This window comes from Nomascus leucogenys, chromosome 24, assembly GCF_006542625.1.
Source record: "Nomascus leucogenys isolate Asia chromosome 24, Asia_NLE_v1, whole genome shotgun sequence".
NCBI classification, from domain to species: Eukaryota; Metazoa; Chordata; class Mammalia; order Primates; family Hylobatidae; genus Nomascus; species Nomascus leucogenys.
Window position 1 is genome coordinate 19,910,491 of NC_044404.1, and position 286,355 is coordinate 20,196,845.

Below are 286,355 nucleotides of genomic sequence, written 5' to 3' on the forward strand. Positions count from 1 at the left end.
CCACTGTAGTGTCCTGATGGGTCAGAACAGTGCCTGACATCTAGTGGGCGCGCCTTAAAAGATGCATTGAAATATCTGTTCAATGAATGAATGAATGACAGCATTAACCTGCACAGCAGTGTTAGACAGAGACCCTTCTCAGCCAGAGGGGAGAGGACAGAGGGAGGTCACACCCAGGGGAAACCACACCCCGCGCCTCTGCCTGCAGCGACTCTAACCCACCTAGCCTGGGGATTCTCAAATCTGTTCACGCTCTGTTAGACTAGGAGCGCCAACAGCTCAGGGACTTCAACCTTAGTGCCTGGCCCCTTTGGCGATTGGGATGGTTTCTGCCGGAAAGGCCCTGGGGGAAGGTTAGCTTCTTGCTCAAACTAACGGTGAAGAACGCCCAGAATTACTAACCCATTTTACGGATATGGCAACTGAGGCCCAGAGGGGTGTCAGGCGATTTGTCCAATATTTCCCAACTCCTGGCTCCCCTGAAAGCCCGGTGACCCCGTTGTGAGTGGGCAGGCACCCATTAGGGAGCAGCCCCTGGATAAAGGCAGGTCACAGCCCCCTTCTCCGAGTTCCGCCTGCGCCGCCGCCACATGTGGGTTGGGAGGAGCATCTGAGGGCGTGGGGGCTGCCACAGCCCGGGAGGTGACCCCACGCAGCTGGGGCGCTCTGATTTTCGGCCCACAGGCCCGGGGTGCCAGGACCCCGCCCCCCTGCAGGGCCAGGGCTCGGCTCTCCCCGCCCACCGCGAGGCGGGGCGCACGCTCCGCGGCGCGGGGACCGCGCGCTCCAGGCTGCACCCGGCCGCTCCTCCGCGCGTGCGGGCCCCTCGCGGCGCCTCCCGGGCTCGGGAGACCCGGGCCCGCCGCCCGCCCGGCCCGCGGACGCCTCTTCCTCTCGCAGCCCCGCGGCGCTTGCCGCAGTCGCAGGCGGCGGAGCAGCCAGAGCGCCCCAGGTACCAGTGCGGGCGGGAGACGGAGGCGACCCTGCGGCCGGGTGGGGAGGGGGCGCCGCGCGGCCGCTGCCCTCCTCTTCCCGCGGGGCCTGGCGGCCCCGGCGAACCCCCGCGCCGCACAGGCCGTGTGCGCCCGATCCCGGTGCCTCCGCGCCAGCTGAGTCCTGCCTTTCCCAGGGGGGCTTTGCTCCGGCCCCTAGGCCCCCGTCCTGCGGACCCCGCCCTGGCACCCCACACGCCCACCGGCCGCGGGGAGCCTGCTCCGGCTCGAGAGCGCCCATTCATCCCCCGCACCCACCTCTCCGCGTTCCCACTTCCCCGCACTCTGACCCGGCTGGACGCCCCTCCCCTATCTTGCTGCCCGCCCCCTCCAGGGGGCTCTGTTCCCACCCCAGGGCGCCCATCCGACCTCTGCTTGACTTTCCGCCGCTTCCTTTAGGGGCCTCGGCTCATCGGGTGCCCCTCCCCAAACTTCCAACCCGTTTGCTCCAGGTGTCCCTGCCCCGTCCCCGAGGGCGCCCAAATAGCCACTCTGCGTCCTCCCGTAGTCGCTGCCCTCTGACCTAGCGCGACCCAGCGCCCCCGCCCATGTCCCGCCTCTCGCCTCCCCCGGGGGGCGTGGTGAGTCTCGGTCTGTTCTCACCGACGGTCCCCGTCCAGCCTGGGCTTCGCCGGGGCCCTCATCTGCCTTCCCGCCACCCTATCACGCCCTTGCCCTCCACCCCCGGTCCTCATGGTCCCAGAGCCGGGCCCCACCGCCAATAGCACCCTGGCCTGGGGGGCAGGGCCGCCGTCGGCCCCGGGAGGCAGCGGCTGGGTGGCGGCCGCGCTGTGCGTGGTCATCGCGCTGACGGCGGCGGCCAACTCGCTGCTGATCGCGCTCATCTGCACTCAGCCCGCGCTGCGCAACACGTCCAACTTCTTCCTGGTGTCGCTCTTCACGTCCGACCTGATGGTGGGGCTGGTGGTGATGCCGCCGGCCATGCTGAACGCTCTGTACGGGCGCTGGGTGCTGGCGCGCGGCCTCTGTCTGCTCTGGACAGCCTTCGACGTGATGTGCTGCAGCGCCTCCATCCTCAACCTCTGTCTCATCAGCCTGGACCGCTACCTGCTCATCCTCTCGCCGCTGCGCTACAAGCTGCGCATGACACTCCCGCGTGCCCTGGCGCTAGTCCTGGGCGCCTGGAGCCTCGCCGCACTCGCCTCCTTCCTGCCCCTGCTGCTGGGCTGGCACGAGCTGGGCCACGCACGGCCACCCGTCCCGGGCCAGTGCCGCCTGCTGGCCAGCCTGCCCTTCGTCCTCGTGGCGTCGGGCCTCACCTTCTTCCTGCCCTCGGGTGCCATATGCTTCACCTACTGCAGGATCCTGCTGGCTGCCCGCAAGCAGGCCGTGCAGGTGGCCTCCCTCACTACCGGCATGGCCAGCCAGGCCTCGGAGACGCTGCAGGTACCCGGGGTGCGCAGGGAGACCCAGGCTGTGGGATAGAGAGGAATGAGCAGTCCCTGGGGACCCCCTGGGCATCCCCACTTAGCACACATTTGCTCATGGCCCTGCGTGGCTGTTGGGAGCGCCCACCTTTCTTCTGAACTCCAGACCCGATGCCTGACCCACCCACCACAGGATAGCTCCGTCAGGATGGTGGTGCAGGCTTCTCCCACGTACCATGTGCAACAGGGAATTTATGGTGGCCCAACTCTCCCCATCTTTGCCTCCCTGGTCTTCCCCACCATTGCGGCATCACATGCCAGGAACTTAGGAATACTTTTCTCCCTCACCCTCGTGCCATTCATTAGCGAGACCTGTTGGTGCTGCTCTAAACAGGTGCCATCTCCCCTGCCACTTCTTACCCGGGAGGGTGCATAGACTTCTCCTGGCTCCCCTGCTTCTGCCGCAGACCCAGTACTCTCCATCTTCTGCATAGAAGCCGGAGCAATTAAAAAAGAAGTGATCATGTCGCTCCCCTGCTTCAGACTCTTCAGGCTCCCCACTGTGCTCCAGATAAAGAAAACCTGTCTCAGGATCTGGCCTCAGGATCCCGCACTGCCAACCTCTCCAGTGTCACCTCCCCTCTCCCTCTCTCTTACTCTGCAACAGCCTTGTGGCCTTTCTCACGGTTCTAGAAGGCCCTGGACTTACTTCTGTGCCCAGGTCTTTGCACCTGCTGTTCCCTGTGCCTGGAATGTTCTTCCCCTGGCTGCCTTCTTCCCAGGGGCCATCTTTGACCACCCTGTCTGCAGGCCCATCTGCACTCCCCATCTCTGTTATTCTCCATAAGAACAAGTCATAAGAATGACTTGCTCATTCTGCCTCCCTGACCCTCCAGGAAGGTCACACATAACGAGGTCAGTTTTTTTGGTTTTTTTTTTTTTTGAGACGGAGTCTCGCTCTGTCGCCCAGGCTGGAGTGCAGTGGCGCGATCTTGGCTCACTGCAACCTCCGCCTCACGGGTTTAAGTGATTCTTCTGCCTCAGTCTCCTGAGTAGCTGGGATTACAGGCACCCACCACTACGCCAGGCTAACTTTTGTATTTTTGGTAAAGACGGGGTTTCACCATATTGGCCAGGCTGGTCTTGACCTCCTGATCGAGGTCAGTTTTGATCCCCACTGTGCATAGTAGGTCCCATCTTGTTTCAGTGCCTGGGAATGGGGTAGGTGCTCTTAGCTCAAGGCCTTGCATTTTCTATAAGTGACTGCCTGCTCTTGCCATGCAGGCCGCAGTGCACCTGACTCCTATTGTCCACCCTGGAGGGGTGGGAGTGTAGACCGACCAGGCCTGAGACCCAGTGACTTAGGTTGCAGGTCTTGAGGAAAGTCCCAGCCGGGCTCTTTTGGTGTAGCCTTGGGTGGTGAAAGCTCTAGGAGGGTGGGGGTTGCATTAGAGGTCACTGGGCACATGGGGACTTGGCAGAGGGGTGAAAGGCTAATACCCTTCTTGGCAGTCCCCCAGACAAGCTTGCCTGTCCCACCCCAGTGGGTGAGGCCCAAAGTTGCCCCTGCCCATCACCTGGGGTGGGGGCAGGGCCCCACATGGACTGGGAGTCCTGGCTGCCACCCTGCTCCTTCTCCCTATCCATGCTCCCTGTAGAATATTCTTGAGCCTTGGCAGGTGGCTGGGACTCTGACTTGCTTCTTCATGGGTGGGATGGCTGCCTTGGGCCATATACCCTGGGTTCTTGTTTTTTTTGTTGTTGTTGTTATTGTTGTTTTTTAAGAGATAGAGTCTTGCTCTGTCACCCAGGCTGGAGGGCTGGACTGCAGTGGCGTGATTATAGCTCACTGCAGCTTAGAATTGATCATAGCTCATTCCAGCCTGAAGAGCTGGAATGCATTGGCACGATCATAACTCACTGAACTCTTGGGCTCAAGCGATCCTCCTGTCTCAGCCTCCCAAAGTGCTAGGATTACAGGCGTCCCTGGGTTCTTGAAAAGGAGTGTTTCACAAGCTTCAGGCATTCAAGAACTGCCTGGGGATATCTTCCTTAATGCCTCTTCCACCACCACCTCCACACCTCAAGCCACTTAATTCACATGCATTTGGCATTTTATTTATTTACTTATTAGACACAGGGTCTCACTATGTTGCCCAGGCTGGCCTCGAGCTCCCACTTCAGCCTCCCGAGTAGCTGGAATTGCAGGTGCATGCCCCCGTGCCTGGCATTCTTAGCATTTTCTTTAAATCATCTCTTTTATCTTTTTACTTCCATGAATTTGTGTAGAAAGAAAACTTCGTATCTCCTCTAGAAATGGAAAATCTGTATCCCTTGCCATGAATAGAAGGCGATCACAAACACCACTTCAGTGAAACTGAAGAAGCTCCAGCTGTATCACTGAAATGCAGCTTGGTGTGGTTGAGGTGATGCGCCTAGGGCCTGCTTTCTCTTTGTAGCGTGCTAGAAGGTATCACAAACATGATAGCATCAATGTGGGACTTTCTCTTGATGCACCTAGAAGAGCTGGAAGACAGCTGTAATGGGCTGACGTGCTCATTCTGTGATTCACTCATTTTATGGGGTGTCCCTTTACCATCTAAAATCATCTCCATTCCCACAGTTCAGAAAGCTCTGCTCTCATGACTAAGGATGTGAGAAGTTGGCTGGTCTGGGTGAGGTTGGGGCGGGAGAGATCAGGATTCCTAGTTCCAGCGGTGCCGGTACCACACAGATTTTCTTTCCATGAATCTCGCTGGCTGGTACTAGGCTTGAACCTGAATCTGTGGTCTTGGAACCTGGGCAGGAGTCTCCCAGGTGCTAACAGCTGCAGCCCCACAATCTGTGAGCACTCACTCTGTACCAGGCACTGAGCTAAACTTATTAATCCCCCAAACACCCAATGAGTCAAGTACTACCAGCACCCCTGTTAGACAGGTGGGGAAACTGAGGCTCAGAGAGGGAGGTGACTTGCCCAAGATTGCACAGTTGGTAAGTGAGGTTTAAGCTCAGATCTGGCTGGTGCCATCGCCCTGTGCTGGTGTGCTGCCTGTGGGCAGTGATGCTCTTGAAATGCTTTGCTCGGGGACCCTACACCTTGCCCCTTTTCTTCTCTGTGCCTTCTGGTCTCCTCTGTTGGGTCCTCCTGATCCGCCCAAGCCATGGCATCCCTAGGCCTCAGTCCCCGGAGCATCTCATCCTTTTTCCACATTTGCTCTGTTAGTGACCTCATCTTGTCTCGTAACTGAAAATATCACCCACACGCTGATGACTTCCTACCTGGGCTGCTTAAAGGCACGTGCCGCCACGCCCAGCTAATTTTTGTAGTTTTAGTAGAGACAGGGTTTCACCATGTTGGCCAGGCTGGTCTTGAACTCCTGACCTTATGTGATCTGCTAGCCTCGGCCTCCCAAACTGCTGGGATTACAGGCGTGAGCCACTGCACCTGGCCCTAATTGACTTCCTGATTCCATTCTTGCTCCCTTTCAACCTTCCACAGTGACCCCAATGATCCCTTTACAATGCAGTTCCTGCCGCTTCATTCCTCTGCTCTGGTGGCCTTGTGACTCACATCACCTGGCCCTCTGACCCTATCTGGCCTCCTCTCCTTCTGTAATCCCGCTTGTTTCTTCTCTTTCCGCCATACTGGCCTTCTTGCTGTTCCTTGAACACACCAAGCCCATTCTGCCTCACTTGCGGTTCCTTCTGCTTGGAGTGCCCTTTCTTCAGGTCTCCACCCTCTTCTCCCCCTAATTTCCATAATTTCCTTCCAGCCTCTGTTGAATTGCCTCCCCTAATCCCTCTCTCAAGAGCAGCACCTGTCACCCTCCCCAGGTCCTCTCCAGTCCTCATTTACTAAGTTATTTCTCTCAGCAGCACCTCCCACCTCCTGACGTGTTCTATACCTACCCATTTTTATTTATTTACTGTTTATTTCCTTCCTCTAGAATTTAGGCCTATGAGGGTGGGGAACTTGTTTTTCTGTTTTCTTTTCTTTTTTTTTTTGAGATGGAGTCTCACTCTCTCGCCCAGGCTGGAGTGCAGTGGCGTGATCTTGGCCCACTGCAACCTCCGCTTCCCAGGTTCAAGCAATTCTCCTGCCTCAGCCTCCCGAGTAGCTGGGACTACAGGTGCATATCGCCACACCGGGCTAATTTTTTGTATTTTAGTAGAGATGGGGTTTCACTGTGTTGCCCAGGCTGGTCTTGAACCCCTGAGCTCAGGCAATCCACCCGCCTTGGCTTTCTAAAGTGCTAGGATTACAGGCGTGAGCTACCGTGCCTGGCCTGTCTTTCTGTTTTCCCCCATGGTCTCAGGAATTAGGGGCACCTGGCACATTGTGGGTGCTCAGTATGTATTGATGGAAGGAACTCAGTGAACACAGTGCTTCAAGGAGCCTGGTATTCCAGCCCTGTTTGTGCGGTTGCCTGTTTTCTCATGCCTTTCAGAGTCACTTCTTGAGTGTCATGATCCTGAGCTTTTTATCGTGTGAATTCATTTGCTTGGTGACATGTATTGACACCTGCTTTGCACAGCAGCTGTTCTAGGTTGTGTATGTGGTGGTGAACGAGACCAACAGCACCTGCCCTCTTGAAATCTGTTCTAGTTAGGGGTACAGACATTAATCATCAAACTGTATCATGATGAGGATTATGGAGCTTATAAGAGGGGTGCCTCACCCGGCAAACATTCAAAATCTATTATTTACTGTGTATGTTTGAAGATGAAAGCAAAGCACTCACACCCAGCCCTAAAGTGAAAGGCTGGAGGGGTCTTCATGGGTTGGTTAGGCCAGCACCTTACTTCTAAGGCAGAGTGACTCAGGGGCCTCTCAAGCCAGAAATGTGTCTGTTCTAATCCCCCCGCTTTCTGGAAAGCCCATTCTCTTGGTTTGAACGTGACGTGTGCAAACTCTGCCTCTGTTCCTGCTTTCAAATCCACTCGGCTCCTAAGCAAGCCTCCTGCAGGCCATTTTCCTGATTGCCTGGTGAACGGCCTGCATTTTGGGAAATTGCATCTGGGATGCTGCCTCTACTTGGCCCTCCTGGGTCACCGCCCCTTTCTTCCCACCAGAGCTGGCCTGGAGGTGGAGGCCCCCTCAATGTTTGGACCTAAAGGAAGTGATGAGAATGAATCAGATGTGAGTGCCTTGGACCCCTTCCCTTTTCCTGTGCCCAGCCCCACTTAGCCTTGGCTTCCTGCCCCATTCCAGTCTCTAGCTTCCCTGCAGAGGGAAAGGAGCTGGGCATAGGTCTCGAGGCCCCAGTTCCTCTGGGGTCAGAACATGGGAGCTGGTCAGCCTTGAGCATTTCATCCCCTCTCCATATGTCTATTTATGGAAACGGGCTTTTAAAAGGCCACTGGTTGGCTTAGTGGTTTCCACCAGGTGTTCCCACCACCTCAGGGCTGGGAGGAAGGGGCCCAGCTTAGCACTGGGGCTGGGAGTGTGGGCTGGGAATGGAGGAAGAGCTGTGGGGCAGAGTGAGGAGCTACCGGGGCAGGGGAGTGTGTGTTGGGAGCAGGGTGGAAGGTGGGGGCCTGGATGTGGGTGGCACTGAGCCATCCTTGGGAGATTGTGGAGGGTCCAGGGTGTTAGGGACAGTTTCAGAGATGCAGCATGGGCCATCGGCTTGAGGGAGAGCCCAGCAGGAGAGGCCCAGCCTCCTCCTCTTCCTGGCAGGATTTCTGGGTCTCTGTGGCCCATAACCTCATCCCATCTCTACACCTCACCTTCCTCCCCACACCCACCCACCCTTCTCTCCTTCAGTTCCCATGTCTTCCTTCTGTGTGCTCCGTCTTCCCCTCCCCCTTCTCCTGTCCCATCAATTTCTCCTGCTTTTCCTCCTCCCCCTCCTTTTTTCACCCTCTCTCACCCAACTGAGCGTCATTCTGTCTTAGTGATCCATCTTCCCTTCCATCTCTGTCTTTCCTCCTCCTCAGAGGAGGAGGCTGTGATCACAGAAATATCTGTGAGGGGGAGGAGGGGGCCGAGCCAGGGAGAGGCTGGCAGAGTGACACTGCCGAGCATGGCAGGCTTGGCTGCTGCTCAGAGCCAGGCAGCCTGGTGCAGCCAGGGCTGGAGCAGGGGCTTGGGGGTCTGGCTGGTCAGGGTTCAAGCCCTGCCTCTTTTCCCTCATAGCTGGACGACCTTGGGCAAGGCATTTTACCTCCTTATGCTCCAGGGGTCATGACATCTATCACACAAGTCTGTTTGAAGAGTCAATTAGATAATATATATAAAATACCAGGCACATAGTAAGTGATCAACAAATTTCAGCTAGGCAGTGACTCACAACTGTAATCCCAACACTTTGGGAGGCCAAGGCAGGAGGATCCTTTGAAGCTAGGAGTTCGAGACCAGCCTGGGCAACATAGCAAGCTCCTGTCTCTAAAAATATATATAAAAAATTAGCCAGGCCTGGTGGCACATACCTGTAGTTACAGCTATTCGAAGAGGCTGAGGTGAGAGGATTGCTTGAGCCTAGGAGTTTGAGGGTGCAGTGAGGTATGGTCAATGCCACTGCATTCCAGCCCAGGCAACAGAGCAAGACCCCATCTTTAAAACAACAACAGTTGTTCGTGCCTGTCTTTTCCTGTTGTTGGTAAAATATATGTTTCTGGGGAGCTCACCACTTTGACCCTTTCTTTTTTTTTTTTTTTTTTTTTTTTTTGAGACGGAGTCTCGCTCTGTCGCCCAGGCTGGAGTGCAGTGGCGCAATCTCAGCTCACTGCAAGCTCCGCCTCCCGGGTTCACGCCATTCTCCTGCCTCAGCCTCCCGAGTAGCTGGGACTACAGGCACCCGCCACCACGCTCAGCTAATTTTTTTTTGTATTTTTAGTAGAGACGGGGTTTCACCGTGGTCTCGATCTCCTGACCTCGTGATCCGCCCACCTCGGCCTCCCAAAGTGCTGGGATTACAAGTGTGAGCCACTGTGCCCGGCCGACTTTGACCCTTTCTAGGGAAAAACATCACTGCTGTCACCAGCACCATCACCACCATTATCAAACAGCTGAGCCAGAGACTAGTAATAACGACAATCATAGCTAACACTTCTATGGGACTTCCTATGTGCCGGCACCATTCTAACTTTCAGTGTATTATTTTATTTTATCCTTATTATAATCCTATGAGGTAGATGCTGTTTTAATGCCATTTTACAGAACAGAAAGTGGAAGCATAGATGAAGTAACTTGCTTAAGGTCACTCCACTAGTTTGTAACAGAGCCAGGATTTGAAACCAGGCAGTCTGGCTCCAGAGTCTGTCTTGTAACTCTCACACTATGATCAGATGATGGTAAAAAAATTTAATTGTGGGCTGGGCGTGGTGGCTCACGCCTGTAATCCCAGCACTTTGGGAGGCCGAGGTGGGCGGATCACCTGAGATCGCGAGTTTGAGACTAACATGGAGAAACCCCATCTCTACTAAGGTACAAAATTAGATGTGTATGGTGGTGCACACCTGTAGTCCCAGCTACTTGGGAGACTGAGGCAGAAGAATCGCTTGAACCCGGGAGGCGGAGGTTGTGGTGAGCTGAGATCGTGCCATTGCACTCCAGCCTGGGCAACAAGAGCGAGACTTCGTCTCAAAAAATAAATAAATAAATAAAATTAATTGCATAAAGGAATACATAAATATACTTTAAAAATTCAACAATAGGGATGAAGGAAAAGACCTCCAAATTCCAGCTAATCACCTTTCACTCCCAGGGACATGCATCAATTTAGGATATGTCCTTCTAGGTCTTTTTTTTTTTTCTGTTAGGACAGGGTGTCACTCTGTCACCCAGGCTGGAGTGCAGTGGTACAACCACGGCTCACTGCAGCTTTGACCTCTTCTGACTCAGGTGATCCTCCCACCTCAACCTCCCCAGTAGCTGGGGCTACAGACACACATCACCATGCCTGGCTAATTTTTGTATTTTTTGTAGAGATGGGGTTTCACCACGTTGCCCAGGCTGGTCTTGAACTCCTGGACTCAAGCAATCCACCTGCCTCGGCCTCCCAAAGTGCTGGGATTACAGGTGTGAGCCACTGCACCTGGCCCTTCCGGGTCATTCTCTATGTGCTTATGTATTTATACAGGTACCTAAAGAAACTTAGTGCTTTGTGTTGGATATTGTTTTTTAAACAAATAGAATCATGCTGTATCTATTACTTTGCAAGCTGCTATTATAATTTAATAATCATGGAGATCTTTTCATTTGATTGATTCATTCTTTTAAAACATCTGTGTAGTATTCTGTAGTGGGAATGCACCATGGTTTATTTAAACCACTCTTCTCTTTTTATTTTTTTGAGACAAACTCTCACTCTGTCACCCAGGCTGGAGTGTGGTGGTGTGATCTCGGCTCACTGCAGCCTCCACCTCCTGGGTTCAAGTGATTCTCCTGCCTCAGCCTCCTGAGTAGCTGGGACTACAGGCATGCACCACCACACCTGGCTAATTTTTGTATTTTTAGTAGAGACAGGGTTTCGCCATGTTGGCCAGGCTGGTCTCGAACTACTGACCTCAAGTGATCTGCCCACCTTGGCCTCCCAAAGGGCTGAGATTATAGGCGTGAGCCACCACACCCAGCCTAAACCACTCTTCTTTTGATGGACATTAAGGCTGTTTCCAATTTTTTCCTATCACGAGTAGTGCTGTGGGACACATTCTTGGATGTGTCAAGCATGCAGACATGAATGTAGGTGTTGGCTGGAAGCTGTACGTGCGATTGTTGGCTGGAAGGGCCCTGGATTGTCCTTCAGGAAGCTGCCCTCTGACACTGATACAGACGGGAGATGCAAATGACAGGACATGGCCCTGAGGGGCTGCGAGGTGCTTACAGGGGAGAGAGAATCCAGAAGGGTGATGCCAGCATCAGCCAGATGCCGGGGTGTGGACTAGTGACTGCCATTGGCTTCTGATCCATGAGGGCCTCTTGCTGACAGTGGTGGGGTTTCTGTAACCCCACCCTGACTGGGCCCATGGATGCCATCTCCAAAGGTGGAAGCAGCTTGGTGAAGTGGGCAGAGTGGAGTTCCTGAGGCCAGAAATGATGGAATCCCCAGCTCAACTCTCAACTGCTGTGTGACTTCTGGCAAGTCATTTTGCCTCTCCGAGTCTCAGTTGTCTCATCTGCAAAATGGGGATGACAATGCCTACCTCTCACAAAGACTGAACAACCTAATGACTATCAAATGCTGATGTGTAGTAAGTGCTCAAGAAATGGGGATGATAATGCTGATTTGGGGCCACTCAGGTTTTGCGTGGAGGCCTTGTACTGGAACAGTGTGACCTTGGGAAGGGTAGAGTGTCCTCTACCCTTTCTGAGTCTCAGTTTCCTTCTCTCTTTCCTCTTGCCTGTGTTCTTGAGTCAACTCTCTGGAAAGCAGAGGAGAAAGAAAAACCTGGAATTGTTCCCAGGGAGACTAGAAAGGGAATCTCAGTTCATCTTCACCCCATTCTCTGGAGCTCCTTTCCCCAGTGATTGACCTGAGATATTCCCCCTAGTGCCTCAGTTTCCCCCATGCCCTAGAGCTCTGATAAGATCAGGGCTGCCTCCTGTCCCCTGCCCTCCTCAGGTCACTAAGGGTCAAAGTGATGCCTAGATGAGTGTCTCATCCCTCTCCATGCCGTCTATTCCCATTGATGGCAGCAATTTGAAGGTGTGGCAGGTCTTAGGAGATTCTTCTGGGGAAGCAGGAGCCTCTTCCTCCAGGCCGACCATGATGTGGTCACAAAAGCCATATAGAGTCCGCTCTGGAGGAGAGAAAACTAGAGGAGGAGGGAGGAGAGTAAGACCCTCTTTTGCTCCCTCACTAACTTGGAATGACTTTGGAGCAGACTTGTGTATGATGGGGTGGAGTCGGAGGAGAGCATCCTCTAGTCATAGCATCTGAGCTGCAGCCTGGTGACTCAGAGCATTTGTCTTGGTGTCTGTGCTGCTTTTGGGAGGCCAGAGCTGCTGGCAGAAGGACAGGCTCCCCAGCAGTGCTCAAAATCACCCCAACGTCACAGCACATATCACTGAAACAGCAACATGGCTACCAGGCATTTAGCACCTACTCAGTGTCAGACACTATGCATGCATTTATTATCCACAGCTTCACAGCAACGCCGTAAGCTGAGTATCATTTCTCCCATTTTGCAGATGTGGAAACAGAGGCTCTCTCAAGATCACAGAGTGAGTAAGTGGTAGAGGCATGATTTGAAGCCAGATCACCTGTCTTACAAGCCCAGCTTTTGCCTCTGTACAACGCTGTCGCACCAAGACAGAAGGGAGAAACCAAGGCCTCTGTTGTGAATTTGTATAACCTTGATATTTGTACAACCAGATTTCATGTGAAGAAACACGTTGAGGGGTGGGGATTACAATGTGCTTCGTCTCCCTGCCCCAGCAACCTCCTTGCCATTTCGGAGTTAGAATTCCAGCTCCTATGAAAAGACCGCATGTAGTTGGCGTTTCAGCACCATGGACAAGACACCAACTCTGGAGGCCTAGAAAGAGCAGGGGCTGGAGGCGAGGGCATGCGCAGCAGAGTGGGGTGGGGTGTTGGCTTTGGTGCTCCCTGGAGTTGACACATCTTGGCTTTGCCTCCTCCGCCTTTCCATCTGCGGAAGGTTGCCTGGGAATCTGGCTCTGCTCCTGCCTCCTTCTGACCTCATCTCCCCACATCCAACCCACCTCTGGCCTCGAGAACTAAGCAGGGCTCTCACGCAATTTAGGAACTGGACAAATCCCAGTGCCAGGAAAATCCCTGGCTGTCAAAGCCCAGATGTGTTCACAGACAGCAAACACACCCTTTGCGTAGCTCATGATGAATTGTGCACACCACTGCCCACGGGAATTAAATAGGAAATAGAGGTGGGCCTAATTTTGTGTAAATCTAATATATGAAAATCCACATTGATTACAGAAACACATGGTTTAGAGGAGGGCTTCACATCCCAGCTTTCACGGACTCCTAGGGGTTTCTGGTGGAAACCTAGAGACTTCAAGGTCATCTCTGAACCTTCTGGAAGTGTGGAACGTTGTTTTCTTGTCTGTGTGTGTGTATAAAAATTTATAAGCCTTTTATTTTCTGGGGAGGGGTGTGTGTGTGTGTGTGCAGATTTTGTTAGCTTTTCAAAGGGCTCATGAAGTTTAACAAGTGAAGAGCACTGCTGAGCTAAAGAATCATCCAGCTCAGAGAGCCCTTTGGAACTGTGGGGGCCAGTTTGCAAAGTCAAATTCTAACCTCCCCGGGCCCATGCCTTCCTTTCAGTGGCTGCTGGGAAGTAGCTTCTTTCTCCTCTTCCCTCCTACCCCCTCCTCCTCTTCCTGTCCACTTTTGAGAATGGAGATGCCTGCCAGTTCACAGTATAATTGAGTTGTAAAATGCCAAGGTCACCAGCATCCTTAGGAACCTATAAGAGATTTAGCTGCAAACATTGGCTTTGTGCACACATTCTCCAAAAAGCCTTTCTATTTTGTGGGGCTCAAGAGTAATTGCCCAGGCAAGACTATTGCTCCCAAATATGAAGAGAATCCACATACAAAGCAATTGTCAAGCTCTGGACAGTAACAGGTCCTCTTTTTCAAGTACTGTTCAATTGCAATTGATTTTGTGTGTGTCTCGCTCTGTCACCCAGGCTTGGAGTGCAGTGATGCAACCTTGGCTCACTGCAACTTCCACCTCCTGGGTTCAAGCAATTATCCTGCCTCAGTCTCCCGAGTAGCTGGGATTACAGGTGCCTGCCACCATGCCTGGCTAATTTTTGTATTTTTAGTAGGGGCAAGGTTTCACCCTGTTGGCCAGGCTGGTCTCAAACTCCTGACCTCAAGTGATCTGCCTGCCTTGGCCTCCCAAAGTGCTGGGATTACAGGCGTGAGCCACTGCGCCCAGTCAATTGCAATTGATTTCTGTAGCACTAAAGGCTTTGGAAGGTGCTGGGCTCATTGTAATAAGTGTGTTGGCCTGTGTTACGTATTGTCTTTGCAGGGATGGTTGTTCTTCTGAACCATCTGATTTGTGTTTCAGGTATTGTTCTGTTTCATTGCACTTCCTAGAGCTCCTTATGAAATTCTGGGTCAGGATCAGGGCTCAGTGTGGGACCAGGATCAGGGCTCAGTCTAGGTCCACGCTTGAGGCTTGGTTTGAGAACTCGGTTATGTAGGGCTTTATGGTAGGTGTCAGGGTTCAGTGGGGGACCAAGGTCAGAGCTTAGTTTATTGCTGATGTCAGGGCTTGGCCTGGAGTCAGGGTCAGGGCTCGGTCTAGGACTCTAGTTGGAACTCAGTCAAGGAACAGGGCTCAGTTTAATCCTGGCACTAGGGCTCAGTCTAGAATTAGGATTGAAGCTCAGTCTGTGGCTAGGATCAGGGTCAGACGGGGGCCCTTTCTCAATGGACTCACGTGGCCTTCCTTTCTGCAGGTGCCCAGGACCCCACGCCCAGGGGTGGAGTCTGCTGACAGCAGGCGTCTAGCCACGAAGCACAGCAGGAAGGCCCTGAAGGCCAGCCTGACACTGGGCATCCTGCTGGGCATGTTCTTTGTGACCTGGTTGCCCTTCTTTGTGGCCAACATAGTCCAGGTAATGCCGCAGCAGGGGGTAGGTGAGTCCGGCCCTTGCAGGAGAGGACCTGGATCCCAGCCCAGGCAATGGGGACAGGGGAGGGCAGGCTGCCTCTCGTGGTGCATGTGTGTGTGTCTGCTCCATCCGTGCTGGGAAGGGTGGCCTGGGTCCCTGCCCTGGGACCAGGCATGACGCATCCCCTCCCCTCAGGCCGTGTGCGACTGCATCTCCCCAGGCCTCTTCGATGTCCTCACGTGGCTGGGTTACTGTAACAGCACCATGAACCCCATCATCTACCCACTCTTCATGCGGGACTTCAAGCGGGCGCTGGGCAGGTTCCTGCCATGTCCACGCTGTCCCCGGGAGCGCCAGTCCAACCTGGCCTCGCCATCACTGCGCACCTCTCACAGCGGCCCCCGGCCCGGCCTTAGCTTACAGCAGGTGCTGCCGCTGCCCCTGCCGCCGGACTCAGACTCGGACTCAGACGCAGGCTCAGGCGGCTCCTCAGGCCTGCAGCTCACGGCCCAGCTGCTGCTTCCTGGCGAGGCCACCCGGGACCCCCCGCTGCCCACCAGGGCTGCTGCTGCCGCCGTCAACTTCTTCAACATCGACCCTGCGGAGCCCGAGCTGCGGCCGCATCCACTTGGCACCCCCACGAACTGACCTGGGCTTGGGGCTGGCCAGTGGGGAGCTGGATTGAGCAGAACCCAGACCCCGAGGGCTTGGGCCAGCTCCTGGCTAAGACTAGGAGGCTGCAGGTCTCCTAGGAGCCCTCTGAGCTCCAGGGGGTTGCGCAGAGCTGGCCCCTGCTGCCATCTCCAGGCCCCTTACCTGCAGGGATCATAGCTGACTCAGATACCGTGTTCTGAAGGATGCTCCACTGTTGAGCGTAACGTGTGTGTGCAGAGGATGGGCTGGAGGACTCTGGATGTTGGGGAGAAGGACCTCTTGGTTCAGGTTGGGATGAAAACAATCATGGTCTTTGCCCATTCTCTCAGGCTGGACGGGAGGGAATGCCCCCACCCGCAGGCATGGATTAATGCTGGGCTGAACCCCTTGCTACTCACAGTGTAGTCCATGGACGATCAGCATTGCCATCACCTTTGGGAGTTTGTGAAAAATGCACATCTCTGCCCCTGCCCAGACCTGCTGAGTCAGAACTGCATGTTACCAAGATCCCAGGTGAATCACATGCCCATTACAGTTTGAGATGTGCTGCCTTAGATGATCTTTAACCCTCAGAATGATTTGCTGGAGGGTTTTGGACCTGCCAGTCTCCCCTCCCTGGTATATATGTGGCAGCAGCTGCACCTGGGAGGCAGGCAAGCATGCATGTGGGCCTCTGCTCTACCACCTGTGAGCTCTGGGGCCTGACACGAGTTACTTAACCTCTCCGAGTCTCGGTTATTCCATGTGTAAGGTAGAGAAATGATGCCTATCTTGCAGGGTTGTCTTGAGAATTAAGACAGTGTGTACCCAGCACCCAGTACATGGTCAGTTAAGTGGTACGTTCTGTTGTTACGACCCCCAGCTATCCAGCCCCCTGGCCTCTCTGGCTGTGTGTCAGGAAGGGCTCTTTGTTCCCGTTGTTCTCTTTCCATTTGCCTCCCCCTCTTCAGCCCCGGCCTGGCTTCCCAAAGCCTGACTCTGGTTCCCCAACTCCCTGTTCTGGCTCCTGGGTGGGGACCCCATCTCTCAGTGACCCTCCCAGCTCCCAAGCTGCTGCACTGCCTCTCCTGGGGGCAAAAGAGGCCGGTGGCAGTTTCTTTTTCAGCCTCAGGACTGGTTTTCCTCGATCCTGGGGGGGTCCTTGGACCTAGATGGGAACAACTGATGGAAATAAATCCAGCCCCTTGCCCACCTCCCTCTGGCCTTCCCTGGGGTCAGTGAGAGAAATGGGAATGGTAGCTACTTGGGTCAGCACAGCCGAGTCGAAGAAGAGCTGTCCCTGGTGTGGGGTGGGGCCCACGAGGCGGCAGGTGGACTCCGGCACAGGGGCCTTGGTTTCTGGGGGCAGGGGGTTGGGGAACTCCTGGTTGCCACAGTTTACCTGCCATCGGTCCCTTTTCAGCCCTGCCTCCCCCAAGTTCCATCAACACAAACTCCCAGGGGGTCCTCCACGCCTGGCCTGGCCCTCTTCTTGGTGCTGATGAGACACAACTCTGGCCCCGGCCGCTGGCCACTGAGGGGCCATGGTGCTTGTGGGGCTTCCCCTATCCCCCAGGCCTGCCCAAGGGACTCTCAATAAACTCTAGCTGAAGGCAGTGGCTGTGGTGTGGACTGGATTCAACTGAGGGGCCACTCGGGGCTTGAGAAGCAGCTGGTGTTGTGGGGAGGCCTGGGTGTAGATGTCCTGGGTTCTGGTCCAGAGTCTGCCCCTTCAATCTGGGACCCCAGCAAAATCCTTTCCCCTTTCAGATCCTCCATTTTCCATGTATGACATAAGCAGTTTAGTTTAAAAGCAACAAGAGTTGCATAAATATTTGTTTTTAAATTTTGTGTTTTAAGAGTTGCAGTTGGCCAGGTGCGGTGGCTCACGCCTGTAATCCCAGCACTTTGGAAGGCCGAGGCGGGTGGATCACGAGGTCAGGAGATTGAGACTCATCCTGGCTAACACGGTGAAACCCCCGTCTCTACTAAAAATACAAAAAATTAGCCGGGTGCGGTGGTGGGTACCTGTAGTCCCAGCTACTCGGGAGGCTGAGGCAGGAGAATGGCGTGAACCTGGGAGGCGGAGCTTGCAGTGAGCCGAGATCGCGCCATTGCACTCCAGCCTGGGTAAAAGAGCAAGACTCTGTCTCAAAAAAAAAAAAAAAAAAAAAAGAGTTGCAGTTGGCTGGGCATGGTGGCTCATGCCTGTAATCCCAGCACTTTGGGAGGCTGAGGCGGGTGGATCATCTGAGGTCAGGAGTTGGAGACCAGTCTGGCCAATATGGTGAAACCCCATCTCTACTAAAAATACAACAAATTAGCTGGGTGTGGTGGCAGGTGCCTTAATCCCAGCTACTCGGGAGGCTGAGGCAGGAGAATCCTTTGAACCCGGCAGGTGGAGGTTGCAGTGAGCTGAGATCATGCCATTGCACTCTAGCCTGGTGACAAGACAAGACTCTGTCTCAAAAAAAAAAAAGAAAAAAAAGAGTCGGAGTCTCACTCACTCTGTCACCCAGGCTGGAGTGTTGTGGCACAATCATAGCTCACTGCAGCCTTGAGCTCCTGGGCTCAGGTAATCCTCCTGCCTTAGCCTCTTGAGTAGTTGGCAGTGGCTAATTTTTTTATTTTAATTTTTTGTCGAGACCGGGTCTCGCTATGTTGCCCAACCCCTGGCCTCAAACAATCCTCCCACTTTGGCCTCCCAAAGTGCTGAGATTACAGGTGTGAGCCGAGCCATAAACGTGTGTTGAATGAACAAATGAATACAAATGAATACACACGCACCTGAGCAGGGATCTGGCTCCTATGTTCTACGACTCTAATTTCTGCTGCCCTCCTCCCACCTCCCCCAGAGCTTGTCAGTCCTTCCTCTGCCTGGGCCTTGATTTCTCCATCTGCACAAGAGTGCATTATCTCTGGCCCTGTCATTCAGGGACTGTGGGAGGAACAAAGAGGAAGGCTCTCACGGATGCAGACCCAGCGGCTTGGGACTTGGGCATTGGAGTCTGACATACAGGGGCCTGGAACTTGGCTCCATCATTAATCAGCTGTTCGGGCTTCAGCAGGTTACCTGATCTCTCTGAGCCTCAGTTTCCCCAAATATAAAATGAAGATAATAATAGTCCCTACCTCACAGGATTGCTGTGAATGCCAACTGACACAACCCAGGCAACCACTTGGTATGTGGTAATGCTCAAGAAGTGGTAGCTTCTTCTTCTTATTATTATTGCTGTTGTTATCCCCTCTGTTCCTGCTACAGGAAATTCTTTCCATGTAAAATTCATTCTTGTCCCCAGGCCTAGTTCACAGCCATACTGAATGCAATTCAGCATGTATTCACCATGCTCTGTTAGTTGTGTCCAGATGTTGCATGATGGGGGAGCACACTCACATTGTGTCTGTGTGATGAATGTCCCTGAAGTTGTGCAGTGCACAACCTGCATGGCTGTACAGGGCAGATCTGATTGGATCTCCTAAGAGCAGGAGTGAGCTGCCTTCTTTGTACCTGCGCCTGCTCTGTTGCTGCCAGTTGATGGTGCCTGTCAGCTAGTGGGCAGCCCTGGAGTATGGATGGAAGAGCAGGCATGCACCTGGTTTTATTGAGGCCAGGGGAGAGCTGGTGTGGGAGCCTCAGGCCCCAGAGAGCCCTTGGGACCTCCTGATGGCCAGCCAGACTCCAAAGCTATGAGAAGAAGTACAGAAAGCCCACAGTTGGTTTCCAGTCCTGGGACTCTAACCTGTGCTTGGTTGACTCTGCAGGTCTCTGATGAGGGGGCGGCTGCTCCCTGGTGGGGATCCTCTGGGGACAGGCAGCTTCCCAAGGTGGGCATGTTCGCTCCTCCAAATTCCCCTTCCTTCCTTCCATTTCCTTTCCCTTTCAGTTCCAATTCCTTCAATTTAGGAGAGACCTGTGGAAATCCTGCACCTCCAGAACTCCTGGGAGGAACCCGAGGGTGTAAGAGAGAGCTGCATATGGAGACCGGGGAAGACGGCTCAGGTCCCCTGCTGTGGTCAGTCCAGCCCCGTGCTGGGGCCCTGGGTCTTGCAGGCACAATCGGGGCAGCCCAGTGGGTTGGGGTCCATGCCATGGCTGCAGATGGGGGGCCTTTCAGGGCTGGCAGCAGCAGGAAGGGAGGTCCCTTCAGATTGGTCCAGCCCTACCGGCACCTGGGCTTGGCTGGGGTCTGTGGACATGGCCAATTTGGAGGTGTCTCCGGATGTGGGACCCTGGGTTTGCCCAACCTGGTGGGGGGTCTCGCCTGATGAGGCGGCGGCTGCTGCCTGGCGAGGCTCCTTGGAGGGCAGGCAGCCTGGGGCCAGCACCAAGAGGCCCTTCTCGTCCCAGCCTGGCTTGGTGCAGATGCCCACGGCCTTCAGGATGGCATCCATCTGCTTGGCATAGTCCAGGTGGCCGCTGACCTGCAGGAGACAGTGAGTGAGCACCACGGTGGGTGTGCGGAGCCCAGCCCTCCCCAGGGACCTCTAGCCAAACTTTTGGGCCTCAGCCTTGCCCTGAGCATCCGCAGCCAACCGATCACCAAACCCATGACTCCATCTCTCAGTGGCTCTCAAATCCAGAGTGGGTGGGAAGGCTCTATGTTCAAAGCTGTTCTAGGATTTATTAAATAAAGATGAAGGATGTGTCTCTAAAAAATCTGGATCCTTTGGGGGCAGGAAGGAACCTCCTGATAAACAGAAAGGTGGAGGAGTAGAAGCTCTCATTCTTTGCCCGAGGCTTTTTTTTTTTCTTTTTGAGACAGGATCTTGCTCTGTTGCTCAGGCTGCGGTGCTGTGGCACGATCTTGGCTCATTGCAACCTCCATCTCCCAGGTTCAAGCGATCTTCCTGCCTCAGCTTCCTAAGTAGCTGGGATTATAGGCGTGTGCCACCATGCCAGTAATTTTTTGTATCTTTAGCAGAGAAGGGGTTTCACCATGTTGGCCAGGCTGGTCTCGAACTCCTGGCCTCAAGTGATCCACCACCGGCCTTAGCCTCCCAAAGTGTTGGGATTACAAGCGTGAGCCACTGCGCCTGGCAGCTTTTTTTTTTTTTTTTTTTTTTTTTTTTTTAAGGGATGAGCTTTTTGTTTAAACAGCATGAGAAAAAAGAAAAATGAGAGAGAGAGAGATGGGCTCTCTCTCTCTCATCCAGGCTGGAGTGCAGTGGTACAACCATAGCTCACTGCAGCCTTGACCTCCTGGGCTCTAACGATCCTCCCACCTCAGCCTCCTGAGTAGCTGGGATTACACATGCATGCTACCATGCCTGGCTAATTTTTAAATGTTGTGTAGAGATGGGGTCTCCTATGTTGCCCAGGTCTTGAACTCCTGGCTTCAAGAAATCCTGCTGCCTCAGCCTCCCAAAGTGCTGGGATTACAGGCCTGAGCCACTGTGCCCAGCCAATGCCTGCAGCTCTAGGCTACCCCAGAAGGGCTCTGCTACTCACTGGTTGTGACACCCTGGTCAGGCCCCTCTGCCCCTCTGGCTCTCAATTTCCTCCACTGTAAAAAGGGGAACACAAGGGTAGTTTCACCAGTGGTTGGCTGTGAGGATTTTCCCTGGAAAAGTCCCCAAATTGGAAAGAAAGCTATGGCATAGACTGCAAGGTGCTGGCTACAACTCACTCTCCCGTTTCTTATTTAGTCACAAGGACTCAAATTTATAGCTGGGCACACTCCCCAGGCTTCCTTGCAGCTAGGAATAGCACTGTGACTAGTTTTGGCCCATGAGCTGAAGCAGTAGTGTGATGTGGTGTTCCTTGGAATTCTCTTTAAGAGGAGGAGTGCTCTTCTTCCCTCATGTCCTCTTTCCTGCTGGCTGGAATTCAGACAAGATGGCCAGAGCTTGAACAGCCATCTTGGGCCATGAGTCAGCCCACTAAGGAAGGCAGAACAAGTAGCAATAGGGAAATTTGGTCCCTGAAGACTGTGGAGTGGCACATCAGCCCTAAATGGCCTGTTCTGATTTCTTTTAAGTGACAGAATCAACCCTCATGTATTTAAGACAATTAGGCCAGGCACGGTGGCTCACCCCTACAATTCCAGCACTTTGGGAGGCCAAGGTAGGAGAATCACTTGAGCCCAAGAGTTTGAGACCAGCCTGGGCAACATGGGGAAACCCTGTCTCTACAAAAAAATACAAAAATTAGCTGGGCATGGTGGCATGTGCCTGTAATTCCAGTGACTAGGTAGGCTGGGGTGGGAGGATGGCTTGAGCCTGGGAGATTGAGGCTGCAGTGAGCCCTGCTTGTGCCGCTGCACTCCGGTTTGGGCGACAGAGCAAGACTCTGTCTCCAGAAAAAGCAAACAAACAAACAAAAAGCACAAAACATTAGCAGGGCCTCTGTTATATGGGCCTGCAGCTTAACTAGGACAAAGGCCAAGAACTCAGAAGTGGCCGCCCCCTTCGTCAGAGTCATATGTCCATCCCATTTTTGTGTTGGGATGTGTTGGTGAGTAACAGGTAGGGGTATGATTGAAATGCCTGATGCCTAGCAGCGATAATGGACAATGCCTGACACGTGGTAGGTCCTTAAAACATTGCAGCAAATAAGCTTCTTGGATATACTCCTTTGCTAGGTGTCGGCTGCTCACTGTAGATGAAATTGAGCCACAGGGAGGTAAAGTGACTGACCCAAGGTCACACAGCTAGAACATGGCAGGGCTGGGATTTGAATCCAGGCCTGTTTCTTTCTTTCTTTCTTTTTTTGAGACAGAGTCTCGCTCTGTCACCCAGGCTGGAGTGCAGTGGCGCAATCTCGGCTCACTGCAAGCTCCACCTCCCGGGTTCACGCCATTCTCCTGCCTCAGCCTCTCCGAGTAGCTGGGACTACAGGCGCCTGCCACCACGCCCCGCTAATTTTTTGTATTTTTAGTAGAGACGGGGTTTCACCGTAGTCTCGATCTCCTGACCTCGTGATCCGCCCGCCTCGGCCTCCCAAAGTGCTGGGATTACAAGCGTGAGCCACCGCGCCTGGCCTTTCTTTTTTTTTTTGAGACGGAGTCTCGCTCTGTCGCCCAGGCTGGAGTGCAATGGCGCAATCTCGCCTCACTGCAAGCTTCGCCTCCTGGGTTCATGCCATTCTCCTGTCTCAGCCTCCCGAGTAGCTGGGACTACAGGCACCCACCACGGTGCCCGCCACCACGCCCGGCTAATTTTTTTTGTATTTTTAGTAGAGACAGGGTTTCATCATGTTAGCCAGGATGGTCTTGATCTCCTGACCTCGTGATCTGCCCACCTCGGCCTCCCAAAGTGCTGGGATTACAGGCGTGAGCCACCGTGCCCGGCCATCCAGGCCTGTTTCCAAAGCCTGTTCTCTTCAGAGAAAATCAGCTGGGAAAGGAAGGAAGGTTAAAATTCATCCTCACTTTACAGAGAAGGGCAGCAAAGCCCAGAGAGGGGTGGCGGTTTGCTTAATGACACACAGCGCATAAACAGCAAAATCTGGTGCTGAGCCTGAGATGCTGCCTGCAAAAGCCTGCTCAGCCTGGATCTGCCCCTGAGATGGAGCCTCACGTTCTCCTCAGCCAGTCGAGGGGGACTGCTTTAGTGCCAAAGATGCGCACGAGACCGGACTTTCCTTTAAGGCTGAAGGGGAAGGCTTTCTTTTAAAAAAAGGACAGGAAAAACACCAGGGAGGCTGTTGTCGGGAATCTCAGAAAACAGCACAAAGACACTGTGGGTAACATCTGCATTTTCATTTGAATCGCAAATCACACTGCGTTATTCAAATGATTTTTCAAAAACACGAAAGGACAATTCCCTGTGTTTTGTTATTTTCTCACCACTAGAATCTGCCCACCTCTCGTTCCTTTCCTCACGAATGCTTTTAAACAGATTCCAGGGAAAATATACACATGTGTATTCACCCATCTAAGTGGTTTTCAGGGCCCTGGGCTCAGGGTGGTTGTCAAGGCAGAGCCAGTGCCCCTCTGCAGCAGGACACAGACACATATTTAGTGGCTGCAGGGCCTGAGAAGGAACCTAAGTTTGGACTCTGAAAAGCTGGGGTACCAGCCTTGGCTCTGTCTCTTACCAGTAACTGGGCCAGTCCTCACAATTTCCTGAACCACAGCTTCCCCATCTGTAAAATGAGTCATGACCTTGAATGATTGCTGTAAGGAGTTCAAGGGCCTGGCACTTCACAGGAACTCAGAGAATGCTAGCTTTTGATATTATGTTCCTATATGATCCAAAACACTTTTTGTTTTTCTTAAATTTTTTTTTTGAGACGGAGTCTTGCTCTGTTGCCCAGGCTGGAGTGCAATGGCATGATCTTGGCTCACTGCAACCTCTGCCTTCCAGGTGCAAGCTATTTTTGTGCCTCAGCCTCCCAAGTAGCTGGGATTACAGATGTGCACCACCACACCTGGCTAATTTTTGTATTTTTAGTAGAGACGGCATTTTACCATGTTGGCCAGGCTGGTCTCGGACTCCCAACCTCAGGTGATCCGCCCTCCTTGGCCTCCCAAAGTGCTGGGATTACAGGCATGAGCCACCACGCCTGGCCTTTTAAATTTTAAATATAGAGATGGGGACTTCTTATGTTGTCCAGGCTGGACTCAAACTCCTGGGCTCAAGAGATCCTCCTGCTTCAGCCTCCTAAATTGCTGAGACTATAGGCGTGAGCCACCATCCCCTGCCTCAAACACTTTTAAAGAGACATTATGCAATTTGAGTTAGTGATACCTACCTAAAGGAGTTGCTGGGAAGAAATAATACAAACCATGAAGCACAGTGCCTGGCACCCCAGGAGGTACTCTGTAAATATGAGTTCCCTTACCTTAGTTTCCTAGAAGTGGGGGATGGAGAGTAGGGAGTTAGCTGGGCTGATCCCTTTGGGAGCCCAAGATGGCTGCTCAAGCTCCAGCCATCACGTCTGAATTCCAGCCAGCAGAAACTTCAGAGCCACAGGGACAAGTGATAACTGCCTCTCTGAGGACAAACAAGAACTGCCTCCCTATACCTTTTTAGTGTTGTAGATGGCTGTTGCCAGTGCTGGGTAGAAACAGGCCAGGAAGGAAGGGAGGCGTTTGTGTCCACTGGCTGCAGCTGATACCAGATGGAAATTCCACTGAGTGCTGTCCTAGAACACACAGCTCTGGCCCTCCTCGATTACAAGTTCGTCCGGGTCTCAGGCAACCCTAGTCCCTGAGCCACCCCTCTGCAAAGACCCAGGGGAGCAGGTGCTGGGCAGAGCTCTGGTTTTATAGTTAGCTGGAGAGATGAGAGAAGAGGGGTGAAGCAGGTTGGGAAAGAGCCTCTTCTCAGCACCAGAAAGTTCTGGTGTAGCCGATACTAGGTAAAGAATCAGCCCCTGAACATCTCCCAGGCTGTCTTGATTGAATCTGCGAGCCGCCTGAATACACGCCGGATGTGACTGGCGTGCAGAAGCCTTCCGTGGCTTCCCGTGCTGGCAGGGGCCTCTGTGGACACCCTGTGACGGCACTGATAACCCGTCATCGTCACATGCTCATGAGGTTGCGTTCCCTGATAAACTGTGAGCGCAGGGGAGCAGGGACCACTTCTCACTCACCTCTGTGCCCCACAGCCAGCCCTGCGCATCGTGGGGGCTCGGTGTGGACCAGATCCCGGCACGTACAAATGGGGCCCAGCCCTTCCTGTTTCCTGCCTCAAAAGACACCCCAACTTACCCAAACAGAGGCTGCCATCACCCACCTCCGCCTGCCCCAGTGACTCCTTCCAAGCCTATCCGGCCTCTTTGGGTTCTTTCACTTCTTGGACCTCAATTTCCTAATGTATAAAATCAGGCTAATAAAGAGACCCATACCACGTGGGCTGGCTGTGTGGCTTTGATGAGATAGTACATGTAACAGGCTTATCGGCGCAGGGTTAGAGGCCACTACCAGAAGCTACAGAGATGTGTGAATGCAGGCAGTACCGAGGCAGTGGTGAAGAGCCCAGGGTCATCTGGCTCTACCACTCACATGCTGTGGCACTGCCTGCAGCCTCAGTTTTCACATCTGTACCACGGGTTACTACCACTATGCAGGACCTCTATGAGCATCAAAAGATTTATCCCCGTAAAACATGTGAGTTGTGGGCTCCTGTGGTTATTATTATCTACTTTGTGCCAAGCCTTTTGCTAAGTTCTAGGCCACCTGGCATTTCCTCTGGGACATGAAGAGTCTTGCCGTGGGTCGGGTCTCTGCACCTCAGAAGCCTCGTGAGTTGGTCCCTGGGGTGGCAAATCCCCCATCCACTGTAACCCCGGCCCTGTGAGGAGAGACTGAGGGGCAGGAGGGCAGCTTCATTCACCCCAGAGATGCGGCCTGCCTTCGACAGGGAGAGCCCAGTGGGATGATCACAAAGGGCCCTGCTGTGTGGTTGGTCCAGCAGGGAGAAGACAGGTCCTGTGGGTCTCTGTTGGGAGCAGAGGGCGGCCAGCATTTCCCCAACAGCAGTAATGAAGGCTCCCTTGCCAGCAACTTCTCCAGCAAAGCGTTTTCAAGGAAAACAGGAGGCCAGCACAAAGGCAGTGCTAATTACCTCTAATTACCCAGAAGAGGAAAGCACTGGTTTTTGTGATGTACTCCTAATGTGATAAAGAGCTATTATTAGGCAGGAGCTGGGAAGCTGCCACCAAGACAGTCTGAGGAGGGAGCAGAGTCTCCAAAACTGCTGGTCCCAGAGGCAAGCAAACTGGGGGTGGTGGCAGGGGCAGGCCAGGAGGGACTAGGGTTAAAGGAAGGCCTACTATGCGCCAAACATCTTACATGCACTGCCCTGGAAGTTAGGCGTTTCCACCATTTCCTAGATGAGGACACTGAGACACAGAGAGGTTAAGTAACTGGCCCAAGGTCACACAGCCAGTAAACCAGTGGCAGAGCCAGGATTCTAAGCCATGTCTCTCTGGTGCCAAAGGCTGTGCTCTTCCTACCATATCCTATTCCCAGTAGAAATCAGATCTTGTGAGGGCTTTGCAGCATTAAAAGCTACTTTCTTCAGCAGATGCTTTTTATCTCTGATTCTTCTGGCAAAGGGAGACTCCTGGGGTGCTGAGGCACAAAGTCCCTGCTCCCTTTCACCCCATTCAGGGTGCAGGCACCTTGAATAGGACAGAGAGCCCTGGACACGGGTCAGGAGGCATCAGCTCTGAGCCCTGTTGATGGTGACAGGAGGCAGACAAATACCTAGGCAGACAGGGGCGGGTCCCCAGTGAAACCCCACCTTCAAGCCAAAAAAACAGCCTGAAGGCTGAAAGACCGGACTGCTGGTCCCAGATAAAACCCGTGACCCAGAGTGAGAACTTCTGTTCCTGTTTGCCCACCTTCCCCTATTCTGAGCCTATAAAACCCCAGACTCAGCCACATTGTGGGGGCTTTCCTGCCTTTGGGTAGGGGAACCACCCGCACATCCCCTCTCTGCGAAAAGCTGTTTCATCACTCAGTAAAACTCCCCGCCTCGCTCACTCTTCAATTGTCAGCGTATCCTCATTCTTCCTGGATGCTGGACCAGAGCTTGGGACCCACTGAGTGTGGGTACCCAGAAAGGCTGTCACACTGGCCTTTTGCCCTCACCAGTGGAGGGCAGCTGCCCCATGTGATGGGGCCAGGGGCCAACTGAGCTGTTAACACACCACCGTTTATTGGGCCATCAATGGTGGAACTAAAACAGCTAATTAGCACACTAACCTCCCCTCTGGGGCTTCAGGGTCGCGGGTACCCCTGCCCGGGTGCTGCCACTTTCCCCTCGAGGCAACATGCCTGGTCTGGCCACAGGCCCAGCATGGAGCTTGCTCTTGTGTTGGTGTTTGGAGTGGTCAGCCAGACCCGGCACTTGCTCATTCATGTGCTTCCTCCTGCAAGGGGCTGAGTGTGGTGGACCGAGTAGACGGGGCGCCCCTGCTGCAAGTGTGGCAACGGGGCCGAGAGAAAATTCCTGTCACTGTGGTTTGCTGGTCTTGCGACTCAGCTTACCTCATTCCCACAGGGAAGAGGGCAGCACAGCTTCCAACCTGGGTTCAGAGTCCAGACCTACAACTCTGGCCATGACTCCATGCTCCCAGGTCTCAGTTTCCCAATCTGTGATCTGGGGATGCTTAATACCTCCTCTAGGGAGTTGCGAGGTTTACAGAATGTGAGCCAAGTCTATCTGTGAAGATTCCTTTTTTTTGAAACACAGTCTCGCTCTGTCACCCAGGCTGGAGTGCAGTGGTGCCATCTCAGCTCACTGCAAGTTCCGCCTCCTGGGTTCACGCCATTCTCCTGCCTCAGCCTCCTGAGTAGCTGGGACTACAGGTATCTGCCACCATGCCCAGCTAATTTTTTGTATTTTTAGTAGAGATGGGGTTTCACCGTGTTAGCCAGGATGGTCTCGATCTCCTGACCTTGTGATCTGCCCGCCTTGGCCTCCCAAAGTGCTGGGATTACAGGTGTGAGCCACCGTGCCCGGCCCCTGCGAAGACTCTTTAACCAGGAGCAACCAGTTTCATAAATGGATGAGTCTAGAAATGACTCTTAATCTACCCCAGCCCCCAAAGCTCCCAGTTAGGAAGGCACAGGGTGGTTTCATTTGTGATCCTCTGGTGGGTTACGAATTGTGTCTTAGGGCCCTGGGAGTTGAGGGGTGAAGATACAAGGGAGAATGAACTGGCCCCAGTGACCTGGTGTCAGGCCAGGTGAGAGGCCCGGGTGACCTCTGGGCAGGGACATGGCTGACAGACTTCATGGACAGCAGCACCTGGTGAAGTTTTGATTTTGTTTTTTTGTGCAAGAATTCCCCCATGTTATCAAATGCTCAGTCAAGTCTCAAAAAACATGCAGCCCAGTGTGAACCACACTATGGTGGCGGGGTGGATCCAGGGCCTAGCTTCATCGGCCACTGAGATGCAGTGGTAGAGTGGTCAGAACAGGCAGCTGCTGATGCTGAATGGGGAAGCCAGAGTGCCCCTCAAACCAGGGGATTTTTAGATGCCCTGAAAGGAGTCTAGTCTGTCTGCAGGAAGGAGCTGCTCAAACTACCATTAGTGGAAAACTGGGTGACATGGTTTAGCTGTGTCCCCACCCAAATCTCATCTTGAATTGTACTCCCATAAGTCCCATGTGTTGTGGGAGGGACCCAGTGGGAGATAATTGAATCATGGGGGTGGTTCCCCCCATACTGTTCTCGTGGTAATGAATAAGTCTCCTGAGATCTGATGGTTTTATAAGGGGAAACCACTTTCACTTGGTTCTCATTCTCTGTCTTGCCTGCCGCCATGTAAGACATGGCTTTCGCCTTCCACCATGATTGTGAGGCCTCCCCAGCCACATGAAATTGAGTCCATTAAACCTCTTTTTCTTTATAAATTACCCAGTCTTTGGTATGTCTTTATCAGCAGCATGAAAACGGACTAATATACTGGTTTACACGTGGGAAGCACTTGGCACTTGATAAATGGCAGCCAACAACATAATAACGAGAAACCAAAGATTTTGTTCTCAGGGTCCCTTGACATTGCAAGGGTTTGTACCGGCTGAAGTCGGCTTGTGCTTGTAGTTACAGCTTATTCCTTATTCCTCCCCTCCCCGCCTCCCCCTGTGGAGCACCTCTCCCACTGTTTCTCATATCTACCTGGGCTGGGGCTACATCTATTGGCTTCAGACCTGGGTCTGAGTCCTGCTGTGCCATGTTTCAGCAGTGTGACCCTGGAACGTCTGTAAGCCTCAGTGACCTTGTCTGTACAATGGGGACACTAATGTCTGTAAAAGGGTGAGGGCGGGCCAGGCGTGGTGCTTCATGCCTATAATCCCAGCACTTTGGGAGGCCAAGGCGGGTGGATCACCTGAGGTCAGGAGTTCGAGAACAGTCTGACCAACGTGGCGAAACCCCATCTCTATGAAAAATACGAAAAAAAAAAAAAATTAGCTGGGTTTGGTGGCAGGTGCCTGTAATCCCAGCTATTTGGGAGGCTGAGGCAGGACAGTCACTTGAACCTGGGAGGTGGAGGTTGCAGTGAGCCGAGATCGCGCCATTGCACTCCAGCCTGGGTGGCAAGAATGAAACTCCATCTCAAAAATATAAATAAATAAATAAATAAATAAATATGCTTAGGGCAGAGCCAGACAGAGTGAGTGTCCACACGGGAAGCTATTAACTCCCTAGGATGGCATGTGGCAGGTGAACAAGGTTCTTTCAAGTCTAAAAAACTCCAGTTGGCCGGGCATGGTGGCTCACGCCTATAATCCCAGCACTCTGGGAGGCCAAGATGGGTGGATTGCTTGAGCTCAGGAGTTCAAAACCAGCCTGGGCAACATGGTGAAATCTCGTTTCTACCAAAACTACAAAAAATTAGCTAGATGTGGCATGCACCTGTGGTCCCAGCTACTCAGGAGGCTGGGGCAGGAAGATCACTTGAGCCTGGGAGGCAGAGGTTGCAGTGAGCTGAGATTGTGCCACTGCATTCCAGCCTGGGCAACATAGCAAGACCACATCTCAAACAAAAAAAAAAAAAAAAGGCCAGGCACGGTGGCTCATGCCTATAATCCCAGCACTTTGGGAGGCTGAGGCAGGCAGATCACCTGAGGTCAGGAGTTCAAGACCAGCCTGACTAACATGGTGAAACCCCATCTCTACTAAAAATACAAAAATTAGCCGGGCATAGTGGCGGGTGCCTGTAGTCCCAGTTACTCGGGAAGCTGAAGCAGGAGAATGGCTTGAACCAGGGAGGCAGAGGTTGCAGTGAGCCAAGATCGTGCCATTGCACTCTAGCCTGAGGCTCCGTCTCAAAAAAAAAAAGAAAAGAAAAGAGAGCAGGTGTGGTGGTTCATGCTTGTAATCCCAGCACTTTGAGAAGCCAAGGCAGGCAGATCACCTGTGGTCAGGAGTTCGAGACCAGCCTAGCCAATGTGGTGAAATGCCATCTCTACTAAAAATACAAAAATTAGCCAGGGTGGTGGCATGCGCCTGTATTCCCAGCTACTAGGGAGGCTGAGGTGGGAGGATTGCTTGAACCCAGGAGGCGGAGGTTGCAGTGAGCTGAGATCACGCCACTGCACTCCAGCCTGGGCAACAGAGTGAGACCTCATCTCAAACAAAAAAAAAGAAAAAAAAGAAAAAGAAAAGAAATTCAAGTTGGGTTTGTGTGGCTGCCCAGCAGGTGCCCTCCCACCCCATTCACTGCAAGAATTCTTTCTGATCATCTGCCCCTGCACCCCAGCCTAGTTTTAGCTGTATGGGAACCCTCAGGGAGTATGTTTAAAATGTGGACTCATGGCTCTGCCCCTAGAGACTGATGTAGAATTTTTGGGCAGTGGGGCCCTGGGCTCTGCATTTTAAAGATTCCCTAGATGTCCCACTCTGCATCCCATCTTTCCACAGCCTGGCAGGCGGGTGCTTCTGCTTTTGGTCTAGCCTAAAGCCCTCCACCTGTGTCCCCTGCTTGCTCCAGCTGCTTCTCGCAGAAACATACAGTCTTGACTAGTGAGCTGAGATGGGGCTACTGGGGAGCCCTGGGTTGGGGGGACTCAGGAGTGGGGAACGGCAGTAATACAGGAGCAAGAGTGAGGGTTCTGGAGGTTCAAATCTAATCCTGGTCCCGTTAATTGCTAGTTGTATATCTGTGTGTGTTTTTGCTTTTTAGAGACAGGGTTATGCTCTGATGCCCAGGCTGCAATGCAATGGCACAATCATGGCTCACTGCAGCCTCGATCTCCTAGGCTCAAGTGATCCTCCCACCTCAGCCTCCCAAGAGGCTGGGACTACAGGCACGCACCACCATGCCCAGCTAATTTAAAATTTTTTTTATAGAGATAGGGTTTTGCCATGTTGCCCAGGCTGGTCTCAAATTCCTAGGCTCAAGGGATCTGCCCTCCTGGGCCTCCCGAAGTGCTGGGATTACAGGCATGAGCCACTTGCACCTGGCTCCAAATAAATTCTTTTTTTTTTTTTTTTTTTTTTGAGACGGAGTCTTGCTCTGTCACCCAGGCTGGAGTGCAATGGCGTGATCTCGGCTCACTGCAAGCTCTGCCTCCCGGTTCATGCCATTCTCCTGTCTCAGCCTCCTGAGTAGCTGCGACTACAGGCGCCCGCCACCTCATCTGGCTAATTTTTTGTATTTTTAGTAGAGACGGGGTTTCACTGTGTTAGCCAGGATGGTCTCGATCTCCTGACCTCGTGATCTGCCTGCCTTGGCCTCCCAAAGTGCTGGGATTACAGGCATGAGCCACTGTGCCTGGCCCCAAATAAATCTTATGACCTTTCTCCTGTGGCGTGGAACAGGCTGGGTCCGGGGGACAGGGGTGGCTGGGCTGGAGCAACTAAGCAAACACAAGGCCCAGGAGGAACAGGCCGACACTCACCACAGGGGTCAGGTCCACGTTCTCCAGCCTCCTGTCCTGCAGCAGCACGGGCTGTAGGCCGGCGACACGGAGCTGCACCGAGGACGTGCGGTACACGAAACTCAGCAGCCAGTCTCCCCTGTGGGAGGGTGGAGAAGCATGTGAACGTTAGTACCAGCCTTGGACAGCCCAAGGACAGGACGGGCCAGGCTGCCTCCTGGGGAAGCCAGGTGGGAATGGAGCTTCTGTGGGAAAACAGGGCCCCTGATTGGACGGTGGAGATGGAAGATGAAGCAGCTACAGCTGATGCTTTTGGAGCCTGGCCTGGTTGCCAGGCACGGTGTGCAGGGCTACGCGCAAGCACCAGGTAGCTCCATGAGGGCTGTGTGCTTTCTTCCCAGCTGGGTCTCCAGAGCTGAGAACAGTGTCCGGCAGGCAACAGAGGAATATCTGCTGAATGAATGAATGAGGAATCTGGATAAAGTTCTCAAAAAGTCACCATGTGGCTCAGGAGAACTACTCCCAGCTCAGGAAAGGTGGCTTGTCCAGGGCACCCTGGAAAAAGAAAAGCAGAGAAGGTCCACCTGTGAGGAGGGGAGGAGCTCTGGGGTCTAGATGACCTATTTGTGGCTGGAGGGACCAGCTTGGCTTTCCCAGGACAGGCTCAGCCCAGGCTGCAGGTCCTCCCTGCCCTCAGGCAGCAGAGGAGGCGAAGGTGGTTGTCCAGGCAGTCACAGCACTGGGAATATTCCTCTACTTTCAGGGGTGCTGTGACCCCACTCTGTGAACCTGGCCCCAGCCAAACACTGCCCCTACACTATCTAGAAGAAATGACTCCGGACCCTCTGCCGCCCGTTGCTTCAGGTTCAATGAGCACTGTCTACAGAGGACATGGTCTGAGGGGCCCCTTGAGGCAGCCTTCCCTCGCAAACGCTTGAACTGCCTTGGGATGCAGCTGGGCCATCCCAGAACCATGCCCTTGGGCCTTGCCGCCCAGCAAGTCTGCGCACAGGCAAGCTTCTGTTCTCCCCTCTGCACCCCAGGCTCGGATCCAACTCAGCCCATCCTGCTGTCTTTTATGTGGACTAATTCTGACTCTGGTTTACATGGCGTTATTTTTGCACACTTGTTGATCTGAAAGAAGGGCCCTCCCTCACTGCAGGGGGGTAAGAATGGCTGAGAGATAGGAGGCCGGGTCTGGAGTCCTGGTGGCCCTGTCTATGTGCCCTGCTGTGTGACCACAGGCAAGTCCTCCACCTGTGTGGGAGAGTAGTGGTGCTCTCTGGGCTTCTCCAAGTTCTGACCCTCTGTGGTCTCTGAGCATGTGGGTTTGTGAGTGGGTATCACTCTGAAAACCCCCAGGAGGACTGGGTCCCTGAGCTGAGGGGTCCTCTACAGACTCTCCTGCTGTGTCCCGAAGTGAGCTCATCCGTCCCTAACTCCTTCCCCACTGTTATCTGCCCAGTCCTTCAAGTAGAAACCAACGTCTTGGGTGCCTCCTGCCTATGGCCAACGTATCAAAGTCCTCCCAATTCTTCCTCCCCTCTCCCCTCCAATACCTGCCCCTTGTGGTCCAGCCCTGAGAGCAGGCAATCCTCCCTCCCCGCCCCATGGATGAATGCAACGACCTCCTCACCCCATTCCCTGCTCCTGGCATCACCTACCTTGAGCCACTGGGGTCTTCCTAAAACACCCATCTGACCATAGTGCTCCCTTAGAAGCAGACCATGGCTCTCCATTGCCTATGGGCTTTCTCATCTAGAAAATTCCTTCAGTCTCTCCAGAGAGCAATGCTTTCAGGTACTGATGATTATCTTAATATTGAGGGTCCAAGAAGCACTGTCTAAGAATGGATGGTTGCAGGGCGTGGTGGCTCATGCCTGTAATCCCAGCATTTTGGGAGGCTGAGGTGGGAGGATTGCTTGGGCCCAGGCATTTGAGACCAGCCTAGGCAACATAGGGAGACCCCACCTCTACAAAACACACAAAAATTAGCTGGGCGTGGTGGTGTGTGCTTGTGGTCCCAGCTACTTGGGAGGCTGAGGCAGGAGGATCATCTAAGCCCAAGGCAGTTGAGGCTGCAGTGAGCCATGGTTGTGCCACTGCACTTCAGCCTGGGCAACAGAGTGAGACCTTGTCACAAAAAAACAAAAAACTAAAAAAAAAAAAAAGGATGGCTAGAGGGAGAAGAGGGAGATCAATTCCAGTTGTTTTATTGAACTATTCATAAGAATCCAGTGCATCAAACACTGGATATGAAGATGGTCGGGAAATGTTTCCAATACAGCTGGGTATAAATGAGCAAAGACAGTATCATTCCTCCAAAATTATTTCTGCTGTAATTATGACAACATTTTAATTAAAATGTGAATTACATGTATTTATACACATATAGGGGCAGAGCAGGAACACAGATTAGAAGGTTCTGTACCCTCTCACTGTGCTGAGCAAACCATGGGCCTTCACTGGCATTCAAGACCTTCTCCACCCGGCTCTGGACCACACAGAGCCAGGTTCAATTCCTGCCTTGTCGATTATGAGCTGTGTGACCTTGGACAGGTTGCTTGACCTTTCTGAGCCTCAGTCTCCTCAGGATATCTTAGCTCTCAGCATTGGCGGGACCATTAACTGAGGAGGGACATGTATACACAGGTGCTCAGGGAGCCTCAGGCATGACTATTAGAGCCTGTGCTGGACGTGTGTGTGCTGTGCCACCTCTCTCTGGTTCAGTCTGTGCTTCCAGTCTCTGATGGGTTCCTATACCCATCCTTTCAAAATTCACCTTGGACATCCCCTCCTCCAGGGAGTGCCCCTGGGCCTCTCCACCCACTACTATATATATATATATATATATATATATGTTTTGAGACAGGGTCTTGCTCTGTTGCTCAGGCTGGAGTGCAGTGGCACGATCTTGGCTCATTGCAGCCTCTGCCTCCTGGGCTCAAGCCATCCTCCCACCTCAGCCTCCCAAGTAGCTGGGACTATAGGTGTGCGCCACCATGCCCGGCTAATTTTTGTATTTTTTTTTTTGTGGAGACAGGTTTTGCCATATTGTTCAGGCTAGTCTTGAACTCCTTCCTGGGCTCAAGTGATCCTCCTGCCTCGGCCTCCCAAAGTGCAGGGATTACAGGTGCGAGCCACTGCACCTGTCCTCCATCCAAAATGATTAATCATTCACCCCTTGTGTGCCTGGTACTTGTTCCTTTTATGATGTTTGCCAGACGTCCTCCTGTGTTTCCTCTTTTCTAGAAAAGCAGAGAGCTCCCTGAGGGCAGGCCTGTGCCTTAGTCATCCCTGTACCCTGAGCTGAACTGGGAACTGGCTGCCAGGCTCTCCCAGGCCCTCCAGGCAATGCTGATGTGCAAGCCCCAGGCTGAACAACTGCCACCTGCTGAAGGCAGACAAGGCTCACTCACCAGGCCTCAAGCCACCTGTGGGCAGGGGTCCTCCCTGCTCCTTCTTCTGTCATCCCTTCCTCACACGGCACCTGGGGCAGAGCCCACAGGGTGGCCTCTTGTCCTGGGTTACAAGGAGCCCGCCTGAGGACTCAGAATGTAGCCCTCTCACGGTGGGGTGAGACAGGCCTGAGCTCATATCCTGGGTCTGCCTGTGGGACCCTGGGCAAGTCACTTGCCCCTTTTTGAGCTTTACTTCCTCAGGGATGTGACGGGCAGCAGTGCTATCACCCCAGCTAGCTTCCAGAAGGTTCGTGAATAGCCCAGGTAAGGGATTGGATCTACAAAGAGCTTTATTAATGTAAATTACACACGAGTAAACTTGTGTAGTTGGGTAGGGTTGGCCGGAATCCCCTTCCCTCTAACCCTCCACGTTTAAGTTCACAGCAACTAAACGGCCTTTGGAGGCCAAGAATCTGAACTCCTGGCTGATGCTTAATTTAACCAAGGAACTACAGTTGTTTTGATCTACACTCTCTTTCCCCTTCCTTCCTTCCCTTTCTTCTTCTCCTCCTCCTCCTTTCTTTCCATAAAGAGATGGCCCAAGGTCTCACAAAATAATTGAAAACCAAGTGTATGCGTCTCAGGTTCTCAACAGAACAGATGGGTTTAATAAGATTTTGCTGCGTTCCCACTGCACACGTGCAATCTTAATTCTTTCCCTTTGATGTTTATAAAAAGTGCTAAAAAATCATGTGCGGCCGGGCGCAGTGGCTCACGCCTATAATCCCAGCACTTTGGGAGGCCAAGACAGGTGGATCACGAGGTCAGGAGATCGAGACCATCCTGGCTAACACGGTTAAACCCCGTCTCTACTAAAAATATAATAAATTAGCCGGGTGTGGTGGCGTGTGCCTGTAGTCCCAGCTACTCGGGAGGCTGAGGCAGGAGAATGGCATGAACCCGGGGGGTGGAGCTTGCAGTGAGCTGAGATTGCAACACTGCACTCCAGCCTGGGTGACAATGCGAGACTCTCGTTTCAAAAAACAAAAAAAAAAGGTCATGTGCTATGTGAGTATGCCAAGCAATAAACATAACTGTTATCATTTATTGGGCACCTACTAAGTGCCAGTTCTTCTGCTTCATAATGTCATTTAATCTTGCCAGAACCTCTGTACAGGAGGGACTATTATTCCTATTTTATAGATGGGGACACTGAATTCAGGGAAGTTGTTTGTCTAAACCCATTCAAAAGGTAAATGGCAGAGGCAAGATTTTAACCTAGGACTGTCTCGCATCAAAGTCTTTGTCCATTCCTTATCTTTTTCATATATATATATATTATTTTATATATTTTTTTTTTTTTTTTTTTAGATGGAGTCTCGCTCTTGTTGCCCAGGCTGGAGTACAGTGGTGCGATCTTGGCTCACTGCAACCTCCACCTCCCAGGTTCAAGCGATTGTCCTGCCTCAGCCTCCCACCATGCTGCCTGGCCTAAGGTTGGTGCTCACTGAATTTGCTGAATGAATATCTCAAGTGATTGACGATGATGAATGAAAAAAATGGTGACATCACCTGTCATTCACAAGGCATGTAGGTACCATGCACACACATACACACATGTGCACATGGACAATCGTGCACGAGCATGTACATACGTGCAAACACGCACACTTGTACAGCTCTGTAAATCCTTCAAGCATCGTCACAACTCTGAGGGCAGTTGCTACCAGTATCCCTCTTTTACTGATGGAGAAACGAAGGCAGGCATTAGAACCCAGGCCTGTGTGCTTCCAAATCATGAGCCTTAAACATTGTTGCTCTGAAAATACCTTTGCTTCATCCAGAGGCTGGATGGACGGGGCTTCTTCTCAGGCCAATCTTAGAGGGCTCAGTTTTGGGTTTCATCTTCCCTCCTGCCCTAAAGTCTGAGTCACAGCTTTGGCTGAAACCCCGCAGGTCCTCCTTCTCAAACCCCAAACAAGGGTTGCTTCCTTTCTAGCCCTGCAGCCGCCAGCCTTCATGGCCCCCCTCATCTGGCTGGAGGGTCTGTCACCCTGTTTGGGTACAGGCTCCTGCACGCCGTCGGCCCCCTGTTCTAGCACCCTGCCCTGCCTCCAAGGCACTACTCAGAAAGCTCAGCCTAGGCCCCTCCAGCCCCTCCCTCCACCACCAAAGACTAACATAGAAGCCTCTCAGACCTTGTTCAAAGACCTCCCTGTGGCCCAATCTTTGTTTTTCAGGCTGTGTCCCACTCACCCATGTCCCTTTCCCCAACTCCAACCAGGCCAAGCCGCCCACCCTCTCCTGTCATCCTGCTGCTCTCAGGCCTGACACAGAAACATCTTCTCAGAATCCCCTCTGCTGTCCATCATGCTAGTGGAGGGACGCTTCCCAGATCAGATCACCAGGCCTGGGCCTGCTCCTAACAGGGCCGGTGCCAGGCCGGTTCCTGGGATCTTCCAGGACAGGGATTAGGTCTCAAATACGTGTCTCCAACACAGAGTCTGGGCATACTAAGTGCTCAGTAAGCATTGTCACTTCCCCGCTGGCACGAGGTTTGGACAGACCTGCAGTAGCCATTGATGATCCTCCCGGACACCACCTTCCGGAAAGGTTCCCAGTGCTTGGCTTCTCCCTCCACAGGCGCACCCAGCAGGATGACGTCCTCGATGATCCCTTGGCAATCTGGCAAAAGACCCCAGAAAAGGCCGTCAGTGTCCCTGGCCACAGTGGGCACTGGGAGGGACTCCAAGAGCAGTGGAGGAGATGAATGTCACACACATACACATGCACACACGTGAACATGGACAATCCTGTGCAAATGTGCATGTACACACATGCAAACACGCAAACACATGCATGGAAAGGCATGGAGGCTTCTACCTACTGAGTTCCAGAACCTGAATCAAGCCTCTTATATGCCTAATCTATTCCTTCAAAGGATCATTACCCCATTTTATTTATTTTATTTTATTAATTATTTATTTTTTGAGGTGGAGTCTCGCTCTGTTGCCCAGGCTGGAGTGCAGTGGCATGATCTCAGCTCACTGCAACCTCCGTCTCCCAGGTTCAAGCGATTCTCCTGCCTCAGTCTCCCGAGTAGCTGGGATTACAGGCACGTGCCACCATGCCCGGCTAATTTTTTGTATTTTTAGGAGAGATGGGGTTTCACCATGTTGGCCAGGCTGGTCTCAAACTCCTGACCTCAGGTGATCCATCCGCCTTGGCCTCCCAAAGTACTGGGATTACAGGCGTGAGCCACCGCACCCAGCCTCATTTTCCCCATTTTAGAGTTAAGGAAAACCAAAGATATCTGCCAGATCACATGGCTAATAAGTTCCAACACAGCCTGAGTTGGAACCCAGGTCTCTCTCCACCACCCACGAAGCTCACACCAGCCGTGGACTACGGATGGATGTCTTCCTTTAGAAGAGACTAACAGGCCCCGCATCATCTTGCATGCAGGTGGGAGACACCAGTATCTTCCTCTGCAAAAAGTTCCCTGGGATCTGTGCAGACTGGTGGGAAGAAGGGGGTGAAGAGGAGATGGGGCGAGTAGGTCCTGGGGTCAGGGAGTGCACTCGTCAGCTGCATCGATCTAATGATTCAGGAAATATTTCAGGTCAGGGCTATTCAAAGTGCAGTCTGGGCTGGGGGCGGTGGTTCACCTAGTGCTGGTAATCTCAGCATTTTGGGAAGCCAAGGCATAAGGATCGCTTCAGCCCAGGAGTTCAAGACCAGCCTGGGCAACATAGTGAGACCCTTGTCTTTTACTTTATTTATTTTTTTGAGACAGAGTCTCGCTCTATTGCCCAGGCTGGAGTGCAGTGGCACGATCTCGGCTCACTGCAAGCTCTACCTCTCGGGTTCACGCCATTCTCCTGCCTCAGCCTCCCGAGTAGATGGGACTACAGGCGCCCGCCATTGCGCCCGGCTAATCTTTTGTATTTTTAGTAGAGACAGGGTTTCACCGTGTTAGCCAGGATGGTCTCGATCTCCTGACCTGGTGATCCGCCCGCCTCAGCCTCCCAAAGTGCTGGGATTACAGGCGTGAGCCACTGTGCCTGGCTGAGACCTTTGTCTTTACAAAAAAAAAAAAAAAAAATAGTCAGGGCCCGGCACAGTGGCTTATGCCTGTAATTCCAGCATTTTGGGAAGCCAAGGTGGGTGGATCACTTAAGGCCAGGATTTAGAGACTAGCCTTGCCAGCATGGCAAAATCCCGTCTCTACTAAAAATACAAAAATTAGCTGGGTGTGGTGGCAAAAGCCTGTAATCCCAGCTATTTGGGAGGCTTAGGTGTGAAAATCGCTTGAGCCCGGAGGCAGAGGTTGCAGTGAGCTGAGACTGGGCCACTGCACTCCAGCCTGGGCCACAGACTGAGACTCTGTCTCAAAAAAAAAAAAAAAAAAAAAAAAAAAAATTTAGCTGGGTGTGGTGGCGCACACCTGTAGTCCCAGCTACAGCTACTTGGGAAGTTGAGGCAGGAAGATTGCTTGAGCCCAGGAGTTTGAGGCCACAGTGAGCTGTGATCACACCACTGCACACCAGCCTGGGTGACAGAGCCAGACCTTGTCTCAAAACAAACAAGCAAACAAATACCAAAGTGCAATCCAATTGTTCTGTAAGTACAGAAATAGAGAAGCAACATGTCTTTTAAAATCTTGCTGCAGATTGGAAACCAGTAGTTCCCAGATGGGCATGTGGACAAGGCTCAGAGAAATACTGCTCTGGACAAACGAAAGGTGCAAATGCACCCCTTCCCCAGCCTCTATCCCAACCTCTGCTTTATTTTTCTCCTTGTCACAGATTATTGTTTATCACCTGTCTCCTCCTCTAATATGAAGGTTCAGTGAGGGCAGGCACTCCAGTGCCTTATTCACAGCAGTGTGGCAGGGCCCAGAACAGCACCAGTTACAGATTTGGTGCTCAATAAAGATTTGAATGAATGAATGAATCAGTGAATAAATGTCTGTCTCTATCAGGAAAACCAGTTTACAGGCTTTGACATCAGGTTCAAATCCCAGCTTAGCCACTTCCGAGCTATGTGACTTGAACCAAATCATGTAACTTCTCCAAGCCTAAAAGAGGATGATGATGCTGGCCTTACAGGGTCTTTATGAGGATTCAGTCACATGGGAAAAACCCCAGCATACTGAATGCACAGTGGGAGTTCGTGCACCCCACTGGCCTGCCTGGCCCTCTGCCTCCCCCTTGTGGCACTCCCTTCCCTTCCCTTTTCCCTTCCCTTTTCCCTTCCCTTCCCTTCCTTCCTTGCTTCCCTCCCTCCCTTCCTTCCTTCCTTCCTTCCTTCCTTCCTTCCTTCCTTCCTTCCTTTCCTTCCCTCCTTCCCTCCTTTCTTTCCTTTCTCCCTCCCTCCTTTTCTCTTTTCTTTTCTTTCCTTTCTTTTTCTTTTCTTCTTTTTTTTTGGACAGAGTCTCACTCTCACCTAAGCTAGAGTGCAGTGGTGCAATCTTGGCTCACTGCAACTTCCACCTCCCAGGTTCAAGTGATCCTCCTGCCTCAGCCTCCCAAGTAGCTGGGACTACAGGCGATTGCCACCACGCCTGGCTAATTTTTATATTTTAGTAGAGATGGGGTTTCACCATGTTGGCCAGGCTGGTCTCAAACTCCTGACCTCAGGTGATCCATCTGTCTCAGCCTCCCAAAGTGCTGGGATTACAGGCGTGAGCCACCGCGCCCGTCCAGCTCTTTCTTATGGTCTGAGTTTCCTCACACACCAGGAAGCCGCACACTTAGTTCCTTGCTGGGAGATGTTCCCGGCTGGGACAGCTTTGACCAGCTCTGCTACTCTTTTGCTGAGCGACACAGGACAGACAGCTTCCTCTCTCTGAGCTCCAGTTTCTAACCAGAGTGCTTTCCGTGCTTTTCCTTTTGGGCTTCCATGTCAGAGTTTGTCTGAATACAGGGTTCCAGGCTGATAAGAGTTTGAAAACCCTTGTAGTACCAAGCTCTCTGAGTTCCTCTCTGGCTCTGAGATTAAAAGACTCCATAGCACAGAACTCTGATTTTGCTCCTTTTGTTTCCAGGACAATGATAATCTGGCAGAAGAATTTAAAACTTCAGTAAGCTGACAGTTTGTGGTGAATAGCAAGGATGGCTCAGATATCCCTCCAACATAAACGATACTTCAGGTGCTTTTGTTGTTGGCAAGGCTGTTGCTGAAAAGGCCCTTAGAGACCAACGCGATTTCCCTTGGAAGACGAGGAAACAGGGTCAGAGAGGGGATGGGGCTTGCCCAAGGCCACATAGCCAGTGAGAAAAGCCTGGCACCAGAACGCAGACTGCATGCAGAGCTGCTGGTCCCTGGGGCCTTTCTCTCTGCTGTCTGCAATAACAGTGCACAGTGATCATATGCGGGTTATCGCTGCTCCCACAGTGCCAAATGGTTGTGGACCCAGGGATAACCATGAGCTCAGCAGCTTTCTCTGGGGGCCGGCCATTCAGGGCGCCTTCTCTGCCTGGCAGAGTCTGCCCTGCTAAGAGCTGGGGCTGCTTTTCGAGTCTTGGTGCGGCTGCCTGCACGGCTGGGACCCCTTGTGGCCAGCGGTGGTAATAGCAGCATTCCTGAGCCACAGTCCGGATCCACGGACAGCTGTCAGGAAAACCTAAAAAGGGAGCTGCCTGGGACCTTGAACCCCATAAAATAGTCCTGAGCACAGCCAAACCAAGCTGGCAACACATTTACCCATCTCTGAAGCTGGGCTGGCAGCTGCCTAATTGGGCCCCTCCCCCTTTCCTCCTTAGACCACTGCCACGCCCAGATGTACCCTTAGATTTTAAAGATTTGCTCTCTGCGTGGCTGCTGACCTGGAGATAAGCTAGGTGGCAGGCTCTCAGCAATGCATGGTGTTAGCTAAGGGCGGTTGGCAAGAACCACCTTAGGCCAGGGGTGTCCAATCTTTTGGCTTCCGTGGGCCACACTGGAAGAAGAATTGACTTGAGCCACACATAAAATACACTAACACTAGGCGGGCACTGTGGCTCACGCCTGTAATCCCAGCACTTTGGGAGGCTGAGGCAGATGGATCACCTGAGGTCAGGAGTTTGAGACCAGCCTGGCCAACACGGCGAAACCCCGTCTCTACTAAAAATACAAAAATTAGCCGGGCGTGGTGGTGGGCGCCTGTAGTCCCAGCTACCCGGGAGGCTGAGGCAGGAGAATTGCTTGAACCCAGGAAGCAGAGATCGCAGTGAGTCAAGATAGTGCCACTGCACTCCAGCCTGGGAGACAGAGACAGACTCCATCTTAAAAATAAATAAATAAACAAATAAATAAAAATATATTAACACTAACAATAGTCGATGAGATAAACAATAAAAAAAATTGCAAAAAAAACCCTCATAATGTTTTAAGAATGTTACTAATTTGTGTTGAGCTGCATTCAAAGCCATCCTGGGTGGCATGTGGCCAGCAGGCCACTGGTTGGACAAGCTTGCCTTAGACCCACCCAAGGTAGATGTGGATAGGCGGTCAGAGCCCATTACCACCTGACTGTTCCTAGAACGGGATGGTGCAGGAGGGGAAACCTATTTAGGTTAGGAAAAAGACGATACTGGCTGCTGTCATAGCTGCTGGAAAGGAAAAAAAAAAACAGTAAAAATCCACTGTTTGGTTCAAAACCTTATAATACTAGAATAATTCAGCCTTCCAGGTAAACTATGGAAAATCCTCACTCAGGTACCACTTTTTAATTTAATTTAATTTAATTTTTTTGAGACAGGGTCTCCCTCTGTTGCCCAGGTGGGAGTGCTGTGGCGCAATTGTGGCTCACTGCAGCCTCGACCTCACAGGCTCAAGTGATTCTCCTGCCTCTGCCTCCCAAGTAGCTGGGACTATAGGTGTCTGTCATCATCACACCTGGCTGATTTTTTAAATTTTAGTAGAGATGAGGTCTTGCTATGTTGCCCAGGCTGGTCTCAAACTCCTGGACTCAGGTAATCCTCCCACCTTAGCCTCCTAAAGTGCTGGGATTTACAGAAGTGAGCCACCGCATCTGGCCCAGGTACCACTTGTAGTGTCAAGCAAGTCCCTTCCACAGGGACAGAAAATCCTTCAGATCATCATGTGGATTCAATGTAGAATGCCCCCAGTTTTCAAGACCGACAAAAGAAACTGGGATTTAAACATTTCAATAATAATGGATATGAGAAGACCTCACTGCCCTTTTACTGCAGGGACAATGAGTGTTTGCTGAAACATGTTTGGGATTTATTCCTACTGCTACCATCAGCTTTTCTTCTTGTAAATTTTCAAGGCATTAAGAGAGCCCTATATAGCTTTAGAAATGTTCAGACTTTTTATGTAAAAGAGGGCAGGGATTAACTTCAAGTTCAGGAGTCGAGTCATAGACATGTAGAGCGTTTATGCTTGCATTTCTCATTTTTAAACAGTTCTCGCTATTAATATCCTATTTTTACTGTGAGAGCTGAAGGCCTTTCATCCTATTATAACTTTGGCATTCAGGCAGTTCCAAACCTGCAGTAGTTGGAAAAGCTTCATCAGTCATGTCTTTACCCCTCAGCTCTTAGAACTTAATTGTCATTCACATGTGCCATGAAAACAATGTTTCCTTCCAACACTTTCTTTGCTTCTACCTCTTATTGCTATTTTTAACACAGGAGCCCAGCTGATCCCTTTACATTGTAAGTCATAGGCATGAGATGTCTTTTTAGGTTGATGGAAATGTTCTAAAATTGGATTTGGTGATGATTGCACAGCTCTATATATTTCCTAAAAATCATTAAATTGTGCATTTAAAATGGGTGGGTCTTGTGGTACATAAATTATACTGCAGTAAAGTCAGATCATGTCACCTTTGTGCTTAAAAACCTCCCAGCGGACCCATCTCTCATGGAGTCAAAGTTAAAGTCATTGCAATGGCCTCGAAGCCCTGCCTGACCTTCCCTTCATTCTCTGTGCTCCAGCCACACTGGCCTTGCTGTTCCCTCTTTGAAATGGTTTGGATGTTTGTCCCCTCCAGATTTCATGCTGAAATGTGATGTGGGGCCTGGTGGGAGCTGTTTGGGTCATGGGGGTGGATCCTTCATAAACGGCTTGGTGCCGTCCTCTTGGTGATGGGTGAGATCTCAGTCTATTAGTTCATGAAAGATCTGATTATTTAGAGTCTGGCAGCTGGGCACGGTGACTCACACCTGTATTCCCAGCACTTTGGGAGGCCAACGTGGGAGGATTGCTTGAGGCCAGCAGTTTGAGATCAGTCTGGCCAACATGGCAAAACCCAGTCTCTACTAAAAACACAAACATTATCCTGGGGTGGTGGCACATGCCTGTAATCCCAGCTTCTTAGGAGGCTGAGGCAGGAGAACCACTTGAACCTGGGAGGCGGAGGTTGCAGCGAGCTGAGATCGCACCACTGTACTCGAGCCTGGGCAACAAGAGCGAGACTCTATCTCAAAAAATATATAACCCCTTAAAGTCTGCCTGGGCACATGCCACATGCAGGTTTAGTGCATGCCCAGCCTTCTCGGTTGTATTAGTCCATTTTCACACTGCTAGAAAGACCTACCTGAGACTGGGTAATTTATGAAGAAAATAGGTTTATTTGACTCACGGTTCCACAGGCTTAACAGGAAGCATGACTGGGAGGCCTCAGGAAACTTACAATCATGGCGGAAGGTGAAGGGGAAGCAAGCTTGTCTTCCCATGGTAGAGCAGGAGAGAGAGTGAAGGGGAAGTGTGACACACCTTTAAGCAATCAGATCTCGTGAGAACTCACTATCACGAGAACAGCATGAGGAAATCTGTCACTATAATCCAATCACCAATCACCTCCCACCAGGCCTCTCCTTCAACACAGGTGGATTACAATGCCACATGAGATTTGGGTGGGGACACACAGCCAAACCATATCACTTGTATAAGGGTAAACAATTCTACTCTGGGGGTTCAGGACAGCCTAGTTTTGTTAGAGGCTATTGTAGGGAAGCCTATGATGGTGCTGTCACATGCTGAACCATTCTGAATGCTTCCAGACAACATCCTCAGAAGAGGAAAAAGAAAGCTGAAAGGTCAAAGACCCCCAGAATTTAGATAATTCAGTTTCTATCTTGTGAATTGCTCTTGTCATGTTTTCAGCAGCTCACACTGGACTCCAGAGATGGCGCTTTACCACTTGGTACCCCTAGAAGTCTAGAAATTATCTTTTCAAAAAATAAAAATTAAAATTAAAAAAACCCCAAGAGCTGAGAATGGACAGCTTCGTCACAGCAGCAAACTTCAGCTCACACGATAGCCTTGGTCTCAAAAATTGTGTTTAAATTAAGTTTTTTGTGAAACTAAACATTCTTAAAATGCACCAAGTGGGGCCAGCCCTTCCGAAGGGCCCCACAGAGAACACTTTCGGACAGTGTGGGGCCTTTGCCAGTGGGAATCAGGTGAAGGTCCCAGCCTCACCTTTGTCATTTCCCCCTTTGCACATAGTGAGCTTCCTTAAAGTGAGGCAAACCCTCGCAGAGTTTTCTGTTATCCCGGGGCCGGCTCCTTTAGCTGCCACTCAGAAATCTCATCAAACAGCTGGGAAGGCAGCACCGCTCACTCCTACCTGCCTGTCATGCTGTCAATAATGAGATTCTTCTGGGCTGCAAAGACCAAAGAATCACAAGTTCAAGAAGCAGAAAAGAAGGATTTTCTCCCTCCTGGTGGGGGTTTGTGTGTGCAGCGAGTGATAAGGTAGGAAACCAAGGAGGAACTTATCTCCTGACTGCGGGTCCAGTAAAAAGACCTTGAAGGAAACACTGTGAACTGCACTAACACAAATGAAATCCATTCCAAAGATACACACGTGCGCATGACAGACACAGAGAGAGAGGCCACAGAAGGGAGGGGGACCAAGAAAGGAGAAAGGGCGGCTTTGACTTTACCCCCAAGCCCCGCAGTGGAATGAGGTTCACACTGGAAAGAATTGCTTAAATGAGCCTATTTGGACATATACCAGGATTTGGGATGAATTCTTTAGTGGAATGACTAAGCCTTCATCTCTCCTCTTTGATTCCCATCTCTTTTATTTGGTCATGCAAAGTGGTAAGGCTATTACTAACATCCCGAGGGGGGAGGACCCTAAAAATTAATCTGCACTGCCTGACCTCCCCTCCTTCTCCCCTCCCCGCCGCCCCAGGGGGACTAAAGCCGGGTTTGTCTGAGAATAAAGCAACTTGTGGATACAATCCATGGAAGGGAAATAAGTCACATCAAATGTAGTGTCTGCTGTCTGCTATCATGGAGATGAAAGAGCCAGCTGACCGAGTGACAGTCTGTTCTGCATTTCAGCTGGTATCTAGTGACAGCCCAGACATAATTTTCAGCCAAGTAAGAATTTGGGGACTCAAGGGTCAGGATGTTTAAATGTATCTTTGTGAGCACATGGACGAACTCTTTTGCTTTGGTTTTATCTTGCAAACATCATGGGCAATAATGTTGGCGTAACTTCACGGGGCAGGGAATGAAACCGGAGATTTTGCTGCAAGGGTTTTTTTTTTCTGTTTTTTGTTTGTTTGTTTTTTATATATAAAAAAAAGCTCTGGAATTCTATTTTTTTTTTCTTTTTTTTTTTTAGACAGAGTTTCGCTCTTGTTGCCCAGGCTGAAGTGCAATGGCATGATCTCGGTTCACTGCAACCTCTGCCTCCCAGGATCAAGCGATTCTCCTGCCTCAGCCTCCCGAGTAGCTAGGATTACAGGCATGCGCCACCACGCCCGGTTAATTTTGTATTTTTAGTAGAGACGGGGTTTCTCCATGTTGGTCAGGCTGGACTTGAACTCTCGACCTCAGGTGATCCACCCGCCTTGGCCTCCCAAAGTGCTAGGATTACAGGCGTGATCCACCATGCCCAGCCTGGAATTCTATTTTTTTTTTATTTTATTTTATTTTTTATATTTTGAGACCGGGTCTTGCTCTGTTGCCCAGGCTGGAGTGCAAGTGGTGTGATCATAGCTCATCGCAGCCTCAACCTCCCAGGCTCAAGCCATCCTCCTGCCTCAGTGTTCCAAGTAACTGGAACTACAGGTGTGTGTTACCATGCCCCCATTTTTTTTTTTTTTTTGGATTTTTAGTAGAGATGGGATCTCACTATGTTGCCCAGGTGGGTATCGAACTCCTGAGCTCAAGCAATCTTCCTGCCTCAGCCTCCCAAAGTGCTGGGATTCCATGGCACCCAGCTGGAATTCCATTTCTTAATCCTCGTCCTCCTCTTCCTCTTCTTTATCATCATCATCTCAGTTTATTTCAGGGTAGGCTCAGGACTAAGTGCTTCATACATCAATTAATTTCCTTTACTCTTCACAACAATCCTAAGAGGTAAGCATGACCACTTCCATTTAATGATGGGAAGCCTAGCCTAAGGCATGCCAAGTAATTTATCCAAGGTCACACAGTAAGTAAGTTTTTTGGTAGAGACAGGGTTTCACCATGTGGCCCAGGCTGGTCTCGCACTCCTTGGCTCAAGCAATCCTCCCATCTCTGCATCCCAAAGCGCTGGGATTACAGGCATGAGCCACTGGGCCCAGCCATCCATCGTGTAGGGCTATTAATTGGCCTAATTTCAATGTTGTTGTGTCTCAGGGAGTAGGAGGGCTGGAGGAGAGGGAGAGAGGTGGGGAACAGTCAGTTGATGGAGTATCAGAACACACACAACATTTACTAAGTTCACCGTCTTATATGGACAATGTTTGTGGTGCCCCAAAACAATTACAATAGTAACATCAAACATCACTGATCACCATAACAGATACAATAATAATGAAAAGGCTTGGCTGGGTGCAGTGGCTCACACCCGTAATCCCAGCACTTTGGGAGGCTGAGGCAGGTGGATCATGAGGTCAGGAGTTTGAGACCAGCCTGGCCAACATGGTGAAACCCCATCTCTACTAAAAACATAAAAAAGTAGCTAGGCTTGGTGGCAGGTGCCTGTAATCCCAGCTACTCAGGAGGCTGAGGCAGGAGAATCGCTTGAACCTGGGAGGCAGAGGTTGCATTGAGCTGCGACCATGCCACTGCACTCCAGCCTGGGCAACAGAGCGAGACTCCATCTCAAAAAAAAAAAAAAAAAATAGAAAAGGCTTGAAATATTGTGAGAATTACCAAATGTGTCATAGAGGCTCAAAGTGAGCACATGTAATAGTGAAAAGGTTTGAAATATTGCAAGAATTATCAAAATGTGACACAGGGACGTAGAAGGCCATATGTCTTCTATCAGTTAGCTACTGGCGTGTGACAAACCATCCCAGAACTCAGTGGCTTAAAATAACCAGTGATTATTTCCCATGAGCCTACAAATTGGCCAGGCAGTTCTGCTGAAATCATCCAGGCATGGCTGATCCCACTGGGCGCACTCATGTGTCTGCAGCCAGCTGGCAGCTAGGCTGACTCTGGCTGGGATGAGCCAGCTTTGCTTGGTGGGGTCTCTCATCCCCCCAAGAGCTAACCTGGACCCATTCTTATGGTTAGGTTCTAGGAGAGAGTGGAATTCATGTGCAAGGCCTTCTGAGGCCTAGGTTTGAAAATGGCACGATGTTATTTCCTGTACCTTCTATGGGCCAATGCAAGTCACAAGGCCAGTCCAGATTCAAGGGGTGGGAAAACAGATACCTCTTGATGGGAGGGGTTTCAAGGTCACATTGTAAAGTGTGTGGATACAGGCAGGGGTGGGAATTATGGCCATTTTTTGCCATCAGTCTACCACAGATGTACACAATATGTCTGAAACACTGCAACATACTGATAGCTCACGTGTAATGGGCAACGGGTTAAATCCCTGAAGACACTAGTTCAGGATGAATCTTTCTTCAAATTCTCACCCAGGAAGAAGGGGAAGGGGTGGGGAAAACACTGGGAATGATGCCAGGCTGTTGGCAAGTGGCTGGCTTTTGGGGATGTGGTTTTGGGAGTCCTGGGCTAAGGCAGGATCCACATAAAGAACTGGAGGAGTGAGCCCAGGTAGAATCCTTTAGGCAAGATCAAGGTGGGCATGGTGGTGTGCACCTGTGGTCCCAGCTACTCAGGAGGTTGAGGCAGGAGGATGGCTTGAGCCCAGGAGTTCAAGGCTGTGGTGAGCTATGATTGTGCCACTGCACTCCAGCCTGGGTGACAGAGACCCTGTCTCTAAAAAAATATCAACAACAGGCCAGGCGCGGTGGCTCACGCCTGTAATCCCAGCACTTTGGGAGGCCGAGGCGGGCGGATCACGAGGTCAGGAGATCGAGACCATCCTGGCTGACATGGTGAAACCCCGTCTCTACTAAAGAAAAAATACAAAAAAAAAAAAAAAAAAATTAGCTGGGCGTAGTGGCGGGCGCCTGTAGTCCCAGCTACTGGAGAGGCTGAGGCAGGAGAATGGCATGAACCTGGGAGGCGGAGCTTGCAGTGAGCCGAGATCACGCCACTGCACTCCAGCCTGGGCGACAGAGCCAGACTCTGTCTCAAAAAAAAAAAAAAAAAAAAAAAAAATCAACAACAACAACAACAACAAACAAAAAACCATGCTTCTTGAAGCTCAGATATTAATTCTGGAAAATTCTCAGCCAATAAATTATCTCTCTTCCCTATTCTCTTTTTCTTGGGGATTTCTATAAGCAAATGTCAAACCTTAATTTCTTTCCTATTTTCCATCTCTTTATCTCTCCATGATGCATTGTGGTTAATTTCTTCAAATCAATCTTCCAGTTCATCATTATTATTATTATTTTTGAGACAGAGTCTCTGTCTGTCACCCAGACTGGAGTGCAGTGGTGTGATCTCAGCTCACTGCAACCTCTACCTCCCAGGTTCAAGGGACTCTTGTGCCTCAGCCTCTCAAGTAGCTGGGATTACAGGCATGCACCAACACATCCAACTAATTTTTGTATTTTTAGTAGAAACGGGTTTTCACCATGTTGGCCAGGGTGGTCTCACACTCCTGCCTCAACTGATCCACCTGCCTTGGCCTCCCAAAGTGCTGGGATTACAGGTGTGAGCCACCACACCCAGCCAGTTCGTTATTTTTCTCTTTAGTTTTGTCTAAACCACTTTAATTTATCCAGTATTCATTGTAATGACTCTATTTTTTTATTTCTAGAAGTTACATTTGATTTATTCTCAGATCTCCCTATTCTTTTTTTTCAATGTCTTGTTCCTTCCACTTATTTTCAGTTTAAATTTATGTCTTTAAAAACTGTAACATACTTAGGGGGTGGGGAGGGCTTCTTCAGACCATTCTGCTGGGCACTAACAGTCTAATTCTGATTTTATTGTTTCTGTAACCTTTCTTCATGGTGGTTTTATAAGACTGGATCGAAAACTCATCTTTACAGCTGCTCATATATAGGAATCTGTGTGGCCTAGATTGAGAACCTATTTTCTCCAGAGCAGTTTTCTCTTTCAAAAAATCATTTAGGCCGGGCGCGGTGGCTCACGCCTGTAATCGCACCACTTTGGGCGGCCGAAGCGAGCGGGTCACCTGAGGCCAGGAGTTCAGGACCAGCCTGGCCAACATGGTGAAACCCCGTCTCTACTAAAAATACAAAAATTAGCTGGGCGTGGTGGTGGGCACCTGTAATCTCAGTTACTCAAGAAGCTGAGGGAAGAGAATCGCTTGAACCCAGGAGGTGGAGGTTGCAGTAAGCCCAGATTGTGCCACTGCACTCCAGCCTGGGTGACAAGAGTGAAACTTCATCTCAAAATAAATAAATAAATAAATAAATAAATAAATAAATAAATAAATAAAAATATGGCCAGGTGCAGTGGCTCATGCATGTAACCCCAGCACTTTTGGAGGCCGAGGTGGCAGGATCACTTGAGCCAGGAGCATGAGACCAGCCTGGGCAACGTAGGAAGTCCCCACCTCTACAAAAATAATTTGAAAATTAGCCAGGCACACCTATAGTCCCAGTTACTTGGGGGTGCTGAGGTGGGATCACTTCAGCCCAGAGGGTGTCAAGGCTGCAGAGGGTGGTGTTCATGTCACTGTACTCCATCCTGGGTGACAGAATGACTGTCTCAAAACAAATTATTTATTTATTTATTCATGTTAGAGACAGGGTCTCACTGTATAACCCAGGCTGGAGTACAGTGGCACAATCATAGCTCACTGCAGCCCTGAACTCCTGGGCTCAAGTGATTCACCTCAGCCTCCCAAGTTGCTGGGATTACAGGCACAGGTTACCAGGCATGGCTAATTAAAAACAATTGTTTTAGAGACTGGTTTTCATTGGGAAGGTTCTGTGAGATGATGTCTAGAATCACCTGTCACAGCGAGTATCTGATAAATATTAGTTCCTTCCCCTCTTTGTATATTTGGTGCCTAATAAATGCTTATCAAGTCAAATGAAAACAAGAAGAATATAACGACATGAAACTTTCTCAGGATATAGGAGCAGCTGCCCAGTTCTGCACAAGCCCTCAAGGAAAGGCAGTCGGTAACTCCCCAGCAAGCACCCTCTGGACACTCCCTCTGAGCTGGGACTGGAGGAGGGATGGCTACAGAAGTGGCCGTGAAGTGGCCTTTTCCTCTGCGAAGTGTGCGCACCAGAGAGCTGCCACCAGGTGGTGCTGTGGTGACCACGTAAGCTCTGGGCATCTCCAGGGCAGGACCCTACCTCAAGAGCTTCCTACAATGCCATTCCCATTACAGAGGGAGGGAGCGCCCTGGGAGTGGGGTCTGATCACATCCTAGAGCGCTCGCCCCTCCGTGGAGTCCCTGAGATGGAGCCATGAGTGTGGGACTCTGGGCTTAGCCCTGCCTGGAGGGCAGGGCCATTTGGGTAAACCCTCAACTATAGAATTAAAGGGACAGACCGGGTGCACTGGATCATGCCTGGAATCACAGCATTATGGGAGGCCGAGGCGGGAGGACTGCTTGAGCCCAGGAGTTTGAGACCAGCCTGGGCAACATAGTGAGACCTCTTCTCTATTTTATTCTTATTTTATTATTATTATTATTTTTGAGATGGAGTCTTGCACTGTTGTCCAGGCTGGAGTACAGTGGCACAATCTCCGCTCACTGCAACCTCCGCCTCCCAGGTTCAAGCGATTCTCCTGCCTCAGTCTCCTCAGTAGCTGTGATTACAGGTGCCTGCCACCACTCCCAGCTATTTTTTTTTCTTTTTTCTTTTTTTTTTTTTTCATTTTTAGTAGAGATGGGGTTTCACTATGTCGGCCAGGCTGGCCTTGAACTCCTGACCTCGTGATCCGCCTTCCTTGGCCTCCCAAAGTGCTGGGATTATAGGAGTGAGCCACCGCGCCTGGCCAATTTTTTTTGTTTTGTTTTGTTTTGTTTAATTAAAGGGACAGATAAAGGGTCAGTAGAAAGAACCCTGGTGTGGGTGTCAGACAGGTAAGTGGCCCTCCCTTGGTTCCATCACTTACAAGCTGTGTGACCATGAACAAATCTCCTGGGCTCCCTGCACCTGCTCTCTCGAAAAACAGGGACCGTTCTGGTGTCCTCCCTCCAGTGTGGTTGTGCAGATGCATGAGATACCACTTGCAAAGGGTCCGACCTGAAAATGGTACTTCATCCTTCTCTTGGTGAGTTCAACAGGTATCCACGGAGGCCCGGTCCCTGGGCATCCACGCTGGAGCCGCCAGCCTCAAGGAAGCCGAGTGGGTGAGAAAAGAGGAATCCAGGGCCGGGCGCGGTGGCTCAAGCCTATGATCCCAGCACATTGGGAGGCCGAGGTGGGTGGATCACCTGAGGCCAGGAGTTCGAGACCAGCCTGGCCAACATGGTGAAACCCTATCTCTACTAAAAATACAAAAATCAGCCGGGCATGGTGGTAGGCGCCTGTAATCCCAGCTACTCGGGAGGCTGAGGCAGGAGAATTGCTTGAACTTGGGAGGCAGAGGTTGCAGTGAGCCAAGATTGCGCCATTGCACTCCAGCCTGGGCAACAAGAGCGAAACTCCATCTCAAATTAATTAATTAATTAATTAATTAAATTTTAAAAAAGAGGAATCCAGGACTAGAAGGTGTGTGGCTTCCCCAGCTGCAGGGAGGACCCGCTGAAGGATGGGGTGTTCAGGGGGAGGTCCCTTCCCTTCTGAGATCACACCTGGTGGGAATGGGGTCTGCCTGATCACTGTTTCCTCTGCGCCCTGCACAGGTCCTGGGATGTCATGGCGTAGGTCCTAGGAGACATTTGCTGGCTGATAGATCAATTAACTGCATCAAGTGAAAATGCTACTACTAAAGGTTCAAGTCAGGGCCTGAGTCTAGGTCTCTGCTTTCTGCTGGACGGGTCAAGCCCTGCATTTTGGACCCTGTTCATCTCTCCAGCCTTGTTTCTCACAACTTCCTGGCAGAAACCTTGGCTGCTGTCACTTGCCCTTCCCAGCACATGCACCATCCTGCCTCTGGACTTTGGGTATTGCCAGTCCTGGGCCCTCCGGCCTTCCGCCGGCCTCGAAGCCTCTCGAGGCTTACCTGTCCTTCAAAGCCTGCCCTCTCCTCCCTGGCGCCTTCCCTGCCTTCTGGAAGGAAAGGCCCCTCCTTTGAACTGCTGCAGTCCTTGAAGTCTAGGCCCTTGAGATGCAGCATTTGGTTCTGTTATTCACCTGCTTTAAGCCTGGCATTTTATTTTCTTAACTAGGTTGTAGGCTCTTTGAGGGCAGCAGGCTTGTTGGAAAAGGCAGCATAAAAGAAGGGTTAACAGGAAATGGTTTAGACATACATGAATTAGAATCCCAGGTTTGCTAATTACTGGCTGGGTGCCCTTGGAGAAGTCACCTAACCTCCCTGGGCTTCAGGTTTCCCATTTTCAAAAATGGAAAATGGGTCAGGCGCGGTGACTCATGCCTATAATCGTAGCATTTTGGGAGGCTAAGGTGGGTGGATCACCTGAGTCAGGAGTTCAAGACCAGCCTGGCCAACATGGTGAAACCCCATCTCTACTAAAAATACAAAAAAATTAACTGGGCATGGTGGTGGGCACCTGTAATCCCAGCTACTTGGGAGGCTGAGGCAGGAGAATCGCTTGAACTCAGGAGGCGGAGGTTGCAGTAAGCCAAGATCGCACCACTGCACTCCAGCCTGGGCAACAGAGTGAGACTCCGTCTCAAAATAAATAAATAAATTAATTAATGAAAATAAAAATGGAAAATGAAGCCATGTGCAGTGTCTTATCCCAGCACTTTGGGAGGTCGAGGTGGGAGGATCGCTTGAGGCCAAGAGTTTGAGACCAGCCTGGGCAACACAGTGAGGCCCTGTTTCTACAAAAAATTAAAAAATTAGCCAGGTATGGTGGCATGTGCCTGTATTCCCAGCTATTTGGGAGGCTGCAGTGGGAGGCATTTGAGCCCAGGAGTCTGAGACTGCAGTGAGCTATGATGGTGCCACTGCACTCCAGCCTGGGTGACAGAATGAGACTGTCTCTTAAAAAAGAGAGAGAGAGAGAGAGAGAGAAAATGCAACACCTGTTTGCCAGTGTAATAATGCCCACACCTTTCAAGGTGACTGGGAAGAAGAATGCGATGGACTCTGTTCCAGTCTGGCACACAGTAGGTGCTCAATACATACCAGCTCCCTGGTGTGTTTCTTATTTTGGAGAGGAGCAGGTGTGCTCTATCAAATTTCTGCCGAGGAACGCGGCGGCACCAACTAAAAATCATGCTTCCCATTGCTCCCTGAGGCTGAGATCCAGGTACAACAACAATCCCATGAAGCAACTGCTAAATACACGCAACGTAAAACCACTCAAACGAAAATCCAACTTGAGACTCGCCACCTAGTTCCAACTTCCAAGTAGCCCAGTGCTCATCAAAGCGGGTGCTAAGGTCAAGGGTGCCTGCATCCCCAGAGGGAGGCAAATGCCTTTGAAAGGGAGTCGGCAGGCTGAGTCTTGGAAAGAGCCTGGGGGCTGGTCGGCCTTTAGTTTAGATTAAAGCAGAGATTAAATGAATCCCACTTCTGTAATTCACTCCCCTGAGAGCTGCCAGTTGGCCTAAAGATGTTACTGCTACATTAGTGAGCTCAGAGGCAGTGAGTACTACAGCCTTGGAAAAATCCATTTGGATAAACTAACGGAGAATAAGAAAGGAACACTGACTTATTGGGAGTCTACTCTGCGCCAAGCATTGTGCTGTTCCATCCACCATATAAAAAGGCCAGCTTTGTGGTCGGACAGGCTGGAGTTGAACCCAGGTCCACTATTTGTAAATTGCTGCAGCTCTTTGCTGTGCCAAGTCCCATGCTAGGTGCCGATGACAGAGGGGAGAATGAAATGGACACAGTCCCTGCCATCAATCTCCTTATAGGCAAAATGGGAAAATCAATAACTATATCTTAGAGTTGTTTGTATATTAGATGAGGGAAAACAGGCAAAGCCTTTAGCATATCACTTGGCATATAGTAGGTGTTCAATAAATGGTGGTTATTAAATCCTAGAATAACCCCCAGAGAGATCAATATCCCAATTTTACTAATTAGTCTGAAGCCCAGAGAGGTGAAGTGACTTGCCCAAGGGCACCCAGACAGTAACTAGTAGAGTCTGGGTTTGAACTAATGTTTCTAGACTCTAAGTCCAGTGCTCCTTCTTTTGTTTTTCTTTTTGAGATGGAGTCTTGCTCTGTCACCCAGGCTGGCGTGCAGTGGCACGATCTCTGCTCACTGTAACCTCGGCCTCCCAGGTTCAAGCAATTCTCCTGCCTCAGCCTCCTGAGTAGCTGGCACTACAGACGCACACCACAACGCCCAGCTAATTTTTGTATTTTTAGTAGAGACGGGGTTTCACCATGTTGGCCAGGATGGTCTCAATCTCCTGACCTCGTGATTCACCCGCCTCGGCCTCCCAAAGTGCTGGGATTACAGGCGTGAGTGCTCCTTCTTTCATGTCATTCTCAGCTGGTTGCAATGATCCTTGCATCTTGAAGACACTAGGAAAAGTGATCAAATAGAGCCCACTTACAGGTGGCAAAGGGATGGGGGAGCCAGGATTGACTCATGGACCCAAGTGCCCAGAGTGAAGCAGGTCCTGCAGGCTCTACGGTGCTGAATGAAGACACCTGCAGGCAGGCTGGCTCAGCTCAGGGTGTCTTGTCAACTAACTGCACGGACAGGCCCACGGGGCGCAGGCAATATGCAATATGTTGAATTAATTCCCTTCAAAGCCTTTTGAATGCAGAGGAGAATAAATGCATAAATAACCTGAAGCAGCAATTGATTTCCTATGGCCATTTCTTGGCTCAGCCAGCTACTACGAGTCAATTGGAATTGAATTTGCTTTCCAACTACTTAATTTTTCAAAGATTTTTAAAAGCAAAAATATAGAAAAGATGAATGCCCCCCTGTGATCAGGGCCCAGGGTCCCATAGTGAGTGCTCAGATGCTGGCCGTTCCTAGCAGCAGGTACCACCTCCCTGCCCTTGGCACACGCTGGGGTCAGAAATACCCTTGGGAAGGGGGTCAGTCACTCCCAAAGCAAATTCATGCCCTAGGCTGGGACTTGGACTGTTGCTAGAGGGGGACTATTCATTGCTAGGAATTCTGACTATGCTGGTTTCCTGCCCAAAGGCACAATCATTTGGCAGGTGCATGTTTTGTCTTGGTTTTGAGTGGGCAGAGTCGTTGCCCAGGCTGTGTGTGTGTGCCAGCCGATCAAGCCTGATGGACAGTCTGGAATGGAGCGGGCTGAGCACAGCGCGGTCACTGGGAAGTTTGGGCAATAGATCAACCAGCTGGCCCAGGCCTTGGGGGCCGAGGAGTCCACTATGCCAAGGCAGTTCAAGCCTTGCTGCACCCAGAGGCCTCGAGCTTGGTCCCCTGCAAGCAGCACTCACAGCAAACTTCATGGCTGCCTTTGTGTCCCTCATGAGTGTCTACATGCCAAGGCCTGAGCCAGGAGCTGGTGACACAGAGGGGACAAAACAGACAGTGCCTGGTGATCATGAGTGTGTGTTTTCCCTTTAAGCATCAGCCACATTCTAGCAGGAGAGAGAGACCTGCGGGCAGATGCATCGTAACCCAACGTGGTGAGCTGGGAAAGAAAGATGGGCAAAGCACCGAGAGGAAGCAGGGAGGCAGCTGGACACAGTGCCGTGACCCAGGTGTGGGTGATGGCCCTGGGTGTGACACCCGGCTCGGCCACCTTCCAGCTCTGAGCTTAAACCTGGGAGGTTGCAGTGAGCTGAGGTCGCGCCACTGCACTCTAGCTTAGCGGACAGAGCGAGACTCTGTCTTAAAAAAAAAAAAAAAAAAAAAGAACACAGGTCGGCCACTGTAGCTCCACATTCCAGCTTCATCATGCTAGTCCTGTAACCATGCACTAGTTATTTCACCTCTGTAAGCCTTAGTTTCCTCATCTGTAAAATGGAGATAATTAAAACCTCGGAGGATTATTGAGAGGATTAAATAAGGCATGTGAAGTGTTTAACTGTTCCTGGCACAGAGTAAGTGCTCAGCAAGGCTCCCAGCCTCCTCTGCTTCTCCCACGCCTCCACGCAGGCGGTCTGGGTTTGCAGAAACCAATAATTTTGAGCTGGCCAGAGGAGGAGGAGGATGAAGATAAGGAATCAGTTGATCTTACAAGCAGGTAGTAGGGATCTCAGTAAATGCCAGTTGAATTTGGGCCTGTTTGTGTCTGAAGAGAAGATTCCTCAGCTACATGATGCATTTAAAATACTCATCCAGAAGGCCAGGGATTCCCACGGGAGATCAGCCCTTCCCCCTCCTGCGGGGCACATCTGAACACGTGGCGGGACTGCTCTGAGAATCTGAATAACAGTTGGGAAAATCTCCTCAGAGGCCTTACAGATCTCTAGGATGACGCATGGTAGAGCTGGGTTCAGCCCCGGATGGGTTTCTGCAAACCCAAACTGCCTGCCTGGAGGCGTGGGAGGAGCAGAGGAGGCTGGGAGGCTTGCTGAGCATCTGCCTCTATGTCCTGGTGGGCCGGCTTCTGCGACTCCTTCTGTTTCCTAAGCCAAATGCTCTCGGGTTTGGAGTGGTAGAGATGGTCTCCATGTTAGGACAGGACGTGCAGACAAAGGGATGTCAGCGCCACCCAGGGGGCTGCCCTTGAACCTGGCCTGAAAGAGCAGTAAGAGCTCCCTTTACCAAGCACCTACTATGTGCCAGGTACTCCGTGGGATGACTGATACACACCACTGCTGATCCCCACACCACTCTGCAAGACCCCAACTCATGTCTTTGGGAGGGTAATTTCTTCAACATAAGCTCTGTGAGGTTGGTGCTATATCTATTAGCTGTCAACTCGCTAAAGCCTAGTCTAGTGCTTAGCACACAGCAGGTGCTTAACAAATATGAGCTAGTGGAGTGAATTTGATTTTGAATGATTCTCTCTTTAAAAGGTCTCATATGGTATATTGCTTTGATTGAAAACATCCAACCAGGATGGGCTGAAATATAGTAAGATAAAAATAGGAGCTCTGCTAAAAATAGAACTACCATTCAACCCACTAATCCCATTAAAGGGTATATACCCAAAGGAAGATAAATCGTTATAAAGATACGTACATCTGTATGTTCACTGCAGCACTATTCACAATAGCAAAGATATGGAATCAACCTAAATGCCCATCAATGGTAGACTGGATAAAGAAAATATGGTGCAAATATACCATGGAATATGATGCAGCCATAAAAATGAATGAGATCATGCCCTCTGCAGAAACATGGAAGGAACCGGAAGCCATTATCCTTAGCAAACTAATGCAGGTACAGAAAACCAAATACCGCACGTTCTCATTTATAAGTGGGAGCTAAATGATGAGAACTCATAAACACAAAGAGCGGAACAACAGACACTGGTGCTTACTTGAAGGTGGAGGATGAGAGGAGGGAAAGGATCAGAAATAGTAACTATTGTACTAGGCTTAGTAGGTGGGTGATGAAATAATCTGCACAACAAACCCCAACGACACGAGTTTACCTACATAACAAGCCTGCACATGTACCCCGGAACCTAAAATAAAAGGTTTTAAGTAGGAGCTCTGGAGTTGGAAAAAGATATGTCAAAATCCTCATTCTAGGGCGAGCTACTCCACCTTTCTCTAAATCCACTCTCCTCATCTGAAACTGCAGGCAGAACTACTGGCCCCATGGGGTGTTTGTGAGGATGGAATAGAATGTACATAAAACTGTGCAAAAACTGGGTGGAGAGCTAGGCCTTCATAGATGGTGGCTATTGCTACGCTACTATTGCTATAACTAATATTATTATGTCATTCCCATTTATGGGCAGCTCTGAGTTTCAAGGCATTTTCACCAGGTCATCTCCTCTGACTTTCTGGGCACTGGGCAAGGTCTGAGGCCAATTGCTGTCAAGGAGCCCAGAGCTTTGGCGCAGATCTGCCTGGGCCCTGCTCCCTGCCTGGCTGGATCCAGGGCTCTGTACTAGCCTTGGCTCTGTTGCTTTGCTGGGAAACGTGCTGGGTGCCATTCCTACCTCTGTCTGCGTGAAGGCCCCTGGGCAAAGCTCCTGGGCTCCCAGGCACCATCCAACACTGGGGTTCTCACCCCAGCACCCTCAGAGCCTGCCCCACTCTGCCTTTCCATCAAGATATACTTCTAGCCTCCAGCAGTAATGCGAGGGGAAGTAGGGGAAGAGAGGAATGTCCTTGTTTTGCAGATAAGGAGACAGGGTCAGTGAGAATGGTGCCTTGGCTGAGATCTTAGCTGAGGATTAATTACAGAGGCCAGAATCCAGCTATGGCCTTCTGTCTGCTAATTGACCGTGAAGTTCTAATATGTGTTCAGGAAATAGAAGCTGCCATTTAGTGGTATCCTTACGGAACCATGAGGGCCCCATAGTGGATATAGAATAAGCTGTGGGGATAGTTACTAGGTACAAGAAGTAGTTAGAAAGAGTGAATAAGACCTAGTATTTGATAGCACAACAGGTGACTACGGTCAATAATAATTTTGGTTTTTTTTGAGACAGAATCTTGCTGTGTCACCCAGGCTAGAGTACAGTGGCCCAATCTCGGCTCACTGCAACCTCTGCCTCCTAGGTTCAAGCGATTCTCACGCCTCTGCCTCCCAAGTAGCGGGGAATACAGGAGTGCCACCACGCCTGGCTAATTTTTGTATTTATAGTAGAGACAGTGTTTTGCCATGTTGCTCAGGCTGGTCTCAAACTCCTGGCCTCAAGTGATCTGCCCACCTTGGCCTCCCAAAGTGCTGGGATTATAGGTGTGAGCCATAGTGCCCAGCCAATAATTTCACTGTACATTTAGAAATAACTAAAAAAGCCCTGGCATGGTGGTTCACACCTGTAATCCCAGCACTTTGGGAGGCTGAGGGGGGAAGATCACCTGAGGTCAGGAGTTTGAGACCAGCCTGGCCAACATGGTGAAATCCTCTCTACTAAAAATACAAAAATTAGCTGGGTGTGGTGGTGCATCTGTAATCCCAGCTATTTGGGAGGCTGAGGTATGAGAATCGCTTGGACCAGGAGGTGGAGGTTGCAGTGAGCCGAGATTGCACCACTGCACTCCAGCTAGGGTGACAGGGTGAGACTCTGTCTCAAAATAAATAAATAAATAAATAAATAAAAAATAAGAGTATAATTTTATTGCTCATAACACGAAGGATAAAAGCTTGAGGGGATGGATACCCCATTTTCCATGATGTGATTATTATGCATTGCATGCCTGTATCAAAGTATCCCACAAATCCCATAAATATATTTGCCTACTATGTACCCATACACATACACACAAAAACCACAAGCAAAAAATAGTGCCTACTTCACGGGCTCTTGTGAGAATTAAATAAAATAATGTCAGTAAAAATGTTTAGCATGGAGAGAAAAAAAGGAATAAGCTATATGCTGTTTACCAAATGGTTCTAGCTCTCTGTCTCTGACCATATGGTAGGAAGACATTTACTGGCCCCTCCTTCATGTGAGGAATGTCTCCATGCCTTGCTTTGGCCAATGAAATGTTTGTAAAAGTCACATGTGTTACTTATGGGTGAAGGTGCTTTAAGGGCCACTGCATAAGTCACCACATTCTGTCTCCTACTGAGGAACCATACGTTGATATGGAGCTCCTTCGACCTGGGCATCTACAACAACCAGAGTTCCCCTGGGTACCCAGACACCATGAATGAGAAATGAACCTTTGCTGTACCACACCTCTGCAATATTGGGGATGTTTGTCACTGCGGCATAACCTAGGCTGTCCTGACTGATACACTGTGAATGCTGATAACATTCAACTTCAAGTTCCATTTACTTAGAGAGCATGTACTGTCTGTTGGCATTATTCCAGGTACAGGAGGCACAGAGGTGAGTCAGACACAATCCCTGCCCTCAAGGGGCTTGCAGTCTCAACACTTATTTGAAAGGAAGTTGACCACACTGAGCTTGAGGGAAGGGCAGGCCAGGCTGTAAGGGGCACCTTGGGAAGGGTGGCGATCCCTAGAGGAGCCACCCCTGGTGTTTGCAGAATCACCCCAAAAGGGAGAGGAAGCTGTGAAGACAGTTAATTCTACAGGAAGCTTTTTCTGGGGAGGGGGAAGGAAGGACAAGTTTTGTTAGGGGCAGTGGAGAGGGGAGGCTGGTGGAAGGATTATGTGCTCTGGGTGACTAGGATTTACTGCTCCATTTTGTTACTAGCTCTCAGGGGACTCCAGAAAACAATTAGTGGATTCAAATGCATTAGGGTAATTCCTCTTTTACATCCCTTAACTCAGATAATGACAGCTATCCTGCAATTAGGAGAGGGTCTTCTCAGTGCGCAGATTAATTGGGTGTTAAATAGCAGGGCTGCCTGAAACCAGGCAGTGCAGCTGGGAGGAATGAGATGTGAAACAGCAGCCCTGGGCAAAGTGTGAAGAATTCATTGACAATCTCAACCATCTGGAGATGTGAAGATGCCCCATTGGTAATACAAGGGCAAGGACTTGGGAGGGGAATGGTTGAGGAAGAAGGTAGGAGGCGCTGTGGCCATGGGAAGGAGTGGAAACTGGAGGCCCTGACCCTGTGGGAGGCCAATTATTCCTCAACTAGGTCCAGGGTCCATGCCATCCATCGGGGAGGGATTGCTATAATATGACGTGCCTACTCCCATTTATTAACAGTTTCTAGGAAATTATCAATGCTCAGTGAGTACTTCTGGGTTCTTTTATAGGCCAGCATTTATATGCATTATTGCCTATGACGTAATCCTCCTAACAACCTGTTGTAGATACTATTATTGGCTATGTCTCACATAAGTGGAGTTCAGAGAGGTTACATGACTGGGTGCGTGGTGGGTTTGGAATTCAAACCAGAGGCCCTGACTCCAGAGCTTACATACTTGTAGCAACTAAGCTGGCAGCTTCTCAGCGGAGAAGAGCCCTGTGGCCCGTCGTCTGGGATGGCAGAGGCCTGTATCTTGCCGCGTATCGCCTGGCGCTGGGCCAGGCCCCAAGTGTGCGTGTATTTTTGTGATCACAAGTATGTCCCTATGTCCCTGTTTTGATTTGTTCTGCTTTGTGCTTTGTGGGGTGAGTTAAAGCAGTCTGGCGAGAAGGGCTCTGCTCTGGTCCCCATCAGCTTCCTTGGCCTCAGGTCCCCAAAGCAGGGAGGTCACACTCGAGTGCTTGGCTCTCGGGATCAGGACGTTTCTGTTGCCCTCTGCAGTGGGTGATCTTTTGTTTTCAACTCCCCATTTCTATGAACCATCAGGAGTCCCCTTACACTCTGGAAAGAAAAAGGAAAACTGGGGATATAAATGGCTTTGAGATCTTGCATCAGAGAGATCTCCCTTCCACCTGGAGTTGCTGTGAAGGCTGGCACGGGCAGTGGGGGTTTTAAACTGAGCAGGGCCTGTGCACCCACCTGCACGGGAGGAGCTGCCTTCTGTCCCACAGAGCCGGCTACATGTCTGTGAATGTGCGCACACCTGCTGCTCACATTTGGAATAAGCTATGGCTAAGGGACAGACCCCTCTCAGTGTGGCTTTTGCTCTGTCACCCAGGCTGGAGTGCAGCGGCACGATCATGGCTCTCTGCATCTTCAACCTCTTGGGCTCAAGTGATCCTCCTGCCTCAGCTTCCCAAGTAGCTGGGCCTACATGCACGTGCCACCATGCCTGGCTAATTTTAAAATTTTTTGTAGAGGAAAATTATGTTGCCCAGGCTGGTCTTGAATTCCTGGGCTCAAGCAATCCTCCCACCTCAGCCTCCCAAAGTGTTGGGATTACAGGCATGAGCCACTGAACCTGGCTTCAGTGTGTTCTTGACCAAAGTCAAGGCAGAGGATGACCAGCATCCTTTCTCACTTCCTGTCTAGATGATGAATGAGGCAGGGATGGGATGTTATGAAATAAGGAGGGAAACTATCAGGCTGATTAATAACAAAGATGGTGGGGGCCGGGCATGGTGGCTCATGCCTGTAACCCGAGTGCTGTGGGAAGCTGAGGCAGGAGGACTGCTTGAGACCAGGAGTTCAAGACCAGCCTGGGCAACACAGGGAGATCCTGTCTTTAAAAAAATAAAGACTGTGTTTAGAGTTTTCTGGGCCCAAGTTCTTTTTTCTGAAGGTGACTATAGGGGGAAAGTGCCAGCTGCACTTTTGTCCACCGGGTTCATCTTGGAGTCAGATTCCTATCAGATTCTTGTCATTTGGAAGGCTTCGGATCCTAGTTTCTTCTTCTTTTAAAATGTAGAGGTTTTCTTTTTTTCTTTCTTTCTTCTCTTTTTTTCTTTTTTGCTGACTACCTACTCATCTGTCAATATAGAAGTTTTCAAGGCCTGGCACAGTGGTTCACGCCTGTAACGCCAGCACTTTAGGAGGCCGAGGTGGGTGGATCACTTGAGGTCAGGAGTTTGGGACCAGCCTGGCCAACACGGTGAAACCCCGACTCTACTAAAAATACAAAAAATTAGCTGGGTGTCATGGCGGGCACCTGTAATCCCAGTTACTTGGGAGGCTGAGGCAGGAGAACTGCTTGAACCTGGGAGGCAGAGGTTGCAGTGAGCTGAGATGGCACCACTGCACTCCAGTCTGGGTGACAGAGCGAAACTCCGTCTCAAAAAAAAAATTTTTTTTTCTAAATAAAATATTGAAGACCTGTGGTGCCCATGTTAAAAGGACTCCCTTCTACCCTCAAATGTTTGTCTACATCTGTGCCAAGCACTGGGGACACACATGGCTGAGCAGGGCATGCACTGCCCCTGACACACAGAATCGATTCCTTTTCTTGGCTCATGGGTCATGTGTCCATCAGGCACTTAGTATGTGCCAGGCACTGTGATAGGCTAGGGATACAGTGACAAGAAGGAGAAACAGGGCCCCTGCCCACCTTCACCCTGTGTGTGGGCTGGGCTACACACCAGAATTGCCCAGGGGAGCTATTTCCAAAATAGGGGTGCCTGATCCCTTCCATATAGGGGCCTCATATATATATTTGGGGAAAAGAATTGCCCAAGTGGTGCTGATGTGTACCTCTAGGTGACAATTACCGGTGGACTGGAAAGACAGATGAGCAAGCAGGGAGGTATAACAGGGAGACAGGCCAGCGCTGGGAAGGATGTTCAGAGAAGAATAGAGTGTGGCTTGGAGAGACAGTCTAGCGTAAGGTAAAGACCACACAATCTCCAGCCAGACTACCTGCTGTGCCACCTCCTAGCCGTGTGATTCGGGCAAATCCCTACACTCTGCATTTCTCTTTCCTCCTCTGTAAAATGGATGTGATAATAGTACCCACCTCACAGAGCTGTTGGAAGGACTCCATGAAATAATACATGTGATGAGCTTAGAATTGTGTCTGGTGCATGAAAACGCAGTGTATTCCATAAGTGTGTGCTGCTGCAGTTACTACTACTATTATTATCATTATTATTGGAGGGAAAGCTTCCAGACACAGTGAGACCTGAGAAATGAGTAGGAATTATCTAGAAAAGGAGACAGAGAGGACGGACCAAGAGGGAACAATGGAAATAGAGCTTGGTCTGCTGGAGGCCGATGTGTGAGGTGGAGAGAGGCAGGGGAAGGTGCTGAAACCAGATCATGAGTGGGGCCCTGTGAGTCATGCTGGGACATCCGCACTGATGTAGAGAACGGTGGGGGCATTAGAGGCCCTTGGGGTCTGCCGAGTTGCTGCCGTGTGAGTGTGTGCAGATGCGTGTATGAATGTGTGCAGGTGTGTGTGTGTGCATGTGCGTGTGCGTATGTGTGCACGTGTGTGAACTGTAGGGTGCCCAGCACCAGTGCCCCCAGGTCCTCCTTGGCAGGATCCACTCAGTTACTCATTCACTACACAGTTTAAAGACCTCAATCTTTACCCAGCGTTGAATCAGTTGTTTCCAACTCCTTAGCCTAGCACAGTGCCAGGCTCCCACCCTGACCTGTTAGCATTTCCCACCACCCCACCTGGGGGGCCTCTTACGTGGGCTGCAGAGACACCAGATGCCACCGTTTCTAGACACCGCTGAGAGCCGCGCCTTTGCCCATGCTGGCCCACCCTCTGGGATGCCCTGCCCTAGTCCAGCTGCCATCTGCCAAATACAGCATAGTGGTTAGGAGTGACGGCTCCAGGGCCAGACTCCCTGGGCCTGAATCCTGGCTCTGGCACTTAGGATTCTTGTGGCTTCACCTCTCAGCCTCAGTTTTCTCATCTGAAGCAGGGAGACTGGTGGAACCTCCCTCCTGTGGCTGCAGTGAGGAAGGAATGTGATCATACTTGCAAGTGCTTGGAACACAGCCTGGCACCCAGTGGATCTGCACTAGCTCGTGGGCACAGCAGCACGTGCCTGATTCCCTCGCCCAAAGTCCAGCTCCTTCATCTTCCTGACCATTCACAGTGCACTGGGCACTGTGCTGGGCACTGGGGCGGGGGGCAGCGGGGCTCAAGGCAGGCCCTGCCTACCTGGAGTTCACGTCTAATGTGGGGCTAGAGAGCGGACACAAAATGACAAGTTCTGACATCTACACAACGCTCACCACGGTTCCTTGTGCACAGTAGGTCCTCAGGTTGGAATTCAGAGGACATTTACTGAGTGAACCCAAATTGGGGCCAGGAATTTTCACGTTCGTTATGTCATCCCCCCATGATCCTTTGAGATAAGTGTACAAAGCTCATATCCTTTGAGGAAGCTGAGGCCCAGAGAGGTTAAATGACTAGCCCAAGGTCCAACAGCCAGTGAGTGGCAAAGCTAGGAGCCAAATCCAGGTCTGCCTAATATCAAAACCCCAAATCTCACCCACGGGCCATGAGGATCCAGGGGTGGGAGCAGCGAGCAGGAAAGATGCTAGAAGGAAGTTGCTTGGGGAACCATCCCCCAAAAGGCTGTAGTGCAGGAACTTCCCAGTGTCACACTAACCAGCCCTGTCACCAAGAGGCCACCTGCCTCCCTCTTCCCTCTTTCCAGTTTCCAGCCTCACATTCTGGGGACAGCTGATAGTCAACTTCACTTCCAGTTACCACAGCCAAATGGTTCATGGTAATTAATTCAATTTGTTTGGCAGGGGAATTAAAAGCTTGGCTGTACTAACGATCTTAACACAGCATTTATGCTGACTGGAGGCAGAGACATGCCCTCTGAATGAAGAATCGGTTCTATTAATAAGACTACATCTCTCTAGGTAATGAGCCTGGCAGATAGATGGTTTGCTGCCAGAGAGGGAAAGATGACCAAGAAAGAAGTGAAATGATGACAGCAGAGAGGATGGCAACTTTTCAAAGGCTTCCCTGGGAGAAGTAGATTTGGAGAGCAGGGAGGAGTCTGCATTGGCCGACAACCAGCACCCATGGCCAGATACATGAATGAGGTCAACTTGGACCTCCTGGGTGTTCCAGCTCTGACTACAACCATATGACCAAGCCCAGGCAGGAAAGGCAAATGGTCTTGTCAACTCATAGAATCGTGAGAAATGATCAGTTATTGCTGCTTTTGGCCACCGTGTTTGGAGAGGCTGTTTTGCAGCAACAAATAACAATCATGGTGGAAGGCAAAGGAGAAGCAAAGGCACGTCGTACATGATGGCAGGCAAGAGAACATGTACAGGGGAACTGCCCTTTATAAAACCATCAGATCTCGTGAGACTTATTCACTATCATGGAAATAGCATGGGGAAAACCCACCCCCATGATTCAATTACCTCCCACTGGGTCCCTCCCACGACCTGTGGGGATTATGGGAGCCACAGTTCAAGATGAGATTTGGGTGAGGGCACAACCAAATCATATTAAGCTCCAAGCCTTCTCTCCCATCCACCCTCCACTCCCAGGTTCAACAATTTCTCTCTGAGTTCCTTCTCTTGCCTTCAGAGTCCTGCCACTGCTACCTTCCACTGAGAGGAGGTGAGCCCATGTCCCAGGAGCAGTGAACCACTCCAAGTGCCCCAGGCTCGGCAACTCACTCTCCCAACCAGCCCCTCCTACAGGCAGTCCCTGCTGACAGATCTATCCAAAACCAGCACTCTTCCCTGGAGACCTCACCTACCCAAGGCCAGGAGCAGCGGCCCTCAAGCTTTTCACTGCCTTGCACAGAAAGGATGACACTGGAGGCATGACACACTCCCAAAGGTGTCTGTGTGTGGTTGAATGGTGAACCCCCAGAAGATATGTCCACCCAGAACCTGTGAATGCGACCTTATCTGGTAAAAGGGTCTTTGAGGATATAATTAAGTAAATGATCTTGAGATGGGATCACCCTGGATGAGTGGGCCCTAAATCCAATGACTTGTCTGTCCTTATGAGAGAAGAGAAGACAACAGGCAGAGACTGGAATGACGTGTCTACAAGCCAAGGAATGCTAAGGACTGCTGGCAGCCACGAGAAGTTGGAAGAGACAGGAAAAATCCTCCCCTAGAGCCTTCAGAGGGAACGTGCGCCTGCCGACACCTTGATTTTGAACTTCTTGTCACCTTCATTCCCACTTGAGAACGTGCATTAGAACACAAAAGCCAGTGTCATTATTACAGGATGGTCCATCTTGCATCTACTCTAATGTATGCACAAAAAATCATTTCCCAAAGTTTGATGATGATTTTTCTTGATTTTTAAACTGTTTTAAACTTTTGACTATTATTTCTAAGAACTGGGAACACATTTTGCAAGGCTCATGGTCCCTGGCCCAGAACCTCTGTCCCTGGGAACAAGCTTGTGAAGCGTTTCCGTCTGTGACAATAATCCATGCTCACCTTTCTCCCGAGCCATCTCCTGAAGACAGAAGTAGATGACTCTGGCTCCCAGGCTGAAGCCAATCAAGGTGACAGGTCGCTGGCCCTGAAGGGAAAAAGGACACAGGTGTCTGGAGGGAACACAGCCAGTTCTAGCAAAACATCAGGCCTGAGGAGGGCAGACTGTTCACATTCCTTACCACCGGATTCTCATCTAATGAATCATGCAAGTGCTGTTCCGGTCCCTGAGCTCTGATGTCTTAATCAGCAGAGTCAGGACCCTCATTTATGCAGGAGTGCACCTGCTGCTGGAATTGGCTTCCTCCAAGGCCAATAGGCAGCCCTCAGCTGGGTTAATTCCCTTTCATCTCAAGCTATTATCCAGCCACCGTCTCATCTTCCCCAGGAGACGGGGCTAGTCGATTACAAGAGCAACTTCCCTTGCACTGATCTGCCTTGCGGCAAATGGCTGCAGTGCTGCAGGACCCCTTCTGGAGCTGGGGAGATTAGACAGAAGGCACCCCCAGGTGTGAGGGATAAAAAGGCAAGAGTGACAAGGAAGGGACAACTGTTCAGTTTCTAGATAGGAAGGTGGGGCACAAAATATTGGCTCTAAGTGATAAGATAAGGTAGTAAGTCAGACGGAATTTTCTGACTCAAGGACTTGTAAGAAAAGGTAACTCATTATGTGAAGACTAAAGAAAATGAAAGTTATCTGGGGGTGTTTGGGTGCAAGCTTACACGGAAGGAGAGGAGGGGAGTGGATGAGCTTTGGAGGCCCAGCCTGGTTTTATCAGTCTATTCCTTTTCCTTGGTTTTGTGCCAATACACGTATTCCACACGCCCACACCACTCCACTTACCACAGTAGAAAATCCTCTGTTAAACAGTATTCGAATCCTGCAGGAGCTTTGTGCCAACCCTGCTGGCCACTGCCCAATATCATTCTCCCCTTTGTCCTTTACTCCTGAGTTTGACTGGGCACGTGGCCACCCAGCCAAAGACGAAGTTTCCCTGACTCCTCCGTAGCTTGGGGTGGCCACAGGGCTGAGACTTAGCCAAGGGACTGGAGGCAAGCAAAAGCTGTGACTTCTAGGCATACTCCTCATTCCTACTTCCCTACCTCCCACTGTCTGAAACACACATGTAATACAGGAAGATCTGTCTTGGACAAGAGAGAAGCCCGGCTGGGCACAGTGGCTCACGCCTCTAATCCCAGCACTTTGGGAGGCCAAGGCAGGTGGATCATTTGAGGTTGGGTCTTTGAGACCAGCCTGGCCAACATGGTGAAACCACATCTCTACTAAAAACATACAAAAATTAGCCAGGCGTGGTGGCAGGCACCTGTAGGCCCAGCTACTCGGGAGGCTGAGGCAGGAGAATCAGTGGACCTGGGAGGCGGAGGTTGCAGTGAGCTGAGATCGTGCTACTGATACTCCAGCCTGGGTGACAGAGTGAGACTCTGTCCAAAAAAAAAAAAAAGAGAGAGAGAGAGAGAGAGAGAAGCCCAGTGCTCAGGACGAGAGGCCATGAGAGCAAAGAAGTCTGGACTCCCAATATTATGAAGCTGCCCATGTGGGAGACAGAATAATGCCCTCCCATGGATGTCGTCATCCTAATCCCTGGAACCTGTAAATGTTGCCTCATACTGCAAAGGGCCTTTGTTATTTATTTTTTTATTTTATTTTTAATTAATTATTATTTTTTTGACATGCAGTCTTGCTCTGTTGCCCAGGCTGAATGAAGCGCAGTGGTGTGATCTGGGCTCACTGAAACCTCCACCTCCCAGGCTCAAGAGATTCTGCTGCCTCAGCCTCCTGAGTAGCTGGCACTACAGGTACATGCCACCACACTCAGCTAATTTTTTTTTTTTTTTGTATTTTTAGTAGAGACAGGGTTTCACCATATTGGCCAAGCTGGTCTCCAACTCCTGACCTCAAGCGATCCACCCGCCTTGGACTCCCAAAGTGTTGGGATTATTAGGCGTGAGCCACTGCACCTGGCCTGTTTATATATTTTTGAGACGGAGTCTCACTCTGTCGCCCAGGCTGGAGTGCCGTGGCACGATCTGGGATCACTGCAACCTCTGCCTCCCAGATTCAAGTGATTCTTATGCCTCAGCCACCCGAGTAGATGGGATTACAGGTGCACACCACCTTGCCCAGCTGATTTTTGTATTTTTAGTAGAGACAGGGTTTCACTATGTTGGCCAGACTGGTCTTGAACTCCTGACCTCAGGTGATCTGCCTGCCTCGGCCTTCCAAGGTGCTGGGATTACAGGCGTGAGCCACTGTGCCCGGCCGGCCCTTTGTTATTTATTTATTTGAGACAGGGTCCTGCTCTGTCATCTAGGCTGGAATGCAGTGATGCAATCACAGTTTACTGTAGCTTCCACCTCCTGGGCTCCAGTGATCCTCCCACCTTAGCCTCCCAAACAGCTGGGAGTACAGGCATAAGCCACCACATCTAGCTAATTTTTGTATTTTTTGTGGAGACAGGGTTTATCATGTTGCCCAAGCTGGTTTCTTGGGCTCAAGCAATCTGCCCGAGTTGGCCTCCCAAAGTGCTAGGATTATAGGTGTGAACCACCTCGCCCACAAGGCCAACAAAGGGTTTTTGCAGATGTGATTAAGTTTAGGATCTTCAGATGGGGAGATGATTCTGGATTATCTGGGAGGAACCAAGGTCCTCACAAGGGTCCCTACAAGAGGGAGACAGGAGGCATCAGTTAGACAGAAGGTGATGTGATGATGGAAGCTGAGGAACAGAGAGATTTCAAGGTGTTACACTGCTGGCTTTGACGGTGAAGGAAGGGCCTTCGGAAGCTGGCAAAGGCAAGGAAAGGGGATCCTCCCTAAGGCATGCATTTTTGCCTTTTGACATCCAGAGCTGTAAAATAGTACATTTGTTTTCAGCTGGTAAATCTGTGGCAATTTGTAACAGTGTCAGTAGGAAACTAACACATCATCTTGTTCCACATGTTGACACCCAGACTGTTACTTCGGAGAGAACAAACTTCTATCTTGTCTAAGCCAATGCCACTTTGGCCTTTGCCTTAGAGTCAAGCCTGCCGAAGGACTTTTCTGTTTCTTTTGACAAAGACACAAGGATTGAAGGGGGTGGCCAGTTTCTCAAGCAGTTTACCTGCCTGGCAGAAACGGCTAGTTGTCATCCCTCAATATCCATCCTCCCTTTTTTTCCACAGTAATTGAATTTCAGCTGGGTTCATCATCACTCAGAATAAGTACTGTATTTCCCAGCTTCTGTGGCAGCTAGGAATGGTCATGTGACTAGGCTCTGGCCAGCGAGACACCAACTGAAATGTTGTAAGGCTTTGCTGTTTCTTCTTCAGTTCTTCCTTTCTCCTGCTCCCTGGAGCTCAGATGATGCCATCTTGGATACAAGGTCAAGACCACAGAGCAACAAAGTAGCAGGAATCTGGGCCTCTGCACCATGGCAGGCTATTAGACAACCTTGCTAGGCTTCTCTAGGAAAATAAACTTCTACCTTGTTTAAGCCACTGTTATTTTGGGTTTTCTCCCACTTCCAGCCAAAACAAATCCTGACGATGCAGTCATTTCTGGTACTGCTTCTCAAGCTTTTGTCTCCATTCACTCAAGTTTTATTTTGAAGGGGATGGTTTTATTCTCTTGGTAGTACATCTTTACTAGATTCAAATTTTAAAAGTATTATGATGATGTCTCTTCCTAACCATTTTACATGGTATTTAGACCACTGAAGATGACCTCACAAAGTAGCTTTACACTTCTGGGAAGGAACACCAGGCCACCAGCATGTGGGAATTCCATTGGTGGCCAGCTGATGCACCTGGTCTCATTCACTTTACTGGCTTGACTGCAAACTGAGTCAGAGGTTTCCATTGAAATATCACCCAAATGAGCCCAACGATTATCCTAAACACTTGAATGAAGAACTGATACACAGGAGCCACTTTTGCTTCTGCGAGTTCCCCAGACTTGTTCCTACCTGCAGATGCCCATTATTCAGTCCTCACCTAAATACCTGATAGAGCTGCAGAGTCTATAATTCTTACTGTTCATCCTAGGACACATTCATTACTTGAACTGGAGAGGCAGCAAGGACTGCCCACACCCCCAAAACCATTGAGTGATCTCCAAGTAGCCTTGCCTCTAATCCTTGCCTGATATTTGTGAACAAGTCAGCCCCTGACTTCCCCTCTTGCCCCATGCCACGCCCACACAGCCATTCCCAGGTACCTGCTGCCGGGAAAGCAGGATATGGGCCAGGTGCTTGCCAACCTCTGCTGATCGATGGAGACACACCCCCCAGGGGTTGTCGATGACATTGGCGACACTGAGGAGTGAGGCTGGCCAGGTCAGCGCAGCCACAATGCCTGGGGAGGTAAGATAGTGATGAAGGGAATGGCCGCCGTCCTAGGGTCCTACTAGGGAAGTGACTGGCTAACAGATGCTCAAATGAATGCATGCAGTCTCTGACTTGGACCTGCAAGTTTGCCTTTCAAACTGCTAAAGAGCAAAGAAATCTGAAACTCATGAATTTCTGATATATGGACTCAATCCCTTCTGTTCAAGCCCTTGTCACATGTGAGATGGCCCCAATTCATCTCCACACCCTGTACCCTCCCACTTTGTCTCATAACTCTGCAGTGGGGCCCCCTGCCCTGCCCATCCCCTCTAGACTCAGCCATGTGACTTTCTTTTGCCAAAGACATTAGTAGATGTGAGGCTTGAAATGGACTTGTGCATCAGGGCTAGCCTCTTGCACTTCTATCATTGACATGAGCTCGCCTGCTCATCCCAGGAGGAGGATGAGAGACAAATGGAGCAGAGCCGAGTTGCCCCAGACAAGGCTAGCATTGATTGGTGGACAGTCGGCTGACCCATAGGCCCAGCTAAGATCCACCAACTCCAGCCTCCTGGCTCCTGAGCTATTACAGTAAACGTCCCATGGAGTTTTGGGGTGGCTTGTCACACAGCAATAGCTAACAGACAGATCATGTGATTGGCTGTTTACCTGTCTTCTCTCCATAGGGATCATAAACTTCTCCCAGACAGGAATGCGGCCTTAACCTCTCTGTGTTCCTAGGGTCCAGCACGGTGCCTGCCCTGGGGGCTTTGGGCATGCAAAACTATGGTACCACTGTGGTGGGATGAAGGCAGCGGGCATGCTGTTGCTGGGGGGCAGGTAGGGGCACTTACCAGACAACACTGTGTACTTTAGGGCCTCCTGGGCCACCATGTTGGCAAGACCACTGAGGATGGTCTCCAGGGCGTTGCCGAGCTCCATCAGGTACTTGGCTTCCCAGGCCAGGCAGTACTGCTCACGGCTGTGGGCTAGGGCGGCCCATGGGGCACTGAAGGTGCCTGGGGAGATCACAGGTAGGTGAAGTCTCTCTTGTCTATGGCAGAGGATGCCCCACCCCACTACCCCAGACAAGGAGCACCAGGACCACTCACCCTCGTGTGGAAGACAAGAGGCCCACCCCCTGCCAATGAGTGGCAGCTGTCAGCAGAGCTAGCGGAGCTCTGTGCCCCCCAGTGAGTCAGCAGGCTGGGCTCGAATCCCAGTTCCTGCATTCACTAGAAGCCGGGTGACCCTGGGCACATCACTATCCTACCTTGTGCCTCACTTTGCTTCTATGTGAAGTGGGGACATGGTTTATCTCCCTTCATAGGGTAAGTATAAGAATGAAGTGTGTTTGAACTATCATACATGTAAAGGGGTATTTTCTCTCATGCTGAAATAATTCTGGCATTAAGCTGCTAATGACATACAATGAGAGCACACAATGGGACAAGCAGCACAGCGCTGTGAGTCTGCTGCATCTTGATTTGACAAACATGGCCTGGGAGATAGCTAGAAATTTGGGGAAGAGGTGTTTGAGCCCGGCTCTGTTATGATCTTGCTGGGTTATCCAATTTCTCTGAGCCTCAATTTTCTCACTGAGGAAATATAAATATCAAATGACCCATGGAAGGAGGATGAGATGGCACCACTGTAGCAGCTGATGCCAAGTCAGAAAGTATAACCATGACACCTGCCTCCCTCATCCCCTCTTTCCTTGCCCACCTGGCTGCCTTCAGGATAGGAGCACGGAGGGGCCCCTAATCTGGCCCCCATGCATTTCTGCTTGTGGCCCAAGTGGCTTTTCTTTCTTTTTTTTTTTTTTGAGACAGAGTTTTGCTTTGTTTCCCAGGCTGGAGTGCAGTGGTATGATCTCGGCTCACTGCAACCTCCGCCTCCTGGGTTCAAGCGATTCTCCTGCCTCAGCCTCCTGAGTAGCTGGGATTACAGGCACCCACCACCACACCTGGCTAATTTTTGTGTATTTTTAGTAGAGATGGGGTTTCATCACATTGGCCAGGCTGGTCTCGAACTCCTGACCTCAAGTGATCCACCCGCCTTGGCCTCCCAAAGTGCTGGAATTACAGGCGTGAACCACTGCGCCCGGCGCAAGTGACTTTTTCAAAACACAAATCTTCTCCCACTCCGCCTAAAACCCTTCATGAGCTCCCAGATTGTACATCAGTTCCCCTAGATCACTACCACTTGCCCTTGAGATTCCAGTCCAATCGTCTCTTCCATGGGGAAGCCTTCCCGGCTCCTCTGACAAACGAAATGCACCCTCCACTTTTCCTCATAAGTTCTTATCACAGTCTGTAATTATTCACTATTTATGCATCCTGTTTGACGTGTGCCTCTCCTACAGTCTGCTTTGCCAAACACTGTATTCCCAAAGCCTGGCGATGTGATGTACAGTAAGTGCTCATTAAACACCATGTGGGAATGGAGGGGTGGAGACAGCTTCCCAGGGCGGCCTGCAGGTTCTGAGCATCAACCTCAGGCCTCTACCTGCCTGCTCCAAAGCTCATCCTTACCTGCCACATCCGCACAAGGACAACCGTGCAGCTACTCCCCTCCCTCTGTGGGGACCCTGTCTCAGCTCTGCAACAACTTGGGGATCAACTGCCTCTAATTATGGATAAGGTGATAGTCAGTCCCGAGAGAGGGGATGGGCACAGGACAGCGAGGAGCACGGGCTTGATGTCAGCCTGGGTTCCGAACCCAGCTCTACGGCTTCCACTGGTGTGACTCACAGCAAGACACCGTGCCCTTCTGACCCTTGGTTTCCACATTTGTAAGGATGGAATAATAACATCTGACTCGGGTGTGGTGGGGATCACATGAGATGCTGCATAAAAGGCGTTGTATACTTTGGGAGGCCGAGGCGGGTGGATCACGAGGTGAAGAAATCGAGACCATCCTGGCCAACATGGTGAAACCCCGTCTCTACTAAAAATACAAAAACTAGCTGGGCGTGGTGGCGCATGCCTGTAATCCCAGCTACTCGGGAGGCTGAGGCAGAAGAATCACTGGAACCCAGGAGGCGGAGTTTGCAGTGAGCCAAGATCGTGCCACTGCACTCCAGCCTGGTGATAGAGCAAGACTCCATCTAAAATAAAATAAAATAAATAAAATAATAAAATAAAATATAAAAAGGCGTTGCATAAACTGTAAAGTGCTCTACTACATTGTACTGTCCTATGGCCAAGAACATGGGCTGTGGAGCCAGATCGAATGGGGGTGAATCCTGCCCCTGCCCCTGACTAGCTGGGTGACCCTGGGCACCCCTTATGAGCCTCAGTTTCCTCATCTGGAAAAGGGGAGTGCGAATGACAGCCACTTCCCGGGACTGAAGTGAGGAGCTAAATGAGCCATTGCATAGGAAGGGCTTGGTGGTTGGCTACAAAGTTTTTATCTTTATTGTACATAATCAAGATTAATAAAGGGGTGGGCCAAAGAAAGTCCGGTCATTCCTATCACATGGAAAAAGCAACCATGTGATGATAAGGCTTCTTTTCCTGGCTCTCAAGGAGGTAGGAATACGTGATATTTTTTCCTTCTGAAACTTTCTCTAGCTTGGTTGTATTTCTTTTACCCAGCCCTTTCCCTGAGTGTCCCACACTAGACTGATGGAGATCAATGAAGACTTCCCTCATCCCCAAATGAACTTGACCTTTAACCCGGGGCAAACTGAACAAATAGGGGCAAAGTGAAGAAAGGAGTTTGCTTTCCATGCCGGCCAGACTTGCAAATTCCTTCACCTGGGCTCTTGTTCTTGCTCCTTCCTGTAGCACGGTAAAATGAAAACAATTGAAAAACCCTGGGTGTTGGATCAGGAGACCTGGGTTTGAATTCTGCATCTGCTACTCCCCTGCCAGGGTTCCCCTTCGGACAGATCAGGGTCAGAACCGCCCCACCTCGGAGGGTGGAAGTGAGGTTTCTAGGAGGTAACCATACCAAGTTCCTACTGTGCTGGTAAAATGCCAGACTCAGGGTAGGTGTGAACGAGGTGCTCACTGAACGCTAGTGACCTCTGTGCACGGGTGGCGCCTGGCGGTCACACACCAATAAGACCCTGGCGCCTGGTGACACCTCTAAATGTTTCTCGCTGGCTTTCTTCTGTGTGGTTTGGCAGATCTGCGACTTCTGCCCTCAGGTCAGAGACTTGGGCACCCAGGAGGCTCTGGGCAGGCGTGCCTGAGTGGTCAGGTTGGGACACTTAGGATTCCCATGCCCACCCTGCTCTTTCTCTAAGGGATGCACTGTTTGTTGTTTGTTGAGCCTCTCGCTGGGCACTTGCAGGGGTCAAGTAACAAGTGGACCACGGTGTGAGTCCTCAATGCCACCCTGGCTAGAATCCCCCAAAATATGCATGTTCAAATTAGAACAGCAAAGGGAACTAATGTTTGCGTCATGCCAACTAGAAACCACGTGATGTTCCTCACTTAATCTTCGCAGCATCCTGAAAAGGTGGCAATAATTTGTTCCACTTTACAAATGAAGCAGCTGAGATACAGAGAAGTTACATAACTTGCTGAGGTCACGTAGCCAACACATACTGATCTCTCACTCACATGCTTAAAGTCCTTTGCTATCTTCCACTTGCTCTGAGGACAAATTCAAACTTCTTGCCACAGCTCACATTATCCTGTGTGGTCTGGCTCCACCCACATTCCTGCCTTCTGGCTCCTTGCTGCAGCCATCCTGTGCTCTTTTGGTTCTTTCAAACCACTGGGCCTTTGCACCTGCTGTCCCTTTGCCTGGAATGCACTTTCTGCTCCTGGTTTATCGGGCTAACTCCCAGCTAGCCCTTAGCCTAAATGTCACTGCCTTCAGAACCTTCCCCAGAAACACCCTGTGCTTCCCCTATTATGCCATCCATAAGGCTCCCATTTAGTTACTCGGTCTGTCTTCTATCTTGGGCTGTATGTTCTGTGGGAGTAGAGGTCATGGCTGTGCTGCTCACCACTGAATTCCTAAGACCTGGTTCAGTATATGACACATGGTAAGTACAGCACTTTATAAATACGGCTACATGGACAGATAGGTGGATGGGTGGATGGATGAACAGAGGGGCTGGTGGATGGGTGGGTGGATGGGTGGATAGGTAGAAGGGTGGATGGATGAATAGATGGGTGGGTGCGTGGAGAGATAGGTAGAAGTGTGGATGGATGGATGGGTTGATGGGTGGGTAGACAGGTGAGTGGGTGGACAGGTAGACAGGTAGAAGAGTAGATGGATGGATGGATAGATAGAAGGGTGGTTAAATGGGTGGGCAGATGGATGAACAGGTGGGTGGGCGGATGGGTGAACAGGTACAAGGGTGGGTGGGTGGATGGATGGATGGATGGGTGGATGGGTGGATGGACAGGTGGGTAGGTGGTTGGGCAGGTGGATAGATGGATGGAGAGATGATGGCAGGTGGATAGATGTGAGATGATGTTGCCTCACCTCTCTGAGCCTCAATTTCTTCCTCTGCAAAATGGGGCTCCCCATGCTTGCTCCCTAGCCCAGGTAAAAACCCAGCCCAGGGTCTGGCCCAGGCCAGCCACTGCCCACCCCCCTCCACTTCTGGTCCTCCTGGTCCTCACGGTATTTGCCAGATGCGAGCCACCCAGTGATGGCGATGGTGATGTGCAGCTGCCTGCCCTCCGTCAGAGGCAGAAACGTGAACTCTTCAATGGCTCCCACTCGCTTCTTCATCTTGTATCCTAAAGACCCAGATCCGAGAAAGAGAATAGAGGTGACTGGGGCCCAGGGGAACATCAGGGTGGCTGTATGTGCTCACACATGCACACAGTGAGCACCGTCTGTGTGCCCTGTCCCTAGAAAAACACATTTTGTGTTTGAACTCATTAAGGTAGGTGCCACTATTGTCCCTGATTACAGATGAAAGCAAGAAGCTGCTGCCGAGGCTGGCCAGCCCCCGAGCAGTAGAGCTGGTTTGGACCTCAGAGCCCAGGCTCTTACCCATTGCTCTGCCCTGGTTCTGTTTCTTTTCTCCTGCCCACACACTGCAGGGGTAGAACACACTCCACTTAGTAACAGTGAATCAAACGGACCAAGAGTCTCAGCAGGGGAGCAAACTCCTCTTGGGGAGTTGAACAGGAATGTCTGTGCATGACGGGGTTGGGGGAGTTGGGGGGGGGCTGCTGCCGACAGATATCATTTGGAAAAACTCCCCCAGGTGATGCTGCTCAGGGAAGGGTAGCCATGTTCTCTCCAAACACGAGGAAGCCCAAGCATGGAAACTTCTGGATGGTGGAAGCAGGTTCAATTGGGGCCTTTCTCAGGAACTACACACAAGGTGCATGGGGAAAAAGCCAGCTTCTCAAACTCGGCCCTTACCCTGACCCACGCGAGCTCTGGGAAGGCTGGGACCCAGAGTGAGAAAAGCCACCTCTCCTCTGTTTCCCAGGGAGTCACTGCTGGTGAGGATCCAGGCATGTCCTTTTAGGAACTGGGCCACCCTGGCTGAAAATTCTTCTGAACCCATCATTCCTTTTGAACCTTACCTGTCAGGCCAGCTCCAGCTGCACCGAACAGCGAGGTCATGATGGCTATGCCGGCTGCTGAGCCCAGAGCTGCTGCCCCAGCGCTGCCAATAATCGTCGCTGCTCCAGCGGCAACAAGGGGTGCAGCTAGACCTCCGGTCACGCCTGTGGGAAAAGCAGCAGTTTCAGATGGGAATAAAAATGTGGTGGCCAGGTGCGGTGGCTCATGCCTGTAATCCCAGCACTTTGGGAGGCCGAGGTGGGCGGATCATGAGGTCAGGAGATCGAGACTATCCTGGCTAACACGGTGAAACCTCGTCTCTACTAAAAATACAAAAAATTAGCCGGGCGTGGTGGCAGGCGCCTGTAGTCCCAGCTACTCGGGAGGCTGAGGCAGGAGAATGGCATGAACCCGGGAGGTGGAGCTTGCAGTGAGCCGAGATTGCACCACTGCACTCCAGCCTGGGCAACAGAGCAAGACACTGTCTCAAAAAAAAAAAAAAAAAAATGTGGCTTGATGAGTTTTTACCCTTCAGCTACCTACTGCCTCCCATGGAAGCTTCTGACAGTGCTGATGAGCACACCGAATACTCACTGACTACCTACCACATGCCAGGGGCCACCTCCCAACTGAGCCACTGCACTCTCCACTCTCACCCCCAGCCTGGCATCATTTCTGTGTCTGCAAAACCCAGACCTGTGCCACCATCTCTAGCTGGACTCACCGATCACCGTTCCGCCTCCGACAGTCGCCAGGCCTATCAGGAGATAACGCTTCCATTTCCTCCGGTTTTCTTTCTTCTTCCGGGATGCTTCAGCCATTCTGGGGGGAAAAAAGGCTGGTTTTTAGGGCCAGCTGTGCCCAGGATCCCTTGAGACATCCCCACCACACCAACCCTCAAACAGGGGCCAACGCTGGGTAGCTACTCTGCCACTCAGAGTAAGGCACCAAAGTCACCCTGAGCCCATTGATGGTTTAAAAGGCTGAAAACATTCTAAAACCCAGCTGGGGAATCTCAGTGCATGGGATGTACTACTTACCCAATGGATCCATCCTAACAGGGTTGCAATTTGAATAATAAAAAGACAAAAAAAAAATAGCAAGAGAAGCACAAAAAAGATCTTTAAACAGATGGACCCAGAAGAAGCACAAAATAGATAATCACAGACTCCATCACCTCCCTCCTCCCCTCCCTTCTTCCCCAACCTGCCATCTGATCCCACCTCCCTCTGGGATATTTGGAAACCAATTTCCTCCAAAATGATCATTTTGAAGATGGGAGACCTTGGCCTTGGAGCAGTAGCTAGACTTGTTCAGACTTGAAATGGAAAGGCTAGAAAATCTAGCAAAAGGAAAATATTTAGAGTGAATTGGGGTCAGGTGAGCCCTGAGAACTGCTGTTGTGAGCACTCAAGAGACAGGAAGCCCAATTTTCCTATTGGACATTCAGCCCTCAGCCCCTTTGCTGTGGCTGGGATGGAGAGGTTATTAAGTGGGAACTCTGAACTGAGGTTGGAGTCTGAACAATAACACAGTGTGGAGTGATAGCAAAGCATGGTGATAATCAAAGAAGAAAAATGGTTAATCTTTACCGAGGGCTTCTTATATCTCAGCCACTGGGCTTTGCACTTCACAGGGTTAATCTTATCCTAAGAAGCAGTATGGTTATTGTACTCATATTATAGATGAATTAAGGGATAACAGTCACTACCTCCCCATGAACTGTGAGGATCCAGAAATAGACTATCTGTAAAGCATTTAACACAGTGGCGGACTGCAAGTGCTCAGCGCAACCGGGGCTGATGTCATCACGATGCTGCATCTCCCCAAGCCTCAGTTTCCTCTTTTGTCAAAAAGCGGACACTAATTTCTACCTCATAAAGTTGTTGGTTTGTAAGGGTTAAATTCATTCCTTCTTCATCCATTCAGTCAATAAAGTTATATTGAGAATGGATGGCGTGCTGTGCTTTTGCATCTCCGTGAGCAGAAAAATGTGTGTGCTCAACCAGTACCTGTTTCCTTCCCATCTCCCTCCTCATGAATCATACATCTTACTGAGAAATAGCTCCTTCTCCAGTCATCTAAAAGAAATGGGATTTGGCCGGGTATGGTGGCTCACACCTGTAACCCCAGCACTCTGGGAGGCCGAGGCAGGCGGATCACCTGAGGTCAGGAGTTTGAGACCAGCCTGGGCAATATGGTGAAACCCCATCTCTACTAAAAACACAAAAATTAGCCAGGCGTGGGGGCAGGCACCTGTAATTCCAGATACTCAGGAGGCTGAGGCAGGAAAATTACTTGAACCCGGGAGGAGGAGGTTGCAGTGAGCTGAGATCGTACCACGGCACTCCAGCTTGGGAACAGAGTGAGACTCTGTCTCAAAATAAATAAATGAATGAATTAATTAATGAAATAAAATATATAAATAAACAAAATGGGATTTCAGTTGGGCATCTGGGGACCTGCTGTGCTTTTTGGTTCCCTGCCAGTTCACCTCAACAGATTTTTTTCCTAAGCATCTCCTGGGTGTAAAGCCCAGTGTTTCTCAGTCACTTCATTACACAGAAGCAGAAACCAATAGTAAAAATCTCTGTGCATATCACGCTGCTGGTTTTCCATGACTGAAATTCATGTCACCAGTGGTGTGGGATGAGGCTGAACCATGTGCATCTAGCACAGTGGGAGGCAGGAGGGCCATTAAGACTGAGGGTTCTAATGTCAGGATTCAAACTCTCTGGATGTAGGCATGAATCCTAGCTCTGCTGTTGTGGTAGCTGTATCACCATTCACCACATATTCAGTTATCCCTCTTTACAGAAAGATTATGCATCCCTGCCCTGTCGAACTGAGTGGTCATATGACCAACTTTAGCCAAATGTAGGTGGAGGTGATATGTGTCACTTCTGGCAGAATCTTTTTTTTTTTTTTCCTTGCTTTTTTTGAGACAAGGTCTGGCTCTGTCGCCCAAGCTGGAGTGCACTGGTGGGATCTTGGCTCACTGCAACCTGCACCTCTCAGGTTCAAGTGGTCCTCCCACCTCAGCTTCCCAAGTAGCTGGGATGATAGATATGCCCCACCACGCTTGGGTGATTTTTGTACTTTTTGTAGACATGGGGTTTTGCCATGTTGCCCAAGCTGGTCTCAAACTCCTGGGCTCAAGTGATCCACCTGCCTCAGCCTCCCAAAGAGCTGGGACTACAGGTGCAAGCCACCGTGGCGGGACAACTGGCAGAATCTTTAAAGCCAGTGCAGGAAAGTGATTCATCTTCTTTCTCTCTGCCCCAAAACCAACGATAATCTAGATAGGGTCACTCTGTCAGCCTGGGACCCAGAACCAGGACAATGTGAGTTCAAGCTACAGCCAATCTGCAATGGACACAAAGTATGAACAAGAAATACACCTTTAATCCTGTAAGCTGCTGAGATTTATTTGGGGGCCACTTGTTACAGCAGCAAAACCTAGCCTATCCGCACAATGGACAGAACCACTTAATAACTTTGTGACTATGCACAAATTATTTGTCATATCTGACTTTCCTCAACCAACAAATGGGGATAATAACAGTACTGAATTTCCAGGGGTGTTGTGAGGACTAAATGAGACAGAGACACTGAGACATAGTGACTACCATCCTGTAATTGTTCAATATGTTTATTGCTATTATCACTCTTTTCATTATTATTGTAATAATTTCCTCCTCAACACAGGCTGGAGATATACTTTGACCCTGAACTGCCTTGACCCTTAATTGATAACTCTTAAGTCAGTTCCAAGTGGAAGGCTGAAGATTACTGACTTTCGGCAGAGTTCAAGGCCGAAGAAAACATTCAAGTTGCTGACGATACAAGATGGGTACGTGCAACTAGACAAGCGATGTGGCGCCAAGTCAGCGGCATCTTGATTCAAGAAACATGGCCTGGAAATAGTCTGGAAATTTGGGGAAGAGGCGTTTGAGCTCAGCTCTGCCATGAACTTACTGGATCATCTAATTTTTCTGAGTGTTGATTTTCTCGCTTAGGAAATGTAACTATCAAATGACCCATGGACAGATGATGAGACGGCACCACTGCAGCAGCCAATGCCAAGTATTAATAGAATAATATAACCATGACTACCTGCCTCTCTCTCCTCTTCCCTCCTTGCCTGCCTGGCTGCCTTCAGGACACTGTCATCTCTCCCCGATGTGACATGCCCTCTGTGTCCTGACCCCTCTCTCCCCCTCTAACACTCATCACTTCCTCACTGACACATCACCCTTGGGAAGTACTGAGCTGCCTCCAGTCACCTTCTGGCCCCTGGACATCAAGGACCTTCCCACCTTCCTGTGACTAGTTCAACATTACTCAACCTTCAGGAGCCAGCCAAGGTGGGACATATCCTCCAGGAAGACTGGCCAAAACCCCAAGGTTGCTGAGATGCCCTGACTCTGGGCCCCCTAACCCTCTGTGCCACATTATCCTGGAATTCTACACCACTGATTTTCAGAGGGTGGGCATCAGAATCACCAGGGGGTACCTGTTAAAAACACAGCTTCCTGGGGCAGAATCTCTGGGTCTAAGGACAAAGATTCTGTATCGGTAACAAGTTCCTTCTCCAGGGATTCTGCTGTAACTCAAGTCTGAAAATTGCTGAGCTAAGCTCTCACAGCATGGACCAAGCCATTTCCAACTCCCCATCCTCAGCAGCTTGCCCTGGGCTTGGAAACTGGAGGGTACTCAGGAAATCTTTCTTCTAGGGAGCCTAATTATTCCAACAAGGATTGGAGGTGACCACCTTGCTGCGGTGATATACTCCCCTACTCACTGTCCACATCTCTGAAAACTAGAGAGGTACAGGATGGACGTGTTGGCTAAATAAAAATATATAGGCTGGGCATGGTGGCTCATGCCCGTAATCCTAGCACTTTGGGAGGCGGTGGTGGGAGGATCCCTTGAGCCCAGGAGTTCCAGAACAGCCTGGGCAACAGGGTGAAATCCTGACCCTACGAAAATAAAAAAATTAGCCGGGCATGGTGGTGCACGCCTGTGGTCCACGCTACTTGGAAGGCTGAGGTGGGAGGATCACTTGAGCCTGTGAAGTCGAGGCTGCAGTGAGCCTCTGCTGTAGTGATCATGCCACTGCACTCCAGTCTGGGTGACAGAGTAAGACTGTCTCCCCCATCTCCCTCACAAAAAGTTTGTAAGCATTTGTTGATTTGAAAAGAAGATATTTTTTCCTAAAGTTACTTGGCTAAGGCACTCTCTCCTAACGTTCAGCTGAATGGCCAGTCTATTTCCCTGTTTTAAGTATTTGCACATTCTTAATAATTGTTTTGGGGGCCGGGCGTGGTGGCTCGCGCCTGTGGTCCCAGCACTTTGGGAGGCCAAGGCGGGCGGATCACGAGGTCAGGAGATCGAGACCATCCTGGCTAAGATGGTGAAACCCCGTCTCTACTAAAAATACAAAAAATTAGCCAGGCGTGGTGGCGGGCGTCTGTAGTCCCAGCTACTTGGGAGGCTGAGGCAGGAGAATGGCGTGAACCCAGGAGGTGGAGCTTGCAGTGAGCCAAGATTGCGCCACTGCACTCCAGCCTGGGTGACACAGTGAGACTTTGTCTCAAAAAAAAAAAAAAATTTTTTTTGTACATAAAATAGCTTTCCCAGGCATCGTTCATTATTGCAGCACTATACTCTTGGCAATTACTTCAATTGTCTGATTGAATCTCCACACTGAAATTAAAGGGGAGATGTTTGCTCTGAGTCACATTTACAACGCTTCCTTCCCTTTCCTTGGAAGTGAACACTCAGAGAACAACACTAAATCCGAATGCACTGACTGCCTGCTGATTAGATATGACAGCAACCCACACCGTCGTACAGTCATGGTCACGCTGAAAAGGCAGAAGCGAACCTGAGTTGCTGTTTCCATGTCAGCTGCCCAAAGACAAAGGCTGAAACCACAAGCAGATTTGGGCCAAATCCCAGGCTGAAGCCAGAGATACCTCCTGAGAGCAAGACGCCCGCATTGCCCATCTCATAGATCCACAAATCAGTCTTACTCTCTGTCACTTTATCTCCTGTAAGAGGGTGTTTTCCGTCCTTATCCTCACCATCACCTTCTGTTTTTAAATCACTTTTTTGTGCTGACAGATAGAGAGAGCTTATCACTGAGAGGTCTACAGACACTTTCCTAGTAAAGGCCTGGATGGCCCCATAAAATCATTATCTTTCTTGTTTTCTTCAGAATTAAGGAGAAACCCTGCCACTGCCAGCCAGGCCTTGAGGGACACAGTGAGAGCCATTCAGACTGGACATGGTGGTTGAATCAGATGCTGCTGGCCAGCCATGTGACCTTGGCTGAGTTATGCCACCCCTCTGACTTTATTTCTTTATTTGTGAAACACTTAGGTGGCTGTTATGAGGATCGAGTGAGATGGCATCTTGTACCTGCATCTAGTAGGCATTCAGGAAAAATCTGATGCTGGCAACGTTCTTATGATGTGAGCAGTACCTTTCTTTATTTTTAATTGCAATTTTTTTTTTTTTTTAGATGGAGTTTCACTCTTGTTGCCCAGGCTGGAGTGCAACGGCGTGATCTTGGCTCACTGCAACCTCCGCCTCCTGGGTTCAAGCGATTCTCCTGCCTCAGCCTCCCAAGTAGCTGGGATTACAGGCATACGCCATCACACCCAGCTAATTTTTGTGTTTTTAGTAGAGACGGGGTTTCACCATGTTGGTCAGGCTAGTCTCGAACTCCTGACCTCTGGTGATCCACCCGCCTCGGCCTCCCAAAGTGCTGGGATTACAGATGTGAGCCACCGTGCCTGGCCTATGTGAGCAGTATCAACCCCAGCAGCTCATGTGCTCACATCTGCTGAGACTCTGCTATGTGCCAAGCACGGGTCCCAGCTTTGGATATGTGTTAAGTAATTTAATCCTCTCAACGATGCTATGACGGCGATACTACCATTATCCTCATGTGAGAGATGAAGAAATGAGGCACAGAGAGGAGAGGCGAAGTCACTAAACAAGTGAGGGAAGCCGGGTGGCCTTGGGGCTCAGACAGGGACCCAGGAGCAGAGGGGTGGGACGGGTGGTATGTCACACTCTAGACCTCAGCTGCAAAGAGTCACCTTGGTCAGCCCAGTGATGAACTCACCTCCCAGAAACACAAAACCTTACAGTCAAAAGAAATTTACATATCATTCAATCCCTTAATTGTATAGGTAAAAAAAAGAAAATGTGTGCTGGTGTCCAGGGAGGGAAAGCCACGTGCCCAAGGCCACACAGAGGGTTAGTAGCAGAATCAAACTGAGAGCCAGGTCTCCTGGCTGAACAGTTGCTATGGCTTCCCTGGGCCTCAGATCCTTCCAGAGACCACAGAATCTGAGAGTCCCTAATGTTGCATAAACAATTACATGTGTGAAGCCTTTTTCTGGGGAAAGAGTCTACACATAGACTACAATAGGGTCTATAATAGTTTAGAAAAGGGTCTATAATAACACAATTAGAACAGTATTGTTAACAACAGCAAATAATATTTATGGACTAGTTACTCTGTCCCAGGCTCACTTGAAACACTTCACACATATATGAACTCATTTGGGCCCCATAGGAACTCTGTGAGGAGGGCGCTACTATTATCCCCATTTTACAGGTGAGGAAGTTGAAGCTCAGAGAAGTTAAATAATGCCCAAACTCATGTGGCTGGTAAATGGCAGAACTGGCCTGTATTAGACCTTCTGGTTTATATCTTCCCTAACCTGGCATTACTGGTATTATCAGAACAAATTGCTCCGGGTAATATGTTTCTCTCTGATAATAAGATTTCCAAATAATAACTGAGAGGTTCCTTAATTTCAAGGCATATAAGATTCTGCAAATTCCCGACATATCCAAAGAACCTAGGATGCCCTCGTGATTATGGTAATTGACATGGATCCAGGTATTTCTATACTGACACAACTCTGGACGTCAAAGCTAGTATGTCTACAGGTTACTTCAACAAACCAAATTTCCCCCTTTCTCATGGAAATACTCCTTTTCTTTGCTCCATTAACTGTGGCATGAGGGTGGCTCTGGGTCTCAATTTGGCTTTAGGATTAAATTCCCAGATGGGCTGACCTAGTGTAACCTGGCTGGTCAAAGAACACCACGGCAGCTAAAAAAACCCCAGACCTGGGAGACGTGCCTGGTGCCAGGAGCCTCGGATTAGGCTGTGACTGAAATTGATTTATTGCTGTGGGATTAGATCCTGTGTAAAGTGTTCTGCAAAGAGCTGAGCACCAGCCAAGTTACCAGGATTATTTCCTTCTACACACTCTTGACCATATATAGATAGCAAAGCAACTCTATAATTGATGGGTCCAGGACATGTGGGGGAAGGGGAGGACTCACATCTACCAAGCACTTGCTGTGTGCCAGCCCTGGGCCAGGCATTTTATAATGTGCAGACATTCATTCTTCCTAATGATCCTGGGAGGGCACTATCCTTATTCCTGTTTCACAGATAAGAACACTGCAGCTTAGAAAAGCAAGGCCACCCACCCAATGCCAAGCAGTGGACAGGTATCAGAAACGGGAATTGAATCCAGGTCAATTGTGCCCATGAACCAGGTATCACAAGAGCCTGAGGTGGAACAGGGTGTCAGGGCCCCAGGATGTTAAAGTCACAGATTCAAGTCCCTTAGCAATCATTCATTCCATCTTTTCTTTTCTTTTTTTTTTTTTTTTTTTTGAGACAAGAGTCTTACTCTGTCACCCACACTGGAGTGCAGTGGCACAATCTTGGCTCACTGCAACCTCCGCCTCCCTGGTTCAAGTGATTCTCCTGGCTCAGCTTCCCGAGTAGCTGGGATTACAGGTGCATGCCATCATGCCTGGCTAATTTTTGTATTTTTAGTAGAGATGGGGTTTTATCATGTTGGCCAGGCTGGTCTCGAACTCCTGACCTCAAGTGATCCGCCTGCAGAGTGCTGGGATTACAGGCGTAAGCCACTGTGCCTGGCCCATTTCATCTTTTCTTCTTGCAAATGAAGTCAGAGGCCCAGAGAGGGCAAGTAGCTTGGTAAGGCCACACAGCGAGTCAGGACTGCAGCTTGCAGCTGGGACTCTGTCCAGGGCTCCTTCCACCTCACTACACCATCTCTTAAAGGGAGAAGGGGACTCTGTTATCTGCAAAGTGCACTGAAGTGGAAATCCTTGGATCCTGATGGGGGTCACGGGGCTCTCTTACTCAGATTCCTCCTCTTTGACTTCCTTCAGGCTCTCCAGGAACGTCTCTTCAAGGACATCCAGCTCCTCCAAGGGCACTTGGAGCAGGGAGGTCATGTGGCAAACGAGGACTCTGGCCCGGGCATCATAGTGCCCTCGAAAGACAGAAACAACACCGGAAAAGAATCAGTTTAGGTTTTAAGAACAGTGATATCAGTAGTGTAACTGATGAAACCCACACTGGCAACAGCCTAAATGTACAACCCCATGGGAGCCAATGAAAAAAATGACGCAGTTGCCTGGACAGAATACTACACAACTATTGAAATATTCAGCAAAAGCAAGGTGGGGCTGGGTGCGGTGGCTCACTCCTGTAATCCCAGCACTTCGGGGGGCTGAGGCAGGCAGATCGCTTGAGTCCAGGAGTTCAAGACCAGCCTGGGCAACATAGTGAGATCCCCTCATCTCTACAAAAAAATACAAAAATTAGCCAGGCATTGTGGTATGTGCCTGTGGTCCTAGCTACTCAGGGGGCTGATGCAGGAGGATCATGAGCCTAGGAGGTTGAGGCTGCAGTGAGCTGTGATCGTGTCACTGCGCTCCAGCCTGGGCGACAGAGTGAGACCCTGTCTCAAAAAAGAAAAAAGGAAGGTGGTATTTCACACCAGTCAAATAAGCAAAGATCAGTTTTTAAAATTTTGTAGCTGTGAAGGCGATGATAATAATGGATGCCCAGAGACATTGCTGGTGGAAGTATGCACTGGTATAAACTTTCTGGAGGGCAACTGGACAATACGTATCAAAAACTTAAAAAAAAAAATACATCCCCTTTGCCCCGGGAATTCCATTTCTGGAATTGTAATCTTAAGAAAACAACCATAAATGCAGATGATATTTAGTAAATAAAGGCACTATGCTGTATTTATAATATGAAATTGGAAACAACCTGGATTTCTAACATCAGGAAATTAGTTAAATAACCCACACCCATCCAGCCAAACACCATGGGGCCATAAAAAATGATGCCCAAGAGAAGTATGTAATGACTTTCAAAAATAAGTTCTTACCCAGAAGAATTTACGGCTAAGAGAATTTATGGCTAAGTGGTGGTACGTGCCTATAATCCCAGCTACTTTGGAAGCTGAAGTGGGAGGATCACTTGAGCCTAGGAGCTCGAGATCAGCCTGGGCAACATAGCAAGATCCCATCTCAATAATTGAAAAAAAGGAATAAAAAAGAGACAGTTCTGTTTGGATATTATAAATAAAGAAAAAAGGGAAAATAAATGCTTATATAATGAAACAAAATTTTTAATGCATAGAAGAGTGACTTGATAATATGTCATGGGGTCCCAACTAAGAAACAAAACAAAAAACAAATACCGCACAGGAAAAAAAAGTGAAGGAGGTCGGGCGCCTGTAATCCCAGCACTTTGGGACGCTGAGGTGGGCAGATCACTTGAAGCCAGGAGTTTGAGACCAGCCTGGCCAACATGGTGAAACCCCATCTCCTCTAAAAATACAAAAATTAGCCAGGCGTGGTGGGGGGCGCCTATAATTTCCAGCAACTTGGGAGGCTGAGGCGTGAGCCACCACGCCTGGCTGATAATTCAAATTTAGCATCTTACGGTTCTGAAGGCCGGATATTCTAAAATCACAGTGTTAGCAAGGAGAGGATCTGTTTTCTTGCTTTTCCCAGACTGCTTTCCTTGGCTTGTGGCCCCTTCCTCCAGTCACTCCAGCCTCTGCTCCCATGGTCACATCTCCTGCTCTGACTTAGATCCTCCTGTCTCCCTTTTATAAAGACCTTGTGATTGCATTAGGCCTATCTGGAAAGCCCAGGATAGTCTCCCCATCCCAAGATTCTTAATGTAATCACACCTGCAAAGTCCCTTTTGCCATGTAGGGTAACATATTCACAGTTGCCAGGGATTAGGATGTGAACATCTTTGGGGGCCATTATTCTATCACTTAACCCTTGACCTGGCTCAACCATCACCTCCTCTCTGAAGCCTCTCTGCATCACTCCTTCCTTTGGGGGTCTGTGATCGCTTACACAGACCTCTCTCTCTGTATCTTACCCATTTGATTGTACTCATCATATCTTACTAGACTGTAAGCTTAGTCATCTGTTTTTCCAACCCCTGTACCTACCTGGGGTGTGACACTTAATAAGAACTCAAAAAATGTTTATGCAGTGAATGAACCAATGAATAAACTCTTCCAAATTTTAGGTCCAATTCTTTGTGACTCAAGTACTATGACATGCTTCCAAATTGAATGTTTTTGACAGAGAAAGTCACAAGGACCTGGCATTCAGCTACTCCGCACTCACCTTCCCTGTGTGCCCTGGCCCTGTGAAGACACGAGTTGTCTAAAACGCTAATTCCCCAGTCCAACTGCCTATCAGCATGACCTGAGAAGCTTGCCAAAAATAGGGTTTCCTGAGTTCTGGTAGAGGGGACCCTCCTTTCCCTGGCCTCATGTTTCCACGTGAGGGACAGTTTACCATGACGCAGTCCCTGAAGTCTTGAAGTTTGAGGTTTCGGCTTCTGCAAAAGAAATCAGTTCCTTCCTTGACCCAGGGTCCCCAGAGTGAAACAGGGTCTCTCGAGGCTGCCCTGCTGTCTCCCGGAATGAGGAGCTGTGTACGTGCTGGGGACAGACACCACACGCTGTGGCTTGGGGTTATTAGATTCAGTAAACTTCCATGGAAAAAAGGAGCTCCTTCCTTCCCCCATAGGAGCAAAGACCACTGTGCCCACATGATAATCGGGTTGTAGAAACCAAGCTTTGGCCATGATGATTAATTGGTGGCAATGATAATTAGTTGCTAATACATACTCCACTGGTCAAGGCTGCAGTGATTCACCTTCTAGCATGCAGGCTGCCGGGTGCATGTGTGATTAACATTCCTATGGTAATCTCAGGCATGGGGCTTTGTATCTTAGCCTTGTGTATAGGTCATTTCAAGGACTTGGTGGCAGGGATGCTGGTCTTGGAGCCAGGGTTCGTAGTTTAAGGCATGTTCCTTCTGGAAGCTCTAGGAGCAAATCTCCTCGTCTAGAAGGCAGTAGGGAGGGGCAGAGTCCTGGGCTACCCAGGAAATTGGCATTCTCTGGCCCAGGCTCTACTGCCAACTTGCCAGGGGGCCAACTTGCTCCTTGATAGCCTGTCCCAATAAAAGGTGCCCCACAGGCCAGGCGCGGTGGCTCACGCCTGTGCCTGTAATTCCAGCACTTTGGGAGGCCAAGGCAGGCCAATCACTTGAGGTCAGGAGTTCAAGACTAGCATGGCCAACATGGTGAAACCCCTTCTCTACTAAAAAATACAAAAATTAGCCGGGTATGGTGGCACATGTTTGTAATCCCAGCTACTCGGGAGGCTGAGGCAGGAGAATTGCTTGAACCTGGGAGGCAGAGGTTGTAGTGAGCCAAGATCATGCCACTGCACTCCAGCCTGGGCAACAGAGGGACACTCGGTCTCAAAAAAAGAAAAAAGTGCCCCATCCACCCTGGGACTCAGACCACAAGCCTGGGCATTGTTCTTAGTTCTTGTTTCCCTGTCCTGACATCCAGCCTACCAGCTGATGCTGACAGCTGCACCTGCAAAACATATCCTGGGTCTGACCATTTCACTCCATCTCCACTGCCACCGCCACAGCCATCACTCTCCAACCACCAGCCGCCTCACTGCTCTCATCTTTCACTCTTGCCTCTGCACTCCATTTGCCAAACAGCAGTCACTGAGCTTCTTTAAAATCATCAATCCAGTCGTGTTCTCTCCCTGGCTTAGAGCTCTCTCTGACAGCTCCCCATTGCACTTAGAATAAAGTCCACATTTCTTTCCATGGTCTGCAAGACTGCACATTATCCAGCCCCTTCCTGCCATCCTCTCCCACCTCATCTTCTACCTGGCCCTGCTTCAGGCACCAGCAGCTCAAGGAGCCAAGCTCACGGCTGCCTCGGGGCCTTTGCACTTGCTATTCTTGGTATCTGGGAAGTTCCTGCCCCAGATCTCTGCTCGGCTGCCCTTTCCCATCAGTCAGGTCTCCACTTAAATATCACTTCCTTAGAGAAGCCAGCAGCTCCTGAATCAGAACAGCTCAGCCCCCAGTCATCCCATCTCCATCACCCCATTTCCCTGTATAGGTTTATTGTCTGGCTTTCCCCATCGGAATGTCTGTCCCACAAGGGCAGCGACCTTTAATTTGTTCCTTGCTGTTCTCCCAGTGCTTGGACAATGCCTGGCAGTTAGTAGGTGCATAGTTAAGATGTGTTGAGTCATTAGCTGACCAAAGTTCTCTCTGGCCTGCCAGGGTTCTGTGCTGTGGCCACCTGCCCCACGTAGCACAAAAGACCTTTCTCTGCCTCCCACCTCCACTGAGACTCCTTCTCCCTCTCTAGTACCCTCCGAGTCCTGCTCCCCCAGGGGACTAGGGGAGAGTGGATTAATGGGTTAAGGCCTCTCTCCTCCTCTCAGTGGGGTCTTCTCTTACAGTGGTGAATTATTCTTAAATGTCATAGTCTTTTTTTTTCTTTTTTAAGAGATGGGGATCTTGCTATGTTGCCCAGGCTGGTCTCAAACGCCTAGCCTCAAGCAATCCTCCCACCTTGGCCTCCCAAGTAGCTGGGACTACAGGCACATGCCACAAACGTCAGAGGCTTGACCATGCCTGGAACACTCAGTTCCTTCCTCAAATGTCACCTTCTTGGAGAAGCCCTCCCTGACCCAGTCCACTGCTTCCTAGTCTCTTACCATGAGTTATTTCTTCGTATCTTTTTCTTTCTTTCTTTTTTTGAGACAGGGTCTCACTGCCACCCAGGCTGGAGTGCAGTGGTATGATCTTGGCTCACTGCAGCCTCAACCTCCTGGGCTCAAGTGAGCCCTTACCTCAGTCTCCTGAGTAGTTGGGACTACAGGCATGTGCTTCCATGCTCTGATAATATATATATATATCTCCAGCAATCCACCCACCTTTGCCTCCCAAAGTGCGTGGTGGGATTAAAGGCATGAGCCACTGTGACCAGCCATTTCTTCTCATCACCGTTTAAAACAACTATATATATATTTTATTTGCCTACTTGTTTATTTGGTCTCCTCTTCTTCTAGAATATAAAATATAAGCTCCAAATCCACTGTGCATCCCTAGTACCTCAGCCCATGCCAAATACAAAGCAGAGGTTTAATAATCTTTGTATGTAAGAGGAATGGAATATTTGTAGAAATGAATGAATGACTGAGTGGGTGGAACTCTGTTGGAAGAGATCCAAATGCGGGGGACAGTTCTGCTGGATGAGATGTATATCCCCTTTCGGCAGAAACATCCTATGACCAATAATCCTATTAATGTGGAAGCTTCATTTATCACCTACTCATCTAGATCAGATTCTGCACTACACTCTCTGCATGTATTGGCTTATTGAATCCTTATGACCCTCTGAAGTGGTGGGTACTATAGAAACTCCACCTTCTCAAAGAGGAAAGTGAGGTGCAGAGAGCTTAGGCCAGTGGCCCAGGTTCACCCAGCCAGTGAGTAGTAAAGTGGCAGCCTGGCTGCAGAGGCTGTGCACCTGACCGCCACGCATTCCCTGCACCATGAAGTGGGAAGGAGGGCCACGAGCTAGCAGAACACTGTCTTCCAGCCACACACCTCTCTCCCAAGCCCGCCCATGCTTCCAGTCTGCACTCCTTCCTCACGGCCTCCTTCTAAATCAGCCCATGATCAATGGGTGCTGCAACATCCCCCCTATTGCTCCTGATAGATGTGCCGATTCCAGTCCAGTGCCCAGGCCCAGGCTTTTGGATCCTCCCAGAAGGACCAAAGGAGCTGGTATCCAGAGGTCCTTTCCAGCTCAAAGATCTGAGGGTCAGCCTCAGGGTACCTGTTCCTCCTCACAAGGAGAGACCTTTAAAGCCCAAGGTCAAATGGACTTGAAACAGCCCAACAGCAACAGGGTCATGTGGAGACTTGAGAGTCACAGCGGGACAGTGGTTCTTAGAGTTTAGGGAACATCAAGGTCCCAGAGAACTTGTGGAATTTCAGCTTCCTCGGTCCCACATGCAGGAGATCTGGGGTAGGGCTTAGGAATCTGTACTTTTAACAACACTCTCCACTCCCAGTGATTCTGAAACAGATGATTCCTATCCCAGGAAACAGAGCAGTGGGCTCCCCTCTTGCAAATGAGCTCCTCCCAGTCTGAGATGGTCTGGATGTGCTCACGCCTGGAGGCAGAGCATGATGCTCCTCCTGCCACCTCTGCAGGGAAGGGAACCCAGCATCCCTGGCCTGCTCCTAAGCAGCAGACTTCATGACAGGAGCTTGCATTTGTGATTGCTGATCCTCCCAATGGTCCTAGGAGGTTGTCACTATGATGCTGCATTTTGCAAATGAGGAAAGAACAGGTGCAGAGTGGATAAGAAACTTTCTCAAAGCCACACAGTTTAGAGAGTGCTGGAGCTTGGATTATAATCCAAATTATATGATGCCAACATTTCTGCTCATTCCACTATGACTGCCTTTTAAAGGCAAATCCCTTACTCTTGAGTGAGTTTGGTGTCCTAGGACAATCTCGTTTGGCCAGCTGTGAATCCTATATTCTATGCACATGGGGTATACATACAATCTCAGGGGCAGCCCTAGGTTATGGGCCACAGGCACACCTAAAAGTTACGTATCACGGGATAACAGTTCTTTGGAAAGATGGGGGATTGGGGAGGGTGACCGAGGGATCTCAGCTCTGCCACCAGAGGGCAGAAGTGTGCCAGACACCCGGAACTGCGGGATTAGCCCTGGTGCCCACCCCAGACACACAACCACATACTGTGGGAGCCCCTGGAGCCAACTGGTCCCCCTGCTTCAGCAAGAGCAAGGGGCATGTCCAGAGCCAGGCTGTGTGTTCATGACGGGACTCCTTCACCCACCAGCATTTCTCAATACAGAAGCAGCTGCGTTTCATACTTCATTATCTAACACTCTCATGCATCAAAGAATAGCAGCACCCCAGGAACTTGGCCCTAAATGCCAGTTGTACCCACAAGTTGTGATAACAATCCTGACCCTCCCCACATTTCCAAATCCCCCAAATCAGAAGCGGGGGGCAGGACAGCCTCCTGTTGTAAGGCATTGAACCAGCCTGTTCCCAGTAATGGCTCCATCTCTGAGCATGGAGGCAGGGATGGTGGGTTGGGGCTGACCTTGTACCTGCTGGGAGAGCCCACACCTTTGGGAAGAGATCATGGTCAATCCCCGCCCTTTGGGGGCTGCCCTCCAGACCAAAGCGAAGGAACCCAGAGGCAGAAACTTCAGCCTTTGTCAAACAGACCTGGGTTTAAATCTTGATCTGAGTTCCTACTAGCTGAATGGCTTCAGTAAGTCTCTTAACCTCTCTGAGCCTCAGTTTCTTCATCTGCAAAAGGGGAATAAGAATATTTTTTTCTTTTTTTTTTTTTTTTGAGATGGAGTTTCACTCTGTCACCCAGGCTGGAGTGCAGTGGCACGATCTTGGCTCACTGTAATCTCTGTCTCCAGGGTTCAAGCGATTCTTGTTCCTCAGCCTCCCGGGTAGCTGGGATCACAGGCACCCACCATCACGCCTGGTTAATTTTTGTATTTTTAGTAGTGATGGGGTTTCACCATGCTGCCCAGGCTGGTCTCGAACTCCTGACCTCAAGTGATCTGCCTGCCTCGGCCTCCCAAGTGCTGGGATTGTTACAGGCGTGAGCCACCATGCCCGGCCAAGAATATCTTTTTGATCTGGCTTTTGTTGACAGGCAATAAGAGGATGGATGTGGTGAGCTTGGCTGGCACCTGGGACACAGTAAGTGCCCGATACAGGGTGACTGATATTACTTCATGGGAAATTGTCATGTTTCCTCCTTCCTGTACCTGTTAAGAAGCCACTCTCTGAGCCAGGGTGCCAGGGTGAGGCTGTGGGCTGCCTGCTGGTATGCCAGGGCAAGGGCGCTTTGTCTCTCTTCTCCCTGGGTCCGAGGACACACCTCACAGGTCACACTCATACAACTGCTTACCCTATCCCCACACTACTACCCCTTGATTCACCAACTTTTTAGATTACATACTTTTTCTAGAATATTTATTACGTAGCCCCATTTTTGCCCTAAATGAATTATTTTCCATAGAAAGAAAAAGCTACACAGTATTCCAGTCCCGTGCACCCTGTCCATTGCTGAGCACTGTGTTTAAGCCCCGTTGTGTGCCCAGGGTCCCCACTTTGAGAGGCTGAGCCTGGCTGCAGAGCCCTCACAGGTCAGCCTAACTCAGGACATCTTGGGGATGACTCCTGCCTTTTGTCCTCACGGCTTAGGATGATTAAGGGCATTAAGGTGGTGACAAGCTTACTTCAAGACCAGTGGTCTTGGAGCAGAGGGGAGAAAGGAGGGGTTGCTTCTGAGACCCTCCCATCTCCACCTTCTTGGATGCAGGATCAGTAAGAGCAGTGGCTCTTCTGGTTCCAGCCGCGTGGACACCCGCCCTTCATTCAGGCCTCATCCAACCCTCTTAAAGTCAGCTGCAGGGGTGAGGTCTCCACTTATCTCCCTGTGGGAGGTGGAACAGCAGGTAAGAGGTGGACTCAGGAGCCCTGAGGCCTGGCTGGAATCCTGACTCCTCACTTTCCAGCTTGGGCAGGCATTTCATTCTCTGCGCTGCAGTTTCCTCTGCTGTAAAATGGGAACAGTAACAGCATCTACCTCCAAGGGTCATTGTGGGGTTTCAATGAATTGGTTCCTATAAAGTAAGCACTTAGCTCAGAGCCAGGCATACAGTAGGCACTCAATGAGCATCTGCTATTAGAGTTACTCTCATTGCCTCACATGGGGCCGGGCATACACAGCAGGTGTCAGTTCTTATTTGCGGAATAGATGGATCAGGCTGTTTGGATGTGGATTATAAACTGTATGAATCTCAAGGATGTTGGGCTGGGCACGGTGGCTCACGCCTGTAATCCCAGTACTTTGGGAGGCTGAGGCGGGCAGATCACCTGAAGTCGGGAGTTCAAGACCAGCCTGACCAACATGGAGAAACCCTGTCTCTACTAAAAATACACAAAAATTAGCTGGGCGTGGTGGCACATGCCTGTAATCCTGGCTACTCGGGAGGCTGAGGCAGGAGAATTGCTTGAACCTGGGAGGCGGAGGTTGTGATGAGCCAAGATTGTGCCATTGCACTCCAGCCTGGGCAACAAGAGTGAAACTCCATCTCAAAAAAAAAAAAAAAAAAAGATGTTGATGGAGAATGCAGCAGCCATTTTACCACAACCCAAGACTAACATCTCAAGCTTTTCTGATTCATCAGGGAGGCAGGGTTTGCAATCCAGTAATAAATCCCAGGCCAGAAAGCAGAGCCACGTCTGCAGTAGAGAGTGCCGTGGCTCAAGTGCGTGTGCCTCCTGCAGTTCCAGGGCCTAGAGGTGATCCTCCCTTTGGACTCAGAGATAAGAGGGCAAAAATCATGATGCAGTTTAAGTCTCCCAGGGACCAATACAGAATTCACAGTGAGATTCACTTGGCCTTAAATGGAGTTTTGAAACTTACTTTGAAATGTAATCCTGGGCTACTCACTTAACCTGCGGAACCTTCATTTTCTCCCCTGTAAGAGCAGGTAACAGTACCGGCCTTGGCAGAGGATCTGACGATCATCTACTCTGCAATAACTCAGAATCTATGTAAGCGGCCTAGGAGAGCAACTAGAAGAACTTAGGAAGATTATCAAATGCAAGTAAACCAGCCCCACCTGAGATGGCCGTATTTTCAGTTTTGCAACCTAGAGGACACTGGCAATGTCTGGAGACATTTTTGGTTATCGCAGCTCAGAAATGTCTACTGGCACCTAGTGGGTAGAGGCCAGGGATGCGGCTAAGCAGCCCACGGCACACAGGATAGCCCCCCACAACAAAATGATACAGCCCCAAACATCGATTGTGTGGAGGTTGAGTTATCAGCTCAGATTTAGTTTAACTTTCATCACGTAAAAGACTTATTTTTTCAGTTATGTGGGCAAAGCACTTCGTGGGTTGCTACTAGATGAGGAGAAGGAAATGATTAGCACGCACAAAAAATTCCACCCAGCTGCCAATATGGCATTGTTCGGTGACTAAGATCCCAAAACTCTCAGTAAAGGTCAACCTTCCAGGAAGTTCTGAGAAATGCAGCTTTTCATGCTGATTTCCTGGGCTGACTCCGTGACTAATCAGCCCGTCTCACACCCAGGGAGAAATCCTGCAGCACACACAGCCTCCTCCTCTGCCCCCATCAATCTCAGTAGAAGGAAGACATTCAGCAAGTCATGCTGCTCAGCATCTAAGCTCATTCTCCAAAGAAGGGTCGCCCACCCATCCTTCTATTGCTCCCTCCCTCCTTCTCTCCATCCAACAAGTACTAAGTGTCCACCATGCATCCGTCAGAAGACATTCAGCAAACCACACTGCTCAGCATCTAAGCTCATTCTCCAAAGAAGTGTTGACCACCCATCCTTCTATTGCACCCTCCCTTTTTCCCTCCATCCAACAAATACTAATGCCCACCATGTGTCCATCTGTGTTGCACTTGCTGGGATGCAAAAGTAAACAGGCCCAACAAGGGCACTGCCCTCATGGAGCTCATGGGGAAGGACCTGGACAACTGGCCCATCTATGACACCAACCTTTTCCTTACAAGATGCTTGTAAGGATCTTGACATGATTTACAAGATCATCTTCTTAGAACCCAAGACAGTTTTAAAAAATCGTGTTTTTATGGAACATTTGGCTCTTGCCCCTTATTTGTACTTGAAATTGCAGTTCAGAGAGGTTAAGCAACTTGATCAAGGTCACACGCAAGAGTTTCAAGAGACAGGATGAAAATCCAGGTTCCCCGACTCCAGGGTTTTCCCATTTCACCATGGCCACCATCACCCCAGCAACACTCACAGCCCGTGCCCTGCCTGCCAGCTCCATGCTGGGCACTCTACATGGATTCGCTCATGTAATCCTCACTGCCACCCTATTAGGTAGAGACTAGTGTCACTCCCTTGGACAGCTGGGGAAACCAAGGCACAGAGACATTCAGTAACTTGCCAAGGTGGGGCTTGAACTGTAATACAATCAACCCCCAAAATACTCCCCATTCTTGGTCCCTGGTTATTCGTTAGAACGGATAAAGAGGTCAGACATGACAACCGTCAACAAACCACTCCCCCCTCTAGGCCTCAGTTTCCCCATCTACATAAGAGGGTGGTCTAGATGATTTGAGGGTCTACGTACCTCTGACCTCTGGGGACCTTTGGAGCCCTGGCACTTGCTCCCATTGGGTCCCAGTGTGCCACTGAAGCTGTTCCTCTTACCTGCTGGCACCTGGTGAGGTTATCAGATAAACCAAAGGCACCTCCCAGGCATTATCAAAGCCTGGTATTATTTACATATGAGGTATTATTATATTCCCATGGGGATGCCTCAATTCCCTAATTCCTGAGGGTAAAATCTGCCAAGGTTTTGACTAACAGCAGTTGTTTTAGAGTGTCCAACTCTGCCACTTACTAGCTTAGGCAATTACTTCACTTCCATGGGCCTCGGTTTGCTCATCTGTAAAGTGGGAATGCCTACATTTAAAGAATGGCTGTGAGGATGAAATTAAACAGTGATTGACAAGAGCCAGGTAAGGTCACCAGCATTTAACGGGTGCTGAATAAGTGGTAGTTATTCTCAATGGAAATTTTAAGGGCAATGCTGGTTTAGATGTTGCCTATAATGAGAACGTGCCTGGGTGGGCATGAAGCACCAGGCAATGACATTAAGACAGGCTGTTTTAAACCCACTCAATTCTTCTGCCAGAGCCAGCTCCAAGGTCACAAACAGCAGAGAAGAGTCAGTGGAGATGTCTTAAGTGCCCAAGATGGTTTGGGGTTTGCAGGGGTGGGGTGCAGAAAGAGGTGGTGGGATGCATATAACTCTCTCTGGGTGAGGAAAGAGGGAAAGTTAGATTCCAGGGCCAAGGCTGCTTCTCTTTCTACTTGATGAAGAGGCAATGAGAGAAAGGAAGGGCTGACCCGGGAGGCTGGAGAACTGCTTCTGACTCCCAGTCTACCTCTGCCGCTGTGTGTCCGCAAGGAAGCCCCTTCCCCTCTCTGGGCCTCAGTCTCTCCACCTGTGAAAATGAGAGGATCGCCGGGCATGGTGGCTCATGCCTGTAATCTCAACACTTTGGGAGGCCGAGGTGGGCGGATCACTTGTGGTCAGAAGTTCGAGACCAGCCTGGCCGACATGGTGAAACCCCGTCTCTACCAAAAATACAAAAATTAGCCAGGCGTGATGGCACATGCCTGTAATCCCAGCTACTCAGGAGGCTGAGACAGGAGAATCGCTTGAACCCGGGAGGCAGAGGTTGCAGTGAGCTGAGATCATGCCACCTGTACTCCAGCCTGGGGGACAAGAGCAAAACCTCATCTCAAAAAAAAAAAAAAAAAAAAAAAAAAAGAGAGAGGATCATCCAAGTTGACCTTGATGTGTGAGATTCAGGTCTGCCAGATGGGGGCAATAGCCTTAACCACCTCACTGGAGGACGAGAGATGAAATGCCAGCACAAGCCCTTAGTGCCATGCCTGCCGCACAGCTAGGACTTGGCACATGGCAGCTTTGCCATTACACTGATTCCAATATTAGATTCTATGTGCTGAGCTGCTGCCCTGATCTCCAGCAGCCCGAGTCTCAGACCACCATGCAACCCAGCCTTTCTCTCCAAGGCAGTCCAGGAGGATCAGATACTATTATTCTTCCCTCACTTCTGTTAAAAAAAATAAAGTGACACAATCGCTCTGTAATGAAATATATGACAACTCCTGAGACTGCCTGGCCCTGGAAATGTAAGCTCCAGGGGGTGCAGACAGAAAATGCCCCAAACTCAGAGTCCAGTGACCGAAGCAATGTTCTCAGGCCAACCCTGCCACTCCCTTGGGGGCCGCCTAGCTGTCTCTGCTACATAAAGTATTACCGAAGGCCTCGCCTGCCTGAAAGCAGAGGCTGGCCTGGTCACCCGTGGAGAGCCCTTTCAGCTCCACGATATGGAATTAAAATGCTTTGGATACACTAGGCCCAAACACACTCTTTGGAGCCATAGAGCAGCGCTCCTCTAAGTAGAAAGCACTCCGGAATTGCCTGGATTCCACGCAGATCCCAATCAGCGGGTCCGGGTGGGGGCTGAGACTCTGTATTTCTCACAAACCTCCCAGCAGTGCCGATGCTGCTGGGTCCACGGACCACACTGAGAGTAGCAAGGGCTTAGAGGTCTTTTTTAAAAAACAGTAAAGAAAATTTATTATGCTCATAACAAGAATCCCCAAGATAGGGTGACCTACATGTCCTGCCACCCCGGCAGGCACTGACTGCACTAAACACACATGCATGGCCAAGCACGCATGAGAAAGCAGCTCATCCGCCCTGCTGTGTGGGCTTCAGCAAGCCTCAGCACCCTCCTCTTTTAGGGTCCCTGACTACCACCTGCCCTGAGAGGGTCACTGGAGACAAACGCCAGGATTCCTGAGACAGAGTCCCAGTCCCCTTGCAGCTGGCACCAGATCACCAGAATCCGAGGGCTGAGACGTCATTTCTGAGCCCTCTCTCTTCTATCCTCTGTACCTGGTCTGCAGCAGTTTTGTAGCATGAAGAATGGTTCTGGGGGCAGCCCCTCACCCCTCCTCTCTCCGCTCTCCTTGCTGAGGCCGGCCATCTGCATACCTGCCCAGGTGAAATCCATCCCACTCTCCCTCCTCAGGCTTCCAGCTGGCCCAAAGCCCGCCCACTGCACTGCTGCCCTGCTGACCTCCCCTGCGGCTCCTTCCCACTACGAAATTCTGCTCTTCCTCCTCCTCCTTCCACTAGAAGGGTTCCAGTGGGGAGCCAGGAAAAAGTTTCCCCATTACAGGGTTTGGAGGATGCTGGCGATTTCTTCTATGTTGTGTTTCCTCCCTGCTTGCCATCAGAATAAACATCAGAGGTCACTGCATAAAAGCTTCTCCCCAGTTTAGAGAACAGAAGCCACTTATGCAATAATAGGGGAGCCCTGGCAGAGAGGAGCTGGTGGGAAGAAGTTGGACGGGAGCTGTGGGGGTGGGGAGGGGCTCAGGAGGCAGCCCGCGCAGTGGCTTAATGCAGGCATCTTGGAGTGGTAGACAGCAGTGGTCCCCAACCTTTTTGGCACTAGGGACCAGTTTTTGGGAAGACAGTTTTACCATGGACCACTGACGGGGGCCGGGGGGATGGTTTCTGGATGATTCAAGTGCATTACGTTTATCGTGCACTTTATTTCTATTATTATTACACTGTAATATATAATGAAATAATTATACAACTCACCAAAATGTAGAATCAGTGGGAGCCCTGAGCTTGTTTTCCTGAAACTAGAAGGTCCCATCTGGGGGTGATGGGAGACAGTGACAGATCATCAGGTATTAGACTTTCATAAGGAGCACGCAACCTAGATCCCTTGCGTGTGCAGTTTACAATAGAGTTCGCGCTCCTGCGAGAATCTAATGCCGCCGCTGACCTGAGAGGAGGTGGAGCTTAGGCAGCCATGCCAGCAATGGGGAGCGGCTAAAAATACAGATGAAGCTTCATTCGCTTGCCCACCGCTCACTTCCTGCTTTTGTGGCCCAGTTTCTAACAGTCCATGAACTGGTACCAGTCCGTGGCCTGGGGGGTTGGGGAATCCTGGTATAGAGGGCTGAATAGTGCACCACACCCCCCCGCCCTCCGCCAACCACCACAAAAAAGATACATCTGTGTCCCAGAACCTATGTATGTGACCTTATTTGGAAAAAGAGTCTTTGCAGATATAATTAAGCTAAAAATCTCGAAATGAGATTACCCTACACAACAGTTCTCATAAAAGACACACAGAGGGGAGGAAAGGGGGAAGGACCAGGCCCTAGGAAAAGGCAAAGACTGAAGTGAGGGAGCCACAAACCAGGCACACCTGGAGTCAACAGAAGCTGGAAGAGGCACAGTGGATTCTCCCCTGCAGCCTTCAGAGGGGGTGTGATCCGCTGATGCCTTGATTCCAGACTCCTGGCCAAGAACACTGTGAGGGAAGAGATTCCTGTTGCTTTAAGCTGCCCAGTTTGTGGGAATTTGTTACAGCAGTCCTAAGGAGCCAACACAGGGAGTCCCGCATTGCCGTGTACTGAGCAGCCTCAGGTAAATTGCCTAACCTCTTTGAACTGACTTCCTGATCCATAAGATGGGGCCATAAGATCTATTTCATTAATTCATTCAACAGATATTTACCAAGTGTGTGTGATGTGCCAGGTGCTGGGTCAAGCCCTGGAAGTGAACAAAAACAGACACAGACCCTGCCTAAATGGCACCTTGTGGTCTCGTGGAAAGCCAGTTACCAGTCCAAGAATCATGTAACTAGGGGCACAGCTGTGACCATGGTCGATGTGGTGCTGGGAGCGTGCAAGTCAGGAGACCCAGAAGGCTTCCCCTGAGAGGTGATGACTGAGCGAAGGGATGAAGGAAAGGTCAAAAGTAAGTAGGCAAAGGGGGGCAAGAGATTTCCAGCCAGAGGAAGGGTGTGTGCAAAGATGCCGCTGTTCACAAAGCACACGTGCCCGGGGTGCATGCAAAGCCGCAAAGCACACGTGCCCGGGGTGCATGCAAAGCCGCAAAGCACACGTGCCTGGGGTGCATGCAAAGCCGCAAACATACGTGCCCTGGGGTGCATGCAAAGCCGCAAAGCACACGTGCCCGGGGTGCATGCAAAGCCGCAAAGCACACGTGCCCGGGGTGCATGCAAAGCCGCAAAGCATACGTGCCCTGGGGTGCGTGCAAAGCTGCACTTTGCACACATGCTCAGGGGTGCGTGCAAAGCCGCAAAGCACACGTGCCCGGGGTGCATGCAAAGCCGCAAAGCATACGTGCCCTGGGGTGCATGCAAAGCCGCAAAGCACACGTGCCCGGGGTGCATGCAAAGCCGCAAAGCACACGTGCCCGGGGTGCATGCAAAGCCGCAAAGCATACGTGCCCTGGGGTGCGTGCAAAGCTGCACTTTGCACACATGCTCAGGGGTGCGTGCAAAGCCGCAAAGCACACGTGCTCAGGGAGCTGCCGGAGGCCGGCGTGGTTGAAGCCCCACTGCAGGGGGACTGAAAGCAGAGGTGAGGCTGGAGCAGGACAAGGGTCAGCCCACTAGGGCCTGAGAGCCACTCCAGAGGGGCTGATTTTTTTCTCCTGAGTGCAGAGGGAGCCACTTCGAGGCAGTTAGCAGGGAGCTGGCGTGGTGACGTGGGCCTTTGAAAAGAACACTCTAGCTGCAGAGTGGGGAGAAAACTGCTGGCCAGAGTGGTGGCAGGAAGGCCAGTGAGAAGGCCCTGCTGTTATCCAGGAGGGGCGACAGTGGCTCAGACCAGGGGCCTGGGTGGATAGGGGAAGGAACCAGATTCAAGAGTTACTTAGGAGGTAAAACCACAGGCCTATTGTGAGGAATAAGTGAAATAAAGTCTGAGAAGCACCACGCAGTCCTGGCATGAATGAAGGGCTCACCAGCTCACCAATGACATCAGGTTCCTTTCCTTCCTGAAGTCAAAAGGCCACGGGGGACCCGGCCCCAGGTGGTGGCACCCCTCACTGGCTTTGCTAACCAGGGGTGAAGATGGATACCCACCATTTACAGAGCTTAGAAAATCAACTTACCATTCTTGAGTGAGAAGCTCAGAAGGTCCTGAGGGAGAAGACAACAGGCATCAATGACAAAGCTGATACACGATCAGCGTGCTCATTTGACAAATATTGACTCCTACCAAGTGGCAGAACAAGACAGACAAAAAGCCACTGCCCTAGATTCTAGATGTGAGCCAGATGATAAACAGGCGAGTGAAGAAAGAAATACATGAGGACTTCAAGTAGTGAGATAAGGAGGGGAAGGGGCTATTTTAAATCCATGTACTTTCCCCACCAACAGTCTGTGTCACAAGCTTCTATCTGCTTTAACTGCAGGCATAGCTGGTGAGTGACATGCTCAAGGGCACACAGCAAAGCTTCTGCGTCTGAAAAGAGGCGCCACAGCTTAGAAGAATGTGGGCTCTGGAGTCAGACTACCAAGGTTCAAATCCTGGCTCCACCACTTATCAGCTGTTTGACCTTGGGCAAGTTACTTAACCTCTCTGTGTCTCAGTTTTCTCAACTATGAAATGGGGATGGCCCTACCACTTACCTCATAAAGTCACTTTGAGAATTAGATGAGTTAGTTTTTGAAAAGGTACCAGCACATAATAAGCATTAAGAGTAAATAATTCAATAATGATAATTCAACATCGGCTATGATCATGATATGATATTATGATGACATATTTTATCTTCCAACTGCTCCACCCCACTAGAAGTGATTTTTTAGGCTAACATTGAAAGAAAATGATTTGTTCTACTGTCCCCAGTAGCCACCACCAGGTGTTGGGTGTACCTGAATGATCACCGTCGGGTCGTCCTTTAAGATGGGGTCCTTCAGTAAAATCTGAACAAACACATCTGCTCCTTCGCCTCCCAGGCCGCTCGCAAAAGCAGTCATGGTTGGCAAGACGGCTTTGGACAACTCCAGCCACTTCACCAGGCCTGCCATGAACTCTGTGCAGAAGGAGCTGAAAGGCAGACATGGCTTAGTTCCCCAGGATCCTCAGAGCTCAGCCTCCACTGGGAAGTGTAGATTAGTTGTGGTCACGGATGTGAACGGCCTGCACGTGCACGACTTAGTGACTGTGATCCCTCAAATACAGAGGCAGTCGAAGACCTCATCTTGGGTGATGTGCATTTTGTTTTTTGTTTTTGTTTTGAGATGGAGTTTCGCTCTTGTTGCCCAGGCTGGAGTTCAGTGGTGCAATCTTGGCTCACCCCAGCCTCTGCCTCCTGGGTTCAAGTGATTCTCCTGCCTCAGCCTCCCAAGGAGCTGGGACTACAGGTGCCCACCACCATGCCCGGCTATTTTTTTGTATTTTTAGTAGAGACAGGATTTCACCATGTTGGCCAGGCTGGTCTTGAACTCCTGACCTCAGGTGATCCACCCGCCCCAGCCTCGCAAAGTGCTGGGATTATAAGCGTGAGACACCGTGCCCAGCCTGGGTGATGTGGATTTTGGTTTCTTCTCTCACCAAAATGTTTATCAAAGAGGCTGATAAGCCACAGCAATGAGAGCAATGGATGGTGACTGGTTGCATGCCTTGGGCCTGGGCTGTGCCAGGGGCTGAGGAATAAAGGTGACGAAACCTGGTATCTGAGGAAGCTCACAGCAGGGTGGACACTCAAGTAACCAAGTGACCCTAGCGCCATGTGGTACCCTAGGACAGAGGTGGAGATCAGTTCAGTGCAGCCCATAGAGGGAGCCCCGGATCCACCTGCAGAAGTGACGGCAGCCACCAGAAAAGCCTTCCCAGAAAAGGCCATCTGCTCTCCTGCATGCTGCCAAGGATGTGCTTTCTGGAAAACGCTGGCTGCTGCATAAGCGGAAGAAGTGAAGGGAAGAGTGCCCTCCACGTGCACTGCCACCGCCGCTCTCTGTCCATAGCGGGCATTCGAGTGCAGTACTACAGGAGCCCCCAGGGGAGGATGGGATGGGGCCACTCTAGGGGAGAAGGAAGCCTTTGAGCTGAGACACAGAGGTGGGGAGCTCAGAGCATTTGGGGGGATGATGGCAGAGTCCACACCAGACTTCTGACACAGCTGCCTCTGTGGAGCAGGTATAAGCCGGGTGGCAGGTGGGCCAGGGAATGTGGGCCAGGAGAGTCACTTAGAAGGTGATTATACCACTCCCAGGAAAGGGCTGACACCCAGAAGCCAGGTCTGTCTCCAAAATCAGAGTCCTAGCCTGCCTCAAACCACATTGCCTTGGGACTCCAACACTGGGTTCTGCCCTGTAGGGCAGAGGCTGCACTCAGGCCTCTCAGAAACAAGCAGAGCTCCCGGGTGGTAGAGACAATGTCAGGAGCCCCCTGCCCTTGCACCACATGGCCCAGCTATCACATTCCTTAGAGTGGGACCGGGACCTTGATGGGAGTTGTGAGGAACTTGGGTTTAAATCCTAGCCTCGGCCGGGCGCAGTGGCTCACGCCTGTAATCCCAATGCTTTGGGAAGTGGGGCTGGGTGGATCACCTGAGGTCAGGAGTTCGAGACCAGCCTGGCCAACATGGTGAAATCCCGTCTCTACTAAAAGTACAAAAATTAGCTGGGCATGGTGGCATGTACCTGTAGTCCCATATATTCAGGAGGCTGAGGCATGAGAATCGCTTGAACCCAGGGTCGGCGGTTGCAGTGAGCTGACATCGCACCACTGCACTCCAGCCTGGGTGACAGAGTGAGACTCTGTCTCAAAAATAAATAAAAATAAAAAAATAAACTAAATCCTGGCCTCACCACTGTTATGGTCGGGTTCCTGGGAAGCTGCCCCGAAATGGAGATGATTAGGGCTCCCCTTGCGACCAACACCTTGGTGAGGGAAGGGAGGAATTAGGGCTGGGCAGAGGAGGCAGCTGAGCTGTGACACAGTCTCAAGGGAGGTCTCAGCAGCCCCTGCAGGGAGTTCTAAAGATGGGATGACACTTCAGAACTGTCCCCAGCGGGGTGAGAGGGCCAGGCCTTTACAGCTGTGCATCAGCCAGTTACCGGATGCAGGTGCTCCAGGGAGGGGACAGAACCTCGGGCAACGTGGCTCCCTTCAGCTGAGGCAGGCCCAAAAATGTACAGACAGCTCAGGGCTGTGCTGGCAGCCTTGCCAGCAGCTGGGGGTGAAAGGCCTTCATTCTTGAAGAGGAATCTTAGCAGAGGGCATCTTGGGAAAGTGTAATGGCCTCTCTGTGCCTCAGTGTCCTTATCTGCAAAATGGGTTCGAGAGACCAACTTCATAAGGTTGGCTGAGGATGAAGTGAGATGATAAATATAAAGTGCCGAAAGTGAGCCTGGCGTGTAGTAGAGGCTCAACTACATGAGACTAAAAATGATGTTAGCTAGCATCGTTATTTTGATTTACAAGGTGGCAGAGGGAGGCAGTGGAGGATGGGGTTAAGAATTGGACTCTGAAGTCCAACCACCTGGGGGAGTCCTGGTTCCCCTGGAAATTGGCTTTGTGTCCTCACTTTACCTCTCAGCTTCATTTCCCTCTGAGATAACATGTGGATAATAACAGGACCTGCCTCATAGGTGAGTTGGACAGATTAAATGGCATGGTAACACTGTCTGGCACCAGTGAACCCTGGATAAATGTTAGCTACTGCTATCACAGTGATTATAATTTGCCCCACTGCAATTTACTGGGATTACCTTGGGGTGGTAATGAGGTATGTATTTGGGGAGGAGGGGATGGCTAAGTGAACTGAACATTACTTAGAGGCAAATTTATATACAGAAAGGGCTCAGGGCCAAGGGCTACAGCATGGCCTGGCCCTGCTGTCCACGAAGAAAGTTTTGGATATGGAGAAGCAACTCTTAACAAGAGTGCAGGGGTAAAGAGCACAGACTGGTTCAAATCCCAGCTCTGCCATGAGCTGTGTGACCTTGGACAAGTGACTTTACCTCTCTGGGCCTTAGTTTCCTTATCTGTAAAACAGTGGAGATGATGAAACGTATCTCATAGAGTTGTTGAAAGGATTAACTAAGTAAGTATTTGTCATGTGCTTAGAACAATACCTGGCACCTACAAAGCACTAGAGAGTAATGTGTTTCTTTCCACGGACAAATGAATTAAAAATATATACATGCAAAGTGCCAGCACAGCAATTTACCAAATAACAAGTAGCATTTTAGATCGGCAGGGCCTTGATAATTGCTACTAATGTGTTTGTTGGTCCGGTAGAAATACAGGAAAATCAACAGCAACAACGACAGCAGATAACAATTATAGAGCAACTGTCCGTCAGTCCCTGTGCTGAGAGCTTTGTACACCTTGAGTTACTTAATTCTCACCATGACCCCATGAGGAAGGGAGGAACTAGTTAAGGGAGGTACTAGTTTACCCCACTCTAGAGATAAGGAATCCTAGATCCAGAGAGGTTAAGTGACAGCTCCAGATTCAAACCTACATCTCTGGGACCTCAGAGGCTATGCATACCTGCTGCAGAGGTTACCCCACTGCAGTGGTTACATCCCTGAGCACCCGCCATGCACGGGAAACTCACTGAGCAGGGGCATCAAACATCCCCTTTCATCCTACCCCGCCTTACACACGGCGCACCTGGGCTGCTGGGGTTTGTTTGTTTGTTTGTTTGTTTGTTTGTTTGTTTTTGAGACAGAGTTTCACTCTTGTTGCCCAGGCTGGAGTGTAATGGCATGATCTTGGCTCACTGCATCCTCTGCCTCCCAGGTTCAAGCAATTCTCCTGCCTTAGCCTCCCAAGTAGCTGGGATTACAGATGTGCGCTGCCACGCCCATCTAATTTTGTAATTTTAGTAGAGACGAGGTTTCACCATGAGGTTTCACCATGGATATTGTGGAGTGGGGGTGGGAGACACAGGACAGTAACTCACTGCCTTATGTGCCCTCCTAAGTAGCACCTTGTGTGGGCCCGGCACACAGCCCAGATTCTTCAACATTTGTTCATGGAAACAAAGTACACAAAGCTCTTCCTTGGCTAGGTACTGGCTTATCAGGTAGGAGTTTCATTATTAACAACAAGACCAACCAACATTGCTTGGTAGTAGTTTGGTGTCAGGTTCTGCAAGGGCCATCAACACATACCCTCCTTACAACCACCCTCTTGGATGGTGTTGCCAACAGCTTCTCTGAAACAGTAATTCCCCAGCCCCTTCTTCCTGGCTGGCAGAACTCATCTCCCATGATGGAGGTTGAAAGCAGCAAAAGCCAGCCGGCCGCGGTGGCTCACGCCTGTAATCCCAGCACTTTGGGAGGCCGAGGTGGGCAGATCACTTGAGGTCAGGAGTTCGAGACTAGCTGGCCAACACGGCGAAACCCCATCTCTACTAAAAATACAAAAATTAGCCAGGCATGGTGGCGTGCGCCTGTAATCCCAGCTATTCAAGAAGCTGAGGCAAGAGAATTGCTTGAATCCAGGAGGCAGAGGTTGCAGTGAGCCAAGATCACACCACTGCACTCCAGCCTGGGCCACAGAACGAGACACTGTCTCAAAAAAAAAAAAGAAAAGAAAAGAAAAAAAGAAAACAGCAAAAGCCTCTATTTGTTCCCAGGCTTCCCTGTACCTGCAGGTTGGGCACGTGACAGGATCTAGCCAATGACACCAAAGGAAGGCTTCTCGGGGTATTTTGGGAAAGATGTCCTCCCTGATGGGAGACTTGGGGATAACCCCTGCCCTCTTCCTTCCTGCCTTGGGCCTTGTCCTGTGAGGGTGTGATGTATGCAGCTGCAGCAGCTATTTTGTGATCAGGAGGGGAAGGCCAACAGAACTGTTCAAAGCCAACCCAAAGGCCTTTTTTTTTTTTTTTTTTTTTCTGAGACAAGAGTCTCACCCTGTCACCCAGGCAGGAGGGCAGTGGCACGCTTCCCAGGGTTCAAGTGATTCTTGTGCCTCATCCTACCAAGTAGCTGGGATTGTCGGTGTGTGCCACTCACGTCTGGCTAATTTTTATATTTTTAATAGATTCGGGGTTTTGCCATGTTGGCCAGGCTGGTCTTGAACTCTTGGCCTCACATGATCTACATGCCTCGGCCTCCCAAAGTGTTGAGATTACAGCATAAGCCACTGCGCCCAGCCCCAAAAACCTTTTGAGGCACTGAATCAACCCTGGAACCTTGGGATTTCTTGTTAAGTGAAAAAAAACAATCTCCTGTTGTTTAAATCTCTCTTAGTACTGTGTTCTATTACTTGTAGCCTGACTGCTGGGCACAGTGGCTCGAACCTGTAATCTCAGCTACTCGGGAGGCTGAGATGGGAGGATTGCTTGAGGTCAGCCCGGGCAGCATTGTGAGACTCTGTCTCTAGAAGAATAAAAAGTTAGCCAGGCATGGTGGCATGCATCTGTCGTCCCAGCTACTCAGAAGGTTGGGGTGGGGGAAGACTGCTTGGGCCCAGGAGTTTGAGGTTACAGTGAGCTATGTCTGTACCACTATACTCCAGCCTGGGTGACTGAGACCCCATCTCTAAAAAACAAAAACTAAAAAACCAAAAAACCACAAAAATATCCTGAGTGGTAGGAGTTAAGTGTGGTATTATCTTCATTTTCTGGATGAAGAAACTAGGGCAAAGAAAGTAACTCGCACAGTTAGCAAAGCAACCACTGCCATTTATTGAGTGCCTACTATGTGCCAGGCACCGTGCTGTGTGCTTTGTCTACATCATCTCATTATTTATTTATTTATTTATTTATTTTTGAGACAGAGTCTTGCTCTGTCGCCCAAGCTGGAGTGCAGTGGCACGATCTTGGCTCATTGCAACCTGTGCCTCCCAGGTTCAAGCAATTCTCCTGCCTCAGCCCCCCGAGTAGCTGGGATTACAGGTGCCTGCCACCATGCCTGGCTAATTTTTGTATTTTTAGTAGAGATGAGGTTTCACCATGTTGGCCAGGCTGGTCTCAAACTCCTGAGCACAGGCGATCCGCCCGCTAAAAGTGGTAGGATTACAGGCGTGAGCCACTACACCCGGCTACATCATCTCATTTAATTCCTGCAATCACCCTGCAGCATGGATATCATTAACCCCATTCTACAGATAAATAAACTGAGGCTTAGGGAAGTTAAATAAACTGCTCGAGGTCACATGCGACTGGAAAGTGGCAGAGTTAGGATTTGAACCCAGATCTGAGTCCAGAGCCTACGGACCATCTCCTTGCTCACAAAGCCAGCATTAACCTACCTCTTCTTTTCATGAACCTTTACCAGGTGTCTTTGCTATACTGAGCTGTGTGCAAGGCACTGGGAACTCTGTGGCTCGAACCTGTAATCTACAAGGTAGCCCCTGCCCTCCTGAGCTCAGACTGGAGGGGTAGCAGGTATGGAGAGTTCCTGTGCAGTGTGGTGGTTGCAGAGATGGGTCCCTGGGCATACAGGTGGAACAATGCCCTGGTCTGGAGGACAGATAAGGGAAGGCTTCCTGGCGGTGACCCCCAAGGAGTTGAGTATGTTCAACTGTTCAGTCCAGTGGAGAGACAAAGACAGAAAAACAAAAACCCCAAACAGCTAAGACCCAAGGCATGAAGGAAGTCTACTCATGGGGGACCACTGAGTGTATGTGGGGGCTGTGTCTTGAAAACACTGCAGATGCAAGAGCTTCTCACCATCTCCTGGCCCAAGTCTTGTGCTCCCTGTCCTAGTAACGGTATCTCTGTGCTCCTACGCTCTCTTCCGCTTCTGAACCTTTGGAGCCATAGTGAGTTCCCGCCTCTGCCTCACCCACAACACTCAGCCTCTTCCCAAGTCAACTCCACTCTCCCTGAGAAAAGTCTGTCCCATCTGTGTCCTCTCTCCACCACTCGGTAGCTGTCCTCGTTCCCCTGGATGACTCTGTTGGCCTCCTAACTGGCCCCCTCCTGCCTCCATACTCTCCCCTCTAGAATTTTTTAAGGTCAAAGCCCATGCTCTTAACAGTTCTGCGATTCTGACTCCAAATATGTGATTTAAACACACACGGGAGATACTGTCAATGATAGAGATGAAATATAACAATGTCATTCTTTTGCTCCACGACCCCCTGTTTAAACTCATCACAGCACTCACTCATCTGTATCTGTCCGCTGTTACAATCAGCCACCTGGTTACCCCCACCTAGAGGTAAGCACCTTGAGGGCAGGAGCTGGGCCTTGCTTGTCTTTGTTTCCTGCACAGGGCCACGTGCTACATCCAGCACATAGTAGAGGCTCAACAAATGCATGTTTCATGAATGAATAAATATTAATATCTTGTCCCTTCCTGGATGGTGTCCTACTTGATTGGGGGATGGTATCTGTCTCATTCACATTTACCCTCCATGTACTTCACATCATACCTGGAATACAGTAGGTGCTCAAAAAATGCTTGGTAAAGGTATAAATGAGTGAATAACTGAACGAGGGGATGTCTTATCCCCCCACAAGATTGTGAGTTCCTTAGAACAGCAGTCCCCAACCTTTTTGGCACCAGGGGCTGGTTTCAGGGAAGACAATTTTTCCAGGGACCTGGCGCAGGTAGGGTTCAGGATGAAACTGTTCCACCTCAGATCTTCAGGCGTTAGTTAGATTCTCATAAGAAGCGTGCAACCTAGATCCCTCACATGCGCAGTTCACGATAGGGTTTGAGCTTCTATGAGAATCTAATGCTGCCGCAACTCAACCTCTCTGCGCTTAGATTTCTTCGTCTACAGATGGGACCATACAGTGTGTACCTGGAAGAGCAGTGTCAGTAGCAAAGGACACAGCCCATGAGGCTTAGTATTGATAAAATGCTTAGAACAGGATGCAGAGGTCAGGCAGTAATTCTCGTTCGCCCACTGCTCACCTCCTGCTGTGCGGCCAGGTTCCTAACAGGCTACAGACCAGTACTGGTCCACGGCCTGGCGGTTAGAGACCCCTGCCTTAGCGGCAAGGACAATGACTTGCCCCTCTCTGCATTGCCTCGTCGTGCCTGGCAGGCTGTTTGGCTGTCCGTAATTATTCCCCTGAAGAAGCACGACCTTCCTTCCGTGAGACAGAAGAACTCACCTGTGTTCGGGTTCAGGAAATAGCTGGGACAGGGAGATGCCACAGAGGGCAGCATAGGCGAAGCGGTTGGCCTCAATCAGCTCCCGGCCCGTGGGCAGGTGTGGCTCCCCCTCTGCAGTGGGCTCAGCTACCAGAGGCCGCTGAGGCAGCCTCTGGCATGGCCTGTTCCACGTGGCCATTCCCAGCCCTGCAGGAGAAAATTCCCAGTGAGAAATGCTTCCAGAGGTAAGCCAAGGTTACTTAAGCATGACACAGAACTTACAAACCATAAAAGGCTGATAAAGTAGGCATCATTAAAATGAAGAACTTCTTTTCATCACCTTTAGGAGAGTGAAAACACACACTACAGACCGGGATGGAGGGAGGGATCTTCAATATGTCTATCCACAAAGGTCTATACACAGTATCCAAACAACTAACTCCAGTAAGTCATTAAGAAAAAGAAACGAAGCAAATTTAAAAATGGGCAAAAGACTTGAATAGATACTTCATAAAAGATATTCCACAGTGAGCCGAGATCGTGCCACTGCACTCTAGCCTGGCTGACAGAGCGAGACTCCGTCTCAAAAAAAAAAAAAAAAAAAAGATATTCCTCAGGCCAGGTATGGTGGCTCATGCCTCTAATCCCAGCACTTTTGGAAGCCGAGGTAGGAGGATTGATTGAGCCCAGGAGTTCAAGACCAGCCTGGGCAACATAGTGAGACTCCATCTCTACAGAAAAATAAAATAATTAGCTGGGCATGGTGGCACACGCCTGTAGTTCCAGCTACTTAGGAAGTTAAGGTGAGAGGATCGCTTGAGCCTAGGAGTTTAAGGTTGCAATGAGCTATGATCATTGCACTCCAGCCTGGGCTACAGAATGAAACCCTGTCTCTTAAAAAAAAAAAAAAATCCCAATAGCCAATAAGTATGAAAGATGTTCAACACCGTTAGTCATCAGAGAAATGGAAATTAAAATCCCAATGAGACACTAACTCTCACCTATCAGAGTAGATAAAACTAAAAAGACTGAGAATACCAAGTGCTGGTGAGGATGAAGAGCAAACAGAACTTTCTTTTTTTTTTTTTTCTTTTGAGATGGAGTCTCTCTCTGTCGCCCAGGATGGAGTCTCTCTCTGTCGCCCAGGCTGGAGTGCAGTGGCACGATCTTGGCTCACTGCAAGCTCCGCCTCCCGGGTTCACACCATTCTCCTGCCTCACCCTCCGGCGTAGCTGGGACTACAGGCGCCCACCACCATGCCTGGCTAACTTTTTGTATTTTTAGTAGAGACGGGGTTTCACTGTGTTAGCCAGGATGGTCTCGATCTCCTGACCTCATGATCTGCCCGCCTCGGCCTCCCAAAGTGCTGGGATTACAGGCGTGAGCCACCGCGCCCGGCTGCAAACAGGACTTTCATACACTGCTGGTGGGAGTGTACATTGGTATAACTATTTGGAAAATGGTTTGACAATATCCACTAAAGCTAAACATATGTCTTCCCTATGTTCTGGCAATTCTACTCCTGAGAAATGAGGACTCATGTCACGAAAAGACACATACATGAATGCTCACAGTAACTTCATTCACAATAGTCCCAAACTGGCAGCAACCCACACGTCTATCACAGTAGAATGGATAAATGGTCATATTCATACTGTGAAACATTACACAGCAATGAAAAGGAATGAACTACAGCAAACATGAATGAATCTCAGACAAAATGATACACAGAAAACCATTCACGAGAGAGTACCTACCATGGGATTCCCTTTATACGAAACTGAAGAATGCTAAACCCAATGTATGGTGATGGAAGTCAGATGAGGGGTTACATGTGGGAGGGAGTATTGACTCAGAATGGGTACAAAGGAGGTTTCTGGGTGAAGGAAATGATCTCTATCTTGACCTGGGTGGTCATTATATGGGTATAAATATATTTAAAAATTCCCTGAACTGTATAGTTAATATTTACGCACTTTGTGTATGGTACACCTCAAAGGAAGGAAGGAAGAAGGAAAAAAGGGAGGAAGGTCTCCTCTTTGTTCTCCCTCCTTCTTTTCTTTCGCTCCATTCTTTCCTTCCTTCCCAGGGGGAGAAGGGAAAGGGAGGAGAAGAGTAGGAAGAGGAGGGAGAGAAAAGGAGAGAGGGGACATGCCAAGAAGGCATCCAAGAAGCAGAAAGAACCCTGGAAGCCACCAGGAAGGGTACAGGGAAGGGTGCCAGCCTCTACTACAGGGGATCAAGGATATGAATGCAGGCTCAGGACCAGACAGACCTGGGTGTGAAAACAAGCACCACCACTTAGTAGATATGCGACCCTAGGCAACTCAACCTCTCTGTACTTAGATTTCTTCACCTACAGATGGGACCATACAGTATTTACCTAGAAGAGCTGTGTCAGTAGTAAAGAACACAGCCCATGTGGCTTAGTACTCGTAAAGCGCTTGGAATAGAGCCTGGCACAGGGTTCATGCTATATAAATGCTTGTTTAAAAAATAAAGGCACAAAATGATCAACAAACAAACAAGTAAAATGCTTGGCATGGTGTCTGGCACACAGCAAAGGTTTAATAATAACAAGACCTAACATTACTGAGTTATTACTGGGTGTAGGGCACTGGGGTTGCAATTTTAACATGCATTGTCTCAGCAGACTCTATGAGGCAGGTAGGACTGTAATGTTCAGTTTACAAATTAGGAAACAGGCTCAGAGAAGTAACTGGGCTCCCCTCATACAGCCAGTCAATGGCAGACAGACAGGGCCCAAAGACAGAACTGTTGGCCACCAACTCTGTTTTAAATATTCATCACATGGCCAGGAGCCTTCTAGTCTAATAACCACACTCCATACAGTTCTTCGTTCATAAGTTTGTTCCCATCTAGCCGAGCAATAAAAAATTTTGTTCTCAAAATATTACTTCTGTAGAGGAGTTAGTTACTTAAAAGTCTGTCCACAACTAATATTTCATTTGTTTTCAAAACAACCCTGAGGTAGTTCAAAGCAACAAACCAACACTTTTACAGCACATAACTGTTTACAAAGCATTTTCCAGTCTGCTTAATTCTTATAACTACCATGTAAAGTTAAGTAGGACATGAACCATTACGATTCCCTCTTACAACCGAGGAACAGGCTCAGAAAGATCAAGCAATCTCCCCAAAGTTACACAGTAAGTGATGAGATCCAAACCAGACTTTTGACTCCAAACCTTGAGCTCTTTCCTCTACACCAGCACAGGGATCTTCTTTCCCCTGTTTCAGATGGAGAAACGAAGGTCCAGAGAGGTTAAGACCTTGCCCAAAGTCACCCAGCAAGACTGGACTCAATGGTTGCTCTAGGAACCCACGTTTGAGATTCGCAGCAAATTTCCCTGGCTCAGAGGGTCAGCTCAGACCATGGTGGTGGGAACAGGGGCAACAGCATAAACCATGAACTAAGGGCAGTGCCAAGGGCAGCACTAGCCTGATGTCAGCAGGTCAGCAAATTCCACTACATTTAATCAACTCCGCGTGCCAGTTGGAGGCTATATTGATCGCACCTATTACTCAGAGCAGCCCAAGGTAGTATTTTACTGGACTGGTATCTGGGGAGCCCCATGCCAGTTCTTAGCTCAATAATAAACAGCTTTCTGATCAGAGAAGAGTGAGCTGGCCTGCTTCTAACCACAGAGGTATGAGGATGTGTCTAGCGTACAAAAGGCTAAGCTCAGGCTGGGCGCAGTAGCTCACACCTGTAATCCTAGCACTTTGGGAGGCTGAGGCGGGTGGATCACTTGAGGTCAGGAGTTTGAGACCAGCCTGGCCAACATAGTGAAACCCCATCTCTACTAAAAATACAAAAATTAGTGGCTGGGTGCAGTGGCTCACGCCTGTAAGCCCAGCACTTTGGGAGGCCGAGGCAGGTGGATCACTTAAGGTCAAGAGTTTGAGACCAGCCTGGCCAACATGGTGAAACCCCGTCTCTACTAAAAATACAAGAATTAGCTGGGCATGGTGGGGTGTGCCTATAATCCTAGCTACTTGGGAGGCTGAGGCAGGAGAATCACCTGAATTTGGGAGGCAGAGGTTGCAGTGAGCTGAGATTGTGCCACTGAACTCCAGCCTGGGCAACAGAGTGAGACTCCATTTAACGAAATAATAATAATAATAAAGCTAAACTGAGACCAAATTCATTCATTCAACACAATTTCTCCTGATGCCCTACAATGCATTCTCTATATAGTGGCCTCAGTGACCTTTTTGTCACATAGACCAATCATGTCACTAGGTTGCTTAAAAGCCTGCAAAGGCCTCCCATTGCATCAGAATAAATTCCAATCCTGGTATGATGGCCTAAGAGGGGTGTCCAATCTTTTGGCTTCCCTGGGCCACACTGGAAGAAGAAGAATTGGTTTGGGTCACACATAAAATACACTAACACTAATGATAGCTGATGCACTAAAAAAAAAAAAAAAAAAAAAAAAATTCGTAAGAAAACCTCATAATGTTTTAAGAAAGTTTACAAATTTGTGTTGGGCCACATTCAAAGCTGTCCCGGGCTGTATGTGGCCCACAGGCCGAAGACTGGACAAACTTAAACGTCCTGTGCAATCCGGTTGCTGCCTGCCGCTGAACTCCATCTCATGTCCCCACACCGGTCTTGTTCACTACGCTACAGCCACACTGGCTGTCTTTCTGCTCGTTCCTTCCAGGCCCTTGCACCTGCCATTCTCCCCGCTGGGAACACCCTTCCCTGACCATCACATCATCTGGCCTCAGCCCGGATGTCACCTCCTCTGAGAGACCTTCCCTGACCACCCAGGCTACAGTATTAGGTTGGTGCAAAAGTAACTGTGGTTTTTTGCAATTTAATAGCAAGACCCACAATTACTTTGCACCAACCTAATATCTCTGTCTTCTATCTCAGCACCGTGTTCTATTTTTATACTACTCATTCTTATCTAAAATAATGGTTTTTTTTAATTTGTTTCTTTTGTTTTGTTTTGTTTTCTACTTACTTGTTTACCTGTGTATACGAGGCAGTTCCCTGGTTGTTTTTTCACTGCCACACCCCTAGCTTTCTGGACAGGCCCTGGATCACTGTAGGCATTGAGGAAATACTTGCTGGATGAATGAAGAAGGGGCTAGGATGTGGGAAGCCCTGTTCTGGGCCTTAGGGCAGATCAGAGGATGAAACTGACAAGTTCCCTGCTCTTAAGGGGCTTACATTCTGGTGGCAGACAGGCAATAATATGCCAATACATAATGACGAAGCGACCTAAGTTGGTCAAGGTCACAGAGCTAACAAGCAGTAGAACCAAGACACACACTCAGGAAGTCTGGCTGCAGAATCCATGCCCTCAGCAGCCCACTCAACACACAGCTAAGCATTCCTTCAGGAAGTGGTCAGGGGGAGGAACAGTTAGGCAGGGTGAGGGGATATGAAGTGATGGGGTGAAGTGGGGCTGGCTACTATACGTGGGTGAAAGGTGTCATTCCAGCAGAGGCCTGCAGAAGTCACAGGATGGGTGGAGAGGTATTCCTTAGAGGAAACAGTATGGTGGTAGAGACAGACAAATACACAGACAATGGTGGCTGGGCACAGTGGCTCACGCCTGTAACCCCAGAGCTTTCAGAGGCTGAGGCAGGAGGACTGCAGGAGCCTGGGCAACAAAGCGAGACCCTGTCTCTACCAAAATAATAATAATTTAAAAATTAGCCAGGCATGATGGACCACGCCTGTGGTCTCAGCTACTCAAGAGGCTGAGGCAGGAGCATCGCTTAAGCCCAGGAGCCTGAGGAATTTGAGGCTGCAGTGAGCTGTGATCACACTATTGCACTCCAGCCTGGTGACAGAGCAAGACCCTGTCTCAAAGAAAAACAAACCAAAACAAACAGAGAAAACAGACAATGACAACCCATGTGATAAACACCATGACGGGGGAAACATGAGAGTTACAGGGATCCCAAGATGGGGACCCTGAACCCAGCACTGGCTCCCTGGAGAAGGTGATGGTAAAGCTGCGACCTGAACAAGGAGTGAATCAGACAGGGGTGGGGTGGGCATGTCTTTGACAAAGGGAAAGGCATGTGTCAAGACCCAGAGGTAGAGGAGAAACGCTTCTGAAGAACCAAAAAGATGTTTGGTGCAGCCAGGGCTTGGATAATGGGTGGGTATGAGGAAATGAGTTGGGAGTGGAAGCTGCCAAGGGCTGCCCCAGGCAGGGCCAAGTCCGTCTCACTAAGGAATTAGGCTTCCTTGTAAAGGCAACGGCCATGCGGGAGGCTGAATGAGGGTGCATGGAACCTCTTGGCACTGTATTTGCAACTTCCTGTGAGCCTATAATTATTTTAAAACAAAAAGTTTTAAAAAAAAGTAGTCGAACATCTCTATAGAATTTTTAAAATCTTTTCTTGAGGCAAAAGTAAAATATAAATGAATATTGACCTCTTAACGGGTTAATGAATCTGATAAACACGTATTAGCCCGACTACGGTGGTGACTAAGACAGGCACATAAAGACCCCCCCCAACTGGGGAGATTATATTCTAGAGAGGGAGACAGAAAATGTAAACTCAGAAAGAAGACCATTTTAAATAATAACAAGTGGCTTCTGAAGGAAAAGAAACCTTCAACACTTACTCAGATTTCAAGAAACAGCTGTGGGCCTCTGTCTGAAGACAGGCTGTTCAGGTTCTGGATGGTTCTTCGGAGAAATATGCAAATTGCCCTGCAGGAGAAAACGAGAAAAACCAGCCTGTGGGTCCACAGAGTGTGGGATCTGGGGGAGGCTACAGCAGAGGGAGCTGGATGGTCAGTTAAAGCTCAGGGAGCTGGCACTGCACCGTCGCTCCCCTGGGCCCTTGCCCTGCATGTTCCTTGACGTGGGGTGCTCTTCTCAATAGGGCGGTAGGGCAGGCAGCTACCACTGCTGAGCACTCACCACGTGCTGGGCACAGCCCTGCCACTTTCCATGGATTGTCTCATTTAATGCCCTTGTTCAACTTTTTGTACCCTGAGCTGTGGTCACTGCATCCAGCTCCTCGGCGGGCACCCTGTCGCCTCCACATCTGTACCTGGTGCCTAACCACAGAGTGGGCGCTCAGAAAATGCCAGTTACATGAACCGAGGAATGAACTAGCTTTCAGGCTTGAGCAAGAGCTAGATTTTCCTATTTTTCTCCCTATAGGCACTCCCGTTCTCACATGCCAATGGCGCATCAGGGGGAAAGGAGAGGCAAGAAGGGCCAAGCATCCGGAATTACCCAAAGGAGGTCTCAGGACCCAAAACCTGGGTCCCCCAAAACTTCAAATAATTTAAGCTTCATCCTTAGTGCCATTTTCTTTTTCTTTTCTTTTCTTTCTTTCTTTTTGAGACAGAGTTTTGCTCTGTCACCCAGGCTGGGGTGCAGTGGTGCAATCTCAGCTCACTGCAACCTCCGCCTCCCAGGTTCAAGTGATTCTTGTGCCTCAGCCTCCCGAGTAGCTGGGATTAAAGGCACGTACCACCATGCCTGGCTAATTTTTCATATTTTTAGTAGAGACGGGGTTTTGCCATGTTGCCCAGGCTGGTCTCAAACTCCTGAGCTCAGGCAATCTGCCCACCTCAGCCTCCCAAACTGCTAGGATTACAGGCGTGAGCCACTGCACCCGGCACTTAGTGCCATTTTCAATGCTAGTGAAAACAATACTTTTTACCTCTTTAAGCTTCGGTGGGGTTTTTATTAAGTTATCAGTGGGAATGCCCTTCTCCTGGATGTTGCCTTCCTCCCTGGCATGAGAATGTACCTGTACTGTGCCTAAAAATTGAATATTCACACCATAAGTCCAATTGTGTTAAAGCAATGGAGAGGAGAAAAATGACTGGAAGAACATCCTCCAAAATTATCTCTGAATTGCCATTTACAGATATCAGAGATTTTCTGTATTTCCCCCAAATTTTCTGCCACAAATTCGTATCGCTTCTGAACTCTCTAGAAAGTTATTTTGTGTAGGTCTCTATCCATAGAGAGGGTACTGTTAGGACATGCACCAGGATGCTGGCAGTGGCTAACTCCAGGTAGGCAGGGACCCGGATGGGATTCTAGATGATTTTAATTTTTTTTATATATCTGTGGTTTATGAATTATTAACAATAAGTGCCGATTTTGAGATTAGAAAAAAAAATTCAAATTACAACATGCTGCACTGGAGCCAGCTCATACCAGCTGGTAACAATCAGTTCTGTGCTTCTCCTTCCAACCCTGTGTCCAGTGACACTGGCAGCCCAAAACTGGCATGTTGGGAATATTTACATCACAGAAATTAGCAAATGCTACAAATCAGGGATAATTTTGTTCTAGAGAGGTGGCAGAACAGAATTCAACTGAATATACAATATTACTCTTGGTTTGTTTTTAAAACATGTTTCGGCTGGGTGCGGTAGCTCACACCTGTAATCCCAGCATTTTGGGAGGCCGAGGCAGGTGGATCAGGAGGTCAGGAGATCGAGACCATCCTGGCTAACACTGTGAAACCCCGTCTCCACTAAAAATACAAAAAATTAGCCAGGCGTGGTAGCACGCACCTGTAGTCCCAGCTACTCGGGAGGCTGAAGCAGGAGAATGGCGTGAAACTGGGAGGCGGAGCTTGCAGTGAGCAGAGATCGCGCCACTGCACTCCAGCCTGGGCGACAGAGCGAGACTCCGTCTCAAAAAAAAAAAAAAATAAATTAAAAAAAAACAACAACAACCATGTTTCAGCCAGGTGTGGTGGCTCATGCCTGTAATCCCAGCACTTTGGGAGGCTGAGGCAGGCAGATCACCTGGCCAACATGGCAAAACCCCATCTCTACTAAAAATACAAAAATTAGCTGGGTGTGGTGGTGCATGCCTATAACCCCAGCGACTCAGGAGGCTGAGGCAGGAGAATTGCTAGAACCCAGGAGGCAGAGAATGCAGTGAGCCAAGTATGCTCTTGAATGCACTGTACTCCAGCCTGGGTGACAGAGTGAGACTCGGTCTCAAATAAATAAATAAATAAATAAATAAATAAACATCTTTCACAGAGCAAGAAGATCAGAAGGAAATACATCAAAATGTTTTATGATCATTGTCTCTTGGTTGGTGGGGCTGAGGGACTAGAGGTGATTGGTTTCTGTTCTTTCTATTTTTCTATATTTTTAGCATTTCTGTCATGAGCTTATTGGTGCTTTTATAATGTAGGAAAAAAAAAACATTTTAATTAGGAACAATTCTGCCTCTTGATCCTTAGAAGGGGAGTGTGTTTTATCTCAGAAAGCCAAGCCAGTGGGGGTGAGTTCACAGTTAAGTCCCACATATTTGACCAATAAGTCTTCTCAGTAAGAAAAAGAGGCTGGGTGCAGTGGCTTACACCTGTAATCCCAGCACTTTGGGAGGCCGAGGCAGGTGGATCTCTTGAGCCCAGGAGTTCAAGACCAGCCTGGGCAACATGGCAAAACCCCATCTCTACAATAAATACAAAAATTAGCCAGGCGTGATGGTGAGTACCTGCAGTCCCAGCTACTCAGGAGGGTGAGATGGGAGAATCACTTGAGCCTTGGGGGTGGAGGCTGCAGTGAGCTGAGATCCTGCCACTGGACTCCAGCCTGGGTGACAACAGACTGAGACTCTGTCGCAAAAAAAAAAAAAAAAAAAAAAAAAGAGATTCCCTATTTAGTAAATGATGCTGGGAGAACTGGCTAGCCATATGCAGAAAATTGAAACTAGACCCCTTCCTTACACCGTATACAAAAATTAACTGAACATGGATTAAAGACTTAAATGTAAAACCTAAAACTATAAAAACCCTAGAAGAAAATCTAGGCAATACCATTCAGGACATAGGCACGGGCACAGATGTTATGATGAAATCACCAAAAGCAATTGCAAGAAAAGCAAAAACTGACAAATGGGATCTGATTAAACTAAAGAGCTTCTGCACAGCAAAAGAAACTATCATCAGAGTGAACAGGCAACCTACAGAGTGGGAGAAAGTTTTTTGCAATCTATCCATCTGATAAATGTCTAATATCAAGACTCTGCAAGGAACTTAAGCAAATTTACAAGAAAAAACAAACAACCCCATTAAAAAGTGGGCAAAGGACATGAACAGACACTTCTCAAAAGATGCTCGTGTTGCCAAGAAATATATGAAAAAAAAGCTCAACATCACTGATCATTAGAGAAATGCAAATCAAAACCACAACAAGATACCATCTCATGCCAGTCAGAACGGCAGTTATTAAAAAGTCAGGAAACAACAGATGCTGGCGAGGCTGCAGAGAAATAGGAACACTCTTACACTGTTGGTGGGAATGTAAATCAGTTCAACCATTGTTGAAGATGGTGTGGCGATTCCTCAAAGATCTAGAACCAGAAATACCATTTGACCCAGCAATCTCACCACTGGGTACATACCCAAAGAAATATAAATAATTCTATTACAAAGATACCTGCACGTGTATGTTCATTGCAGCACTATTCACAATAGCAAACACATGGATCGGCCCAAATGCCCATCAATGATAGACTGGATAAAGAAAATGTGGTACATATACACCATGGAATACTATGCAGCCATAAAAAGGAATGAGATAATCTCCTTTGCAGGGATGTGGATGGAGCTGGGAGCCATTATCCTCAGCAAACTAATTCAGTAACAGAAAACCAAACACCACATGTTCTCACTTATAAGTGGGAGCTGAACAATGAGGACACATGGACACAGGAAGGAGAATACACACTGGGGCCTGTCAGCGGGTGGGGTGTGAGGAGACAGAGCATTAGGAAAAACAGCTAACGCACGCTGGGCTCAATACCTAGGTGATGGGCTGCTAGGTGCAGCAAACCATCATGGCACATGTTTACCTATGTAACAAAACTGCACATCCTGTACATGTATCCCAGAACTTAAAATTAAAATTAAAATTAAAAAAAAGAAAAGAATTGAACAAGCGTTAGTGGGACAGACAGGGCAATTCTCAGCTTCTCAGCTCTCCATGATGCTGGAATGGGGGAGCCCATGGTTCCAAGTTTATGGATTGTCTAACTGGACAGGCTGGGACCCCAAACTCTTCCAGCTGCACAAGCATGGGGGCAGCTGTGGGGTGGGAGATGCGCCACCTGTTGTGTATACTGGTCCTTGGGGGCCTCCACCCCTCAATCGGATTTGGGATCAGGATCCAGTCCAAAGTAAAACTGGATCTCAAGTGTATCGGAGAAGTTACACTGATTTCAAGAGCGTGCTGGATTCCTGCGATGAGAAAAAGCCCCTTCTGTCAGGACCAGCAGTACCTCTGTGCCCTGGGGTCACCTAAGACACACAGGGCTGGTCCAGCAGCACCCTGGGGCGCATTTTCACTCGGTTCTCACTTCTCTCTTGTCTGCTGTCACGTTAAGACGTGCCTTTCACCTTCTGCCACGATTGTGAGGCCTCCCCAGTCACACGGAACTATGTATCCATTAAACATCTTTTTCTTTATAAATTACCCAGTCTCGGGTATGTCTTCATCAGCAGCATGAAAATGGAGTAATACACCAAGGAACTCCAAGAAAGACCCACGCTTGACCTAGAAGAGGACGTGCTCTCCAGGGAAACAACAGATAGAGAGTGAGAACAACAGGGCAAACCCATTGCCTACAGCTCGGCTGCACAGCCCAGACCTGGGATGGACAGGGGTCCTTCTGGAATGGGACCTTGTTTTGATATGCTACGATTATGACTTTTTTCTAGCCAGTCACATCATCTGTCACCAAAGAAAATGCTGACTGGGTCATTTTTGTCAGTAGTGGGGACAGAGAGACATTCCATAAATATCTGACCTCAGCTCCACAAGCACCCACAGTGGGCCCTCCCAATATTTGTTGACTGATGCCATAAACAATACCATTGGATTTCTTCTTGGAGAGGTGAAAAATTCTAAAGTTAGCACCAAGGAGAAAAATCAAATACGGTCAATACCATCTTTGAAAATCCTTTAAATCGTCCTTAAAATTCCATGACCTGGGCCTTTAGAAGATCACATGCAAGAATGAACTTTTGTTTTTTCTTTACATGCCAGCCAGCTATGGCCTTTTTTTTCCCCCTCGGAGCAGTCAGTGAAGGTCAAGGTCAATTTTTTTTTTTAAGACAAAGTCTTGCTCTGTTTCCCAAGCTGGAGTGCAGTGGCACAATCTGGGCTCACTGCAACCTCCACTTCCTGGGTTCAGGCAATTCTCCTGTCTTGGCCACCCAAGTAGCTGGGATTACAGGTGTACGCCACGATGCCTGGCCAAGTTTTGTATCTTTAGTAGAGACAGGGTTTCACCATATTGGCCAGGCTGGTCTCGAACACCTGGCTCAAGTGATCCTGTCACCTCGGCCTCCCAAAGTTCTGGGATTACAGGTATGAGCCACCATGCCTGGCCTCAAGGTCAAATTTGATGTGACTATACTAGCATAGGTAAGTGACTATATTAGTGTGCCGCCTCTCCCATGCTGCTCCAGCCATACCTTCCTCCTTGCAGCTCCTGGACCCCACCAGGCTTTCTCTCTCTCCTTTTTCTGATCGCAGTTGAGTTTTTAAATGATTCTGCAGTGCAATAAAATAAGCATTAATGGGGAGATGGCTACAGCATCATGGGAAGGCTGAAGACTAATTATTCTGGGGCCAAGGAGAAAGAAGAGCATTTGGCTAAGAAATCATTTACAACACATAAAGCTATGGCACCATCCTTAGGCCGGAAATGCCAAAGATCATAGTTGAAGGTTACAATACACACACACCCCACACCCAAAAAAAGGCAATCTTGAGATGCTCCTAGAAGGGCAGAGTCTAGGCGGGCCCAGGTCAGCACCCTTTGCAGCCATTTAGAAGAGACACCTATTCATTCTACACCTCTATCTGTCAAATTGGAAGCTAGAGGTCAGTGAGGCATTTCAGGAGGTCTCCATGGCAACAGTTCCAACGTAGAAGAACCCAGAGGGTTTTGGACAATCACATTGCAGACCAGAAGAAAACAGAGATGCTGGCATGGAAGGAAAGCTCCCCTCCCACCCTCGCTTCAGCAGTCTGGAGGAGGGGCAGGAAGGTGGGGTGGGGTGGGGTGACAGTGCCATTGGGGTGGACACCCAGGCCCTGTGAGATGTGCCCACATGTGCCACTGCTCTCTTCCTCCTCCTGCCTGGTATTAACCACCATCACCTCTTACTGGGTCACACCTCTCCACACATCTTCTTTTTCCTGTGCTCACCCCAGCTGTTCACACACAGCACCCAGAGACCGCCATCTCAGAGTCAGGCCATGCCCCTCCTCTGCTCCAAACCCTCCAAGACTCCTTTCTCAAAGTCAAGGTCCTTACAATGGTGATGGGGCCACTGCAATCTGGCCTGAGTGGCCTCTCTGCCCCCCACCCCCGCCGCCTCTCCCATGCTGCTCCAGCCACACCTTCCTCCCTGCAGCTCCTGGACCCTACCAGGCACGCTCCCACCTCACGGCCTTTGCATTGGCCGTTCCCAAGGCTGGGAATGCTTATCCCCCAGATAAGGACCCAGCCAACTCCCTCACCTCCTTCTGTCTGTGCTCAAATCTCACACTTGAGTGCAGCCACCCTGCCCACTGCCCATCCTAGCCCCTTTACCCAGCTGCTCCACTTTGTCCACAGCACACATACACCAGCCTCCCAATTCTGTATCAGTTACTTGTTTATATTGATCGCTTATCTTCTATCTCCCTCTGCTCACAGGTAAGCACAGTAGGAACTCAGCAACATTTGTTGACTGAGTGGTGGTTTCCACTTGATATAATTAAAAAATAATTACAGCAACCAATTTGCCTGAGAAGGAAGTGGGAGAAATGGCAAAGTTTGTAATAGTCCATTTGACCCACTGGTTTTCATACTGCCCCCCACAGCCCCAGAGTGATGGGCAAGATGAGACACAGGGGGGAACCCTCAATACCCCACCTTCAAATTATAACAGCACATGATCCAGCAATACCACTTCTGGGTATATATGCAAAATAATTGAAAGCTGGATCTCAAAAAGATATTTGTACACCCATGTTTATAGAATTATTCACAATAGCCAAGAGTTGGAAGCAACCCAAATGCCCATCTACAGATGAATAGATCAACAAAATATGATATATACACACAGTGGAACATTATTCAGTCTTAAAAAAGGAAGGAAATTCTGACACATGTTACAACATGAATTAACCTTGAGAAGTTATGAAATAAGCCAGTCACAAAAAGATAAAATGCTGTACAATTCCACTTAAGTGAGGTATGAGGAATACTTAAATTCATAGAGACAAGAGGGTAGAATGAACGGTGGTTGCCAGGGGCTGTGGGAAGGAGGAACAGGGGAGGGAGGTGGTTGTTTAATGGGTGTGAAGTTTCAGATCTGCCAGTTGGAAAGTTCTAGAGATTTGTTGCACAACGATGTGAATATACTTGACATTACTGAACTACACACTTAAAATGGTTACGATGGTAAATTTCATGGTATGTGTATTTTATCACCATTTTTATATTAAAAAAAAAAAAATAGGGGCCGGACGCAGTGGCTCACGCCTGTAATCCCAGCACTCTGGGAGGCTGAGGCGGGTGGATCACCTGAGGTCAGGAGTTCAAGACTAGCCTGGACAACATGGTGAAACCCCGTCTCTACTAAAAATACACAAAAATTAGCTGGGCATGGTGGCGAGCACCTGCAGTCCCAGCTACTCAGGAAGCTGAGGCAGAAGAATCACTTGAATCCAGGAGGCAGAGGTTGCAGTGAGCCGAGATTGCGCCATTGCACTCCAGCCCGGGTGATAAGAGCAAAACTCTGTCTCAAAAAGTAAATAAATAAAAAATAAATTAAAAATTAAAAAAATAAAAATTAAAAAAAATTTAAACATTTAAAAATCACAATAGTAAATGCTTGGCAAATGTTAGCCACGTGTCGCCTCTTTCTATATATCATCTCATTTTCTCTCAACAATCCTACAAGGTAGGTGCTATTATCACCCTTCCACAGATGGGGACAGAGAGGCCCTGAGAATTGAAGGTCAAGGTCACTGGATGAGTCATGTGGTATTTAAACTTGTGCCTGGGTCTTAGGCCACAGGCAGCCATCTTCACAATGATGCTGTTCTACCTCTCTGGTCTGGTTTACACCCTGGCCAAAGATTTCCAACACAATTTGGAAACCAGCAAATTGGATGAATCTGACCAGCTCCCATCTATCCACAGGCTCACATCCCACTTCTGAGCCCCAAGCACCTGTGGACGGGCCTAACCTGCCTTTCCTGCTTTGTTTTCTTTCACTCCCTGCTTCCAGCTCATCCTCAGCTAAGCTGCACTCCCCTGCTTCCAGCCCACGCTGGGATATCACCTCGGGCCTCAGTTCATGCTGTTCTCTCCATCTGGGTCCCCCTGTCCAAATGGTGCCCTTTTCCAAAAGCACAGTTTAATAATAAAATCAGCTTAGATTTTTGGGGGCCTACTTCCATGACCCCACTTCAGCTTCCCAACAATCTTATGAAGAAGAGACAATCGCTGTCTCCATTTTACAGATGAGAAAACTGAGACTCACAGAAGCGGAGGTCACACAGCTGGCAAGTCCTAGGATGCTCCTTCCAGGCCTGTGTGACCTCAAACCCCAAGTCCTTCTCCACTTTACTAAGGTGGGGGGTCAGGGGTTGCCACGCACTTCCCTGGATTTGTCCAGCGAATGTGGGGCCTGCCAATTCTGAAGCCCTAAAGACTTTGTCTGGGCCCCTCCACCTCTTCTTGGACATAATGGCAGGTTGCTAATGTGTCTGTCTCTCTGACCAGGAGGGTCGGGGTGAGAGTGGATGAAGCCCAGGGCACCAGGGATTCCCAATTAATATTCTGGTTATTCATTCCAGTGTAAGACAGCTGGCCCCTCCACTCTCGCCTCCAACCCGACCCTTTGTGATTTTTATTTTTATTTTATTTTTATTTATTTATTTATTTATTTTTATTTATTTTTTTTTTTGAGATGGAGTCTCGCTCTGTTGCCCAGGCTGGAGTGCAGTGGCGCAATCTCGGCTCACTGCAAGCTCCGCCTCCTGGGTTCACGCCATTCTCCTGTCTCAGCCTCTCCAAGTAGCTGGGACTACAGGCGCCCGCCACCACGCCCGGCTAATTTTTTGTATTTTTAGTAGAGACGGGGTTTCATTGTGGTCTCGATCTCCTGACCTCGTGATCCGCCCGCCTCGGCCTCCCAAAGTGCTGGGATTACAAGTGTGAGCTACCGCGCCCGGCCGATTTTTATTTTTTTTATTTTTATTTTTTGAGACAGAGTCTTGCTCTGTCACCAGGCTGGAGTGCAGTAGCTCAATCTCGGCTCACCGCAACCTCCGCCTCCCGGATTCAAGCGATTCTCCTGCCTCAGCCTCCCGAGTAGCTGGGACTACAGGTGCATGCCACCATGCCCAGCTAATTTTTGTATTTTTAGTAGAGACGGGATTTCACCATGTTGGCCAAGATGGTCTCAATCTCTTGACCTCGTAATCTGCCCTTCTTGGCCTCCCAAAATGCTGGGATTATGGGTGTGAGCCACTGCGCCCGGCCTGTGATTTTTCTTTATCAAATTTATCACCACCTGACAATATATTACAGGTTTATTTACGGTCTATCTCCCTCACTAGAGGAAGCTCGGAAAGGCAGCAGCTTTTGGGTCATGTTCCCTGATATACTCTAGGACAGCACCTGGCAGAGCAGGGGTTCAATCCCTGTGTGCTGAATGAAACAACCTGCAACTGAAAAATGACTTCAAAAGATTTTTTTGAAGGACAATATCGTTTTATATAAAGTGAGGTCCCCAATGTGCTCAAGAGGGCCTCCCTGTAGGTGGATGTCATTACTGAGCACCTACTAAGCAAACTTGGCCCTGGTCCTGGAGGTCACAGGGGTTACAGTCAGGGTGGTGTACAGGGTACAGGCAGGAATTAATCCCAGCAATAAGCGTATAATTCCACCCTGAACTTAACCTCTGACATACCAGTAGAAGTCTTGTGGCCTGGGGCATTTGGAGTACAAATCTGGCTAGGGCTAAAATGTGAAGAGTATGTTACCTGGGAAAAGGGAGGCAGGGGTAGAAGAGGCCTGGAAGAGCAGGTGCAAAGGTCCCAAGGAGGGAGGAGTGGCGTGCCTGGGCACAGAGGGCTGTTGATAAGTGGTCTGAGATGCGGCTGGAGGTGTAGGCCGGGGGACAGGGGTGCATAGCCTTCTGGTCCGTGTAAAAGGTTTTTGCTCTTTTCCCTAAGAAAATGGGAAGCCAAGGCCAGGCGCGGTGGCTAATGCCTGTAATCCCAGTACTTTGGAAGGCTGAGGTGGATGGATCACTAGGTCACGAGCCTGTCCAATATGGTGAAACCCCATCTCCACTAAAATACAAAAATCAGCCGGGCATGGTAGTGGGCGCCTGTAGTCCCAGCTACTCAGAAGCCTGAGGAAGGAGAATCGCTTGCATCTGGGAGGCGGAGGTTGCAGTGAGCCAAAATCGCATCACTGCACTCCAGCCAGGGTGACACAGTGTGACTGTCTCAAAAAAAAAAAAAAAAAAAAGAAAGAAAGAAAAAGGAAGAAAGGAAGGGAGGGAGGGAGGGAAAGAAAGAAAATGGGAAGCCAGAGCGGGGTTTTAGGCAGAGGGTGGTACAATGATATCAGGGCAGCTTGAAGCAGAGGTCGCCTAAATGGAAAGTGGATTGGATTTCACTCTCACCCCTTCTGCCTGCTGTCACACGTTCCAGAGAGCCAGTTCCCCACTCCTCATCAGCAGCCCCGGTTTATAATGTACAACACTGTTTACAAAACACACAGGCCAAAAGAGAACACAATGCGAAACCACCCACTGACATTTCTTAGGTCCCACGTTAGCCAGCCCTGGTGGCTGATCCAGCCTTTGCAGCCCAGTGGTGCCAGAGTAGAGAGAGATGGTTTGAGCCTTATGAGGAACTCTCCAGACCCCAGCCTTTGTGGGAGCTACATGCTGAGCTATGACAAGCTAATCCATCAACTCCTCCTGTCCAACTCCTCCTTGGGCCTTAGGACTAAAAAGCATAAAGTCTCCCAAAGTGTCAGACACTGCATTGGGCCTTTTGTGGCTTCAGCTCCTTTAATTTTCACAATAACCTTGGAGACAAGTCATTTAACTTGCCTGATCACTCAGTTACAAAGCTGCAAAGCTAGCACCTGAGCCCATCTCTGTCTGATGCTGCACACAAGGACTTGAGGCCACTCTAATATCGATCTCTTCTGCTGTCTTCACGTACTTCACAGTTGGGGAAACGCCAGTGGTCTCCCCTGTGCCCAGCCCTCCCTCCCCAGGCTGAAGGGCAGGGCTTTATTCCACCCTCTGGAGTGTACTTCCTGAGGGCAGAGCTCGTTTTGTTCACTGCTGTATCCTCATTGCCTAAACAACGCACACAGTAGGTGCTCAACAAATATTTGGTGAACAAATGGATGTTCCCAAAGCTTAAAAGAGTTTCATATTTTCTGCAATGAAATAAACACACTGAGTTAAGAAAAAGCGGGCTCATGTGCTGACTCCTACTTCGAGTTAGGTAGTAGTCTGGGATTTTAGCCTGACCCTGCTCCTAATTCCCAGTGCTACCCCAGGGAAGGGCCAGGCTGGTCAGGGCAAAGGCATCGTGGAGGCCAACTCTGTGCCAAGCACTGGGTCAGGCTCTCCAGGCAGGTAGCCCAGATTTTTATCTCTTGCTTCCTAGCTGTGTAGTCTTGGGGAAGTTACTTCACCTCTCTGAGCCTCAGTTTACCCAGCTGTAAAATTCACTCAAAAGTCAGCAGCAGTAATTCTTCCCTCCTGTAACTTCAGGCATGGACGCCAGAAGACATGGCCTCCTTGTAACATGAGGAGCCTGGCTTTTCTCCAGAGGCTCCCCAAGCCCCCCTGGAATTCTCTGTTTGAGAGTCTGCGGAGGGACAGGGAGACAGGAGGCGAGGGAGTCCTAGAGGCCTTCCTGACGGGGGCGTGGAGGGGCCACGTGGGGCAAGGGGAAGCACAGTGACCTCTTGTGACCTTGGGCAAGCCCCCTTCCTCTCTGACCTTGACCAGCGTCCTCATTTGTCAAGGGAGCTGCTGGGTGACCTCTAAGAACTCGCAGACCGAGGCCGGAGTCGCCCGAGTGCTCCGCCCAGCCTCAGTTTACCCCTCTCCCGCCCCACAAGACTTCTAAAAGCACTTCTGGCTCTGAAAACAAACCAACCACCAGCAGGCGGCGTGGGCTTAGGGCAGGCAGCGCCAGGGAGTGCGCGGCCACTTCCTGGTGGGTCCAGTGTCCCCGGGGTGGAGGGCGGGGCGCAGGGCAAAGGGCTCCGGGGCTGGGCCGGGCTCCGAGTGCCCCGCGTGGGGCCGGCGGGGAGTGGCCCAGCAAGGTGCGCGCCACCGTGGCCTGGCGGCTCCGGGGCCCCCTTACCTGGAGGCGGCTGCTAAGGCGAAGGCGGAGGCGGCGAAACTGGCGAGCGGCTCCTCCCGCCCGGCCCCTCCCCTCCCCGCCGCGTCCCGGCCCGTCCCGCCGCCTGCCCCGATGGCGCCTGGTCGCCGCCGGCCGGGCGGAGCACTCGGGAGCGCGGCGCGGGGGCGCGGGGCCTTCCAGGCTCTGACTCGCCAGCTGCGGGTCCCGACCTGGCTCGTCCCACCTCTGCCCCATCTCCACCACCCATCGCGACAGGGGTGCCGGCCTCTGCAGGCGACCGGCTAGCCCGCGGCGCCACATCTGTGTGTGGGTCCATTTACCCTCCAGGAAGCAGCGAGACAGCGCGGCGCGGGAGAAGGGCCCTGCAGGGTTGGACTTTGCAGAAACTGCCCGCGAAGGTCTCGGCCCCGAGAGTGGCATGCCCCAAAGCCACATTTTGAAGACAAAGTCTTCAAAAATGTATAATGTAAACAAAAAACCAGCCACAGAAACCGCCTTCCCGCACGTGTATGCAGCACTTTGTAGTTTGCAAAGTGTTCAGATATCTAAGTTCTTCCTGATTCTACTTTCATTTTCCCTAACGCTAAGTTTGGTTCTGCCTCAGGGCCTCTGCCTGGAGGCTCCCATGCTTGGGACTCTCTGCCTTCAGACCTCCCTTTCCCCCAGTCCATTTCCTGCTTTCCATTCTGGTCTCTCGGGATGGGATCTGAGAGTCTTCCCTGACCACCCAGCACATTCAGTCATTCAACAAATTTACTGAGCACCTACTACGCACCAGGTACGGTTCTTTTTTTTTTTTTTTTTTTGAGATAGAATCTCGCTCTGCCACCCAGGCTGGAGTGCAGTGGCCCGATCTCAGCTCACTGCAACCTCCGCCTCCCGGGTTTAAGTGATTCTCCTGCCTCAGGCTCCCTGGTAGCTGGGACTACAGGCGCGTGCCACCACACCCGGCCAATTTTTGTATTTTTAGTAGAGACGGGGTTTTGCCATGTTGGCCAGGCTGGTCTCGAACTCCTGACCTCAGGTGACCCACCCGCCTCGGCCTCCCAAAGTGTTGGGATTACAGGAGTGAGCTACCGCACCCGGCTCGCGCCAGCTACAGATCTAAAGGCTGTGGAATCACACACCAGGCTTCCATTCCTGTTGTATTTTAATCGTAGTATTTATCACTCTGAAATTATTTTGCTCATTTTTCTGTTTGCTACTTTATGTTCTGCCTCTCCAACTTTTTTTTTTTTTTTTGAGATAAGAGTTTTGCTCTTGTTGCCCAGGCTGGAGCGCAATGGCTCGGTCTCGGCTCACTGTAACCTCCGCCTCCCGGGTTCAAGCAATTCTTCTGCCTCAGCCTCCCAAGTAGCTGGGATTACAGGCACCAGCCACCATGCCCGGGTAATTTTTGTATTTTTAGTAGAGATGGAGTTTCACCATATTGGCCAGGCTGATCTCGAACTCCTGACCTCAGGCGATCCGCCCACCTCGGCCTCCCAAAGTGCTGGGATTACAGGCGTGAGCCACCACGCAGCCCCAGCTAGACTTTAAAAGCCCGGGAGGTGGGCGGGTTTAGGCTGCCATGCTCTCCGCTGTGTGCCCAGCCCCAGGAACTGTGCCTAGCACTTGTAGGTGCTCGAAAGAAGCACTTAATGAATGGATCTCTTTCCCCTAGCAACCCTGTGAAATTTCATCACACCCACTCTGAAGGAGAGGAAACTGAGGCTTAGGTCCAGACAGTGCAGAAGCCACAGAGCTAATGAGTGCCAGAGCTAGAGCAGGAATCATCGTGGCCTCAGAGGCTGTTGCCCTTTCTCCCAGTGAAGACAGTCTAGGGTTATGGCAGGAAAAGTTACCACGGGAGTCAGAGACCAGCATCCCAGCTCAGAGCCTGGGACTCATGCACCTTGTGAAATGTTCCTTCCTCCATCTGCTCATCTCCCCACTGGCCAATCAGGACCACGAAGGGCAGGTCTGCCCATCCATGAAGTTATTGTGAGGGTCAAATGGGTCAATCATGTGCAGGCTTTAGGGGAATAAGGGGTTATATCTGAGCGTGTGAGCTTTGTCAAGATTGAGAACTTCAGCCAGCCCTCCTCTCCATGTCTGGCAGCCCCTTCCAGCCAGATCAGCTTTGTGGGACCAGGCACCACTCTGCACTCCCCTGCTTTGCCCTATCTCTAATTTGGTTAGAGACCTTGTGTTGAACACACTTGTCTTTGGGTATTGGACCCTGTTCAGCCGTTGCCCAGCACCCAACCCTCACCCTAGTCGCCCCCACCGCACACAGGCCCTAATCCCATCGAGGCTATGGGTAGGAAAGATGGAGAAAATATGTTTACCCCTTTTGGTGTATGCTTTTGAGATTTTTTTAGGTTTGGTATTGGACAGTGAAGAATTTCGTTTCCTCTAAGTAACTCTCCCGCAAAGGAATGTTTAGGGAGTTGTGGAAGGGGAAGCCTTCTAATGAACCATTGACGAATTCAACCAGGATGTGTGGAGTGGCTAGTGGGGTCTTAGATGTTGAGGGTATAGCAGGGGAATCAAAGTGTTTCCAGCAAAATCATGGAGCTTACATTCTGGTTTGGGGGATGGGTAGAGGGAGATGGACAATAAACAAACTGATTTTATTTTATTATTATATTTTATTTTTTATTGAGACGGAGCCTCGCTCTGTCACCTAGGCTGGAGTGCAATGGCACAATCTCAGCTCACTGCAACCTCCACCACCCGGGTTCAAGCGATTCTCACGCCTCGGCCTCCTGAGTAGCTGGGTCTACAGGCGCGCACCACCATGCCTGGCTAATTTTTTGGTATTTTTGGTAGACACGGGGTTTCACCATGTTGGCCAGGCTGGTCTTGAACTCTTGAACTTGACCTCTCAAAGTGCTGAGATCACAGGCGTGGGCCACCGCACCTGGCAAACAAACTGATTTTAATCTGTTTTACAGAAAAAGTAAAGCAGGGAGGTCACGCTATAGAAGATGAAGCAGTCAGGGAATCCCTGCAGGCGATCTTTGAAGAGGCTATCAGGTTACAGGGCACAGCATCCGAGGTAGACCCAGCAACTGCAAAGGTCTTGAGGTGGGAGTGTGGTTGGTCCTTATAAGAAAACGGTGTGAGAGGAGAATGGAGAGTGCTGGGGGAGAGTCCTGGATGAGATGAGATCAGACAGATAGTGGGGGTCGTATCACTGTGAGCTTTTTAGAAATGCTGATGAGGGCTGGGTGCAGTGGCTCACGCCTGTAATCCCAGGACTTTGGGAGGCCAAGACGGGTGAGTCACTTTAGCCCAGGAGTTTGAGACCAGCCTGGGCAACATGGTGAAACCCCGTCTCTACAAAAAATACAAAGAATTAGCCGGGCATAGTAGGGCAAGCCTGTAGTCCTAGCTCCGTGGAGGGCGGAGGTTGCAGTGAGCTGTGTTTGCACCACTGGACTCTAGCCTGGGCAACAGAGGGAAATTGTCTCGAAATTAAAATATATATATATTTGCTGATGCTTAGGCTAGGGTTGCCAGATTTAGCAAATGAAAATAGAGGACTCTCTGTTTCATTTCAATTTCAGATAGACAATGGATAATTGTTTAATATGAGTATGTCCCAATACTGCACAGGATATACTTATATTAAACAATTACTTATTGTGTATCTGAAATTTAAGTATAGCTGGGTGTCCTATATTTTATCTGATAACCCTATTTGGGCCCCATGCTCAGAGATTCTGATTCCATTGGTCTGGGATCTGGCCAGGCATAGGTGTTGTTCAGAAGCCCACAGGTATTTCTTTTCTTTTCTTTTTTTTTTTTTAAACAAACAAACAGAAAACCAGCCCAGTAGTGGTGGCTCGCGCCAGTAATCCCAACACTTTGGGAGGCTAAGGTGGGCGGATCACCTGAGGTCAGGAGTTCAAGAACAGTCTGGCCAACATGGCAAAACCCCGTCTCCACCAAAAATATATATCTGAGTGTGGTGGCAGGTGCCTGTAGTCCCAGCTATTGGGGAGGCTGAGGCAGGAGGATCTCCTGAACCTGAGAGGCAGAGGTTGCAGTGAGCCGAGATGGCACTGCTGCACTCCAACCTGGGCAACAAAGCAAGACACTAATTTCAAAAAAAATTTTTTTTTAATTTTTAAAAAACTTTAAAAAAAGGTTTTAGGTTTTGGGGTACATGTGCAGGTTTGGTAAACTTGTGTCACAGGGGGTCTGTTGTACAGATTATTTCATCACCCAGGTATTAAGCCTAGTACCCAATAGTTGTTTTTTCTGCTCCTCTCCTTCCTCCCAACCTCCACCCTCAAATAGGTCCCAGCATCTATTGTTCCCTTTTTTGTGTCCACGTGTTCTCATCATTTAGCTCTCACTTATAAGTGAGAACATGAGGTATTTGGTTTTCTGTTCCTGCATTAGTTTGCTAAGGATAATAGCCTCTAGCTACATCCATATTCCTGCAGAAGAAGTGATATTCTTTTTTATGACTGCATAGTATTTCATGGTATATATGTAACACATTTTCTTTATCCAATCTGTCATTGATGGGCATTTAGGTTGATTCTATGTCTTTGCTCGTGGCTCACAGGTATTTCAAATGTGTGAGCAGGGCCAGGAGCCACTGATGTAGGGCCTTGTCTACTCAGTTAGGGATGTGGATGGAGAGTTGTAGAGGGTTGGGGGCAGTGACATGACCTCACCTTTTAAAAAGATCCCATTGGCTGCTGTGTGGAGGGCAGAGAGACAAGAGTGGACAGAGGAAGCTGGTTAGGAAGTTATTGCAATAGTCCAGGCCAGAAAGAGGCCTGTATTTGTTGAGCACCTACTATCGCTAGGCACAAGAGCATATAATGGAAACAGAGGTTACTGAGTCCTCCCTTGGCCCTACCCAGTTTAGAATTTCTTAGGGATGTGGGAGCCTAGGAATTTGTATTTTTAACATGCTCCCCTGGTGATTCTGATGATCAGTCAGGTTTGGAACAACTAAATTATTGGCTTTAATTTTCCTGGAAATTCTAGAAATCACCATGAATACTGCTTAGGGAGCACTGTCCTTGTTGCTGGCTCCATGTGCCTTCCATATATACCTTCTTTCCTTCAACCCTGTGCAGTGTATATGATTATTAGCCCTATTTCTCAGAGGAAGGAACTGAGGCTTAGAGAGGAATAACTTGGCCAGGATCACCGAGCTACAAGGTGGCAGAGTCAGGATTTGAACCTGGGTCTGGCTGATTCTGCTATCCTGATATTTGATACAGGATATATACAGGATCAATATTTGTATTGATTTGTTCAATACAAATCAATACAATCAATTTGTATTGATATACGCCTAAATATCAATACAAATTAAAGATATTTAGATGAGTTGCAGATAATGGATCCTCAATGTGAGAAGCCTCCTTTGCTATGTCCCGTTGATGTCTCTCCTCCTAGGACCGACGTGAGGGCTGGCCTGGCCTGGGTGTTTGTTGAGTGGAACTGAATTCTAGGGATGATTTCACTGAGGGCAGCCCATATTCTTTCCCATAGAGGATCCCTACGATGCTGTTGTGCTGAACTTGAGACTGAATGAGCCAGAAGGCCATTTATGGTCACTTCTTTCCTTACCACACTCAGAAATAATCTGAGCTCCCCTGGGGAGGGATTGGACACTCCCTTAGAGGAAGGCCAGGGTGGAGGTAACTTCGGACGATGTGTGGTTACCATGGATGTGACATGGCTGAGCAATCTCTTGTTTGTGTTTCCAAGCCATCTTTGACCCAAAGAACTGAATAACTTTATGTTAATTGGACCATCAACTGGAATTGGCAGAGCTAAGTGTTGGGGATTTGGAGTTAAAGCCATTTGGGTTAATAATTCCCCTCACTGTTTTCTTTTTTCTTTTTTTTGAGACAAAGTCTCACTTTTTCACCCAGGCTGGAGTGCAGTGGCGCCATCTTGGCTCACTGCAATCTCTGCCTCCTGGGTTCAACTGATTTTCTTGCCTCAGCCTCCTGAGTAGCTGAGATTATAGGCACGTGCCACCACGCTCAGCTAATTTTTGTATTTTTAGTAGAGGCGGGTTTTTGCCATGTTGGCCAGGCTGGTCTCAAACTCCTGACCTCAGATGATCTGCTCGCCTCGGCCTCCCAAAGTGCTGGGATTACAGGCGTGAGCCACCGCGCCCGGCCACCCCTCACTGTTTTCATGTGTTAGGTAATAATTTCATAGTCTCCTGCCATATCTCTTACACAGAGGCTTGGGTCATGACCTCTTCCTGCTTCTTATCTAAGAATGCTTTGTACTTGCCCCTGGTCTGATATTTTCTAATGTGCGAGACCCATATCACTGGTGGTACATGAGGTGCCTCTAGCTGGTACATGAACTTGCATTAAATCACCTTGAATCACACAGTAAGAAAGCAATTCCCTTCAATCCTCGTTCTGTTGGGATTGTTTGATGCTATTGAATCTTTAAAACTCCTCTAACATTTGCTAATCTTTCTCTTTTAATGAAGGAAAATAGGCCTCAGCTCAAAGCCTAGCTTTAGACAGCCTCACAGCTATCTACAATATTGAGTTAGGATTTAATTATGTTGTTTATTTATTTAGTAAACTTTCTATTTTGGAAGGATTTTCGATTGACTGCAAAGAGAGTTACAGAGTTCTTATCTAAGAACCATATACCTTTCACCCTGTTTTTCCCCAGTGTTAGCATCTTACGTAAACATATGGTACATTTGTCAAGACAAAGAAACTGATATTGGGTATTGGTACTTACTGTTAACTAAAGTATGGAATTTATCAGTTTTCCATTAATGTCCTTTTACTGTTCCAGAATCCAATCTAAGACATTGCATTCAGTATTTTTTTTTATTTATTGAGACAGGGTCTTGCTCTGTTGCCCAGGGTGGAGTACAGTGGCACAATCATGGCTCACTGCAGCCTCTACCACCTGGGCTCAAACGAGCCTCCTGCCTCAGCCTCCTGAGCAGCTGGGACTACAGGTGTGCACCACCACACCAGCTAATTTTTATATTTTTTTGTAGAGACAGAGTCACTAGGTTTGCCGAGGCTGGTCTCAAACTTCTGGACTCAAGTGATCTTCCCATCCCAGCCTCCCAAAGTGTTGGGATTACAGGTGTGAGCCATCGTGTCTGGCCAGCATGACTTTATTAAGGAATGCTGGGGGCAAGCAGGGAGAAATCAGGCCCAGTATCAAGGAGAAGCCAGGTGCTGGAAGCCTTGCTAAGGAGGGTGTAATTTACCTTGAGGGCAAGGAAGAACCACCAGTTTTAAACAAGGCTGAAATTTGTTCTTTTCTGAAGGCCCCTTTCTGGCTGCAGTGTAGAGAATGAACTTACTGCAGGGCAATGCTGGAGGGAGTAGTGACCAACAGAGCCAGATGAAGGCTTTCTCTCCAGGGCAATTCACAAAGCTCTGAAACCCTCAGCGCAGCAAGCGTGGACAGAGCAGGCATCTCAGCATAAGATTGAACCAGGCCAGGCGCGGTGGCTCAGCACTTTGGGAGGCCAAGGTGGGCGGATCACGAGTGAAACCCCATCTCTACTAAAAATACAAAAATTAGCTGGGATTGGTAGCGTGCACCTATAGTCCCAGCTACTCGGGAGGCTGGGGCAGAAGAATTGCTTGAATCCGGGAGGTGGAGGTTGCAGTGAGCTGAGATCGTGCCACTGCACTCCAGCCTGGTGACAGAACGAGACTCTGTCTTAAAAAAAAAAAAAAAAAAAAGATTGAACCAGACACCAGAGTCTCAGACCAAGCTCTTAGACCCTATAGTATTATTATATTCAGTGTTACTTTTTAAAAGCTATGATATATGTACAGAAAAAGCACATAGAGGATGTAAGCACTATTTACAAATAATTATACAGTAAACACCCACCTGTGTAACTACCACCTAAGTCAAAAAATAGAACAGGTCACTGCAGTAGCTCATGCCTGTAATCCCAGCATTTTGAGAGACTGAGGCAGGAGGATCCCTTCAGCCCAGGAGTTCAAGACCAACCTGGACAACACAACAAGACCTTACTAAAAAAAAAAAAAATCAAAAAAATTAGTTGGGTGTGGTGGTGTATGCCCATAGACCCAGCTACTTGGGAGGGTAAGGCAGGAAGATCTCTTGAGCCTGGGACTTCAGGGATGCAGTGAGCTATGATCGCACCGCTGCCCTCCACCCTGGGTGACAAAGCAATACCCTATCTCAAAGAAAAAAAAAAATAGAACATTACCAACATTACCAGTGTCCCAGAAGCCTCTCCCTAGTCAGAACTTCCTTCTCCTCCAGAGATACTCTCTTCCATTATTATTCAAGTTTCATTCAGCTTTTTTACTTTAGTAAATATGTGTAGATCTTGTTTCCCCAGGTTGTGTGATGGCGATGGGGGTGGGGGTGGTCAGGAGTGTCCCTTAAATTGTACACCTTCCAAGGCACCTGATAGGCTGATGGGACAGGAGGGCACCCACTCTGTGTTGAGAACAGTGCAGGTATTGTATATGTCATCTAATCAGATTGCCATAAAATCTGTATTGGGCAGGTCTGATGAGCCTACATTTCCCAATTCAGGGAAAGCACATACCATACCCAAGGTCACACAGACCATAAATGGTAGATGTTGGTTTTTGTTTTGTTTTGTTTTGTTTTTGTTTTTTTGAGACAAACTCTCACTCTGTCGCCCAACCTGGAATGCACTGGCACGATCTTGGCTCACTGCAACCTCCGCCTCCTGTGTTCAAGCTATTCTCCTGCCTCAGCCTCCCAAATAACTGGGATTACAGGTGCCTGCCACCATGCCCAGCTAATTTTTTTGTTGTTGTTGTATTTTTAGTAGAGAGGGGATTTTGCCATGTTGGCCGGGCTGGTCTTGAACTCCTGACCTCAGTTCAGCCACCTGCCTCGGCCTCCCAAAGTGCTGGGATTACAGGTGTGAGCCACTGCGTCTGGCCCTAGAAGTTGGTTTTGAACCCAGGTCTGTCTTGACTGAGGGCCCTGTTCTTTCCTTGGCTTGTCCTGATGGGGGTAGGGGAAGATGAGGAAGGACAGGAATGACACGGGGTGGCAGGGGGATGGTAGGTACGGGGACTAAGAGGGGGCTTTAGAGCCGGACTGGCCTGCCTGACTTCACATCCCAGCCCTGTCCCTCGGGCACATTGCTGACCTTCTCTGACCTGCTCTATGCCTCAGTTTCCTGCCTGAATAGGGGTTTTGTGTTGATTCTATGAGAAGACATGTAAAATGCCCAGCACAATAAATCATCACACTTACCTCATGGGGTTGTTGTGAAGAATACAAGAGTTAAGTTTCATTCAGGAAGCTCTTAGAACAGAACCTGCAGGGGGGAGCCACTCATGAGCATTGGCCACTAAAATTGTTGTTCTTTTCCCTTTCCCTCACGTTCATGGGTGTGCACTGAGCTGCAGTTGCTTTGAAATTGCTGCATCTACAGTGACTTTGCAGACTGTTTTCTTCTGCAGACTGACTCCAGTGAAGGGCTCTGGCTGGGTGTCTGGAGAACTAGAGCTTGTTTCTTCTGGGGATCATGAGGCCAGTGGAGTGGAGGCTGGCCTCCTCTAACAGTGGCAGCTTGAGCTCCACTCTATGTTTCCTGTCTGACCTCACTTGTAGGCAGAGCTAACGTGGGCACCACCCTCTTGGGCCTGACATCAGGGCAGCCTCCCCATAAGGTTAGGCTGGCTCTTAGGTGGGAACGTATGGTAGGAGGGCTCCCGACCACCTGGCCTCTGGCATTGCTTCTCCCCTGGCCTTTGCAGGGGCTGAGGCCTATGGTGGGATTTTTCAGCAGCCGGGATTCTGGACAGCTCCTGTATTCAGTCAGGGATATTGGTTGCAAGCAATAGAAACTGATTCAGGCTATCAGAAGGAAAAAAGTGAATTGTAGAGAAGGAACCTGAGACTTCAGTGAATCAACCAGAGGGGAAGCACCAGATGTGGGGACGATCTGGTTTGCTGCAGCAGCTGCTGCAGCCGCTTTCAAACAGTCATTTCTCCTTGCACCACCGGCTCCAGATTCAAAGTTCTGGAAAAGAGCATCCGACTGGAATAACATGGATTGGGGTTAATAATTGGGAACCGGGCTGCACAGCAGGAGGTGAGTGGCAGGCAAGTGAGTGAAGCTTCCTCTGTATTTACAGTCACTCTCCATTGCTCACATTACCACCTGAGCTCTGCCTCCTGTCAGATCAGCAGCTGCATTAGATTCTCATAGGAGCATGAACCCTACTGTGAACTGCACACGTGAGGGATCTAGACTGCACACTCCTTATGAGAATCTAATGCTCAGCATCTATTAATTTCCCTACCTCATCAACTAAGATTGCATATCCTGCTCAGGACCTGGCACAGAGCAGAACCTCAAGAAGTATTTGTTGAATAAAAGAATGGATGGATTCTAGATTCTATGGTGTGGGTTTTTTTTGTTGTTGTTCATTTGTTTGTTTGTTTGAGACTGAGTCTTGCTCCATTGCCCAGGCTGGAGTGCAGTGGCATGATCTTGGCTCACTGTAACCTCCACCTCCCAGGTTCGAGCGATTCTCCTGCCTCAGCCTCCCAAGTAGCTCAGATTACAGGTTCATGCCATCATGCCTGGCTGATTTTTGTATTTTTAGTGAGACAGGGTTTCACCATGTTGGCCAGGCTGGTCTCGAACCCCTGACCTCAGGTCATCCGCCCACCTCAGCCTCCCAAAGTGCTGGAATTACAGGCATGAGCCACTGCGCCTGGCCTCCATGGTGTTTTGAATTCTCCGGAGAGTTCTCTACTCTCTGGAGTGCTCCCAGAGATACACCCTCCCCCACTTTAAAAAAGTGATTTCGGCCGGGCGCGGTGGCTCACGCTCCTAATCCCAGCACTTTGGGAGGCCGAGGCGGGCGGATCACGAGGTCAGGAGATCGAGATCACGGTCAAACCCCGTCTCTACTAAAAATACAAAAAATTAGCCGGGCGTGGTGGCGGGCGCCTGTAGTCCCAGCTACTCGGAGAGGCTGAGGCAGGAGAATGGCGTGAACCCGGGAGGCGGAGCTTGCAGTGAGCCGAGATTGCGCCACTGCACTCCAGCCTGGGCGACAGAGTGAGACTCCGTCTCAAAAAAAAAAAAAAAAAAGTGATTTCAAGATACTCTAACAAAAATACAAAGTACAGGCACATTCAAGAGCTTGAATCTGACTTCTGTTTTTAATGAGCTTGATGCTTTTCCCACAGCCAGAGAAATTGCAGGAAAGTCCTTCCTTCCCAGAACAGCTCTGCTTTGCCACAGATAAAGAATTATTTGTTTTAAGAAAGCTTGAAAAACTTCCTCCAGTCATTTGAAAAGGGTTTCCAACAATGAACAGGAGGCCCCAGCAATAAATCAGGTGAGGCAAGGAAGTGGCTCTGGGAGATGGGACAGTTAGATTCCCATAACCCTCTGTCCCAGCACTCACTAAATCAGGAAGCTGTCACTGAATGAGAGGATGCCAGTTCTTCTTAATTCTCCAGTCTTAGGGGCAGGGGACCCACATACCTTGATCACTTATGATGTGCTGGAATGTTCCGTCTGATACAGCAAAGCGACTCAAAGCCCAAACTCTGGAGTTAAACTACAGTCTACCCTTGGCCCCACTACCATCTCGCTGTGTGACCTTGGGCATGTTCCTTCACCTCTCTGTGCCTCAAAGTCCTCACTGATAATTTGAGAACAACAATAGTACCTCCTTTATGGCATATGTGATAATATATGTGATACACTTTGCAGGGTGTATAATATCAACAATTATCATATTGTTGAGGATGCTGCTGGTGCTGAGGCTGATCATGGAAAAGGTGAATTCTAGTGCCCAGGTTTATTAAATGTCTGTTCTCATCATTCCCACTAGGGATTTCTAGAACTCAATCCCATCTCTCTGTCTCTCCCTGTCTTCCCCTCCCTTCTTTATCTCCTTAGGGCTCAACCATGGATTATTTCACTGGTTCCCCAGCAACCCTAGCAGGTGTGTATCATAACCTCAGTTTCACGGGTAAGAACCTGAGACGTAGAGAGACGAAGGGACTTGTAAGTGGAGAACTGGAATTCAAGCCAGGTATGTCTGCCTCCAAGGCTGCTGCATGGGGAGATGGACCTGATGGGAATGAAATTTGGCCTCTCCCCATAATTTCTTTTCATCGTTAGGACCTCCCCCTAGGACCTAGGCTCAGACTTCACTGCCAGACTGGCCTGCCTTGGACAAGACTCCACACTGGACTGGCTGCCCCCTGCTGGCTGTCAAGCTGAACAAGCCCCAAGAAACCCATTTACCCAAGGAGGCCAATGGTGGCCGATAAAAGCAGTCCATCAGACAGTGGATGCTCATCCAGCAGCACCCTGAATCCTCACGGAGGCCCTGGGATCCCCCACCTGCCACTTTACAGGTGACCAAACTAAGGCTCAGAGAAGTTCTGTAACTCCCTCCTGTCGCACACCGGGTCAGAGCTTGGCTTTGAGCCCCGGGCTGTCTCTCTGGTTTCTTCCAATCACATTCTTTTGCAGGATGGCTATTTCCTCCTCTGTGTCTATTTCCTCTGCTCTCTTCCAGGGCGGCCTGGGTTGATTCTGGCCTCTGGTGCTCTCTGTTCCCATGCTGCCAAGGCCAGAGGATGACTGAGACCAGCTGAGCTTCTAAAAGGCTGGTGATAGCAGTGTCTGAACACCTTTGCCCAGGGGACGGAGGGCACATTGGTTGGGGGCCTATCACATGCCAGGAATGATGACAAGAAATCTCACTATTATAAATCACTATTACAAATCTCACTATTTTCTGATTTTCACAATGTGAGATTCAGGGAAGTAAAGAGACCTGTTTAGGGGCAACGATGGGGCAGGTGAGGTCTCAAACCTGAGACTCTAATGTTCCTGCTGGCCTAACTCACTGCAGAGGAGGCTAGAGCTGGGTGGTAGAAGTCTACAGGAGAGCCATTCTATTTTTATCATTCTCTTTTTTATTTTTTTATTTTTAATGTTTTTTTTGAGATGGAGTCTTGTTTTGTCATCCAGGCTGGAGTGCAATGGGACAATCTCAACTCACTGCAACCTCCACCTCCTGGGCTCAAGTAATTCTCCTGCCTCAGCCTCCTGGGTAGCTGGGATTACAGGTGCCCGCCACCATGCCCAGTTAATGTTTTTATATTCTCAGTAGAGATGGGGTTTTACCATGTTGGCCAGACTGGTCTTGAACTCCTGACCTCAAGTGATCCGCCCGCCTCAGCCTCCCAAAGTGTTGGGATTATAGGCATGAGCCACCGCGCCTGGCCTGTCATTCTCTTTTCTTTTCTTTAGCATGGATGACAGATTCTAAAATTCTCTGGCCTCTCTGAGCAGCTGGCTGCTGGAATTGGGAAGCTCCTGAAATTAGTTTCCTGTTCTCCATGAGCTTCTCGAAAACCCTCAAGTGGTGACCAGATCCCCACTTATTCTGGAGTTGTACACAAAGGAAGCAGCATCATGAAGCAGAAGGAGCCCTGGGTTATCTCCAGGGAGCTCAGGCATTGACTGTGTAACCTTAGACAGGCGAATTCACCTCTGTGATCCTCAAGCTCCTCCTTTGCAAGAGACAGATAATAACGGCCTGTACTTCATAAGGTTATTGCGAAGATTAACTAGTGCATGGAAAGCAGTTACTGCAGTATTCGGCACAGAGTAAGTACTGGATAAACAAGTACCCACCATTATTATGGTAGAAATGGTGTCATTAGCAACTGAAACCTTGGGGGGAGGTTTTGATCTTGGTGAAGGGTCTGAGAAATATTACGGATCGAATAGAAGTGGAGAAGTGAGCTGGGAGGGAATGTTTCTTGCCTATCCCACTGGCAGCCATCCCAAACTGACATGCCCGGGGCCAGCTCAGGAAATGCCCAGTGACCCTCTTCAGCTTGGGAGACATGGTGTTCTTCAGGCCCACTTGGTCTGGCTTAAAGCCGCGGGTCTGTGCATGCCCACACACACTCATACTCTCTCAGCACCAGTCGCCATTAGGGCCAATGGCATGGGTGTCAGACTTGCCCTGAGACAACAGCACTCCTCTGAGGTTTCAAGAATGTTTCCCATTTACGGGGCTTTTGGAAGGAAATAGTATGTCTCCTTCCATCCTCTGCTCATCTGCACTCCCACGTAAACCCCCGGCTGAGGCCTGCCCCTGGCAACCACGGAAAGTCGTTTCCTCCAGCCAATGCCTCCCCTGTGTTAAGAAGCAGACATGGTGGAGAGAAGGCACAAAAAAAGCTTCTGACTCGCAGGGTGAGGCGGGAAAAGTGGGGTTATTGGTGAGGACCGTTGCATTTATGGGGCCTCTTATCTTTATGACAAAAGCTCAACTAGTACTTGAGATGCAATAACAAAGACAGTAACATCCATAAAGATCTAGTTCTAACGTGTGAGACTGTGCAATAGATGGGCAGCTGGCCCTGCTGTATGTGGACTGCAGTCCTTGTAACCCCGAGATTTGCTGCTAAGTCAGGGCCTGGTGGCATGGAGCGGGGAACTCCTAGTGAGGATGCTGGGAGCAATTCCCAAACCCTGCCCTTTCCACCCCTCCCCAACTCTGCCAGCTAAATGTGGGAGTCCCCCTCCTGCAGCTTCAGAAACACCATCCCTTCACACACATTTTGTCTCCCCAACCCTAGGGTCGACTCCATGGGAGACCCAAACAACCAGGACACTTGCCGAGGCTAGGCTGGGCACGAGATGCACAGTGTTAGAGGAAGCACAGTGGGACCTCCCCGTGGACTCCAAGCTCCCAGGAGGGAAAATGTGTAACTTCGGGAAATGTGAACCAACTGCTGCCCCAAACACAAAAAAACAAAGGGAAACAAGGAAACAAAACCAGCCACATAAATTGCAAAAAAAATGGAATTCCAGTTCTAGTCTACAATAGCACCAATACTGCAATACTTTCATCAAGTTACATAAAGAAAAACCAGGAACACTGGAATAAGAGGAACAGGAGCTTCCCCCATCTTGTCGTGTTCAAGTAGTTTGTGTCTGCTCCCCTAGCTCCCAACAGTTTAGCTATGCTATCCCAAGGGCAAGCGTAAGCCTGTCATCCAAGTGTGTAATTCTTGACCCAGGCTGGCCATCTCGGTTGTGGCCTGCAAGTCCCGCTGGCATGTGATTTCCCGAAGGAGCCAGTCTTAGTCCGTAACCCCTTACCCTGTTCATTGTGGAAGTCCGGGGGCCCAAGGGCAGAAAGGGCTGCAGGGGCAGCCTCATCAGAGGGCACTCAGGCAATGGAAGAGATGTGGCTGTGTTTCTGCTCTCTACAGGAGAGAGTCCTGGAGGAGGGCCAGCAGCTGCCCCGGGTGCTGGGGAGACAGCAGAAGAGGGTGGACATCAGCAGGGCCAGGGCGATGATGAAGGTGAGCACCCATCGTAAGACACCCGGGTAGATGAAGGGCCCGATGAGGATGATGAGCAAGGCCAGCAGGAGTAGGTGTGCGGCCAGGCGCCGGGCTGCCACGTGGTTTGCACTTACTTCATCCTGTCCATCCTCTTCCACCGAGCTGGGGTGCCCTCCTGCCAAGTCGGCAGGATCCGCCAGCCCCTGAGGACAGAGCGACACCTCTGTGTGTGGCTGGACCAGCTGCCCCACCACCACCTCGTGGTCGCGCAGGCTGCAGATGAGGCCCCCGGGGACGGCGGTGACCTTGCGGCACAGCGGGCAGGTGATGGACCAGGTGTTGTCCTGCACGAACAACAGGAGCTTCAGGCAGACGGCGCAGAAGGCATGCTGGCAGGCCAGCAGTTTGGGCAACCGGGGACAGCCGTAGGGCTCCCGGCACACCAGACACTCCAGGTCACATTCTGTGGAGCCACAATGACCCCCAGCAGAGGCCACAGCGGTGGTGGTTGTGGTGGCTCCTGCGGAGATGGGCTGGGACTGTTGCAGGGTCTTGGTGCAGGCCATTCTGGGCACAGGGACCGGTGGGACACTGTTGCTCAGCACCTGGGCATTGGCAGAGAGTGTCAGCTGGCGCCGCTGGGACTTGGATGGAGTCCGCCTCTCCTTTTCACTCTGGCCAGGTGCCTGTTGGCAACAGCTGTCTGACACTCCTCTCTCCCAGAGCTGCCCAGCTTGTTTCTTGGCTTACGTTGTCCCTTCAGTTATTATTATTTATTTTCTCAAAACCTAGGGTTAATCAGTAACTTGCGGGTCTGGAGACTTTGAATTGCCTGATAGGAGGGCAAAGTGGGCAGGGTCTAGTGAGTCAGGACTTTCCTGTTGGGGCCAAGTATCTGGTGGGTGCCCACAGAACTGTGGCTCAAGCTTTGGAAGGCATCATAATCCAACTCTCTCACCCCGACTTCCCAGGTCCCTGAACCTTTTATTTATTTTTTTTGTTCAACTTTTTTTTTTTTTTTTTGAGACGGAGTCTCGTTCTTTCACTCAGGTTGGAGTGTAGTGGCGCGATCTCGGCTCACTGGCATCTACAAATCCGCACAATAAACAGACAGCCCTCTGAGTCGGACATAGGTGGATTGGGGGACACTGCTTTCTCAGACACAAACTTTTGGAGGTCAGGATGAGCGGAAAAAAGTTTGTTTGTGCTTGGAGCACATTTACAGGCAGGTGGCCTTGGAAAAAGGAGGGGAGAGGTAAGAAAAGTGAGTGGAAGGAGGACAAAGCCCAACCCAACACAGAAAAACAAAACCACATACAGCGCACAGGTGTTTGGCACCTGCTACTGTATTCATTTCCTTAGAGTCACAGCTGTTGTATTCACAGTTAGGGGTGTATGAACTTCCCATCTGTGCCCTGCTGCGCACTTCACATGCCTAATCACAGGTGTCCTGTTGTGTGCTAGGCGTGCTGCGTATCCAGTAGTACTAAGAACAGCTGCCATTTATTTGGGCCTACTCTAAGCCAAGCCCTGTGCCTGGGGTCCCCAGCCCCCATTTCCCGGAACCCTGATACAGCCTTGTAGGGAAGGCTGGGAAACAAGGGCAGGGTGTGGTAGGGTAGGCTGCTGGCTGCCTGCCAAGGGGCCTTCCATGGGGCAGGACCTTGTGGAATCTACCAGCGTCCAAGGTCTGGTTGAATCAATTTCATTGGTTCATGTGGACACAACTGGCCCCAGCCAGGTGGCGTAGGCTAACAGGACTCATGTGAGACAGGCAGATATTAGTAACACAGCAGACAGGAAAACGTGATTTCCTTACTTTGCCCTGAAAGGCAGATGGGGTGGCACGTGCACTCCCTCAAACAAATGTTTCATTCAGGCCACTCTGAACTCAGAAGCCTGTGTGAAGGATCCTTTGGTGCTCATGTCATCTGCCAAGGGCCACACAGAGTCCTGTGCCTCTGATTCAGCTCTTTCCCTTACCCCAGTAGCTGGCACTGCAGGCCACCCTCTGTGCCCTGGAGTCACCAGCCCCAAAGAGGCTCCCTCCCTTGTGGGATTGGTAACTCCTGCCTCTCCCCTTCCCCTGGGCCCTCTGTCTCTGAAATCCAATTCTCTCACCATCCCATCCCATTTCTTCTCAACCTGTATGTAGCTAGACCATCAGTTATCTCTGTGAAAGGAAAATAAATCGTTTGTCCCCAAAATCACTAAGCCAAAGGGGAAAGTCGAGCTGGAAACTGCTTAGGCCAACCTGCCTCCCATTCTATTCAAAGTCACCCTTCTGCTCACTGAGACAAATGCGTATCTGATTGCCTCCTTTGGAGACGCTAATCAGAAACTCAAAAGAATGCAACCATTCTTATCTACCTGTGACCGGAAGCCCCTTCCCCACTTCAAGTCTTCCTGCCTTTGCTTCAAGTTGCCCCACCTTTCCAGATGGAAGCAATGTTCATTTTACATAAGTTGATGTCTCATGTCCCTCTAAAATGTATAAAACCAAGCTGTGCTCTGTCCACCTTGGGCACATGTCGTCAGGACCTCCTGAGGCTGTGTCACGGACGTGTGTCCTCAACCTTGGCAAAATAAACTTTCTAAATTAACTGAGACCTGTCTCAGATACTAAGGTATAGATACACATCTATATCACATTTTCCCCCAGATCAAGCTGAAGGGGGCCTTGGATCTAAGCATGTTTTTCCCCCATGCCTAGCATTCTTTCCCCTTTTTTGGGTAACAGTTCTCTGTTTTCACTTTGGGCAACCACTGCTTCCCACCGTCATTCTGTGCTCACGGTGAGGGTGATGTCTGGCTCCAGCTCTCTGGAAGTGGGGCCCTGATACGATTCAGGACAGGCCAGTTAGCATGTTCTGCTCTGCTGGCTGCAGCCATTGGTTTGAGCATAGACATGTAATCGAAGCCAAGCCAATGAGATTCAGTTCTGAGACTTCTGTTGGAACTCTTGAGAAGTTTCTCTTTCTGCTGGGTTTCCAAGTTACAGGATGGAACCCTGGGGCTGCCAAGACCACAGTGTGCAGAGAACCTGCTGAAGAGTAAGGTCAGCACAAAAGAAAAATGAGAAAAGAATCAGACAAAGGCCTGATGATGTTATTTGAACACCTAGATCCAGCCACACCTGAAGTGGGACACCTAGCATTGGATTTTTTCAAGGATATTAGCCTATAAAATCTACCCTGATTTTTATTCTTAAGTCAGTTCAAATTGGACTTCTGTCCCTTGCAAGTGAAAGACCTCTATGTAACACAGCAATGGATGAAGAAAAGAAAACTTTACTTGCTCTCTGACAAAGGGTCAGGCATTGATGAGACAACCAGACTTTGTATGTGGACAAGAGTGACCTAATGCCTGTGTGTTACGATGCTGGAAGAGATTCTGTGTTTTCTCTGCTTTGATTTGCATTGCACAATGTTCTTTTCTGTTTGTGAGACCCTATGATGGGTTAGGGATGAGAGGAGAAAAATGTGTTGGGCCACATTCATTTATAATAAGAATAGAAAATCAGGTGGGCCACACAGTGATGTTGGCTTGGCTAGTGTCCCTCTCACTTTTTTTTTGAGATAGAGTCTCGCTCTGTCTTGCCCAGGCTGGAGTGCAGTGGCACCGTCTTGGTTCACTGCGACCTCTGCCTCCTGGGTTCAAGTGATTCTCCTGTCTCAGCCTCCTGAGTAGCTGGGACTACAGGCGTGTGCCACCACACCCGGCTAATTTTGCATTTTTGGTGGAGACGGGCTTTCACCACATTGGCCAGATTGGTCTCGAACTCCTGACCTCAGGTAATCTGCCTGCCTCAGCCTCCGAAACTGCTGGGATTACAGGCGTGAGCCACTTCACCCGGCCGGCCAGTGCCTCTCTCTCTAGCCAGCTTAATGGGAAATCAAATTGTCAGAAGGTAGCTGAGTGAGGTTGAAATCAGACCAAGGGAAGTTATTTGGGGTTAGAGCCTAAAAAATAACCTTTTGACATCATTAAGAAAACTTATCGGCTGGAACAACCCAAGTATTACAGAAATAGGTAAAGTAGAATGTAAAAGTTCATCTTACTGCAACCCCTGAGAAATGACCACTGTTAACAGAGCATTCCTTCCTGTTGTCCTCCTCCTACCATCTTGGCTTGGGAACAACTTTGTTTCTCAAAAGTGCCTTGCCTTAACTATCATCAGCACTGACTATAGCTGGAAATCTGGCTCCTGTCGCTTTACCAGCTATGTGACCTTGGGCAAGAATTTTAACTTCACTGCAGTTCAGTTTTAAAATTTGATAAAATGGAGGCCAGGCACAGTGGCTCATGCCTGTAATCCCAGCACTTTGGGAAGCAGAGGTGGGTGGATCCCTTGAGCTCAGGAGTTCAAGACTGGCCTGGGCAATGAGATGCAACCCTGTCTCTACTAAAAATACAAAAAGTAGCCAGGCCTGGTGGTGCATACCTGTAGTCCCAGCTACTTGGGAGGCCGAGGCAGGAGGATAGCTTGAGCCTGGGAGATGGCAGTTGCGTAAGCCAAGATGGTGCCACTGCACTCCAGCCTGGGTGACAGAGTGACACTCTGTATTAAAAAAAAGTAAATCAAATAAAACAAAATGGAGACATTAACACTTGAGGAAATTATGGAAAATTATTTAAGCCCTCCACCCCTGACTACAACCTGCTCACAGGAGGCTTAGTAATTTATGTACTTTGGGTTGTAACTGACCTGGGTGAAATTGATCTCTTCCAGGGACATGAGATAAGACACTTTGGTGACCTATTCTGCCAGGGCTTCTTGAAGAGGAGTGAATATGGGCAGAGTCTGAGGTGTAGCCTGAAGCAGATCTATCCCAGGGGAATTAAAAAGTGTCTCCGGAGACTTAAAATGTTAAATTCATCTAGGTTTCACATTCTTCTCCATGTTATATTTGTGCTTACTGCAACATTAGAATCCGGAAGCATACGTGCATCCTTCCAAATCTCCAAATACAACATATTTGTTTGTTTTAATTGCTGTACAAATATGAACTCATTAATCTTGAGTAAAGCTTTTTTTTTTTTTTTTTTTTTTCATTTGAAATGCAGTTTCTTCCATCTTATGGCTTCTCACAGCCCTGGGGTCATATGCACTCCATCGTGAGAAGCACAGTCTCATGTTGGGGTGAAATTTCAAGCCCAGCTGCAGGCTGGGGAGCCGGAGCCAGTCCTGTTGAGGAAGATCACCTTGGAAATCACATATGCAAGGAAACACACACCCATGTACCTTTGCAAAGACATGTCTGATCTGAATTTTAGGCCGCCCATCAAGTCAGATGGTAGCACTGTCCTGAGATCAAACTGTCCACTCATCCTTGGCCTTTGTCCTGATCAGCTCACCCTCACCCCACACTCCAGTGAACACAGAGAGCCAGGTCCCAGCCAAACGCCACATTGCTCTCCACTCCTCTCTGCCTTGGGCTGACTGGCAACCATCTCAGCTCACACTCCTGTCCCAGAATTCCCACCTCTGTGCTCCTTAGAGCACGGCAGGCTCCATCCCTATTCGCAGCACCCCCTCTACCCCCACCCCCCGCCAAGAATCTGCGTGTCTGAGGATAGATTGCCAAGGAGACAGAAGAAAGGGATCTGGAACCAAAATGACAATAATGAGAAAATGATGACCGTATAGAGAGAAAGACAATGTAACAGAGATAGCGAATGCCTCAGGCACAAACTGCAGGAAGTTGGAAAACTACACTGTCTTTTTTTTTTTTTTTTTTTTGAGATAAAGGGCACTCACTGGGCTAGACAAGCAGTCAGTGGCCGAGTCGCTTAACCTCCCTAGGCCTCAGTTTTCTCCATCTGTGAGATGGACACCTGCCCTATCTCCTTAGTGGGGAGCCAGTGAAATGACAGAGGCTTGTGAATGGGGCAGGGAGGCCATTACTACTACTGACCTCACTCCCTGGACTCAAATCTTCTGTCCGTCTTTTTTTTTTTTTTTTTTTTTTTTTTTTTTTTTGAGATGCAGTTTCGCTCTTGTTGCCCAGGCTGGAGTGCAATGGCGCAATCTTGGCTCACTGCAACCTCCACCTCCCAGGTTCAAGTGATTCTCCTGTCTCAGCCGCTTGAGTACCTGGGACTACAGGCACGTGCCACCATGCCCAGCTAATTTTTTTTTGTATTTTTAGTGGAGACGGTGTTTCACCATGTTGTCCAGGTTGGTCTTGAACTCCTGACTTCAGGTGATCCACCCACCTCAGCCACCCAAAGTGTTAGGATTGCAGGCGTGAGCCATCGCGCCCAGCCTAAACTGTCTTTTTTTTTCTGCTGTTTAAAAATAATTATGTTAAAAAATACATGTTGATTGTAAAAAAGAATGGGATTACTGATGAACAAAAAAAAAAGACATCAGTAATCAGTAATCTCACAGCCCACAGAAAAGGAGAGTTAATTCTGAATATTTCCTTTTAGACTGCTTGTCTTTCTGTTTTTTTTTTTTTTTTAGACAAAGTTTCACTCTAGTTGCCCAGGCTGGAGTGCAATGGCGAGATCTCAGCTCACAGCAACCTCCACCCCCGGGTTCAAGTGATTCTCCTGTCTCAGCCTCCCAAGTAGCTGAGGTTACAGGCGTCTGCCACCTGCTAATTTTTTGTATTTTTAGTAGAGACAGGGTTTCACCATGTTGGCCAGGCTGGTCTCGAACTCCTGACCTCAGTGATCTGCTTGCCTCAGCCTCCCAAAGTGCTGGGATTACAGGCGTGAGCCACCACGCCCGGCCTAGACTGCTTTCTGTGTATGCTTCTACAGACTTCCCCCATACACCCCCGCCCCCACCAAAATGGGAATCTACTATTTACATTTTAGTAATTTATATTTTTACTTAATAGATTATCAGTACATCTCTTTCTATATTAATAAATACATTTCAAATCATTCCTGAAGGTTGTATAGTATTCCATCATGTGAATGTACCATATTTTAATTCATCAATTCCTATGAGTTAAATATTGACTGTTTCCATTTTTCACTGTTATCAACAGTCCTGTGACGGGTATCCTTGGATGTGCACTTTTCATTTTTGGCCTTTTCAAAATTGTATTATGTATGTTATCTTCTTTCTCTGCCTTTTGGACAGTGGTTCAGGTCTTAAAACTTGGATCTGTGCTGACCTGTTTATGAACCTGGTTTAAGCCAGAAGGTTGGAACTATTAGCTAAGCAGCAACAGAAAAAAAACTTTTGTCCAACTCAGAATTATTACAGTGTACCTACCCCAGAGGTTATAGAAATCAGACAATGAACCTCTAGGACTACATGTTCTTTGAATTTGGAATAATTCTAGGGTCTGGACCCATTTCCCACAGCCATCTCTAAACTTTCTCATCCCTCCCACCCTTATCTGTGGCTAAGCTCTGGTTCAGACTTCAGATTGGACTTCTTCTTTGACCTCCTTCTGATTGATCTCTTAGTTTCTGACCATCTCCTGGGACACATCTGGCCTGTCTTGAAATTCCATTCTTAACTGTTCCCTCAATTCTATGATCCTGACCCTGACCCTGACCCAGCCCTAACCCCTGGCCCTTTCAACACTGTGATATGTATGTCATCTTCTCTCTCTGCCTTGTCAGCAGTGGTGCAGGTGCCAAACTTGGATCTAAGCTTAAGGCTAAGCTAGCGGGCAAAGGGAATCCCACCCTTGCACTTGGCCCAGGCTCCAGTGGGACAGCAGGCTCCCACTTGGCAGATATGGATCATCTCACCTGTTGTGAGACATTCTTGTCTTTACCCTCCATAACCTCTTTCCCTCATCCTCCATTTTGAATAAAGAATGGGAATCCTGTAAGAGAAGAGTTTTGGGAAGAGTTGTTCTTACTTATTCATGGGAGTAGACGCATGAATAAGATGCATGATATGTCTTTGGCTGACAAATCAAAATGTCTGAAGTCTGGGCCTTGTCAGGCACTACTGCCTTAAACCGTAGATGATCAACTCTAATCAAACACCTGGTGGAGAGACATTTTTATCTGGAGGAATTTAGCTCGTCTGTTCCTCCAGATCAGTATTTCTTAAACTGTGGTTCATGCACTTCCAGTTTTCTGTGAGCTTCTAAAAGGTACTTCTGAAAAAATCTGGGAGTGAGTGTAGAAGAGGGTTCCATAGGCAAATCAGTTTGAGAAATAATGCATCCTTCACTTGACCTTGGAGATTTCACAATGGACATTAGAGCATTAAAAGCTTTTAGAAATCCAGCAGTTAAAACACCTGCTTGATTTTGTTTAATCCTGACTTTAACTAATTTGCCTGTGGAGCTCTTTTCATACAAAACACTTTTTAATGCTATGTACAACTCTGGGGTTCTGAGAGACACAGTTTAGGAAATGCTGAGGGATCAAGCTAAGCCATTAGAAAGTTGCATTTGACTCTGGGCTTTCTAAACACTCTCGCTGAGTTGTATTTTGGGACTATTCTGTTAGCTTCCTTCAAAGGATACATCAGGAAATAGGGTTAAGAAAACTGTTACTGCATTTGCATTCGGGATGTGGCCTGGGACATTATATGACAGTATTTGGTATCACCTATACAGAGCATGTGAAAATTTTCTTTTGGGGCTAAGTATTGGAAAAAGCTTTTTGCTTCCTCTGACTGCAAATTGTTTCTGTCCTCACTACTCAGATTTTCTGAACTACATAATTGACTCTGTTTTCCATTTTTGCTTTGGCCGCCAGGAAGCTCAACCATAGCTACTGTGAAATGTCACTTTTTGCATGTGATGCTGGGTTCCATCTCCATCCTCTTAGTCTATATTTTCTATCCTAGTTTATAGTTTACCCTCTCCTGGTGCCTGATTTGATTTTTGTATTTATATTTCACTTGAATATATTTCTTTTTATTTTTTTTAAGACAGAGTTTCTCTCTGTCACCCAGGCTGGAGTGCAGCGGCACGATCTCAGCTCACTGTAACCTCCACCTCCTGGGTTCAAGTGATTGTTGCGCCTCAGCCTCCCAAGTAGCTGAGATTATAGGTGCCCGCCACCACACTTGGCTCATTTTTGTATTTCTAGTAGAGACGGGATTTCGCCATGTTGGCCAGGCTGATCTCAAGCTCCTGGCTTCAAGTCGTCTGCCTGCCTTGGCCTCCTAATGTGCTGGGATTACAGGCGTGAGCCACCACACCTGGCCTCACTTGTGTATATTTCTTATAAACAATTGTGGAAAGAGGAAAGGTAGAAAAAGAAGAAGAAAATAAATAAAGAAGGCCGGGTGCGGTGGCTCACGCCTGTAATCCCAGCACTTTGGGAGGCCGAGGCAGGTGGATTACCTGAGGTTAGGAGACCAGCCTGGCCAACATGGCGAAACGCTGTCTCTACTAAAAATACAAAAGTTAGCTGGGTGTAGTGGCACACACCTGTAATTTCAGCTACTCGGGAGGCTGAGGCAGAAGAATCGCTTGAACCCAGGAGGCAGAGGTTGCAGTGAGCCCAGATAGTGCCACTTCACTCCAGCCTGGGCAACAGAGCAACACTCTGTCTCAAAAAAAAAAGAAAAAGAAACTCAGAGAAAGAATTGGCAAATATAGGACAGCAGGCAGAGGTAGGGGGAGAGTGTAGGTGTGTAACCTGGCATCCTCTGGCTTTCTCAAGGTTAAACCCCTGGGCTTTTGCCTCTTTCGACTCATGCTGTCCTGGATACTGAAAGCTTGGAGACAGCATGTGCCTTTCTGAGAACACTTCTCCACCTGTCCTCTGCTTGTCACATTCCAGGGAGCACAGACCTGGGGTCTGGACCACTGGACCGTGTAAAAATTAATCATCCCAAGCATGGTCTGTGATCCATTAAACTGCTATCCATGGTGAAATCAGCCCAAGCACACGAGGTTGCCAAACTGGCCCCTCATTTTTCCCAAAATGTCCAGTCTTGGCCTTTCCAGAGTCCTCCTGGGAGGAAGACACTCAACTCAAAATAAGAGAGGGTCCTGGGCACATGGGCTTTGAGTGGAGGGTGGGAGGCATTTTTTAAATAGACTAGCATGTTGGACAGACCTGTCTTCAAATCTTAGCTGTGTGTCTTCCAACAACCAACTTATTTTGTTTCTTCATCTGCCTAATGGAGATCAAAATAGTGTTTGTATCAGGAATCTTATTTTGGTTATAAGAGTTGGAAAATTCCACTCAAGCTGGCAGAACCCACAAAGAAAGGGCATTTCTTGGCTCACGTGACTGAGAAGTCCAGAGGTGGCTTAGCTTTGGGTGGATTTTGACCATGTGGCTCTCGCCAGAGCTGCCATTTGTTGAGTGCTTCATGGGTTAGTCATTTACTCCCCCTTGGTGAGAGGCGACTTCCTGTGGCTCTTCTGGTGTTTTCTTTCCTGCCTTGATTTCTTTATCTGTAGGAAGGGGATAGTATTGTCTACTTTATAGAATTGCATGAAGCTTGGAGATAATGTGTGGGAAAAGCAGCGAACATAGTGCTTGGAGTGTAAGAGTTTCTCAGTCAATGCAAAGTTTCTGTATTATTCAGAATCAAGAAGAAACCTTGAGGGAGGACAGAGACCTCCCTGCCCTAGGTCTTCTACCCTTGTCATCTTGGGTGAAGAGGGTACCATGCTTAGTGTCACAGTGCCTTCCAGAAGCAACGTTCTCAATGGGGGCCTGCATGGAGGACAGCACCCGGAGCTCACTTCTCCTTTGGCCACAAGCCATGAGCATGATCATGCGCCCTCAGGGGTAGAGGGAGCCCCAGACACCCAGTCCTTGCTACCCCAATACTCCTGGCTCACAATAACCTCAGGACCCCAGACATTTTTTAAATGAAATTTAAAAAATTCCCTTTGTAATAGCATCACAAAAATGAAATATGAATACATTTAGCAGAAGAAGTGCAAAATATGTACTCTAAAAACTACAAAACATTGTTGAAGGAAATTAAAGAAAACCTAAATGAACGGAAAGATATCCTGTGTTTACGGATTGTAAGACTTAATATTGTTAAAATATCCACACACCCCAAATTAATCTACCAATTCAATGCAATTCCTATAGAAAATCTAACTGGCTTTATTTTTGCAGAAATTGAGAAGTTAATCTTAAAATTTATATGGAAATTCAAGGGATCCAGAATAGGAAAAACAATTTCGAAAAAGAAGAATAAAATAGGAGAACTCACACTTCCCAATTTCAAAACTTACCACGAGGAGCTGTAGTAGTCAAGACCATGAGGCACTGGTATAAGAATAGATGTATAGATTAACTGAATAGAGTTGGAAGCCCAGAAATAAACCCATACATTTATCAATTGATTTTCAACAGTGATGCTAACACAATTCAATGAGGGAAAGAAAAGTCTTTTCAACAAATGGTGCTGGAATAGATGGATATCCACATTTAGAAGAAAGAAGTTGGACATAATTTACCAAAATTAGCTCAAAATGGATCAAAGACCTAAATGTAAGAGTTAAAAGTGTAATATTCTTAGAAGAAAACATAGGTGTAAATCTTTATGACCTTGGAATAATCAGTGGCTACTCAGATGTCACACACAAAGCACAAGCAACTGAAAAAAATAAAATGACTTCATCAAAATTAAAAATGTTTTTGGGCGCAGTGGCTAACACCTATAATCCTAGCACTTTGGGAGGCTGAGGTGGATGGATCGCATGAGCTCGGGAGTTTGAGACCAGCTGGGGCAACATAGTGAAACCCTGTCTGTACCACAAGAAATACAAAAAATTATCCAGGCATGGTGGCGTGTGCCTGTGGTCCCAGCTACTCGAGGCTAAGGTGGGAGGATGGCTTGCTCCCGGGAGGCAAAGGCTGCAGTGAGCCGTGATCACACCATTCCCCTGCAACCTGAATGACAGAGTGAGACTCTGTCTCAAAAATAAATAAATAAATAAATAAATAAAATAAATAAAATAAATAAATAAACTTTTGTGTTCCAAAGGCACTATCACAAAAGTGAAAAAAAAACCCACAGAATGAAAAAAAAAATTTGCAAATTCTATATCTGAAAGAGTCTAGTGTCCAGAATATATAATAAACTCTTACAATTTAACAGGAAAATACAAATAGCTCAATTTAAAAATGGGCAAAGAATTTGAAGAGACATTTCTCCCAAGAAGATATGTAAAGGACCAATAAGCAGGTGAAAAGATGCAAACCCAGACCACAATGAGATATCATTTCCCACCCACCAGAATAACTATCATCAGAAAGACAGACGATAACAGGTCTTGGGGGAAATGTGGAGAAATTGGAAACCTCATATCATACATTATTGGTGAGAAAGCAAAATTATTCAACCACATGATTTGGAAAACATTTTGTCATCTCCTCAAAAAGCTAAAAATGGAATTCCCATATGACTCAGCAATTCCATTCCTAGGTATATACTCAAGAGAATTGAAAACATGTTCATATAAAAACTCGTACATGAATGCTCATAGTAACCTTATTCATAATAGCTGGAAAGTGGGAACAACCCAAATGTCTGTCAACTGATGAATGGATAAACAAAATGTCATCTATCAATACAATGGAATATTATTCAGCTATAAAATGAATGAAGTATGGACACGGGCTACAACATGGATAAACCTAACAGAAGGCAGACGTAAGAGACCCACATATATGACCCCATTTATAGTGTCCAGAACAGGCAAATACATAGTCAGGAAGTAGATTGGTGGTTCCTGGGGGATTAGTGAATTAGGCTGGAGAGATGTGGGGAGTTATTGCTAACGGGTTTGGGGTTTCTTTTTGGGGTGATGGAAATATTCTGGAATTAGATAGTGATGATGGTTGTACAATCTTGCAAATATACTAAAAAACACCATACGGTATACTCTAAACAGGCAATTTTAATGGTATGTGAATTATGTCTTAATTTTGAAATGGGCCTAATTCTTCACTATTGGAGAAGGAAGAGACAAGTATGGAAAAGGAGAAATCGCTAAGAAACTCTGGTTCTGAATTGAAATTGGAGATTTGTGCGTGAACCTGTGGCTTTCAATAGACATAGATGGATAAATATGGAAATAAAGATAGATTTAAATGTGTGCATGCAAGTGTGTGTGTACATTCCTTATCACTGTCCACGGGGGCCTGGGAAGAGTGACATCAGAAATGAGTACAGAACTTGGTTTCTAAATTCTATTTTTGGCTGGGTGCGGTGGCTCATGCCTATAATCCCAGCAATTTTGCAGGCTGAGGCAGGCAGATCCCTTGAGGCCAGGAGTTTGAGACCAGCCTGGCCAACATGGCAAAACCTCATTTCTACTAAAAATACAAAAAATTTGCCGGGCATGGTGGCGCGCCCCTGTGGTCCCAGCTACTTGCAAGGCTGAGCCAGAAGAATCGCTTGAATCCAGGATGTGAAGGCTGCAGTGAGCCGAGATTGCACTAATGCATTTGAGCCTAGGTGACAGAGTGAGACTTCGTCTCAATAAATAAATAAATAAATAAATAAATAAATAAATAAATTCCATTCTCTACTGAGGATTCTAATAAGGAGTCCAAGGAACCAGGACAACTCAGAAAAATGGCTGATTCCAAGGCTAGAGTGGAGACAGTGCACGATGAATCTGAAACATATTGTGCTAGAAAGTAAAGAAGTACTCAATTCCGTCCCACTGTTCAAATCAGAGACAATTTGGTATCAAAATAAATAATGATAATAATGGATTCAAATTCATGGAATAAAGTAGAAAACCATGAGTCTATACATATGTAAGTCAATAAAATAATACATTGAAAATGTCAGGAGGGGCTGGGCATGGTGGCTCACCCCTGTAATCCCAGCACTTTGGGAGGCCGAGGTGGTGGATCACCTGAGGCCAGGAGTTTGAGACCAGCCTGACCAACCTGGCGAAACCCCGTCTTTCCTAAAATACAAAATTAGCCAGGCATGGTGACGCATGCCTGTAATCCCAGCTACTCGGGAGGCCAAGGCAGGAGAATCACTTGAACCTGGGAGATGGAGGTTGCAGTGAGCCAAGACTGTGCCACTGCACTCCAGTCTGGGCAACAAGAGTGAAACTCCATCTTAAAAAAAATTTAAAAATGTCAGGAGGAATAGGGTATTTATGCAGTTTCAAAGTACTTCTCTGCACAATACTTACTAATCACAAAAGGAAAAAGAATAACATCATAGTGGAAAAGTCAGGCAGACAGAAACTTAATAATAATGAACATCATAAATAATGGGATGGATCTAAGAATTACTCTACCTAGGCCAGGCACAGCGGCTCACGCTTGTAATCCCAGCACTTTGGGAGGTCGAGGCAGGCAGATCAAGACCACCCTGGCCAACACAGTGAAACCCCGTCTCTACCAAAAATACAAAAATTAGCTGGGTGTGTTGGCGGTTACCTGTAATCCTGGCTACTCGGGAGGCTGAGGCAGGAGAATCGCTTGAACCGAGGAGGCAGAGGTTGCAGTGAGCTGAGATTGCGCCACTGCACGCCAGCTTGGGTGACAGAGGTAGACTCCGTCTCAAAAAATAAATAAATAAAAGTTACTTCTTCTAAGAGGATGCAAGGAGAAGAACTCAACGTTGCTTCTGTGGCATTCCTGCCAATGATGCAAAACCTAAATAAAATCATAAGGAAACATCTGTCAAACCCAAATTGATGGACTTTCTATAAATTAACTGACATTCCATCTTCAAAAATGTCATGTCCATGCAAGTCAAGGACGAACTGAGGAACTGCTCCAGGTTTAAGGGGAGTCTAGAGAGACTACCGCGAAACACAACATGAGATGCTGAACCGGATTTTTTTTTTACCATCAAGGACATTGTTGGGACAGTTGGTGAAACTTGCATGAGGCCTCTGGATTAGATGGTGTTCATGTTAATTTCCTGATTTTTCAGGGTTCCTTGTGGTTGTAAGGAATTGTGGAATATCTGTGTTTGTAGGAACTACATACTCTAGTATTTGGGAGTGATGTATCAGGTTGGTAACTTATTTTCAAATGGTTCAGGGAAGAAAGCCATGTGTGTCAGTAGTGCACTAAAGTTGGTTACGCTCAACATCTTTCCAACTCTGCATGCAGTGACCTCATGTTGGCAGCATGAAATTGCCTGTAGTGGGAGTATTTACACCATGGAAATTGGCAAATGTTACAACTCCAGTCTTTTTTCCCTCTGGACAGCCAATTGTTAAACATTCACCAGCACACTGTTCTTTGTACCATCTTTCCAAATTTTTAATAAATTTGTGATTGTTTCAAAAAATTATTAACTTTGCCAAGCGTGGTGGTTCATGCCTGTAATCCTAGCACTTTGGGAGGCCGAGGCAGGAGGATTGATTGAGGCCAGGAGATCAAGACCAGGTTGGGCAACATAGTGAGACCCTGTCTCTGTTAAAAATATATTAAACTAAAAAAATAGAAAGAAGTTAATAAGTACCACTTTAAACCTTCTGTTGAACAAGGCTTACAATAAATGTATAACAGGCATTTGTGTTTTAACCTATCTCTATGCTTTCACTTAATATTCTTTTTTTTTTCGAGATGGAGTCTTGCTTTATCGCCCAGGCTGGAGCGCAGTGGCACAACCTTGGCTCACGCCAACCTCCGCCTCCCAGGTTCAAGCCATTCTCCTGCTTCAGCCTCTTGAGTAGCTGGGATTAGAGGCACGTGCCACCACGCCTGGCTAATTTTTTGTATTTTTAGTAGAGACAGGGTTTCACCATGTTGGCCAGGCTGGTCTCGAACTCCTGACCTCAAGTGATACGCCCACCTTGGCGTCCCAAAGTGCTGGGATTACAGGGGTGAGCTACTGTGCCTAGCCAGTTGTTAAATATTTTGAATATCACACACATATACCCTATGAAACAGCTATCCCACTTCTGAGAATGTACCCGAGAGAAAGATAACCAGATAAATATAAATAACTACAATAATGAGAGATTGACCTGACACCCATCAGATGTGCATACACTTTAACCCAGAATTGTCTGGAACAAGAAGATGGAGGCTACCTAGGTATCTACCACTAGGGAACTGTTACGTAAAACCTGGCCTATATATTCGATGAACTCTTTTGTAAAATCTAGAACTCATGATCCAGATTTACATATCACAACATGGATAGATTTCAAGAAGAAAGTGTTGAGGAAAAAAGTAGGAACAGAATGAGATGTATAGTGTGGTTCTATTTGTTTGAATTAAAAAAAAATCAATACCATACAGTGAAAGATTTACACATATATCAAAAGAGACAAATGGAAGATAAGTTAGATGGACTTAGGTTACACAGACATCAGTTTGAGTATTTATGGTGGAGAAGAAGGACAGAAGTGGAAATGAAGGGTGAAGAGGAAGAGGAAAAAATAACATAAAATAAAGCAAAAGGGGGATAATTTACTCAGGTTGCCATGTTTAGCAAATAAAAATATAGGACTCCCAGTTAAATTTGAATATCAGATAAAGAACAGATAGCATTTTAGTATAAGCATGTCACCATACTTAGACATATAAGTATGTCTATAATATTGGCAGTGGTTAAACAAGTGACTAAATTCAAATTTAACTGGGTGTCCTGGATTTTATCTGCCAGCCCTAGACTCATGACATTGGCAAGTTCTCTCCTCCGCCTGGCTGAGCTGTCCAGGTGGTCATAAGAGTGATGCTCGTCAGATCATAGTTATTGCTAGTTTGGTCCTGCTTCCCATCATGGCAGCCCTGGATGAACCCTGGCACTGCTCACACCTCTCCGATTGGGTCCCTGGATATCAACAGGCTGTCTCTTCATCAGAAGGGCAGTATGAATCAAGGGTCTCTTGGGCCATTTACAGCAATTACCACACCCTGCCCTGCGTTAAAGACCAGCCTTTAGGATCCCCTGGGAAATGCAGCCCATCACCTCTCAATTATGCGATACGCTGAAGAGCACCTGGGAAAAGAAGGGTGAGAGTAGGCGAGGGGTGAAATCACAGGCATTATTGCCAGTCTGGCTTTGGTTCAAATCCCACCTCTGCCATTTATTAGCTGTCTGACCTTAGGCAATTTATCTCCTGAGCTTCTGTGTTTTCATCTGTAAAATGGGAGGAAAAAAGTTAATATTTCAAAAGTCTCTTGTGAGGATAATCGGAAAAAATAAGAAGAATAAAAAGAAAGTATATGTACAGGGCACAGTACAACTACTGAATATATATATATTTTTCTGTACATGCTACATATATATGCATACATATATGTATACATATATAGGTAGTACGTGTAGAAAAAATACATATGTGGCATGTATAGAAAAAAAACCCTGGAAGGAAATCTAAAATGTTGATGGTGGCTACATAAACAGTAAATGAGAGAGATCATGTAAAGTGCTTAGTTCGTGATATTCACTCAATAACTGTTAGTTATCATTTTCTGTTACTGTTTCTTGAGGTGAGATCATGAATATTGGTTATTTTTTCTTTATACTTGTTTGTATTTCCCCCACATTTTCTAAGATGAAAGCATGATTATGTTTGAACCAACACACATTTGTAGGACAGCTACCATGTCCTGGGAACTGTGTTGGCTGCTTGGCATAGACCCTGAACAGACAAGGCTATAGCAGGAAGTGCAGGCTGAGATGACAGGATGATGTCTTTATGGTCGCTGTTCTTGCTTCTGCTTTCTGTGTTGTAAAATCTGTAGACCTCATACAATACATGAGATAAGCAAAATAGCCCCAATGGGCTTGGTATCTTCATTTAGGCTTTCAGATTGTTCCTCCCCATCATATGCTCTCTTTCTTTCCCCTTTACTATTCTTCTCTTACAGAGCACTAGAAAGAGGCATTAAAAGCCATCTGGCAGGGCTGGGCATGGTGGCTCACACCTGTAATCCTAGCACTTTGGGAGGTTGAGGCGGGCAGATCACCTGAGGTCAGGAGTTCACAACCGGCCTGATCAACATGGAGAAACAGCGTCTCTACTAAAAATACAAAATTAGCTGGGCATGGTGGTGTGTGCCTGTAATCCCAGCTACTTGGGAAGCTGAGGCAGGGGAATCACTTGAACCCAGAAGGGAGAGGTTGCAGTGAGCCGAGATCACGCCATTGCACTCCAGCCTGGGCAACAAGAGTGAAACTCCGTCTCAAAAAAAAAAAAAAAAAAGCCATCTAGCAGGCTGAGTGCAGTGGCTCATGCCTGTAATCTCAAGACTTTGGGAGGCCAAGATGAGCAGATCACGAGGTCAGGAGATCGAGGCCATCCTGGCTAACATGGTGAAGCCCCATATTTACTGAAAATACATAAAATTAGCCAGGCGTGGTGGCATGCACCTGTAGTCCCAGCTATTCGGGAGGCTGAGGCAGGAGAATCACTTGAACCCAGGAGGCAGAGGTTGCAGTGAGCCGAGATCGTGTCACTGCACTCCAGCCTGGGTGACAAAGCAAGACTCCATCTCAAACAAAAACAAAACAAAGAACAAGTTAATGCAACGATGTCACATCTGTGTTCAACTCGGTTTAGAAAACAGGTTAGACTAAGCATGGCTTTCTTTGCCTTTTCTCTCTAATGTGGGGCTGCTACTTGTTTATTTGTGTAGTCCTTTTTGAGCATTCAACAGATACTATATTTATTGGGTTTTTTTATGAGTCAGACTCAGCAGACGGAAGGAAATTCTAAAAGTCTGGGAAAAAATATCTTTATGTGAGAAAAAATTACAATCGACAAACATCAAGTACCCTTTCTGGGAGTGTTTATATTTAGAAAGAGGTTTCATTTCTTTTTAGCTGAAGAGAACAGCTCTAATAGTGGAATTTCGGCCAGTGTGACATGTCAGGAGAGGAGGTCTATTTGGGGACAGGAATACTCTCCCAAAGTCACTCAAATCATGCAATTGAGGCAGCACTTTCCTTGTCCGAGCAGAGGTCTTTCCAAAGGGTGGGCCCAGTGGCAAGATGACTTCCAACTTCATCTTGAGATAAGATGGAGATGGGACCCTTGATGGGACTTGACCCTTGTGTAACTTTGCCAAAAAGAGAAGAGAGCAACAGTGGGAAGAAGTTGCCCCATTCATGGCCATCTGGGCGGTGGAGCAGGTGTCTCCAGGTGTGTTCAGGTTGCCGTGTCAGTAAGCACGTCAGCCTGCACCTACCCTGCTGTTTCCAGAGAAACCCTCTCCTCTTCCTGGTGTGCTTTGCTCTGGGATTCAGTTTCCTAGACCATGACTTTGAGTGAGCACAGATCCCACAGAAATCCTCTGCCCTGGACCCTTTCTCTTAGTGTTTAGAAGCACATCTGTAGGTGGGAAGGAAAGACAGTGGGAAGGAATGTCAGATGAATGACTTCAAAATGTCAACCCAAAGGCCTGTTGCTTCCTAAGTAGGTGGCCATGCAAATGCTTTACCTTCCCAGGCTTCAGTTTCTTAATCTGAAAATGAGGATAAGGATAGAATCTTCAGAGGGTTGTGGGAGGATTAAATGAAGTTACACGTGAAAATGCTTCAGCACAGTGGTAAATGCTTAATTAATAGTAGCTTGGATCATTATTCATGCCCTGAAAATTCAGGATATGAGACCAATTAATTCTTAGGGAGGCTCATGGACCTGGCATGCGCCTGTCTCCCACCACTGGCTCCCTGGGAGGCCCAAAGCTACTTTGCATATTTCCTAGCAGAGAAGTGGCTTTATCTGTGGGGTAAAGTCCCCCACTCCAGGAGGGAATTCAGGGGGTGGAACAGAATGGGTGTTGGATTCTGATCTCTGTGGATGACTCACCTGCTTTGTCTTGGAACTTGCCTTTGCAAAATGGGGATAATAAAGCATTTCCCCCTTCACTGCCCCTCCCTTGTCTCCCAATTTATGAGTCTGGCAGGAACTGATTAGCTTGTAAACTGTTCTGGCCTCCATTGGAGAAAAACATCTGATGGAGGCAGTGAGGATGGTTACAGTTTTCAGAATTGAAGATTTCAAAGCAACGCTTCCCAACACGTGGAAGTGAAGACTTTGTTATATCTGGACTCAGGCAAGTGTAGGGTACAAATAGTATAGTATTATCTGGGAAGGTCAATCTTGGAGAACCAATGGTCCTAGGGTTAGTATTTGTGCCTGGATCTATGTGGTAAGAAAAATGATTCTCAGACCCTTGGCAACAAGGAACTTTTATTCAAAACTTTGTGGTCAGGGCACAGGCTCTGAGTTGGACTCTCAGGTTTGAATTCCAGCTCAACTGTTTCTAGCTGTGTGACCTTGGGCCAGTTTGCTAATCTTTCTGAGCCTCAGTTTCCTCCTATGTAAAATAGAAGTAATGACAATACCTAACTCATAGGATTGTTTTCAGTATTAAATGAGTTTTAAAAATCTAAAGCTCGAACAGAGTGCTTGACATAACCAAAGGCTTGGTAAGTAAGTATTAGCTTTTATCCATCTATACATCAGCTTATCCATGTATATCATCATGATGTGGACTGAGCAGTGCTGTGCAGAAGTAAGAATCTGGGATTTGAAACAGTTATACCCTGAGTTCCAATCCTGCCTGACTAATCAGAAGTTTTGTGACCTCTGGGCCTTTACACATACTGTCCCTCAGTTTCTGTATCTAATGGCTGAAAGATGATGATACCTAAATAAGCTGTATAAAATACAAAAACATTTTTGAAGTGTCAAAGAGCTAACAAGACACTGAGGAAGACTGGCTGAGATCCGGGAAAAGACAGGATCTCAGAGAGGTGAGTCCAATACTCCAGGCTGCCTTTGTCCAGGAACATTGGCTGATGTTGAATAGGCACTAAATGATTGAGCTGTAATTTTGTCAGCCTGTAGAGATCTGAGAGGGAACTAGAGTAGGATTTTGAATCCCATAAGGGGTAGGGATTCTGGTAAGCCATTCTAATTTTTAGCTGAGATCCAGAAAGCCCATACTTCAGGAGAAAGGGTGAAATGGAAGTAAACTAACTCTAGCTTGAACTGTGGCTGGTCTTTGCATCAGCGTGGCCCAGAAAATCTCAATGTTTTGAATTTGATTAAATCATCTAAGACAGTCAGTGGCCTCAGGTGTTTGACAGAAGCTAATGACAATCCCCTTTGGAAGAACAGAACATCATCCTTGGCCTCAAATTATTTTAATAATTATGTTTTAAAATACAGTATCCAATAAGCAATGAAAGATATCTAGGCACACGAAAAGACAAGACATTGCCTTGTCATGCCTGTAATTCCAGCACTTTGGGAGGCCAAGGCGGGCAGATCACAAGGTCAGAAGTTCAAGACCAGCCTGACCAACATGGTGAAACCCTGTCTTTACTAAAAATACAAAAATTAGCCGGGCATGGTAGCACTTGCCTCTAATCCCAGCTACTGGGGAGGCTGAGGCTGGCAGATCACCTGAGGTCAGGAGTTTGAGATCAGCCTGACCAACATAGTGAAACCCCGTCTTTACTAAAAATACAAAAATTAGCCAGGTGTGGTGGCACATGGATGTAATCCCAGCACTTTGGGAAGCTGAGGTGGGCGGATCACCTGAGGTCAGGGGTTTGAGACCAGCCTGGTCAACATGGTAAAACCCCGTCTTTACTAAAAATAAAAAAAAAAAAATTAGCCAGGGCTGGTGGCGTATGCCTGTATTCCCAGCTACTGGGGAGGCTAAGGCAGGAGAATTGCTTGAACCCAGGAGGTGGAGGTTGCAGTGAGCCAAGATCATGCCATTGCACTCCAGCCTGGGCAACAGAGCAAGACTCCATCTCAAAAAAAAGATGAGACACCATGAACAAGAGTCAACAGAAACAACCAACAGCAGAAACAGATCCATAGGAGCTACTGTTGATGGAATTAACAGAGACCAATCAGAAAACAACTATGCTTATTACATTCAAGGAGATATAAGTTGGAAGATGTTGTCAGAAAACGGGAAGTGATAAAAAGTGATAGCATATTTGAAAAAGAACCAAATAGAAATTCCATAACTGAAAAATATAAGAACCAAAACTAAGAATGCAATGGATGGTTTTAGTGTTAGATTAGAGACAGCTAAAGAAAAAATAACAACGAACTGTAAAGGCCAAAACAGGTCAAAAGACAATCTTTTAAAATAAAGTATGGGGAATTAAAAAAGCAGGAAATATAGAAGAAGTAAATGGCATGAAATGTCTAACTTAATAATTAGAGTTTCAGAAGGAAAAAGACAATGGAGCACAGGTTATGTTTGAAGATAATGACTAAAAAAGGTGCCAGAGGCCAGGCACAGTGGCTCATGCCTGTAATCCCAGCATTTTAGGAGGCCAAGGTGGGTGAATCACCTGAGGTCAAGAGTTCGAGACCAGCCTGGCCAACATGGAGAAATCCCATCTCTACTAAAAATACAAAATTAGCCAGGTGTGGTGGCGCATACCTGTAATCCCAGCTACTCGGGAAGCTGAGGCATGAGAATCGCTTGAATCTGGGAGGTGGAGGTTGCCGTGAGCTGAGATGGCACCATTGCACTCCAGCCTGGGCAACAAGAGCGAAACTCTGTCTCAAAAAAAAAAAAAAAAAAGGTGCCAGAGATGAGAATACATTTCTTCACAGACGCAAGAAGCCCAACAATTCCCTTTTGTTTAAAGAAGCCCAAGAATAAACAGGAAGAAACCCACATCTAATGATGAAACTGCCCCAGTGATTCCTATTCTTGGAACATTCTTTCACAATGTCCATTCTAGCTAAATCTTATCCAAGGACACATCTTATCTTACATCTACCGTAAACTAAAATACTTCATGTTTCTCCTCCTCTCCCCAGTTCTGAGTTAGGTGGACCCTCCTCTTTATTCCCAAAACATCCTAGGCTTAGTTGGATTTTCCAGCAAATCATACTTGACATTTTCTCTTTTTTCCCGAGATGTAGTCTCTCTCTGTTGCCCAGGCTAGAGTGCAGTGGCGTGATCTTGGCTCACTGCAACCTCTACTTCCCGGGTTCAAGCAATTCTCCTGCCTCAGGCTCCCAAGTAGGTGAGATTACAGGCGCACGACACCACGCCTGGTTGATTTTTGTATTTTTAGTAGAGATGGGGTTTCACCATGTTGGTCTTGAACTCTTGACCTCGTGGTCTGCCCTCCTCGGCCTCCCAAAGTGCTGGGATTATCGGCGTGAGCCACCGTGCCTGGCCGGACATTGCCTCTTTATCTTATCTCTTACACCAGACTGTGAGCTCTAGGAGGGTAGGGAATATGTCTTTATTGTGGTTCCCCAGCATCTCAGCACAGAGCCTGGCACACAGAAAAGTACTGGAAAATGTTTGTCCAAGAATTAAAGTTATCTAAATTCTTTGAGCCTCAGTTTTCTCATCCACAAAATAGGGACAATAATACTAATCTCATGCATTCTCTACATGATTGTGAGAATTAAATCAGATGAAACTGATGTACCAGACATTTCTTGACACAGTAATGCTATATAGTTGAACTCCCTAAGCCTCTGTTTTTTTATTTGTCAAATGGAGACAATAATACCCATTGGGTCATTTTTATTATGGGCCGAGACAAGCTATCAAGCATGTCATAGTTGACAGTGAGGGTTAAATGAACTAAAAGGATGCCCATTTGTTGAATTCCTATGAAATGTCATTGGCTGTGTTAGGAGATTTATATTCATTATCTCATTTTCAAGTAGATGAAAACATGAAGCATATAGTTCTTTTCTTCACTCTTAGATGCCTGAGAACTAAAAGTCTTACAGAGACCTCATCACAGAAGAACTGTCCTGGAGGAAGAGGAAGGAGAAAGAGAAACAATATTTTATATCCTGGGGGAAGCTATTGAGTTTCAAGCTCTGCTCCAAGCTCTGGGCTGAAATAGAGAGCGATGACTTTGTTTAGCAGGATTACCTCTTGTATGCTCAGTCAATTAAAACATTTTTCTGGATGATGCAAAAGTCTGCAAAGCCATAAAGCCATAGGGACTGTTAGTAATTCTGGCCTAATGTTACTCCTCCTATAATCAGTAACCTTCCCAGAAATAAATATCCAGTTCAGTAAAAACCATCCCCTTCTAGAAAGACAAGAAGGGGTACATGGTCAAAATCTCACGAGGCTGATTTGAAAGGATCCAAAGCCCTGTCCTCAGTTGTTTTATGCCAGCAACAACTGGTGCCCATTTTGTGTAGGCATTGTGTGACACACTCATTTGATTTTTATAGCACTTAAAGGTTGTATTAATTTGTGTTATACTAGATGCTAAATTTTCAGAAACCCTAAAATTTCAGAGGTTTAACACAATAGAAGTTCATTTTTCTCTCACTTAGTCCAATGAAGTTGTTATTGGTCAATGGGTAGTTTTCCTGCATACAGTGACTCAGGGATCCAGGCCTGGATGATGACACACGTCACTTCTGTTCATGGCCCTGTGGCAGGAATTGGTCCCATGGCTGCATCTGGGTGCAAGAGGACTGAAAAATGGAACCCAGGTTTGGGCAGCTGCTTTTCAGCAACAACTTCACACTATGGAAGGGGAGGCATGAGTTTTGGGTAGGCAGCAATATATTTTAGAAATGCATTATCATTATCATCATCATAATAATCATCATTCCCTACCCCCATTTTTGGGTGGGGAAACTGAGATTTCAATGTTTAGGTAACTTACCCAAGGTCCACAGCTAGTAAGTGGTAGAAGTAGAATTTGAACTCAGGTATCTGGTTGCAAATCCCATGTGCTTGCTACTGTAATCTGATAGCACACAATGATGAATAAGACGTAATCATTCTCCCCAGAGCCCCCTAGGAAAAAGGGAATGTCACACATGCCCATAAGAAGTGCTTACACAGTCATTCTAAGTCAGAGTTTAGATTCCACCTTCAAAAAGAAACCTTCCCTGCTGCCCTTATCTTGTAGCCATTCAGCACCCCCAGGCACTCTGTCTCATATACCCCCATGTGTTTTCTTCATAGTGCTATCACCATCTGAAATCATACACACTTTTGTTTCTTTGTGTGTCAACTATGTCCCCAACTAGAATATAAACTCCCTGAAAGCAGGGACCTGTCTATCTTGTTAGTATCCCAGTACCCATCATAGAATCTGACATAGAGTAAATCCTTGATCAATTTTTGTGAAATAAATGAGCAGATATATCTACCAAGTGCTGCTGAAGCAGATACATTCATTTACTCATTCTCACATTCATTCTCTTGTGTACTTGCGGAGTCACATACTCATTCATTCATTCATTCATTCATCTGTAGACTCTCAATAGTCAGGGCCTCATCTGGGGATAAAGAGATGATAGTTTTTGGTCTAAGAGTAGCTTGGGAAACGCTGACAGGCTTCCTGTAGGTGGTAATGTTAGAGCTGGAGGGAGTATTTTGGGTTGTCCAAAGAAGTATTATTTCTTTGGACACTTTTACATTTTCACTTGATCTGTTCCCAAATGCATTGCTCTCACTACCTTTGTAAACTACCGTTGTTGGGAAGAAGACCAGCCTGGCTACCATTTTATGACTGCAAAGCTCTTGAATGTTACAAAGAATCTAAGGATTACGTAATAGATTCACCATGGCACAAAGTGGGCTGGTCATTTCTGTCTCAGAGGGGAGCAAGGGCGAGTTCTAGCTTCATAGCAAAGTGCTGGTAGCTTTTGTTAGTCTATAATTAAGTGACTCAGCCACCCATGTGACGGTCAGCCCATCTCAAATTCCTGATGCTACAGCAATGCCAATGTCACAGCTGTAAGCATGAGTGGGGTGTCCCCAAGGAACAGTACTCAATGTGTTTCTTAAAAATCTGAGTTGTATTCTCCACTTTTCTTTTTGGGCAAGCCAAGCCAATAAGTATGGCAGCTACGTCAATTCCTGGTACCAATAAATATGCTTATGTAATGTCATGAATGACATACCTGACAGAGTCAAAGTTAGGGTTGGCTGCTGGAGAATGAAACAGTTGATCTTTTCCTATGAGAGGCTGCTCCAGCCCTGGAATTGTTGAGGTCTGGTGCTTGGTTTTATGCATATAACCAAAGAATCCTGAGGACATGTAAGTAAATGCCTTTATCTAAAAATGTGGGCTGGGGGCGATGACTCACACTTGTAATCCCAGTGCTTTGGGAGGCTGAGGGTGGGAGGACGGCTTGAGGCTAGGTGTTTGAGACCAACCTGGGCAACATAGTGAGACCCTGTATCTACAAAAAAATTTAAAAATTAGCCAGGCATGATGGTGTGTGCCTGTAGTCCCAGCTACTTGGGGGGCTGAAGTGGGAGGATTGCTTGAGCCCAGGAATTCAAGGTTATAGTGAGCTATGATCATGCCACTGAACCCAGACTGGGTAGCAGAATGAGACCTTGTCTCTCTAAAAAAAATAAAGAATAAAAATAAATTTGGGCTTCTGGTTCTGGTTGCCATGAAGACAGAACCTACTCATCCTTCAGGAATGAGCTCTGGGCTCTCTGGGAGCTTTTCCTGATGCTCCCGTCCTCCCCTCCAGTTCTGGATCAGATGCCTTAGAACTCTAAATCTGTCACTTGAGAGAAGCATCATAAAGAAATGTTCAGCTTTGACATCTGCCTCTCCCAGATACAAGGGCCTTCTGATCAGTGCTGTCTGCCTTGAGTGCTCAACAGATGATTCTGGGCTTATCTGGCAAAGTGATTTTCAGCTTTTCACTTCCTGCATCTGTCCATTCCACTCAATGGCCATTTCTGGGGCCTCCTGGGTGCCATGGATAACTAAGACAGAGTCTCCACCATGGAAGATTCCTGTCTAGTGGAGGCAGGCAGATAGTAAATCTGAATATTTAATAGCAAAAAATTGAAAGTGAGTGAACAGAAGCTACATGTATCATCAACATGGATAAGTTTCAAAAACATACAATTCAGCCAGGTGCGGTGGTTCAGGCCTGTAATCCCAGCACTTTGGGAGGCCGAGGTGGGTGGATGACCTGAGGTTAGGAGCTCGAGACCAGCCTGGCCAACATGGCGAAACACCGTCTCTACTAAAAATACAAAAATTAGCAGGGCATGGTGGCATGTGCCTGTAATCCTAGCTATTTGGGAGGGCGAGGCAGGAAAATTGCTTGAACCTGGGAGGCAGAGGTTGTAGTGGGCTGAGATCACACCATTGCACTTCAGCCTGGGCAACAGAGTAAGACTCTGTCTCAAAAAAAAAATATGTATATATATATATACACACACATACATATAATCCTTTATAAACAATAAAAGCCATAGAAGATACATCTACCTTGGTCTCATTTATATAAAGTTAAAAATGCTAAACGATACTGCATATGATTTAGTGATACAAACCGATGTGCGATAAATACCAAAGTGATGATAGTGGTTACCTCAAGGTGATAGGGAGGAACTCCTGTTGGGGAGAGGTGGATAGTGTGGGCTTTGATTATATATGTGACATCTTATTTCTCAGGGGAAGAGTGGGAGACATGTGAGTGTATGTGGCATTATTCTCTTTATATATTTGTAATTGCTAATATTTCACTTTAAAAGGTAGGCTCTAGGCCAGGCACGGTGGCTCACACCTGTAATCTCAGCACTTTGGGAGGCCGAGGCGGGTGGATCACGAGGTCAGGAGTTCAAGACCAGCCTAGCCAACCCGTCTCTACTAAAAATACAAAAAATTAGCCAGGGGGGGTTGTGCATGCCTGTAATCCCAGCTACTCGGGAGGCTGAGGCAGGAGAATCTCTTGAACTTGGGAGGCGGAGGTTGTAGTGAGCAGAGATCATGCCACTGCACTCCAGCCTGGGTGACAGAGCAAGACTCCATCTCAAAAAGAAAAAAAAGGTGGGCTCTAAAGAAATACACACAAATATACACATGTAGTCTTATCCTCATTTTATATTTTAAGATAGTTTTATGTTTGTCGTGGAGAAAAGGTGGGAGGAAATATTAGGTTAAACCATATGAAATTGTCATTTTTGTAGGTTGAAAATGGTCAAATATCAGCAATTTCACGTGGTTCAACCTAACACATCAAAATGGCAACAATCATTATTTCTAAGAGTGCAAGTATGGGTGATTTTGTTTTCTTTTCCATTTTTAGTGTCTTTTTTGGTTTTCTATCATGAACATGTCTTTCTCTCTCTCTCTCTTTTTTTTTTTTTTTTGAGATGGAGTCTCGCTCTGATGCCCAGGCTGGAGGTCAATGGTGCGATCTCAGCTCACTGCAACCTCCGCCTCCCGGGTTAAGCGATTCTCGTGCTTCAGCCTCCTGAGTAGCTGGAACTACAGATGCATGCCACAACGCCTGGCTAATTTTTGTATTTTTAGTAGAGACAGGGTTTCACCATGTTGCCCAGGCTGGTCTTGAACTCCTGACCTCAGTTGATCCACCCACCTCGGCCTCCCAAAGTGCTGGGATTATAGGCATGAGCCACCACTCCCGGCCGACATGTATTTTTCATATCAGAAAAATATCCATGTATATTGAGAGAAAAGACAGAAAGTTGTTGGGCCCACCTTGGGGATGCGACTTCATGCCCGGCAGTGTGGGATGATGAGGGGAGAGAGGGCTGTGTTCGAGTTCCTGCTCTGCTAGTAACCAGCTAATGGGACCAACAGATCCACTTTACCTTCTTGGGGCCTCAATCTCCATCTATAAAACGGCAAAGTTGGAAAAGGATCATTTCCAATGTGCTTTTCTGTTCTATAAGCCTTTTTTTTGCTTTATGCCAAGTCTATTCCCTTAGACGTGGGGAAAAGTTGAGTTGACGGCGGTTCATCTCCACATCACAAAATATGTCTTTCTGCTGCCCCCTCGTGTGGCCTGCGGAACAGGCTTCCACTTCCCCTCACCTCCCTGGTTAGTTCATTTGTGCCCCAGGGTGGGGTCCTGGCACAGGAGCCGATGATGCAGTTATAAGTAATGAGTTTACACAGGATGACGATGACTGCAAATACTGTGGGCCATTAGGACCTCTGGCACAGAGACACCAAACAAAGACATTGCTATGGAGCTGTAAAAGATAAATCCCGCAGCTTGAGGTCCAGCAAGTTCACTGAATGAGCATGAGGAAGAGGAGTCCTCTTATGCCACCCCATAAGCATATTTTCCCCATTAAGGGCCACTGATAACATGGATCAAGTGAGGGTCACGTACAAACAATAGCTGATGTTTTATTGTCCTTGAGAGAAATGCAGAATGTTCTATTTCTTTTTTTTTTTTTTTTTTTTTTTGAGACGGAGTCTCGCTCTGTCGCCTAGGCTGGAGTGCAGTGGCGTGATCTCGGCTTAATGCAGCCTCTGCCTCCCGGGTTCAAGCAACTCTCTGCCTCAGCCTCCCAAGTAGCTGAGATCACAGGTGGCCACCACTATGCCCAGCTAATTTTTGTATTTTAGTAGAGACAGGGTTCCACCATCTTGGCCAGGCTTGTCTTGAACTCCTGACGTCGTGATCCACCTGCCTCAGCCTCCCAAAGTGCTGGGATTATAGGCGTGAGCCACAGTGCCTGGCCAGGTTTCTAGCAATTTCTAGTGGCTAGGAAAAGGAATGATGAAGGATATTAAACCCTTCATTTCACACATATGAATAATTTAGTATACGTAATATAGTTTGGTCTTATAGCCATTTAGGAGAAAGTAGAGAGAATGGGCAGTGGTGAGGAAGGAAAAAAAAAAAAAGCCCAGAAATTAAGGGAAAGAGGAGGAGGGAAACTAACACTTATGGTGCCAGGGACTTTGCTGGAGTTGTGATATCAGTACCTCAGAACAACCCGGAGGAGAAGCCCCAACTGCTCTCATTTTTCCACACGAAGAAACTAGAGCTCAAAAAGATTATGGAAAACAATGCTGGCCACACAGCTTGTAAGAAGCGGGAACTGGACTTAATTCTGTCTGACCACTCCAAAACTGGTTGTTTTATTTTTTATTTTGGTCCACCCTATGCTAAGTGGTTAAGATAAAAGGAGCCTGGAAATGCAGAGGAAGAGGATGAAGTTGGAGAGGGAAAGTGGGACAGGCAGAGGCACACGGAGGATGACCCATGGCCATCAAGAACAGGAACTGCAAGCAGAAAGAGACAGGGGAGGCTGGGTGTGGTGGCTCATGTCTGTAATCCCAGCACTTTGGGAGGTCAAGGCAAGCGGATCACCCAAGGTCAGGAGTTCAAGACCAGGCTGGCCAACATGGTGAAATTCCATTTCTACTAAAAATACATACAAATTAGCCAGGCGTGGTGGCATGTGCCTGTAGTCCCAGCAACTTGGGAGGCTGAGGCAGAAGAATCGCTTGAGCCCAGGAGGCGAAGTTTGTGGTGAGTCGACATTGCACCACTGCACTCCAGAGTGGGTGACAGAGCAAGACGCCATCTCAAAAAAAGAGAGAGAGAGAAAAAGGAGTCAGATAATTCCACATGTGTGTGCGCATATATGCAAACACACACATGCCCTCAACATCACTATCACTATCACCACCACCATCAAAGCAGAAGCAGAAACATAGGGTGACTGAAAGAGGGAAAAAAAGACTTTTGCTGAGTAACATTCTTCCCTGTGCCCTACTAGGATACTGCCATGGAAGGTAATCGATATGGTTAGGCTCTGTGACCCCACCCAAATATCATCTTGAATTATAATCCCCATAATCCCCAAGTGTCGAGGGAGGGACCTGGTGGGAGGTGATTGGATCATGGGAGCAGTGTCTCTCATGCTGTTTTCATGATAATGAGTGAGTTCTCACAAGATCTAATGGTTTTATAAATGTCTGATAGTTCCTCCTTTGCACACTTGCTGTCTCTCGCCTACTGTCATGTAAGACGTGCCTCTTTTCCTTCTGCCATGATTGTAAGTTTCCTGAGGCCTCCTCAGTCATGCAGAACTGTGAGCCAATTAAACCTCTTTTCTTTATAAATTACCCAGTCTTAGGCAGTTCTTTATAACAGTGTGAGAATGGACTAATAACAGTAATCAAACCATGTTGCATTTTCACAACATTAGGAACAAATGAGGAAATGAAAGACCTGGACTTGGCTGGGTGCAGTGGCTCATGCCTGTAATCCCAGTACTTTTGGAGGCCAAGATGGGAGGATCACTTGAGGCCAGGAGTTTGAGATCAGCCTAGGCAATACAGTGGGACTCCCTCTCTACAAAAAATGAAAAAATAAAAAAATCAGTTGGGTGTGGTGATGTGCACCTATAATCCCAGCCTCTCGGGAAGCTGAGGTGGGAATACTGCTTGAGCCCAGGAGGTCGACGCTGCAGTGAGCCGTAATCACACCACTGTACTCCAGTCTGGGCAACAGAGCAAAATCCTGTCTCTAAAATAAAATCAAATAAGGCCAACCGTGGTGGCTCACACCTGTAATGCCAGCACTTTGGGAGGTTGAGGCGGGCGGATCATGAGGTCAGGAGATCGAGACCATCCTGGCTAACACGGTGAAACCCCGTCTCTACTAAAAATACAAAAAAATTAGCCACGCGTGATAGCATGCGCCTGTAGTCCCAGCTACTCGGGAGGCTGAGGCAGGAGAATCGCTTGAACCCCGGAGGCGGAGGTTGCAGTGAGTCAAGATCGTGCCACTGCACTCCAGCCTGGGCGACAGACAGAGTGAGACTCCTGTCTCAATAATAATAATAATAATAATAATAATAATAATAATAAAATAAAGACCTGGCCTTAGTACCAGAGACTGCCCACCTGAATTCATCCTTCTCACAGGTTCTGCCAGCTAACCATTTGTACTGAGCACCCCCAACTGTGCTAGGTCCACTTGTGCAGTGGGTTTGGGTGGTGAGTTGTGGGGATGCTTTTTGTCCCGATTATTTGATGTCTACATAAGTCCCCTGTGCCCATCAAATAGAGTGAAATATTATGAATTCAAATTCTAGTAATCCTGGCCGGGCATGGTGGCTCATGCTTGTAATCCCAGCACGTTGGGAGGCCGAGGTGGGTGGATTGCTTGAGGTCAGGAGTTCAAGACCAACCTGGTCAACATGGTGAAACCCTGTCTCTACTAAAAATACAAAAATCAGCCAGGCCTGGTGGCACACGCCTGTAATCCCAGCTACTTGGGAGGCTGAGGCAGGAGAATCGCTTGAGCTGGGAGGTGGAGGTCGCAGTGAGCCAAGATCATGCCACTGTACTCCAGCCTGGGCAACAGAGTGAGACTCCATCTCAAAAAACAAGAACAAAAACAAAAAAACCCATCAAATTCTAGTAAGTCTTAACCTGTGACAGTTTGAACATGGCTGATTTGATATTTAATTTTGCTTAGAGAACCTTGTCCTCAGGAGAAGAACAAATTAGCAATAAAATCAAGATTGATCAGAGGGTGATATGGTGAGAAGGGCAAGAGAGCAAAAGCTAAGAACTCTTAAAGACTTCAGAAATGCCTGTTTCTAGGGGAAAGCTACATGCTTATTGCAAATTCCTTTTAGCTGATAAAGTAGATCCCAAGATAACTCTATAGGGCTTCAGTGTGAGGGAAAAATAGATTTTGTTAGTCTAGAAAAATAATTTTGTTGGCCAGGTGTGGTGGCTGATGCCTATAATCCTAGCACTTTGGGAGGCTGAGGTGGGAAGATTGCTTGAGTCCAGGAGTTTGAGATCAGCCTGGGCAACATAGTGAGACCTCGTCTCAAAAAAAGAAAAAAAAAGAAAAATTAATAATTTTATTGATTTTGCCGGGTGCAGTGGCTCATGCCTGTAATCCCAGCACGTTGGGAGACTGAGGTGAGCAGACCACCCGAGGTCAGGAGCTCAAGATCAGCCCGGCCAACATGGTGAAACCCTGTCGCTACTAAAAATACAAAAAATTAGCTGGGCGTGGTGGCGGGCACCTGTAATCCCAGCTACTAGGAGGGCTGAGGCAGGAGAATCACTTGAACACGGGAGGTGGAGGTTGCAGTGAGCCGAGATTGCGCCATTGCACTATAGCCTGGGCGACAAGAGCAAAACTCTGTCTCAAAAAATAATAATAATTTTATTAATTGTGATGATGCACACAATACATGAACACAATAGCCTCATTTAAAAATACATATGAAATAACGATAAGGTCACTTTCACTCTTTCCTCTCTCCTTACTCTGATTCATTTGCTATGTGTCTTTCGAGACCATCTTCTACGTTTCTAAGTATGCAGATAGAGGCGAGAAGATTGCTTGAGTCGAGGTATTGGAGGCTATAGTGAGACATAGTTGCCCCACCACACTCCAGCCTGAGTAACAGAGTGAGAGCCTGTCACTAAAAAAGGAAAAAAAAAAAACTACACACATATACTTGCAGAAAACATGTAATTCTTCTGTTGTGTCTTATGTTGTTGAGTTTTACATAAAGGCTGCACTGAACGGATCATTGGATCCCATGCTTTTCATTTGACCACATGCCTAGGAGAGCTAACCATGTGAGTTCATCTAGACCGACCTCATTTCTCCACCACCTCATTCTTTTTTTGTTTTTATTTTACTTTAAGTTCTGGGATACATGTGCAGAACGTGCAGGTTTGTTACATAGGTATACATGTACCATGGTGGTTTGCTGCACCTCACAACCCGTCATCTATCCACCACCTCATTCTTTTAAGCTGCTGCATTGTATGTAATAAATAGCTGTTCCATAATTTAAGAAGCCATTTTCCTATTGATGGATATTTAGGTTGTTTCTAGTTATTTGTTTTTACACACCATCATGCCCTAAACATCCTTCTGAGGCAGGATAAGTAAGGTTAGAAGGCCATGTTGACTTGTGCCCTTGTGTGATGCTCCGCGGGTTCCTTCCGCATCCTTTGCACCCACGCCTAACTCTTCTGCAAGGGTCCCACAGGATACCAGCCGACCAGATGGTTACAAGTTCCTGGTATCTGTCTCAGACAGCCCGGAAAAGAGAACAAAAAGCCCTAATTCTTCTTGTAGCTTCTCCAATTTCCAGCCAATCAGCTTCAAAAGCCCAAGAAGCTATTAGCTACAAATGCCTGCCCTGAGGGGGCTAGGGACTTCTCCGGGGTCCCGCATGGGCAGCTAGGCTCAAGGTTTAGCTTGTAGACCTTTTCCTCATTTTAACGGTTAAACAAAAGGCCGGGCGCAGTGCCTCACGCTTATCCGAGCACATTGGGAAGCTGAGGCGGGAGCAGCCCGGGCAACATAGTAAGACGTCGTCTCTATAAAAATTAAACAGAAAATTAGCAGTGCGTGATGGCTAGCGTCTGTAGTCCCAGCTACTACGGAGGCTGAAGCAGGAGGATGGCTTGAGCCTGGGAGGTGGAGGTTGCAGTGGGCCGTGATGGCGCCACTGCAAACAGAGCAAGACTCTGTCTCAAAAAAAAAAAAAAAAAAAAGTAAAAAACACACCCCTAGGTGGTTTTATATGCTAATGATACATGTGATGCGTGTTAGAGCATGTAGATGCTAAGCACACGTGCCAACTGCAGGTCTGTCTTTGCATGTTTGACCTCAGCAGTATTTTATGAATATGCATGTACAGCTCCCATAAAGGGAATTCCCCTTAAGGTACTAGGGGCTGCCTCTCCCTTTTAGCAGCCTGCTTTGCCTCTCAGAGTGTACTTTTGAAGCAGCTACACTGTCTGGGGTATATACCCTGGGGTTCGTCGTCTGGCATCAGGAAAATTTAGGTCACGGACACACACAAGTTTAGGAGCTGAGGTTAAATAGGCAGAAGAGAAGAGAAAGAGTGGAAAAGAATGGCAGGTGGTGATGCACTGGATTTTATAGTCCAGCTTGAGGAGGCGGTGTCTGATTTACATAGGGCTCACAGATTGGTTCAGTCAGGTGTGACATTTACATAGCAGGGAAAGCTGGTTCCCCACCCTAATCTCATTATGCAAATAAATTATTCTTGGCAGGCTATCTTGTCTGCTCCTTACTGTACACGTGGCTGGCAGAGAAGAGGTGATGAAGCCCCCATCTTGAACATGTCTAGTCCGTAGTTCCCTGTGGCATTTACCCGTGCAAGCTCCCAGCTTGTTTGTCTATGTCTGCAGCTCCACTTTACAGGCCACTGTTTGTTAGAAAATGATTTGGGGCTGCTTTTCATTAAAAAGAAAAGCCTTACCGAGGACTCCCATGCCCTTACTATCTGCCTACGCGATTTCTTCTTAACTCCTATATCACTTTTGCTTTGCAATAAACTTCTTTGCCTACTCTTTGGAGTACTTTGGACTCACTCTCAAATTCTTTTACGTGGCTAAGTCAAGAACCTGAACGGGCCAACTGCTAACACTTGGACATACCTTCTAGTGCACGTGCATGTAATTTGCTTTAGGACTATTTGCGTCTCAGAGTGTACTTTTGAAGGAGCTACATTGTCTGGGGTATATACCCTGGGGTTCATCGTCTTGCACCAGGAAAATTTGGAATACGGACACACACAAGGAGTTTAGGAGGAGATGTAATATTTCTATTTTTAGGATAGATCATGAGATGTAGACACTAGACATTTAAAATGTTACCAGACACAGGCCAGGTGCAGTGGCTCATGCCTCTAATCCCAGCACTGTGAGAGGCTGAGGCACGCGGGTCACCTGAGGTCAGGAGTTCGAGACCAGACTGGCCAACATGGTGAAACCTCGCCTCTACTAAAAATACAAAAAAAAAAAAAAAAAATTAGCTGGGCATGGTGGTGTGTGCCTGTAATCCCAGCTGCTGTGGAGGCTGAAGCAGGAGAATCTCTGAGAATCTCTTCAGCCCGGGAGGCAGAGGTTGCAGTAAGCCGAGATCATAACACAGCACTCCAGCCTGGGCAACAGAACAAGACTCCATCTCAAAACAAACAAACAAACAAACAAAAAAACCCCCCAAAAACCCCAAAGTTACCAGATACAGTCCAAATTGCCCTCCAAAGTGGCTAGATAAATTTACCTCCCAACAGCAGTGTGCGAGAGTTCTCATTTTCCCATACCCTTGATGGTATGTTCTTGAAAGTCCTAAAGCTGCATTTCTTCACTAAAATTCTGTTAGTCACACTTTTTACTAATTTATACTGCCATCCAATGAGGTTTGATTACTATTATTATTATTTTTGAGACAGGGTCTTGCTCTGTCACCTAGGCTGGAGTGCAGTGGCACAGTCATACCTCACTGCAGCCTCAAACTCCCAGGCTCAAGTGATCCTCCAACTTTAGCCCCTCCCGAATAGCTGGGACTACAGGCGTGCATCACCATGCCCAGCTAATTAAAACGTTTTTTGTAGAGATGGGGAATCTCACTTTGTTGCCCAGGCAGATCTTGAACTCCTGGGCTCAAGCGATACCCCCACTTTGGCCTCCCAAAGTCCTGGGATCACAGGCATGAGCCACTGTGTGGGCCAATGATTCTTTTAATTAACTCTAGTGAAGTGGGCAGAGCATTCATTTTATTTACAAGTACTATACTCCTTCCCTTTGGCCTTTAAATATAATTTATAGGCGGCATTGATTTGCACTTAGAGACACTGTCTAACACAGGTCTCCGCTGAGAGAAGAGAAATTCGCCCATTCAAAATCTGTGTGTGGGCTAAAGGCTAAGGGCTTATGCCAGAAAAGGATTTTTTTTTTTTTTTTGAGAAGGAGTTTCACTCTTGTTGCCCAGACTGGAGTGCAATGGCGCAATCTCGGCTCACTGCAACCTTCGCCTCCCGGGTTCAAGTGATTCTCCTGCCTCAGCCTCCCCAGTAGCTGCGATTACAGGCTGGCCTCGAATTCCTCACCTCAGGTGATCTGCCTGCCTCCACCTCCCAAAGTGCTGGGATTACAAGCATGAGCCACACGCCCAGCCAAAAAGATTTTTACAAGATGGGCAAGTGTTCGCTTTTCTATCGATATGTTAGCAGTCTGTATTTCCACATATTTGGTGGTGAGAAATCTTTCTTCCCTGGTTTCTAAAGTTTGGAAGTCTGCCCCTGAGCTCATGAGATTTCCAGAGAACTGATTCAAACAACTTCATTAAATAGGTACTTACTTCATGCCTGGGGCTTTACGTTTTTATTTAACCTTTACAACTCTCTTTTGCATTCTTATTGTCATCAGAAAAATGCAAATCAAAACCACAATGAAATACCATCTCATGCCAGTTAGAATGGCTTTTGTTAAAAAGAAAAAATAGCAGATGTTGCTGAGGCTGTGGGGAAAAGGGGAACATTTTTACACTGTTGGTGGGAATGTAAATTAGTTCAGCCACTGTGGAGAGCAGTTTGGAGATTTCTCAAAGAACTAAAAATTGAACTACCACTCGACCCAGCAATCTCATTACTGGGTCTATACCCAAAGGAATATATATCCAAAAAGACAGATGCACCTGTATGTTCACTGCAGCACTATTCACAATAGCAAAGAGTAGAATCAACCCAGGTACCCATCAACAGTGGATTGGATAAAGAAAATGTGGTATATATACACCATGGAATACTATGCAGCCATAAAAAAGAACAAAATCATGTCCTTTGCAGCAACATGGATACAGCTGGAAACCATTATCCTAAGTGAACTAAGGCAGAAACAGAAAACCAAATACTGCATGTTCTTATAAGTGGGAGCTAAACATTGGATACACATGGACACAAAGATGGGAACAATAGACTCTGGGGAACAATAGACTCTGGGGAATACAAGAGTCGGGAGGCAGTTGGGGGAAAGGGTTGAAAAACTACCTATTGTGTATTGTGTACTTTGCTCACTACCTGGGTGACAGATTCATTTGTACTCCAAGCCTCAGCCTCACACACTATAGATGGGGTTTCACCATCTTGGCCAGCTGGCCAGGCTGGTCTCGAACTCCTGACCTCAGGCGATCTCCTGGCCTCGGCCTCCCAAAGTGTTGGGATTACAGGCGTGGGCCACCGCGCCTGGCCTCAGTTTTTGTTTTTGTTTTTTGTTTTTTGAGACGGAGTCTCGCTCTGTCCCCTAGGCTGGAGTGCAGTGGTGCAATTTCGGCTCACTGCAAGCTCCGCCTCCCGGGTTCATGCCATTCTCCTGCCTCAGCCTCCCGAGTAACTGGGATTACAGGCGCCCGCCACCACGCCCGGCTATTTTTGTATTTTTAGTAGAGACGGGGTTTCACCGTGTTAGCCAGGATGGTCTCGATCTCCTAACCTCGTGGTCAGCCCACCTCGGCCTCCCAAAGTGCTGGGATTACAGGCGTGAGCCATAGCGCCCGGCCTGGTCTGTCTCAGTGTTAAAACGGAAAGTCCTGCATCCCAAGAAAACCTCTAGTCCGGGCAAACCTAGGTGGGTCGCTCTAGGATGGAATTAGGATTTCCAGTGGTCTCGGACAGAAGGGCGACCTCTCCCTTGAGTTACGAAGGAAGGCGGAGAGATGAAGGGCAGGATTAAATAAACAAGTGTGCGGGCTTTGGAGCCAGGGCAAAGCTCTGCCTCTTAGCTGTGTGATCTTGAAATTATTTAATCACTCAGATTGAGTTTCCTGTAACCTGGGGATAATTAAACAAGAATGAGCCGTGTGAAAGTGCCTATCCAACTGTAGTAGGCTCGCAGCAAGAGTTTAAATCGTTTTTATTCATCTCCGGTCCTAACTTTTGCCGCTGTTCTGTGTTCCACTCATCTATCATCTTTAGTTTCTCTGCTTGATTTGTTCCTGCTTTGTTCTCTCTGGTCCCTCTCCGGTCGCTCCTGCCACTCACGTTGAGTACCATCCACCACTAGAGGGCAGAATAGAACAAACTAAGATGGGTGCCCCTCTAGCTCTCTACGGCGTCTGCTCGCCGAGCCCCTCAAAGGAGGCGGGGATTCCATCATGTGACCGGGGTGCCGGGCGCCGGCGCAGGCGCGGTTGCTGCGCCGTCGTCGCCGGGCGCCGTGGCTCGCGCTGTTTTACTTTCTCGACGCTTGAGGCGGACGCTGGGGGGTCCTGCGGCTTTCCCTCCTGCCGCTGGGGACTGCAGGCTAAGGCCATGTCCCGAAAGCAGGCGGCGAAGAGCCGGCCGGGCAGCGGCAGCCGGAAAGCCGAGGCCGAGCGCAAGCGGGACGAGCGGGCGGCGCGCCGGGCCCTGGCCAAGGAGCGGCGGAACCGGCCGGAGTCCGGCGGCGGCGGCGGCTGCGAGGAGGAGTTCGTCAGCTTCGCCAACCAGCTGCAGGCCCTGGGGCTGAAGCTGCGGGAGGTGCCGGGGGACGGGTGAGGCGGGCCGGCAGCGAGGGAGGCGGCGCCGGGGGACGCGCCTGGCTCGGCCTGGCGACCGTTGCCCGCTCGCGTCCATCCATTCATTCGGGCGTCCCGGGCGCCTCCCGCGAGCCAGCCACGCTCCGAGTGCAGGGCGTCCAGCTGCGAGCTAGGCGGACAAGCCCCTCGCCCCGAGACGCTCGCGGGGATCCCAAAGGGTCCTAATCATGGCAGACGCCGCGAGCGAAATAGAAAGTGGGTCCTGAGACCGTATATGGGAGCAGGGCCACTGGATTGTGGCCAGGAAGGGCTGTCTGAAAGGTGATATTTAAGCTGAGTTCTGAAGGAATGAGATGGAGCCAGGCATTGGAAAAACAGTCATCATGACGATAAGACCAATCGAAGGAGTCTGAGTAAGCCCAACTTGGTAGAACGCTTTGCTTCCTTTGAGTCCTTGGTTGTTGGGTGGTGCCCCCATTTACATTTGTGAAATTAGGTCGCCTGTTTACTGAGCTGAAGGCAGCTTCTCTAATTCCTGCTTCCATGGGCCTCAGTTTCTCTGTAAGCAAAGGTGCTTACCCAAGCTTTCTTGGGACTTAGACTGAATCCAGGTCCAGCTTGCTTTAGGGAACGCGGAGGGGGAGAGAGGGGAGGAGGAAGAAAATTAGCTTCAAGAAAGGGGATATGGCTCCAGGAACATGGATGGAAGAAGGAAAAAGGGTCAGGAAGAGGGGAGAACAGTTAGGATCCCATTGCAGGGGCAGGTAAAAGGGGATCTGGTTGTCAGCTGTGTCACTTTGGAAGAGAGAGTGTTAGTAACAGCCTGGCTTTTGTTTTTTCCTCCCCGTATTTGAGTGCTCAAATCCTGCAGAGGGAAGACCAAAGTGAGATTAAAGACCATAAGGAATTGCCTTAGTTGATTATTATTGTTATTTTGTAGAGACGGTGATTTTGCTATGTCGCCCAGGCTGGTCTCGAACTCCTGGCTTCAAGCGATCCTCCTGCCTCGGCCTCCCAAAGTGCCAAGATTACAGGCATGAGCTACCACCCCCGGCCAGGAATTGCCTTAGATATTAACTGCAGAAGAAGGTGTTTTAAAAAATTTCACATTACATTGCAGCTTATTGATTAAGACTGTGAACTGGTCCTAATTTCCCTTTCCCACCGTTCCTGTATATGCTCATTGCTTCAGGCAAATTGGATTTCTTTTTGCTCACAAAGAGTTCACCACACTTTGCTGCGTTGCTGTTTTTGCTTAAGATGCAGTTGGAACTTGATTACATTTATTCACCATCATCTGGCAAAGTGCTTGGTACATGGAAGGCAGTCAGTGCATTTTTGCTGAATGAAATATAAAAATAATAGAGGGAGGTCAGCTAGCCTAAGCCTAAGCACAAGACACTGTTATAGAAACAAAAATACCAACTGAATACAGTGGAATTGGCATGGGACATGGGGGCTTTTCCTTGCAAATGATTGGATTGCTTGTGTCTGGTATACTGGGTGTGGTATTCTCAATGTCAGGGTGCCCAGGAAACTGAAGTACTCAATAGAAGGTTACTTAGGAGGAGGAATCAGCACAGGGAGTTGTAAACTCTTGAGGGGGCTTTCATAAGGTTATGGGAAACTTTGGGGGTACGACTTCTGCTCCCTATCCCCACACCCCCATACACACACAGCATACTTTTCAAGTTAATTCAGCACACCTTAAGTAGAGTGCTGGGAATATGTTGATGACTAAGATACTTAGGGACTTCGTAGCCTAAGGTAGAAACACGTAACAGTGGGTCTCAGCTTTTTTGGTCTTAAGATCTCTTGGCATTCTTAAAAATTACTGAGAAACACAAAGAACTTTATATGGGTTATAGCTATGAGTATTTACTATATTAGAAAGTAAAACAAAGTTTTAAAACACAAGAATACACACACATTCCATTAGCTGTCAGAGTGATGACGTCATGCATCAGGTAGCCTCTGGAAAACTCCACTGTGCACTTGTGAGAGAATGAGAATGAAAAAGGTACATTACATCTTAGTTTTGAACTCATGGATACCCTGAAAGCATATCAGAGACCTTCCCACATCTCCGGTCCCTTGAGTCACACTTTGAGAACAGATGATACAAATTATTAAAATATAGTTTGATATATTTTTAGTAACAGTGACTGATTATAATGGTACTATTGAGAAGGAAAAGGCTACTACTCTATGAATTGGCCAGGAAGTCCTTCTTGTTCATTCGGTAAATAGTCATTGGATACACTGCTAGATGCCTCTCAGAGGGTGTCATGCTCTGATTGGGTCATGAAGGACCAATAGGGGTACACCAAGAGAATGTTCCCATCTGAGGAGGAGTTTATACAGAGGCACAAGGACACGATGTTTTTGGGAGATCTACAGGTTGTTCAGGGTGACAGGTAGTGTAGGGCACAAGGGTAGAAGTAACGGGCAGTGAAGCTAGGCTCCAGAAACCAGCTTGACTGGAGTGCTCATATCTCTCTTCCAAGGTTCCTGTTCTTCGGACAGTGTTAGATAAAATGATCATATTTCCTCTTGTGTGGGCTTCATGGAGCTAACCACCTTCTGTTCACAAGTTCTTTACATGAGTTCCATTAGCTGGACTGTGGTTCAGCCCTCGTCAGTATCCTAGTCCTTTCGAATGTGGTGATGACAGACTTTATCACTGCAGGGGATGGTGTTTCCTGTGTATGTGATGGGTTGGCAGGTGTCAACAGATTCTTCTCCCCTCCCCCCCAAGACAGAGTCTTACTCGGCCACCCAGACTGGAGTGCAGTGGCACAGTCTCGGCTCACTGCAATCTCTGTCTCCTGGGTTCAAACAATTCTCCTGCCTCAGCCTTCTGAGTAGCTGGGATTACAGGCACCTGCTACCACAGCCAGCTAATTTGTTTGTGTTTTTAGTAGAGATGGTGTTTCACCATGTTGGCCAGGCTGGTCTCGAACTCCTGACCTCATGATCCACCCGCCTTGGCCTCCCAAAGTGCTGGAATTACAGGTGTGAGCCACCGCGCCTGGCCAACAGATTCTTTTATTAATGTTTATTAAGGACTCAGGGTGAAATACAGTGAAGTTAAAGACTATTAAAAAATAGTTGACATCTCTAGCGTTCCCTGTTTTCATTCAGATTTGATTACAATCTGGAGTAGCCTGATATAGTATCTATGAGCATGTTCATTGTTGGCAATATGGTACCTGTAGCATTCTGGAACCTGAGGGGGTTTAGGGATGAATTAGCCAATATCCTGTAATACAGCCTTTACATGGGTTGAGTCAGCTTAGTATAGATTAATCACGGAGCTACTTAGAGGGTTTTATAATGCTTCCTGGACCAGCTTCATATTTCGTGTGTTCTCTGGAAGGTGGACGCACATAAATTGGATTCATTTTTCAAAGCAAGCAAGAAATAGTTTAACCTTGATGTTTTCCTTAAAAACATGATTGGCTATAGTGTGAAAAGAATGTATAACTCTATGTATTAGGCAGTACAATATTAACATACCTCTGAACTATGTCTAGTTGTGTCTTACTAAATGTAGTTCTGAGTTACATTACTCATTAGCAGTGTTCTAAAATTGAAACATTGAAGAATCACTAATTTTAGCTATTTATCTTATTGCTAACAAGTAGTTTATTTTTTAGTTTTAGTTTTGTTTTTAATATTGCAGGATCATAGTAGTAGAAGGGCATTCACACATCATCTTGTCTATTGCCTGTGTCACCTGAACAGCAGTGCCATCTTTTGTGCCTCACTCCGTGGTTTTCAACTGGGTGCCATACTAGAATATCTGGGGAGGAACTTTTGAAACAATTCAGGGCCTGGGCTCTCCCCTAGATCAACTATATCAGAATCCTAGAGTGGGGCCTGGTTATTGATGTTTGTTAAAAAAAAATTTTACAGATGATTCTTATATGCATCCATAATTGAGAGTGACTGATTTAGAGTCTAGAGTCTCAACTAGTGTTTCTCAAACTTCAGCCTGCAACATAACCACCTGGACTGCTAGTGAAAACACCTGGAAGGGCTACATTGCTGGGCCCCAACCCCAGAATGCCTGATTGAGTAGGCCTGGGTGGGCCCCAGCATTTTCATTTCTAACAAGTGCCCAGGGGATGCTGATGCTCCTAGTCCGGGAACACACTTTGAGAATCAGTGATCTAGATCAGTGCTGTCCAGGGGAAATAGAATGTGAACCACATATGTGATTTAAAATTTTTCTGGTAACCACATTAAAAAGAAACAGGTGAAACTAATTTTAGTATATTTTATTTAAGCTATTATATCTAAAATATTACTATTTTGACATACAATTCAATATAAAAATTATTGATGATCTAATTTTTTTATTTTTTTTATTTTTTTTTTTTGGAGACAGAGTTCGCTGTTGTTGCCCAGGCTGGAGTGCAGTGGCACGATCTTGGCTCACCGCAGCCTCCGCCTCCCAGGTTCAAGCAATTCTCCTGCCTCAGCCTCCTGCGTAGCTTGGGATTACAGGATTACAGGCGTGCGCCACCATACCTGGCTAATTTTGTATTTTTAGTAGAGACAGGGTTTCTCCATGTTGGTCAGGCTGGTCTCAAACTGCTGACCTCAGGTGATCCGCCTGCCCTGGCCTCCCAAAGTGCTGGGATTACAGGCGTGAGCCACTGCACCCGGCTGATGATCTCTCATATTTTCTTATGACCTCTTCAGAATCTAGTATTTTACACTGATAGCACACCTCACTGTGGATTAGCCACATCAGGTGCTCAGTAGTCACATGCGGTTAGCAACCACTATTAAACAACACACATCTAGACAATTGCTGCGAATTGCTAGGTATAGAAATTGGCAGAATCCTGAGTCTATGTCGTCTACCTCCATAGAGCTAAGGTGAAATTACCTTTTATTTGCCAAAATCTATGTGGCTTCCAGGTTTTCATTTTATTATACAGGTATAATTTTAATTTCACATGACAGTTGGAGGTATTGATCATGTCCCCTGAGCCTTCTTTAGGCCAAACATCACTAGTAGTTCTTCATATTGTATTAAAGCCACATCATTTATCTGAATACGTCTCTCTTAAAATACAGTAGCTAGAATGGTACCCAGTACCCTATCTGTGGTCTGACCTCAAATAATAAAACCTTCTCCTTTTTCTGCGCATTTACTGTTATTACTGCAGCCTAGAGAGCACGTTAGGTTTTTTGGTGCGTGTGTTGCAATATTGTCTAATAGTAAATTATTGTGCACTCAAAACATTTGTGTGCTCTTGATGTGATTGGTTGTTTTTGTGAACTCAAATGCAAGACCTGCCATATATCCCTATAACACAGTGCTTCTCAAGCAGGGATGATTTTGCCCTCCAGGGGACTTTTGGCAATGTCTAGAGACATCTTTGTTTGTCACAACTGATGGGGAGGGAGGTAGTGATGTGCTACTGGCAGCTAATGGCAGAGGCCAAGTATTCTCCTAAACTTCCTACAGTGCACAGGACAGCCTCCCACAACAAAAAAATGATCCTGGAATGTCAATAGTGTGGAGATTGAGAAGTCCTGGTATAGGTAATGGTGAGAATGTGAACTCAGGAAGTGGCCCCGATCTCCTAGAGGCCCTTTGGGCAGCGGTGCTTTGTTCTCATGAGTTTCTTGAGTGCTCTTATTGGGCTCACCTAAGGAAACCCAGGTCACTGGAGTGTTTGTTCATTACCTTGTAATCCTGTCAGAAAAGGAAATGATTTGTCTATTTTGACTTGTTTTTGATGAGCTCAAAGTTTGGTAAGTATAGAAAAGCATATTAAAAAATGTAACAATTACTCTTAAATATTACTTTTCATTCTACTACCTAGGGGTAACTATGGCTATCATTTTGGTGTTGACATTCGAGTGAGAGCCACGTTATTTGGACTTGGATCCTGGGCTGACCACTTACTAGTTCTGTGACCTCGGGCGGGTTTCCCCTGAGGGATGGTAATAGGACCTATCTCAGAGTTGTGAGACACAACATGTTTAATACATATAAAGTGTTTAGAACAGTCCCTGGCACATTGTACGAACTATTTAAATGGTTGTTTCTGTGTGTTTTCTTGGCATATGTTTGTGTGTGTTTCTATGTCTGTGTATGTGTATAGCATACAGATGAACTTGATTGAGTTCATGTGGCATATACAGTTTTACACCTACTTTTTTGGAGAACATTTGCTCATGTTATTAAAAGTTCTTAGCAAACATGTAACTGTAGAATACCCTGAATTTTGGTACATTAAATGTAAAATAACTACATAAATTTGTGATACATCACATCTCTTAAACTAAATTCGAGAATAGGCTAATGGTGGCAGATGCTGATTAAGAAAAGTTTGAAGGAAAAGCTTGACATTTAAATTGTTTTATCGATTAACTTACTTTTCTTCATGGTTGAAAAAAGACTGCCATTGTCAGATTTTAGCAAAACACCTCAGTCTAGCCTATAGAACTCTATATTCCATTCCTTCTAGAATCTTGTCTTAGATTGTTGGAAAGCTTCTTGGTTTTTAATTTATAGAATCTGTCTTAATTCTCCCCTCCCCTGCAAAAAAAAAAAAGTGTATATTCTTATACATTAGAAGAGATTCCAGCCTTTCTATAGCTTTCTGTTGAAAATTCACTTTTCTGAGTTGAAAAACAAAACCCCCTTTTTTCCTACACATTTAGACATGAAATCTTTCTGAAAGTGATGAGTTTATACTTTGGAATTACAGTATCATAGTTTTTCATTTGGAAGAGTAAACAGTTGGGTGTAAAACTGGGCAACTGTTTGGCTTCAGAATTGTTTATTTCTGTAGTTTTAAGGATACCAGATTGTGTTTGTCTTGTTTGAGTCTCTGTGTGTCTAAGCCTCTGTGTTTGTGATAGTTTGGAATTTAGAAGCCTTTGAGGGGTTTGAAAGTAAAGATAACTCTTACAGTTTATTACCAGTATTTTAATTTTAGAGAAACAAAATATGGTGTTTAAAGTTTTCATTTGGCAGGAATAACAATGGCATCGTTGCTCCCTGGGTGCTAAGTGAGGAGGCAAGGAGGAAGTGTCTTTCCACAATGCAGCTGTTTGTTGTCCAAGTGCTTTCCTTCTCATGAATTTCTCCACTGTGTTCTTGGGACTCAAACAGAGTATTGTTCAGTTGTTAGTATCGGCAGCTTGACAAATTGCTATTTTTTGGGTACTATTTGTTAAATGGATGATTACTTAGCTGGGCAGCTGTAGTGGAACTTGTTTTAGAAAACAGGCTATAGATAGGACATGATTTTGGAAGAGGATCTGCAAATCATAGCCCTTAGGCATGGAATGGCCTGTAAGGTCTGGACCTTGTAGTCAGGTGGTTAGTGTATCACCAGCTCCACTTGTTGAAGCAGATGAGGCCCAGGGAAGTTTAGTGACTCCTGAGTCAGCCAGCTGGTACATGGGGAATAGAATCCTTGTTTGCTGCCTCTCAAGAAGGTAATATGGTTGAATATGCCCTCGTGCTGTCCCCCGTGGTCTTGGAAGAATCCTGGACTATTAGAGTTGAGTCTTTACCTCTGTGTGCACAAAATATTTCCATGGATGATCTGGCATGAAGCATCATTGTTTTAGACGAACTAAGTTCATTTTTGAAAGGTCTTGACTCATGTTGTTGTTTTTACAGTAATTGCTTGTTCAGAGCTCTTGGTGATCAATTGGAGGGACACTCACGAAATCATCTCAAGCACAGACAGGAGACAGTGGACTACATGATAAAGCAGCGGGAAGATTTTGAACCCTTTGTAGAAGACGACATTCCTTTTGAGAAGCATGGTAGGTTCACTGTGGGACATTGGGTCCTTCAGGAGTAATGCATTGGGTAATTAAGTCCACTGGCATCCTCCCCCCTCCCAGCCAAGGGTTTGGTTATATAAATCACGACATTCATTTATTCAACAAATATTTGTTTGCATACTTGGTTATCGGCAGCATGCCAGGTAGTTGGGGATCAGTAGGATCAGTAGGGTTTAGCTGTATATGCCCTTAATAAACATGATGATGTTAATTGACCTGAAAAGCGATTAATGACTTCTTACTCTGTGGGGTGGGAAAAGCAGGCTATAACATAGCTTGTATAGGTTGATCCTATTTTTAAAAGGTATACAGACACAGTAGGAAAAGTCTGGAAAGATACTAACATTTTGTTTGTTAATTCTTAGCTTCACTTATTTTTTGGAAATTACTCATTCTCTTTAAACTTCTATAGAAGGGAGATAATAATAGCATCTATCTCATAGGGTTTTTGGTGAAGATTAAATTAAATAACAAAATTAAAATAAGCCCTTAGTAAGCGTTAGCCATCTGGGGATGGTGGGACTATGGTATTTTAAATTATCTTCTGTAGACTTTTTCTGACTTTTAGATGATCATGTATTACTTTTAAAATTAGAAAAACCAATAAAATCATGTTAATTTCTCACCCAAACCCCAAACACAATCTGTTTTCTTTGAGGCAAGTCAGTTAGTGATTTTAATTGGTTCCTATTTAATAGGCATAGATCTTATAGAAAATGCATATGAACTTGTAAACTTTAATTTCAACAAATATTTACTGAGGATCTACTGTGCTCACTGCTTATATGTCTTACAAATGGCATTTTCATCACAGGGCTTATAGTCTTTTCTGTCTATTATCAGGAAAGAGAATTGATCCTTTGTTTTAGAGAGCTAACTCTGGAGGCCATGCCGAGAACGGATGGGGAGAGAGACTGATAAAGGAGACTGGTTAGAAGGTCTCCACACTGGCCAGATGAGAGTAGAGGAGGTCTCCATCAAGGTAGCTACTGAGGATAATGAGTAAGGCCCAAACCAAGCCACACTTTGACAGTGTAATTGACAGGACACATTGGAGGTGAGGAGGGCAGAGGGAGGAGACAAGAGTGATTCTGAAGTTTCTGCTTAGGGAATGGGTAGTTGGCTGTACCATTAGCAAGAGAGAGGGCAGCAGGAGGGGGACATTTGGGAGAAAAGGTATCAGTGATCCCAAAGTGTTTCCCATTCCTTACTAGGAAAGAACTTACTCAGTAGGCACCAGACACAGAGCAACAAAACTTCCCATGGGTGATTTGTACCAATCACTGAGTTCAGATGGTCCCTCTTCCTGGGATTACTTTTTGGCTAGCAGATAGGCATAGTTTACTGGATAGTCATCAGTTGACAAATTAAATGTATGTATATGGGACAAATTTTGCAGTTTAATGCTGTACGAAATGAATTGTGTCATCCAATGAAAACATCATTTTGGATGAAACGGGTTTTTAGTTTGTGATGTGAAACTCCACTTTGAACATTGTCAGTGAAGATCACATGGTGGATTTGGGGCTGTTACAGGATAGGGAACTCAAATCTTTGGTTGCCAATGTGATAGTCACTTTAGATGAACAGTGGAAAGGTGTTTTCTTGAAATGTCACTATGCATGCCTGTTGCTTGGAGCTGCTTAAGAATTTGAGCATCACAGAAGTAAGAAGTCACTTTGACGGTCAGAGCAGAAATGAAAAGAAACCTGGAAGTCTGCACATTCTCTTTGTGTGTCAGTTGAAGGCTTGGCTTGTTACATTGATGAGTCTTGAGTCATAGTTACCTGTTTTTAATGTCAGTGTGCTGCCCACCTTGTTGTACTGTGAGCTTCTCAAGGGCAGGGACTGTGTGTCTTTGTTTTGCGGTATGGCAGTGCCTGGCATCTGGTAGACATTCATAAAGTATTTGTTGAGTGAATAAATGAATGGTTCACTATACTATTAAGGACCTGGTCACCCTTGCATCTGGCTGTATCTTTAGGATTATTCTTTTCTTTTAGACTGTGGCTTCAGAGAATCAGCAACATCTTTCCCCCAACTGTACAAGTATCCAGATCAGAACCTGAGTGTTCTTAATGCTTATCTTCCTCCCTTCTCATACCCGTTCATTACATGTTACCACTCTACCTCAGCAGTTTCTTTCACTGCTATTACCCCGTAAAATCAGACCTCTGTGGCCATTTGCTTGGATTTCTTCCATACTGTTTGGTATCATTGTCTCTTGATTCCCTCAGTCTGTTTTCTATATAACAGCCAGAGTGGGATCTAAATATGTTTTTCCTCTGTCTGAAAGCTGTTGGTGACTCATCTGTTGACCTCAGTATAGAGCCCAGTTCTTCATGATCTGGGATTTTCTTATTTCTCTGTCCTCATCTCTTGCCATTCCCCCCAACATTTTCCACCTCTCCATCTCAGCATCCTCAGTTCCTGCCATACTAGAGTTCTCTCTCTCTCTGGTCTGTCTCTCCTCTTCTTAGAACACCATCCATTTCTCCTGTCTTAACTCCTCCTTGTCCTTTGGGTATTAGCTTAGTTGTCTCAGTTGAGAAGCTCCTCTGATACACCTTACCTCCTGCTCCTCAATTCCACGTTGGCTTATGTTTACCACTTGGAGTTAGCCAAACTGCAGGGTTCGAGAACACAGTCCTTGCATGACTTCCCTCAACTTTTGGTACCATCTACAAGTTAGGGTCTCCCAGAACCTCCCTTAGGTTCCATAATATGGTAGTAGGACTCACAGAACTCACTGAAAGCTATCATGCTAACAGTTACGGTTTGTTACAGGGAAAGGATACAGATCAATACTACTAGCCAAAGGAAGAGATGCATAGGGCAGTCTGGAAAGGTTCCAGACACGAAGCTTCTGTTGTCCTCAGGGCATATTCTCCTCATGGCATCTGTGTGTGACAGTACACATAGAATATTGTCACCTGGGGAAGCTTACCCTAACTTTGGTGTCCAGAGGTTTTTGTTTTGTTTTGTTTTGTTTTGCTTATTGATTTATTGCATGTCTAAGTGGTTGAACTCAGTCTCCCCTCTCACCCTATCACCACCACAAAGGTCTGATGCCAGATGTGGTGGAGAGGCCCATCATGAATAACAGATACCCAACCTTTGGGAATTCCAGAGGTTTAGAAGTGACCTCCCAGGAGCCCAGGATAAAGGCCAGACCTTTCTTTGGGCAAGGCCAAATTCTTACTGCACATGCCCTTCCTGAAGCACTTGTGCATCATTAGTGCCTATCTTGTTTGCCCCTCACTGGTTGCGAACTCCACGAGGGCAAATTGATGGAGTGGCTGAGAGCCAGGACCTTGGCATTGGGCTGCCTAGGTGAAACCTCAGCTCCACTGTGTACCAGCTCTTTGACCTTGGCACAGTTTTCAGCTATTCTGCATCTGAGTTTCCTCATGTATAAAATGGTTTGTATAATAGTACTTGTCTATGAGATGTGATTAGATCAGTGCTTGACACATAATAACCATTCACTAATGCAAGCTGCTAAGATTACTGTGTTTATTGTTATGTTTCCAGTGCCTTTTATTGAGTTAGCATATTGGAAGTAATCAGTAAACATTTATTGCAGAAGAAATAAATGGATCTTTGCTTTATGAATGACTAGTGTTCTTCTGAGTAGCAGTCTTGTATTGTTCAACTAGCTAAATTCCTAGACTCTACAAAGTTAATGGACTTTTCAGATATATATCGTTGTTTCTCATTATTTGGAACTCAGTAAATACCAAAGCATGTTTGCATTTGGATTTTTCCACTATAAAGACGTCATTTTTCTTTCCTATTTCCATGCAGTGGCCAGTTTGGCAAAGCCTGGTACTTTTGCTGGCAATGATGCAATTGTAGCCTTTGCAAGAAATCATCAGTTGAATGTAGTGATTCATCAACTTAATGCCCCTTTGTGGCAGGTAGGTCACCTATTTAAACATTTATCTTAAGCTCTTATTTCTAAATCAGCTTTGGGAATATCCGAAGATGATGGGGCTTGACCTGTGAACATTGAATTATGCAGAGTAACTTGGACTGCGAGCCTAACCAGAGACAAAAATCTTGTGGTGGCCCAGAAGTAATCCCTGTGCTATGTACAAATGGAGTCCAGAGTATAATTTAGAAATCTTTTAAAATGCTGTAAATATTCAACAGTCAGCTAATTGGGCAGGTTGGGGACAGAGAACCTAGTGTGGAAACACACAGGCTGTCACCCCCCTAAAGTCAGAGTGCTGCCTGTTGCCTTGTACCTCAGCTCCTAAAGACTGAGCATGTGGTTTCTGTTAATTCCCCACCCACCCTGCCCTGCTCCACCACTCCCCCATTTCTCACTTTTTCTAATTAAAAAGTTAAAATACAGTACTTGTAGAAAAGTTAGAAAATTGAAAAAGCTCCTAAAAGGAAAAGAATTTTATTAAAAATTACATTTAAAATTTTATTGAATCACCCAGAGAGAGGTTATTGCGGTTAATGTTTTAGTGAGTATTCCTGTCATTCACACACACTTGGCTATAAAAACATTGATACATAACTGGAAAGGAACATAGCACAATGTTTTTACACACTTTTAAAACACATACACACATGTATCCATATCCACATATATACGGACACTTCTGTGGTATTAGCATAAAGGTAACAGTGCCCTTTTTTTCATATGACACCTGCATATATTCCTTTGTAAATTGCTCAGTCATAGCCTTTGCTGATTAAAAATAGGTTTATAGGGATATAATTTACATGTAGCAAACTTCATCCTTTTCCAAGTGTACAGTTCTATGTGTTTTGACAAACACAGTCATGTAACCACCACTACTATCAACACATAGACTAGTCTACTCTGGGAAAAGTTACTTCCAGGCTCTTTGTACTTTGTAATCACTGGCCCCCTCCCCCAATACCCAGCCTCTTGTAGCACATTCTCTGATTTGTCCTTATAGTTTTGCCTTTCCAGAATGTCATATTAAAGAATGCAGCCTTTTGTCCCTGGCACAGTGTCCTTTTAACAAAATTATGCTACAACAAAATAAGCTAGTCCAGGGATGGTGAGAAATTTTACCTTATGGGGATAGAAGGAGCAGGAGTGAAACAGTATCTGCTTGTGTTCTTTGGGGCAGTGTTGCGGATGTCCCAACAGCAGGGTACCAGATAGAGCTATCATATTTTCCATGGGGCTCTGTTTTCCAAGGGTGATGTTTAGCAAGAATACTGGTTACCCCTTTGTTCTGTTTTTTTGTCGTTAAACTTACACTGTTTTGCAGAAGTTAACAAAATCATTTGAATACGCAGCATAATGACCCTCACCTTGAAGGAGAATACTCAGTACCAACTCAGTAATCAGCTTTCCTTTTCCTCCATTGATGACTTTTTTCCCAAAGTTTCTTAGTTACCTAGGTAGTTGTGGAAGACATTTCTGCATAGGTAAATTTTTTTTTGGATTTATTTCTGTAGTGTTCTCTTTCATAAATTCCTGAGCATTGAAAGTACATCTTTTTAAAATAAATTTACTAATATTTCCATTGGATCCCCCATGTCTTCCTACCCCAATGAAGCATCTTATAAAATTTAAGAACTGAAACTGCATTGGTTGCTACTGTCATGGTTATGAGCTCTTTCATTAATAAAGAGTAGGCTTATACTCACACCATGGAGATACTGAAACCTACATTTTTTTTCTGGTTATAATTGGAATATGTGCTCCTGTGAACAATCTAGATGTGTGTAACATAGAATGTGAAAGTCCTCTGTAATCTGCCCGTGAAAGTCACGGTTAACAATTTGGTGAATATTCTTCCAGTTAGGTTTTCTATTCATAATGTATATATATTATTATTATTAGGTAGGTACGTGCTTTAGGGATTATGTCAAAGATTCTGATAAACTGTTTACTTTCCCATTGCTCTTCCTGGGAGACAAATGGTGCTCTCTATTTTGTATGTGTCTAAACCAGACTCTCTGCACTTGAGATCTGCGTATTCTACTGGAAAAGGTTCCAAGCTACTGACATCTAGACTTGTCTGGTTCCTGTTTGTTCCATGGTTTTTGCTTTGTTTTTAGACCGTGGATACTGTTTAAAGTAAGGGTAGTATCTTATTACGTGTGACTTTCAGTAAAAAGAATGTGCTGATGTTTTGGAATTTAAACAAAGGAACCATTACTGGGCTTTCTAAGGGACAAAGTTAGAATGAGAGTTTCTGTGGAGGTGGCAAGTTTTATTTGGGGTATGCCCAGACCTTAGGGCTTCTGTACTGCACAACTCTAGGGAGCCCCATTCTTGTGCTGTGTGTCAGGGGTGTAGTTCACATAGAATACCTTGTGGGTGGTGCCTACAGGGTTGAGCGGTGCAGGCCGTACTACTTTATGTAATTTTGTTTTGAAGTTGACGTAGGTAGGAGATTTGGGTTTGTTGTTGATAATGTTTCTCATTTAGGTGGTTAACAGAAAATGCTATTTTCGTTTTAACGAAAGGGGTGGATTTACCTTGAAGCTAATGAAACATCAGGCCACTCATTTGTAGGACACCCTTTCTAGGTCTTGGGAGAGGTTCTACCAGTTTTATATTTATAATTTTGCATTTTTTTTTCCTCAAAGAGAGCATTCAAATAGGGCTTCAAGCTCAACAAATCTGGATCTGCCCCTGGGCCTTTCCCTTGAAAGGGGCTTGTGCATTAGAGGGGCTCAGAGGTAATACAGCCTCTGAAGCTTAAGCTTATTTAACTTCATCACAAGTCTGCCCCTGGTTTTTGAATTTCTTACATGGATTTATTTCCATGGAGTTACATATTAAATAAGCATAAAGGAGCATACACGCGTAGGAAGGAGGTAGTTTGGAAATTGCTTGTGACATATCCCAGGTGTGTTCCCAATTAGTGTCTGCATAGACCTGCTGACTGGGCTTCCTCAGCAGTCCAGGTGGGTGTTTCTCTCCAGAAGCTGACAGTGTTCAGGTCCTCACTGGCACGGCCCCTTCTTTTGTCTACAGATTCGTGGTACAGATAAAAGCAGCGTGAGGGAGTTACACATCGCATATCGGTATGGAGAGCACTACGACAGTGTTCGGAGGATCAATGATAACTCAGAGGCACCTGCACATCTCCAGACGGATGTGAGTGAGGCCTCGGTTTTCTCCCGTATTCCCAGCCCTACAGGAAACAGGTCGAGAGCTGTATATCTGGCGCTAAAAACCAGTGATGTTTTTGTGGAAAGTTGGCATTAAGAATCTGTGGGCCTGATTTTAAAAATATTTTTTATTTCTTAGTTTAGGTGAGAGTGATAGATAAAATTGCTTATTACTATTTTGCTTTTTCTGATAGTTGATAGGATTGTGTGTGTGTAAGATACATGGAATTTTAAAATTATTTTTATGTTTTAAAATCAACCCACACCTTTTTTTTTTTTTTTAATTGGAGATGGAGTTTCGCTCTTGTTGCCGAGGCTGGAGTGCAGTGGCGCGATCTCGGCTCACCTAACCTCCGCCTCCCGGGTTCAAGCGATTCTCCTGCCTCAGCCTCCCGAGTAGCTGGGATTACAGGCATGTGCCACCATGCCCAGCTAATTTTGTATTTTTAGTAGAGACGAGGTTTCTCCATGTTGGTCAGGCTGGTCTCAAGCTCCTGACCTCAGGTGATCTGCCCACCTTGGCCTCCCAAACTGCTGGGATTACAGGGGTGAGCCACCGCGCCCGGCCTAACCCATGCTTCTTATCTGAAATCTGAAAACTATAGTAAAGGTAAAGAAGAAAATAAAAAGTATGTAAAGTCAACTCAGCTACCTGAATGTAAATTTTGTTACTGTTTTGGTAGATTTCCTTTCATTTAATGCATTAAAACATGGCTGAGATTTTATTTATATAGCTTTGTTTCCTGTTTTTAAAAATTAACATCATTGGCCGGTATGGTGGCTCACGCCTGTAATCCCAGCACTTTGGGAGGCCAAGGCGGGCGGATCACCTGAGGTCGGGAGTTCAAGACCAGCCCGACCAACACGGAGAAACTCCGTCTCTACTAAAAATACAAAATTAGCCGGGTGTGGTGGCACACGCCTGTAATCCCAGCTACTCGGGAGGCTGAGGCAGGAGAATCACTTGTACCCGGGAGGTGGAGGTTGCGGTGAGTTGAGATCGCACCATTGCATTCCAGCCTGGAGAACGAAACTCCCATCTCAAAAAAAAAAAAAAAAAATCATTTCATAAACCTTTTTTCCTGTTTTACACATTATCCAAAACCATTGTTTTTTAAACAGTTCTATTTATTTTTTGAGATAAGGTCTCGCTCTGTTGCTCAGGCTGGAGTGCAGTGGCACCATCACGGCTCACAGCAGGCTTGTCTACGTGGACTTCAGCGATCCTCCCACCTCGGCCTCATGAGTAGCTAGGACTACAGGTGTGCACCACCATGCTTCATTAATTTTTTAATTTTTTGTAGAGATGAAGTTTCACTATGTTGCCCAGGCTGCCCTCCGGCTCCTGGGCTCAAGTGATCCTCCTGCCTTGGCCTTCCAACATGTTGGGATTACAGGTGTGAGCCATGGTGCCTGGCAATTTTAATTCTTGAATAGCTCATATTTCTCCATGGATTAGAATTCAAAATACGTAATGGGATATATAGTCAAAGTCACTCTCCTACCCTTGTACTTCAGCTGCACGGTTTTCCCTGGATGCAATCAGTGGTATTAGTATATCATAAAATCTCCTATGGTTTACATATCAAGCAAATATATGTATATGTGCACATATTCCACTTTTGCCATTTTTACACTCTTGCCACCACTAGTTGTAGCATCCTACACATACTACACATCCCACACGTACATCCTGCACTGTGCTTTTTAAATTTAACGTGTCTTGGGATTTAATTCATGGTAGTACATAAGGAACTTCCTGTATCCTTTTTAAAGGCTGCGTAGTGTTCTGTTCTGTAGATGCATTATATTTTTGACCAGTCACTTACTGATGGACTTTTAGGTGGTTTCTAACCCTTTGCTATTACAAGCAACATGCAGTACCTTTTATGTACCTCATTTCACTCATGTGTCTGTGGGACACATTCCTAGAAGGTCCTTGCCACATCAGAGGATGTCGATAAGTGTATTGTCAAATTACGTTCTAACAAGATTTCACCAGTTTAAACTCCCACCTGCAATATGTGGCTCTTTTCCTGCACGGTGCACTTCGTCAACATAGTGTTACCAAATTTTTAAATCCTTTTCATTGTTAGGGGAAAAATTGTTTACTTAACCTAGTTTTAATTTGCATTTCTCTTATTTATGCATCTTTTCCTGTGTTTAAGACATATTTCTATTTTTTGTAAATGGTATTCATTTTCTTTCCCCATTTTTTTCCCCTATTAAGTTGCCTTAATGATTTTGGGGAGCTTTTTATGTATTAGGGAAATTAGCCTCTGTCTGTGATATGAGTTGCAAATAGTTTTTCGCACTCTGTCATTTGATTTTTTGTTCTTTCTCCTGTGGTCTTTGCTATGAAAGAATTTTAGATTTTTACATGGTTAAATTTGTTGCGATTTTCTTATATGCCTTTTGGATTTTGGGTCATAACTAGGAAAGTTTTTCCCACTCTGAGGTTAAAAAGAATTCTCCCATAGTTTAGAATAGTACTTTCATAGTTTCACTTTATTTATTTATTTATTTTTTGAGACTGGGTCTCACTCTGTCGCCCAGGCTGGAGTGCAGTGCTATGATCATGTTTCACTGCAGCCTCAACCTCCCAGGCTCAAGCGATCCTCCTGAGTAGCTGGGACCACAGCTGTGTACCACTATGCCTGGCCAGTTTTTTATTTTTTGTAGAGATAGGGTCTCACTTTGTTGCCCAGGCTGGTCTTGAACTCCTGGACTCAAGCAACCCTCCTGCCTTGACCACCCAAAGTGTTGAGATTACAGATGTGAGCTACTGACCCAGCTCATAGTTTGACTTAAAAAAAAATTAAATCTTGGCTTCATTTGAAATTTATTCATATAAGGGTATGAGGCTATGGATCCAACTTTATATTTCCCTTGTGATTACCTAGTTGTACCCAAATCATTGATTAATTATACATCTTTCCTCCACTGATTTAAAATGCCACTTTCTTTCCATATACTAAATTCCCATATGTATTTGTGTCTATTCCTAGACATTTGGTTCTGGTCCACTGATCTCCCTGTTCACATGTTGATGCCTCATTGTTTCAGTTGGTATATTTTAAAATCTGGTAGGATTTTTCACTCATAATTAATTTTCTTTTTATAAGTTTCCTTATATGTTCTTGTCTTTTCTTAAAAAAACAAAATGAATGTTAGAATCAATGTGTCTAGTTCAAAGGAAATCCTATTGAGGTTTTTTTTTTTTTTTTTGAGATAGAGTCTTGCTCTGTTGCCCAGGTTGGAGTGCAGTGGTACAACCTCTGCCTCCTGGGTTCAAGCGATTCTCCTGCCTCAGCCTCCTGAGTAGCTGGGATTACAGGCGCTCGCCACTACCCTCGGCTAATGTTTGTATTTTTAGTAGAGACGGGGTTTCACCATGTTGGCCAGGCTGGTCTTGAACTCCTGACCTCAAGTGATCTGCTTACCTTGGTCTCCCAAAGTGCTGGGGTTGCAGGCGTGAGCCACCGTGCCTGGCCCCATTGAGTTTTTAAAAATTGGAATCTCATTAAATTAATGGAGTAATTTAAGGAAAAGCTGACATCTTTTTGATGTTGAGCCTTCTATTATTTAATTGACTTCGTGATCCATATGAACATTTTATTCATATAGATCTTGCCCACTTTTTGTTGAGTTTATTCTTAGGAGGTGTTTTGTGTTTTTTGTGTCTATTGTAAAGAGATCTTTTATGTTTTCTAGTTGGTTATCATTTGTCTATGAGAGCTGTTAATAACAAAATGTTAATTACATACTTAGGTATCCCACAGAACCCCTCTTTTTTTAAAAGTTAAGGCAAAATTCACATAACATAAAATTAATCATTTAAAAATATATAGTCCAGTGGTACTCAGTACATCTGCAGTGTTTGTTGTACAACCACTTCTTCTGTCTAGTCCCAAAATATTTTCATCATCCCAAAAGAAAACCTCATACCCATTAAGCAGTGACTCCCAATTCCCCCTCTCCCCTAGCAATCACCAATCTGCCTTTCTTCTCTATGAATTTGCCTATTCTGGACATTTTATGTAAATGGAATTATATGTGACTTTTTCTTTGTGGCTTCTTTCCCTCAGTATAATGTTTTTGAGAGTCATTCATGGTGTAGCATGTATCAGTACTTCATTCTTTTTTATGGCTGAATAATATTCCATTGTTTGGAGAGATGATTTTTTTGTGCACCCATTCATCTGTTAATGAGCGTTTAGGTTGTTCCCACCTTTTGGCTATTGAGAATAGTGCTGCTGTGAGTATATGTGTACAGTATTTTTACAAACACCTATTTTCAGTCTTTTTGGATATACCTTGGAGTGGAATTGCTGAGTCATATGATAAACCTAAATTTAACATTTTGAGGAACTGCCAAACTGTTTTCCACAGCAGCTGTACTGTTTTACTTGCCACCGGTAATAAGGCTCTGCTTTCTCTTCATCCTCTCTAACATTTGTAGTTTTTTTCTTAAATGGTCATCCTAGTTAGTATCTTAAAGTTTTTTTTCTTTTTTTTTGAGATGGAGTCTTGCTCTGTCTCCCAGGCTGGAGTGCAGTGGCATGATCGTGGCTCACTGCAAGCTCCACCTCCTGGGTTCACACCATTCTCCTGCCTCAGCCTTCCGAGTAGCTGGGACTACAGGCACCCACCGCCACGCCCAGCTAAGTTTTTGTATTTTTAGTGGAGATGGGGTTTCATCGTGTTAGCCAGGATGGTCTCGATCTCCTGACCTCGTGATCCACGCACCTCGGCCTCCCAAAGTGCTGGGATTACAGGCATGAGCCACCATGCTCGGCCAGTATCTTAAAGTTTTGAGTTGCATTTTCTTAATAGCTAATGACATTGAACATCTTTTCATGTTTTTTTTGGCCATCTGTATATCTTTGGAGAAATGTCTATTCAAGTCTTTTGCCTATTTTTTAATTGGGTTCTGCCTTTTTGTTTTTGAGTTGTAAGAGTTTTTTAATATATTCTAGATGCTAGATTCTTATCAGGTATATGATTTGCTGTAATTTTTTTGGTTTGCAGTAGTTTTTTTGTTGATTCTCTTGTTTCAGTTACAGAATTATATCATCTACAAAGACAGATTACTTTTTTCTTTTTAATTTTATACTTAAAATTTATTTTGGCTAAATACTTTGGCTGTTACCTCCAAAATATTGTTAAGTAATAATGGTGGGAGTGATTATTGTGTTTCTTCCTTTAGTGGGAATGAAGACATCATTCTGTGGATTTACAGTGGTTATTTAACCATATCCATACTATAAAGCCTTTGGGTGGTTTCCAGTTATTCACCACTATAAGTAACACTGTTAGCACTTTTACCTAAATCTTTTCTCTTTTTTTTTTTTTTTTTTTTTTTTTGAGACAAGGTCTAGCTCTGTTGCCCAGGCTGGAATGCAGTGGTGTGATCTCGGCTCACTGCAACCTCTACCTCCTGGGCTCAAGCCATCCTTCCACCTCAGCCTCTTCCACCTCAGCCATCCTTCCACCTCAGCCTCAGTCTCAGCTGGGACTACAGGTGCATGCCACCATGCCCAAATAATTCTTTGTATTTTTTGTAGAGATGGGATGTCACTTTGTTGCCCAGGCTGGTTTTGAACTCCTGAGGTCAAGTGACCCACCCCCATCAGCCTCCCAAAGTGCTGGGATTACAGGTGTGAGCCACTGCACCAGGCCCATAAATCTTTATTTGATATTATTTCCTTTGGCTAAATTTCAAAACTGTGAAACTACTGGGTCATAGACTCCTGTAACTCTTTGTCAAATTCTTAGGGTTTAATTTTATAATAGAATGCGTTGTATTAACGTTCTGAGGAATATACTGCACATTGCTGGAGTCCACTATACTTTTACATTCAAAAAATAGAACTGTCTTTGCCCATTTACCTATCTCCCTGCATTAATGGGAAGCAGAAGAAGAAGGTGGTTAAGCATCTACAGAGGGATGATTTTAGCTTTTCTGATTTAAGGCCCAGGTTGTAAAGGTCTCATGGATCCCAAGTGAACTGTTCTTTGTGGCTTTAGAATTTGGATTGACAAGTTTCCCTGGGTGTGGGGGTATGTACCTGAGGTTAGATGAGTCATGCTTATCTGTGGCTGTCTAGCTGGGTCAGGAGCTTCAGTACCTCTAAGCGTGCTGATGATAACAAATAAGGCTTGGGAACCAGAGGGAAGTCGTATGTAGGTTTCTTCAAGACCAGCACCATTTTTGTGCAAAAGTTCACCAGGTGCGAGTATAGAGGATCGTTTTCTGTTAAGCCCACAGCTCTGAAAATCAGCTGAGGTGACTGTGTGCTGTCAGAGGCAGCAGTCATTTGCCAGTGTTGGTATTTAGACATGGGAGTGCAAATGCCTTTCCTACTGAGCAGTTATTCTGTCTTTTGGGCCTTTCTTTTCAATTCCTCTGTTGTGACTCGAAGTACAATGAGTGGATAAAATGGAGCCTAGTCATTGCTGTTCTCTTAAGGTTGTTTCTAGAATGTTTTCCCCTATGTATATGAATTTTTCCAGATTAGAGTGTCTTATGTTGAAGATTCTGAACATAGTTTGATTCTCAACATAGTTCCCTGATTATTATTTGTTTCCTTTAGTTTCAGATGCTTCATCAAGATGAATCAAATAAAAGAGAAAAGATCAAGACAAAGGGAATGGACTCTGAAGACGACCTAAGAGACGAAGTAGAGGATGCTGTCCAGAAAGTTTGTAATGCAACTGGATGTTCAGTTAGTATTTCTGTCTTGCAGGAATGATTTAGAAGCAAGCATTGCTGTGCCTAGCTTACGTCTTAGTTTCGTAGCACCTCTCTAGCATATCAGCACCTTGTGGGCCAAAATAGGCCCATGAGATTTGTAGTTTGATTAGCATATGTGGCTTAATGAGAGCTGTTTATTAATTTCCCTGTTGTTTGCTAGACTTCACCCAGTACTGCCCAAAGGTCTTAGGAAGTATGTGGATTTAATTTTTCCTGACTAGTGTTTACAGTAGTACAAATGCAGTTTTATAGAGGGAATTCATTTATAAATGTACATTAGATGGTTATTTCCAGGGACCAACGTTATTGAAAATTGACATTTTTCTAAAAGGAAAAGGTCCTGAAACCTTGTGTTAATTCTCACTATTACATCTTTATGTTTATGATTATTGAAGTAGAGCTAGGCAGAAAAATATACCCAGAGTTTTGAAGTGGTTTTTTTGTTTGTTTGTTTCTTGGATAGGATTTTAATTTAATAGTCCAGAACCTGGAAGCTGAAAATTATAATATTGAATCTGCAATAATTGCCATGCTTCGGATGAACCAAGGGAAGAGAAATAGTAAGTCCATGACTAATATTTATAGGTCTTCAAAATGGTTGTGTTGGTAATTTTCCAAATATTTATTTTTTAACCAAGTCACAGGTGGTAACTTATGTCATTCATTTAGGAGTTGTTTATTGAGCACGTTCTGTATGTAGACATTTTTTACGAGGTCCTGTCTCTGCTTCAGGGGGAGTATAGTTCAGGGGTAGAGGGTGGATGGTGGAGACAGGTAAACTGGTGCTATAGTACATAATGGGGTGGGAGTACAGGGTGCTGGGGGATGCCTCAGGGAAGAATTAGCCTGTTTAGAAATAAGATGCCCTTAGAAGACCAAAATGATAACCAAAATAAAATGGAGAGAGAAATACCTTGTTTTTCTGGTGGGAATATTTAGATTTGTATTAGCTTGTGATAATTTTGATTTTTTTTTTTTAACTTGAACCAAGTATAATTTTGTGACTCAGTGGAAAGAAAAGAGATGTAACGGCTGGGTGTGGTGGCTCACACCTGTAATCCCAGCACTTTGGGAGGCTGAGGCAGGTGGATCACGAGGTCAGGAGTTCGAGACCAGCCTGACGAGCATGGTGAAACCCCATCTGTACTAAAAATACAAAAATTAGCTGGGTGTGGTGGCGGGTGCCTGTAATCCCAGCTACTCCGGAGGCTGAGGCAGGAGAATTGCTTGAACCTGGGAGGCAGTGGTTGCAGTGAGCTAAGATCGCACCATTGCACTCCAGCCTGGGCAACAGAGCGAGACTCCATCTCAAAAAAAAGAGAAAAGGATGTAACATCTTATTAATTTCTTAAGTCATTTATTTAAAATGATACCAATAAATACTGATTGCCAGATGTTACATGTCAGATACTGTTTCTGGCATCATAGTTCTCCATTTTATTATCCACTATGTATTGGCTGTACTTTTAGAAATCTGTAAGTAACTTGGTCTTTGTGACTTTAAACAGCACCCTCCAGTGATCTGTGCTGTTCAGTATAGTGTGTACCTGCCACGTGAGCAGTGAGACTGGAGAGCTACATTTTAAATGTTGTTTAATTTTAATTTAAATGTAAATGGCCACATATAGCTGGTGGCTAATACATTGGACAGCACAGCTTTAGAATCTGTTTCTTTTCTGGGTTTTGGGTGCAAATGGAAGATTTTCCCATAAAAATTCATGTTAAAACATAATTTATCTAAAAAGCACTCTGCTGGTTGGAAGCTAATCAAAAGGCTGGTCAGTGGGTTATTTTAGAATTTATCTTACAACTTTTACCAACTTTTTCTTCCTATGTTTCCCACTGTCTTGACATTCGAATTTGTCTCAAGGAAACTTACTTCCCCTATGACCGAAGTAGGGACCCAGGTAATTTTGGAATCATTAATACAGTAATCACCCTGTGTAACTCTCTCAGGTTCTCAGTTTTAATGAAATGTCTTTCTTTGGAAGATGCAGAAGAGAATCTTGAGCCCAGTGGTCGAGTGCTGAAGCAGTGTGGCCCTTTGTGGGAGGAGGGTGGCAGTGGTGCCAGAATCTTTGGAAATCAGGGCTTAAATGAAGGCAGGACCGAAAACAATAAGGCACAGGCCAGCCCTAGTGAAGAAAACAAAGCAAATAAAAACCAGCTCGCAAAGGTATGTAAGATGGGGTTGAATGGGCAGGTGGTGGGCAGGTGTAATTCTGTGGCAGTGGTGGGAGCTTGAGATTAATTTTATTTGTATTTTCCTTCTGATGTATAAAAGTAGTGTGGAAAATCTGGGGAATGCATAAAGATACATCAAGAAGCAGAATGACCCCACTTAATCCTGTTTGGTGTATGCCGTGACAATTGGAAGGAAATATACCCTGAAATTGTCCTCAGTGTACAAATGAAAAGCCTCCTTTTCCCACCTAACATTACTTTATGTGTGGGCTCTTCCCATGTTTATCCATGTTTTTTATAAATGCCATGATCTGCAATGAACACCTTTGTTTATAAATCTTTGGTTTTTGCATTATTTTCTTGGATAAAGTCCCAGAAGAGGAATGAACAGGTTAAAGGTCATGGATACATGAATCTTTTAAAGGCTTTTGGTAAATTGTCAAGTGCTTCCCAGAAAGGTACATCTCCCTCCCCGCCCTTCACCCCCACAAGTAGTATGTGACATCTTCCATTTTACTGAATTTGGAATCATTTTAAAGATTTTCACCAAGAAGTTCTGAGCTCAAAATGCCACAGTGTAAAAAGCCGCAGCAGAGGCAGAGATGCAATAAGCTTCTGAGGATTTTGTCAGAATTACCTGGGGCATTAAATTATGTGGGGAAAAGTGTCCTCTGACACGTGTGTTTGTTAACAACTCTTGCTGGATGAGGGCTGGTTTCTTTTAAGAGAAGAATGGAATTGATTTTGTTTGCCAGTTCAGCAAGGAAATATAAATTTAAACGTAAATTTGAGCAGCAGTGGACAGTAAATCATCTTTGGCGTCTTAGATTGGTTTTCCCTGTTCCTGCTGAAAAGCAATCTGTGCCCTTTGCCACCATCTCCCTTCTAGCAGGTGGCAGCTTGAGTCCTGCGTGCTTCCTACTCACCACCATGGCCTTCTGTCTCAGGTCACAAACAAACAGAGGCGAGAACAGCAGTGGCTGGAGAAGAAGAAGCGGCAGGAGGAGAGGCACCGCCACAAAGCCCTGGAGAGCAGAGGTGGCCACAGGGACAATAACAGAAGCGAAGCAGAGGCGAACACGCAGGTCACCTTGGTGAAGACCTTCGCTGCTCTCAACATCTGACTCTCTGGCCTCTTGGGAGTTGTAAGAAGCGGCTGGAAAAGGATTGCTGTGTGCCAGACTTTCCGGTGAGGCCGTCCTTTTATAAAACGCAACACAACCAACAAAGCGCACACATGAACTCACACACTGAGTTAGTTTCCTTCGAGCTGCCTCTTTTTTTGTTCGAAGTTTTATTAGTGATATGTTTTGTTTTATGAAAATGCAGTGAGGCCATTCATATTCTGTAATACAAAAGTAAAATACTGAGTTTTAGGGGCAGATAGTTAGGTCAGGAAAAACCTTTTAAGTGGTGGCTTTATTTGCCCTGAAAATCAGACTTCAGTGACCCTAGGATCTTTCCTTAACATTTGGGGTGAGTTTTGCTGTAATTGTTCATGAATAGTTTAGAATAATTGTTAGAAATTCAGAATGACAGGTTTCCTTAGTTTTTCTTTCATTCTCAAACAGATATATAGGGTAGCTTATAAATGATCTCCAACTCAGGAATATGCTTTGATTTACTTTCTTCTAATCCAAGTTACTCAGAAAATAATTGAGGAATTGTTTTCCCAAAGTTACATGAGGGTTGTGGCCTGCAGTCAGGATGGAAATTAACCGCATTTCTCTCCTTCCTGATTCTGATGTTATTTCAGATGGGATGCAGGTGCTGTTAGTTCATTTGCACTCAAGCCATATGATAAATGCAGCTGACTGTTAATTAGGCCTGGCCTTGTTGGGAAGTTGACAGTGGTGTTGGGTTTTTGGTATTCGTTTCCTGACAGTGGAGAGATGGCATGTTACTGCTTGTGATACAGTTCTGGAATTCTGATAGTGTGTAGAGCAGGATCTGTAGTTGTAACAGGAGAGGAACTCCTGGGGTTTTGCCTAAGAGGAGTCTAAAAAATTACGTTTTTATAGGAGAAGCCTGGAAGAATAAGGTTTTTCATGTTCACATTTTAAATAACGATTTTCTTCCCTTCTGTTCTAGACTTAGATGCCTTCAGAGAGATACATGGTAACTTGACCTTATAGGTCGCTAAACTTAGTATTGTGGAAATTAAATCTTATAAAATGCCACATTTATTTCTTTTTATTTAAGCCCTGTTTGGCATTTCAAAGTTGGGAAAACTCCAGCATCTGCTGGAAGTTGTTGGACCAGCATGGTTGGTTGACTTAGGTTGGACCAGCAGAGAAGAGAACATACTTTGGTTAAGGCCTTCGAATCACTCTTTAGTTCTGAAATAGACAGACTTGAGCAGTGGAGAGATGTCATTCCTAAAACTGAGTTAGGTGGATGTGAACTTAAGAACCATAACGTATGAGGCGGCCCATCTTGGATCATCTTTGTCTTTTGGGACCTAGTACTTGGGCAAATAATTGATGCTGAGTTGAAAGGTAAATTATTAGTTATCTTCCCAACCCCTCACATTTCAGAATTAGAAAAATTCGGAGGTAAAGTGAAAACTAAAAAGTTTGGTAGGCCCTGGAGTCGTCAGATTGTCTTTATCATCCGGCCGTTTGCTTTCTTCAGTTTCACTGGTATCTTTTGATTTTGTTTTTGACTGTGGTGGCTTTTTGTAGTTGGAGTATCAGTAGTCTCTTGGAATTGCTCCTAGGTCATTGTGGTTTAGGTTTCTTCCTGGGTACAGTACATTGTAAAATTTAGCAGATTAAAAAAAGTACACAGCATTTTTTTTCTGTGCACATCGCAGAGTCCTGAGCTTGAGGCTGTGTTACTCTACTCATTCCAAACAAATGAAAGATCTCTGTTACCTTACTCTAAGGAAGTGGAATCGAGTGTGTTAGGTTCTATGGTTGTCTTGGTTTTCAACTCTGGGCAGATTCCTGACTGGCTGAGTGTTTCTGAATGAAGATGTTTTCCTGTCTGTTTTGTACTGCTTGAGTGCAGAGGCCAGATCCTTTCAGAAAGATAAGATTGTATGCCAGAAATTCAGATTAGCAGTCAGCTTAAGAGAGACTTATTGTCAAAAGTAGTAGAATTGCTTTATTTACTTGGTTAATGAAGGTGGCCGTGGGCCCTGTTGGGTTTTAGAAGTTTTAGAAGCTGCTAAAAAGTTATTAAAGAATATTGGGAACATTTATTTTTTAAATTACCTAATTCTGATAATAGGCTTCAGCATTTCTGGAGTATAATAATGGTGGTTTAAAAAACTAATGAAACGGCTTTAGTAATTTTCTTTTATTACTGTTTCACAGCTTTTCAGTTACAGTTGGTCTATGTTTAATGTGTTAATTATTAGGAATAGGGTACATGCATCCAACTTCAGTGATACCTTCTAGCTAATGGTTTCAATTTAGACTTCACTGCCTCAGTCTCACTGGGTACATAAGAAGGTTGGAATCAATATGCTTAGTTGCCTCAGTGGGCACTTGAAAATTACTTCACTGGCAGCCCGAGTGGAGGCCAGTATGTTTAGTCCTGGGATGACTGTTGTCAGCAGCTGTTACTCTAGTACAGGTACTCCTGTGAACTCTTTATTAGGAACTGAATGTGTCTTAACCTCTGTGTTACATCTTGGCTGGTAGTGATTTATGTTACATGAGATTGTCTTGGTAGCTTGTAGTGTGGTCAGGAGAAAGGGGATGGAGCAGTGGTGCATAGCTGCTTACTGCTCTTATAAACTGTATATAAAGGTTTTACGGATTTTGAAAATATTTTTTTAGAGGTCAAAATAAATACAATTTTAGTGGCAACAGCTTTGAACTAGAGAGGTAGATGTATTAAAGCAACATAGAACCATAACTTCTAGATAATGTAGTTGCCACTAGGAGATATTAGAAAGAATGTGTGTATTTAGTTTTTCAATAATAATGAACATACACTTTCAGGAGCAAAGTATGGTTGAGAAATTGTGGCAGAAAGAATTTTAAATGTTAGTCGAAGTTGTCTGTAGTTTCTTTATTAAGCTCTGAAAACACTTCCAATGCCAATTTGATTCTGAGGGCTTGGGAAGTGGGATCTCCCTTGTGGAGCAGCTGGAGCTGGCTGGGAGGGAGCCTTTCCATGGGTAATTTATTATGCCTGCCCTGCTGCCCCCAGGGAGCTTCTTCAGTGTGAAATGATGTGATTGTCGGGGCTGGGGTGGGAGGAGGGCCACCTTCAGTCGGGGAGAGAGTTGCTCGCATATTACACAGGTAGCATCAGAGGGACTTCGGCGCTGAACTGTACTTGTAGTGAGTCCCTGTAGTCAATATGCAGTTTCTCTAATTCTGAGAAACTCTGTAGACTCTGCCTGGGTTTTACTGGGTCAGCATAGAATGCTATCAGTTTACCTCTGTGAAATATTCTGTCAGTTGAAGGAAACGTGGATTCCTAGTCAGAGGTGACTAAAAATTACCCTGACCAAAAGGATCTTTGCGGGGGGAAGAGAATGGAGCGTCCTGATTTTAGTGTGTCGCGTCAGTGGCCCTCTCCGACTCCCGTTTTGGGTAGATGCGTAGCTTTTCACTTTCTTACCTCAAGGCTCTGTCTAGCCATGTTAAATCTTTAGACTCAGTCTGATGCAGTTTTTCTGTTTTGCCATTCTCATTATTCACAGCTTCGTTCATCACAGCTTTCAGAACAAGTGTTGCTAAAACTCTGGGGCCTTTGATGGTTGTTCTGAGGTGATTCAGTAATGGACTTTTTATAAGTTGTGTTTTCCTGGCTCTAAAGTAAATTTTTTTTTTTTTTTTTTTTTTTTTTGAGACAGAGTCTTGCTTTGTTGCCCAGGCTGGAGTGTGGTGTGGCAATCTCAGCTCACTGCACCGTCCACCTCCCGGGTTCAAGCGATTCTCCTGCCTCAGCGTCCTGAGTAGCTGGGATTACAGATGCGTGCCACCATGCTTGGCTAATTTTTGCATTTTTAGTAGAGACGGGGTTTCACCATGTTAGCCAGGCTGGTGTCAAACTCCTGACCTTGTGATCTGCCCGCCTCAGCCTCCCAAAGTGCTGGGATTACAGGCGTGAGCAACCCCACCCGGCCAGTAAATTGTATTTTTTTAAATGCCATCATTGAATTGAAGATCTAGATGGCATAAATTACGATGTCCACCATTGCATATTAGAAAGGGGACAGTCATTTTTGGAATGTGGAGAGAACACGCACCAGTAACGAAGTGCACGGAGGATGCAGAGCTTACCGCGCACCGCTGATGGGGGCCTCCGGAAAGAGCTGTGCCTTGTGGTTGGCCTGGACGTTCTCTCCCGAGGTGAAATTCCTTTAAAACCTCAGGCTCTGACCTATGTCATTGAAGCAGCTGCTTTATAGAGTCCCTCTCCTTACTGTCCTCGTTAGGACTGTTTTGTGGTTCCATGAAAATGTTTAGCATCCTTGCAGAATTACTTGAGAAGGGGCTGGTACCAGTGTAAAGAATCTATTTCTGTAAAACTATGAACTTCTGCATAGGGAATTTATTCTAAGCAGGACATAGCCGTGATCCAGAGCTGCTGCTGCTCACTGCCAGTCCTTGCGGCCGGCGGCAATTGCCGGACAGACCCTCTGTGGCTGGCTCTCATCCTTGGCGTGTCAGCCTGCAGCAGGCTGCCAGCCGTCCATGACAATCGTGAGCTCAGCCACAGACCTCAGCTGGCGGTTTGATCCCTGGCAGGTCCCTCGAGCAGTACTGGTAAGAGGCTTCCCACATTTTCCCACTCTTACGGTTCATTTTTCATAGTAGGAAGGGCCCTTGGCCTCCCCAGTGACTCTTCCAGAGCCTCCACCAGCACTAAGCTCAGAGGAAAGAAGAAAAGGGCCAAGAGTCAGACGTCACACCCGGGGGCTCCCCTTTTCCATGTAGAAGTGTTGGCATGCATCAGTCTCCTTTACAGAGGGGTGGATGTGTCTGTGGAGAAGGGGCCTTCTCTCTCTTTTTCTAATTGCACTATACTTGTTCTAGCTTCAGTCTGGAGATACTTGAGACCTCCATGGGGTTGTGGTCCATAGACTTAGCAAGTCTTGCCTTATCTATGGAGCTCGATGGTGGGAATTGTGACCATTGTCTGATGGCCATAGTTCCTTCCCCCAGATCGTTTCTTTCCACGGATTGTGTTCATCTGAACCATTTTACTTTTTATTTACCAAAGTACTGTACTTGGCTATTTGCAGTGTTTTCAAAACCAAATGTTTCTTTTTTTGTGTTTTTAATCTTCGATACTTGGTGCAATAGAAGCTGCAAAGATGTGCCACTTTATCTATGAAATGGAGTTTTGTATACCAATAAATTCTAGTTTAAAAACAAAGTTTTCAGTTGTTTTTATCAGTATCTGACCACCGTTTGAGTGAATGCAAGAAGGCTGAGTGTGCTGGGAAATGTCCTTTTTAGAGACCTTTGTGTGGAAGCTTTGCGTGTGTGCGCGTGCTGGATTGAGTATTCTAGGTGTGTAGTCCTTTGGGATCTGACTAAGCTTAGAACAGCTGATTTTTGCTTTAGTGCAGCTAAGTGCAGCGACCACACACAATGGCAGGGCCATTCTTAAGGACTATACACTTAAGATTTCTGCCTGATATCTGAGAGCATCTCTTGATAGTTTGAAACTGTTTAAATGTGTAGCAGTTGTCTGTCAGCGGCCACTTTGGGCTCCTAGAACTCTCAGGATTGTTTGACCCCATTCCAGGAGGAGGCTCCCTGCCAAGGCACAGACAGCACCATCTGGGGCACGACTCACCTAGAAGGGTCCACAGGAAACCAGAGTGAGGGGAGTCCTTCATTGCGTCCAGCAGGGGCCCCGTCCACACATGGGATCTGGCTCAGCAGACCTCACCATATCATGATTTTGACCTTGAGACTCCCATTCTCCCATTCTTCATTTTGTATTCAACAAACAGCCTTCTGAATTGGCTCCCTGATGCCTTGATATCAAAAAGGACTAGATGGTTTCCTGGATGAAAGTCAAGAATATTCTAGCTCCTGCAAGAAGATTCTCCCACAATCTCTCAAGCGATCTTCTCTGTGTGATTCTTCTTCAGTCCGCAACTGAGAGACCCATCATCTCTGGATAGACAAACACTGTCCAGTTCCTGAGCCTGTGAGGCCCAGATTCCAGACCCTGTTTAACCTAACTGAGATTCTTCCAGAAAACCTGCTATGGTCCAAAGTGATGTCCCAATCCAGATGCTGCCCGCACACTGGAAAACTTCCATGGCCTCCTTAATCCCATTCCAGGGATTCAGCTGGGGTGAGGTGGCCACTGCTAGGGATTAGAGGGGCTTTCTGTTTGGGCAGCGTTGGACCAGGTGACCTGTAAGATCCTGTGTGGGAGATAGGATGAGTCTTTAAGGACAGAGAAGTGTTCTTGAGCCAGGTAGGGACAAGTGGCTGTGCCTTTGTCCCTTCTTGGTAACTGCTCACGGTCACCTTGGAGAAAGCCTGGCTGAAAACCTGGGTGTTTAGAGTTGCGTCAGCGAGACACCACCCCAGGCTCCTGGTCTTTGCCTTCCTCCAATGCACAGAAACTGTGTGTGTCTTGAGATACAGTTCATAAAAAGCCCTGCTCCAATACGGTTTTGGCTGGACAGAATGGTTTTTGCTGACGGAATGGGCACTCTCAGACCATTTAGATGCAGAGATTTAGAACTTGGTTGCAAAGGCTTGAGGCCGGTCCTGTCACTTCACAGATTCTGGCTTGGCAGAAGGAAACATTTCCTACCTTCTTGGAGAAACTTGTCTGAACCTCCCTATGGTAGAAGGACTTGGGTGTCCCCAGAGGATTGTTTCTATTCAATTTATTCATCCATCCAAACATCCCAAGAATCCATCTGACATCTAGTGAACCTCTACTCTGTATGGGTCCTTATTTCTGGGAATTGAAGCAGTCATGGATCCTGCCTTCAAAAAGCCTCCAGTCCAGGAATGAAAGTGGACATGTCACTGACCCAGGAGAGCACATGCCATAAAGGAGGTACTGATGAGAGGGCTGTGAGTTCAGAGAATTCGGGAAGGCTTGGTGGAGGAAGTGAGATTTCGATGAGGCATGAAAGGGGAGACAGGATACAGAAATAGGGAGCGAAGGCATGTTGAACTGAATGGCCAGCGCAAGCAAAACCTAGGAGTGGGATGCTGCAGTGTTTAGAACAGAGCTCATTATGGATGTATAATTAGTTTGGAGAAAGACTGGGAACTTCTTCAAACACCTCTCATGTGCCTTTCACTACTGGAAGAGTAATGCTGTGCTTGCTGAATGGATTCTCAAGATCAGGCCTGGGTGCAGTGGCTCACATCTGTTATCCCTGCACTGTGGGAGGCTGGGGCAGGAGGCTTGCTCACACCCAGGAGTTCAAGACCAGCTTGGTCAACCTAGAGAGATCCCGTCTCTATGCATGCACACACAAAACTACTGGGGTTTGGTGCCGGGTGCCTGTCTGTAGTCCCACCTACTCGGGAGGCTGAGGCAGGAGGATCACTTGAGCTCAGGAGTTTCAGGCTGCAGTGAGCTATATCACACCACCACACTCTACCCTGGGTGACAGAGTGAGACCCTGTCTCAAAACCCCAAAACAAAGATCTGCCTGACTGCTTTTTAGTGTCTGGAGTTGGCCTGTGTGTGCATTCTAACTTGGGAATGTTACAGGTAGCGCCTGCCTGGAAAAATTCTGCACCATCTACCTCTGCCTTTGGGGGACATTAGCACAGATTCAATTGAACAGGTACCTGTTGAGCATCTACTGTGTGACAGTTGCAATTGGAGAGCAAAAATACAGAAGGTGGCCAAGCATAGATGGAGCAGCTAGCATGCCCCGGGCACTTTGGATACATCGTCTCATTTGAACTTGAAAACCACCCTGTGAGGCTGATGGTTCTATTCAGGAATAAATAATTGGCCCAAGATCACAGCTTAGTAGCAGAGACAGGATTTGAACCCAGAGCAGTCTGCTGCCACCATGCAGGGACCCAAGTAACGGGATAAGCAGTTCTAGGAAAGGTATAAACACAGCTTGGCAGTTCAAGGAGGGTGAAATCTGCTCCAATTGAAACTGCATCATGGAAAAGGTGATATTTGGGACTGGGCAGGGTGGCTTATTCCTGTAATCCCAACAGTTTGGGAGGCTGAGGCAGGAGGATTGCTTGAGGCCAGGAGTTTTGAGACCAGCCTGGCAACATAGTAAGACCTGGTCTCTACCAAAAATAAGTAAGCCAGAATTGGTGGCACACACCTGTTGTCCCAGCTACATGGGAGGCTAAGGTGGGAGGCTTGCTTGAGCCGAGGAGGTTAAGGCTGCAGTGAACTGTGATCGTGCCACTGCAGTCCAACCTGAGCAAGAGTGAGACCCTGTCTCTAAATATAAAGGAAGAGATGACATTTGGGATTCACTTTAAGCCCGTGGATTTTAGCGTGGTCATGTGCCTGTGAGCAAGGGAGGCTTTTAGGTTGAGAGAAGCTATTGCACAAGGGTATGAAGGCAGGACAGCAGAGGAGCTTAGTAAATAGATATGGCTGCATAAAAGAGGCTGGAAAAGCAGATGATACCAAGCCCAGAATACCAGGGGCTGGTGGACAATGGGGAGCCACTGACGGTTCAGGAGCAGAGGAGTGACATGATAAAAATCAGGCTCTGGGAAAATGAAGCTGGCATTAGTGGACAGGATGGAGATGTGATGAAGGATGGAGGGTTTAAGAACCATTAGTCCTGATACTCTCTTGTTAGGGGTGTTACATTACTTGCTAGTGTAGAATTATTGCTGTTTTCTGTCCGCTGGTTGACTGTCTGATTCGTGTGTATCTCCAGCATCCAGGAAAAGACCAGAAGCATAATTTGTACAAAACTTATTGAAGGAAAGAATTAACCTTAGTAAAGTATTCAGTTCTCTGGTGGTGACATTGCAAAGAACCCCGGTGAAGCAGACGCATGTCCATGAAATCCTAATCAGACTCTTCATTGAACTTGGGAATTCCACTGTGATTTCTGGCCACTTATTGAGCAAGGTATTTACCTTTGCACTTCATGCATAGCTTTGGTTAGGTGCTAAATAGGAACAAAAGCAAAACCAATCCAAATCCTGTCATCAAAATTAGAGAGGCAAACTATGAAACATTTAGGTAAGAATGTCCCCTCCCCAGCTTTGACACAGTCTCGTTGCCTACTTTACTCATCCAATGAATTAGCGCACATAAAGCACTTACAACAGTGCCTGGCAAATGCCAAGTGCACAGCAAGTGTTAGCTATTGTTATGACTATCCATTCATTCATTCCTAGAACACGAGTGATTTTTCAGTGCTAGCCATTATTTATGCATTTTCATGCATGCTTACTCAAACTTTGCCACAACCAGCCTGCTGGGGAAATGTCATACTTCCATTTGACAAATGCAGAGACTGAGGCTGTGACCATTTATCAGCACTTAGATTTTAATGTGCACATGAATCATCAAGGGGGCTTGTTAACTTACAGATTCTGATTCAGCAGGTCTGGGGTCAGGTCCAAGATTCTGCATTTTGAACAGGATCCCTGCTGCTGCTTCTGCGGCTGCCACTGCCCATGGACCACGCTGAATAGCAAAGGTCTAAGCAGAACCACCGCTGCTAAAGCGGCAGAACAAAGCGCTCTACCTGGAACCTCCGAGTTCAGGTTCAGGGTTCTCCCTTCCTTTTTTCAGTCCCTTTTGCAAGTCTGCTGCTGGGTATCAAGTGATTGTTCTCTAGAAATGCACATATAAGCAAACAGGATTTAAGCAGGCCCCTTGATGCTGTCATCAAACATTTATTGGCCGGGCGCAGTGGCTCACGCTTGTAATCCCAGCACTTCGGGAGGCTGAGGCGGGCAGATCACGAGGTCAGGAGATCGAGACCATCCTGGCTGACACGGTGAAACCCCCATCTCTACTAAAAATACAAAAAATTAGCCAGGCGTGGTGGCAGGCGCCTGTAGTGCCAGCTACTGGGGAGGCTGAGGCAGGAGAATGGTATGAACCCAGGAGGCGGAGCTTGCAGTGAGCCGAGATCGTACCACTGCACTCCAGCCTGGGCGACAGAGCGAGACTCCGTATCAAAGACAAAAACAAAAAAACCCCAAAAAACAAAACATTTATTGAGCCCTGGGAAAGCAAAGGGTAAAAGCTGGTTTGTGGCCAAAAGACAGCTTGGTTTGGGTGGGTGGGTTGGGGCAGGGGTCACAGCAGGCTGCGCTGGAATCTTGCTCCTAAGTTTCAATGTTTGTTTCGTTGGACAGTTATACAACTGTAAGATCATCAGGTAGGTGTCCCGTTGGTACCTTAAATCCATCATGCCCAGGGTGTCGCCTCTTTCTAATCTGCCCCTATCAGCTCCTTCTCCCTGTGTTTCCTGTTTCTGCAGTGGCCATCATCCTCAATTGGTTATATGGCCGCCTTTGGCATTTTCTCAGTATATTTATTTATGAAAATGTGAGGGGACCAATTTCACCAGCCCAGAAGCACACTTTGCCCACCTGAGGAAGAGAAATCGAGGTTTAAGCCAAGCACAGGTTTCTCCCTAGTGGCCTGAATGAAATGGACACCAGAGGGCGCCTCAGGACCACTTTTCCTGCAAAGGAGGTTTGCGCTCTTCCCCTCTACACAGGCCGTTTTTGCTTTAAGACATGGTCTTCTGGTGATACTTGGCTGAGGATTTGAGTCCTCCCTTTCTTCTCCTCCTTCCTTTCGCTAGCACAGAGCTTCTTCACCTTTTAAAGGTCACACAGCGATACATCCCTTTGATTTTCTTTTTTTTTTTTTTTTTTTTTTTTGAGAGCAATGGCACGATCTTGGCTCACTGCAACCTCCATCTCCCAGGTTCAGCGATTCTCCTGCCTCAGCCTCCTGAGTAGGTGAGATTACAGGCATGCACCACCATGCCTGGCTAATTTTGTATTTTTAGTAAAGACTGGGTTTCTCCATGTTGGTCAGGCTGGTCTCGAACTCCCGACGTCAGGTGATCCGCCCACCTTGGCCTCCCAAAGTGTTGGGATTACAGGTGTGAGCCACCACGACCAGCTATCCCTTTGATTTTCTTTGCTCTCCTCCCTGCCCTCAAGGTCCTGAATGCTGTGCACAGGCCCTGGGAAGGGTGAAGGGAGCGGTCATTTGTTGAGTGTCCACTGTGAGCTTTGCCCTGTGCAATGCATTGGCAAGTGCTCTGTCATTGAGCAGGCGAATCCCAGTCCTGTAAGATTTCATCAGCATATAATAGGTAATTCTATCTTTAGAAGTAACATCTGCTGAAATAGATTGCTTCCAGAATAGGCTGCATTCCTCCTGGTGGGAATCCTTGAGTGCATTACATTCTTCATGGCTTCAGAATCAGGAGGTTGGAGTCGGCCCTCGATGCTGAACCCTTTCCTCCTCCTCTTCCTGTGTCCTCACAGCTGAACGGCCCTGGGCACTCTGGTCTTTCCAAGATGACAACCAGCAGGCCTGGTTAACATGGCCATACCGGAACGTGGGTGGCTGATGACAACTTCATGAAGAAATGAAGGGCCAGGGAGTGGGGACACCCCCTCGGGTAGAACATCCCCTCTCTGGCCCCCAGGGGCCTGTCTATCAAAGAATGGGTGTGGATAAAACGATCTAGGGCTGCTTCTCACTCTTAACCAATCTTTGCCAGTGTTGGGGATTTGAGGCCTGATACACAGTGGGGACAATATTTTTAGGTTGGTATTTTTCATGCTTTTTACATTAAGCCATATGGCCAGAAATATTCCTTCCAGAAACTGCATTATCTTGGATAAGATTGTAGAATGTTAGAAAAAGAGAGTCACAGGGCCAGGCGTGGTGGCTCACACCTGTAATCCCAGCACTTTGGGAGGCAGAGGCGGGTGGATCATGAGATCAGTAGATCGAGACCATCCTGGCTAACACGGTGAAACCCTGTCTCTACTAAAAATACAAAAAAATCAGCCAGGCGTGCTTGTGGGCGCCTGTAGTCCCAGCTACTCGGGAGGCTGAGGCAGGAAAGTGGTGTGAACCCAGGAGGCGGAGCTTGCAGTGAGCAGAGATTGCATCACTGCACTCCAGCCTGGGTGACAGAGCGAGACTCTGTCTCAAAAAAAAAAAAAAAAAAAAAAAAGTCACAGAAACTTACTGTCATGGAAAATTAAAAGAATTTAATGCTGGAATTGCAGGCAGGGCCACCCATGTCAGACTTGTTCCCACTGATTCCAGTGCATGCTGTCAGCACAAGGTAGGTGATCAGAAAATTAATGTATGAATGAAACTCTAGTGAATTAAATTCTAGAATGGTTGACAGAATTTGAGACTCAAAGAACATTAGAATTATGGGAAAACATTATTCACTTATTCAGAAGAGGGAGCTGAGATCCCAGAAGCTGGTGACAGTCTTCCGGGTGCTGAAGGGTCCATGGCTCTTGGGGAAGGGTTCTTTCTACAGAGAAGGGGTAGCCTGGGAGGCTAGTGATGGTCCAGGACATATCTCTGAGCTCTCAAGCAGGGATGAGTTTGCAGGAAAGGAATTTTCCAAAGGGGGGCCTTTGGTGCCAATGTTCCCCAGGCTTGGGACTACAGCAGCCCGAGGTGGGACCTCCAGGCACAAGGAGGAGGCCAAGCATAGCCTCAGCAGGGCGGGGTGGGTCCGGTGCACAGCTTGTTGGGATAATGGGCATATTTGCAGTTGTAGGTGCCCAGGTTGCGGCGAAAGCAGAGGGCAGCCCTCTTGTCACACTCGCAGGTCAGCTGCTGGCAGGTGGTCCTGCCGGCTGGATGGGACAAAGTGAGTCAGGGACCACAGAAGCTTAGGACCCACGTGGGACAGCTCTTGGCTGCTCCTGGGTCCACGTTCTTGACCTGGACCAACTCCATGCTGATGGGAGCCCAAGCTCCCAGGTTGTTTCAGGGGTGGGTGAGACAAGAGACAAGGGCGGGGTGCACTGTGGCTCAGGACACCAGGGAAGCTGGAAGCTTGCCCTCGCTGTCCGTCCCTGCTCTCCCAAGCCCACGCTGACTGCCCTTAGCTCTCTCCGGCCTTACGGACACCACGCGGTTCGCTAACTCTCACTGCCCCCAGCCAGGGGGATTTCTAGGCAACTGCTGCACTGATGTGTGATGCGTTGCTGATGGCGGATTGTGGCCATCAAGCAGAGAGGACAGCTCTGAAATGACAGCAACTCAATCTGATGGCTATGTGTGCCCCAGAGTGGCGTGGGCCCAGCTGGAAGCCACTGGGACCAAAGCTGGGGTCTGCTCAGGGCCCTCTGCCTGTCCTCATCAGAGTGGATAGAGCCCAGTTTTCTGCCCATACCCAGCCTGGGAGTCAGACTTCTACCCTGACTTGCCCTTCCTAGAGCCAGCTGGCATCAGCTCTGTAGGGGCCCAGAAGGCTCTTCCTGTCTCCACTGCCGCTGCCTCTGTCACCTCCGCCTGCAGTGGCTCTGGCTCCCTTTTGTCCCCATGACGGTATCTCACAGCTCAGGCCAGGTGCCTCATTTCCCCTCTTGAAGGCGAGCCTTCGTCTCCCGTCAGGGCTCTGCCCACACCTGCTATGTCAGCAACACCCAGGGTTGGAAGGGACTCTTAATGCCGAGCCAGTCAGCCTCTTTTGGAGGGCTCTTTCCAGGAGCTGGACTGAGCTGGGGAAGTGGGTATAAGCCTCTCCGTTTTATAGATGAGGAAACAGAGGCTTTCCAGGGATTACATCACTTGTCCAAAGTCACAGACAGGTGGAAGGTGACGCCCTGGGTAGAATCCAGAACTTGTGTCTCCACCCACCTGCCTCCTCCTCTCAGCCCTGATCCTGGCAGGTGGCTGCTCCTGCCTTGCATGGACTCCCAGCGACAGACACTCAGCACCTGGCACATTGCCCTGCTGAGTGGATGGCTGCAGAGGAAATGGAGCCAGCTCTGCCCCGCCCCCAGGACAGAATTTAGAGACCTGAGCTGAGTCTTACGCGACCTCCTGAATCCTTCTTCGCTGTGCCATCCGCCCACCAGGCCCTGCCCTTCTTTCAGGCTGCTCCTGGCTTAGTGGCAGGGAGAAAGCTTGGCGCTCTCATGTGGGGTCCCTCCACACTCTCACTTGGTTTAGGCTGCTTGCCTGGGCCTGGGACTGAAGGAAAGCTAATTGGTCCAAATGGGCACTGGACATGGCAAAGCTGAGCAAATGGGTCTAGCCTGACAGTCCCAGTGAGAAGTCAGCCTTTGGAAACAGCATCTGCTGTCCCCAGTCAAAGCCCCAGCTCATTCTGTCCTAAGGACTTCACCTTTAGCTCCTGTTGAGGCCTTGGGAGGGTGCCTGAGTCCAGCTCCTCTGGGCCCTGGCTCAGCTTAGCCCCCTCTCCTCCTCTTTCCAGAGGCTGGAGCTGGGAGGTGTCTGTGAGTAGGGAGATACCTGGGGCTGAGGCTGCACTGATGGGGTACGGGCTTCTCTGGCCTGGGTACCCGGTGAACATCTGGGTCTCCACTGTTACGTGGTGACGGGAAACCCCATGCCTCCAGCCCAGGGTCTGGCTCTGATAAGGCCCAAGGTCACCATCAGGAGGGGCTTGCTGTCTTAACCTGCCTCCACCCACCTCACCACAGGGTGTCTGGGTCACTTCAGGGCTCTCCACCTACCGCAGAAAATGTCATGTTTGCTGACAGAGAAAAGATACTTTTCCAGTTTGGGCTCACAGCCCAGCTTCTCCAGACGCCCGTAGCAGCAGTCGTGGGCGTGGCAGCACCTGTAAGGGTCATGGTTGACCTGGAGGGACCTGTGAGCCAGGCTGGGCTGGGCCAGGGGTTGCTCGGGGGCCCTGAGCCCAAAGCAGCCCAGAGGAGAGATCAGCCTGAATTTTCCATGGGCCCCCAGGCTCCCCCTCGTCTCCTGGGATCCTCCCAGGGTCCCCCAGCTCCTCCATCCCCATGGGTGTCCCCCTGCAGGCCGCCTCCTCACCAGTCAGTCTGGTCCACCGGCCAGTGGGAGCCACCGATGCCGCAGTAACAGCCATAGTCGTTGTACTGCAAGGCAGACTTGCCTGTCATCTTCTCGATCATCACTCCAAACTGGACCAGGTTCCCGGTGACCAGAGCCACTGTGGAGACGGAGGGCTCCACCCTCTGCAGCCAACTTCCCCTGATGTCCCCCAGATCTGATCACAGGCATCTCTCCAGTTGTTCAGTTAAGCTCACCTCCCCAAAGCAACCCACTCTCAACAACAACCATGGTAATAAGCAATAATATTGCCAACGACATCCTTTGCACCTTCATCCCCTAGTCCTCACCTCCAGTGTGTCGGCCCCTCCAATGTCCCCTCCCACTCTTCTATCTACTATGATATCACTCGTTCACCCCTTCCAGGGGCTCCCCACCAGCCCCCAGTCCTCCCCAGGTGTCGGCCCTTAGCCAGGAACTCTGTCCCCAGAAGTCTTATCAGATGGCACTGGACCTGTCTGCTGACCACCTCAGCTGACCTCCCTGACTTCCTCCCAGTGCTCCTGACTCAGCCGTGGGGCTGAATCCTGCCCACCTCAGCAGGTTGGAGCCAAACACGGAAGCTAGGGTAGGAGAAGGAGCCCAGGGTGTGCCGTCCACGACGCGCCAGTCCCTGGCCCATGCCCCTCACCCCTCCCAGCCTGCATTCTCCTCCCCTCTGCTCCAGCCACCGCTGGCTCAGGCAAAACTGGCCTCAGGGTCACCCTGGTTGCAGGATGGGGGCAACCTCCAGTGTTTGGCATCCACCACGCCCTCGGTAGGGCCAGGCTCAGGGGCATCCATGGAGCTTGGGGTTGCCAGATGGAGCAGGAGAAGGCTGAAGTTCATAAAGATCACTTACCCAGGAGGCAAAGGAACACCAGCACGTGGGGAGGTTTCATCCCAGGTTGGGGGGAAGGGAGGTGCACAAGGAGCACAAAAGGCAGCAGAAGAAAGCAGCAGGGCCACCTCTGATCTCAGGGAGCCTCCTAATTAAATACCCAGGTCCTGTCCACTCCCTATCATTAACCCGTGAGTGCCCAGTGATGCAATGATTCTTCCAGGTCTGACACTTTGGCCGAGTCCTTGGGGAGGGGCCAGCGGGGCCTGTGGGCTCTGCTTCCAGGCAGAGTGGGGGATGGCGGGCAATCTCGTGGCTCTTTCTACTCACACCTTTCCCATTGCCCACCCTTTCCAAAAAGTCATCCATTGACCAGGCTGTGAGGCACGGGCTGTGCCAGGTTCTTGTCATTCTTGGTATCTTTTCCTCATCTCCACTTGACCGAGACTCAGAGAGGCTGAAAAACCTCAGTTCTCACAGCCTGGAGGTGCCCAGGGCCAAGTCCGTCCTGTGTCTGAGTTTCCACCCAGGCAGAACCGGAGGCAGGAGGCCCCGGCCTAGCCTAGCTCTTCCCCTCCCTGACCCTCCTGCTCTGGTCTGTGACTGGGATCACTGACTGTGCACCTCCGTCACCGTTCAGGGCCTGGGAGTCGCTGGGTCTGAGGCCTTGGAGTCCTGTTTCCACTGCATATTAGGCGGCCATGGGCAGGTCCTTTCCCTTGCTTGGAACCTCAGTTTTCCTGCCTGTCTTATGAGAATAGAAGGTGTCCCTCTTGCCTCCCGCACAGGAGGATGGAAAACTCACACGCAACCAGGCAGCCAGCCCTCACCAAGTACTTGCTATGCACCAGGCGCTGTGCCGAGCCCCTTTCAAGCAGGACCACAGCCCCATCATGTGGGCGCTGCAGTCATCCCCATCTTACAGAGGAGGAAACTGAGGCACATGCATAAATGATGAGCTAGAATTTAAACCCAGGCAACATAAAGGGCTTCACCTGGGCCAACTCATCCAGCACGAAGTGGAGGTGGTGCCTAGCACCCACGCTACTTTTAACCCTAACAGAATGTGTTAATTTCTTACAAAAGTAGGAGAAAAACGAGTACCATCCCATCTGGATTATATTTGTCTTCAAACCAACACAGTCATAACATTTAATATATGGAGGAAGAGCCCACAAAGGCCGATGTGCCCAGGGTCCCTGACAACCGGTGTACTGCAACCCTGGGCCTAACCAGCGGGCTCCAGGCTTCAGGAGCTGGTCTAGGGCCTGGAGCCAGCCTCCCTTCCAGGAGAGGAGACTAAACCCACTGAGTCTGGGTCTCACCCTACAGGCTGGAAGGAATCCCGACACAAATTCCCTGACCCCAACCAGCCGGAGGGTAGAGGCCCGGGGAGGTTTTGTTTTGGAGTAAGGAGAGGAGCGCTGAGTGTTAATACTCTTGTGTTAAAAACCTTTTATCGGCCGGGCATGGTGGCTCACGCCTGTTATCATAGCACTTTAAGAGGCCAAGGCAGGTGGATCACTTGAGGTCAGGAGTTCGAGACCAGCCTGGCTAACATGGTGAAACCCCATCTCTACTGAAAATACAAAAATTAGCCAGGTGTGATGGTGTACGCCTGTAATCCCAGCTACTCAGGAGGCTGAGGCAGGAGAATTGCTTGAACCTGGGAGGAGGAGGTTGCAGTGAGCCGAGATCACGCCACTGCGCTCCAGCCTGGGCGATAGAGTGAGACTCAGTCTCAGAAAAAAATAAATAAAATAAGAGTAAAGCCCAGGAAACTCTTGTCTCCTGCCCCTCCCATTCATTTCCTGCTAATAACTCCTCCTGGGACTCTCTTCATGCTGGGCTCTTCTCACCCTGCTTCAGAGAAGACTTGTGGGGAGAAGGGGTCAGAGGTGAGTCCACCTGCCCAGGATCACCTAGCAGCTGTGAGTCATGGTCTCCCGAAAAGGGAGACCTTTGTTCACCATTTCCTTTTGATCTCCTGGCAGCCCCTGGCTCTCCTGGCCTGGGTTACGAGAGCCCAAACAGTGAATCACTGAGGAGTTACCTTCTAAACAACTGAAAATTAGCGTCGATTCCCTAGGAGGTTTGGCCCACAGCCATTCCTGTGGTGGCATAAGGGGTGTTTCCCAGGAAGGGCCAGGTTTCTGAGACGATCCTTTTTGTGACCCATTTTGAATCCTGGCCTGGCTAGGACAGGGCTCCTCCAAGTCCCTGCAGGTCTATACCTGTAGCAGAAAAGTAAAGACTGTAGGGCCAGAGCCAAGCAGAAAAAGCCAGGCAAGCTTCCAGGCGGAGGTGCTCTCAGTTGAAGTTTGAAGCTGGAGTGTTGGTAGGACTTGTTCTTGGAGGACAGTTCAGACATTTGGGGAAAGGTAATTGATTTTGTGGTCTCCACCCATTGGCACAATGCGGTAGAAAGCATCAGCAAGACCAGGGCTTGAGTGATGGCTTCTGCACTTAGGGGCTGTGTGATCTTGGCCAGTCTCATCACTTCTCTGAGCCAAGCTTTATCATCCATAAAATAGAGATAACTAGACTGTCCTCTCAAGGTTGTAGACCAGAAGAAATGGAAATGAAATGTGTAAAGCTGTTGCAGGAGGCCTTGCCCGGGAGCCATAAATATTGGGTCCCTCCTTTTCTCCTTTCCGTGGCCACAGAGGAAGCAGATGCCCCAGGAGCTCAAGGCACTTACTCCCACTGGGGTATAGCATGTGGCCCGGCCAGGGCTCCCAGCACTTTGATGGGATTACTGTCCCTACTTGACAGGTTTTAACTTTCATGATGGAGGGTTGTTAGGGTGGAGGTGAGTGGAGGAAACAGGGCCCAGCCTCTCAGTGATATCTTTTTTTCTTAGTATAAACTTCTCCCTTTTAGTTTAGAAGCCACCACCATCATCATCATCATCACCATCATTGTCATCACCATCAATATTACCATCATCATCACCATTGCCATCGCGATCACCATCCTCATCACCATCAATATCATTAAAATGGTTTTTATCTGTGTCCCTACCCAAATCTCACGTTGAAATGTAATCCCCAATGCTGGAGGTGGGGCCTGATGGGAGGTGATTGGATCATGGGGACAGTTTCTAATGGTTTAGTACAATTCCCTTAGTGCTGTTTTCTAATGATTTAATACCATTCCCCTAGCAGCTGTGAGTCATGGTCTCATGAAAAGGGAGACCTTTGTTCACCATTTCCTTTTGATCTCCTGGCAGCCCCTGGCTCTCCTGGCCTGGGTTACGAGAGCCAAAACAATGAATCACTGAGGAGTTACCTTCTAAACAACTGAAAATTAGTGTCAATTTTCACCACCTGTAGAGTACCTGAAGTCTGGTGGTGACAAAGAAATGAGAAAAGACAGGTTAAGAGTTCATAAAGGTGGGAGCCAGGGGGCCAGTTGCAAAATGGAGGCTGCAAAAGGCTCAGAGCTCTAGTCTCCACACTATTTATTGAGTACAGTTACTTAGATCTAAGAAGCAGATGTTCAGGGCAAAACAGTGAAAGGGTGGCAGTGCATCATAGGCATAATTTATAGCAATAGTGGTTTAAATGAATCTACTTTGTGCTCAAACAGTATATCTTTAACTTATCAGAGTAGCTAGTGGGAGTGGGCTTAACTAGGAGCCGGCATATCTGGCCACATTCCAGTGCTTCAAAGGAGTGTCTTTCTCCTTGAACACAGTGTTTACAGATAAGAGAGCAGGTCTCGCTCTGAGCATGGGAACATGATGGCAATTAGGAGGCTTTCCTCCTCAGAGGCCTCTAGTGGCTTTCCACAACTTATTGTCCTATATTTTTATGGCCAGTTTATACAGGTACCCCACAAGCCCTTTTCCCAACATGCCCCCCTTTTTTCTTTTTTAAAACCACCATTGCTATTATGGCTTATTCGTGGTGTGTGGTTTTTTTTTCAGAGGCATCTTTCGCATCTGTAGACTAAAAGCAAACAGTATAAACAGATACACATTAAAGCACAATTTGCAATAGTTGATCCTCCAATGGTCTTAAATCATTTAAGAGGGTTTACGTTTGAAAGTCTATCAGCAGCTCCAGTGAGAGTGTTAGTCCTAGGCAGGAGAGTTAAATGAGCCTGAGATGCTTTGAAAACCTGTTCCTTAAATTTGGCTATATTTAATGTTAAATTTTTATTCTTTCCTTCCAGATGATGTCTAACTTTTTTCTAATGATTTTGAGTAGCATTATACGAATGGGGAGTTATGCAGAAATCAGAAGTATTCCAATTACATTGCATTTGCAATCGATGCTCTAAGCTCATTATATGATCTCCTATCTAAATAACAGTCTAAGATAATTTGTTTGGTTTGCCAATTGTTGGTCTATCCAGGTCTGAGAATTCTACAATTTTGAGGAATTCTTTTGTCAATTATTTACATATTTTACAATTTGAACAGAGGAGTGTAAAGCAATTCTAGCAGCCACAGCAGTAGGTGTGACTGCAATAAGGCCTATAATGACTGCTCTAAGGGTAAAAATAATTTTTTTTCTTCTGGTAAACACACTTTTTAACATTTCTGTGATGATATGAATGGAAGGAGAGGCTTCCTAAGGTCTATTGAGGGAAACCGGTATCCAAACTCCTTCTCTAGCCTTCACCAGCAACACGGATGTTTTTACATCAAATGTGGAATCAATACAGGTAAAAAGGCGACAGTTTTGACAAGTAATAGTTTGAGAATTAGGTTGAATATCAATATTTCCGACCATCAACATAAAAGGAGGCTTGACACAACTTTGAATGGGCACCATTCGGTTGGAAGAAAACTGATACACAAATTGAAGTCTCTCACTTTTTTTTTAAGATAATATTTTTCTTCCTAAACCTGAATATGAGATTGGGCCATTAACTTCCATAATTTGGGATATTCAGGGCCCATTATTGGATTAAACGTTTTAGGATGTGGGCCGGCTGCACCAAAATTGGTCCAAGTTATGCGAAACTGGGCACATTTTTTAGTGGAAATAGTGTCATCTTTTTGATTGTATAGTTTCTCTTTTAGTCCTGTCTTGCATCTATTATTCTCATTGGTACAATTAACTGCAAAGGTCCCCTTAGGGGACCAATCAATGACAATTCCATAGAAATTATTTTGTAGTACCACAGCGTGATCAGAGATGCAATTTTTCCAAATCAATATTTCTAAATTCTTTGACCATTGTTGAGGTTGTTGACACCTCTCTTTTCTGGGCTTGAACTGTTTTAATTGAACCGAACTTTGTGAATGATCTGGGCTCCATCCAGAAAATAAATGATAGGATACCGATCTTTGATTATGACCTGGAATTTTAACTAGCCAATGTTGTCAGTAGGCTTTTAAGCAACCGATAGCCAGCCCTATGCAAAGAGGGGGGAACTGATAACGCATGGACACATTTATTAACATTCCTTCCTCCTCTGGGTGAGAGGGCCCACGAGTGTCTGTAGGCTCAGGCATCCAAACACTATCATTAATATAAACCTCAGCTGGGGATTCCAACTATGTGACAGGCCTAATTAAAGGCGGAAATGGGACATAGGCCTAATAGGTATAATTTTGGTCTGCTGTAGCCACAGGGAGACTTACCGCCATAGTAATTACTGCAATTATAGCCACCATCAGGTTACTTGCAGTTAGTGGTTTTTGTTGTGCTTTTCGGTTTTTCCTGCAAGCTGAGTCAGCCTCTTGATCTGTCCTCAAGTCGGTGGGCTTGATTGATGGGTTTTGTTGGTCTTCATCCGGTCGGCTGAAACGTTCATTCGAACCATCAGGCATGCTGGGAGGTGGAGATCTTGGTTCCAAAATCCTTTTCTCTTTTTTGGAATTTTGCTAATGGTAGAGTTTAAGATGTCTTGTAGGTACCTAAACTGGAAGCTGGTTTTCTCCTGAGGAAATACAAGCAAACCCTCTTCCCCATGTTATAACTCTCCCTCTTTCGTAGGACTTTGTTTTAAAGTCCTTCCACCACACGGGTTTTCCCTCATGAACATTTACCTTCTGTCCTGTTAAATGCTGTTCAGCTGCTGTAGTCATGTGATTCTGGGAGATGGTCAAAAAATTTAAGGTAACAAGAGCCAATTGTAATTGCATATGAGGGGTGGAATTTTCTCTATCTCCCTCTATTTTCTGTTTATGTAATTGCATTTTTAAGGTTCGATTGGCTCGCTCAACAATTGCTTGCCCTTGAGAATTATAGGGGATACTCGTACTGTGTTCCATGCTCTATTGCTTTAAAAATGGAAAGATTTACTAAAGTAGCCTGGTCCACTGTTTGTTTTTAATTTTTGTTGAATTTCTACAACAGCAAAACAGGAAAGCAAGTGTCTTTTTATATGTGCTGCAGTCTTGCTGGTTTGGCAAGTAGCCCATATAAAATGAGAATATGTATCTATGATCACATGGACATAAGAAAGTTTGCCAAATGCAGCAACATGGGTGACATCCATTTGTCAGATCATGTTAGGTGTCAACCCTCGAGGGTTAACACCAGTTTCTTTTTTTTTTTTTTATTATACTTTAGGGTTTTAGGGTACATGTGCACAATGTGCAGGTTTGTTACATATGTATCCATGTGCCGTGTTGGTTTGCTGCACCCATTAACTTGTCATTTAGCATTAGGTATATCTCCTAATGCTGTCCCTCCCCCCTCCCCCCACCCCACAACAGTCCCCGGAGTGTGATGTTCACCTTCCTGTGTCCATGAGTTCTCATTGTTCAATTCCCACCTATGAGTGAGAACATGCGGTGTTTGGTTTTTTGTCCTTGCGATAGTTTACTGAGAATGATGTTTTCCAGTTTCATCCATGTCCCTACAAAGGACACGAACTCATCATTTTTTATGGCTGCATAGTATTCCATGGTGTATATGTGCCACATTTTCTTAATCCAGTCTATCGTTGTTGGACATTTGGGTTGGTTCCAACTCTTTGCTATTGTGAATAGTGCCGCAATAAACATACGTGTGCATGTGTCTTTATAGCAGCATGATTTATAGTCCTTTGGGTATATACCCAGTAATGGGATGGCTGGGTCAAATGGTATTTCTAGTTCGAGATCCCTGAGGAATCGCCACACTGACTTCCACAATGGTTGAACTAGTTTACAGTCCCACCAACAGTGTAAAAGTGTTCCTATTTCTCCACATCCTCTCCAGCACCTGTTGTTTCCTGATTTTTTAATGATGGCCATTCTAACTGGTGTGAGATGGTATCTCACTGTGGTTTTGATTTGCATTTCTCTGATGGCCAGTGATGATGAGCATTTCTTCATGTGTTTTCTGGCTGCATAAATGTCTTCTTTTGAGAAGTGTCTGTTCATGTCCTCTGCCCACTTTTTGATGGGGTTGTTTGTTTTTTTCTTGTAAATTTGTTTGAGTTCATTATAGATTCTGGATATTAGCCCTTTGTCAGATGAGTAGGTTGCAAAAATTTTCTCCCATTCTGTAGGTTGCCTGTTCATTCTGATGATAGTTTCTTTTGCTGTGCAGAAACACCAGTTTCTTGATGGGATAGTTGCAGTACCTGGCACTGAGGACAATGTTGTACAATGTCTTTGGCCTGTTTCCACATAATTTGATATTTGTTTTTAAGTCCTGCTGCGTTAAGGTGTGTTAATGAGTGGAAACTTTGGACATCAGTAAGTATGGGGGAAACCAACAAGTCAGCTTGCTCATTAGCCTCAGTCAAGCATCCTGGGAGATTGGTATGTGCTCAGATATGAGTTATATAGAAAGGAAAATCCTGAGTATGCACAGTTGTTTGTAAAGAGTTGAACAATTGATAAAGCTGTTCATCAATAATATATTTAATGAAGGCAGTTTCAATATGGTGAGTAGCTTGCACAACATAAGCTGAGTCTGAAAGAATGTTAACTGGCTGATTAAAATCTTTTAATACTGTAGTCACTGCCTGTAATTCAGCTCTTTGGGCTGAGGAAAAGTTATTGTGTGTTTTTGTTGTTTTGACCCTTCTTACATTGTTTTTTAGTGTGTCCCATTTGTCCACAATTTTAACAGGACCCTGAGAACTTGTGGGTGTTATTTCCAACTTTTAAACCTGCCATTGCCTGGCCTAGGAGGTTAGCTTTGTATACATGTCCTCTGATGCCATCACAGGCTTTAATATATTGACTTAATACCCTGTCTTTTGGTGCTTTTCTTTTGACAGGTCTAATGGCCGCCTGGCACTCAGAATTAGCATTCTCAAAGGCCAATAGTTGGACAATTGTCTCTCGGGCATGTGCATCCAAGATAGCCTTTTGAGCTGCATCTTGTAGGCAGGCAATGAAGTCCGGGTAAGCTTCGTTAGGACCCTGTCTGACTGAATTAAAGGAGGGATATGTAACACTGGGATCCTGAATCTTGTCCCAGGCCCTCATACACACTGATCTGATTTATGCAATGGCTTCATCATTCATCACTATCTGTTGTTCTATTGTACCCCAGGCTTGTCCTATTCCAAGCAATTGATCAGAGGTAATGTTAACAGGAGGCTGAGATCTAGCATTTCTACGCGCCTGATCAGTGGCTTCATCTGTCCACCAAGTCTTAAATTGTAAAAATTGAGAAGGGGATAAGGTAGACCAAGCTAATGTCTCCCAATCATAGGGGCACAGACATTTGTCATAAGCCACAGCCTGTAATAAGTTCTGAACATAAGGTGAGTTAGGTCCATACTGCCCTATTGCTTGTTTTAATCTTTTAATCTTTTAAAAGGAAAAGGTCCCTAGTGAGCGTGAGCGTGCCCCCCAGCCTGCTGAGGCAGCATTATAGTCACCAGAAGCTACCAAGTCTCCATGTCCCCACTTTCTCGTGACTGACGAATGGAAGCCTGTATGGCCCCTTCTCCATAGTGAACTGCAGGATGAGCCTGAATTTCCCCCTCTCCATAATGAACTGCTGGTCAGGCAATAATGGGCATGGCGAGCTGAGTCTTGGGCTCCCTCCCCCTACACTCACTTGGCTGAGGAGGAGGTGGCCATTCCAGACATTCCTCTGAAGGAGCCACAGGCTGAACAATTTTCTGAGTAGGTTTAGGGAGACTGGGGGGATTGGGAGAAATCATCTCTGGACCCTCCTTTTTGTTAGTACTTGGTAGAGGTGGTTCAGAGTCCTGATCATTAAACTCCTCTCTCTCCTCCTCTGACTCAGCCTCATCATCTGTCTGAAAAGGCTCTGGTGCTGCACACACCAATGACCAAACTGACCAAACAGGCAAAGGATTTCCTTTCCCTTTCTATGTGCTCCTTTAAGGTCCTTTCCAACTCTTTCCCAATCTTTAATTCCAAAGTTCCCTGTTCTGGGAACCAAGGGCAAAATTGTTCCACAGCATGAAACAAATCCATAAGATTTTCCATATCAACTTTTACCCCACCATGCTTCAAGAGCTGCTGTAGCAAGCTCAAATACATGGCGTGCTTACTTTCAGTTTGTCCCATTTGTGTCCCTAGCTTTCTCCGAGTGCCCCGCTTACCTGCAGAGCTTAAAACTTTTTTGTCCTTGGGAGTCCTTTGTCTGTTGGTCCTCTTTTTCACACACTTGAGTGTTCCTTCACTAGATTCTTTCAGGCCCCACGTTGGGCACCAGAATGTTGGGGACCAGCCTCAACACCACCCGTAGGGTACCCAAAGTCCGGTGGCGACAAAGGAATGAGAAAAGACAGGTTAAGAGTTCATAAAGGTGGGAGCCAGGGGACTAGTTGCAAAATGGAGGCTGCAAAAGGCTCAGAGCTCTGGTCTCCACACTAGTTATTGAGTACAGTTACTTAGATCTAAGAAGCAGATGTTCAGGGCGAAACAGTGAAAGGGTGGCAGTGCATCATAGGTGTAATTTATAGCAATAGCGATTTAAATGAATCTCCTTTGTGCTCAGTGTATCTTTAACTTATCGGAGAGTAGCTAGTGGGAGTGGGCTTAACTAGGAGCCTGCACGTCTGTCCACATTCCAGTGCTTCAAAGGAGTGTCTTTCTCCTTGAACACAGTGTTTACAGATGAGAGAGCAGGTCTCCCTCTGAGCATGGGAACATGGTGGCAATTAGGAGGCTTTCCTCCTCAGAGGCCTTGTGCGGCTTTTCACAACTTATTGTCCTATATTTTTATGGCCAGTTTATACAGGCACCCCACAAGCCCTTTTCCCAACAATTTAAGTTTCCTGAGGCCTCCTGAGAAGCAGAAGCCACTATACTTCTTGTACAGCCTACAGAATCTCTTTTCTTTATAAATTACTCAGTTTCAGGTATTCCTTTATAACAATGTGAGAATGGACTAATAAAATCACCACATCATCATCCTCATCACCATTATCATCACCATCAACATCACTGTCATCATCACCATCATCATTATCACCATCAGCATCATTATAGTCACCATCACCATAATTATCACCATCAACATCACCATCATCACCGTCACCATCATCATTATCACCATCAACATCACCATCATCACCGTCACCATCAACATTATCACCATCACCATCATCATCATCATTACCGTTACCATCACCATCATCATCTTCACCATCACCATCACCATTTCACCATCACAATTATCATCATCATAATCACTATCAACATCACCATCACCATCATCACCATCACCATCATCACCATCACCATTATCACCGTCATAATCATCATGAAATTACCATCATACTCACCATTACTATCACTGTCATCACCATCACAATCATTACCACTAACACCACCACCACCATCATCATCATCACCACCACCATCATTATCATTATCCTAACAATAAAAATGGCTGAACAAATGAATCTCATTTGTTAATGCCCTACATGGTGGCACTGTGCTGAGGGCCCTTATCTGCTACATCTCATCACTCAGCCTTGTGTTGCTTCCCTCAGACCTTTAAGGATTTCTAAGCAAAATGGGATAACCTTATTCCTGGAAGAATTAATTGCTTCTTGAGTCAATAAACTATATTGAGGACCTAGTATGTGGTGGGCATCCATCAGAGAGCAAAACCAGGTGTGGTTCCTGCCCTCATGGAGCTTACAGTCCAGTGGGGAGACAGATATTGCTCATTACATACTGAATGGACACTTACAAATAGAGGTAAGTAGCTTGATAGAAAGTTCCTTGGAGTGGGCCAGGTGCAGTGGCTCACGCCTGTAATCCCAGCATTTTGGGAGGCTGAGGTGGGTGGATCACGAGGTCAGGAGTTTGAGACCAGGCTGGCCAATATGGTGAAACCCTGTCTCTACTAAAAATACAAAAATTAGCTGGGTGTGGTGGTGCAGGCCTGTAGTCCCATCTACTTGGGAGGCTGAGGCAGAAGAATCGCTTAAACCCGGGAGGCGGAGGTTGCAGTTAGCCAAGATTGTGCCACTGCGCTCCAGCCTGGGTGACAGAGTGAGACTCTGTCTCAAAAAAAAAAAAAAGTTCCATGGGGCTATGAGAGTGTTTCATGGGGCTGTCTCTTCTGGGCAGGGGGTCAGTAAGGGCTTCTCTGTGGAAGAAATGATTAACCAGGGATCTCAAAAAGTTCCCCAGGTAGAGAAAGAAGTAAAGAGAGTTTAAATGGAGGAACAGCCTGTGCAAAGGCCCTGTGGTCCGAGGGAGATGGCACTCAGGAAAGGCTGAAAGGAAGCTGAGGACCTGGGGCTGGTGGTGGGCGGGCCTGGAAGGACATGATTTGCTGGGAGGCTGACCCTGGGACCTTGACCTCCCATTCCCTCAACAGAAAGGCTTTTGCTTGAGCTGGTGCAGGTGGCCTAGAGCCTGCAGGTGGTGGTGAGGACCAGGGAGTCCCCCAGGAGAAAGGGACACTTTTCTGACAGACCCTGTGCTATTTTCATCCTAGTATTGCTCCCCACAGCAGGGAGCTTCTGTGGGCACCCAAAGGCCTGGGAGGCTTGTCCCTCCAGTAGGAACAGGATTTTCACAGCTGTCATCACATAGCTGGGCTCTCTTGTCTGTGATGGAAAGTAAAGAATGGGAGTCCATGGCGTGGGTTTGTTGTCATCTTTTAACAAGGTCACCAACATCTTTGTTAAGTGGCACAGCTGGGTCTGGTTGGTTTTTTGTCCAAGGAACAATGGAGCACCAGTGAGGGGACCACTCCTTCAGAATCTAAGGAGTCTGAGACACATGGTGGAGGAAAGAATCTCACACAGGGTGGCAAGAGATGAGGCTTCTGGCTTTGTCCCTAGCCTAGGGAGGCACCCCCGGGCCTCTGTTTTCTCACCTGAGAGAAACTGCAGGCACCCACGCAGTTCTAAATCGTGCCATAGCCCTGGCTCTGGTGGGATGTTGGTGGGGGATGCCAGATGGGAAAGAGGCTGGGTTCCAGTAATCTGTTGCTAGTGACAAGCCACTTCCAAACACAGTGGCTTTTTAAAGCAACAGTATTTTTTTTTTTTTTGAGACGGAGTCTCACTCTGTCACCTAGACTGGAGTGCAGTGGCGTGGTCTCGGCTCACTGCAACCTCTGCCTCCTGGGTTCAAGTGATTCTCCTGCCTCAGCCTCCCGAGTAGCTGAGATTACAGGTGTGTGCCAACACGTCCAGGCTAATTTTTTTTTTTTTTGTATTTTTAGTAGAGATGGGGTTTCACTGTGTTGGCCAGGCTGGTCTCAAACTCCTGACCTCAAATGATTCGCCTGCCTCAGCCTCCCTAAGTGCTGGGATTACAGGCATGAGCCACTACACCCAGCCAGCAACAGCAATTCTTGGGGTCAGTTGTATTTCTCACAATTCTTGGGGTCAGTTGTATGGTTCCTTTGTTGGTGTCCCCTGGGCTCTTTCAGATGGCTGTTATCATCTGGATGGCTGGCTTGGCTGGAAGGTCCAAGATGACCCCACTCCCGTGTCTGGTAGCTGGTGCTGGCTGTCAGCTGGGGCACCTCAGTGCCCTTCCTCCACTAGGATAAGGGGTGTGGCCACCCCTTCATGTGGCTTGATGGGCTTCCAAGACAGCAAAGGCAGAAGCTGCTTCACCTCTGGAAGCCCAGGCCCTGGGGCCCACCTGCAGCAGCGCTTTTGCCACATCCATTTGATCAAAGCAAGTTACAATGCCAGTCCAGATGCAAGGGGCCTGAGAAATAGACGCCACCTCTGAAGGTGGGGAGTAACAAAGTCACATTACAAAGAAGCCTACATGCTGGGATGGGAGGCATTTATGGCCATTAAACAATTTATCATAGACTGATGGGAAAAGCACCATTCTCAGGGATAGCTTCAAAATGACTTATACCAGGCATTGGCAAACTTCTTCTGTAAATGACCAGATAATATATATTCTAAGCCTTTATGGGCCATGTGGTCTGTTGCACTGCTCAACTCCGTCCTTGTAGCTCAAGAGCAGCCATAGGCAATAGGCAATCAAAAGGGCATGAGCATGTACCAATAAAACTGTATTTATAATAAAAACAGGTAGTAGGCTTGATTTGGCCCATGGGCCATAGTTTGCCAATCCCTGACTTACACACACATTGATGATTACCCTGGAAACATCTTGAGGGCAGGAACAATGTTTCATAGAGATTATAGAGATTCATGTCCCTGCTTTTAGACATGATAAGTTCCTGGAGCCCAAGATGTTTCAGCTTATTCATTCTTTCAGTAAATATTATTGAGCACTTACTATGTGAGGTGCTATTCTAGGCAAGGGCAAGGAAGACAGACAGTTCACTTGCTTTCTCAGAGCTTGCATTCCACTGGTTGTAAGGAACAGAAAAAAAAAAAAACAGAATGGCTTAACCATTACAGGGAATTTTGGCGCAAGTAACTAAAGAGTCCATAGGTAGATCAGCCTTCAGCTTAGGTTTGGTCAGGTCTCAGGTTCAGTTTCTCTGTGATTTTCCACTTGGTTCTGCTTTCCTCCACATATTGGATTTGTCCCCTTTATTCTGAGTTTTATTTTGCCCACAGTAGTGATATGAGCACCAGCCAGTGGCTTCCTGGGGCTACCTGCTTCCTCATTCTCATTCAAGAGAGAGACCTGTTCCTCCACCATCAGCAAGAGCTCTAATGGGCTCACCTTAGGTCCTTTGCTGACTGACTCAATTCTTGTGCTTGGGAAAATGGAAAGTGGTAGTTGGCTTAGATTTGGATTACCATGGCCAGTGATCCCTGATGGCTTACACTTATCAGAGCCCACTTCCTGGGATTAAGTCTGGGGCCAGTCCCATTTCCTGCTGAAACAATGGGTGAAGGACAGGATATATGTCAGAGAGGCCACCACAGTGAATAGGAGCCATTGCTAAGCAAAAGTCACAATCTATCTTCCTGTCATTCCATAGGAATCAATGCACGAGGGGTCAAAGCAACAAACAGTGAAGTACAGGGGGTTATTAGGTGGCATCAGAGGAGCAGGGCAGTGAGACACGAATGGTCAAAGCGAGAACTGTCTTCTACTTAGAGACCTTGGGTGTATCAGGCCTGAAGAGGCCTTAGAGATTATGTCATCCAAACCTCTCATAGTATATAAGGGGAAACTGAGGCCTAGAGAGGGGCAGGGATTTGCTGAAAGTCACTCAGGGAGTTAGTGGCCAAATTCGAGGTCAAATTTGGGTCTCTTGCCTTTCTGTTTCTTTGTTTCTCCCTCACATTGAGCACAAGCCCCTGCAATTAGCAGGTACTCAGTAAAGATGTTGATTTGCTTTGCTTCCAATTATGGCAAATCCATGCATGGGGAGGGGGTATAGTCACAGTAGATGTATCCCAAGACATTCACAAATCTCCAAATTTACAGACGGGGAGTTCTCATGTGAACAGTGCCTATTAGAGGAGTCCTCCATTGGGAAAAAATTGCCTGGCTCTAGTCCCCTGTCATCACCATCATGGGAACGGCACTGGAGAACATGGCTTTGTCATGAATACTATGGCAGATCCCAAAGGAGCATGGGCTTGGGGCTGTCCACTAAGTACACTCCTTGAACAGGTTCTCATTTGAAGGGAGAGCTGTGTGGTGCTGTCCAAGGTTGTCACAGAAAGAGTTACTTTGGATTGGTTGGACTTGAGGATACTGATTGAGCCCTTTTTTTTTTCCCCCTGGTGAATGGGTCATTGTGCATTAAAAGATTAAGCACAGATGGTGGAGCAACCGGAACTCTCACACCTTGCTTGTGGGAATGTAAAATGGGACAAGCACTTTGGAAAGAAGTTTGATCTGACTTTGTAACATTAAACATACCCTTATCCATTGAGTAAACATTTCCAGTCCTAGGTATTTATTCAAGAGAAATGAGCACTTAATGTTCACACAGATACTTGTATAAGAAATGGTCATAGCAGTTTTATTCAAATTATCCCAATACTAAAAATATCAAAAATGTCCATTACCAGGAGAATGGATAAATTGTAACATGTGCATGCTACAGAAAGCTACTCAGCAATAAAGAAGAACAGATTACAGACATGCACAACACCATGAATGGATCTCATCATCATTATACTGAATGGAAGAGGCCAGATGTAAAACAGTACACATACGGGAGGTGGAGATCACACCACTACATTCTAACCTGGGCAACAGAGTGGGACCTTGTCAAAAAAAAAAAAAAAAAAGTGCACATAATATATGATTCAATTGATAGAAAGTTCTAAAACAGGCAACTAAGGTGAAAATAATCACAATGGTGGTTTCTCCATGTTATGAGCTGAATTGTGATTCTCCAAAATCCATATGTTGAAGTCTTAACCTCCAGTACTTCAGAATGTGACTGTTTTTGAAGACCAGCCTTTGAAAGGGGTGATTAGGTTAAAGTGAGGTCATTAGGATGGGTCCTGATGCAGTATGATTGGTATCCTTAAAACAAGAGGAGGTTAGGACACGGACACCTGAGAGAGAAGACCATGTGAAGACACAGGGTAAGACAGCATCTATATGCCAGGGAGAGAGACCTCAGAAGAGACCAACCTGTCAATGGCTTGATCTGAGATTTCTAGTTTCCAGGATTATGAGAAAATAAATCGCTATTGTTTAAGCCCCCCAGTCTGTGGGACTTTGTTATGGTAGTGCAAGGTGACTAATTCATCCAGAGAGGGGGGTGACAGGGAATAGATGTGAGGGAATTTTCTGGGAGATAGAAATGTTCTTGTGATGGGATGTGGGTGATGTGGTGTATCTGTCAAACGTGTTCAGCTATGATTTGTGCTTTTCAATCTATATATATTTTACCTTTAAGAAAGAACTAAAGGTGATGATGATGATGATGATTGATTGGAGGTGCAGAGTGGTTGCAGGTGTAAATGATAAAAGAAGGCAGAATGTTGATAAGTGTTGAAGCTGGTTGATGGATACAGGTGAGTTCAGGATGTGATTTTTGTTCCTTTGCGTGTGTTGGAAATTTTTGCGAATTGAAAGTTTAAGCCCATGGGCGTGAAGCTTTCTTCTCTCTTCCTTTTTTTTTTTTGTAACGGAGTCTCACTCTGTCGCCCAGGTTGGAGTGCACTGGCATGATCTTGGCTCACTGCAACCTCTGCCTCCTGGGTTCAAGCAATTTCTCCTGCCTCAGCCTCCAGAGTAGGTGGGACTACAGGTGCCCACCACCACACCCGGCTAATTTTTGTACTTTTAGTAGAGACATGGTTTCACCATATTGGCCAGGCTGGTCTTGAACTCCTGAGCTTGTGATCTGCCCTCCTCGGCCTCCTAAAGTGCTGGGATTACAGGCGTGAGCCACCGTGCCTGGCTTCTCTCTTCCTAGCTGGTGGGGGACTTCCTGGCTCTGTCTTCTGTCCATGCACTTGGGTATTAGAGTGTGGAAAGAGTCTGAGATTTCAGGGTTTCACAGAGGTAGTGTAGCACTGGAATTAGGTGCTAGTATTTGGAGCTCTGGGGTAAAGTCCCAACTACCATTAACTAGGTGAGTTTGTGTTAATTATTTGATCTTTCCTAACCTCTGTTTTTTCATTTATACAAGAAAGTTAATAATAGCTACTTCATCAGGGAGGTTGAAAAATATTAAATGTAAACATGTATACAAATCAATTTGGACACTTATATTTTATTTATTATTATTATTTTTTGAGATGGATTTTCGCTCTTGTTGCCCAGGCTTTGAGTGCAATGGCATGATCTCAGCTAACTGCAACTTCCACCTCCTGGGTTCAAGTGATTCTCCTGCCTCAGCCTCCCAAGTAGTTGGGATTACAGGTGTGCACCACCACACCCGGCTAATTTTTGTATTTTTAGTAGAGACACGGTTTCACCATGTTGGCCAGGCTGGTCTTGAGCCCCTGACCTCAGGTGATCCACCCACCTCAGCCTCCCAAAGTGCTGGAATTACATGAGTGAGCCACCGTGCCCAGCCTGGACACTTTTAATATTAAGCAACAGAAGACCTGACTCAAATTGGTGTAAATAATAAAAGAAATTTATTGACATGTGTAATAGAAATGACCGGAGGCTTTCAGGTATGGTTTGATCCAGAGGTACCTGTTTCCTCCTCCTCCTTCTCTTTCTTTTCTTTCTCTTTCCCAAAGCTTCCAGCTAGCTGAGCGTATATTTACATATTTTATTCCAGACTCCTAGAATTGTTTTTTTTGTTTTGTCTTTTTGTAATCTGCCTGAGAAGAGATCTCACACACAAGCTGCATTAAACATCCTAAATTTCCTCATTTTCTACACTCTCCTGCCTGCTAACTGAACCTTCTTTTGGTTTCTTGTTTCTGTTCTGCAGCACAATTTTCTACGTTCTGTCCTCAAATATGTCAGGCTCAGACCTGTCTCTGTATCCTTGCCTTAGCTGTTCCCTCTGCCTGGATTGATTTTCTCCTTGATTATCTTAGGGCTGACTCCTTCATATCATGGGTGATCTTGCTTCCAGTGCCTTTTCCTATCTCTGCAGCACCTTTCCTGATCATGCCATCTGAAATACATGCCTTGTCTTCCACCTGCCCTCTCCTATTCTGTTTTGATTCTCTTTATATTACTTATTACTGTCTCTTTTCTCTCTTGAAATTTGTTTATTGGCTGCATCTGTTCCTGTCAGTGCCTTGTAAGTGCCAAGAGGCAGGGGCTTTGCCTGTTTGGGTTTTGTGGTGTTCTTAGTGCCTGGTTCTGTGCCAGAAATGTTACATGCACTCAATAGATGTCCTGTGGAATGAATGAATGGAAGATATGAATAGCAATATTATCATAGAATTGTTAAGAGATTGCATGAGAAGACACATTTAAAGTGCTTGGCCCAGGACCTGCCATGAAGTCAGTGTCCATTTTCCAGTAAGTGGGAGTAGTCGAGGCATGCTTTTGCTGCTGTTGTCATCATGTTGTCCCGTCCTGGCTGCGGAGTACCTTTCTCCACCATGCTCTCATTTGGATGAAAGTTACTCCCAGGTCATGACCCATGTGAGGAGTGGGAACATCCCTTGGTCAGCCAGCTGGTTCTTTCATCCATCCATGCTGCATAAAGTGGTTGACGTAATTTATTCCCTCCAGGGAATGGAATTCATCCATAGCTTTGCCCTTGAAAAGTCCCCTGGGTTGGGTTTCATCAGCACGTGGGAAGCTCAGATGGTCTGGATTTTGGTTTCCAAGGTCTTCAGAGACCAGTAACAGCCTCAGCGCCTCGCTGGCCAAATAAAAGAGTTGGAAATCAAACTAAAGATGTGCTTGTGGAAAGTGACTAGAGAAAAGGTCATGTTTTCTCAAGACATAGCTTTTCTCCGGGAATCTATTCTTGAGCTAAGACAAGCAGCAGCACCATCCTTGGGTCTGGGAACCAGGACCTCTCCCCTAGGGTGAGGACTCCTAGGCCAAAGGATGTGCCTGCTGGAGCCCTTGGTCTCCCTTCGAAACCATGATCTGAGTGTCTGTGACTCTGGAATTTCTTGCTCAAGTGACCCTCAATCACTTCCAGAATCTATCTGGGTTGCCTGCCTAGGTTTATCCTATTGAGTGAAGGTGATGTTTGCTACAGGAGCAAGAAATAAGCTATAGTGCTGATGGACGGGGAAGGACATCTGAAATGAGTGGAGAGGAAGGGGATGATGAGTATTAGTTAAGACCATGGAGGCAGCTGTAGCAGCAGGGGCTGCAGCTCCTTCCCTTCCTTTCTATGTTCAAGTCCTTCAGGCCATCTGGACCAGATGTTGAAGAAGACTCTGTGATCCCTCGGCCTTGCACTTCCCTCTAGGGTGAAGTGAGGGCACACGCTATCACAGGATGATAGAGGGCCCAGGTAGTGGTGTGGGAACAAGGCACAGTGGAAGGTCATGGGAGGATCTGAGAGTCTCATGGGGTAGCCTTTGTGGGGTGTAGGATGTGCCTATCAGATTCTTTTTTTTTTTTTTTGGAGACCGAGTCTTGTTCTGTCGCCCAGGCTGGAGGGCAGTGGCATGATCTTGGCTCACTGCAACCTCCACCTCCCGGGTTCAAGCAATTCTCCTGCCTCAGCCTCCCAAGCAGCTGGGATTACAGGGGTGTACCACCATGCCTGGCTAATTTTTGTATTTTTAGTAAGAGATGGGGTTTCACCATATTGGCCAGGCTGGTCTCGAACTCTTGACCTCGTGATCCACCCGCCTTGGCCTCCCAAAGTGCTGGGATTACAGGTGTGAGCCACCATGCCTGGCCCAGATTCTTTTAACCTCACAATCTCAGCATCTTGCTGTGCCCTAGGCCAGTCCTGGGGCTAAAAGTGAACCAGGCTTGGTTTCTAGTCTACCATTCACTCATTCATTGACTTGGTTAGTCTCCTATTCCATCATCTACAGAAGACATTTGCTCTCAAAGAACCATCTCTCTGCCACCCAGTATGGACCTGGCTTGATTTCCCTAGTAACTAGGCAGGATGTGCCAGTTATCTCCATCTTAAAACTGAGGACAAAAGTGAAATATAAGTGATTTTTGGATTATCTGTGATCACCGTTCATCCAGCCAAGCGAAGGCAATAATTGAGAAATGGGTATATCATTCTGGTCTGATGGTATAAACTAGGACCCAGAGGTGCAACTGACTGGCGTGTCAGCTGACTGTCAAGGTGGAAAGACCAGACCTTAGATGGAGACAGCTGTGGGTTTGAGTCTTCACTCTCTCTTTTACACACATGAGACATGATACACTCTCACGCTGTCTCTTACACACTGCTCATGTATCATGCACAGATAGGGTACATTTCCAGAGGTGGGTTGCTGAGTGAAAGGATAAGTGCTTTTATAACCGACCATGCCTTAATCTGTGTGCACCATGGCTTCACTTCATCATCCTGTTATTGTTGGTTTGTGCAAGGTACCAATTTTATTTTATTCACTTTAGTCCTTCACCTTCCATCTCCACTACCAATTTATTCTTCCTATGTTTATTTAGATATATGGTTTTTTGAAAAATGTTTAGTGTTTGTTTGACCCTCTGTGGATGCTTTTAAACTGGTACACAGATATTGTGCTATACATTTCCCTTTTTTCTGCCAAGTTTGCAAATTAGCATAGGCTCTGGCTCCCTGTGCCAAAACCAACCTAACAAATACATGGCTGAGAGAGAATCTTGGATGATGAAATAGCAGAAGAACCTTTGCAGAGTCTTGCAGGAAGTTAGAATCTGATCTTGGCTGCTGGGCGTGGTTCTGGCGGAGAGGGGTTGGCTGTGCCCTGGAGCAGCAGATTGGTGGGTTTTGGCAAGCAGCGAGTAGGTTGGGAGGAAGCTCTTTAAGTTTTGTTCTTCTTCTCCTTTTATCTTAGAGCATCTTAGAGCAACAGCTGAAATGCCCAAGTCCTAGAGATGATATTAGGGCTGTCCCAAAGCCCTGCTTGGGTGAGCAATTCACCCAGATGGATGCAGGCTTCTCAAGTACCCTCAGCCATTCATTCCCTCATCTCATCCTGCACTGCTCCCCCTGCCCCCCTGCCCCATCTCAGGGAGGGCCAGTAACAGCTTTGGGGTGCTGCTTCCTGCCAGGGCTGCTACTTCCCAGATGTTCAATGATGAAACCTTGTCAGCAGGAGCACCTGCCTGGGGTGGCAGCAAATGGGAATCATCAAATCTTGGACTCATCTCCTTCCCCTTCCCCAAGTTTATCTTGAGACACTCAGACTACACCCACTAGAAAGATGAAATGTACTTGTCAACGCATACCATCTAAAACAGAATTGCCAGAGTGGATGAGCAAGAAGCTAAAATATGCATGTTAAACATACTTATGTAGATAAGGGAAGATGTTAGCAATATCAGGCAAGAACAAGTCATTATTTTAAAAAATCCCAAGTGTAAAAGTTACTTAGGAAGAGTATAATCATTGAAATGGAATAGCTAGGTGAAGAATGTCACAGATAGAGTTAGAAGCCTAGATTGAGACGTCTTCTCAGGGAAAAAGAATAAAAAGAAAATAGAGAAAATAGCAAGGAAAATTCAAACCAGATGCAGTGGTGTGTGCCTGTAGTCCCAGCCACTTGGGAGGCTGATGCAGGAGCATTGCTTGAGCCCAGGAGTTTGGGGCTGGAATGCGCTGTGCAGATCGGGTGTTCCGCACTGAGTTGGGCATCAATATGATGACTTCCCGGGAGTGGGAGACCACCAAGTGGTGTAAGGAGGGGTGAACTGGCCAAGGCTGGAAATGGAGCAGGTCGAAACTCCCAGTGCTAATCAGTAGTGGGATCACACCTGTGAATAGCTGCGGCACTCCAGCCTGGGCAACATAGGGAGACTCTTTGTTGTTTTTGTTTTTGTTTTTTGTTTTTGTTTTGAGATGGGGTTTTGCTCTTGTTGCCCCGGCTGGAGTGCAATGGCACGATCTCAGCTCGCTGCAACCTCTGCCTCGTGGGTTCAAGCGATTCTCCTGCCTCAGTCTCCTGAATAGCTGGGATTACAGGCATAGACCACCACATCCAGCTAATTTTGTATTTTTAGTAGAGACGGGGTTTCGCCATGTTGGTTAGGCTGATCTTGAACTCCTGATCTCAGGTGATCCACCCCCCTCAGCCTCCCAAAGTGCTGGGATTACAGGCGTGAGCCACCGCACTGGGTGGGAGACTCTATCTCTTAAAAAAATCCAAAGAGGTATGGAGTACAGATGCCCTAATTTCCAGATAGTAAAAGTCCCAGAAAGAGACAGGAAAAAGAAAGGGAAGGAAATGTTCAAAGAAATAATGAATATAAAATTCCTATCATTCAAGACAGGTGAAAGGACTTCAGAGTACAAAAAGGCCAGATAAAGAAAAACTGTCAACTAGACACATTGCAGTGAAAATTAAGAACATCAAAGACAAAGAGAAATTCTACAGGCTTCCAGAGGGAAAGAGCAAATATCCAATCAAAGATGATGAGTCAGGTTAATATCAGACTTCTTATTAGCAATATTGGAATGGGATTGGAAGAAATGGAGGAATGCTTTTAAGGTAATAAGGAAGAATGGAAAAAAAATGAACCAAGCATATTACATCTTTCAAAATTGTTATTCAATGTGAGGTTGTAAAAAATGCTTTCAGGAATAAAAGGCCTTCAAAATTTTGCACACAAAGGCTCATATTGAAAATATTCTTAGATGAATACCCAGAAATGCAAAGTCTTTACTGGAGGGAGAGATGTATACTCTTTCCCTAGATCTTTCTTTTCCATATATCAAGGCAGAGGAAAAGCCCTTGGCAAGCATTTGACTAAGGCTTTATTTCAAGCAGCTTTTCACCGCCTCTGTTTAGAAGCTAAAGAGGAATCACTGAGGAGTAATATGGTCCCAACCTCACCCTGGCAGTCTATGAGGGTAGCTGGAAAGAAAATGACTCTGTTTATGTTGTAATAAGTGGTACTTATTCTAAGTCAAAGGATGAAAACAAACCACTAATTCTAAAATCATTAAGGGCCAGACATGGTGGCTTATACCTATAATCCCAGCACTTCGGGAGGCTGAGGCAGGAAGGTTGTTTGAGCCTAGGGGTTCAAGACTGACTTAGACAACATGATGAGACCTCAACTCTACAAAACATAAAAAAAAACCATAAAAAAATTTAGCTGGGTGTGGTGGCATACACCTGTAGTCCCAGCTACTCAGGAGGCTGAGGCAGGAAGATAACGAGCCCAGGAGATGGAGGCCATAGTGAGTGATTGTGCCACTGCACTCCAGCCTGGATGAGAGCGTGAGACCCTGTCTCAAAAAAAAAAAAAAATCATTAAGGTCATTTGTCTTTCTTCAATTCAAATTCAACCAGTATTTCCCAATTAGGGTTCATGGGGCAATGCTGGTCTGTGAACTGCTTCCCCTTCATGGGGAGGTATATACAGAGATTGAGAATGTTAGGAAATTTCAAAGCAATTTGACAGAGTAATTTTATTATTGCATCCAATAATAAAACATCTGGGATTGTATTTTGTACATTTTTAATTTAACAAAAGTATCTATTTGAGATGGAAAAAATAAAGAATAAATTGGTCCATTACCACAAATGGTTTAAGAAGCACTGGATTATACTGGGTATTGGCAAATTCTTTCTGCAAAAGACCATACGTTCTCTGTGGCAATGATTCAGTTCCACTGTTGTCACATGAAAGCCAGCACGAGAATTTACAACCCAAAGACCATGATTGTATTATGAGAAAACTTTATTGCCACTAAAATATGATTTTAACATATCATTTTTGTGTGAGAGATTCTTCAGATTTTTTTTCAAGCATTAAAAAAACATAAAAACCATTCTTATCTTGCCTGCTGGACAAAAACAGGCAGTGCATAGATTTGGCCCACAGGCCATAGTGTGCCAACGCATGGGTTAGACCACATTGTCTCTGAGAGTTAGTTATCTGTCTTAGACACAGGAATGTTTGTGTGTGTTTGATGATGCTAATTTTCTTTTGAATAGGAAATATATTCATAGGGTTAAAAATCAAAACAATATAAAAAGTTATGTATCAAAAAATCTTTCTGTCACCCCATCTGTGCCAGCCTCATTTCTTGCCAGCTCTGTTCCCTAAAGGTAGCCATTGTGATGAATTTCTTGCATGTTCTTTGAATGTTACTGGAAATATTAACACAAACATATTAACAGATGTATTTTTCTACATAAATGTGGCACACTGCTTACACTATTTTCCTCTTTGCTCTTTTCTGTTACCACCATATTGTGAAGACCTTTGTCTATTGGAGCAGACAGAGCTTCCCTTGTTATATAAATGCATCGGGTCCCTTTTTGAATTGGTATCATGATTTATTTAACTAGTTCTCTCAACATGTACTCTTGGATTATTTCCAGCTCAATTCAGAACAATGCTGCAGTGAACAAATTTGCCCATACATCACTCTGTGTGTGCACATGTGTGTGTGCATGTGTGTGGTGTGTGCCTGCATCCATAGGGTAAATTTCCAAGTGGGGTCACTGAGTGAAAAGTTAAATACGTTTGTAATTTTGATAGATATTGCCAATTTGCCCTCTGCGGGCATTTTGCCCTCCCACCAGCTACCTATGAAAGTGCCCGTTTCCCCATGCAGCCTTGCTAGTAGATCAAGTTGTCACACTTCTGGATTTTTTTCATTGTAATAGATAAAAATGGCATCTCAGTGAAATTTTAATGTGCGTTTCTCTTGCTATGCATGAAAGTGAACATGACCAAGGCTGCCTCCAGCAAATGAAACATTTGGTGCAGAATTAGAAAAGGTGCTCCTTCTGGGAAGATAGATTATGGGAAGGCACCTCCTCTGGGGGAATGCAGAGCTTGGTGGGCTGTGCAGGGGCTTCCTCCTGTGGGAAACTCAGCTCCCACCTGTGTCCCCTGTGCAGGGTGCCTTGGTGAAGGGATCCACACCCAGCAGCCCAGATGGGTGTTATTGGTAGGGCTGTAGCTGGTCCAGGTGGGAATTTCCCAGCGGAACCCTGAACAGTGGGAGGGGAAGTAGCATCCGAGTAAAGGTAGGACCGGCTACACAATGTGTGTGACCGGGTTGGGTGCAGTGGCTCATGCCAGTAATCTTAACACTTTGGGAGGCCAAGGCAGGAGCATTGCATGAGGCCAGGGGTTTGAGATCTGCCTGGCCAATATAGTGAGACCCCATCTCTATTAAAAAATAATAAAAATAAATAAATTTGGGCAGCCCAGTACAAAATGAAGTGTGGGAAGGAACTCTTGATTAAAGATTAGTAAGACTTTTCAGATAGCCACAGCACAGCATTAAACCAGGCGTGGCACCCTTCCAAACGCAGGATGCTGTGGGACTGCAGGGGTTGCACACCTGGGAAACCAACCCTGGTGATGGGATAACACCTCCAGGGTCCAGCTGGTGGCCAGCATTATATCACCCCACTTTTCCTCCTTACTAGACTGGCAACACAGGAGAAGAGCATTCCATGCGGAAGACGTGGACTATAGCTTCCCAGATTAAGACCAGCCTTCCTGCTTTCTCCCAGCAGGCCAGTAGGAGCTGCTATTGCCTAGGGAAGGGGAGGGAGACGTCTGGGTTTTGCTTGTAATAGTCATGGCAGCTGTAGACATATCAGGCCCAAGGCTTTTCATTTGTCATCATTCTAATTCTCAAACATGCCCATGCAGGAGGCACCAGTGTTATCTCCATCTAGATGAAAGAACTAAGGCTTAGGGAGATGAGGGAGCGGGGATTTGACACAGCCAGTCTGACTCCAGAACCTACTTTTTTAGTTTGTTTTGTTTTGTTTTTATAAAGACAAGGTCTCCCTGTGTTGCCCAGGCTGGCCTTGAACTTCTGAGTTCAAGCAATCCTTGCACTTCAGCCTCAGCCTCCCGAGCAGCTGGGACCACAGGCACACAGCACTACACTGGACTCAGAGCCTGTATTTTTAACCCCTACCCCTATTTGTTCTCATGCTAACAGTGCATAGGGCAATGCATACACACACACATATACATGATTTGCTAATTGCTTTATTCAGAAGAGACCCCTCGGAGTACAGCTTCTTTGGTTAAGCACGGAGTTGAAGTGGAGGAGAGCAGTGGAAGGCTGGAAATCTCCTGCTGGGTGTCTCATTCTGGGTGGGTATAGAAGGGCTCCTGCATGGCCTCTAGGATGGGTGAGGGATGCTTTCTGCATTGCCAAGGAACTTGGTTAGGGCAGGGAGGGAGGGTATGAGAGAGGGAAATTCAGCATTGGGTGGAAGGTTTCCAGGGAAGAGGGGACTCAGCAACGAGGGGTGCTCCCTCTGCATTGTTTATTGGAATAGTACTGGTATTTTTTATTATAGGTCATCTTGTATCTAGCAAAACAGTTGGCAGCAGCCTTATCACACTCACACAGTTGACTTCTGCAGGAGTCCTGTTTTGCTGAAATCATAAGAAAATAAACACAAGATGGGAGTTTGTTAATATTCAGTGGCTTCTTGTGGGAACCCTGGGGTAGAAGACACAGCCCTGTCCTCCAGAAGCTCCTAGTTGGAGACAAACACCTGCACTCCAGATATTTTTGACCAATAGGGAGACAGAATTCTTGCCCTTGGGATGCTGGCCCCCAGCCTGGTGAAGACACAGCCAGGCACTGGGATACTTTCTCAAAGGCCTTCCTAACAGCCATAATCTCTTCCTCTTGCTAACAGATGTGTCCAGGAGGCAAAGCCCTAGCCGCGGGGGTCTGGGAATAGATTGTGATTGGTGTAAGCCAGGCAGGGTCATCCCTTTTTCCTTTGCAGTGATTGGTCTTTGTGTATCATGTAACCTTGTTCCAACCAATGAGCAACAAGGGGAAGTCTGCTAGGGGCTTCTGGGAATGATCTATTTCCTCCCTCCAAAGAGAGAGATGCCCAAGAGGAAAGCCTCTTCCATAGTGTGAGGCCAGGAGGGTGGTCCTGCAGCCTGTCTCTTGACATCCCAGGTGTAGACACTGCCCATGTGGCATAGCTGAAGGCCAGGAGAAGGCTGGATTCTTGATGACATGGCTGGAAAGCTGCCCCAACCCTGGCACTGCACTCTTCCAGAATTCTAGTTATGTGACAGTCACATATCCCCATTATCCAAGCCACTGTCAGCTTGGCATCATGTGGCTTGTGACCTAATGCCTGCTGAAGATACACGCCTCTAGGGAGAGGCCATGATAGGAGACATAATTTCTGATCTTAAAGGACTCAGGCCATGGGCAGGAGTCCACGCTTTTCCCAAAACCCACTCATGAGTCAGCTGTCTGGGGACACCAAGTAAAGCCTTCCAGTGCCACCCACCTCTCCTCCCCTTCAGGGCCAAACTTTCTCCAGAATGTTGTCTTTGCCTCCTGTCTCTACTTCCCTTCCCATCAGCCCCCACCTGCTCTAATCTGGCTTTGCCTTCCCCACTGCATGGAAACAGCTTCCCCTGAGTCCGTCATGCGTTTCTGCCTCAACATCCAGGGAAGCCTTGTTGGCCCTTTTCTTGGAGGACTCCTCTGTTCACTTGGCCCTTGCTAATCATTTCCTTACTGACTCCTTGACCTTCTCGCTCAGTTCCCCTTCTCCCTCTCTGTCCATCCCTCCTCTGTCTCCTTTCTGGGCCTTTAAACAGCAAGTAAGCGATCACACCCACCTCTCAGCTCTCTGCTGCTGGCTTCTGAATCTGTGTCCCAGTCCTGACTTCTCCCCTGAGCTGCATTTGTATAGACAGCTGCCTGCTGGACCCCTCCCTGGGTGCTGGAGGCCCCTAAACTCAACATGCTGGAAATAGAACTGCTCCTCCCCACCCTCCACCATGACCTGCTCCCATGGTCTTTATCACAGTTGTGCCATCCATGCAGTCACATATTCATCCAACAACTCCCTCTCCCCATCCCTCCCAACTCAGTCACCAGTTCAGCTGATTCCATCTCAAATGCATCTTGATTTTTTCTCCACCTTTCCCATCCTGACCTCCATTGTTTTATGTCAAAATGTTACTCCCTTTTGCCTGCATGATGGCAATAGCTTTCTCTGCCCCCCTTCCACTTGTCTCCATTGACCCTGTTCCCACAGTGAGTCGTCTAAAATGCAAATCTGACCCTGTTGCTCCTTTGCTTAATAGCATCCTATTGCTTTAGGGCAAAACCTAAATACAGCCTGGCCTGGAGGGCCAGATAGACCTAGCTCCTTCCTATGTCTCCAGCATCATGGCTCAGCACTGCTTCTCTTCCTCATGTTTCTGCTGGGCAGTACAGAATGGCTTACGGTGCCCTCTGGTGTCTTTGGCCATGCTGTGTCCTCTTCTGGGAATGCTCCCTCCTCTTCCCTGACTCTCTGCACAGCTTTTCAGACTCAGCTTAGAGGTCACCCCTTCCAGGAGCCTTCCTCAAACCTCGGGCTGTGTTAATGCCTTATCTGTTTGTTTACTTCCCACTGGAGTCTTTACCACATTGGATTTTCACTTTCCTGGCTTTCCACTCAACCATGAGCTTCCTGAAGCAGGAACTGTGTCCCTCTGTGTCTATCTTTGGTGCCCAGCACAGTCCCCAGCACTATCTAAACAAATGAGGACCACTCGATGGTGAGGTAGGACTCTTACCACAGGTGATTCTGCTCCCCTTGTTGCTAAACTTGTAGCTCAGAAATTTGGTGCCACATCCACGTTTCTCCAGACGTTTGTAGCAACAGTCATGAATGACACAGCAGCTGCAAGGAGACACCTGATTGGGGCTGTTGTCCCACAGCTCCAGGAGACCTGGTGCCTGTGGTCTCACCCCCTTGGACCCTGGGCAGAGACCCAGTGACTTTGCAACAGTCTACAGCAGAAGTTCCAACATGCTGGCTGCTTTTCCAACCAGGCCATCCTGAGACATTTGTGCCCATCAGGAACCGGCACTGTCTTTGCAGCTCCCAGCTCTGCCTGGGCCAGAGTCTAGGAGGGTAGGGAGGGATGGGTGGCCTCACCGATCCGTTGCATCCTTGGGGGATCCTTTGCCACCCACGCCACAGTGGCAGCCGTAGAAGCCATAACTGAGTGCGGCTTCCATTCCTGTCGTTAACTTGATCATTCTCCGGAAATTCACCAAATCCCCATGGGCCTGCAGGAGGCCTGGAAGGAAATTTGGGAGTTGTCTGGTGATGTGGCATGGGGTTCTGTGCCCTCCCTCTCTGCCCCTCTCTGCTACTCTCCTTCCTCCCAAATGGCTTCTTTTTTCCCCCTGAGAGAGGATCGCTGCAATGGGAGAGAAAACTAAGGGACAAAAGTGCTTCCCTTCTGGGGCTTAGAGGTCAGGGTCAGCTCTTACCAAAGATCATGATCACTGCCAACAGTAGGAGGGTCTTCATGGTAAAAGTTCTTGGGTGACAAATGCAGGTGGACTGGCCTAGCTCCTCTGCTGGGTGGTCTCAGCTTCTGCTCCGGCCGTCTCTCCCCTGCTTCTCCTTGGTGGCTCTGAGACACACAGACATGCTCTCCCATCCAACCTAAGTCCAGGGTGACTTCCTCTGGCACACCCAGAGCACACAAGGAGTGCCCTCCAGCAATGCACACACACACACACACACACACACACACACACACACACACACCACCACCACCACCACCTCCTGACCCATTCCCAGCTCTGCAGAATGGTTTCATACACATCAGGCCCTCAGACCTGTGGAGAACCCCATGATACACTAATGAGACCTCCCCTGTACCTCATCAGACTGAGAGTTCTTGGGAGGTTGGAACCAGCTTCCTCCCAACTACCTGGGAGGTTCCTGAGTTCAGAGGATGTATCCCCCGCTAGACAGAGCTTGCATATCCCCACACTGGATTCAAGGCTTGGAGTCTCCAAGGCACCCACGGGGTCTCAGCCTCAGTATTTTCCTCTAGAATGAAAGCATCAACCTCTCTCTTCTAGGCCTTCTAACCCCTTCCACATACACAAGTTCCCAAACACCTACATGTTAACACACCTATGCCCACATACACACATTCTTGTACTTACCTGATAGTGCAAACATGCTCTCTTACACTACACTCACACCCGCTCAACACACTCATGCACACACACCCTCTTGTGCATATGAAATCATGCACACGCATGCACAACACAGCCACACTCAAAGGCAGCGAAGGAGCAGGAATTCTGCTCTTGACAGGACATCAGCTTCTCTGGCCCTTTACCTCTCAGAGGACACCAGCGTTGTATCCCCAGGCTGTCTTGTTTGTTCTGCACTCTTGCTCCCCTTAAATAGCCACTCCCTCTGGGAGGTTGGGGGTAGGTGAGGCACAAGGCTGGGGATGGGCGTGACCAGTTGGTGGACTCAGGATTGGCCGCCCATACCCCTAGGTAATCCCTTTCCTTTCCCTCACTGGCTGGCAGGACAGAGTTGAGGATTGGGAAACCTTACGTGTCAGTAGCTGATGCCAAAACACATTTCAGGCCGTTTTGCAGTCTTTCCATGGAGTAAATTCCCATAACCAGCTCTGGGTGTGATCAACGGTCAGCCACCTCCCTGCAATCACCTCTAAGCGGGGCAGGGACTGTCTGCTGTTGCAGGCTGTGGACTCATTTGCACACTCAAAGGGACCACCAATTGCTGAGCAAGGATTGCTGCCTTCTGCTCAATGTGGCATTTGGGAATAGAAAAGAGGGCTTTTAGTGGTACTCATTCATTCAGCCACTCAATCATTCATTCACAGGAAGTATGTCCTGGGCCTCTACCATATTCCAGCACCTGTGCAGGCCTCACGTGTGCACCCCACAGTCCACCAGGGAGAGGGTTTAATGGGGGTGGATTTCCCTTCCCACTAACTTGGGCCAGGGCCTCAACCTTCTCTTCTTCCTCCTCTTTCTTCTTTTCCTCCGCCCCTGCCCCATATGAGCTTCTAAACCTGGAAAAAGCCAGAGGCTATCCTTGAAGTTCCCACCAAAGCACTGCCTTCACTTTATCCCCCATCCTCACCTGTTTGGAGACAGGGCAGGTGAATGCTCCCTGGATCTGTTGCTCTTTTTCCTTCAGCCTTCAGGCTTACTCTGACTCCAGCTTTAATTCATAAAGTAAATATCTTTTTCATTGCTCTCCAGCACATGCTAAGAATTTAGCTTCCACGGCCTTAAGTAAACACTCTGCGATACCAGTCCTAAAAATGTCACTGTGGCAGACGCTGTGGTGCTTGTGGACATTCCATCTGTTCCCTACACTGTAGAGCCCCTTGCAGGGATGGAGACCTAGGGCCCTTGCTGCTGGCTGGTAAAACATGAGCATTGGCATGAAGGGTCACTTCCGGGTTTCTCCAGCAAGGGGACTGTGAGATGCAACTCCCCAGCCCTTCCCTGCCTCACCAGTAGAACCAGAAGATGAAAGCAATCTGGGATGTAGAATCATAGCACGGAAGACAGTTGTCCTAGAAAGTCCTGCAGCTCACAGTGTTCTTAGTGTGAATGAGAAATAGACTTTTGTTGTATTAAGCTGATGATAATTGAGATGGGCAGTTGCTGCAGCATAACCTAGTCTATCCCAAGAGCCATCAGACAGCTTTCCTCTCGAGAATACCATTTACCTCCAGTGCTTGACTGTGTAAGGGGTTGGACTGTGGTCCTCCTTCCTGCTCTCAATTCCTGTGTTGGAGTCCTGGTACCTTAGAATGTGATCTTATTTAGAAATACGGTCATTGCAGATATAATTAGTTAAGAGGAGGTCACTAGGGCAGCTAGGATGGGCCCTAATCCAAGATGACAGATGTCATTACAAAAATGGGAAATTTGGAGACAGGCAGGCACACTGGGAGAAGGCCATACAAAGATGAAGGCAGAGATCAGAGTGAAGCTTCTACAAGCCAAGGAATGGCAAAGATTACCAGAAAACACTGGAAGCTAGAAGAGAGGGATGGAGCAGATTCTCCCTCACAGCCCTCAGAAGGAATCAACCCTGTTGGGCCCTTTGATTTCTGCCACTGGAACTGTTAGACAATAAAATGTCTGTTGTGTAAGCCACAAAGTACCTAATACAAAGCCGAAGCAAACTAACACAACCTCCAGGGATCTCTGTTGGCTTCCTTCACTCTTCTTATTCTGGGTTGCCACTCCTATAGCAGTTGGCTTTATGGCCATGTCAGGGTTCAGATGTCTCATCCCCTGGGGTAGACCACTGCCTTTGTTAAACATTGCACTTTTGGAAACAGTAGTTCCTCCAATTGGCAGAACCGCCTCCCTCTCTGTATATCTAGATAGCCCTGGTCCAGGCTTCATTTGGAAGAAATATTCCAATGCTCAAGGACTCTGGTGACGTCAGATAGAGCCTCTCCTTTTCCCATCATTTCCGGATGTTTTTCAGGAATTCAAAGTCCATGAATTGGCCTCTTGTTCATCTTCCAATCCAGACCTAATCCAAGCCTTTGGACTCAGTGAGCTAAACAGAAATCTCTACTTTCATGGGGCTTTCACTTAAGCAGAAAGAGACAGACAATCAGCAAAAGACGCACTAGTAAATGACATCATGTGATAGGTGGTGACACTGCAATGGGGAGAGAGGCAGTAGGTGACAGAGCAGGAGCACCGTCATCTCGGACAAACACCACCACTTTAAGTTCCAGCTCCCTTTCTAGCCTCATGCATTTCAAGGAAATCATTTCTCTTCTAACTACAAACAGCCAGAAAGAGTAGGCAGTAAAACACAGATAAGACAGCTTGGGCACAGAGGGAGGTGTGGGGAAAGTTTCTTTGGCGACTGCCAAACTTCACCCTCATAAAATGGGCCCCAGTAAAACAGTGAGCCTTAATAAGCACATTGTTCTCCCTTCAGGTGCACTAAGATGGGAAAGCTAAAAGCAGACTTGGGGAGTATGCCTGCGGCTGCAGAAAAATGTATGGGAACAGACACAGAAACTCTCCCTTCCACATAAGCACAACAAAAAGACACAGAAGTAGTCCAAGCTTCTGTTAAACTCTCTCACCCTGAATCCTTAAAAACTCTTAGTCTGTAAGAGTGTGCCTCTGACCTAACTCAGACAGCTGCCCCTCTCTAAAATAAACCTGTCCTTGACTACCAAGCCATCTTTCATGTTTCTTTCCTCTTTCCTTAATTCTTACAGTAGGGATAGAGGAGGGGTATCTGGATTAGGAGGGTGGCAATTTTACACAAGATTGGAGTGCTTAAAGCGAGGTGCTTTGAGCTTAGTCAGTGCTCAGAACACTTTCCTTGCATTATTAATAACTAAAAGAATCAGCATATTGACAACAGTTTTTTTCTTTTGCCAAATCAATATCTGCATATGCAGGTTTTTGTTGTTGTTGTTGTTTTTGTTTGTTTGTTTTTGAGGCGGAGTCTCGCTTTGTCACCAGGCTGGAGTGCGGTGATGCGATCTTGGCTCACTGCAACCTCCGCCTCCCAGGTTCAAGAGATTCTCCTGCCTCAGCCTCTGGAGTAGCTGGGACTACAGGCGTGTGCCACCACGCCCAGCTAATTTTTGTATTTTTAGTAGAGGTGGGGTTTCACCATGTTGGCCAGGATGGTCTTGATCTCTTGACCTCATGATCCGCCCACCTCAGACTCCCAAAGTGCTGGGATTACAGGTGTGAGCCACCAAGCCTGGCCAGCAGTTGTTTTTAATAGCAGGATTACGGTTGAAATTTTTCTGCTACTGTTTCCTAATGTTCCTTTGTGAACATACGTTACTTTAAAACATTTTTCATTTTGAGATAAATTTTTACTTACAGAAAAAAATTGCAAAAGTGGAATTTTTACTTACAGAAGAAATGCCCTTCACCCAGGTTCCCTAATGTTAACGTCTTCCACAGCCATTGTACAACCATGGAAACCAGGAAATTAATGTTATTAACTAATCTACAGGCATTATTTTAATTTCACCAGTTTTCCTACTCGTGTCTTTTTTCTTCCAGGCTCTCACATTGCATGTAGTTTTCATGTCTCCTTAGTTTTTGCTAATCTGTGACATCTCCTTACTTTTCTTGGCCTTCTATGACTGTGATACTGTTGATTAGTACTGGTCAAGCTTTTGTAGAATGTCATCCATTTTGGGTTTGTCTGATACACTGTCATGATCAGATTGAGGTTATGCATTTTTAGCAAGAATGTTACAAAGTGATATGGTGTCCTTCTCAATGATATTGGTATATCTCACTACTATTGATGTTAATTCTGATCACTGGTTAAGATGGTGTCTGACGGGTTTCTCCACTGTAAAGTTACTACTTTTCCTTTTGTAATTAATAAGTATGTTGTGGGGAGATACTTTGAGATGGTTCAAATGTCCCTTTTCTCACCATACCATGTCCGGAATTGGTGGGTTCTTGGTCTCACTGACTTCAAGAATGAAGCCGCGGTCCCTCGTGGTGAGTGTTACAGTTCTTAAAGGTGGCGTGTCCGGAGATTGTTCCTTCTGACGTTCAGATGTGTTCATTGTTTCTTCCTTCTGGTGGGTTCGTGGTCTCGCTGGCTCAGGAGTGAAGCTGCGGACCTTCGCGGTGAGTGTTACAGCTCATAAAGGCAGTGTGGACCCAAAGAGTGAGCAGCAGAAAGACTTATTGCAAAGAGCAAAAGAACAAAGCTTCCACAGTGTAGAACGGGTCCCAAGCAGGTTGCCAGTGCTGGCTCTGGCAGCCTGCTTTTATTGCCTTATCTGCCTGCCAACCCCCCAACATCCTGCTTATTGGTCCATTTTACAGAGAGCAGATGGGTCTGTTTTACAGAGAGCTGATTGGTCCGTTTTGACAGGGTGCTGATTGGTGCGTTTACAATCCCTGAGCTAGACACAAAAGTTCTCCACTTCCCCACTAGATTAGCTAGATAGGGTGTGGACACAAAGGTTCTCCAAGTCCCCACCAGAGTAGCTAGATACAGAGTGTCGATTGGTGAATTCACAAACCGTGAGCTAGACACAGGGTGCTTATTGGTGTGTTTACAAACCTTGAGCTAGATACAGAGTGCCGATTGGTGTATTTACAATCCCTTAACTAGATATAAAGGCTCTCCAAGTCCCCACCAGAGTCAGAAGCCCAGCTAGCTTCACCCATTGGATCCCAAACCGGGCCGCAGGTGGAGCTGCCTGCCAGTCCTGTGCTGTGCACGGCATTCCTCAGCCCTTGGGTGGTCGATGGGACTGGGCACTGTGGAGCAGGGGGTGGCACTCGTCGGGGAGGCTCAGGCAGTGCAGAAGCCCACAGTGGAGGGGGGAGGCTCAGGCATGGTGGGCTGCAGGTGCCCAGCCCTGCCCTGTGGGGAGGCAGCTAAGGCCCGGCGAGAAGTCGAGCACAGCAGCTTCTGGCCCAGGTGCTAAGCCCCTCACTGACTGGGGCTGGCAGGGCAGGCGGGCCACTCTGAGTGCAGCCCACCGAGCCCACGCCCACCCAGAACTTGTGCTGGCCCGCAAGCACCGCGCAGCAGCCCTGGTTCCCGCCGGTGCCTCTCCCTCCACACCTCCCCACAAGCTGAGGGAGCCGGCTCCAGCATCGGCCAGGCCAGGAAGGGGCTTCCACAGGGCAGTGGCGGGCTGAAGGTCTCCTCAAGTGCCACCAAAGTGGGAGCCCAGGCAGAGGAGGCACCGAGAGCGAGCAAGGGCTGCAAGGACTGCCAGCTCACTGTCACCTCTCAAGACCTCTTTCCACTCACTAATTTTAGCCATTTCAGCATTAATCGAAGGTTCTTGGCTGTAGCAATTATTACTGGTGTTTTCCTGGTTTCCTCATTCTTTTTATATGAAGAATTTGAATTCTACTATGGGCAAAAGCTTTTCCTTCTAGTTATGTATTCAACCATTTGTATTAGTAGGGGCTTATTTTCTATACTATTTGTTTTCTTACTCAAATTGTTCCATCTTGGCCATGAAGAGTTCCTTTGAGTTTACACCTATGTTGTCTTAACATGTTCTCATCATTTTTTTTTTTTTTTTTGAGACAGAGTCATGCTCTGTTGCCCAGGCAGCTGGAGTGCAGTGGCGTGATCTCAGCTCACTGCAACCTCCACCTCCTGGGTTCAAGTGATGCTCATGCCTCAGCCTCTGGAATAGCTGAGACTACAGGCATGTGTCACTGTGCTCGGCTGATTTTTTGTATTTTTATTAGAGAAGAGGTTTTGCCATATTGCCCAGGATGGTCTTGATCTCCTGAACTCAGGCAAAAACACTTCCTTTCTTGCACCACAAGATGTTCAAACTTATTTTTTTTTTTTTAATTTTTATTTTTTGAGACAGAGTCTGGCTCTTTTGCCCAGGCCGGAGTGCAGTGGCACCATCTCGGCTCACTGCAAGCTCTGCCTCCTGGGTTCACACCATTCTCCTGCCTCAGCCTCCTGAGTAGCTGGAACTACAGATGCCTACCATCACACTTGGCTAATTTTTTGTATTTTTAGTAGAGATGGAGTTTCACCATGTTAGCTAGGATGATCTTGATTTCCTGACCTCATGATCCACCCACCTCGGCTTCCCAAAGCACTGGGATTATAGGCATGAGCCACTGCGCCCGGCCCCCATACCTCCAATTATTTTTTTGGAAAAAAGTTCAAAACCATATAGGTAATTACAACCTTCCCCCTTCTTTATTTATTATTTTTATTTTTTGAGATGGGGTCTTGCTCTGTTGCCCAGGCTGGAGTGCAGTGGTGCCATCTCGGCTCACTGCAAGCTCGGCCTCCCGAGTTCATGCCATTCTCCTGCCTCAGCCTCCAGAGTAGCTGGGACTACAGGCGCCTGCCACCATGCCTGGCTAAGGTTTTGTATTTTTAGTAGAGGTGGAGTTTCACCGTGTTAGCCAATCTCCTGACCTCATAATCTGCCCCACCTTGGCCTCCAAAAGTGCTAGGATTACAGGCATGAGCCACCACGCCCAGCCTCCCCCTTCCTTATTTATAACTCCTTTCTCTGACAAGTTTTTCACAATATATTTACTTATTTGTTCAATTATAGTACAATTGAAGTAGCTTCAGAATTATTAATCTATAACTGTGAGAAATAAATTTACTAACTACAGTACTGTATTTGTGTATAGTTATTTGTATCTTTAGCCTTTTGGTATACCATCAAAATACTGTTTTCTGAAGTTACATAGGTTATCTCTTTTCTTGGAGCCTACCTTAAGTGTGGTTATTATATTGATTTGTCATATAGTTATAAATTTATTTGTTATCATTTGTATTCCATTTTGGGTTCTGCCTTTTTCCTGGTTGATTTTAATTATTTATTGCTTTTGAGGGTATGTGAAGCCTTCCCATGTGAAACAAGGTGAAAGCCATACTAAAAAGTATACTCAGAGGTGTTGCTTCTCACTCATGCCTACTATCTTCTCATTTTCCTCTTCTTCCACCTCATTCTCTCCCCATGGCTCATAGGTAACGGCGTTAGTTATCTATTGCTGCGTAATAAGTTATCACAAACTTAGCAGCTTAAAACAACATAGGTTTCTGGCTGGGTGTGGTGGCTCATGCCTGTAATCTCAGCACTTTGGCAGGCTGAGGCAGGTGGATCACCCGAGGTCAGGAGTTCGAGACCAGCCTGACCAACATGGAGAAACCCTGTCTCTACTAAAAATACAAAATTAGCTGGGTGTGGTGGCACATACCTGTAATCCCAGCTACTCAGGAGGCTGAGGCAGGAGAATTGCTTGGACCCAGGAGGCAGAGGTTGCCATGAGCCGAGATTGCACCATTGCACTCTAGCCTGGGCAACAAGAGCGAAACTCCATCTCAACAAACAAACAAACAAAAAACATAAGTTTCTTATCTCACAAGACTGCAAACAAGTTGTTTGGTTTGTGTTCCTATGTAGAGATCATATCCCTTTGCTTGGTTCTCCCCCATGCTCCTCCATGGCCTCAGCTCCTAGACTTCCTCTCCATAGGCAGTTACAACATGGCAGCTCCCTTCTTCAAGGCCACCAGGAGAATCACTCACTCCAATCTGCTAAGACTGAATCTTCCATAATGTAGCCTCATCAAGGGTCTGACTACCCCACATCCTTTGCTGTATTCTGTTAGTTAGAAGCAATTCACAGGTTCTTCCTGTACTCAAAGGGAAAGGATTATACAAAGGTAAACTCACTGGAGGTCATTCTAGGATGTGTTTATCATAGTAGCCAATCTCATTCGTTTTTGGTTGATTCTTCCTGAATCTTTTGCATAAATGTGTAGGTACATGTTTATTTTCTTTTAGCCACTGCTTTCTTACACAAAGGGTAGCATATCGTAGATCATTTTGTACTTTGCTATTTTTACCCAACAGTATATCTAGGAAATCACTTCATATAAGCAGATAGAGATCGTCTTTCTTTTAAAAAAATGTTCAATTTTTTTCCTCCTAACTCAGGGAAGTCTTTCCTGGTGGCTTCCCTGACAGGGTCAAAGCCCCTCTTGCATTTCTATAGTCCTCCATTGTGGGAATGAACTGTAATTTTTGCAACCATTCTCCGAGAATAGGCATTTAGGTTTTTCTAGTGTTTCACAATTACAAACATTGATTCAGTCAGCAACCTGTGCATGTGTATTTTCATAACATTGGAGGTGTATCTTCTGGACAGATTCCTAGAAGTAGGATTACTGGGTCAAAAGGGAAGTGCATGTGTAATTTTGTTAGGTAATATCAAATTCTCCTATAGAATGGTTGAACTAGCTCACATTCTCACTACTAATGTTTGAGACTGTCTTTTCCTCCATGGCCTCAGCAACAGAATGCTCTGTTAGACTTTTCATTTTGGGTTCGTTCTTCTTATAGTTTTAAAAATATCACTTTTCCTTCAATAAATATTTATGGAGGACCTACTCAATAATCCAGGCACTGTGTGGTAATGCCATAGTGGCAAAACAGAAACAGTTTCTTCCCTGAGAGCATTTTTCAATCTGGCAACAGAGGCAGACATCAGTCAGATGATCACACACACACACACATGAACACACATACAATTTTAGAATGTCATGTGCTATGATCCATTGGGACAGCATGAGGCAGAGAGCCCTCAACTAGTTTGGGGATCAGAGAAGGTTTTCTAAGGAGATGGCACTTTACCAGAGGTCTGGAGGGAGTTTAGGAGTTATCTGGGTAAGTGGTTTCTGTGGCTTAGCTCACTCAACATTTATTCCAGCCTTCTGGTGTGTCTGTCAGTATTGCAGAGGCTAGAAGGCTAAACACTGCATTTCCTTCTCTCTCCCTCTCCTTATTTTAAAAGGCTTTTTGAAAGAGCAGTGACATTCGAAATAAACTTGATCTGAGAGTACAGAGAGTCCCCACATATTCCCTCTTCCCCAAACACACATCCTCCTTCACCATCAACATCCCCCACCATTGTGGTACATCTGTTAGAATCAATGAACCGACGTTGACACATCAAAGGAAGTCCATAGTTTATATTAGGGTTCATTCTTGGTATTATACACTCTATGGGTTTTAGCAAATGTAACATGACATGTATCCACTCTTACACTATGAGACAGAGTAGTTTCACTATCTTAAAAATTCTCTATGCTCTGCCTATTTATTCCTCCTTCCCCCAAACATCATCCTGACAACCATGATCATTTTACTGTCTCCATAGTTTAACCTTTTTCGAATGTCATGTAGTTGATTCATACAGTATGTAGCCTTCCAAATTGACTTATTTCACTTAGTAATATACCTTTAAGTTTCCTCTATGTCTTTTGATGAGGTGACAGCTCATTTATTTTTATTATTGAGTAATATTACATTGTCATGTGTACCACAGTTTATCCATTTACCTACTGAAGGACAACTTGGTTGCTTCCAAGTTTTAGCAATTATGAATAAAGCTGCTATAAAGATTTGAAACATTTCATGTGCAGGTCTTTGTGTGGAAATAAGTTTTCATCTTATTAGGGTAAGTATCAAGGAGCACAATTGCTGGATCATACAACAAGAGTTTAATGTGTATTTTTATAAGAAAACACCAAACTGTCTTCCAAATGGCTGTACCATTTTGCATTCCCTCCAACAATGAATGAGAGTTTCTATTACTCCACATCTTCACCAGCCATTTTGAAACCAGCCCACTTGTCCTGTAGAACTGACGTTTGTGGTTTCTTTGAATAAACATGGAAATTGACTCTCCCAGTCTTCAACCTTGAGAAAGTTACATTTGTCTTATCTGACTTTCTTTCTCAGGAAACCAACCAGCAAGCCTCTAAGATAGTATCAAGGAATTGAAACTTACCAGATAACTGCATCTAGACAATAAGACACCAGATCTCTTGCCTGTCATAATGGCCTATGTTGTGGGAAGTCAGGGACCCCGAACAGAGGGACCGGCTGAAGCCATGGCGGAAGAACATAAATTGTGAAGATTTTATGGACATTTATTAGTTCCCTAAATTAATACTTTTATAATTTCTTATGCCTGTCTTTACTGCAGTCTCTAAACATAAATTGTGAAGATTTCATGGACACTTATCACTTCCCCAATCAATACCCTTGTGATTTCCTATGCCTGTCTTTACTTTAATCTCTTAATCCTGTCATCTTCGTAAGCTGAGGAGGATGTATGTTGCCTTGGGACCCTGTGATGATTGCATTAACTGAAAAAATTGTAGAGCATGTGTGTTTGAACAATATGAAATCTGGGCACCTTGTAAAAAGAACAGGATAATGGCAATGTTCAGGGAACAAGAGAGATAACCTTAAACTCTGACCGCCAGTGAGCTGGGCGGAACCGAGCCATATTTCTCTTCTTTCAAAAGCAAATGGGAGAAATATCGCTGAATTTTTTTTCTCAGCAAGGAACATCTCTGAGAAAGAGAATGCATCCCTGAGGGTAGGCCTCTGAAATGGCCGCTTTCGGGGGTGGCTGTCTTTTATGGTCGCAGCTGTAGGGATGAAATAAGCCCCAGTCTCCCGTAGCACTCCCAGGTTTATTAGGACGAGGAAATTCCCGCCTAATAAGTTTTGGTCAGACGGGTTGTCTGCTCTCAAACCCTCTCTCCTGATGTTATCAATGACAATGCGTGCCCGAAACTTCATTGGCAATTTTAATTTCACCCCGGTCCTGTGGTCCTGTGATCTCGCCCTGCCTCCATTTGCCTTGTGATATTCTATTACCTTGTGAAGCATGTGATCTCTGTGACCCACTCCCTCCCCTTTTGAAAATCACTAATAAAAACTTGCTGGTTTTGCGGCTTGTGGGGCATCATGGAACCTGCCAACATGTGATGTCTTGCCCGGACACCCAGCTTTAAAATTTCTCTCTTTTGTACTCTGTCCCTTTATTTCTCAGACCAGCTGACACTTAGGGAAAATAGAAAAGAAACTACGTGAAATATCGGGGGTGAATTTCACCCAATATCTGACTGAATTTCCCCTGATAGGCCTAACTGACTACCTGTTTCCTGTTGACCAATTCCTCTTCCTTATCCCTTCCTAATTGCTGTTTTCCTACACATGGATACATTTCTTCCCTGCTATATAACTTCCCATTTGTTGGGGAGGTGGATTTGAGATTGATCTTCCATAGTCTCAGCTGCAGCATCTCATCAAAGCCTTCTTCCCTGGCAGTACTCGCTGTCTTAGTGATTGACTTTCTGTGCTGTAAGCAACAAGACCTAGACCAAACCCCTGACACTTCAGTAACAATTTTATATTGTCAGTATTTTGGACATTAGCCATTCTAATATGTGTGTAATGGTATCTCATAGTTTTAATTTGTAATTCTTTTTTCTTTTTTTGAGATGGAGTCTAGCTCTGTCACCCAGGCTAAAGTGCAGTGGTGCAATCTCAGTTCACTGCAACTTCTGCCTCCTGGGTTCAAGTGATTTTCCTGCCTCAGCCTCATGAGTAGCTGGGATTACAGATGTGCATGACAATGCCCAGCTAATTTTTGTATTTTTAGTAGAGATGGGGTTTCACTGTATTGGCCAGGCTGGTCACGTACTCCTGACCTCAAGTGATCTGCCTGCCTCAGCATCTCAAAGGGCTGGGATTATAGGGGCGAGCCCCTGCACCCAGCCTTAATTTGTAATTCTACTGACGTATCATGTTCAGCATATTTTCATGTGCTTATTTGCCATCTGTGTACCTTTTGTGAGATATCTGGTCATGTCTCTTGCCAGTTTTTAATTGGATTGTTCTTTTTTAAAAATTTAGTTTAAGTTCTGGTATACATGTGCTGAACATGCAGGTTTATTACATAGGTATACATGTATCATGATGATTTGCTGCACCTATCAACTTGTCATCTAGGTTTTAAGCCCCACGTACATTAGGTATTTGTCCTAATGCTCTCCCTCCCCTTTCCCCCCAACCCCCAAAAGGCCCTGGTGTGTGGTTGTGGGTTTGTCCTAAAAGGCTGTTATCATTTTGAGGTATGTTCCATCAATACCTAGTTTATTGAGAGTTTTTAGCATGAAGGAGTGTTGAATTTTATCGAAGGCCTTTTCTGCACCTATTGAAATAATCATGTAGTTTTTGTCATTGGTTCTGTTTATGTGATGGATTACATTTACTAATTTGTATATGTTGAACCAGGCTTGAATCTCAGAGGTGAAGCCGACTTGATCGTGGTGGATAAGCTTTTTGATATGCTGCTGGATTCAGTTTGCCAATATTTTATTGAGGATTTTTGCATTGATCTTCATCAGGGATATTGGCCTGAAATTTTCTTTTTTTGTTGCCTCTGCCAGGTTTTGGAATCAGGATTTTTTCTGTTGTTTGGAATAGTTTCAGAAGGAATGGTACCAGCTCCTCTTTGTACCTCTGGTAGAATTTGGCTATGAATCCATTTGGTCCTGGGCTTTTATTTGGTTGGTAGGCTATTAATTACTGCCTCAATTTCAGAACTTGTTATTGGTCTATTCTGGGATTCGACTTCTTCCTGGTTCAGTCTTGGGAGGGAGTAGGTGTCCAGGAATTTATCCATTTCTTCTAGATTTTCTAGCTTATTTGCATAGAGGTATTTATAGTATTCTCTGGTGGTAGTTTGTATTTGTGTGGGATCAGTGGTGATATCCCCTTTATCATTTTTTACTGTATCTATTTGATTCTTCTCTCTTTTCTTCTTTACTAGTCGGGCTAGTGGTCTATTTTGTTGATCTTTTCAAAAAACCAGCTCCTGGATTCATTGATTTTTTGAAGGGTTTTTCGTGTCTCTGTCTCCTTAAATTCTGCTCTGATCTTAGTTATTTCTTGCCTTCTGCTAGCTTTTGAATTTGTTTGCTATTGCTTCTCTAGTTCTTTTAATTGTGATATAAGGGTGCCAATTTTAGATCTTTCCTGCTTTCTGATGTGGGCATTTAGTGCTGCAAATTTCCCTCTGCACACTGCTTTAAATGTGTCCCAGAGATTCTGGTATGTTGTCTCTGTTCTCACTGGTTTCAAAGAACTTCGTTATTTCTGCTTTAATTTTGTTGGTTAGCCAGTAGTCATTCAGGAGAAGGTTGTTCAGTTTTCATGTAGTTGTGCAGTTTTGAGTGAGTTTCTGAATCCTGAGTTCTAATTTGATTGCACTATGGTCTGAGAGGCTGACTGTTGTGATTTCTATTCTTTTGCATCTGCTCAGGAGTGTTTTATTTCCAATTATGTTTTTGATTTTAGAATAAGTGCTATGTGGTGCTGAGAAGAATGTATAGTCTCTTGATTTGTGGTGGAGGGTTCTGTAGATATCTATTAGGTCCTCTTGGTCCAGAGTTGAGTTCAAGTCCTGAATGTCCTTTTTAATTTTCTGTCTCATTTATCTGTCTAATACTGAGAGTGAGGCATTAAAGTCTTCCACTATTATTGTTTGGGAGTTTAAGTCTCTTTGTAGGTGTCTAAGAACTTGCTTTATGAATCTGGGTGCTCCTGTATTGGGTGCATATATATTTAGGATAGTTAGCTCTTCTTGTTGAGTTGATCCCTTTACCATTATGTAATGCCTTTCTTTTTCTTTTTTGATCTTTGTTGGTTTAAAGTCTGTTTTATCAGAGACCAGGATTGCAATCCCTGCTTTTTTTTTTTTTTTTTTTTTTTTTTTGCTTTCCATTTGCTTGGTAAATATTCCTCCTTCCCTTTATTTTGAGCCTATGTGTGTCTTTGCATGTGAGATGGGTCTCCTCAATACAGCACACTGGTGGGTCTTGACTCTATCCAATTTGCCAGTCTGTGTCTTTTAATTGGGGCATTTAGCCCACTTACATTTAAGATTAATATTGTTATGTGTGAATTTGATCCTGTCATCATGATGCCAGCTGGTTATTTTGGACATTAGTTGATGCAGTTTCTTCATAGTGTCATTGGTCTTTATATTTTAGTGTGTTTTTGCAGTGGCTGGTACTGGTTGTTTCTTTCCATGTTTAGTGCTTCCTTAAGGAACTCTTGTAAGACAGGCCTGGTGGTGACAAAATCTCTCAGCATTTGCTTGTCTGTAGAGGATTTTATTTCTCCTTTACTTATGAAAATTAGTTTGGCTGAATATGAAATTCTGGATTGAAAATTCTTTTCTTTAAGAATGTTGAATATTGGCCTCCACTCTTTTCTGGCTTGTAGGATTTCTGCAGAGAGATCCCGTTAGTCTGATGGGCTTCCCTTTGTAGGTAACCTGACCTTTCTCTCTGGCTGCCCTTAACATATTTTCTTGCATTTCAACCTTGGAGAATCTGACAATTATGTGTCTTGGGGTTGCTCTTCTTGAAGAGTATCTTAGTGATGTTCTCTGTATTTCCTGAACTTGAATGTTGTCCTGCCTTGCTAGGTTGGGGAAGTTCTCCTGGATAATATCCTGAAGTGTGTTTTCTATCTTGGTTTTATTCTCCCCGTCACTTTCAGGGACCCCAATCAATCATAGGTTTGGTCTTTTCACATAGTCCCATATTTCTTGGAGGCTTTTTTCATTTTTTTCATTCTTTTTTCTCTCATCTTGTCTTCACACCTTATTTTAGTAAGTTGATCTTCAATCTCTGATATCCTTTCTTCTGCTTGATCGATTCAGCTATTGATACTTGTGTATGCTTCACGAAGTTCTCGTGCTGTGTTTTTCAGTTCCATCAGGCTATTTATGTTCTTCTCTAAACTGGTTATTCTAGTTAGCGGTTTCTATAACATTCCATCAAGGTTTTTAGCTTCCCTGCATTGGGTTAGAACATGCTCCTTTAGCTCAGAAGAGTTTGTTATTACCCACCTTCTGAAGCCGACTTGTGTTAATTCATCAAACTCATTCTCTGTCCAGTTGTGTGCCTTAGCTGGAAAGGAGTTGCAGTCATTTGAAGGAGAAGAGGCATTCTGGTTTCTGGAATTTTCAGCATTTTTTACGCTGGTTTTTCCTCATCTTTGTGGATTTATCTACCTTTGATCTTTGAGGCTGATGAATTTTGGATGGGGTTTCTATGTGGGGGTCCTTTTTGTTGATGTTGATGTTATTGTTTTCTGTTTGCTAGTTTTATTTCTAACAGTCAGACCCCTCTTCTGCAGGTCTGCTGCAGTTTGCTGGAGGTCCACTCTAGACCCTGTTTGCCTGGGTATCACCAGCAGAGGCTGCAGAAGAGCAAAGATTGCTGCGTGCTCCTTCCTCTGGAAGTTTTGTCCCAGAGGGATACTGGCCTGATGCCAGTCAGAGCTCTAGTGTATGAAGAGTCTTTCAACCCCTGTAGGGAGGTTTCTCCTAGTCAGGAGGCAGGAGGGTCAGGGACCCACTTGAGAAGGTAGTCTGTCCCCTAGCAGAACTTGAGTGCTGTGCTGGGAGAACCCTCCTTGTAAGGGTCCACTGCTCTCTTCAGAGCTGGCAAGCAGGAATGTTTAAGTCCACTGAAGCTGTGCCCACAGGTGCCCCTTCCCCTAGGTGCTCTGTTCCAGGGAGATGGGAGATTTATCCATAAGCCCTTGACTGGGTTGTAGCTTTTCTTTCAGAGATGCCCTGCCCAGTGAAGAGGAATCTAGAGAGGCAGTCTGGCCACAGCCACTTTGCTGTGCTGTGTTGAGTTCTGCCCAGTCCGAACTTCCAGGCCTCCTTAACACTGTCTGGGGAAAACTGCCTACTCAAGCCTCAATAATGGTGGATGCCTCTCCCTGCACCAAGCTGGATCATTCCAGGTTGACTTCAAACAGCTGTGCTGGCAGTGAGAATTTCAAGCTAGTGGCTCTTAGCTTGCTGTGCCCTGTAGGAGTGGGACCCACTCAGACCACTTGGCTCCCTGGTTTCAGATCCCTTTCCAGGGCAGTGAATGGTTCTCTCTCACTGGGGTTCCAGGTGCCACTGGGGTACCAAAAAAACAAACAAACAAAAAAACTCCTACAGCTAGCTCGGTGTCTGCCTGAACAGCTGCCCAGTTTTGTGCTTGAAACCCAGGGTCCTGGTAGTATATGCACACGAGGGAATCTCCTGGTCTGTGGATTGCAAAAACCATGGGAAAAGCATAGTATCTGGGCCAGGTAGCACAATTCCTCACAGCTTCCCTTGGCTGGGAAAAGGAGGCCCCTGGCTCCTTGCACTTCCTGGGTGAGGCAACTCCCCACCCTGCTTTTGCTCACCCTCTGTGGGCTGGACCCAATGAGATGAACAAGGTACCCCAGTTGGAAATGCAGAAATAAGTCCATTCCAAGATGGCCAAATAGGAATAGCTCTGGTCTGCAGCTCCCAGTATGATCAATGCAGAAGATGGTGATTTCTGCATTTCCAACTGAGGTACAAGGTTCATCTCTTTGGGACTGGTTGGACAGTGGGTGCAGCCCATGGAGGGTGAGCTGAAGCAGGGTGGGGCATCACCTCACCCAGGAAGCACAAGGGGTCAGGAGATTTCCCTTTCCTAGCCAAGGGAAGCCATGACAGACTGTACCTGGAAAATTGGGACACTCCTGCCCTAATACTGTGATTTTCCAATGATCTTAGCAAACCGCACACCAGGAGATTATATCCCATGTCTGGATTGGTGGGTCCCATGCTCATGGAGCCTTGCTGACTGCTAGCACAGCAGTCTGAGATTGACCTGCAAGGCAGCAGCCTGGCAGGGCAAGAGGTGTCCACCATTGCTGAGGCTTGGGTAGGTAAACAAAGTGGCTGGGGAAGCTCAAACTGGGCACAGCTCACTGCAGCTCTGCAAGGCCTGCTGCCTCTGTAGACCCCACCTCTGGGGGCAGGGCATAGCGGAAAAAAAGGCAGCAGAAACTTCGGCAGACTTAAACATCCCTGTGTGACAGCTCTGAAGAGAGCAGTGGTTCTCCCAGCACGGTTTTTGAGCTCTGAGAACAGACAGACTGCCTCCTCAAGTGGGTCCCTGACCCCTGTGTAGCCTAACTGGGAGACACCTCCCAGTAGGGGCTGAATGACACCTCATACAGGCAGGTGCCCCTCTGGGACAAAGCTTCTAGAGGAAGGATCAGGCAGCAATATTTGCTGTTCTGCAGCCTCTGCTGGTGATACCCAGGCAAACAGGGTCTGGAGTGGACCTCTAGCAAACTCCAACAGACCTGCAGCTGAGAGACCTGTCTCTAAGAAGGAAAACTAACAAACAGAAAGGGATAGCATCAACATCAACAAAAAGGACATCTACACCAAAACCCCATCGGTAGGTCACCGGCATCAAAGACCAAAGGTAGATAAAACCACAAAGATGGGGAGAAACCAGAGTAGAAAAGCTGAAAATTCTAAAAACCAGAGTGCCTCTTCTCCTCCAAAGGATCGTAGCTCCTTGCCAGGAATGGAACAAAGCTGGATGGAGTATGACTTTGACAAGCTGACAGAAGTAGGCTTCAGAAGGTCTGTAATAACAAACTTCTCTGAGTTAAAGGAGGATGTTCAAACCCATTGCAAGGAAGCTAAAAACCTTGAAAAAAGATCAGACAAATGGCTAACTAGAATAAACAGTGTAGAGAAGACCTTAAATGACCTGCTGGAGCTGAAAACCATGGCATGAGAACTTCGTGACACATGCACAAGCTTCAATAGATGATTTGATCAAGTGGAAGAAGGCGTATCAGTGATTGAAGATCAAATTAGTGAAATAAAGTGAGAGGAGAAATTTAGAGAAAAAAGAGTAAGAAGAAATGAACAAAGCCTCTAAGAAATATGGGACTATGTATTGGGAACAAGCCCCCCAAAATCTGGCCATATACTGGCCCCAAAACTGGCCATAAACAAAATCTCTGCAGCACTGTGCCGTGTTCATGATGGCCATAATGCCCACACTGGAAGGTTGTGGGTTTATGGGAATGAGGGCAAAGAATACCTGGCCCGCCCAGGGCGGAAAACCACTTAAAGGCATTCTTAAGCCACAAACAATAGCATCAGTGATCTGTGCCTTAAGGACATGCTCCTGCTGCAGTTAACTAGCCCAACCTATTCCTTTAATTTGGCCCATCCCTTCATTTCCCATAAGGGATACTTTCAGTTAATTTAATATCTATAGAAAAAATGCTAATGACTGGCTTGCTGTTAATAAATATGTGGGTAAATCTCTGTTCAAGGCTCTCAGCTCTGAACGCTGTGAGACCCCTGATTTCCCACTTCACACCTCTATATTTCTATGTGTGTGTCTTTAATTCCTCTAGTGCTGCTGGGTTAGGGTCTCCCCAACTGAGCTGGTCTTGGCAAGTGGCGTCCATCATGGGGGCTCAAATCCAGGTCAAAGGGTTGCCGGAGCAATGGTTGGAGAATGTGGAACTAGCTGGAGGACACCCGAGTCCTCTTAAAGCAATCCCCATGGTGAGTAAGAAGGGGAGCTCGGAAGCATCAGGGTAACAATGGGACAAGTGTGGGCTGTGGTTCATTCCACCTTGGAACTTTTTCACACTGATGATGAGGAGGAAGGAGAGTATAATGAAGTAACAGAAGAGGTTACAGACCAGGTTTATTTGCCAGCTAAAGCTAAAGAGGCAAAGGAGGGAGAGGTTCTTCCCTACCCTTGTGCACCCCCTCATTATTTTGAAGAAAATGACCTTCCAGATCTTTCTTTTCCAGAGAACACTGGGCGAAAAGTAGTTGCCCCAGTGACTGCTCAAGCAGTGCCTCGAGCGATCGCTCTTAGTTCTATTCAGGCAGGAATTCAGCAAGCTAGATGAGAGGGTGATTTAGAGGCTTGGCAGTTCCTTGTTAGAATACGCCCGCCCAGATCAACAGGGAAATATTATAGCTACATTTGAGCCTTTTCCTTTTAAATTACTCAAAGAATTTAAACAAGCTATTCATACTAAAAAAGAGTGTAGAAATAATCAGCAAGTCAGGCTGCCAGATAGGGGAAAAAAGAAAACTGCTGAGTCTGAAATATGTCCAAAATGTAAAAAAGGAAAACATTGGGCTAATCAGTGTCACTCTAAGTTTGATAAAGAAGGGAACCTGATTTCAGAAAAAACCATGAGGGGCCCGTCCCGGGCCCCATTCTAAACTGGGGCATTTTCAGCTCAGGCCATTCTCTCACCCCCATACAATGTCGGTCCCCCGCCACAGCCAGTAGTGCCACAGTAGATTTATGCTGCACAAAATCTGTGAGCCTTCTGCCTGGGGAACCCCTACAAAAGGTCCCAACAGGAGTCTGTGGACCCTTGCCAGAGGGTACGATATGATTACTTCTAGGAAGGTATAGTTTAAATTTAAGAGGGGTACAAATACATACAGGAGTCATTGATTCAGATTACAATGGGGAAATTCAAATTGTTATATCTACTTCTGTTCCCTGGAAAGCAGAGCCAGGAGAGTGCATAGCACAGCTCCTGATTGTGCCTTATGTGGAAATGGGGAAAAGTGAAATTAAATGAACAGGAGAATTTGGAAGCACAAATAAACAAGGCAAAGTAGCTTACTGGGTGAATCAAATTACTGATAAATGTCCTACCTGTGAAATAACTATTCAGGAAAAGAAATTTAAAGGTTTGGTAGATACAGGAGCGGATATTTCAATCATTTCTCTATAGCACTGGCCATCTGCATGGCCAATTCAACCCACTCAATTTAACATAGTTGGAGTTGGTAAAGCCCCTGAAGTATATCAAAGTAGTTATATTTTGCATTGTGAAGGGCCTGATGGACAACATGGGACTATTCAACCAATTATAACTTCTGTACCTATAAATTTATGGGGAAGAGATTTATTACAGCAATGGGGAGCACAAGTTCTAATTCCAGAACAATTATATAGCCCTCAAAGTCAACATATAATACATGAAATGTGGTATGTCCCTGGTATGGGACTAGAAAAAAATTTGCAAGATTTGAAAGAACCACTTCAAACAGAAAGACAAAGTTCCTGCCAAAGATTAGGAGCTCATTTTTAATGGAGCCCATTGTTAAGCCTCCAGAACCTATACCTTTAAAATGGTTAACAGATAAGCCAATTTGGATAGAACAATGGCCGCTAAGTAAAGAGAAACTGGAGGCTTTAGAGAAATTAGTTACTAAACAATTAGAAAACGGGCACATAGCTCCAACATTTTCACCTTGGAATTCTCCAGTTTTCCTAATTAAGAAAAAATCAGGTAAATGGAGAATGTTAACTGACTTAAGAGCCATCAACTCAGTTATGCAACCTATGGGAGCATTACAGCCAGGATTGCCTTCTCCTGCTATAATTCCAAAAAATTGGCCTTTAATAGTCATAGATTTAAAAGACTGTTTCTTTACTATCCCTTTAGCTGAGCAAGATTATGAACGGTTTGCATTTACAATTCCTGCAGTAAACAACCTGCAGCCTGCATTACCATTGGAACATGTTGCCACAGAGCATGTTAAACAGTCCAACTATTTGCCAGACATATGTAGGGCAAGCCATTGAACCTACTTATAAAAAATTTTCACAGTGTTACATTATTCATTATATGGATGATATACTTTGTGCTGCCCCCACTCGAGAAATATTACTCCAATGTTATGATCACTTGCAAAATTCGATTTCTTGTGCTGGCTTAATTATATCTCCTGACAAAATTCATACTACTCCTCCTTACTCCTACTTGGGGACCTTAATAAATGACACTACCATTTTGCCACAGAAAATAACCATACATAGAGATCAATTAAAAACATTAAATGACTTTTCAAAAATTACTAGGGGACATAAATTGGATATGACCTGTTCTAGGCATTCCTACCTATGCCCTGAGTAATCTGTTTTCTATTCTTAGAGGAAATCCCAGTCTCACTAGACCTTGGCAATTAACAAAGGAGGCTGAGGCAGAGTTACAACTAATTGAGAAGCAAGTCCATAAAGCTCAAATAAATAGAATAGATCCAGAGAAGACTCTAGATTTGCTAATTTTTTCAACACAGCATTCACCTACTGGTGTTATTGTACAAGAACAGGACTTGGTATACTGAGTGGCTTTTTCTTCCACATGCTAATTCACGGACTCTAACTCCTTATTTAGATCAAATCACTAATATGATAGGGATTGGGAGAACTCAGATTGCTAAATTACATGGATATGATCCTGGAAAAATTATTGTCCCTCTCACAAAGGCACAAATACAGCAAGCTTTTATAAATAGTCTTACTTGGCAAACCCATTTAGCTGATTATTCTTGATAATCATTTTCCTAAAACAAAACTGTTTCAGTTTTTGAAATTAACTAATTGGATTCTCCCTAAAATAACTAAATTTAAACCAATTGAAGGTGCCAAGAATATTTTTACAGATGGGTCTAGTAATGGTAAAGCTTCTTATTCTGGCTCAAAAAGTAAAGTTTTCCAGACACCCTATACTTCAGCACAAAAAGCAGAGCTTGTAGCTGTAATTGAAATATTGACTTCTTCTGATATGCTTATTAATGTGATTTCTGATTCTTCATATGTGGTTCATTCCACACAGTTAATTGAAAATGCTCAGTTACAATTCATACAGATGAACAACTGGTGACTTTTTTTTACCCAATTGCAAACAGCAGTTAGAAGTAGAATGCATCCTTTTTACATCACTCACATTAGGGCTCATACACCTCTTCCAGGACCTTTGACTGAAGGAAGTCAAATGGCTGATTGCCTAGTTGCTAATGCAATATCTAATGCTAGACACTTTCACAATTTAACCCATGTTAATGCCTCTGGTCTCAAACGCAGATACGGCATTACCTGGAAAGAAGCTAAAGCTATTATCCAGCAATGCCCAACTTGCCAAATGGTACATTCCTCATTTTTTACAGGAAGAGTTAATCCTTGAGGATTGGAACCTAACTCCCTTTGGCAAGTGGATGTCACACATATTCCCTCATTTGGGAGACTAGCTTATGTACATGTATGTGTGGACACCTTTTCTCATTTTGTCTGGGCTGCACGCCAATTAGGAGAGTCTTCTGCCTGTGTTAAATGTCACCTTTTGCAGTGTTTTGCGGTGATGGGCATTCTAGACTCTATTAAAACAGATAATGCCCCAGGCTATACTAGCCAAGCTCTAGCTACATTTTTATCTATGTGGAATATTAAACACATTACTAGTATCCCATGCAATTCTCAAGGACAAGCCATAGTGGAAAGAATGAATCTCCCTAAAACAGCAGTTGCAAAAGCAGAAAGGGGGAAACAGAGAACATGGAACCGCACAGATGCAACTGAATCTAACATTATTAACTTTAAATTTTTTGAGCCTGCCCAAAGGCCAGATGTTATCAGCAGCTGAACAGCATCTACAGAAACCAGCTGCAAAGACGGAAGCAGAACAACTGATTTGGTGGAGAGATCCAATAACAAAAAGTTGGGAAATAGGTAAAATAATAACTTGGGGTAGAGGTTATGCTTGTGTTTTTCCAGGCCAAAATCAACAGCCAATTTGGATACCATCAAGACACCTGAAACCTTATCATGAGCCAGATTCCAGGAGGATCCTGAGGACCCTCTGGTTGCAGCCATGTCAGGACCGATGCTGAGGAGGACACCAAATGTCATGAGCAACACCTGTTGAACACAGCCACTCACCTGGGGACAGATCAAGAAGCTGTCACAGATGGCAGAAGAAAACCTGAGGAAAGCAGGACAACCAGTCACAACGAGTAATTTAATGGTAGCTATGATAGCAGTTATCACCACTGCCATGAGTATTCCTTCAACAAGGGCTGACACAGAGAACCATTATACTTATTGGGCATATTTATCAGTCCTGGCTGGTAATAATGCCTGGATATAATCACTCTATGACACATTTACACATGCTTTCTGGTCTCAGTATTTAACATAATAAATCTGCTCCTATAATTGAGGCATACCACCCTCAAGAACCTATTTGTAAACAAAATTGAACCTGGCCAGAAATAATGAAGGTACTTGTTTAGCAATATTGCATTGCAGAACAGGCAGAGGTGCTGCGCAAAGATTCCTATGGAATCATTATTAATTGGTCCCCTAAGGGGATGTTTAGCTTGAATTGCACCTCTAAGTCTGCATGCCATGGCCACACTATGTTCAGCTGATCTGAACAAAATGGTCAGATGGTAGAAATGATAAGAAGTATGGCAAGAGTTCCTATTATCTGGAACCATGGTGGTATAGTGGCACCTCAACCACAAATGATATGGCCCGCTGTAGGAGCTAAACACAAGGATTTGTGGAAACTATTAATAGTTCTTAATAAGATCAAAATTTGGGAAAGAATAAAAAAGCATATAGAAAGACACTCTACAGAGTTGTCTTTGGATACTGCAAAATTAAAAGAACAAATATTTAAAGCATCCCAGCAACACCTGACCTTAATGCCAGGAACTGGAGTGCCTAAAGGAGCTGCAGACAAATTAGCAGCTAGTAACCCATTAAAATGGATAAAAACACTTGGAAGTGCTGTAATTTCAATGATGATTTTGCTTTTGTATAGTCTGCAGATGTGGATCCTGACTCCTGTGAGAAGTAGCTTACAGTGACAAAGCTGCCTTTGCTTTTATTGATTTGCAAATCAAAGAAGGGGGACATGTTGGGAACAAGCCCCCCAAAATCTGGCCATATACTGGCCCCAAAACTGACCATAAACAAAATCTTTGCAGCACTGTGACATGTTCATGATGGCCATAATGCCCACACTGGAAGTTGTGGGTTTACCGGAATGAGGGCAAGGAACACCTGGCCTGCCCAGGGTGGAAAACCACTTAAAGGCATTCTTAAGCCACAAACAATAGCATGAGTGATCTGTGCCTTAAGGATATGCTCCTGCTGCAGTTAACTAGCCCAAACTATTTCTTTAATTTGGCCCATCCCTTCATTTCCCATAAGGATACTTTTAGTTAATTTAGTTTCTATAGAAACAATGCTAATGACTGGTTTGCTATTAATAAATACGTGGGTAAATCTCTGTTCGAGGCTCTCAGCTCTGAAGGCTGTGAGACCTGATTGCCCACTTCACACCTCTATATTTCTATGTGTGTGTCTTTAATTCCTCTAGTGCCACTGGGTTAGGGTCTTCCTGACTGAGCTGGTCTCGGCACTATGTGAAAAGACCAACTCTAAGTTTGATTGGTGTACCTGAAAGTGATGGGGAGAATGGAACCAAGTTGGAAAACACTCTTCAGGATATTATCCAGGAGAACTTCTCCAACCTAGCAAGGCAGGCCAGCATTCAAATTCAGGAAATACAGAGAACATCACTAAGATACTGCTCGAGAAGAGCAACCCCAAGACACATAATTGTCAATTCACCAAGGTTGAAATGAAGGAAAAATTGTTAAGGGTAGCCAGAGAGAAAGGTCAGGTTACCCACAAAGAGAAGCCCATCAGACTAATAGTGGATCTCTCGGCAGAAACTCTACAAGCCAGGAGAGAGTGGGGGCTAATATTCAACATTCTTAAAGAAAAGAATTTTCAACCCAGATTTGATATCCAGCCAAACTAAGTTTCATAAGTGAAGGAGAAATAAAATCCTTTACAGACAAGCAAATGCTGAGGATTTTGTCACCACCAGGCCTGCCTTACAAGAGCTCCTGAAGGAAGCACTAAACATGGAAAGGAACAACCGGTACCAGCCACTGCAAAAACATGCCAAATTGTAAGGACCATCAATGCTAGGAAGAAACTGCATCAACTAATGGGCAAAATAACGAACTAACGTCTTGATGACAGGATCAAATTCACACATAACAATATTAACCTTAAATGTAAATGGGCTAAATGCCCCAATTAAAAGACACAGACTGGCAAATTGGATAAACAGTGAAGACCCATCAGTGTGCTGTATTCAGGAGACCCAACTCACGTGCAGAGACACACATAGGCTCAAAATAAAGGGAAGGAGGAAGATCTACCAAGCAAATGGAAAGCAAAAAAAGCAGGGATTGCAGTCCTAGTCTCTGATAAAACAGACTTTAAACCAACAAAAATCAAAAGAGACAAAGGAAGCCATTACATAATGGTCAATGGATCAATTCAACAAGAAGAGCCAACTATCCTAAATATATATGCACCCAATACAGGAGCACCCAGATTCATAGAGCAAGTTCTTAGAGACCTACAAAGAGACTTAGACTCCTACACAATAATAATGGGAGACTTTAACACCCCACAGTCAATATAAGATAGATCAATGAGACAGAAGGTTAACAAGAATATCCAGGACTTGAACTCAGCTCTGCACCAAGCAGACCTAATAGACAGCTACAGAACTCTCCATCTCAAATCAACAGAATATACATTCTTCTCAGCATCACATCGCACTTATCCCAAAATTGACCACATAGTTGGAAGTAAAGCACTCCTTAGCAAATGTAAAGAACAGAAATAACAACCAACTGTCTCTCAGACCACAGTGCAATCAAATTAGAACTCAGGATTAAGAAATTCACTAAAAACTGCACAACTACATGGAAACTGAACAACCTGCTCCTAATGACTACTGGGTAAATAACGAAATGAAGGCAGAAATAAAGATGTTCTTTGAAAGCAATGAGAACAAAGACACAATGTACCAGAATCTCTGTGACACATTTAAAGCAGTGTGTAGAGGGAAATTTAAGCACTAAATGCCCACAAAAGAAAGCAGGAAAGATCTAAAATTGACACCCTAACATCACAATTAAAAGAACTACAGAAGAAATAGCAAACAAATTCAAAAGCTAGCAAGCAAAAGGCAAGAAATAACTAAGATCAGAGCAGAACTGAAGGAGATAGAGACACAAAATCCCTTTAAAAAACCAAGGAATCCAGAAGCTGGTTTTTTGAAAAGATCAACAAAATTGATAGCCCACTAGCAAGAATAATAAAGAAGAAAAGAGAGAAGAATCAAATAGATGCAATAAAAAATGAAAAAGGGATATCATCACCAATCCCACAGAAATACAAACTACCATCAGAAAATACTATAAGCACCTCTATGCAAATAAACTAGAAAATCTAGAAGAAATGGATAAATTCTTGGACACATACACCCTCCCAAGACTAAACCAGGAGGAAGTTGAATCTCTGAATAGACCAATAACAGGCTCTGAAATTGGGGCAGTAATGAATAGCCTACCAACCAAAAAAAGTCCAGGGCCAGACGGATTCACAGCCAAATTCTACCAGAGGTACAAAGAGGAGCTGGTACAATTCCTTCGGAAGCAATTCCAATCAATAGAAAAAGAGGCAATCCTCCCTAACGCATTTTATGAAGCCAGCATCATCCTGATACCAAAGCCTGGCAGAGACACAACAAAAAAAGAGAATTTTAGACCAATATCCCTGATGAACATTGATGCAAAAATCCTCAATAAAATACTGGCAAACAAATCCAGCAGCACATCTAAAAGCTTATCCACCATGATCAAGTTGGCTTCATGCCTGGGATGCAAGGCTGGTTCAACATACACAAATCAATAAACGTAATCCATCACATAAACAGAACCAACGACAGAAACCACATGATTATATCAATAGGTGCAGAAAAGGCCTTTGACAAAATTTAACAGCCCTTCATGCTAAAAGCTCTCAATAAACTAGGTATTGATGGGATGTATCTCAAAATAATAAGAGCTATTTATGACAAACTCACACCCAATATCATACTGAATGGGCAAAAACTGGAAGCATTCCCTTTGAAAACTGGCATGAGTTAGGGATGTCCTCTCTCACCACTCCTATTCAACATAGTGTTGGGCGTTCTGGCCAGGGCAATCAGGCAAGAGAAAGAAATAAAGGGTATTCAATTAGGAAAATAGGAAGTCAAATTGTCCCTGTTTGCAGATGACATTATTGTATATTTAGAAAACAGCATCATCTCAGCCCCAAATCTCCTTAAGCTGATAAACAACTTCAGCAAAGTCTCAGGATACAAAATCAATGTGCAAAAATCACAAGCATTCCTATACACAAATAATAGACAAATAGCCAAATCGTGAGTGAACTCCTATTCACAATTGCTACAAGGAGAATAAAATACCTAAGAATCCAACTTACAAGGGATGTGAAGGACCTCTTCAAGGAGAACTACAAACCACTGCTCAACAAAATAAAAGAGGACACAAATAAATGGAAGAACATTCCATGCTCATGGCTAGGAATAATCAATATATGAAAATGGCCATAATGCCCAAGGTAATTTATAGATTCAATGCCATCCCCATCAAGCTACCAATGACTTTCTTCACAGAATTGGAAAAAATAAAGTTCATATGGAATCAAAAAAGAGCCTGCATTGCCAAGACAATCCTAAGCAAAAAGAACAAAGCTGGAGGCATCAGGCTACCTGACTTCAAACTGTACTACAGGCTACAGTAACCAAAACAGCATGGTACTGGTACAAAAACAGAGAGATAGACCAATGGAACAGAACAGAGGCCTCAGAAATAACACCACACATCTCAAAAACAAAAAAAAAAAGTCAGGAAACAACAGATGCTGGAGAGGATGTGGAGAAATAGGAATGTTTTACACTGTTGGTGGCAGTGTAAACTAGTTCAACCATTGTGGAAGACAGTGTGGTGATTCCTCAAGGATTTAGAACTAGAAATACCATTTGACCCAGCAATCCTATTACTGGGTATATACCCAAAGATTATAAATCATACTATTATAAAGACACATGCACACGTATGTTTATTGCAGCACTATTCACAATAGCAAAAACTTGAAACCAACCCAAATGTCCATCAATGATAGACTGGATTGAGAAAATGTGGCACATATACACCATGGAATACTATGAAGCCATAAAAAAGGATGAGTTCATGTCCTTTGCAGGGACATGAATGAAGCTGGAAACCATCATTCTGAGCAAACTATCACAAGGACAGAAAAACAAACACTGCATGTTCTCACTCATAGGTGGGAATTGAACAATGAGAACACTTGGACACAGGGTGGGGAACATCACACATGGGGGCCTCTTATGGGTTGGGGGGCAGGCAGAGGGATAGCATTAGGAGAAATACCTAATGTAAATGATGAGTTAATGGGTGCAGCAAACCAACATGGCACATGTATACTTATGTAACCTGCAGGATGGGC

At 47.1% G+C, this 286,355-nt stretch overlaps 6 protein-coding genes across 11 annotated transcripts; 2 read left to right on the top strand and 4 right to left on the bottom strand.

The window, feature by feature from the left end:
- Nucleotides 1-793: 793 nt before the first annotated feature.
- On the top strand, nucleotides 794-17,184 carry HTR6 (5-hydroxytryptamine receptor 6). Its single transcript, XM_003271729.4, has 3 exons — nucleotides 794-2,399; nucleotides 14,780-14,938; nucleotides 15,131-17,184. The coding sequence occupies exons 1-3, from the start codon at nucleotides 1,686-1,688 to the stop codon at nucleotides 15,581-15,583; spliced, it is 1,326 nt and encodes a 441-aa protein (XP_003271777.3). The 5' UTR covers nucleotides 794-1,685; the 3' UTR covers nucleotides 15,584-17,184.
- Nucleotides 17,185-18,753: 1,569 nt separating this feature from the next.
- On the bottom strand, nucleotides 18,754-132,860 carry TMCO4 (transmembrane and coiled-coil domains 4). Of its 2 annotated transcripts, XM_030805724.1 has the most exons (15): nucleotides 126,425-126,506; nucleotides 120,576-120,663; nucleotides 113,974-114,160; nucleotides 105,809-105,983; nucleotides 105,043-105,070; nucleotides 88,384-88,516; nucleotides 79,894-79,991; nucleotides 79,190-79,333; nucleotides 78,266-78,385; nucleotides 73,529-73,693; nucleotides 72,566-72,702; nucleotides 68,350-68,434; nucleotides 37,820-37,937; nucleotides 31,873-31,990; nucleotides 18,754-19,990 (listed from the first exon to the last, which is right to left on the bottom strand). In XM_030805724.1, exons 3-15 carry the CDS (start codon nucleotides 114,150-114,152, stop codon nucleotides 19,583-19,585), a joined length of 1,908 nt encoding a protein of 635 aa, XP_030661584.1. In that variant the 5' UTR covers nucleotides 114,153-114,160; nucleotides 120,576-120,663; nucleotides 126,425-126,506; the 3' UTR covers nucleotides 18,754-19,582. The 2 variants fall into 2 exon arrangements, with proteins under 2 accessions (XP_030661584.1, XP_030661586.1); XM_030805726.1 differs by lacking the exons at nucleotides 18,754-19,990; nucleotides 31,873-31,990; nucleotides 37,820-37,937; ... (2 more) ...; nucleotides 73,529-73,693; nucleotides 126,425-126,506 and adding exons at nucleotides 131,651-131,729; nucleotides 132,685-132,860 and having other exon boundaries at nucleotides 76,071-78,385.
- Nucleotides 132,861-148,200: 15,340 nt separating this feature from the next.
- RNF186 (ring finger protein 186) lies at nucleotides 148,201-149,448 on the bottom strand. Its single transcript, XM_030805539.1, has one exon. It carries the CDS (start codon nucleotides 149,270-149,272, stop codon nucleotides 148,589-148,591), a length of 684 nt encoding a protein of 227 aa, XP_030661399.1. The 5' UTR covers nucleotides 149,273-149,448; the 3' UTR covers nucleotides 148,201-148,588.
- Nucleotides 149,449-187,299: 37,851 nt separating this feature from the next.
- On the top strand, nucleotides 187,300-217,853 carry OTUD3 (OTU deubiquitinase 3). Of its 2 annotated transcripts, none has more exons than XM_003271730.4 (8): nucleotides 187,300-187,633; nucleotides 195,279-195,427; nucleotides 199,256-199,368; nucleotides 202,431-202,553; nucleotides 209,164-209,295; nucleotides 209,788-209,884; nucleotides 211,316-211,500; nucleotides 212,456-217,853. In XM_003271730.4, exons 1-8 carry the CDS (start codon nucleotides 187,413-187,415, stop codon nucleotides 212,630-212,632), a joined length of 1,197 nt encoding a protein of 398 aa, XP_003271778.3. In that variant the 5' UTR covers nucleotides 187,300-187,412; the 3' UTR covers nucleotides 212,633-217,853. The 2 variants fall into 2 exon arrangements, with proteins under 2 accessions (XP_003271778.3, XP_030661564.1); XM_030805704.1 differs by having other exon boundaries at nucleotides 209,164-209,271.
- A 6,984-nt stretch (nucleotides 217,854-224,837) lies between these two features.
- On the bottom strand, nucleotides 224,838-228,419 carry PLA2G2E (phospholipase A2 group IIE). Its single transcript, XM_003271549.3, has 4 exons — nucleotides 228,328-228,419; nucleotides 227,448-227,586; nucleotides 227,129-227,235; nucleotides 224,838-225,277 (listed from the first exon to the last, which is right to left on the bottom strand). The coding sequence occupies exons 1-4, from the start codon at nucleotides 228,365-228,367 to the stop codon at nucleotides 225,135-225,137; spliced, it is 429 nt and encodes a 142-aa protein (XP_003271597.1). The 5' UTR covers nucleotides 228,368-228,419; the 3' UTR covers nucleotides 224,838-225,134.
- Nucleotides 228,420-254,084: 25,665 nt separating this feature from the next.
- On the bottom strand, nucleotides 254,085-259,256 carry PLA2G2A (phospholipase A2 group IIA). Of its 4 annotated transcripts, none has more exons than XM_003271551.4 (6): nucleotides 259,030-259,256; nucleotides 258,248-258,327; nucleotides 257,379-257,524; nucleotides 257,038-257,182; nucleotides 256,673-256,779; nucleotides 254,089-254,500 (listed from the first exon to the last, which is right to left on the bottom strand). In XM_003271551.4, the coding sequence occupies exons 3-6, from the start codon at nucleotides 257,416-257,418 to the stop codon at nucleotides 254,358-254,360; spliced, it is 435 nt and encodes a 144-aa protein (XP_003271599.1). In that variant the 5' UTR covers nucleotides 257,419-257,524; nucleotides 258,248-258,327; nucleotides 259,030-259,256; the 3' UTR covers nucleotides 254,089-254,357. The 4 variants fall into 4 exon arrangements, with proteins under 4 accessions (XP_003271600.2, XP_003271599.1, XP_003271601.1 ...); XM_003271550.4 differs by having other exon boundaries at nucleotides 254,092-254,500; nucleotides 258,248-258,358; XM_003271552.4 differs by lacking the exon at nucleotides 259,030-259,256 and having other exon boundaries at nucleotides 254,085-254,500; nucleotides 257,379-257,556.
- Nucleotides 259,257-286,355: the final 27,099 nt, after the last annotated feature.

What these genes read in the sequence shown, in the direction of transcription:
- TMCO4 (XM_030805724.1), bottom strand. Translation starts at nt 114,152, where the DNA reads ATGGCCACGTGGAACAGGCCATGCCAGAGGCTGCCTCAGCGGCCTCTG. An exon ending in TCCTGCTTTCCCGGCAGCAG is followed by an intron (nt 68,435 to 72,565) that starts GTACCTGGGAAT and finishes TTTTCCCTTCAG; the next exon opens with GGCCAGCGACCTGTCACCTT. An exon ending in ACGTGGACCTGACCCCTGTG is followed by an intron (nt 19,991 to 31,872) that starts GTGAGTGTCGGC and finishes TGTCTCCTGCAG; the next exon opens with GTCAGCGGCCACCTGGACTA.
- OTUD3 (XM_003271730.4), top strand. Translation starts at nt 187,413, where the DNA reads ATGTCCCGAAAGCAGGCGGCGAAGAGCCGGCCGGGCAGCGGCAGCCGG. An exon ending in CGGGAGGTGCCGGGGGACGG is followed by an intron (nt 187,634 to 195,278) that starts GTGAGGCGGGCC and finishes TTGTTTTTACAG; the next exon opens with TAATTGCTTGTTCAGAGCTC. An exon ending in ATAAAAACCAGCTCGCAAAG is followed by an intron (nt 211,501 to 212,455) that starts GTATGTAAGATG and finishes CTTCTGTCTCAG; the next exon opens with GTCACAAACAAACAGAGGCG.
- PLA2G2E (XM_003271549.3), bottom strand. Translation starts at nt 228,367, where the DNA reads ATGAAACCTCCCCACGTGCTGGTGTTCCTTTGCCTCCTGG. An exon ending in CCGGTGGACCAGACTGACTG is followed by an intron (nt 227,236 to 227,447) that starts GTGAGGAGGCGG and finishes TGACCCTTACAG; the next exon opens with GTGCTGCCACGCCCACGACT. An exon ending in CAAACATGACATTTTCTGCG is followed by an intron (nt 225,278 to 227,128) that starts GTAGGTGGAGAG and finishes TGTCCCATCCAG; the next exon opens with CCGGCAGGACCACCTGCCAG.
- RNF186 (XM_030805539.1), bottom strand. Translation starts at nt 149,272, where the DNA reads ATGGCCTGCACCAAGACCCTGCAACAGTCCCAGCCCATCTCCGCAGGA.
- PLA2G2A (XM_003271552.4), bottom strand. Translation starts at nt 257,418, where the DNA reads ATGAAGACCCTCCTACTGTTGGCAGTGATCATGATCTTTG. An exon ending in CCCAAGGATGCAACGGATCG is followed by an intron (nt 256,780 to 257,037) that starts GTGAGGCCACCC and finishes GTCTCCTTGCAG; the next exon opens with CTGCTGTGTCATTCATGACT. An exon ending in GGGGAGCAGAATCACCTGTG is followed by an intron (nt 254,501 to 256,672) that starts GTAAGAGTCCTA and finishes TTATGATTTCAG; the next exon opens with CAAAACAGGACTCCTGCAGA.
- HTR6 (XM_003271729.4), top strand. Translation starts at nt 1,686, where the DNA reads ATGGTCCCAGAGCCGGGCCCCACCGCCAATAGCACCCTGGCCTGGGGG. An exon ending in AGGCCTCGGAGACGCTGCAG is followed by an intron (nt 2,400 to 14,779) that starts GTACCCGGGGTG and finishes TCCTTTCTGCAG; the next exon opens with GTGCCCAGGACCCCACGCCC. An exon ending in TTGTGGCCAACATAGTCCAG is followed by an intron (nt 14,939 to 15,130) that starts GTAATGCCGCAG and finishes CCCTCCCCTCAG; the next exon opens with GCCGTGTGCGACTGCATCTC.